This window comes from Hypomesus nipponensis, chromosome 1, assembly GCF_054491055.1.
Source record: "Hypomesus nipponensis isolate SF chromosome 1, ASM5449105v1, whole genome shotgun sequence".
NCBI classification, from domain to species: domain Eukaryota; kingdom Metazoa; phylum Chordata; class Actinopteri; order Osmeriformes; family Osmeridae; genus Hypomesus; species Hypomesus nipponensis.
In genome coordinates this window covers 15,003,986-15,276,859 of record NC_140361.1, presented here as the reverse complement: position 1 = coordinate 15,276,859, position 272,874 = coordinate 15,003,986, and the positions used below count along the sequence as shown (strand labels likewise).

The following is a 272,874-nucleotide window of genomic DNA, read 5'->3' as shown; positions in this document are numbered from 1 at the left end:
AGCACGGCTCCGCCCAAGTCTACTACTCCAGCAGGGGATGAGTCCAGCAGTGGTAGCCACCCGAAAGAAGCTCCTGAGAAGCAGGCAGAGGTTCAACTCGGAGTTTCAACCAAGAAGGCCAAGCATGGAGCTGAGAAAACCGCTCCCAAAGTAAGCTTCAAATCAGGAGGATCCAGGTGTTTGACAGTGGGTGGCGTTTGCTAGTTAGTTACAGAGGTTGATTTACTTTTATTCCCTATATTGTCATTGTATCATTACAATCGGTGTTAAACTTCAATTTTTTCCATCTTTTCTCCAAAGCCCTCAGCTCCACCCACCAAAAGGAAAAAACCTGCAGACAAACCATTGGACACACCAGCCAAGACCAAGAAGACGACACCTCAGGCCCAGATCCCTGCTCCTTCCTCCTCTCCTCCTCCTCCTCCAGCCAGTGATGACTCAGACAGCAGTCTGGACGTGGAGATGTGGAAGAAACGGATCCTTGAACTGTCAGGTACAGGGTTTGTGTGTACAGTTTGTGTATGATAAAGATCAAAGTGCCCTGAGTTGAGAGTCAATTGACATCCAAACAAATGAATACATAATGGGGTACTCCAGGGGCTTGAGATTTATAATAAGTATTTTTTTTAATCTCAAATCTGTCCCCCCTACCCTCACACTTTTTAATAAGAAAATTGTATTGAACAGCTGCGTCCTCGAGTCATTTATATAAGCTTTCTTACACACATTTGAAAACAAACCTATGGTGTACTCATTGAGAAGGTTAATTGGGGAGACTTTGGAAAGAGTTTGTCAATACAGTTTTAACTGGTGCTGATTTTGTTCACAGACACTGACCTCGCCAAGATGGACGCCATGAGTAGTCTGAACCCTCCACCTGCTCCCGTCAAAACCCCGAAGAAAGCAAGAGCACCAAGGAAACCCAGGACGGAAGCCACACAGAAGAAGGAGACCATTCCTAAAAAGGGCAAAGCTACACCTATTAAGAATGTAGAGGTTGAGGGGAATGTCAAAACCAAAAAGACCAGTAAAGTTAAGTCCGTACAGACAAATAAGGCCCCATCTGACAGCCCTGTGACTACAACTCCACCCGAAACACCCAGCAATAAGCCTGCAGAGTCCACCCTTGTACCCACCCCAAAACCTGATGCGGTCAAGAAAAGGAAAAGGAAAGCCAGTGAAGCTAAAGCAGATGAGAATCCTACAGAGCCCAAGAGGAAAAAGAAGAGACACAGAGAAGAAAACACGGAGAAGTTGGTTGAGGTGAGTGAAGAAACGGGGAAGAAAAAAGAGAAGATAAAAGATAAGGACAGAAAGAAGGAAACACAGAAAGGAAAACAAGCCCCAAACGTAAATGAGAAAATCAGTGAGCCTGAAGAACAGAAGGAACCAGAGAAAAAGAAAAAGGTGCCCAAGACAAAGAAAGAATCCATAAACAAAGTCATCGAGGACACCAAGAAGCCCAAAAAGGAAAAATCTGAAAAGACTACGACAGAAAACAACACGCATATAACTGAGGAGGAGGAGAAGAAGAAGAAGAAAAAGAAGAAAAAAGAGAAGACGAAGGAGAAGGATGGGCCTCAAGAGATTGAAGCTGACCAAGAATCCCTACCTCTGTCTACCCTTGTGACGCCTCCAACAGAGAAGAAGAAAAGTAAGTGTCTCCTCCTCTCATTCAATATGTTTTTATATGATTGTGTTTATTTTATGTGATGTTGTTCACTGTGTTTCAATAAGCAGGTGTTGCATTCCAAACTTAAACTCCGAAGCTTGCGCTGAACTCACTGATCACTTTACTGGGAACAGTGTGCCAGAAACACAGGATTGATGACATCTGTAGCATTGTTTAATTGCACTGCGTCCTCTTCTCATTTGGCTGCACTAAATGGTTATTTTGGTATTAATGTTTTCAGAGAAAAGCAAGGTGAACCTGCCAGAGATTCCAATGATATCTGTCAACCCGGGCCCAGACTCAGCCCCCGCAGAAAACCCTCCAGCGACAGCAGAGACCACACCCAAAAAAAAGGTGATGACATTATCATCGCCATCATTATCATTGCCATTAAAAAAACGTTAGTTCAACCACTTCTTTCCTTTTTCGGTGGTGTCTAGAAAAAGTGTATCTGTTTTGAAGAAAAAACATTTTTTGAATGTAGTTTTCCCTTCCTTTCAGAAAAGAAAATCATCCAAGAGCACATGAGGACGATGAAGAAAGAATATTTATGACAAATAGAAAGATACAAAGGGAACATGGTCCCGTTAGTTAGCTGGGCTGATGTAAAAAGTCTTCCTCACTGGTATACGGCACAGGTTTAAAAGTGATCAACTTTACTGTATTTTAAAGACATGTCTCTGGAAAAAAAATTACATTGAATACTGAAACTGTTCTATGAACATACTTTTACCAGTCCATTTTTTATTAGATTTTTTATAGTAGACTTGTATAGTCTTGAACGGTATTTCAGTGGAAGATTGTCGACAGTTTCATGTGCTGCTACAGACAGTTTTATATTTCTCATGTTAATCCTTTGTCAATGCTCTTATAATGGCATGAATGTGTGTGAAAATGATACAAAATGTAAAGAAAATGAAATGCAATTTATGAAGAGTGAAGACCCTCCAAACGTTATTGTAAGTGGTGGTTTGATGCATGAGATTCACAGATAGTTAGATGCTCACTTGAACTGGATTGTTCTATAGTGATCTACAATTCTTTGTATGAATGTATTGCATATCATATCTGCAATGAGCATAAGTAATTATCAATTTGTTTTTAACAAAATAATGGCAATCATTATGGATTTGTCCCCCCTTTTTATGTTTAAAAAAATAACTGATATGCATGGTATATATTTTTTTTTACAGAATTAAAAAGGCATTTGTACAAACTCGTATTTGAATGTTTGTGGTTGGTATTCTGAAGTTGTTTCTAAGACGTTTGTCTGACGACAGTTGGCGCTACAGACATATAGTCTCAACACAATTCCTTTGCCTTCCAGAGAAGAAGAGCATCATGTCAACAGCAGCAAGCATGCTAAATTCGGTTACTAGTTAGCAGTTTTTTCTCACTTTAAATAAATAACGTTTCCGACAGATAACAATGTGGAGGTTAAATACGGTGAGACACAAGGCGGGTCGCAGGGGCTGCAGCTTGGAAGAGTTGAAATTCAAGAGGCGAGATCATGAGAAAGGTGAGCTAACAAGCCAATAACTGGGCTCTCCATCGCCTTGGCGGTGATGGTGGTACGTAGACTAAAAGTTGAATATTGTAAGAACTGGTTGTAGCCTTTTAATTTTAATATGCATTGAGTGTACGGAAATTGACATATACACAGAACTTCGTAGCGAAGTTTGACTTAACTCGAGCCTATCGTAGTCCAGAAATCTAATTGACAAAGGTCAGTAGAGTTCGTTATTTACTGTGAACTTCAATCTGTCTGGAGAACTGCGACAGGCCCGGAAAGACAGACAGCTGGTCAGTAAGAGACTCCTGCTGAATGAAGATGATGAAGTGGACAGCGGCATGGACATACAGTCCAGTGATCAGGTGTGACCCTGGTTATCTTTCTTCACAGATGCTATTTATATAAGGAACATTATATGAATAGACAAATGGACAAATAACTCCAGTTTAAGTATGAATCAGTTGCTGATCTATGTACATCTATCAAAGGATACATTTTATTTCTGTGTGTCAGGTGGTGGAGTTGTTCCTGAAGGTTCTGAATGGTGGGGAGGAGAGAGGGGATCACCTAAGCGCTCTGAGGAAAGCCCTGCGGAATCCCTCGACGCACCTCCTCCTCATCAAGTATGACGGCTTTGTATTCTGAAAATGGCCGCCAGGTCTTGTCAGGATGTCTGCTGTGGATAACAATGTCCTCTCTGCCTGTGTGTGCGCCTTCAGGCAGGAGAACAGCATGCATGTGTTGGTGGGGCTCCTCAGTGGCTCCAACGCCCAGTGTCGTCTGGAGGCTGTGAGGTGTCTCCATGAGCTGTCCCACTCTCCCCACCCTAGTGTGGGACCTGCATGTCTGCCTGCTACACCTTACCTCCTCACCTACCTGTCTGGACAGAGCGCCAAGTTCACTGTAGGCGCCAAAATACACACGGCAAGTCATGTCAACAAGCAGTCGGATATGGTATTGATATTGATCTCACTCCTGTGTGTATGTCTCTGCGTGTGTTTGTGTGTTTGCTTGCACACCCCTCCACAGGAGCTTTGCCTGTACACTTTAGGTAACCTTTGTCCAGACAGTGACGCTATTGTAGAAAAGCTCCTAGCCCAAGGTCTCATCCCTGCACTGGCAAACTGTATCCAGGTAGGAACAATACATATACCTATGCATAACTTTTTGTTGTGTGCTGTTAATAGACTGCCACATTTCCTAATGGGGTGCTTGCTGTATGTTTATACGATGTGTACATTATGTGTGTGTGTCCAGATCCAGAGGTCCAGCCTAGCCGTGGTAGAAGCAGTGGGGTTTACGCTCTCACAACTCCTCCAAGCCAAACATGCTGCAGAGAAGATTTCCCCGTAAGTTGTGGACTATGTTAGCCTGGTCCTAACCAGACCCTCGTACATTTCATTTGTACAGAGGGTCTGGGACCGCTCCATTGACAAGCGTTAACTTCCTTGAAGGCGGGCACTCTGATGACGTTTAAAACTATTGGATCTGCCCAGAGACACTCTAATCTGCCATGACCAATCGCTAGCGTTCGCCTTCACCACTACTGTAACGGAGCTAGCTGCCGTAGCTGGAAAATCAAACTTTTCCTGAACCCCGTGGGGAGGAGGGCCACAACATCATGGCCACCAACAAAACTTAGCAAAGATTGTTCTTGCTCCGGCTTTTACTTTTGTATATTCGGCAGCGACTCCGCCGCCATTACTGAACTACAACTCAAAGTAGCGAACGACATCAATGTCATCGTTCTCAGGGCAGAGCCAGGGCAGAGCCAGGCTAGGACTATGTACCATACCATGAAACTCTCTAATATCTCTGATACCCTGAATTTATAGAAAGAATATCGTCTTTCTGTCTGGTTATCTTTCTGTCTGCTACTGTTGTCTCTGTCTTACTCTCTTTTCGTCCCTCCCCCTGACTTTCTGTCTCTCCATCTGTATCTCTCTATCTAGCTGTATATCTGTCTCTGTCTGTCTGTCCATACACTGGTCCATCTGTTCATACTGTAATTCCCATATGCAGGCTAGTCCTGGCCTCAGGGTTGGTTCCCCATCTCCTCTCTGTGCTGACTGTCGACCCCCAGTTCGGTCTGTCCCCTGCCATTGAGTGTGCCTGGTGCCTGCACTACCTCATTTGCAGGTGAGACCCTGTTGTTATTTGGGTTTCCAACTGTTTGGCTGAATTTTTCATAATTATGGCCACTATATATCTAAGCTATCTGTTGAGTTTAATATATTTCTTTGTGTGTCTATCTGCTCTGTTTTAAGTAATGTGGACAACGGTGCCCTGCTGGTTCAAGGGGCTCTGTCACAGTGCAGTGCCCTTCTGGTGACACTGGGGGGCGCAGTGGCTGAAGGAACTAAACAAGAGGGCATAGAGCTGGTAAAGGAAAATCTGGATCAAAACATTTAGTCTTTAACTCCACTACATATAATACAGACATTTTATCAAATGTTCTGTTTCTTCTCGTGTCACAGTTAATCTGGCCCTTGCTGCGCTGTGTGGGGAACCTGTTGTCCTCCAGACCAGTGAGGGAGCTGGAGCATCAGCTGGGAGATGCTCGTCTCCTGGCCACTCTGTGTACGTTTACTCTGGCCTTCCTGCAGACCCAGCCAGCCTTGGCCAGAGAGAGTACATGGGTCCTTAACAACATCACAGGTATGTTCACACTCTCACTGGGCTCTCAAGTCTCACGCATTTGCGGTGAGCATCACGCATTTCAACCATTTATCACGCAACACTTTGTATTTCTCACAATGAAAAGTAAGGGGTCATTTGTCCCGCTACATACAATTCATGAACGAGTCGCAGGCATACAGAATGACGTTTTCCGGTGAGTTGATGGCTGTCTCGAGTAATACAGAGTTAAATGCCACCTACCAGCCAGAAACATCACCAGCACACACACACACACACACCCCCGTCTCCTGGAATTTTGTACACAAACATTGATAGGTATGGTAATGTCGCACCAAACTCTTGATCAAACATGTCAGCCCTGATCGCTGCTCTCATGTAAACGAAAACCGGTTTTCTTTCTACCTTAGGGTGGTCATATGATTTTTTTTAACTCTTTCATTTTGTACATTGATAATCAGCACTGACATGTGAATGTATTGTTTTTTATAAAGATACACGTCTGTTCTGTCCTTCTCAAGTTCTGCTGCTGTGATTTTGTTCTTTTTCTCTCAGCTGACTCCAGTCGGTTCTGTTCAGCCCTGCTGTTTCTCAACCTGGTTCCTAGTCTCATTCAGATGTTGCCTTTCTCCCGAGGCATCAACACTATGGTCAGTCAGACCTGTAAAGACTGTCGAGGAGAAAGAGTTCAAATCCGATATACATTAAATCAATTTCATGGAGAAGCTTTTCTTCATTCAACTCTTCTTGTTGAGAGCAGGTGCTAAGGATTCTGGGTAATGTGGCCCATAAAGGAAGTGAGTACTGCATCCAGCTGGTCAAGTCAGGTCTGCTGCCAGCCCTCTGTGCCACACTCAAGATGGCCGACCAGGAAATGGTGACCCTCAGTCTAGAAGTTCTCCTCATGCTGCTAAGCAGCAGTCCACAGGTACAGCCAGTGACACACTCAAGGATAACAATATATAAATATGTATATCACACCACCAAGTTCTTAAACCACTAATAATGCTTTCCTGTCCAAATGTTTGTCCTTGTAGGTGGCAGCGGAGTTTGTGAAACAGAGTGGACAATCCTTGCTCGAGGCTATTCAGTACAACAGTGAAGGAGAGATGCGTCTGAGAGCGACATACCTCCTGGAGAACAACCTGACCCCCACTGACCCCTGAATCCCACCCTTACGAATACCTTGCATATACAATTCAGTCAAGCTCAGCAAGTACCTCAAATATACTGTTGATGATCAGTACAGAACATTCTTGCCAATTGCCATCAAGTACATATGTATGTTTAAAGTGTATTTTTATATGGTCCACCCTGTGGAATGTCTGTACAGTTATACAATAAAGTCAAATGGGTAGGGATTTATTCGTATGGCAGATTTGAATGTAATTAATGAATTTATATTGTTTGTCTTCTCATTGAAGCTCAATAACTGGTTGGTTGTCTGACTTAACAGACTCTTACACACTCCTAATTACTCACTATAAGTGTTGATAACTACAGAACTGTGAACTATTTTTGTATTTATAGTGTGCCAAGAATATGAAGTACTTTACCAAGTTCCTTTCCAATATTCAATCTTAGAAGTCAAACGAGCTGAGATAGCAGTTTCAGCTTGTGTATAGTGTACGTACCTGTGTGTTCCGTAGCATGCACCTGCAGGTACCTGATAGCATTGGGAGTGTCCACTTGACCTCGCACGCCTTACAGAAAGGCAGTAGACACAGTCCCATATAATACATGTACTGATGGGTGGCCAAAAAATGTATTTGCTCTGTGTTTTTAATGAGGATTTCAACTGCATTACACTAACTGATTTAACTGACATTTTCCATATCTTACAAGGCATTGCAAGACATTAGTTGTTTTCATGACATATGAGCCTTAAATTTCAACTTAGCCAAATCCTTTTATTACAAATGTTTCTCATTTATTCTGCGGGCTCTTTGCTGTACAATACAGGGTGGGGTGCTCGCACTAATTCACACAGAAACGCCCACAAACGCGCAAACTTGCAAGTTTGTATCAAAACGCCTCCTAGTGAATGTGGCTATTCCTCATGTGGAGCGGTAAAAAAACCAATGGTTTTTAATGTGTACCTGCTTTTCTGTCCTGCATTGGCTATAGACAAAATTCCCTGCATATCAACTGAAAACAAAGTGTTATTCACTTTAGCTAATCCGCTTGCCAAAGGCAACCACACCCAACACGATTAGTTAATTATGGGCTACTGTGTTGTCACTAAGTTAATACCCAAATTAAGTAAGCTTGACATTTATTTTTGGGAAAACTGGCCAACATAATCATTTGTTGGATAAGTAATTTTGTCGAATTGCCCATTGTCCTGCAAAATAAACAGCGTTCGTAGCTAGGAACCTGCTACTAACCCTGGAAGTTTTAAAATCGAGCGCAAGCCAAGCCAGGTCAATATGCTGTAAGGCTAAGAGTTTTAAGCCCGACCGCTGTTGTCAGTCAATGTAGCGGCAGTTTGCGTTCACAATACGAGAAGGAATATCACCTTTATTGCCCATACTAACATTTAAGAAGTAGAATGACGTCACAGCTTGAAAATATCTATTTGGATACAAAATAGCTTGCTAAATCAAGGTTAGACACAGTTGTTTAGGCTGCAACAACGGTTTGTCACCTGCCCTGAGGACAGCCTGACTGAGTAGTCCTTCGCTCCAGTGCTTTAGGCCTGAATGACAAGAATGAGTTCATGCTTGCTCCTCGTGTGAGACCATTTTAGAACCAGTTGCAACTCTAATCTAATATTTTTCATGTAGCCTACTATGTTTTGAACACAACGGTCGCATCTCTGGTCGCTTCCTGCCTCACTTGCCCATTCCAGAGTTCGAATTTAAGTCCACTGGCCTTAATTGCATCTTTCATAAACACCACTTTATAAAGCTAAGCCACCGACTAACAGTTTGGGCGGGTGCGGTATTTATACTGAAGAGAGGTTAAACCAATGAATGATACACACACACACAACTGTAAAAGTGGTCATTCATTTGATTAATTTTTCACAAAATGGCAAACGTAAACCCATACATTTTAAATGATTTACATTACATTATACATTCCAAGAGTTTCGAATTTGCTGGCTAGTCGCATCAATTATATTCAACATGAATACCTATGAATTTAGGGGCTTCCTCAAATGCTCGAAATGATACACGAAAGTGGCCAGTAATCAACTCCTCCCTGGCAGAGTTCTTCCAAAGGGCACAAACACAATAGCCTAAAAAGCTATTCCAAAGTTTTCAACCAACCTCAAATGGAACTGAGACATTTACCTCCAAATAATAATAATGTTTTTTTTGTTGTAAAGTTTTGCCTAAATGAAGACCAGGATTGACGAATTAAGCCATTTGTGAGTATTTAATCACAGATGTATAAATCAGAAAAGAGGTTTAGGTGTTTGGTTACTCTTTAATGATTAGCCTCATGTTCATACTCCCTCCCACCGAGTAATATTCTCTCTCCCTCCCTTCCTCTTTTTTCCAACCTTCTCTCTGTCATTTCCAGGTTGCCACTTGGTCACTGCAGTCGCTATGGTGAGTTCAGTGTTGGACACTTTCTATTATAAGTTTGCATGTTAATGATGGGCATGTAAAATAATACAACTGTACATAATTGCTGGTGGTATAGTAATATAGTACTTTGTAGGTAAATGTGCCTGCTAAATGCAGAGTTGCTTTCATTGATAGCCTACTTTGCCAAAAGTTGATAAAGATGCATGTTTACATTTAAAGCTGGGTAGATTAGTAAATATTACATGTGTAAAATGTTAGTGTGTAAAAAATGTCAGAGGTGGTCAAGTTTACTGACAAATAGATAAATGGCAGTGGAGTCTGTCAGAGAAAGTCAGTCGCAGATTGACAAGGCAGGTCAGGGGGGGCCTGAGAAATGAACAGAAATGTATGTCCAGAGAGTCGAGTTCACCTGGAGCTGTTTGTTAGGTTACGAGGTGTCACAGAGCGAATCCTCTTCAATTTCACTGTCGTAATAGGGACGTTAGCATTTGTGTGTTGTCAGTCCACGTTTGTGTCAGTGAGAGAGTGAGTTAGTGTTAAAAATAGCCTCACATCTGATTTACGAAGGTTATAGTGTAAGTAAATCTGAGAGAGTGTGTGCGAATGCGACAGAGAGCAGGAGGGGTAATAGCTTTTGCCAGTGTGTATTTATAACTCAACATTTCTTGGGAATCTACTGTAGATTGTTTTATTGTCTGGGCAGGTCTTTTTCAAGAAACGTCATAGTGGCATTGTAGCAAATATTGTGGTTTGGATCTCGAAGTCGAGGCTGTTTGAACTTTTCTTTTTACATGTCAAAACTTGAATAAGATCCAAATATTTGTTTGGATCTTTAAGGAATTTGTCCTTGCCCCGATAGTAGATGCTTGACCTCTGCTGTAGAAGGTCACAGGTTTGAGTCTCAAATGACTGTGACCCCCATTTAGTTGTTGGCTGACCTCCCAGGTGTAGGTTAGTTACAGTAGGACAGGAATGTCCACAGAAGTATATAAACACTTCTAGTGTTGGGCCAATAAAAAGGTGAGGCAAAGTGAGGGACACAGAGTGGAATAGGTATTGTATCCCATCACGTCATCAGCAGAAACGAAAACAGACTCATGTGTACACAAACACCCACCCACACACCTTTAGTTTGCTCCTAGTGAGTTATCTTCAAGCCAGCGTAGCTATTAAGTCAATAATTATCTAACCCAGATCTGAAGTTAATATGCATGATGACTTTATGTAAGTGGATCTACTAAAGTGCACTACTTTGGCGAAGCATTGACAGTAATAAGTTTAATACTCAAAGCCACGTATAGATCTGAATGTGCATGTTCATGTTGCGATACGTTGTAAATAATAATATATATGCCAGTGCCAGTCCTAGCACATTTGGCACCCTAGGCAAGGTTTACCTACACCTGACGTGCCACGGTTGGTGCCCTCTGCTGGTAGTGCATTTGAATCTCAAGGACAGCGGAAAGGTTAATTTAAATGGATGCACTTGGGAAATTGCCGCCCCCCTCTTCATGTCACCCTAGGCGGCTGCCTATGTCGCTTATAGGATGGACCGGCACTGTGTGTGGCCTGTGATGTCACACTGTATGTTCATTTGCAAAGGGCAAGCTCTGGTGAGCAGATGTTCCTGAGCATTCATGTTACAGCCACACTCAGCACCACAATAAGATATAGTTAGTTTAGTTATGTTCATTTATTTATTTATTTATGCTCCTTTTTGATGCCTAATGCTTATCCTCTCCACTGTATTATGGGGTCCTGCCCTCTCCCCATGCTGCTGCCTATTGCTAATCCACTCTGCAAACCCTCCCCTTCCCCTTCCCCTCTCTGTCCCCTCCAGCTCTCTCTCAGCTCTCTCCCCAGCAGCACGGTTCCCAGGCCCTGCCTCCCCTCTTCCCTCCAGGGTTGTGGGAGCACCAGAGGTCCTAGGGCAGCATGTTCCTCCAGCCCTGAGGGGGCACTGTTCCAAACTCTACAGAAGGCTCTGAAGGAGATTGACCTGCCCGGAACATTGGACCTGCCACAGGGTAAGGCCCCGTTCTGCAGAGTCAAGTGGAATAAAGTGTTACAACATTGTGACATTTTTGAGCAATAGATAGTCATGCTACATGAAGTGACAACACAAGTCAAGGGAGCACTATTCAGTCCAAATCAACTTTTGTGTTAACATAGAACATTGGTTTTAATACTCGTGCTGGTTGCATCACTGTTAAGGAAATATGAAAATCAAGCATTTCATCATATCATTAAGGAATACATTACTCAGTGGTAGAGCATTCATTCACCATTTGACTGCAGATCATCAGGTCCCAGGTTTGAATTCCAAATTCATATTCAAATGTTTTACCACACAACAATATAAAATTGTCTTAGATTAGGGGTTCACAAAAATTATAAAACATATACCCATGAAAGACTCACATGAAATTACATTTGAACCCCAATACCCCCCAAAACACATTACAATAACGATCATATGTATAATGAATGATTTTCTCCCCCCAGGTGTGAGTCATTCTGAGCTGTGTGTTTGTGTTCTGGGCTCCCCCCTCCCCTACCTGTCTCTGCTGCTGGAGGCTGGACAAAGAAGTCCAGGTAACAAACCCCCACCAACTTTACATACAGAAAACCTGATATGCGAAGGAGATCATTAGCAGTTAAAAACCACAACAGGTGCTCTTGTAGTGGGGGGAAAAACCGACCAAAATACGGACACGGACAATATGATGCATACATAACACAAACAGGAAGTTTCGCAAAGTTCTCTGTTCAAGAAGTTCTTTGGAAGTCCCTCTGGTTTTGTAAGCCTGTCATTGCCTGGTGCCTTCTACCTGTCAGTGAAACGTATATTTTCATCTTCGAATCAAAACCCCAACCCAAATTAGGCTGTGTGAAGTCTGTAATCAATAGTCGATTTAGTAGATCTGTGCTATCACTAACCTTAACACTGTGGAGGAAATTGGGATTTCCTGTGTACTTAAATTATTCACTAATCAATAGAACTTTGAGTAAAAAAAAACAGGTCATACTTTGTAGTCCTAGTGGCTGACAGGTGTTGAGTTTTGCTGCGTAACAGACAAGCACTTACTGCATGAGGAACCATCACTGCCAAGGGCAACCCCAGCACTATATCTGAAGTTGGCTCCACAACACCATCATCGACAAATCGTGTTTGATGGAAAGCTGTCACTGAATGTTGACATTTAAATGAGAATGTCCCTGACCTCCTCCTTTCTATTTATACATAAATATCCACTCTTTCACCCTCTTGTGTTATGACCAATAACAGTTGAAAACTTTTGAGTTCAGTAGTAGGTAGAACTCCCTCGCAATTAGTGTTTTCTCCTGAAATGTTTGTCCTCATATTTACTATATACGTGTGTACATCATATCTAGTAAGAACAGTGCAGTTTTTTTCCTCTCCTGCTAATTCAGTAAGTGGTGTTATTAAATGATTTGCTGGGGGGTAATACTATAGGATACCAGCGCTAGTATTAGAAGGAAACATTTGCTAATCATTTGGAGGCTACAGGGTTTTATTGGGTTGCTGTTTGGGTGCACTGTTTGTGATTTCTGTCAAGTCTTCTAACTTGGTAATGATGTTTGGGAGAGTCCTGATTTTAGCTTATCAGTGTGGGGGGGGAAATCAACTCTGACATCTTTATTTCTGCAAGATGTCAGAGTTGATTTATAGAAAAAATATGGTATCAAAACAAAAGCCTACCTTATGTTAAATAAATAAATAATGCAAATTAAAAACGACAATTTATGTTATAAGTCAAGGTTTGTGAAAGGTTTTTTCACATTTTTTAATGCCTTAACTGCTTCCACCCTCCACTCCCATTCTTTCAATATTATGATGAGTGACCTGAAGCCTATCCATGGACCCCCCTCCCTCCCTCTTCGCCCCCCCAGGAGACGCCCTGCTGTGTCTGTCTCCCTCCTGGCTCTCCCGTGCATCCTCCTCCCTCCTGGTCCACAAGGCGGTCACCTTTGACCTCGGGGGACGCACTTTCCTCTCTAACTTCAACCCTCCGCGCAAGGTCACATACTTCCTGTCATGTGACCCATGGGCGGAGGAGGATATGACCCGGGAGACGGACTGCCCGGCTGGAGGTTCCGGAACCCTGGGGAGGTGCTGGAGAGATGTCCTGGTTACCAGGGTTCTGCTGCAGAAGGCCAACATCATGTGTCCACCAACCCTGGCCCTCCTGATGCCCCCTGGGCAGATGGGCATAGAGGAGGGCAGAACGGGAAAGGTGGAGGTGGTACACCTGGAAATGGGAGTGGAAGAGGAAAAGGTGAACTCTGTCAGGAACAAGGTGGAGTCCTTCCTGGAGTCTGACGGTTTGATGCAGTCAGACAAGGTACGTATTGTGTGTCCAGCCTGTTTGGGCTTCGGCTTAAGTGTTATTGACCCATAGAGGACTTGTGTGCCTATATGGCGACAAACAAAATGTATATGGGAAATGTTCCACCATTTTCTCAAACCCACAACATCACACAAGACCGGGGGTACCTCAATCAGGCAGGCCAACATACAGCAGTTGTTTAGCGTGCTAACGCTTAACCATCTCATCCGACATGGTATTATCAAGGTGGTCCTCCGATGCAGCGGAGGCAGGTTTGCCTGTGATGCAGAGGGTTCGGCTGCACCCCCTGTCTTCCTGTCTAGGAGCTCCAGGGAGGAGGTACTGGCCCGTGTTGACCAGCTGCTGCCCCAGCTGCTCCCTGGAGAGGCTGTGCTGCTGGAGGCCTGCATCCCCCCTCTGAAGCCTGGGTTTCGAGTTGAGGGCCGCACCTGGGAGCAGTACACCGGTAAGGGCTTTAGCAAGGACGGGGGATGCGGTGGTTGTGGGGGGGGTTTGGGTGTCAAGCATGGTTATTTTCACCGTGCGAGTTCTAGAGCTCCAAAGCTCCATTTATATGGAGGGGGGGGGGGCTTTATGAATGAAGGGTGTTATGTCAGCTCCAAACCTAGTCTGAGTGGTCATGGTGAGGTTGTTGTTGTCTCTGTGTGTCAGACTGCAGTCCCCAGGTCCCTGACCTGGTCTTCAGACTGTGTGCCATCGTCACTCGCTCTCCTCAGGACGTACCTCTCCTCTACAAGGTGAGATAGAGGGAGAGGAGGAGGAGGAGGTCTAGCGGAAAGCAAAGAGTGAAGGGAGGTGGTGGGAGGAGTGACATGAGGAAGCAGGAGAGCAGGACAAAAGACCAAGGAGATCAGGACATCACGCCTGGAATAACGATGTGTCCCTGATGATCTCTCTCTCTCTCTCTCTCTCTCTCTCTCAGTTGGTGTGCAAAGTGGGTGCGTCCGATGCCCCACTTTCTCATGGTCACTCCCTGTCTCAGTCTCTGGAGACCACCCTTTTGGAGTTTGGTTTTACCGATCCCGCCCTGGCCGTTTCTCTCCGTCGCATAGCAACCGACAGCGCCTTGGCTTGCCTCCGAGTCGTTATGGAAACTGAATCGGGGATGTCCCAACAGTGTCGCGGTGGGACAGGGGCTCAGACCGACATGATAGGTAATGTGTTTTTGGTTGTTTTACTGTGTGCTGTTAGTGTATGCTGTTTTACATGCATACTGGTAACAATACTTTAAGACATGTTACATCTAAATATATAACTCACACCCTCTGACTCTTCGCAGTATCACATCCATCTCCGAGTTCAAATCTCAATCAAAAACGTATCTGTTTTCTCAATGTTGTCTGTCCTAATTGGTTATTATGCATTTCTCAGTGACTGTACTATCTGTGCTGTGTATGTTTCTGTTTCTTTGATTGCTCATTGCTTTTCACATTTTGTGTTTGTCCATGATTGTTTATGTGTCATTGTATTGCTATTGTAAAGCGTCCTTGAGCTCTGGAAAGGCGTTATATGATTTGAACATATTATTAATATTATTATGTAACGCTTGTTCCGCTTTACTGCTTATGAACAGCGCCCAAGTTTGTTTACTTACACTCTACTATGTAGACTACGCTAATAAACCCCAATATGAGCGTGTAAATAACGTGTACCAATGTACGAGGTCTAAAATAAGTGTAGAGTGCGTGACAGGCTACTTCCATTGAACATGCATATGAAAGAATGGTGCAAGCTCTACTCTAAATAGGAACATAGAAACAAGGATTAAATTGAAAAGGGTGACCCCTTTAATGATTTGGTGGGTCCTAAAACTATTACCCAAGGTAAATAGTTACAAGATGATTAAATATATTAATACGGTTCTAGTATCAAATACAAAAAGAACAATAACCATCCATAAGTGTTAGCAATAAAAACAGTAGGTTATCACATGAACATCTTTTACAAAGTAATAAACACAGTTAGGGACCCCCAATAAACACATCAAATACACAATACTAAAGCCGGTAATATTATTAATCAATAAATGTCCCTACTCGGTACCGAGTTCTAATAAAGGTCTCTGACGGTGCAGGCCTGATGTGGAGAGTCGGTGTAGCCCAAGCTGCTGTACGATAGCAGCTACTGCTACAGGCCCCAAAAGCGTGTACTCATCCACCCCGAAGGTTGTAATGGCACCCCGAAACAACAGCTCCGGGTGCGGCAAGAAAGTGGCACGAAACCACAACTCAGGGAACAAAGCTCTGCAAAAACTTCCTAGCCGGGCAGATTTAGCAGGCTAGCACACCAATGCAGCGCCGTCCTCTCAGGTGCTAGGGCACTCGGGTCCAGCGTTGTCCTCATGTGTAGGAAATCTTATGTTCTAGGCTAAACACACTTAACTCCGGCCACAGTCACGACTACAGCGGGACTATGGCTAGGCAGGAACACGGTACCCTCTGAACAGTTCTCGAATTTCATGGAGGTCTGTCCGTTAACCGATTTCCATACAGGCCGGAAAAAAACTTAGAAGCTAGGCTTAGCTAGCTTATACACTCGGCATAGAAGCTACTTTTAGCTATCTTATACTGATCCCCAAGTTGACTCACCACGAGAGCTAACCGTCCAGCTTCTCTCGTGAGCGGTCGCGTCCCAAGAGCCAGAAAAGAACAAAAAACATAACATATGGACAGTTCCAGTCAACCAGGGCGTAACTTCCGCCCTACCAAAAATCAACAGGAAACCAATTACAACAGTGCAATTTTGCTATTGCCCTTGATTGACACATTCATTGACCAAACCCAAAATACAATATTACTGGTAGTAGTAAATAATAGATGTTTTAGAATACACGATAAGGGCGCTAATACGGACTGTAAAAGCTGTAAGGAATGTGGATATGACTCACTAAAGGTGAACATATGTTTTACAGTAAATGTTAAGGGTTATTAATATTTGTGCACACATAAAATAACCCAGGGGGTTACATCCTCCCCCTTCTAAAAAGTCCTGATGACCTCATCGGACTAAATTTAAGTCTAAGAAAAGATTACATTTACCCATAACAGCTAAATGTTAGTGTTAGTCCCACCCATGTAGTCATATCTGTCCAAGCAACATGAGGCACGCTATGGCAACAGGCAGGTCAGTCTCTGCAGATGGTTAACCTCAAACCACGGTGGACCATCACAATTGGCTTGTCAGTGGAGTGCCCAAGCTTGACAGACGGGCTCTGCACTACTTTCAGACTGACTAGCAGAAGGGAGCTCACCCTCTTCCAGACCGGTGTCCACCACAGGGTCTTCAGGCAGTAGCAGCAAAACATCTGGGTCCCTTTCAAATTCTGAAGGACTGAGAGCACGTACTTGCTCTCAAGCTTGTGAAGGTAGGCTCGGGTCTTCACATTGAGGTGGCAGGTTTTGACCAAAATGATCTGCGAGAAGGTCAAGGGCCTGAGAGATGGACTCTCTTTGAGCAGCGGATAGATACCACACATCATCTTCCTCTCTGACATTTCTCCAGTTTCTTCTTCTGGGTCTGTTTCTTGACTATCTTGTTGATTTGTCTTCATCTTGTCTTGAGAAGACTTAGTTGGAAGTCTCTGAGGAGTCTCTTGCTTATCTGGACTTGCAGGGAACCGAACCAGATGACCTATGGGCAGAAGGCGGTCTTTGTGGAGAGTCTTGACAATGACACAACCCTTTTCAGGCTTTACTCTGTACACTGGCAGGTTGGACAGTTTTTTGACCACCACATAGGGACTTGACAACCCCGGCACACCTGTAGCTCTGATAAGGAGGCGGTCTCCTGGTTCCAGGGCTTGGTTTCTTACTCTTGTGTCGTAGTGTCTTCTGTTTCGTTGATGTACTGTGTCTGCAACCTCCTGTGCCAACTGGTAAGCTTGCTGCAACTCTGCTTTGAGATTGTCGACATACTGCACGTAAGTGTTGTCAAATTGACCGTCTGGAGATGTTCCGAAGCAGAGGTCAACGTGCAAACGAGCTTCACGGCCAAACATTAAGCGGTATGGTGAATAGCCGGTTGCATCGTTGCGCGTACAGTTGTAAGCGTGCACAAGCAGACTGATGTATTGACTCCACTTCTGCTTTTCAGAGGGGTTAAGCATTCCCAGCATAGACAAGAGTGTGCGGTTGAAACGCTCTGGCTGTGGGTCACCCTGGGGGTGATAGGGAGTCGTCCTTGATTTCTTTATGCCAAGCAAATACAGGAGTTCTTTGATTAGACGGCTTTCAAAATCACGCCCCTGATCAGAGTGAATTCTTGCTGGCAGGCACATTCAACAAGGACCTTGGATACAGTAGAGGCTCTTTGGTCTTTAGTTAAGCCTGTGCGTATCGGGTGAAATGGTCCGTGACCACAAGGACATTGGCCACACTTTTGGAGCCTGGCTCAATAGACAAAAAGTCTATACAGACTAAGTCGAGTGGGCCTGTACCTGTTATTTGGTTCAGCGGTGCTGCTCGGTGAGGCAGAGTCTTACGGGCAATACATCGGCCACAGTTCTTGATGTAGTCTGTGATGTCGGGGACCATCTTGGGCCAGCAGAACCGGTCCTTCAGGAGATCCACAGTGCGTTCGATCCCAATATGTCCAGACTCGTCATGCAAGGCTTGAAGTACTTGTGGCTTGAACTGGCTTGGGAGGACGAGTTGGAGAACTGTGTGGCCGCCAGGTCTGCTAATCCTTCGATGCAACACGCCATCTTTGATGAGGACCTTGATGCTTTCTCTTTGATGGAGCACCAGATCTGGGTGACTGTTAGTTTGCTAGGGCCAGGAACCAACTGTCACTGCTTTCTTGGCGATAGAGATCACAAGGTCGCGGTCTTGAGCTTTTCTGAGGTCACCTTTGCTAAGCCTTTCGAGAGGGGTCAGCTGCAGATGAGAGAAACAGGCAAAGACATCAGGAACTGCACTTGGAAAGGGCCCTAGTTGGTCAATGAGCCGACTGGAAGAATCGGAAGCCTGAGAGGCACAGACAGGATGGCATAGGGCTTTGACACCAGCGGTCGAGATGAGTCTTCATCCATCGTCATCCATGGCGTTTCTGGACAACCAGTCGGCATCCACGTTCTATATGCCTGGCTTGTACTGAATGTCGAAGTCATAGGTGGTGAGGGCTGCTAACCATCGGTGACCCGTAGCATTTCACTTAGCAGTGGTAAGTACATAAGTGAGGGGATTGTTGTCGGTCCTCACAATAAAGCGAGCCCCATAAAGGTAATCGTAAAACTTGTCGACGGCACCCCCTTCAAGGCCGGGAATTCTAGCTGGTGAACTGGGTAGTTCTTCTCGGGCTGGCTCAACTTACGACTGGCGAATGCAACAGGGCGCAGGCCATTAGAGTGTTCTTGGTTAAGGACTGCCCCTAGTCCATCCAGACTGGCGTCGACGTGGAGGACATAAGGCTTGGTGGTGTCAGCAAATGCCAGGACTGGCGCATGTGTGAGGCAATTAACTATTTTATTGAATGCCTCTGAGCACTCAAGGGTCCATTGTTCTCCAAACGGCACAGATGGACTAAAGTAGGTGGTTTCAGTATCTTTTGAAGCCTTTCTTTTCTTTTGAGTTGGTGTGTACCCCTTAGTCAGGTCTGTCAGAGAACGGGCAATGGCTGAGTAGTTGGCAATGAACTTCCTATAATAGCCACAGAAACCAAGGAAGAACTGGAGTGACTTAAGGTTGGAGGGAGCATTCCACTGAGCTACAGCCTTAATCTGTGGCAATACCTGCTGCTGAGACTATATGACCGACATACTTGACTTGAGGCTGGCAAAACTGACATTTATAAATAGAGAGTTTCAAACCTTGCTCTGCAAGACGGTCAAGGACTTTCATAAGGCGCTCTTCATGCTCTTCTAAAGTGCGGCCAAAGACAATGAGATTGTCCAGATAAACGAGACACTAAAGCAGGTTCATATCTCCCACAGCCTTCTCCATTAATCTCTGGATCTCTGGCAGGGGCTCCTGTGATGCCTTGGGGCATGCACTCGAACTGGTAGAACCCCAGAGGACAGATGAATGCCGTCTTCTCTTTATCTTCTTCTGCCATGGCAAGTTGGTAATAACCACTGCGAAGATCAAACACAGACAACCAGCGACTTCCTGTGAGACTGGTTAAAGCATCGTCGATTCTGGGGATCGTGTATTGGTCTGGTATGGTTCTGGTATTCAGGGTGCGATAGTCAATGCACATTCTTATCTTGCCGTTCTTCTTTCTCAACACGACGATTGGCTAAGCGTAGGGAGAGCGAGATTCTTTAATTATACCAGCGGCCAACAGTTCTTGCAGGTGTCGACGGACATCGTCTATCTCTGCTGGGGCCAGCCGTCTTACTCTCTCTCTATAGGGTCTTTCGTCTTTTAGTCTGATGCAATGCTCCGCCCCTTGTGCTAGCCCCACGTCCCACTCTGATAGTGAGAATACTTGTGGACGCTCTGCCAGTTTCTGCGACAGTCTTGTTTTCCAGTGTTCCAGAATAGGGGAATTACCAAAACTGAAAAGTGTTGGATCAAGTCTTGAACTTGGCACTTGACTTGGCTGAACTTGTGTGGCGATGTCTGCTTTGTGGACCTGAGCGAGAACCGTGCCTTTGGGAATCGACTTGGCCTTGACAGACTTATTTTTTTGTAACAATAAAAATCTGTTCTTGTCCATTTCGGAGGTGAGGAGAACAGAAAGGGGCATCAGGACTCCAGTAGGGAGTGCGCCGGTAGAAGGAGTCTCAATCATGAGGATGCTGTCTTCCAGTGGCTCTGAATTTGACATTTTACAGAGAGCTGAGAGTTCACCACCTGGCGGAATAGTCAGCGGACCAGGCCCTGCCCATCTCACTCGAGCCACAACGTCATTGTTGTTCAGCACTGACTTGGCGGGTGGACTAGACTGAATGAAAACATGCCTGGATTGGGATTTGTTATTCTTGGAGTGGCTTTTTGGCTGAGGCTTGTGATCAAAAGCCTGGGCATTTGTGCCAATAATGATGGGTAGCTGCTTTGGGCCATTAGGTTCTGGGCAGACAAGGGCCAAAACGGTCTTGGGCTCACTCTAGCTGTTATGGCCAAGGTCTCAGAGGTCGAGACTGGAGATATGGGTGCAACGGCAGGTGAGACAGATGCTTGGAGTACCACTCTTCAAATATGATGGAGACGGTAGAGCCACTGTCCATTAAATGGTGCTTAAGATTGTCTATTTCAGATGGCTTCATCTTTATGTCTGCAGCAGCCAGATGACGCACACTTGAACTTGTATGTTGTCTTGTAATTTTTTGATCGTCTTCAACACAGATCTCACTGAGCAGAGTCATGAACGAAGGGGGTTTGTTGAGTCTTTCTTTTAGGCGTAGCTGCAGTAACACGATCTCAGACTCCACTGCTCCTCTCAGCAACTGCTCAACACGTGCACGATCTCTCAGGAAATGGGAAAGGCCACCTTTTTGAACAGCTTTGGTGAGCACTTTCTCAAGCCTTCTCACAAAATCGGAGAGTCTTTCATTTGGCTTTTGCTGCATGGATCTGAACTTGAAGTAGAGATCTTCACCAGACTCGGAGGTGCCAAACACGTTTTCAATGGCAGCGAGGTAGTCTTGAGGGGTTGCTCCTGGATCATTGTAGCGTATAGCTTGGATAATCTCAAGTGCCTTTTAAACTTTCCACAATCCTCTTTTTCTTTTCCTTTGATGAGCAATCACACTCATCCAGCAATAATTGTGCCTGCTCCAGCCAGCTGTCAAGACTCTTTTCACTGGCAGGTGTAGGGTTAACTCCAGAGAAGACACGCAAGCGGCGAAAAGCGTTGCTTTCTTGAGGGTGCCTAGCTTTTTCCAACAGGTTTCCCACAACATGGATAATGGATGAAGTGTCGTCTGGTTTGACTTGTCTTTGTTGCCAAAGTAGCGGTTCAATGTCTGCCATTGTCTTCCCCTCACTCACTAGCAGTTGTAGTAGCTTGGTTGAAAACTCGTCAGATTTGGCTGCATTTTCCATTAGCAGAGTTAGCTCCCACAGTGCTCTGGCTCTGACCCATCCAAAAACTGACTGTTTCGAGTACTTCTTCAACATCAGCAAAACTTGTGTCACTTGGTACACCTCTCACGATAACTGCATGAGCTGGATTAACTTCAGTTTCACTGCACCAGGTTTGGAGTTCGGAGAGCGGGAGTGGACAGGTACAGTCAGCCATATTAGAAACTTGCACTTTTTCTTCGTTCTTTTGTATTATATATAGCACAGTCACTCAGTAGATCTCAGAAGTGCCTCCAATTTATGTAACGCTTGTTCCGCTTTCTGCTTAGGAACAGCCCCAATTTTGTTTACTTACACTCTACTACGTAGACTACGCTAATAAACCCCAGTATGAGCGTGTAAATAACGTGTACCAATGTACAAGGTCTAAAATAAGTGTAGAGTGCGTGACAGGCTACTTCCATTGAACATACATATGAAAGAATGGTGCAAGCTTTACTCTAAATAGGAACATAGAAACAAGGATTAAATTGAAAAGGATGACCTTTAATGATTTGGTGGGTCCTAAAACTATTACCCAAGGTAAATAGTTACAAGATGATTAAATATATTAATACAGTTCTCGTATCAAATACAAAAAGAACAATAACCATCCATAGGTGTTAGCAATAAAAACAGTAGGTTATCACATTAACATCTTTACAAAGTAATGAACACAGTTAGGGGCCCCCAATAAACAAACACATCAAATACACTCGGTACCAGTGCTGATAAAGGTATCTGACGGTGCAGGCCTGATGTGGAGAGTCGGTGTAGCCCAAGCTGCTGTATGATAGCGGCTACTGCTACACGACCCAAAAGCGTGTACTCACCCACCCCGAAGGTTGTAATGGCGCCCCGAAACAACAGCTCCGGATGCGGCAAGAAAGTGGCGCGAAACCACAACTCAGGGAACAAAGCTCTGCAAAAACTTCCTAGCCGGGCGTATTTAGCAGGCTAGCACACCACTCCAGCGCGGTCCTCTCAGGTGCTAGGGCACTTGGGTCCAGCGTTGTCCTCATATGTAGGAGATAGTTCAAGGCTAAACCAACTTAACTCCGGCCACAGTCACGACTACAGCGGGACCATGGCTAGGCAGGAACATGGTAACCCCTGAACAGTTCTCGAACTTCAGGTCAGTCCGTTAACCGATTTCCCTACAGGCCGGAAAAAAACTTAGAAGCTAGGCTTAGCTAGCTTATACACTCGGCATAGAAGCTACTTTTAGCTATCTTATACTGATCCCCAAGTTGACGCACCACGAGAGCTAACCGTCCATCTTCTCTCGTGAGCGGTCGCGTCCCAAGAGCCAGAAAAGAAAAAAAACTTCCGCCCTACCAAAAATCAAAAGGAAACCAATTACAACAGTGCAATTTTGCTATTGCCCTTGATTGACACATTGATTGACCAAACACAAAATACAATTTTACTGGTAGTAGTAAATAATAGAATAATTCTAAAACATCTATTATTTACTACTACCAGTAAAATTGTGTATTATTGTGTACGATAAGGGCGCTAATACGGATTGTAAAACCTGTAAGGAATGTGGATATGACTCACTAAAGGTGAACATATGTTTTACAGTAAATGTTAAGGGTTATTAATATTTGTGCACACATAAAATAACCCAGGGGGTTACAATTATAAGATATATTTATATATGCTACCTTTTCCTGTATGTGTCATTGGTACAGGAGTGGACATTCTATTCACCGTTAACGGCCCTTTCCTGAAGCCGGTGGTTCTGGGCCTCCACCCCACCCTCTGCCTCCAGTCCTCCTTCCCAGAGCTGGAGGGGTGCGGCAGAGGGATAGAGGGGTGCCAGGGCACCCTCCTCCTCACCCCCTTCACCCGCTCCCACGTGTACCTGATGCAGGGCAGGACAGTGCTGGTGGTGGGGGCCGGAGCCCACAGTAAGAAGTTCATCTGGGAGCAAGCCCAGCGCTACAAACTCAAGGTGATGGAGCTCTCCATTCAAAACCACTAAATGGGTGCACGGCCGAGAATTGCAAGTGCTGTTATGTGTACCAGACAAGCTTACTCATCCTCTCAGTAAAAATGATCAACTGAGCCGTGAGAAGTGATTTTAAAAGGTGATTTATGTCTAACTAACCCTCTCTCTCTTTCTCTCTTGATCTCTCTTAACCAATTAGATCCTGTTAGTTGACAACGACCCCACCCATTTTGCTTCCCAATTGGTTGATCACTTCCTTACCCTGCCGGACCTCCCAGACCATCGTCGGGACGACCAGAACTGCACCCGCATCTGTGATTGGCTGACGTCCTCTGGGCTGCACCCCGATGGTTGTGTGTGTTTCTGGGATGACTGCGTGGTCCTGACGGCGCTGGTCTGCGAAAGGCTCGGCCTCCGAGGCCCGACCCCCGACGCCGTCCGCATCGCCAAGGAGAAGAGCCTCACCCACCAGCACCTGATGGGTCTGGTCAAGTCCAAGGGGGTCCATCCAGCCCCAGATGAGCTGCTGTCTGGCCAAGCGGATGGTCTGGAGACAAGGGAGAGAGAGCGAGGACGCAGAGTGTTCCACGACATGGTCAACATGGAGGGGAACAGCATGAGAGCCATGGCCGACTTCGACAGAGGCGACCTCTTTCTGGACAAGCCCGACAACACTCACCCTCTCTTCTGCTCATCCCGCCCCCCCGCCGCCTCCACGCAGTCCCACTCCGTTTCTCTCGGTCAATCCCCTCTGCTTTTCTCTCCCTCCCCCAGCTCCTACGCCGTGCCCTGCGCTCACGTGGAAAGCATCTTGGATCTGGAGAAGGCCGCCCAGGGAGAGACCACCCGACCTGGGGAGGCCGATCCAGGACCGGGGGCGGTCAGGTTCCCCGCCGTGCTGAAGTTGGAGTACGGAGCCGGGGCGGTGGGCGTCAGGAAGGTAAACTCCCGGGCGGAGAGCCTGGCTCACTTTGAGCGCATTGCCGGGGACCTACGGGAGGAGACGGACTATCCCGGCATCGGGCTGGGCTGGGGCAACGCCATGACCCTGATGGAGTACGTGGGAGGCACGGAGCACGACGTGGACGTGCTCCTGTTCAACGGCTGCCTGGAGGGGGCCTTTGTGTCTGACAACGGCCCCACCCGGGCGCCCCTCTTCACGGAAACGGCCGCCCAGATGCCCTCGGGCCTGGCCCCGGACAAGTGCGCGCAGCTGATCCGCGCGGCGCACCACGCCTGCCTGGGCTGCGGCCTGCGCGACGGGGTCTACAACGTGGAGCTGAAGATGACGGAGCGCGGCCCGCGCCTCATTGAGATCAACGCCCGCATGGGAGGCTTCTACCTCCGCGACTGGATACGGCAGCTGTACGCCGTCGACATCCTCCTCGCCTCCTTTATGGTGGCCTGTGGCTTGCGCCCCCGGCTGCCCTCGGCCACGGGGCTCCCGGCGCGGGGCCACTACGCGGGGGTGATGTGCGTGGTGTCCCAGCACCTCCAGGCGCTGCGAGGCACGGCCAGCCCTGAGCGCCTGCGCCGGCTCCACCAGGAGGGGGCGCTGTGCCTCAACGAGTTTGCAGCCGAGGACGAGTTGATCTCTGGCGAGTACGAGGAGCCGTTCTGTAACGTCGGGGTAAGAGACGACCACAGTGCCGCCCACGCTCGCCAACGTCTGCTGGCCCTGTGCCAGGGACTGGGGCTCCACTGCCCCCCCCACTACGACCTGGCCTACTTCCTCTCCCAGTTCAACTAACGAGAGGGGCGAACAGAGGTGGAAGCCGTCGTAGCAAAAGGAAGTGTCACCCACAAGAAGCGTGACGATAAAGCTTTTTCAACGTTGAATCTTTGAAATCAGGGAGATTTGTGTTGTGGTTTTGTAATAGGTACAGTCCATTTTTTTAGACATTTGTCGTGATTGTTTTGTCTGATTAATGTAAATGGAATAATAGGGTTAAGGTTAGATTTGATTGTGGTGTGGGTGGGTTATGGGCTAGGAGTCTTGTGGCACCCAAGCAGATTAATATCTGGGCCCGGCAGAGATTTCTCACTGAAACTCAGGGACCATCATCACTGGAATGAAAATGATTTGTTCTGCAACTTTTAAATGATCATCAAAGATGAATTAATGGAAAGTGGTTCTGTCAGGACGATATTAAAAGTAGGTTGTTAAAAATTCTACGAGTGGTTAGGTGATTTATTGTGCTGAATATGTAGATCAGGTAGTGTAGAGGTATAAATCAAGCCGGAGAGTTTGTATCACAGTCGAAAGTTTGTTACCATCAGCATATGGCACATCACAGCTTGGCTGGGGTGGAGAGGTGCAGTGAGGAATTATCTTACACTTACAATATGTCAGAGGGCCATAAAAGTTACACTCTGGAAGAGAGGGCCGAAGATGATTTCAGAGGGGTTAAGGGTAGAGGGTGGAACAGGTGGATAAGGCTGTCCAGAAACATCAATATCCTGCCATTTTGGTCCTGTCTGTCAGGCGGATAGCAATGACAGTGGAAAGTTCATGCCTGAGTTAACTCCATTACAGCCCCCCACCTCCAACTCTATGATTTCACCATGTGAATGAACATCGTACTAGTGGTGCGTGTGTGTTTCTAGATGGAAAGGTACAGTGTAAGAGTGGACCTTATTCACATACCAGAGCCCAGTCTGACCCCGGAGTGAGATGTCATCTTGGGGCCAACATCTGAGATCTGGCATTTGGGGTCCGGTGTCAGGGTGTGGGAGAAGGAACTGGGTGAAACTGAGAGCCTGTTCCACATGGCCTTATCAACCCCAATGACCCCAAGTGTTGAGTAGGCAAAAACTGACAAGTGGGGTTGCAGGATTCAAATGATTTTCATTGTTTATTTGTGTATTTCAAAGTAACATTAGGATATGTGCACCCGGAGAGGAATGTATCGTCGAACTGTTGTATCAGCTTTGTACTAATGTTGCCATTTTCTGATGTTTTGTGTAGTTTGTCACTTATTTTTTGTTTAGTTAATCGCATTATACCTCTCACTGTGGGGTTTGTTGAATGTATATGTGACATCATAAAATAGGAATGTAATGTTTACATATAAACACCATTTGTTGTTTTACAACCACATGCATTTTGGCAGACACAGCAAGCCATAGTGAAAATTATGTCCACATACGTAGACCACACAAAGGAAATGTTTGTGATTTCCTTATTTCTTAAAACATAATTACTTCACAATTAACAACTTATTGAAATGATCCACACATTCAGTGCTACAATAAAGATTCAAGAGAAGCGATGTTTGAACCCTTTCTTGTCTGTTTGGTTGAGCTTGCAGCTGTCCCTCTGCCGCAATTGTCGTCCTTCTCTTTATCACACACAAACACATTCTTTCTTTCCCCTTTTTTCCTCTGAGAGGAGGCGGTGTTGTTAGCCCACACTGACGCATTCTCAGAAGTTTCCTCACTTCCTCCCAGTCAACATAAACCCGCCCACATTTCTTTGGGACCTCACAAATCTCAAATTGCACTCCAAAGGTCTTGCTCCCTCTCTAACATTTTTCCCCACCCCCTCCGAAATTCATCCCTTCCCCTTGGTTTCTGGAGCACATATTTTTCTCTGCAGAACTTTGGAAAAAGGGTGGGTTCGCCATTTGCTCTTAATTACTTTTCTCTACTGCTTTCCTAGCTAACATTTACTTGTTATGAACTAAGGCATCTCTGGTATTCTGGTACTTTTTGTTGCTTTCATAACAGTTAACTTATGTTTCCTGTTTTTGAATCTGCGACACTACTTCATGTAGAAAATATTATCTATTCAACATGGTATAACAAATCTGTAATCAATAAGGGTAGTAATTAACTGCTTAATAATGAGTCATAACATTATGATAATACAACAAACAATAATGCATAATTTTGTCTTATCAACAAGTGTCAGTTTAGATATGATCCTACCCTGGACTTCATAGCAGAAAAAAACTATTTTGCCTTTTTGTAGTGTTGTGTCTTACCATGGAGGTGACAGCAGCAGAGGCCACAGGAACACGGGGGAATGGAGAGGGGGCCACACAGGTCAACAAAACCGTGATGGGGAACAAGCCCCTCCATCGTTTCATCAGAGGAGAACCTAAATGTCTTGGGGTGAGAGGAAACAGCTATGTCACATGTGAATTATCTAATGCACAGGTGACATAATATCTATCTCCTATCTAATATCTTATCTAATGATAGAACTGGATTATTTGACTAGCATTTGCAATCGTAATGTAAGAAGAGGACAAGGGAGGGGGGGGGGGTTGGAAGGGACTAGCTTAATCTATTTTACAACAAGGCTTTATTTTGCTCTATTATGTTGTGTCCTTTTTTTTCCATTTCACTGACTTCAGATTGCAATCCTGATACTTGGCTGTGCAGAGCTGCAGATGGGTATTGGGCTGTTGAAGGCAGACAACTTTAACTCCAGCTCCACATACATCCCTTTCTGGGAGGGAGCCCTGGTAGAGTACACCAGGGACAGCACATGGAACAGTGATGGGCCAGTGTGGTGATGGTTTTGTAATCCAGATGAGGCTGTGTTTGTTGTCCAAACCTTTTTTTGAAAAGGTTTTGTAAGGGTGTAACAAAAAAGACAACACGAACCTCACGTTCATGTTAACGGTTAATAAGTCTAACTTGCTAGGGCTAAATTTATGAAAGCCAAACAAGATTTGTATTGTGGCTAGTTGTGCAAAGAGTCATGTGTTTTTCTACCAGTTCATCACGTGTGGAATCCTCTCCATCTACACTGAGATGCATCCCTCAAAGAAAACGGTAAGTTTACATGTAGTTATCTGGGCCAATCACCATTTTCATTAGTTTTAGTTTCACCACTCGTGCTAATAAGATGACCTTGAAGTTGCTTATTTTCAGTGGTCCCAATCTTCTTATCTCCGTTATTATTATCTTATCTTATTATCTTATCTCTTGCCGCATTACATCTCTCTTATCTCTGCAGGTGACGGTGTGTTTGGCCATGTATGTGGTCACCCTCATTGGTATACTGGTATCCGTATTCCAAAGAACCATCTACATGGCCTATACCAACTCATTTCTGCATCCTAGAGGACACAACACATGGCAGACATTCCAGGAGGTAAATTATATATCTTCAGGGCTGCCAACTTTTCAAAAACCTTGGAGTGCGATTTGGTGGGGCCAACCAAAATGTTGCTGCGTACAAAGCAACCCCCGTGTGTGTTTGCACATGTGTTTGTATGTTTGACAAGTTCCCTTCTACTGTCTGATCATCAGGCTCAAATTAAAGGTTTGGAGGCGATACTGCTCACGTGCTCGCTCTGTGTTTCTGGGCTTCTCATCTTTCTGTCCACTATAGCACGGTTCGCTTTGAAGTCCTCCAAGACCCAGGTACACTTTTGCCCGATCAATCGATAAAACGCACTAACATCGTATAAGTTCATCAAAACAAATGTTGTGTGTACATCATAATTCAATGGAATCATTTTTCCATTAATCATACATGTAGGCATTTCACATGTGATATTTCACATAAACCTTTTTATTTTTCATTTCCCTCTCTTCAGATGGTCCTCACCATGCCCATTCAGTCCTGAGTGGGAAAAAACCCTTTGAAGTATTTACTTAATACAATTCATGTACTACGTAATGGGATCACATTTGTTTCTCGCCTTGTCCTAAGTACATTTTGTGTGCATATTCTACCACCTAGTGGTAGAATCATTTGTAGCTTTGACTTGTTTTGTGTCTCCATTTCATTAGCCATGTGTAGGCTGAAGACCAAATTACACCAAGTGCTTTGTACACTTTTTCATGTATGCAGAAATTGTTGTGTATAATAAAGTATTATAAGTAGTGTACCTATTTAAGTACCCTTTTTAGACTCAATAAAACATGACTGAAAACATTTCAGAATATCCTAGAGTGTGTTAAGAAGACTTACTCATTATGTTTCAAATAAACACTGATCCACATGCAGATGTTGGACCTTTCCAACATTGTCTAGCTGTCCCCCCTCAGATATACATGAACTGTGGAGACTATGATGGCAACACTCCTCTTCACAAGGACTGTGAGAAAGGCAAGCTGGACATGCTGTCTAGAGGAGCCTCCACTCAGCTCAAGAACCGCTTCGGCTCCACTCTATACCTGGCCATCAAGAACAGGTGTGGTTGCTTGCTTAGAAACCAAGTTAACACAGCAGTCACCTTGAAATAGAAGCTTTTATGACATTTTAAAATCACAGATGCTACACAACCCTATCAATTTCTTGTAATAATGTAAATCCCTACATTTAAAGTTGCAAAGACGTTGAGGATTTTTTTTGGTGTCATTTATGGGGTGATTCAAACTTGTGACTATTAGACCCATGTTCTACTCTCTATACGCACTGTGACGATCGGTATCCTGCATATAAAAGGGAGCATGTAAGGATAGCCATGGAGATTATTAATGTAGTCATACTTCACCCTACATTCAACAGCCTCTTAATTCACCTCTCCAAAACGCATGATTTAATAGCATCTGACATGTTATATTATTTTAACCCAGTATTTAAATCCTCCTTCATGCAAGTATCTATACATACACTGCAGGCCTGGTAACTGTCAGCAATGAACCTGGACCTGTGTGACTAACAGCCAAAACGCCCTGCATGCTACCGTCGGGCTCAGGGACTCCAACATGGTGACCAGGCTGCTGGAACACAGGGTCAGCCCTCTGACCACCCACATTATTTACTCTCAGTCTTACCCTGGAAAGTGCAAGTAGTGAAATGCAGATCTCTATACCACACAATGTCCGGGTTTCCCAGATTTGTTAACACATTGTTAGCGTACATTCTAGAGCGTTCTTAGAATGCTCCTAAGAAGCTCTTAGCGTTAAGAGCTTCTTAACGAATCTGGGAAACCCGGCCAAAGTTTTTTACAAGAAATGTCAAGCCACAGGCTCAGACATCTGGGGTTGGACTGCAGTGGACGAGGCCAGGGAGAACAACGTCCATCTTGAAGCTATCCACCCTCGCTTCACCTAGCTACTCCCTGACACGCAGGCTTGATTGGTGCACCTGGCCAATAGAATGGCCGTCTGAGTCATCCACACAGTTGTCATCCAAAATAACATTTGCTTCTGAAATGTATACTTAAGTCCCTACTCCATATGGCAAGATTAGCATGCATGTTTCCTCTTAGCTTGTTTCCTCTTAGCTTTCCATAATGTTACCTGAATTGACTGGTACAACACTGGTTCATGCAGTTTACATTTTATTTTGCCACTCATTCCAACTGCAGGTCTGTGTGGGTCAACCTGCAGTAGAAAGACAACCGGACCTCGCCCTTACATTTTGGCTGTAATAGGACTGCTAATTGGCATCTTGAAGACTTCATTTCACATGTTTATAGTTTAGGATTTAGTAGACATAGCTGGCTGTGTAGAGTGACTGCATTGAGGCTTGGTCAGCTGTACCCGAAGCCTTGTATTCTCCCTTGGAGGCCAGGCTGTTATTCTGAAACAGAAAGGAGAACATCAATCCAGGTCTCACAATACAACAGCCCAGACATTAGTATTAGAAGTCTAACATTACACCTCGAATCTTTCCAGTAAATTCCAAATGCTTCATTTAGAAAATCCTGAATTACCTGCAATGCTAAAGAATACCCCAATATCTATCTGCCCTTTTCCTAGGAGGCCCATACCCAATGAAACGACACAAATGAGGCCTGATGCCGTTTTTGTATTGTAATCCCACCATAAAGATGGACACATTGGTCCTGTCTGGTTGTTCCCTTCACCACTCAGCCTTACCTTGGCCCTGGAGGTGAAGGCATCCTGGGCGGCCTTCTTGTTGGCGGCCTTGCCCTGCCAGGCGGCAAGGGCGGAAGCCTGGAGTGCACGGCCGTAGGAGAAGGTCAGCTTCCATGGCCGACCGAGGGGCGTCTGGTTCATGGCGTTGAGGTTCAGTGTGGCCTCCTCCTCGCTCTGGCCTCCTGACAGGAAACAGATGCCTGGGAGGAAGAAAGACAATTGACTTTTCTTGTCCTTTCAACCAACCATTCAGTTTGACTTTGTCCAGGGTGATGGGTTGAGTAATCGAATCAAAACAGAACCGAGTCTGTCGTCGGCATAGCACCAGTACGTCTAACAAACTTGAATAACACCACCACCATAGACTATTCCCCTTTGGACGGGTATCAATCAGGGACATTCCACCCTCTCACCGGGCACAGCGGCGGGAACAGTGCGCCTTAGAGCGGTCACTGTGGCCATGCCGACCTCCTGAGGGGTGTACTTCTTGGGACAGGCTTGTCCGGCAGCGACCATGTTGGGCTTCAGCAAGGTTCCCTCTAGGTAGACGTGATGGTCAGACAGAGCCTTGTACACGGCTGCCAGGACCTGGAGAAGAGAAAGGAAGTAAATTAAATGGTTAAAGTGAAAGCTACAAATTCGGTAACATCATTGCTTTTCGTCATCAGTTTTAAAAATTTGGGCAGAAATACTTTAGTACTCGTATCAGGTGACACCGCTCGAGGTTAACTTGACAGTAAGGGTTGCCAGGTTTGAGAAGAACTCACCTTCTCTGTGACATACTGGCAACGCTGCAGGTCGTGGTCGCCATCAGGCAGAATCTCTGGCTCCACAATGGGCACCAGGCCGTTCTGTATGCAACATGAACAGTTTTACTTGGTCACTATCAAATTAGCTGCTTACAGATAGATTACTTAACAAAAGGGTAGAAGAAGAGGAATGAGTTGGTAATCGTCTTTGGTAGAGGCCATGATAATACCTGTTGGCAGATGCTGGCGTATCTGGCGAGGACGTTGGCGTTCTCTGCAATAGCAAGGGCGGACGGGCATCCGTCTGAAATCTTCAGAACACTCCTCCACTTGGCAAAGTCGCAACCGTCTTTTTTGTACTGAGCACAGCGCTCCGAAAGACCGTCAAGGCCTGAGAGGAAGGGGGGGGGGGTCAACTTGTGGGTTGCCAATGCGCAATCATCTCATTGACAATACTTTTGACAAACGATTATTACTATACAGTTTATGTGTTTGTAGTTGCCAGGCATGAGCTTTGTGAAAGAATTTGAGGGCATATGCACAAATGTATGTATGTAATCTGTAAGCTATTTCGTTCATTGATAAAGGACTCGACAGCCAGTGACTAGTTTAAGTAAGGTTTGAGTTGCTAAAGGCTCTGAGATGTTTTACCCTGGAGGATGGGTAAAGCATCTTGTATTGTTTTAAGGTATTTATGACCTAGGGAAGATGTTGTAGATGGGGTCAATGAGGCAGCTGCTCTGACCTTTTGGCCAAGGAGATTGTGTCCTGTGTGTGTGTTTCATTTACTATCTCCTCATTTAGAGAGAGATGCAAACGAACTGTAGGACACTGGGCCTGGGGGTTATATTGTCTTAAACTGTCGCTGACTAGTGCTAGCCAATCACAGAGACCGCTACATTTGGTTGACCATAGAAGACCATTTGTTGTAAGTTTATATTAAGGCAGTGTATATGTGATGTTCTTCACCACTCTTCCGAACTGTAACTTATGTGTCCTTCGCTTCGACGGGTCACAGAGTATTCTGTTTTCTTAAGTTTTGTACAAACTAAATGAATTGTAGTGAAACCGCCTTCTTAACTATTCAAACGAGACGGTACCATCAGAATTTTCCACCACAGTTTCCAAACCCAAATGCTGTGAGGTGAAATTGTTTACCTTGTGTGGTTGTCTCCCCATCTGTACCATTGAGGGCAGCAGTGCCCTTGTCAACCTGGAAGGAGGGTAGAACAATAGGCTTTGAAGTTATAAATCCTTTCCATAGGTCAAGGTACAGTAGATAAGTCCTACAGTATACTCAGGTGCAGTGTACTGTGACCTTGTGTGCAGTTATATATCAACTAGGCAATTAATAGTTTAAATTAATAGGCAATGGAACTGTGCAGTATAAAGTAGACATACGCAGTTGATCCATTTGGGGTCTGAATTTTATGAACCACAGGTGATACACTATTGCAGCAAAGTAAATACAAGGCACTGCAATTCTGAGTAGAAACGCTGCCTAGAGCTTTGGCCTTTGAGAGAGGCCTCCCATTTCTAGTTACCTTGATGCCGACCACGATGCCCTTGTTCTTGATGACCTGGGGGAAAAGGACGCCGTCGTCAGACTTCTGGTACAGTGTCTCATGAAAGAAGATGACCCCGCCCACACAGTTAGAGATGGAGTCGTCAACGGTGAAGAGGAGGTTGCGGAAATAACGTCGGTTCTCCTCTGTGTTCTCCACGTTGATCTTCTGCAGGCGCTTAGCCATGGTGCCTTGCAAAGAAAATGTTGTTGGTCAAGTAATGCAACTAGCCCTCTGGACTCCACCGGCTATTTTAATGAATCCTTCACTCCCCTCCTCATCATCTGCCTTAACCAGCTCAACCTCCTCACCTGTGGATTCATCTGCGGCCAGGATGCCCTTTCCTGGAGCCACAATCCTCTGGGCGATGGTGGCAAGCTCCTTCTTTTGCTCCGGAGAGAGGGATGGGAACTGGTGAGTCATCCTGTTGAGAAAGAAAAACAGACGACTTAATTGTGAAAGTGAGACAGTGTGAAGAAATAAAACAGTTACTTAATGGTTGCACGTGCCCTGCTCCTCTGAAAATAAAAAAAGGGGACAACTGTGATATTCCGCACTCTCCACTTGGTCTCCTGCACACCAGCTCTGTAAATATTTGTTCTGTGAAGTTTGAACTTTAGTCCAGCGTTGGTAGGCTGTTCATGCCTTCTCTCCGTGGACAAACAAGTTCACAGTTCACGGGGAGTCAATAAACCTGGCCAAAATTTGAAGAAATGTGCTAGGTGAAGCGCAAATCGTACAAAAACTAAGAACAATCAGTATCAAGAGGTGTGCAGAACACGCTGACAAATGTAACAATATGAACACCTGTACACAGTGAATGCATACTGAACTGGTGCCCGTGCCATTCTATTGATTCAACCAAATACATTTTAGTTCACAAGTACACACTTTAGTTACATAATGGCAATACATTTGGTACATTTGTTTTTCAAAATTAAAACGATGCAGTTCTGCATACTATGAATCATTCAAACCCAACATCACTACAGCAATACATTCGCATTTCCTTCTCTATTTTGTTGTTGCAAACCATCCACCACATGGTAGACACGATCATACATACCACCCAAAAAACTAAGGTGAAGTTGAACAGCCATAAATAAACTTACTTGGATGTATGTCGACGTCAACACCAGGACAAGTTGATACCTTGCTAAATCAGGACTGATTGTGAAGACCGAAGTGTAGTTAGACTGGGTATTTATTGCAGAGCAGAAAACGAGTTTGACGAGGAAGGGGTGTGCGTGATGTGGCACGGGCGTGCATCCCCGCTGGAAAAGGTAATTGGTTGAGGCAGTCAGACGGGGGTGTGCTTGCGTATCAATGCTCCTTTATCGACTTTAAGGTCTTTCTAAGCACAAATGGATGACTTCAAGATAAAAAGGCATTGTATTATCTGAAAGTCTATTGTCTTAAAAACGCAGCACGCAACAAAAACACGATCACGTTTGCGCTTGATTACCATGAGTAGTGCATACTAAGCTTTGTGTTGTATTAGTAGGCCTACTTATTGATAAATTACATTAAGTATCACATTGAATCGTAGATTACAGGTTTACTTCTTGTCTTGCGGAATTTGAGCTCTTAGTATCAAGTCTCCTCCGTGTGTGTGTGTGTGTGTGTGTGTGTGTGTGTGTGTGTGTGTGTGCAGAACAGGCTATGTACAATGGAGAGTCATGTCAACTTACAGAATAACCTATATAATGAACATGTGAATATTGGATTTCCCAATATTACAGTCAATGATGTGCAATAAATAAGTAACCTACTGTAATATACATGTTAACTTTTTCTACTGCAAAGGTCAGAAGCTAAAAAAATGCTTCGCATATATAACAGGAAACAACTGTTTCATCTGCCAGGAGTCTCCTTCTCAGGCATCTGGGAACGAGTCTTTAAGTATTACTTCTCATTGTTCCAGCATAGGAATCAATCTAGTAGGTCTCTGTCGCTTATTCCTCATGTTTATGCACACAAATAGAGGGAGTCACATTATTTTTTTACAATTGTAACAATAAAAACAGCAAGTTCTATGTCTATCCAGCTTGTTCTGACTTCTACAGTATTTCCGACATATTGAATTGATTTTAATCTTTATGGAACATCTGAGAGGGTTGCATCAACTTAGAATCCTTATTTGAAGGACTTTAGGTGACAGGACCAGGTATGATGCAAGCACAGGTATGAGGCACTGACGAGATCCATTTCAAATCTTGCTTGCACAACATGGACCCTTGACCCTGTAGGCCTACTAATGGTCTCAACAACCGTCATAGGTTGGAGTCCAGCTCTGTTACATTGTTTCACAGTATGTTTCACAGTATGTGTTTCACAGTATGTATGTTTCACAGTATGTAAGTTTCACAGTATGTATGTTTCACAGTATGTTTCACAGGGTTTGGAGAAAGAGACAAGAGGAAGAAGGTAGCGCAGCCTGGAAAGGGGGATGGGGGGGGGTGTCTGGTGGCAGCGAACGTATGTATTAAGTGTAATTTCTTTTAATTTCATACTAACAGTCTAGAGTGCAGTGCAGACGGAGTCCAGAGGGATGCATCAGTTCAGGATTAGTATCAGAACTGTGTTAGAACATGTCTGTTTGATATGATATGCTACTTAGCACTGATCTAGTGTGTTGCTTGAAGGTACAATAGGTTAAAAGAAATCTGTCAAACTGAAAAGCTTTGTCCCTTATAAATACGGTTCGGTTCCAGAATTACTGGCACCCCTCTGCAAAGATGAGTAAAAAGTGTCATATTTTTGTAATTCAGCCTAATGTCACATTAGAATAAATGACAACAATCCAACCTTCAATTACAGTTTATTTTGAGAAAAATAAAGCTGACCTCAGCACGGTGTAAACATACCTCATCCCGTTTCCCGAAGTGGAATGGTGACACAAGGCTTATATGTCCCCAAATTCTGCTTCATGCAGGAGTTTCTGAAAGCCCATGAGGAACTTTATTCAGCATCTGGAATTCTGGCAAGAGGCTCATGTTACAGCTCATAAGGAACTGCTCATCCTCATGATTAGGCCTGTTTAAGGAACCAAGGATGTACTGTCGGTATTCAGATAACTGAATACCAACTGCTGCAGCAATGGAGACTGACTATGTTTGACATACAGTGTGTATAAACTTGTAATCAATTAACTGTAGTGAATATAGTGGTATAGTTATTATTTGTGGTTATGATTAAACTTACCGAAGGGTCAGGGTTGCTAATGGAGGGTTGAGGGTCCTTTATTTTCTCCTCTTCACTTTGGAGAGCTGCAAACCCCCACGCAGCTCTCTGATGAAGCATTGTCCATGTTTTATCACTAGCCTGAAAATAATTACTTACCGGTACTTCCTTCTTTTTGCTGGAACCGTTGGTTTGTTTACAATGACTAATTGTGGCTCTTTGTCCAGGAGTAATTGGGAAGATGGTCTGCTCCCGCCACAGGATGATATCCACATGATCACAGCCCCCACTGATGGGTCTAACCCACTTGGCCAGACCAAGCTACAAGGAGGTGGGGGAAGCTAGCCATGCATTGCATGTTTCATACAGCTTGTAGCCAACTCACTGTACTTACCAAGGTTACTGGGCCTTCTATTGTGCTCTAACCCTAAGATGAATGTCTTCTCAGGCAAGTGGTAAGTATGGGAATAGGCTTAGGTTTTCTGCCACAGTAGTAAAAAGTACTCCTAGAAAGTACTGTATGTTTCCCTCTTGTTCAAGTTCACGTTCAAGTTAGGTACACTGACAATTTGATTGTTTTGAACATAGTGTAATTTCTAATTATCTATGCGTTCCCAGCAGCAACTTTCCCCAATGTGTCTTCCATTGAGGTGAATTTGGACACTGACAACAACCCATCAGAAGCAGACAACTTATCAGACACTGGTCACTGGTGCATAGGTCAAACTGGTCTTGGTTGACTGGGCAGTTATTTCCTCCTCATCCTGTTCAATGGTCCACTTTTTTGTAGCCACAACGGCCAGTTATCTATCGGTGGAAGCCAACTATGTAGCCTTGCTTGAGACGTCACACCAAAAAAAGAGAAAACGTGTCAGAAATATTTATCTATCAAGCATTGCACAGTCAGTGGGTGAACAGCAATGGAGATATCCAAATCAACATAAGTTAACAACAGCCTAATGTTAGTCTATCGATTCCAAGTCACTCGTAGCCTAGGCTACTAACCTATAACTGTTTATAGCATGTAGCCTACCCAGGCAGTGCCTAGTTTAGCCTAGCATACCAGTGCCTACAAAATATTTATGATTGATTTAGAACATTTAGGCCAAGCTCTAATGTTTAAATAAAATATTATTTTATTGAAAGTGTCCCATTTTCATTGTTGTTATTTTAAAGGCAACTTTTATTAAATGAGCAATGTGACTAAATGAGATGCGAGATCTAGTTATGCTAACACGTGAAGTTAACAATGCTGTTTGTCCGTTGCATAGCAACAGCCACACGTACGGGACTATTTTCTCTCGGTTACTGAAAGGCCAACGTTTGTTGGCTGTAAGTATTTTGTGCTGAACGGCAGCTTACAATTTATTTACTATTCATAATGTCGCTCGTAACCGTATTATAAAAGGTACGAAAGGCTGCTTGTCGGGCCTAACAACACACTTGAACACGTACTTTATTGACGATAAAGTACTGCCTCGTACCGTATTGCTTAAGTGAATGTCTCTTTCTTGTGGACTTTATTGAATTTGCCATGTTTCATGAGGCACATGGCTAACCATGTGTCCTTATGACATCATAATTGATTCCATGACAACAGCATACCATTCTACGAAATTTTACATATATGCATTTTACAAGCTCACTGCAGATCATTGCTACATAACCTTTTGAAGGAGCCTACATTTCCAGTCAATTGTTTTATGAACTCTCAAGATAATTATTATTCAACGATAGCCTGCAAATCAATCCACTCTCCCACCTCGAAATGAGTGAGTATATTAATATAATTATTATTAACTGCTGTAGTATTTTTCAAATGCCTTCAAATATTATACAACATCATCACATGTCACCACCATCTGATTTACACTCTGCCATGTCACATTTAGTATTTATACATTATTAGTAAACACTAAGCACCATTTGTACACATCATATAATAAAAATGACTTGAGAACCACAAAAACATGATCACTTCACGATGAATGTCAAGTCTGTCACTGCCCTGTCACCACCATCAGACAAAAATATGAATTATTGTGTAGTTTAGGAGTCTGATAGTGTTGACACAAAGTGTCAAGATAAAAAAACATTAGAGAAAGGTTAGGAGGTTGTATTAAAGAGTAGCTAAGGAGCTTAGTAGATGTTAAATATATAGGCTACTAATTTGTCTGAGCAAAGGGTTTTATTTAAATAAATATTGCACCCTGTTGATTCACACTTCTAATGTTACTGGCACTGAACTAGTATATCCTATGGACGTGGATTGTAGGCTACCTATATGATTGTTTAATTTTTTACAATATTATGTAACCTGATGTGAATGTCACTTTCTTGTAGAATTTATTGAATTTGCCATGTTTCAAGAGGCACACGGTTAATGTCCTTATGACATCATAATTGATTCCATGACAACACCATTCTACAAAACTCTACATGTGTACACAATTTTACAAGGTCACTGCGGATCAATGCTACATTGCTTTAAAAACTATTATAGTCAAATGGTTAATGAACTCAATAGATTAGTAATTATATCACAATAACGTGCATATCAATGCACTCCCACCTTGACACATGAGTGAGTATGACGATATTAACAGCTGTAGTATTTTTCAAATGCCTTCGAGAATATTGCAGAACACAACACATTCAATTAAATGACTATAGCTACATGATGATGCATATAGTAACAACCTAGTTAAAGATAGTTAAGGTAGCTAGATATAAACTATACAATAATAAAGACAGAAAGAATAGATAGATGGATAGACAAAAATATTCATTATACATGAATGTGTGTGTGTGTACTCTCTAGGATCATTTGAGGAGAAGTACGTGGAACTGAGCTGTCTTGGCCAAGGTGGCTTCGGCTCAGTCTACGCAGGACTCCGTATAGATGACAATCTGCCTGTAAGAATGACACAACACACAAAATATACACACACTGAGCAGTATATTATTTTTATAAATCAACATATTGTATTTCCTCCCACCCATCTCTTTCGATAGGTGGCAGTCAAGCATGTTCCCATTGATAAGGTGATAAATACACCTGTGGTGAGTGGACCAATCCTCTTTTTACGTTTCATATATTCCATTTTAGATTCTCATTCTGAATTGCCTGTCATCCCAAACCACAGTCTTCCAACAAATAACATCCCTATTGCAGCATTAACTACCTGGTTGTTGTGTTCTCTGTGTTTAAGACCCTGCGTGGGAAGCTCCGCCAGCTCCCCCTGGAGGTGGTGCTCCTACTGATTGTAGGACAGGGAGGGGCAGACATGGCTGAGAAGGCCAGGGCTGAGGGGGTGAGGGGTGAGGCCAGGTTTGGAGACGGTCAGGCAGCAGTGGAGCTGCTGGACTGGTACGAGCTGGACCAAGAGCTCATTATAGTTCTGGAGAGGCCTGTACCTGCCGTGGAACTGTTTGACTATATCCAGGAGAGAGGAGGATATCTCCCCGAGGATCAGGCCAAGGTGAGTGTGTGCAGACAAGTTTGTCACAGCAAATCCACCTCCAAAGAGCTATTTGCGAAAGTCAACATTCATCACCATTTGCCCTCCCTCTCCCAACTGTCCTTCATCTTTCTCTCCGTCTCTTTCTCTTTCTGTAGATCATCCTGAGGCAGCTGGTTGAGGCCATGGTCAATTTTCACTCTTGGGGTGTCCTCCACCGTGATATTAAGCCAGAGAACCTTCTGGTGGAGACCGGTTCTGCAGTTCCACGGATTAGGGTTCTGGACTTTGGCTGTGGCTGCATTATTCAAGAAGCACCCTACACCGAGTTCCTTGGTACGTTCCCTACTCTTGTATTTTCTGTCCCCCCCCCAATCCATATTAAAGAGCAATATATCATCAAAGATTTACCATGATGACAAACACAAGGACTTGAGCGGAAATAAAGAATGGACTCAGTTGCAGTTGCACCCAACCACATGCGGACACACACTTCCATGTGTGGTATAACTAAGGTTGTTTTGTGTGTGTGTCAGGGACCAAAATGTACATCCCTCCCGAATGGTACCTCCATGGTTCCTACCAGGCAGTTCCATCCGCTGTCTGGCAGCTGGGGGTACTGTTATACAACGTGCTGTCTGGGATATTCCCCTTTCGCACACCCGACCAGGTCCTTTATTGTGATCCTATCCCTACCATGGATGGGTTTTCCAGCCGTAAGACACGCATCCACACGAAGACGAGAAAAATAAACATACACACTCACACAGATGTAATCACACAGAGGCAAACACATGCTTCCTGTCTATCTAACTGACCACAGTTTCCTCCACTTCTCTCATATTCTCTGCTATCTCTCTCTGTCTTTCTCCCTCCAGAATGCAAGAACCTGCTGAAATTGTGTTTGGCAAAGTGCCCCAAAGACCGGCCTACTCTAGAGGAAGTCCTTCTCCACCCGTGGCTGCATCCAGAGGAGGAGAGGAAAGCAGGGAGACAGAAAAAGAGAAAGGAAAGAAGAGATGCACAGAGCAGCAGAGGAAGGGAGAGAAAGAGGAAGAGAGTGCTGGAAGAGAGACAGGATTCGGGGGAGTCTTCGACGGCACTGTCCCTTGAGGATGCCTCATCTTCATCCTCCCTCTCCCTGTCCCAGGGCAACACGAAGAGGTGTAGGGTAGATACCAGGAGCCCTGAGGTGTCCCCTAAAAAGACCACTGCCACAACAATGTCCCCACATGGTACACATGGAAGAGGTAAGACACACAAGCACAGACAGTCACAGCCATGCACCAGTTTAAGTTCTCCTGGTCTTCTTTGCCCCTCGTGTTTTTTGTCTGTCTCCGTGGGTGTGTGTTCTGGTGTTGGTCTCTCTCTCCTGGCTCCCTGCACTCATGTGTCTCGTTCCAATCACCCTTTCTAGAGGTTGGTAAATAACTACTTTGGTTTTATAATCCTGTTTTGCTTTTCCCTGCTTTTGTGTCCATCCCCCACTCCTGACAGTGGGATGCGGCCATGACAAGGACCCAGAGGAGAAGCAGGGCTACATGGAAAGGGAGACAGAACTTGACAGGTCAGTGGTAAACCTCTTCAACTTTGAACCTCATCAATTGAGTTTTCAGATGAAGCATTGATTCTGAGAAAGGCCGTGAGTGAGTAATGTCGTTCTCCCCAGGGCCCGTGCTGTGTCCACCATCCCAGAAATTAGCAATACAGCACTGCTGCCCAGAGGCCTGCTGCCTGTGCTGCCCAGAGGCCCTATGTCTGTGCTGCCCAGAGGTCTGGTGCCCGTGCTGCCCAGCACCGAGCCCTCTGCTCCTCCTGAGCCCCCAGCAGAGTCCTGGTCGACTCCAGCACCCTCAGAGCTCCCTGCACATAAGAAGCCCGGCCTTGGTCACCACCACCGACCCCCTGAGCACCTCTGCACATCCAGACGGCCTCCAGGTCTGCCTCCAGAGCTGCCCCGGCTTTTCACCCTGCCTCCTGGCCGGCCTCCAGAACTGCCCTGGCCTTTGTCCCTGCCCCCCGGTCGTCCTCCCGACCTCCCCACTGTCCCTTTCTCCCCCCGTCGCCCTCCAGACCACCCACCCCCACCCCCCAAAAAAACACACACACATCTATTCCCCCCCCCCCCCCGACTACAATCAGGAGAGAGGAGGATATCTCCCTGAGGATCAGGTCAAGGTGAGTGCGTTTACAAGTTCATACTCACAAACCCGTCTCTGGAATAATCCTGTAGAAAACAGTTACAGATTACAGACCACAGACCCTGGATGCAGAAAAGCTGTTGGAACAGAAAAACGAAGGTTGGAACAAGGTGCTTATGGAGCCAGATGAACACCTGATTGGATGGGAACAGACGTGTGAATGATGTTGAACAGAATCTGACAAGTCCATGGAAAATGGACACCTGAATGATGCTAGTGGGGAGAAACAGAAGGGAAGACCAACACACAACTACATACATACATTACACACATATTCCTATGGTGTACGTAACACCAGGAGAGAGGAAGACATCTCCCAGAGGATCAAGCCGAAGATATCTCCCAGGGATTTCCAAGCCGTAAGACATGCATCCACACACAGGAAATTACATGCACACTCACCCAAGACACACATTGTCTTTATCTAGCTGACCACATCCCCTCCACTTCTCTCATATTCTCTGCTATCTGTCGTTCTCTCTTACCTATTCTCTCTTCAGAAGTTTTGAACCTACAGAAGGAGGCGGTTTGGCAAAGACCTGCCCACTCTGGAGGGAATTCTGCTCCACCCTTGGCTGCAGTGGTCCAGCCCCTGGCACACCATGGGTTGATGTGCATCTCATCCACTGCCTCACCACAGACCACCTGGGACAGAACATCTTTTTTTTCAAATGTCCCATGCATATTTACTACACACTAAATAAATAACGCATTATATGCTTAACTAGTCTGTTTATTTCTGGGAATTCAAATCTCCAAATACTGATTTCAAATGAAAGTGATCTTCTGTCCTTTTGAGCTCATACTAGAATCGTGCCCATGTCCGTGATGCAGACGGTGATTGAGATGGTTATAAGTTAATTCAATGACACACAGGCAGCCATTATTATCAAGTTATTGATACAGCGCTCGTCACGGCTCTCGCTACTGCAGTCTCAATCTGTGTTTGTCGTGTGTCTAACCTCTTCCATGTGTGAGAGGTTCTATAGTACATTTCCCTAGTTAAAAATAACTTCCTCCTTCATTGTTGCTCCCGATGGGCAGGCTAGCGCCTTGCATGGCAGCTGCACCACCGTTGGTGTATGAGTGTGAGCCTTCCTTCCTGACGCAGAATTTATGGGACATCTCGTGTCCATGCCTCCACACGATTACTGTGGTTAAAATAACACTGTCACTCACAAAGGAGTCTGAGTTACTTGTTTTCTGCTTGGCAGAGTCCTCTGGCTAATCCCACCTGAACCCCTGACGTGTACTCCAGTTTGCCCATCATCTGGTTGTGAAAACCGTTCAGAAAGTCCATCCATGTAGCATTGGGATCCAGGCACTTATAGTTATTCCATGACGGGTCAGGTGGATAAAACAGCCACTCCACATAGCTGAAAGCCCACAAAGTAATGTAAGTCCATTCTTCCACTACTGATAGGTGTTGTACACTGGAAACCGTACCTGAACGGGAGGGGCAGCAGATTGGAGAGTTGGTGTAGGCATTGAGGAAGGTTGCACCCAGCTCCCTCATGAAGTTTATGTATTGTAGCTGAACCACCCTATTCCCAGGGTCCACAGTCAGTCGGCTATACTTCGTATAAAATGGAAATTACGCTCCGAAGACGAAACTCCTTCTGTTTCATACCCTCAATTTAACCTGAAAGGGATAATTGCATGCAAAACTGGGTTTCCCTTTTCATAGTTGAATAACGACAGTTTGGTGGGTAAAATGGACATACAGAGAACCTCAAGTCCCATTGACACCTCTTTCCTAGGCAAATCTCCCAATTTGAAACTGCTGCTGTAAAACGGACGTTTCCAAAAAAACACAGAGTTGACGTCAACTCGGTGGCTCCACCTTATTTGGCTCTGATCTGTACCTTTGTCACGCCCCAAATTTTACATACAGCAAATTAATAACTTATGTTGCCTACAATGCTAAGAACAAACCTAATACAAAGTTATGCTTAGTCTTCCACACTGAATTGTGGGTATTACACTAGTATTACAGCTAACAGGTGCTGTTAGCCACGTTGTGTCTTTGCTCCGCAGCTTTGCTAGTTGTAAACCAACTCAGCGCGTAGGCCATCTACATATTCATGAGCATACAATAAAAGAGAGAAAACCTCTCATTTCATTCTGGGGCTATTTCACAAGGTTGCATTAGGGCGCATAGAACAGCACCCAGGCCATTTTCAGCCCAACCAATGTTACATACGCTATTCTGAGACCTTACGGAACAGTGTGAAATACCCTATAAAATCATTCGATGACCCCTTTAAGGTATTCTACATAAATAATGCAGTGAGGTAAATGTATCAAACTTTCCATTTTTCATTGATAAAGCAAATAAGTGTAGACCACTCACTGCTAGGCCTATGCTTAGTACATGTCATTGAAGCTCCATTCAACCACTGGCTCACCACAGCGTTGTGTACTCTCTCCTCTTCTTTATATTCCCTACACAAACAGTTGCCAGAGTAAGTGTGAGAATAGACACATCATAAAGTTTGCAGATGACACGGCCATAGTCATCTTGCTGAAGGGAGGGGATCTGGAACATGGGCTCGTTGTCAATGACTTTGTGTCATGGTGTAAGGAGTTTCACTTTGAACTGAATTTGTCGAAGACCAAGGATATGATTATTGACTTGAGGAGGTTGATGCCCATTCCCAGATTCCATTGAGGGGATTGAGATTGATTTGGTTGAGAATTATAAATATTTGGGTACTGTGTTTGATAACAGGCTATGCTTTCAAACCAACACAGATGCCATCTCTAAGAAGGTACAGCAATGTCTCTATTTCCTGAGAAAACCCTGGGCTACCCCAGGAGAAGAGCATGGCTGGGCAGGCAGTTCAGCACCACCAAGGTAACTTTCTCTCTCTCTCACACACACACACAGAGCCAACCATGCAACAACATGCAGCTGGGAACTGAAAAAGGAAAGGTTTCAGTCGCTTAACTGATTTAACAGTCATCAGGACGTTCTGGAGAAGCTTCGCCCCCTGCATCCATTCCCAAGGGTGATTCTGGAGTGGAGGAGGATCACCGATGCTATGACCAAGGTGGTGTTCCCTCTTCAGAGAGAGAGACAACACCACTCTCTGCTGGCCATGGACAGGATACACCCTGTGTCTCAGACACACCGCCACAGGTAGATGAACACACCCACGCAGATGTCAACATAACCCTACACAACAATAACCCAGTTACCCATCTAGCTGAGTTACGGTGCGTTCACACTGCAGCGACCCAAATCATTGCCATCGCTTACCTTCCCACAGTGCACCACCCTCTGGGGGGTGTCAGAAAGATTAATGCAGAGTTGTAGTTCTCTAAAGTCACTGTTGTAGTTTGTATAACATCATGGCAAAGTGTGCAGACTTGGATTTACGTACTTGCAATATCAATTGAAATACAACTTATAGCCTATACAAAAATGTTTAATAGACATACACGTTGACATGTGTAAAAACGTTATTCTCGCGTTTATCTCACACACTTCTGCCACAGGGTGCCACCACTCGAAATCCCCTGCCACCCTCTTGCCACAGTACTACTTCATACTTAAAGTACTGTACTAAAATCTAAGAGGATTTAGCAATGGATTGCACAATGTTAACAAAAGTAAAGACATAAATTAAGAGTGTTATATTTTTAGCACTGACTATTGTTGCTTCTTTCATTTTGAAACTTTATTTTTCATAGTCAAAAAAGTTAACCAACAGTTTCTTTACTGACAGCAAGCTAAGAATATCTTTAAATATTCAAGCTTGATAACCTGCAAATCCAATTTGCTTACAACAGTACGTGAATGTGACTATTTCATTTTAGTTGCACGTAGACTTCCTGAATGGGAATTGTAGTTCCTAGGCTGCAGCAATAGAGGTGTTGTCTACCAGTCTGCCTTGAGGCTGAAACATAAAACCAACAACTGATCAACAAGTAGCTTTGACACACAACATCAGCAGTGCTACCTTACTCCTACAAATCCTAATCATGATGCCATGTTTTAGTGGGTAAAAAACAAGCTTGCCCAAATTAAGGTTTTACAACAAAAACAAAAAAAGAGATTTGTACAGCAAAGTGTCTATGTAGTAGCTTGTGTGTGCCATAGGATAAAAGGGTTATCAAGCATCTCCAATCTGTTTCCAACAGTATTTTTCAGAAGTGGAAAAGTTCAGGTTTGGTAAGTAGAAGACACTTGTTTTCAATCACCTACATTTCCAAACGTACTTTATTGTTCAGGAGACGTGGGGACATGGGGATTCACACAGAGAGACCTGGATGTGGTTCAAATGAGCTAGTGGGAGGTTATTGGGATGGTAGCTGTGAACACATCTGAGAGGGGGGTCGTGCGTTGTGCACTGGTGGTGGTGGAACCTGTTGAACATTAGTTTAGAGCTGATTCTAGAGCACAGGCCTGGTTTATGATCAGTCACACTCTGGGGTCAGGGGGTTAGGGTTAGGGTCAATGCATAGATACTGAGTGTCCTGGATCAGAGGAAATGTGTCTCCTTTCCTGGTACCCCCCCCCCCCTCCTCTTTTCACTCCTTTACCTCACCCCCTTCTCCCTCTCTTCCCTGCTCTCCCTTCCTCTTGGTTGAGGGGCTGAGGAGAGAGTTTGGGTCACCTGCTTGAGTCCAGAGAACATGAAGGCGTCGCTGGGTTCCACGGTTATCTCCACGTCCTGCACCAGCCCCGTTCAGTTCTCAACGTGGTACCGCACTGGCAGGGACTCCTGCAAGCGGCCAAACGACGGCAGGTCTGGAACCACACACACACATATGCACGAGCACACACATGCACTCTTACCCCACAAATCCAAATTTCATCCTCTTATAACTTAGCTCACAGGTGAGGAGCGCATAACAGCAAACACACACTTCTTATGCGTTGGCTGCAGGGCAGCTGGGTGGAGGAGATGGAGAGCCTGGTTGGGACCAGGGCAGTGAGGCTTGGAGTGTGGACAGACAGGGACTAGGAGGAGACACAACTTGTCCTGTGGCCTGTGGGCTGTGGAATAAGACAGTGTTAAGCACTGCTTAGCACCAGCCAGGACATGTATCCCAGAACTCTGTCTCTACAAACACTGGTTCAGGGTAGTGAGGCCAGGGTTACAGCTGACTGATTCTGGGACCACACAACAGGCCCACCCCTTCTTGGTTCCATTCAACATCTCTCAACTGTTCCCTGGTGACTAGAAACGTTGTCAATAGGCCTTACACTATGTCCTGGCCCTACAGGACTTGTGTTTATATAATGAGGTAGTACATTAATTCCACTTTTCTTGTAGATACTGAGTGCACCCTGCCTTAAAATGGGTAAGTGGGTACTGTGTGCATGGTGAATAACGTTAGATGCACAGCATCAATAAGCATACGATGGCACAACATACGATGGCATTGCGACAGTTTGTTGTGACATGGTGGCATACAGTGCTTCAGTCCAGCTTACCCAGGTATTTGATGTGGATCCCTCTCGTAACACCTCCAGATGGTCCTCTTTCCCTTGAATCAACAGCGCATGTTCGTCTATCCAGCCCAGGAAAAATGTCTCTGACACCGCATCTGAGACCCGCTGGTTCCACAGGTGCTGCGTGTTCTCGGCTTTAAAATCAGCAAATGAGTGGGGGGCTATCTGCAGGAAAGACTCCATTCTCGACTATCCTATTTTCCCTCTCAAGTAGGGAACTTGGGAGTAATGAACTGTATCAAACATGGCAACACTCAGGCACACACAAATCCCCATGCATTCCATACATAGTTGACGGAAAGCTTGCAAGCTAGCCTTTTAGAAATCCTGTTAAATTTGCCTCAAAACGCCTTAACAGCATACCCAAAGTAAATTGAAAGCTGTTCTTGAACTATTTGGAGTACATGCATGTAAATGGTCCCTTTTGAAAGGTGACACGCTGAAGTTATTTCCCCTGTTGTCAGGACCCCTGTAAGTCCTACTGGTGTTGAGTAATAGAAGCTTGAACACAAGGAAATTGAAAGTTTCTATCTCCGCCGAGAGTTTGTTTTGAAAACAGAGGCCTGAAGAGGCCTAGAGCTGGTAGGTATTAGCTGAAAGACAGAATTGGACCACAACTTGAAGCCTTAACCAGTTCAAGTCAAACATAATACCACAATATATTCCTATTTGACACGTTTTTACACAGTTCATCCAGGTGTTTTCTAAAAGGTCAAATACTTAGGATAAAAAGGTATTATTTTTCATAATTGTTTTCTCTAATGAAAAGTAAAAACTTAACTATCCTCTATTATAGCTAAATCCCCCATTTAGTATTGCTGAAACACAATAACTGAAGCATGAACACATTGGAGTGCTCTCTGATTCAGAAGGACAAAGAACACTGCTTGTGTCATCCGTTTAGCACCTGGGACTTTTATTTTGAAGGCTCCACAGATACCTAGCATGTTGGGTATTAAGGCCGAATTATACTTCTCCGACTCCGTTACGCACAGTCGCACGCAGATTCGGACAGATTGGTTGAATTTATACTACTCCGACGGCTCTGTGTGCTGAAAGCAATTCACCGCTAGAGCAGTAGATGGCGCTGCACTGCGATGCCGAGGTCAACACCGGTAAACCGTTCTAGGCTAATCGGTTGGTAGCTCATCAAATCACCCAGGCAATGGTTTTTCGCTGTGGTAAGCAAGAGTTACTGTGTCTCTGGGGACACCTGTTCTTTTCGCCAGGCCCGGGGCCTCTTGGGCCCATGTTTTCCCCTATTGGCGTTAAACCTGTCACCTTGCGCCTTGAGAGCATAAGGTGTTCAATCTCTCAGTACCGGTTGGATGTCTCCAACAGGTACGGTCAGACTAAAGCTGATCCTCCCGTGGTCTCTGTGCCAGGAAGGCTGTTGTGGTGTTACTGCGCCACCTGCAGCCAGATGAAAGGTTCTGTGTCTGACCCATGTGACCACCTATCTGACCATCCTACATGGGCTTGTTGATGACATGGTCTGCAGTTGTGGTTGAGATGCTACCGTACAACTTGTGTGTACACGAGAATGCTTGCACATGGCGAGCTTGTTGTCTCAACTTGAGGCTTCCCACTTCTTAACTCAAGGGTATGGTGACTCACTCTAATAAGTCACTCAACACGCATATCATGGCATCTTCAACCATCATTTATCATAACCGTCTGGTCTTAATGATCACATTATAACATTGTAAACCACTGAAAGACTACAGCTCATTCAAAACTCTGCCGCTAGATTATTAACTAAAACTAAAAGGAGAGAACACATTAGTCCTGTCCCAGTTACACTGGCTCCCTGTTTACATTTACATTTATTCATTTAGCAGACGCTTTTATCCAAAGCGACTTCCAAGAGAGAGCTTTACGTTACCTTCAGAATTGACTTTAAGGTCCTGTAATAAATGTGGGATCTTTCTTGAAGCAGGAAATTACTGCTAGGTATGTCAGCCTGGAAGAACACAGGTTCGAGGGTTTTAACAATATAAAAGTCTTTATTAAGTCTGGACAATGGCTCTCTAAAATTCATAACCATGGGTGGAATACTCCAGGGCACCGAACAGGCTACACAGTCATTATGTAGTTCAGCTCTTCATTGACCACACTCCACCCTCCCCAACTCGGTGTAAGCACGGCACCCTCAAAGGCTACGTCACACGTGTAGGGGAGACCCAACTATAACCCACTTCTGACGGTGCACCTCCTCGCACCCTGTTCTCTCCCACCGCCAGGTGGGAGAGTTAAAATTGGACAGGACAACAGTCAATGATATGCTTGGCGAGACCCTCACCCTGGGTCTGAGCTTTGGACGTTGTCCACTTTCTGGGGAGAACGTTTGCTGGACGGCGCAGCCTAGCGTCCTGTGAAGACAAGAGTGTCATTCTCTAGAATATGATCAAGACTGAATGAAGTGGGTAAGGATGGGATAGTAGTTACCGGGCTGGATCTCGGGTGTGGTGGAAGAGTCCTTGAGGGTCACGACTGAGCAGAAGCACGAGCAGATCCCCCTGGCGTGCCTGAGAGAAGCAGATGGTGGGAGGGCAACAAAACGTGAGCATGCAGACAGGAGGAATAGAGTGTATATGCAGAAACAATAGCCTACCTGGGAAGAGGGAGGTGCAGTCTAATTCTCCCGTACTTCATTTGGCCTGATGTGGTATTCTTTTCCTGGATTTAAGTTCATTGTAAGTGCCTAATTCCATTTAGACATGAGTCAGTGAAGGTTGGAAGAAACTGTTCCTTGGGCGAGAGGCTCTTGTGCGGGTAAACCGAACAGTGTTTCCAAGGCAGGGTACCAGATGGTGATGAAGGAGGTGAGGATGCAATCAAATATGGTACCCATCATTGTCAGTACCCAATACTGCACCATCATTGTCTTTGACAGATCAACTTCTTCAGTTGACACAGGAAGTACATCCTGTTGTGCCTTCTTGGTGAGGGAGCTGATGTTACGTTTACATGTATTCATTTAGCAGGCGCTTTTATTCAAAGCGCCTTTCAGAGAGAGATTTACAAAAAGTGCTGGGAGACGGTAGCGCCCAGGAAATGGAAGGATTCCACAGGGTTGACTGGGAAGTCACAGGGTGAAGGGGCTGGGAGGGAGTGAACACTCCAACAACAATCATATGCCCTTCAGGGCCTACACAAAAAACTCATCAATGACACATTGCCATGCTTCAAAGCCGGCCAGATACTGGACATGCCGGGGATCGTGGGCCTGCAGGGGAGGCCCATCTTCTTCTTCCTCACCATCTTCCTCCAACTGGTCTTCTTGAGGACCCAAGGGTGTTGTAGCTCTTACAGCCATGTTGTGTCCTCTTGGCCACACGGTGAGCTTCATAGTATCTCTCATCAGCCTTGTTGTGGGAGCTGGCGACAGGAGTAAAAAGGTATGGCCTCAATGGATACCCACTGTCCCCGAGAAGCAGCCATCCATCCCTGGAAGCTTGTGCCTCCTGGCCAACAGAGGAGTTAGAAAAAACTAGAGTCGTGGCTGCTGCCAGGCCATCTTGCCACAAGATCTGTGATGAGCTCCTGATGGTCACAGACAACCTGGCAATTGATGGCAGCATAGCTTTTCCTGCAAAAGAAAACATGTCCCTGATTGGAAGGGGTGAGGATTGGAATGAGGGTGCCATCAATTACCACAATGACTTGGGGGATGTTATGTTTGACAACAACAAAAATCCAGCACCGCAGACTTGCCCCCTCTTGTTGTGGGGAATTGGATGTGGTGAAGTAATGCTGATGTGACAGCCGACACGGATCTCAATACTGAGGCCTTGGAGAGCCCATGTCCATTGCCAAGAACCTCCAAAAAACTGCCAGTGGCATAAAAACGTAGCGCTGCCAGAAGCTGGGTTGCAGGGGTGAGTGCATAGGACCTCCTTGTTGGCCTCAGCAAGTCTGTCTCGACCAGGTTCAGGAGCATCAGGATGTCAGTCCTCCTGAGCCGGTATTTATATAGAATGGCAAAATCCTCAAGGATGTCCAGTGGACTCATAGTCGTCCTCACAAAGGCATTGAGCCTTACCAGCCTACTTCTGGGCCGCTGTCGCTCTCTCTCTTTCTCGCTCTCAATCGTATTTTCTGCATGTTCCGCTTGAGAAGTAGGCTAAACCTCTCCTTTATATACTGTGAGAATGTAATCAGTGCTGCTGCTAGCCATTTTGGTGCCCTACGCTTAATTCCTTTATGATGCCCCCCCCCATAACCCCCACCACCACAGCTGCCCTGTCAATGCACCCACATTCTGTGTTTGATATGATGCAAGTTACGGAGTTCCCAACTTAATGCGAGCGAAAAATGTTGGCCTTTGAGTGCAAAATAGTTTTTTGAGCTTCATGTAAAGTAAACAGCCGTTTTCCAATTGGTATAACCTTGTCTAGTGAAGGTGATGTCTTTTTGTCTCTTAATTTTTCAGCCCCACCCTTACGTTTCTTAGCATGGTTTTCCAAATTATAGTTACATTTAAAACTGAAAGCATGCAGCCAACGAGCTCCACCTTTATTACCAGACATCCCAAGTCTCCCGGAAGGTCCGGGAGTCTCCCGCATTTCAATAGCTGCTCCCTGACGCCCGCAAATGCTATACAATCTCCCGGAAATTGGGGATTTTGAGTATTTTGAGCGAGCGAGTGACTGTGAAATGGTCATTTATGTTAGAGATAGGTGCATATCGCGCGTCATGTCAGCGTTTCGGGGGGGGGTGGGTGTACGTGCTGGTTGAGGGGGTACTTCTTGCGTCGGATTGCGTCCCGGAGGGGGGGAATTGTAAAGTCAAGCTAGCTGGCGTCAGTTACTTGTCAAATGCATAGATAATGTTTAACAGTAAAATGTCAATTTAGCTTGCACCTAACATATTAGTGTGCTAACATTAACGTCAGCTAGTTCAAGGTGTATGCATAGGTTAACCATTAAATTAGCAGCACATTTCCCGTATTTAACAATGATTCAACATGGACCAACCTGAAAGTGATGCACGGGCATCATCTCGCAGTTTCTTTCTTTTTTCTGCCCCTGACTTCTGTTGTCTTTTTAAGGCCATTTTCGAAAAGTTGACCTAACCTACTGTTAAAAGTTTGTCAGGCCACTGAGATAGGAAAGGGCACCTACGGCGAGCTTGGGAAGTTGAGTGTGTATTTGTTTTTTGTTTTTTTGGGGGGGGGCACCATCGTAAAGTTTTTTGAGCAATTAAATATATCTCTTGTTTTGCGATATACATGCCTAAAAGGTGCCTAATATTTATATAGGCCTACTGAAATAATATTGGCATTATAATTATAATAACTATGATGATTCTTCAGTTGGCAATTTTTGGGTGCCCCCTCGGTGCCCTACGCAGAGAATAGTGCGCGTTATGGGAGCGGCGGCACCAAATGTAATGAACGGGTCTGTATGTCAATTAAACTGATTAGAGTCATCTGATACTCATAATGAGTATAATTCATCAACCATTAATTAAAGTAGAGTTGATTATTCATGTTGGAAACAATGGTTCCATGTTGAAGACATGGGGTATTCAATACTTACGTGTTTGTCACATTGTCATTTGTGGCCAATGTGGGAATCATGATTTTGCAAACATGGTCTTGGAAAGCTGTTGGCCTATTATTGCAAGATTGTAGATATAGTCAACACTAGAAAATAAGACAGTAAATATGTTGGAGATTGAGATGCTTGTATTTGTACATTGTATTATTTAGGCTGCTTGCTGTATGGCATGTGTGATACAATTTATATGCATGGTTTTTTACCTTGTTGCTCAATCAAGTAGTAAATATAAGAATCTCATAGATTTGCCCATGGAAAGTGGAGTATCAAGAAGAGTTAAAAACCAAGGCACAAGATATCAGAGAAATATTTGTTTTATTTCTGAGTTTGTTCTCCCTGCTCCTGCTCCTCACTTGGATCTATAAGATTAAAAAAACAAAAGCATGTAACACTGAATATATGACAGACTACAATACACAATTTAGCTTTTACTTAATTAAAATGAACATTGTATGCTTAGGGTGTAAATTAACCTATACACTACCTTGTTGGTTGGACAGAAGAATCGGCAAAAAAAATGGAGGGCCTCTCAAATTTCATTTGCTCAAGCAGGAGCTTCTTTTCCTCCATTTGGAGGCGAGCCCTCTTGATTTCCAAGACTTCCTCCTGATAACGTGCATCCCTGGCCGCTGAGTCCTTAAGGGTTTGCTGAATTCCTTTCAGGATGTTGATCTTTTCTCTTTCGAGCTCCACCAGATCCTGGCTGCAGGCACAGGTGGTCTCGAACCTGGGTGCGTTTGACACCGCCGTCTGAAATACACCAGAGACCAGGGGAGACCAGGGGACCAGGGGAGACCGGACAATCAGGGCCATGTGCTCTTCCCTCTGAGGTGCTGGCTGTGGGCAAAACACCCCCACGGATATCCACCCCCCCAGTGATTCCGTCAGTGGAAGTGACACCCATGATTTGTATTGCCCTCTCCTCCTCAGGTGTTAGAGATGTGGCAGAGCTTGGGCCACCACCAGTTTGGCTCAGAGAAGCCCTCACTGCTGCTGCCTTTCTTTTTGAAAGACTGGAAAAGTCTTGCCATTTTTTCCTGATGTCAGTTCCCCCTCTCCTGACCCCACTGACTGCTGTACATTTTTGGGCAATTTCCTCCCACACCTTTGTTTTTTGTTTGTTGGTGTGGGCGCCTTTAAACCTAGAAAATTGAATTTCTTCGTTTTTTCAATTTCTTCCATAAGAATGGTCATTTTTTTCGGGCTTGAACCCAGCCTTCCTTTTCTTATCAGACCCCAAAAGTACTAAAATAAGTAGCCTATTTTAAATGTAAATGTGTGTTTTCTGTAGCGACAGAAAATATTATTTTGTGTGTGCCGTAATTCGTCAATTATTTTGGTTAACGTTTACATTTTAAAGTCTTAAAGTTGCGTCAGAAGAATCACATTTTAGTCCAATGGACAGCGTCTTGTTAAGTGCAATTTAAGAGACACGTAGGATGGTTCTCCTTATGCTGGTGCAGTAGGGGCTAAATCCCTTATAGTGTCATGGACGTCCATATAGTTTTTGCATGGACGGACGGCGATGGCTGCTTGATCTTTGCATGGACTGACGGACGGCGATGCTGTTCAGAGTGCCGTCCCTGATGAGCATGGATGGACGCCAATAGGGGGAACAAAAAGCATGGACAGCAATGCTATTCAGAGTGCCAAAATAATATATCCTGACAAGCCATGTTGATCAATTTGATCTATAAAGGCCAGCATGCAATCTCTGATACGACTAATGTCTTCATCTACCGAATATAGGTGTCCCTATCTGCCTTTGATCTTGTGCAACTGCGCTGGTGTGAAGATAACGACGCCCCTCTCGTTTGCATGTGAGATTGGAAATAAATACAGCACAGAAATAAATGTGGTGTGGAAATACATGTGGTGTGGAAATATGTGTGGAAATAAATGTGGTTTGTAAAAGTCTCAAAATAAATAAATGTGGCATTAGGAAATAAAAGTCCCATGAAATAAATAAATGTTGTCTTTACAAAAACATCATTTTGAAATAAATAAATGTACTTATTTATTGATGTCGGTAAATGGATTCAGCTATATAATTATATAATGCTATATTTATATATTTGTTGTAGTGGTGGGCATAGATTATTTATCTAGATTAATCTCACTGTAATCTTGGAATTAATCTGGATTAATCTAGATTAAAATGGCTCATTTGAATTCCGCCTAAGGCATTCAGAATGTGAGCTACCCAAATAATTACTAAAAGTAAGTCTTTGAGAACGGGTTTCTCAAGCCAGGTGGCGCATTAGACCCATGCGCGCAGATGGCATTGGGGACATGTCCCCCCCCAGATTCCTAGTGACCCCGATCCGTCCCCACCACTCTCCCTACATAAGGCCACAAGCATCAGTTAATAACTGCGCAGCTGATGTTAGCGATGTTAACAATGTATTAGCGTGTGTAACGTTGTTAGCGTGTATTACCAGGTAGAGGCACTAGTAAGGTTACTGATGGTGGTGCCCATATCATTTGCTGAGGCAGAGCGCAGTTTCAGTGTGTTACGCAGATTGAAAACATGGTTGCGATCAACCATGACATGGCTCAATGGCATTGCTGTGTGCCATATTCACCAAGACATAGCCTACTTGACAAACAAGATTTTGCCCAGCAATATCTTCGGGGGAATGAAAGGAGAGATGTTTTTTGGGATTTATTGAGTCTGCTTCTAGAGAGTACATTTGTTTTGCAGCAGAGGGAATTATTTTCTCTTTTTTTTATATAAATGTTGCTTATTTTGGGAAAAAGTTTACAATGAAAAGTCATACTTGCAGAGAGAATTGCGAATATTTAATTTAAAGTTTAAATTTAATTTTACATTTCATGGTATGTATGCTTTTCTTATTTTTATTAATGTAAATCTGTTTCAGTGTTTATACTTCCGTGTTCAAACACATTGTTATATTTGTAATCATTCTGCTGAGATCAGCAAATGAAAATAAAACATTTGCAGAGGGCATGAAGTTTTGGTGCATGATTGACATACTAATGTTAATTGTAGCTTCAGTATATATACATATTACACAAAATAACCAATTGAAATGGAATCATTTGCTGACAGCTTGGTCACCCCCAGTTCAAAAATTCCATATGCACCCCTGATTAGACCAGGGGCTCATCTCCTGTTTCCAAAGTGCATCACAAACTGCTTGAGAAAGCTGTCCTATTGGTGATGAAAACAAATGATGTTCAATAAGATGGACTTCAGATTAGTTACCTTGTCTGATAGAGCTGTGCTGAGGGGCTTGCCTCGGTTGCACTCAAACATAGTTCGACGACGACTGTTCCCCAGCGCTACATCAGTGCTTTGCCCGGCATCATCCGCGTTAGCTAAGGGATGCTTTGCTTTTAGGTGGTATTTGAGACTGGAAGAACTCTTGCAGTAAACTAATTGCGCATTGCACAAGGTGCAAACAACCTTAGTCTTGTCGAGGTTTCCATCGGGAAGTTTCTTAAAAATAAATTTTCCCTGAAGCAAACCCGGCGGCTTCATAGCTGCATTCATATTAGCACGTCACGTTTGATGTGGTAATTTCATACACAAGGCATATAATATAATACAGTACACACAGGTTCAAAGACTCGTTCTCGCCCCCTACAGTGCAATTCGGCTAGGTATACATCCGCGCTATAATATCAAGGTGCAAGTCATCATAGCTGAGGAATAACGTGATCCCGGTTCTTGGGACACCACCGGATATAAAATCAGGAAATGACGTACTCGAATGAAGACAGTTCGTGCAACATCGGCCCTTTATCAGGAAATGACGTCCCAAATGAAGAGAGTTCGTGTAACTTCGGCTCTTTAAATCGATTGTAAGAGCGTTTCCATGGCATTCAGAAATATACAACCGCGCAAATCGCAATTTAATTAGTTGTTTTAATTATAGCTTTGACAAAATATGCTTATTTTATTACTAGAATTTGGTCGTTTTTGAAATCAGAAGTTGTTTGCAAAGCAATTTGTTTTGAGAGTTATTAATTAATGACTGATAAGGCCGTCAGAGTAACGTTGTTAGTTAATGGGTTGATGCTATAGTTGTTAGTCATTTTTTTGCATTCAGTTAGCTACATGTAGGAACATCTATCTGTATTACATGCTTAGACATATCCAATGTTTATCAGTGTTTATTATGACCAGACCATCCTCAAATCTCAAAGCAGAACAGCTATTTATCAGCCTGCCTTTCAGGTCCACAACCCCTGGTACCCTGAGTGTGCTTCCAGCCTACCAGCCTTCTACCCCTACCTCCTACTCTGCATCCAGCACTGGTTCCAGCCTCCTACCACTAACCCCTGCTCAGGATCCAGTGCTGGTGCCAGCCTCCGAGCCCTATCTCCTGCTCTGCATCCAGTGTTGGTGCCAGCAGCCTCCTACCACTAACCCCTGCTCAGGATCCAGCGCTTTCCAATTATTTTGATGTTGTAACCGCTAACCACTCGCAAATGAATTACAGTTCATGATGTTTGTGTGATTGCATCATTTTGTAACAATTGCCTTTTTGTTAGCTCAAGAAAATAATGTCCAAAAACTCAGAAAGGCCAATACAGGACTATTGTCAGAAGAGCGGCAAAACTTAAAACCAGTTTGTGACGGTTGAAGCATTGAACGTCATCTATCACGTGGTTTCGTAATTTGATACAAGCTCCAAAACACTTTTTCGAAACTGTGCGTATTGGTTTTGCGACACAAGCATCGATGCGTCAGTGCCATACGTCCCATCCCTACTTATAATACTCTTATAATAGTTATCATGGCTTGACTCAGGAGGTTAGTTTTTTATGAATTTAGTATCTCTGTTAATCTATTATTTGTTTTATCTTTGACTCACTGTGTTGTTTTTCAGAATTATATAGAAATGTAGGTGGTCAGCTTCCCAAACAGCCCTGAAGAAGCCGTGGAGACCTTCACCAGCAGCTCTGCAGCAACAACATCTTAATAAGCATCATTTTTAACATTTATGGCAAATTATTTCATCAGAGATAGAATAAAAAATGCAACCATATGAGCCTAACCTTGATCCAACAACTTATTAGAATGATGAGATAATTACCCTACTTAACACATGTGTAACCTGACCAAACTATTCCTGATAGCCTAGTTGGGGTTCCAAATATTTTAGTTTTTTTAAAGATCTTTTTGAACTACATGCAAGACCACAATGACAAAACACATCAATACAACACAGGTATAAGCATTATACATTGCAATGGACTTTTTCCAGTCGAAATGAATAGACAGCACACTCCTCGCCTGGTATAACGTTTCATTACAGTAGCCTATACCACTATGACTATTCTGACAGGAGCAAAAGTTATTGTGAAAGAAGCCTAGCTGGTGAGTACTGTTGAAGTTCCGCGTCTCATGATTGTAACTTCTACAGTACAAACTGGTGAGGTGAGCAGAGCTCTTCTGAAGGGCGACTCCAATCATTCTTTCCCATGCTCCTCCTATATGTGACACATGGGAAATTGAAGATCTATGAACAGCTTTGGTCTTGAAGGTCTGTAACTGTGTGTATTCTGTATTTATCTTCAGCTCTTTGCAGGCTCCTATTAAATTAGTACATTTGATCTGAGTGGAACTTGATCTCCCTCCACTGGCTACCCATCAACGCCCGTATCAGATTCAAGACCCTGGTACTGACCTTCCGAGCAGTGAACGGGACTGCACCCATCTACATCAAGTCTCTCCTGCAACCTTACACCCCCACCCGTCACCTACGGTCTTCTTCAGACAACCGCCTGGTGGTCCCACCGCTCAAGACTGCCCGGTCCCAACACAAGCTCTTCTCCTGCCTGGCGCCCCAATGGTGGAACCAGCTCCCCACCTCCATCAGGGACACTGACTGTCTCCCCACCTTCAAGAAAAGGCTCAAGACGCACTTGTTCCGGGAGTACAACGGCACTTAAGAATGCTTGGCTGGACTTGTTAGTTTCCTCCAGGATCACTATGACTCTTATTGAGTGACTTGTTGCTATTGTAGGTTAGATATAACGAAGTTAAGTCCTGTACTTGCTGTGTAATATTTTACTGTTGATTGCTCTTTTACAGGTACAGTCCTGCACTTTTGTGGTTCATGTTGTTTTAATTTGTAACTTGTATAACTACATGCTCTTATGGGTCTTCCCTTTTGGCACTTGTTTAGCTTTTTCACAATGTATGCTTCATGTTTTGGCTGCTTGCAATGTTTGGGACTATCTCGTTGTTATGATCAGTGACCTATGCTCTTTTGTAAAGCTCTCTCTTGGAAGTCGCTTTGGATAAAAGCGTCTGCTAAATGAATAAATGTAAATGTAAATGTTTCACTGGTTCTCTGATGGATGTGAATCTTCTCAAAGCTTTCTTTAAACTACAAGTTGACATTGGTTCTATTATTTAAATATGCACAGCTCTAGTGCTCAAACATGCGAATAAGACGGCGCTGCCTCTGGTACGATGTGTGACACACTCGTGGATCTGTCTGGAAATCAACTGCTTACTTCACACCATCCACTGTCCAACAGACCGGATGGCACCCTCTGTGAAGTAGCAACCCTGGTGTGCCACTTCTACATGGTAATTGGAGGAACACCCCCTACAGGCGCTCCGCTGCACAGCATTTTTAAATATTTATACCATACTGCATAAAACTCATAAATGTTAACATCTGTAGGGACTAGGGTTATGAAATTGAACGATTGTGTTTAACTAACCCCAATTATTCACTGTACCAAGCCATGACTATATACCATAAAGGAACTCAAACTCCCAACCCCTAGTACCAACTGGGGACAAAACAGCACCACCTAGAATCCCACATTTTGGGCTAAAAGTCCATGTTCAGATGTCCATATTTCACATCAGGAACCAAGTAGAGCCTTCAGACTGGCATTGTGTTTCTCTCCTGATCAAGACCTTACCAATGTATTTGGTGTAGTCCTATGACAACATTTTAATTTTCACCCTGCTGGACTAGACCTTGTGTCGGGCATACATTTCAAAGAGACATGAAAAGGTAAAATGCATGATATTTGCTTTTGTGTACATAGTTGATAAATTCCTTATTGATATTTTTTTTACTTTTTATTGTTGTTAAGGATTTAACCTGGGACTAAATACAACTCTCTGCCTGGGAGTTTGTATTTAGACCAATATTGACACCTCTAGCACTCTAGAATCTACTGCTAGCACTGACACAGTAGTTAACCTTAGTCTGAGTCTAGCACAAGGTCCTATCATTGCTAACCCAAATAAGCTAATAACTGGCTCCTTAGCTACTGATAAGGCAAACGTTAAAAATGCAAACACAACACCACATATGGCCACTATCTTGATTGGAGATGCCATGACAGCACGTTAAACTGGCAAAGACATAAAATATTTGTCTGAGCAACACACGAGGAACTTTCGTCAGAGGTACAAACAATCCTCAACAATAAACCAAAAAACCCTAAGATTATCATCCACACTGGCTCGTTTGATATCCTACTCAAGAAAATTGGCACTGAGATACTTAAAAAACATTTCACCCAGCTACTGAACACACTCAACAGATATCCAGATGTATTCATCAGTGGACCAATTGCATGCTTTCACAGAGGAAAAGACGCCTTCAGTCGATTATCTTTCAACACATGGTTGGCATCTGTCTGTCTGGCACACAAACTGAGATTTATCGATCATTTCAATGTGTTCTGGAACTGTGCAGGGCTGCGTTTCCCGAAAGTGTCTTAAGCTTAATTTGATCGTAGAATCCATCGTAGGACGAATCTTAGTTTTACGGGCTGTTCCCAAAGATGTCGTAGCTAAAGTGTCTTCGTAACTGTTTAGAGCGCATAGATGACCCTACTCCTTACGAGCATATTTGGGAAACGCACGTAAGAAATATCGATGGTTTAGCTTTTTGCTCGATCGTTGCTACGATCCATCGTTATCGGGAAACGCAGCCCAGACCGTTTTCAAGCAGACGGACTCCACCCAAACCGTGGAGGATCTCGACTACTAACAGCAAACATCAGTCACGTGCTCCTGACCACAAATCAAGTTTCTCTCCCTATCCCTGTTGTGTCTAAGCTGACTGACGCATCCCAAACAACCTCCCATGGAACAGCCCATCAAACAGCCTCCTGCAAGGACATGGGCCCTGCACAGTGAATTCCCTTGTGATGGAACAGCTCAGTGACAAAGCCCTTCCCAAAGAAAAGCTACGCTAGGACAGACACCATGCTATTTTATCAGACATACCGGTCATCATCACAAACAGAAAATGGCACGGGAAAATGCATAGTTACAACCCTGAAACTAATGTTAGAAGTCACAGAACTATCCATATTCTTCCAACAGATTTATCAACCCCTGTTTTATCTGTTAATACCCCACAGATGAAACTGGCCCTTTTAAATGTTAGATCACTAAATAACAAAGCATTAGTTATTGATCTGGTCAAAGAAAACAACTTAGACTGCATCTGTCTAACAGAAACCTGGCTAAACAATGTCATGGCAACAGCCACTTTGATAGAAGCGTGTCCGCCCGATTTCAGCTTTCACCAAGTTTCTAGGAAATCAAAAAAAGGTGGAGGAGTCGCAGCTATTTGCTCCTCTGAAACCTCGTTCAAAATATGATGTGAATTCACCTAGCTCAAAAAACTGAGCTAGGTGAATTCACATAATATGAATATCTTGCTATAGAGCTCAAAACCAAATCAATACTTTTTGTTATTATATATCAGCCCCCCAAGCACACGCCAATATTCATACAAGAATTCTCTGAACTATTATCACTATGTGTCACTAGATATGACAAAGTAATTTTAAACGGAGACTTAAATATCCAGTAAGCACAGGAAGAACGAGTTTAAAGCCAAACTGCAGAAGGCAAAGGAGGAAGGGGAAAGGCTATTACAGCAATGGCAACAAGAAAAAGACAAACGGCTGGCTTTTAAGGAAGACATTAGGAAAAGAAAAGAAAACAAGCAAAAGAAAGACTTGGAGAGCAAAAAACCAAGGGAGGGAGAGGAGAAGAAAAGGTAAGAATACCAACAGAAAGAAGACGTGAGAAAGAAAGCTGATGAGGTGAGAAGGAAGAAGAAAGAGGAAGAAGACTTAAAGAAAACTTGTGAGGCTGAAAGACCGACGGAGGAGGAGAGAAAACTGACAGCACAGCAACAGAAAGAGAATACAATGGATGCCCTCAGGAAGAAAACTAAGGAAGAGGAGAAGACAGCAAACAGGGAAAGAAGAGAGGTAGAGGAAGCCTTAAAACGTCCAAACAAGGCTCAGCTCCTACGGTTACTGAAAAGGGAGCAAGCGAAACTCAACCTCATGATTGAGAAGAGAGGGTTGGTGGGAGTAGGGGGTGTGGAGAGCAGGACGGTCATGAAAAAAACAAATCCCCCTCGATGTACAATTTTCGATCAAGATCCAGAGCTACTGCGGAGCTCTGAGGAAGAAACAGATGGTGAATATGATAGACAAGGGGAGGAAGAACAAAGCCAAATAGAGATGGGAGGAAAAAAGATGGAGGAAAAACACAAAAGTGAAGAGGACAGCCGGTTGAAAGAAGACATAGTACAGCCACGAAAGCCAAAAGTAAACAAATTCAAGACTTTTTTTCAAAAGTTCATACCTGTATTTTAGCCCAATGGTGTTCTCAAAGAGTATTGTTGAACTGTCATGCCTGAACCTGTAATAATAAATAACTAACAAAGATGATAAGAGGGAAAACACGTGGAAGAGGACCAGCGGTTGAAAGAAGACGCAGTAAAGTAAAACATCTTCTGTATTCCTCTCTGAATGAGTCACTCAAGTCTATAACCAGGAGGATAGTGTGTTGTCCTGGAGGACACAGAGACACACTGTGCACTATCTCCTGTTTAACCAGCTCAGTAGTCCTCTCTACAGTGAGATTTCCCCCCATCCTGGAGTGTTGACCACAGTGACCTGTTCTCCCTGCTACTTCTCCCTGTCTCTTCACACACTGAGCAGCTGTCCTCAGGTCAAACTCATCTCTGCCCAGGATGGTGTTTCCTGATAAACTCTTCCCTGCATCTCTCTCCCCCCAACAGCACAATCACCAGCTCTGAGAGATGGAGGGAGTCACCTGTCAGAGAGGGAGAGAGAAAGGGAGGGAGGGAGGAAACGATAGATAAATGAGAGATGAAGTGAGATAGAGAAACAGGAAGTTGAGGGCAAAAGAGAGACTGCAGTTTATTTGTGAAGTTCCCAGTGATCTGAGTGTAAAGTTTGTGTTAAGTGAAACATCTATATGCTATTGTAATATTGTAAGTTGCACAAATGTTCTCTATTCATAAATGTGCTTCAATCTGCAATTTACAAAGTTTAAAAATATACAAACGAGAAACAGAGAGAAAAAGAGCAAGACAGTGAATTCACTGTTAAAGCAATATGTTTTTGAACTGCTACTTGACAGCATGCTGCTGCCCTGTATTCAGGTGCATCTTCATCTCCCAGGAATAAGAGACCAGCAGGCCGAGGTCGCTTTGCATAACAGTTCTTGGGACCAAGACATGACTCTTCCAAGGTTCATGCCACGTTCCTGGCCTTGTTCAATGTTTATGATGTTCTGCTGTTCAAAACTCCAATTACAAATTTACACCCTCTCCATCGTTGATGGTAAGTGTTTTTTGTCTTATACTCTGCATGATTCGCATTATGAATTTACAGGCTCTTCGTTGAGGGTAAGTGTGCATTGTTTGATTAACATGTTTCCATCAGAGGTTTTTGAACTAAATTATTTATTTAAGATCAAAGCTGTTTGATTGTTGCTGACAGATCCAATTGAGAAAAGTTCTTACATGCAAACAAAGCACACATGCAATTTGCCTCTGTCAGTCTGAAATAGAGCTTTTACATAGTGACTAATTTGGGTCTTGTCTTTCAGGATGCAACATACTACAAAAAATATGTTGTGTTTTGCATGAGCTACAATGTTAAATGTTGAGAATAACATTGTGTTTTCTGTAATAGGGAAGAGTAAACCAGCAGCCTCACCCTCCAGACCAGACCAGGGTGATGGACTTGCGTCTTCGTTGCCAGGTTAATATTTATGTCCACATGCACCTAACTAGATACAAGATTTAATCAAACTTAACTTACTTACCTCATTTAACTGTTAGCCTGTGTTTGAAAGTCATCACTCACTGCAGTCCCGGCAGGAGTCCCCCATAAATGGGAGTTTCAAAAACCTACTGCAGTCATCTTCACAATAAAGCATCTTTGGTGATACGTCAGGCGAGTAATTTGTCATACATATGAATAGTGTTTCTGCCTATGCAAATTAGGACATATTCAATAAGTGTGACGCTCATGTGCATGTTCAATCTAATTTCAAAAGAAACTTGTAATACAAAAAAAGTTACATTTTATGTATACTTTTACGATGTTAAGTTTTATTGTGGTAGGAGGAAAGGAAAAAATTATGCCTATTTGGGTGTATTTTGGGCATATTCGATTAGTGTATAGCTCATTTCCATATAAAAATTCATTTTCAAAGAGACCTGTAATACAAATGTTACTTTTCATGGTTAGTTTAATTGTGTAAAGTTTTATTTTGATAGGAGTAAAGGAAAAAAATGTCCCCATTGGGGTGTGATATTGCCTGGCCTTATTGGCACACATCTCGGATTGGTGAGAATTAAACATATTTCCACAACTAGGATTTCTTAGGACATTTAGTATGTTGTTCTGGACACCTCATAGAAATGATCTATGCTGATTTTTTTTTTTTTTTACAATTACTTCTATTTTGGCTCCAAAATGAGTTACTTTGCCTGGACTAGTAGCCTACACAGGCACAAACAAAAACCCGCAGAATTTCAAATACAATGCATTGGTCTGAGGCAAAATTTAAATAAACTTGTCAATCAATAACAATCAATAAATTTGTGTTTAAATGTTAATTGGTTGGCTATAATTTTTTAAATAAAAGCAATATAGTACGAAAGTGAGTGGGGTAGATAAGGGATATTCCCATGGGCAGGGGTGGACTTGGGGAAAAAAGTGGCCCGGGAGTTACTGTCAGACCGGCCGACTCTATACATGGCGCATGGGTATGGCCCACTCAGTACACGGCGCGTTGCCCATTCAATGCATCGCACGTATCGACCAATCAGTGGCCTACTTGGAAAAATACCCATACATTTAACATTATTTTGGATAATTACAAAGAAATTACATCATATATATCTTCTCTTACGTTGAACGTCGAAAGTTTGTAAGGACACATTTCAGAAGACACTTTTTCGAAAAATAGGCACCATGAGTATGAATACAGATCGCGAGGAGGAATATAAAACTCAGTCAACGACTTACCCGTTCTTGGAGCAAATAATGTGTTCAAGCTGTGTAAAATGGAAATCAGTTAGAGGTGCCGGCGATGTCAGCGGGAGGGCCGGTAAATCATGAAATTATGTCGGTATTTTGGACCATCCCAACCCCGTCGGCCCACCGGGGATTCCCCCGGTATCCCCGATGGCCAGTCCACCCCTGCCCACGGGTGGTGTTCGGCCGTAGCCACGAGGCCGGAGGCCCTCTTAATCGACCAACAAACAGCCTCTGTTGTCTGATGAATTGTACTAGTCAAAGGGGGAAACACTAATAATCTTTTTCACCACCTGAAAGCCATGCATGTGCGCGAATATGAACAATCTACCAGAATGCGTTTAACAAATCCAATGCCAGGTTGGTTAGAATCGTGAAATGTTTATTGTAGGCCAACAGAATAGAGTATTCAGCCATGTAATAATTGTTTATAGCTAACTCACAACAAATATTTAACAGTTTTCTTGCAATCCCATAACTGTTTAACGCTAAAGTCGCTCTTCTGTGGCAAAGCACTGCAAAAGTTGGAAAATTCTACTCATGTGACACACCGTAGTTACCCAATCCAAATCTGTCCGAGTGCGGTAGATTAGCCGCTGTGGTGCGGTTGCATTGTCATGACATTTTAAGGATAACTAATATGTTGTGATATATACCGCTACCATCAGTGCTTAGGAATTATACCGTCATAAACATTTTAGGCCATAACTCTACCGCCCAGCCCTATTGGGAGTCCAGTTGGGCCTTATATCCAGGGCAAATTGTCATACGCTTCCTTGTTAAAATTAAGACAATCAGAGTGGTGTAAATCAAATGTTGTATAAAGATCTTTATCTTCTCTGATTAATGTCTGAAAACACAATGGATGATGGACAGCCCTGTAGCCGGGAAGGGGTCACTATATGAAAACAGCACTCTTTTTTTCTGTCACTCTCTTTTCAGCTACCTCTCTCTCCAACTCCACATGTCTCTATGTGTGTGTGTGTGTTGAAGGCTTAGACACAAATGGTGTGTGTGTCCCAGGTCTCCCCAGGAGGGGTGGGGGGAGTGACACAGACAGGCCTGTCTAACTAGCAGTTTCTGACCTCCTGACCACCAAAATGATGGTCTGTTTGACCCTTCTCAGTATGCAAGGGAATCACACTCCCCCATGCTGAGAAAGCCTCAGCTGCCCAATAACTAAAGGGGGTTAGGGGTCAGGCCATCCCAGTGAGGGTCAGCAGTGGTAACCTCTAATGATCTACTCCAGACTGACCAGACCCCCCCCCCCCTCCCTTGCAACAACGGTTTGTCGCCTGACTGAGCTAGTAGTCCTTCACTCCAGTGCTGCAGGCCCGACTGACCAGAATGAGTTCCATGCTTGCATTTTTAGAACCAGTTACAACTGTAATCTAAGATGTTTTGAACTCAATGATTGCATCCCTGGTCGCTTCTTGCCTCACTTGCACATTCCACAGCACGTTAATTGCAATAAATCTCTAATAATTATACTTCATAAACACCACTTTTTAAAGCTAGGCCACCAAACACCTAACAGTTTGGGCGGTATTTATACTGAAGAGAGGTTAAACCAATGAATGTTACAGACAAAACTGTAAAAGTGACGGTCATTAATTTGATTAATTTTCTCACAAAATGGCAAACGTTAACCCCATACATTTGAAATGATATACATTATATTATACATTCCAAGAGTTTAGAATTTGCTGGCTACAATCAGAGATGAGCAAAAATACATCCAAATGTATTTTGATACAAAATATCCCTCAAATAAATGTATTAAAATAAACTACAAAATACTGGTGCCAGAAAATGTAAGACATTACATGTATTTTGCATTTAAAATATAGGAAATACTCTGGATTTTCAATTTTCTAACAATTTGGTGTAGCAGAGCATTCAGGTTTGGGCTATAATGTACACAAAGCTCTGGTGAACCCCACAAAAAGAAAGAACAGTCACAAAATGTCAGTGTAACTAAGCCAAGCTATTAAAAGACAACAACTTGATGTTACAAAATCAATACATATACATCATTTATGCATATATTTTTTTTATTAATGGGACTTAAAAGCCATAAACGTATAAACTTCGATATATTTATTCATTCAATATTGTCTCAAAATGATCTGATGTTCTTGCGTGGTTTTCAAAGCTTATATAAAATAGTTGTTGAAAATTGAAAATTCTCTCTCTGCCATAGGGTGTGTGTGTGTGTGTGTGTGTGTGTGTGTGTGTGTGTGTGTGTGTGTGTGTGTGTGTAATCCACACTACCTGCCCCTACACAGGGATGCTAACACAATAGCAGTGTTGCATAAGTCCTTGATAAAATCAACTACTGACGAGTCACACAGACTCTCCCTCACACACGCACACACACACACACACACACACTGAGGCATGAGAGGATGAGTAGGCACACACGCACACACTCACACACACACACACACTAAAGCATCAGAGGATGAGTAGACACTCACTCTCACACACTCACTCACACACACACACCTAAATGAATATAAGCTGAGCAGGGGAAACTGAAGCATCAGATCGTCCAACTTTCATTAGAAAAAATACACTTACAAACTTCAATACAAAAGTGAACAGGTAACTTGAGGGGGGCTGTGGTTCAGGGGGTAGAGAGGGTTGTCTGTTAATCGCAAGGTTGGCGGTTCGATCCCCGACTACGTCTGGGTCATGTTTCAAAGTATCCTTGAGCAAGACTCTGAACCCCAAGTTGCTCCCGATGGGCAGGCCAGCACCTTGCATGGCAGCTCGCTGCCGTCGGTATGTGTGAGTATGAATGGGTGAATGAGAGGCAAACATTGTAAATAAATGCAGTCCATGTAGCGTAACAAGTGAGTTGAGACCCAACCACTGAGTAGCCAGTTTAGTTGCCTTGAAGAATAACTAACTTTTCAATTATTTCTGGGGCTAACCGCCTCCTGTGTGGATGGAATATTATTCCTGCAAACGAGAACAGTCTCACAACCAGAGCTGAAGAGGGGAGGGTTGTGTTAAATCAAACAAAAAGGAGCTTGATAAGTGGGTACTGCTGAAGAGAAAGCAGGTATTTTCTGGTGTCCTCCAGAAAACGAAGGGTCTCTAACTCAGCTTTAATCTGAAGACTGAACTCGTGAACTGTTTTTTGATTCGACGAGAAAGTATTTTGAGTATTTTAAATACAAAATGACACCACTCTTAAGTATTTTTCTACAAATTACATTACGTTTTTTTATCGGCCCTATCAAATACAAATCTGTCCATCTCTGGCTGCATTAAATTAGATTTTACATGAATATGAATTTAGGGACTTCCTCAAATGCTCGAAATGATACACGAAAGTGGCAAGTTATCACAATCCCTCCCTGTCAGAGTTCTTCCAAAGGGCACAAACACAATAGCTTAAGAAGCTATTCCAAAGTTTTTAACCAACCACAAATGGAACTGAGACATTTACCACCAGTTATTTTTTGGTTGTAAAGATTTGCCTGAGTATTTCATCACAGATGTATAAATCAGAAAAGAGGTTTAGGTGTTTGGTTACTCTTTAATGAATAGCCTCATGTTCATATTTACTCCCTCCCACAAGTAATATTCTCTCTCTCTCCCTCCCTCTTTTTTCCAACCTTATCTCTGTCATTTCCAGGTTGCCACTTGGTCCCTGCAGTCACTATGGTGAGTTCAGCTTTCCATTATAAGTTTGCATGTTAATGATGAGCATGTAAAATAATACAACTGTACATAATTGCTGGTGGTAGATTAATATAGTACTTTGTAGGTCAATTTCCCTGCTAATAATAATGTGCGTTTATTTGAAAAAGGACAGTGTACATTGATAAACATGTAAAAATGTAAATGGACCGACCGTTTTTTGACAACATAGTCAAGGCGGCAGGGGTGTGTGGCTAAGGCGGCCGCCTGAACTGCAAAGTGCTGCAGGAAACATAAAAAGAAGTTACGGTGTGAATAATGCAGTGGCCTAATTATGGTTGCAGGTTTGGTTATTTTGTATCCATTTCTTAAGTTTGTTTTTGAACACTGAAATACTGGCGCACTTACATCAGTAGGGAGGGTATTCCAGAGGCGCGTACTGAGAAGACTGTCTGTCCAAACGTACTGCGTCTATACTGTATAACACAGTCTCCCCTGGTGACTGCACTTGTTGCCAAGCCATTGGCATCCTTCAGCTTTATAAACTCATTTAATGGTGGAGGTGCCAGCCCATGAAATATTTAAAAAATGAGACAGGCATCCAAAAACTGTAAGAAATGGACAAATTTGTATAAGTTATACTTTATTGTTATATGGCAGTGGTGAGAGCTGATAGGTTTCTGGTCTAGAGTTTTTAAGGTCTGCTTGTAGAGGGTCTCTATTGTTTTCAGAGTTGTTGTACTTGCTTGTGACCAGCTTGTGTAACAGTACAAGATGTGAGAAAAGATCATGGCTTGCATAAAAATTTGGCTGCCTCTGTAGTTTAGTACGGCCTTACATGTCTAAAATTAGCCAAGTTAAATTGAACAGTATTGGCCACCTTTTTGACATGTTTTTTAAATGTTCAATTTGGAATCTAAAATGATCCCCAGATATTTAAAATCAGATACAGCTGTGAGCTTTTGTCCTTCAATAAAGACATCAAGGGGCTGTGCATTTGATGATTTCTTGGAGAAGAACAAACATACTGTTTTATATGTGTTCAAGTGTAGGGATGACGTTTTTAGCCAGTCAGAGACATGGACCAATGCTGCAGTTAGTTTAGTGGCAGCCTGTTCTTTGGTTTTTGCATGTGTATAAAGAACAGTGTCATCTGCATACATTTTAACATTAATAGATGGACACACTGAAGGTACATAATTAATGTAAATGCTAAACAGGATCGGTCCCAATACTGATCCCTGGGGTACACCAATATTTTTACTAAGGTGGATTTTTACTATGGAGAAAGGCTACTTCCAAAGTGTACACTTTGAGTCCTATCAGCTCAATATGACTTCATCCATTTTGTGGCTTCTGCTGAGAAATAAAAATAAGATAATTTTGTGTAAAATAGTGTCAAAAGCCTTCTTAAGATCCAAGAAAACAGCACCAACTACTCCACCTCTATCCAATTTGGACATTTTCTAGGAAGTAGCAGTTAACTATCTCCGTAGAGTGATTAGCCCTCTGTGACATGCTTGCGTGTAAAAAGGGCTATACAAATACATTTGATTTGATTAGCGTGGAATCCAAACTGCATTGGGTGCAGAAGTTTAAGTGTGCTGTCAGCTGTTCTGCTACCCATTTTTCACACACCTTGGAAATCACTGATAGTGACTGGGCCTGTAGTTTGAGACAAATGCTTTATCACCAGACTTAAAAATATGCAGAGTTGCTTTCATTGATAGCCTACTTTGCCAAAAGTTGATAAAGATGCATTTTTAAATTTAAAGCTGGATAGATTAATATTAAATGTGTACAATTTTAATCTGTAAAAAAAAGTCAGAGGTGGTCAAGTTTACTGACAAATAGATAAATGGCAGTGGAGTCTGTCAGAGAAAGTCAGTCTCAGATTGACAAGGCAGGTCAGGGGGGGCCTGAGAAATGAACAGAAATGTATGTCCAGAGAGTCGAGTTCACCTGGAGCTGTTTGTTAGGTTATGAGGTGTCACAGAGCGAATCCTCTGCAATTTCACTGGGAAAAATTGCAGAGGGAAGTTACATTTATGTGTGCTCTCTGTCTGTTGCCACACACCTTTAGTTTGCTCCTAGTGAGTTATCTTTAAGCCAGCAGAGCTATTAAAGGAAGTCAATAATCTAACCCCAGATCAGAAGGTAATATGCATGATGACTTTATGTAAGTGGATCTACTAAGGTGCACTACTGTAACGTAGCATTGACAGTAGTATATGTTTGATCCTCAAAGCCACGTATAGATCTGATGTTCATGTTGCGATACGTTGTAAATAATAATGCGTGTGGCCAGTGCAGGTTCTAGCACATTTGGCGCCTTAAGCAAGGTTTACCTACACTTGACGTGCCACGGTTGGTGCCCTCTGCTGATAGTGCATTTGCATCTCAAGGACAGCGGGAAGGTTAATTTAAATGGATGCACTTGGGAAATTGCCACCCCCCTCTTCATGTCACCCTAGGCGGCTGCCTATGTCGCTTATAGGAAGGACCGGCACTGCATGTGGCCTTGTGTGATGTCACACTGTATGTTCATTTTCAAAGGGCAAGGTCTGGTAAGCAGATGTTCCTGAGCATTCATGTTACAGCCACACTCAGCACCACAATAAGATATTTATTTATAATGTTAAAAAATGTTTGCTCCTTTTTGATGCCTAATGCTTATCCTCTCCACTGTATTATGGGGTCCTGCCCTCTCCCCATGCTGCTGCCTATTGCTAATCCACTCTGCAAACCCTCCCCTTCCCCTTCCCCTTCCCCTCTCTGTCCCCTCCAGCTCTCTCTCAGCTCTCTCTCCAGCAGCACGGTTCCCAGGCCCTGCCTCCCCTCTTCCCTCCAGGGTTGTGGGAGCGCCAGAGGTCCTAGGGCAGCATGTTCCTCCAGCCCTGAGGGGGCACTGTTCCAAACTCTACAGAAGGCTCTGAAGGAAATTGACCTGCCCAGTACATTGGACCTGCCACAGGGTAAGGCCCCGTTCTGCAGAGTGAAGTGGAATAAAGTGTAACATAACCAGTGTTGGGGTAGTTACTCAAAAAAAGTAATTGATTACACATTACTTGTTACTTTTTTTAAAGTAATGCTTTACTTTACTAGATTACTCACTGCTGAAAGTAACTAGTTACACAACTAGTTACATTAATTTTGGATTACTCCGTAACATCACCTGAGATGCACTTGCCAGATAACAATATATGTAACATATATATGCCCAAATCAACTGAAATTCTTATTATAATGAGGACAGATCTCTCTTTTATGCTTTTTAATACCTCAAAGATGACAAAAAAGTGAACATCAACCTAAAAGTTGTCAAGCATAACAAGCTACAGTACTGGCAGTAAACAAAATGTCTCAAAATAGAATAATGCTTAAAACTTAAAATGGCAACATTTCCTCTACCATGTATGCTGCTACAAGCCTGTTTATCACTGCTTTGGTAACCTGCTGTTAAAAGTCAAGTCGTGGCTGCTTGGCTTGTGTTGGCAACAATGGCAAAGGCAACCTTTTATCGGCATCAGTGTCACTCAGGGTCCGAGGATCCTTTGCTACTAGTCTTGAGTTAGCATGTAGCATGTAGCAAGTTTGTGTTCCAGGCAGTGGAGAGGTGTTTTTGCTGTGGACACAATGTACATTGTACAGTTACGTTTTTGTCCTTCGCACAACTAATACGAAGTAATGTGCATACCTCCAGGTTTGAATTCCAAATTCATATTCAAATGTTTTACCACACAACAACATAAATTTGTCTTAGATTAGGGGTTCACAACATTCTAAAACATATACCCATGAAAGACTCACATGAAATGGCATTTGAACCCCAATTCCCCCCAAAACACATAACAATAACAATCATATGTATAATGAATGATTTTCTCCCCCCAGGTGTGAGTCATTCTGAGCTGTGTGTTTGTGTTCTGGGCTCCCCCCTCCCCTACCTGTCTCTGCTGCTGGAGGCTGGACAAAGAAGTCCAGGTAACAAACCCCCACCATCTTTACATACAGAAAACCTGATATGCGAAGGAGATCATTAGCAGTTAAAAACCACAACAGGTGCTCTTGTAGTGGGGGGAAAAAACGACCAAAATACGGACACGGACAATATGATGCACACATGACACAAACAGGAAGTTTCGCAAAGTTCTCAGTTCAAGAAGTTCTTTGGAAGTCCCTCTGGTTTTGTAAGCCTGTCATTGCCTGGTGCCTTCTACCTGTCAGTGAAACGTATATTTTCATTTTCGAATCAAAACCCCAACCCAAATTAGGCTGTGTGAAGTCTGTAATCAATAGTCGATTTAGTAGATCTGGGCTATCACTAACCTTAACACTGCAGAGGAAATTGGGATTTCCTGTGTACTGACATTATTCACTAATCTAAAGGACTTTCAACAACACCATCATCGTAAAGTAGAGAATCGTGTTTGATGGAAAGCTGATAGTCACTGAATGTTGACATTTAAATGAGAATGTCCCTGACCCCCTCCTTTCTATTTATACATAAATGTTTGCTCAGTAGTAGGTAGAACTCCCTCGCAATTAGTGTTTTCTCCTGAAATGTTTGTCCTCATATTTACTATATACGTGTGTACATCCCACATGTTTAAATATATTACTAGAGTACTAGTAAGTTCAGTAAGTGGTGTTATTAAATGATTAGCTGGGGGGTAATACTATAGGATACCAGTGCTAGATTTAGAAGGAAACATTTGCTAATCATTTGGAGGCTACAGGGTTTTATTGGGTTGCTGTTTGCACTGTTTGTGATTTCTGTCATGTCTTCTAACTTGGTAATGATGTTTGGGAGAGTCCTGATTTTAGCTGATCATTTTGTGTGTGGGGGGGTAATTTATTTCTGCAAGATATCAGAGTTGATTTATAGAAAAAAGATGGTATCGACAAAAGCCTACCTTATAGATTAATAAATAATGCAAATTAAAAACGACAATTTATGTCAATTTAAGTCAAGGTTTGTGAAAGGTTTTTTCACAGTTTTTAATGCCTTAACTGCTTCCACCCCCCACTCCCATTCTTTCAATATTATGATGAGTGACCTGAAGCCTATCCATGGACCCCCCTCCCTCCCTCTTCGCCCCCCCAGGAGACGCCCTGCTGTGTCTGTCTCCCTCCTGGCTCTCCCGTGCATCCTCCTCCCTCCTGGTCCACAAGGCGGTCACCTTTGACCTCGGGGGACGCACTTTCCTCTCTAACTTCAACCCTCCGCGCAAGGTCACATACTTCCTGTCATGTGACCCATGGGCGGAGGAGGATATGACCCGGGAGACGGACTGCCCGGCTGGAGGTTCCGGAACCCTGGGGAGGTGCTGGAGAGATGTCCTGGTTACCAGGGTTCTGCTGCAGAAGGCCAACATCATGTGTCCACCAACCCTGGCCCTCCTGATGCCCCCTGGGCAGATGGGCATAGAGGAGGGCAGAACGGGAAAGGTGGAGGTGGTACACCTGGAAATGGGAGTGGAAGAGGAAAAGGTGAACTCTGTCAGGAACAAGGTGGAGTCCTTCCTGGAGTCTGACGGTTTGATGCAGTCAGACAAGGTACGTATTGTGTGTCCAGCCTGTTTGGGCTTCGGCTTAAGTGTTATCGACCCATAGAGGACTGCCTATATAGCATCAGACAAAACTTATATGGGAAATGTTCGACCATTTTCTCAAACCCACAACATCACACAAGACCGGGGGTACCTCAATCAGGCAGGCCAACATACAGCAGTTGTTTAGCGTGCTAACGCTTAACCATCTCATCCGACATGGTATTATCAAGGTGGTCCTCCGATGCAGCGGAGGCAGGTTTGCCTGTGATGTAGAGGGTTCGGCTGCACCCCCTGTCTTCCTGTCTAGGAGCTCCAGGGAGGAGGTACTGGCCCGTGTTGACCAGCTGCTGCCCCAGCTGCTCCCTGGAGAGGCTGTGCTGCTGGAGGCCTGCATCCCCCCTCTGAAGCCTGGGTTTCGAGTTGAGGGCCGCACCTGGGAGCAGTACACCGGTAAGGGCTTTAGCAAGGACGGGGGATGCGGAGGTTGTGGGGGGGGTTGGGTGTCAAGCATGGTTATGTTCACCATGAGAGTTCTAGAGCTCCAAAGCTCCATTTATATGGAGGGGGGGGGGGGGCTTTATGAATGAAGGGTGTTATGTCAGCTCCAAACCTAGTCTGAGTGGTCATGGTGAGGTTGTTGTTGTCTCTGTGTGTCAGACTGCAGTCCCCAGGTCCCTGACCTGGTCTTCAGACTGTGTGCCATCGTCACTCGCTCTCCTCAGGACGTACCTCTCCTCTACAAGGTGAGATAGAGGGAGAGGAGGAGGTCTAGCGGAAAGCAAAGAGTGAATGGAGGTGTTGGGAGGAGTGACATGAGGAAGTAGGAGAGCAGGAAAAAAGACCAAGGAGATCAGGACATCACGCCTAAAATAACGATGTGTCCCTGATGATCTCTCTCTCTCTCTCTCAGTTGGTGTGCAAAGTGGGTGCGTCCGATGCCCCACTTTCTCATGGTCACTCCCTGTCTCAGTCTCTGGAGACTACCCTTTCGGATTTCGGTTTTACCGATCCCGCCCTGGCCGTTTCTCTTCGTCGCATAGCAACCGACAGCGCCTTGGCTTGCCTCCGAGTTGTGATGGAAACTGAATCGGGGATGTCCCAACAGTGTCGCGGTGGGACAGGGGCTCAGACCGACATGATAGGTAATGTGTTTTTGGTTGTTTTACTGTGTGCTGTTAGTGTATGCTGTTTTACATGCATACTGGTAACAATACTTTAAGACATGTTACATCTAAATTAGTGCTGTCAGTTTAACGCGTTATTAACGGCGTTAACGCAAACCCAAATTAACGGCGTCAATTATTTTATCGCGCGATTAACGCTCTTTTTGGCCTAGCAAACTTTGTAGTTTTTTTCACATGCTGTTGCAACAACTACCGACGTTAGAAAAACTACAACACCACACCCGATCTAGCTAGACCGGAAACAAAACAACAGGCACGCCAAACACTCGTTTGGCTTGCGAGTTGGCTAAAGAGTAGTAGCAGAGCCCGTTTACGGATATTAGACATTCTCTGGTAGTAGGCTAACGTTACGTTTTGAGTGGATGACGAGCGCGAGATGCCGAAATGGATGCCAATAAGATTCTGAATGGAAAGTTTGCTTTTAAAAAGTTGCCAAATGGTTCTATTGACAAGACCAGTGATCTGTGTGTTTTGTCGTTGTAAACTGAGCTATCATCGCAGCACGTCCAGTCTGAAATACCACTTAATGGCCAAGCACACAGCTGATGCGAATTCTCTGCCCCCTCGTCAAAGCCAGGCGATTGCAATGTTGTTTTCAATAAAAAAAAATATTTGCACAAAGCAATCCGAACCACTTTTCTATGTTGATAAGAGCATTAAAATTTGAAAAAAGATTGGGACAAAAAGAAATCAGGGACATTTAGAATAGATAAAAATGTGCGATTAATTGTGATTAATCGCGAGTTAACTATGACATTAATGCGATTAATCGCGATTAAATATTTTAATCGTTTGACAGCACTAATCTAAATATATAACTCACACCCTCTGACTCTTCGCAGTATCACATCCATCTCCGAGTTCAAATCTCAATCAAAAACGTATCTGTTTTCTCATTGCTTTTCACATTTTGTGTTTGTCCATGATTGTTTATGTGTCATTGTATTGGTGTTGTAAAGCGTCCTTGAGCTCTGGAAAGGCGTTATATAATTTAAACATTAATCATATTATTATAAGATATATTTATATATGCTACCTTTTCCTTTATGTGTCATTGGTACAGGAGTGGACATTCTATTCACCGTTAACGGCCTTTTCCTGAAGTCGGTGGTTCTGGGCCTCCACCCCACCCTCTGCCTCCAGTCCTCCTTCCCAGAGCTGGAGGGGTGCGGCAGAGGGACAGAGGGGTGCCAGGGCACCCTCCTCCTCACCCCTTTCACCCGCTCCCACGTGTACCTGATGCAGGGCAGGACAGTGCTGGTGGTGGGGGCCGGATTCCACAGTAAGAACTTCATCTGGGAGCAAGCCCAGCGCTACAAACTCAAGGTGATGGAGCTCTCCATTCAAGACCACTAAATGGGTGCACGGCCGAGAATAACAAGTGCTGTTATGTGTACCAGACAAGCTTACTCATCCTCTCAGTAAAAACGATCAACTGAGCCGTGAGAAGTGATTTTAAAAGGTGATTTATGTCTAACTAACCCTTTCTCTCTCTTAACCAATTAGATCCTGTTAGTTGACAACGACCCCATCCATTTTGCCTCCCAATTGGTTGATCACTTCCTTACCCTGCCGGATCTCCCAGACCATCGTCGGGACGACCAGAACTGCACCCGCATCTGTGATTGGCTGACGTCCTCTGGGCTGCACCCCGATGGTTGTGTGTGTTTCTGGGACGACTGCGTGGTCCTGACGGCGCTGGTCTGCGAAAGGCTCGGCCTCCGAGGCCCAACCCCCGAGGCCGTCCGCATCGCCAAGGAGAAAAGCCTCACCCACCAGCACCTGATGGGTCTGGTCAAGTCCAAGGGGGTCCATCCAGCCCCAGATGAGCTGCTGTCTGGCCAAGCGGATGGTCTGGAGACAAGGGAGAGAGAGCGAGGACACAGAGTGTTCCACGACATGGTCAACATGGAGGGGAACAGCATGAGAGCCATGGCCGACTTCGACAGAGGCGACCTCTTTCTGGACAAACCCGACAACACTCACCCTCTCTTCCACTCATCCCACCCCCCCACCGCCTCCACGCAGTCCCACTCCGTTTCTCTCGGTCAATCCCCTCTGCTTTTCTCTCCCTCCCCCAGCTCCTACGCCGTGCCCTGCGCTCACGTGGAAAGCGCCTTGGATCTGGAGAAGGCCGCCCAGGGAGGGACCACCCGACCTGGGGAGGCCGAGCCAGGACCGGGGGCGGTCAGGTTCCCCGCCGTGCTGAAGTTGGAGTACGGAGCCGGGGCAGTGGGCGTCAGGAAGGTAAACTCCCGGGCGGAGAGCCTGGCTCACTTTGAGCGCATCGCCGGGGACCTACGGGAGGAGACGGACTATCCCGGCATCGGGCTGGGCTGGGGCAACACCATGACCCTGATGGAGTACGTGGGAGGCACGGAGCACGACGTGGACGTGCTCCTGTTCAACGGCTGCCTGGAGGGGGCCTTCGTGTCCGACAACGGCCCCACCCGGGTGCCCCTCTTCACGGAAACGGCCGCCCAGATGCCCTCGGGCCTGGCCCCGGACAAGTGCGCGCAGCTGATCCGCGCGGCGCACCACGCCTGCCTGGGCTGCGGCCTGCGCGACGGGGTCTACAACGTGGAGCTGAAGATGACGGAGCGCGGCCCGCGCCTCATTGAGATCAACGCCCGCATGGGGGGCTTTTACCTCCGTGACTGGATACGGCAACTGTACGCCGTCGACATCCTCCTCGCCTCCTTCATGGTGGCCTGCGGCCTGCGCCCCCGGCTGCCCTCGGCCACGGGGCTCCCGGCACGGGGCCACTACGCGGGGGTTATGTGCGTGGTGTCCCAGCACCTCCAGGCGCTGCGAGGCACGGCCAGCCCTGAGCGCCTGCGCCGGCTCCACCAGGAAGGGGCGCTGTGCCTCAACGAGCTTGCTACCGAGGACGAGCTCATCTCCGGAGAGTACGAGGATCCGTTCTGTAACGTTGGGGTGAGAGACGACCACAGCGCCGCCAACGCTCGCCAACGTCTGCTGGCCCTGTGCCAGGGACTGGGGCTCCACTGCCCCCCCCACTACGACCTGGCCTACTTCTTCTCCCAGTTCAACTAACGAGAGGGGCGAACAGAGGTGGAAGCCGTGGTAGCAAAAGGAAGAATGTCACCTGCAAGAAGAGTGACGATAAAGCTTTTTAAACATTGAAACTTTGAAATCAAGGAGATTTGTGTTGTGGTTTTGTAATAGTGTGGTAGGCTAGAAAACCTGGTTAACACACACTTGACCTATATAGCATTTTAGGACACAAGACTAAGGAGGGTACAAAGGTGCCCCAATTTAACACCCACTTGAGAGAAACTAGCTGAGGCAACTGAACAGTCATCTGAGCGGGATGACTGTTCTCGCAGCCAATCTCAATAGAATGCAATTGATTAACTGGGTATTAGGGGGGGTAGCGGGCAATTTCCATGAATGTCATTCTGACATTCTGATACGAGGGAGAATGGAACATATTCAGAGATTACCACTAGGACCTTGAGCCGAGGCCCAGCCACAGACAGAACAAACAGAGCACGAAGAAGGTCAATGTATTGTCATAAACCAATGTATTGTCATAGACCAATCAAACTGTATAAATATGTACTGAATCCCATGTAGTGTTAGATCAGCCCTCGCCAGAGTGATTTCCGCATTCTTGCATGCAGAACCTGAACCGAGCTCTCCGAGCTATATTCTCAAAAGACGCAACCTGGGAAGCCTGAAACCGCCTTCCACAATAGGTACAGTCCATTTCTGTAGAGATTTGTCACAATTGTTTTCTTTGTTTAATGTAAATGGAATGTGAGGGCTATTTGATTGTGGCGAGGGCGGGGGGAAATTGGGGGCTAGGACTCTTGTGGCACCCAAGCAGATTCATATCTGGGCCCGGCAGAGATTTCTCACAGGAACTCAGGGACCATCATCACTGGAATGAAAACTGATTTGTTCTGCAACTTTTAAATGATCATCAAAGATAAATTAATGGGAATTGGTTCTGTCAGGACGATATTAAAAGTAGGTTGTTAAAAATTCTACAAGTGGTGAGGTGATTTATTGTGCTGAATATGTAGATCAGGTAGTGTAGAGGTATAAATCAAGCCAAAGTTAAATTAAACATACTAGGTCCTTGGGTTAATTTTTCTAAGTTTGGCAACAGCACAGGAGCTTCAACAGACTTTAATGCAAAGTGTTTTATTAGAATCCAAGAAAGCAGAGTGATTCCCCCCAAAATTTGAGTGTTCCAGCAGAACCAGACTGAATAAATCCTTTCCGAACACTCTCTTTTATATCAAAACCTTATCAGTTCTGTAAGTTTACTATTGGTACAATATTTGTTTTGTCACAATTCATTTTACATCCTATTAGTCTCTATCTCTGAGAGATTCAGATTGCAGGTGCACAGAGAATTAATCTATTTTTTGTAGACCTGCTCTGACCTTGACAGCCAGTCACACTGGGCTCCGGCCTCATTACTGCTGGGTTTTGTAGTTTTCTAATGATGGGAACTTGCTCAAATAGATTTATCTCACACCCACCCACAATCATCCAGATTAACACTTTGGGCTCAATTTTCCTTCTATATTTTAGGAGAAATACTGAACAGTCAACAGCTTTGCATCAGGCTTTTTCAGTAGTGCAACATATAAAGATATAACATTATAAAAGTATAAAAGAGATTAAAAGGCATTTTTCATCATATAATCTATACTCATTCTTCATCTTCATAATTACAACAGTGTGATATTATTCCACTTCAGTAGAAGGTTTGTTACCATAAGCACATGGCACAGCACAGCTTGGCTTGGAGAGGTGCAGTGAGGAATTATCTCACACTTCCGATATGTCAGAGGGCCATAAAAGTTGCACTCTGGAAGAGAGGACCGAAGATGATTTCAGATGGGTTAGGGGTAGAGGATGGAACATGTGGATAAGGCTGTCCAGAAACATTAATATCCTGCCATTTTGTTCCTGTCTGTCCTGTCCTGATAGCAATTACAGTGGAAAGTTCATGCCGGAGTTAACACCATTACAGCCCCCACCACTTCCAACTCCACCATTTGAAACAAAAGGGCTATGATTTCACCATGTGAATGAACATGGTACTAGTGGTGCGTGTAGCGTCCCCAAGCTTTTAAGGATGGTCACTCTCCAACTGATGCTTCATGCAAAGCTTTATTACGTTACTGCGTTCAACACCGTAAGAGCTCAAACAAACACATATATTCACATTACCATTTGCAATTTAGGTGCCGTTGCTAACAGTAGACAATTGGCTTACAATGTTTTACGAAATTAACAAACCTTGTTCTCCCATTTATTGGGGGCTGTAAAAATAAAGTGGCTGTTGGAGCCATTACACACCTTGTTTTGTTTTGGGTACACACCACGTTTGTGGTGCTGATTAATCTGTAGTTTTATGTTTGATCACTGGGTGGAACATTGCCTTTTGGAAGGTATATAAGTAATTAACAGCCAGGGATACACAGGTGTGTGGCTAGGGGAAATGCATACAGCTTTTCACCATGTCAGGTCTGTGTCAATTGATCCAATACAAAAGAAAATGAATGGAACAAAACCAAACCAGATCTAATGAAATGGACTGTATTACTGGTGCTGCCGTCAAGACAATAAATGGGTAAACAGCAGCATGCAGAGAAATTGTGGACATTGGTTTATTGGCACGCAGAACACGCGTCCAGGGCAAGTTCTCCCCTGGTCCCACCTCATTGGCCAAGTGTAGTGTAGAGTCGATAAAAGGCTCTACAGTGGCCTTTAATTTCTGTAATTCCATAATTCTCCTTTATGTATATATAACTTTACTTTTCCTTTGTCTTTCTTAAGTCAGGCACATCAGTCACTTCTTCACATGTAGAAAGTGCACGTTTACTTAGTGCTTCCGTTACCCATAAGCCTGTGACGTACATTTCAATATAAAAGGCTAAAGGAAGGCCACTAATAAAATACAGCAGTAAAAACAAAAAACAAATAAGTCACAATAAGAACTTGTCTTTAGGTCCTTTACACTCCCACCAAATCATTTATAATACAAAATAAGGTACAAATAAATGATTTATATACTATATTATGACCTTAATCACATCATAATATCAACATAAACTTTGTTAAAGCACCAAACTTTACTCAGATTCTAATATCAAAACCAATTTCTGAACAGGGCGTTCCAAAACTGACTGCTTACTGCAGCGCTCTCCCTTTTTGCCTAGTTTCTGATCACCAAGGCATATTTTTACTCTCCCGACCAAAGTATCATTATCAACTATGGTGTCACAAATTCTACCTAATCTCCACTCACTTCTAGGCAGCTCATTGTCTCTCATCATTACTATGTCACCAACTTTAACCTTTAGAGGAGTGAGTTCTAAATATTACCGACGCTGCCAGCAGAGGGAGTTATTTTTTCAAAACGAAAGCTAGCTAGCTTTAGTTAGCTTCCGTTACCTAGCAACCTAGCATAATACTCGTAGCCATGCTACTACCTGCTAGTGTTACTCGTTAGCCTCCTAATTGTAAATTTAGAAGCCATACTATAGCGTTTGTCATATAGTTTTTGTCTATCGGAAAATAGTCGGTTGGAATGTTCAGAATCACATGTGTGACGGTACTCTGTGGGGCCCGCTTTCGAACGATCACATATACATGACGCTACTAATTAACGGGTTAATGTTTCTTTTTGGTGTGAGCCAGCGCTGTCTGATGACAATATTGGCTAGATACTCTTTTCGCCAGCGACTCAAAAACTGCTCTGCCAAGTATTGTACATGGCGCCACCTTATCCTTGCATACATGTCCTCTTTTGTAAACTCGCCTGGTGGGGGTAAAGATCTGGTGGACTTCATAGTGAGCAGGTGATTGGGAGTAAGAGGCTCAAGACTATTTAGATTGTTCAGGTTGTCTACAGTGAGTGGGCGACTGTTCACAATTGCCATTGCTTCATAGAAAAAGGTTTGTAGAGAAGATTCATCTAACCTACCCGAGGAAAACAACAGTGTGGAGTTAAGAACACTTCTAAAAGTCCCTATTTGCCTCTCCCATACACCACCAACATGACTTGAGCGAGGTGCATTCATGACTAAGTCACACTGTATCTCAGCAAGAAAGGTAGCAAGTCTCTCTGTCAACCTCCTTGAGAGCTTCCCTAAGTTCATTTTTGGCTCCCACAAAGTTGCTTCCCTAATCAGATTTGATCTGACAAACTGCTCCACGCAGGGCAATAAAGCAGCGTAGACCATTTATGAAGCAATCTCTAGACATGTCGTCCAACATCTCAATATGGATTGCACAAGAGCAAAAACAGGTAAAAATAAGTCCATATCTTTTGAGTACCTTTCGTGCTTGCTTCGCAAAAAAGGAGCCAAAGCAATCCATTCCACAGTATGTGAATGGTGCAGTTTGTTCCACCCATTCTTGAGGAAGATTAGCCATTTTCTGTACTTCTGTAGGCCTCCGAAGCTTTCTACAGGTCACACATTGGTGTGTATGAGACGCTTCGGCTCGATTCATCCCAGGGAATAACCATGTGATCGTATCTCATTGATAGTGATACCTTTACCATGATGTTTTACTTCTTCATGGTAATGAGCAATTATCAGGTTGGTGATATTATGTTCTTTAGCAATTATTGCAGGGTGTTTAACTGAATCTGGAAGAGATGAGTTGCTAAGTCTTCCTCCCACCTTGAGCACACCATCTCTATCTAGGAATGCGTTGAGCTGATGCAGCCGATTACGTAGTGGTAGCTGACTGCCATTGCTTAGTATCTTCCACTCTCCTTTATACACCTGTTCCTGCAAGTCTTTAACTATCAGCAGCTCAGCATTTTTACGTTCTCATACAGTAGAGAGACCGTCTGTTTTGTCACCTTTGGTCCGTCAAAGAACACGTGCTACTGCTCGAATGGCCCGAGTCCAAGAGGAGAAAACAGACAGACGATCTGCAAGGCTAAGTTGTTCTTTGGTCATTGTGTTGAATGTCTGTACACTTTTAAACTTCTGGATCTCCTAAGGCAAGTTCCGGGACAGCATCTTCAGTAAGTAACAGTTCTTCTCTGAGGTATTTCCACCATTTCCAGCATTTAAGAGATCAGATTTCCACTGCTCCCACTGTGGTTGAAGTTCGATGGTCAAGGGTTCATCCCATCCTGTGCCATGCCTACACATCTCTTGTAGTATGCTTTTCCCTTTGAGCAGAAAGGGAGCTACAAAGCCTAAAGGATCGTACAAGGACATTGTACAGTTGACAGTATTCCACGCCGGGTTGCAGGTTGGTCCTTAAGGTTGATATCAAACTTAAAGCAGTCTGAAACAATGTGCCACCTAATTCCAAATACTCTTTCAGAAGACATGTCGTCAAACGCCAATGTCTGGGTCGTGTCAGATGCACGTTCAGATGGTGGGATGCTTTCTAGAACATCTTTATCATTGGATACGAACTTGTGCAGTCGAAGACCACCCATGGCACAAAGTTCTCGTGTTTCTTGTGCCAGTCGGATGGCACCCTCCTTGCTGTCGATGCTTGTGACTCCGTCAACATAAAAGTCTCTCATGATGAACTTTGATCCAAGAGGGTATAAGTCACTGTTTTCCTTGGCTAGATGTCTAAGTCCATAATTGGCACACCCGGGAGACGAGACAGCGCCGAACAGATGCTGGGCCTTTTTTTTTTATATCAGGGATGGATTCACAAGGTCGGAGAGCAGAAAAGGAGGCTATCGGATTGCAGAAAATCTCTGCCTCCATTAACATGAAGGTAGTGAAGTTCTTAAAGCTAGGGAACTCGTAGGTCTCGTTTAGGGTTTGAGTAACTTTTCGATTCCAGCTTGAGGCTAGCCAATCAGGTAGCTTTTTGACAAGCTTCTGGTTCTCCTCACAGTCATTGAGTATTTGGAGACTCTTAACATGTGGCATAGCATCTCGACAATTGTTCAGGAAATCTGAAAATTCTCTAAGTCCTTCAGCATCTCTGGGTTGGATCCTTGGCCAAATTGCTAGCTTCTCTCTACAGGCCCTCTGTATGGTAAATGGTTGTATCGATGGTTCAATTTGTTCCAAGCGTCTTTATAGGCTTCTTCATCATTTCTGAAGAGCCTTAGAATTTTCTCCTTCTGTCACACACTATATTCTACCTCCTTTACTGCCAATTCTACGGCTTCATCTACACGTTTGGCTATTATACATGAGGTTATGGAGGGATTACCGGAGTGAATGCTAGACCTTTGGCTCGTTTGTGAGGCAGTAGACCCATAAATGGAGCGTGCATGGTCACAATGAAGTAAGTCTCGTAGACAATGTTTTACATTTGTGGTAGTAGGCCTACTTGGCTCCATTTTTTACCTTACTATCAATAACACTGGCACATGTAATCATAAATAGCCCAATAATTCGGTACCATTAATCAATACCATAAATCAGTAATGTATCAACCAAACCGCTTATCATACAATTATTTAAAACTAAATATGGTAAAAGGACAAACATTAGCATGTAACTGCGTTTGCTTTAATTCCCTAACAGTTTGTATTAAGTTTAAGTTAGCCTATTCTTTACACATATCCACTGGTTAGCTTAATTAGCCTACAATTATCTGACCATCACATCGGATCCAAAGGAGTTCTGCCCGTATGATGCCAAAATCCTTGTTGAAGTCCTGCCCTGCGTCTATGAGACAGTGGGAATGTAGCCTTCTGATCTGAGACAAAGTCCGTAGTCACCGTCGCACCGCGGAGGACCTTTTGTTGATGGCACGTTGGCAAAGTGCAAAACACCGCCAGGATCGATGAGGGTCAAGCTCTTACGGTGCGTGTCCACTCGAGCGACGCAAATCGCTTGCCATCGCTCGCCTTCCCACAGTTCACCACGCTCGGGTGCGTTTCAAACAGATGAATATAGAATGTAGTTCTCTAAACACTGTTGTAGTTGTCATGTCCAAGTGTGCAGACTTGGGTTTAGGTACTTGCAACATCGATCAAAATACATCTTGTATACAAAATACAAAACTGTTAAATAGACATACACGTTGACATGTGTAAAAAACGTTTTACTATATTCCTCAGTCTCTACCAATCTGTCGATACGATGGTGAGTTCCAGCTGGGCTAGCTAGCTAGCTAGTTACTACAGAACGAAGTAACGTAATGTCACTAGACTGAGTTAGAAAGTACAAGCACCAACAACTTCTGCAACCTTGCGCCATGCATCGTTTTTTTTATTATTAACATCTCTGTACAAATACAGCTATGTATCGTACAGGACTGGGTAAGCAGCCACAAAAACGATTAGTTTCTCCTCCACATTGAAACCAATAAAGCTAGAAATGTTAACCATGGTTGCTATGTTACGAAAAACAAGAAAACACTACGATTGGCCATCGCTAGCGAAAATCGCTCTTCATTTGCATAAAGTTGAGAAAGTCTCAACTCTGTCGCGTCGCTACCCACAATGCACCACGCAAGCGATTCGCCTGGCTCCATAGAAAATGAATGGAAAACATGTTGTCGCTCGCATCGCGTTGCTGCAGTGGACAAGCACCGTTACGGTAGCGTCCCCAAACTTTAAAGGATGGTCACTCTCCAACTGATGCATCATGCAAAGATGTATTATGTTACTGCAATGCGTTCAACACCGTAAGAGCTGAAACAAACACATATATTCACATTACCATTTGCAATTTACAGGTGCCGTTGCTAACAGTAGACAATTGGCTAACAATGTTTTATGAAATTAACAAACCTTGTTCTCCCATTTACTTGGGAGCTGTAAAAAATAAAGTGGCCTTTAATTTCTGTAATTCCATAATTCTCCTTTATGTATTTATAACCTTTACTTTTCCTTTGTCTTTCTTAAGTCATTCAGATCAGTCTCTTCTTCACATGTAGAAAGTGTGCTTTTACTTAGTGCTTCCGTTACCCATAAGCCTGTGACGTACATTTCAAATTAAAAGGCTATAGGAAGGCCACTAATAAAATACAGCAGTAAAAACAAACAACAAATAAAAGTCACAATAAGAACTTGTCTTTAGGTCCTTTACAGTGCGTGTGTGTTTCTAGATGGAGAGGTACAGTGTAAGAGTGGACCTTATTCACATATTTCCAGTCTGACCCCAGAGTGAGGCATCTGGCATTTGGGGTCCGGTGTCAGGGTGTGGGAGAAGGAACTGGGTAAAACTGAGAGCCTGTTCCACATGGCCTTATCAACCCCAAAGACCCCAAGTGTTGAGCAGGCAAAAACTGACAAGTGGGGTTGCAGGATTCAAATGATTTTCATTGTTTATTTGTGTATTTCAAAGTAACATTAGGATATGTGCACCCGGAGAGGAATGTGTCGTTGAACTGTTTTATCAGCTTCATACTAATGTTGTCATGTTCTGATGTTTTGTGTAGTTTGTCACTTGGTTTTTTGTTTAGTTAATCGCATTCTACCATTCACTGTGGGGTTTGTTAAATGTATATGTGACATCATAAAATAGGAATGTAATGTTTACATATACATACCATGAATTGTTTTACAACCACATGCATTTTGGCAGACACAGCAAGCCATAGTACCAATTATGTCCATATACGTACACCACACAAAGGAAATAAGAATGATTGTCTTATTTCTTAAAACAAAATTACTTCACAATAAACAACTTATTAAAATGATCCGCACTTTCAGTGCTATCATAAAGATTCATGAGAAGCGATACAGTAATCCCTCGTTTATCGCGGGGGTTACGTTCCGAAAATGACCCGCGATAAGTGAAATCCGCGAAATAGAAAACTCTTTTTTTTTTTACAATTAGCAACTATTACATGTATACAAATACAGTGACTCACGTGTAGGCCGTTTCAATGCTCTTCACGTAACGAACGGAAGATTCATTGATTCCGTAATGGCGAGCAACGGCTGCATAACTTTTACCTTCCCTTAGCATGTCCAGAAGTTTAACTTTATCTGAGATAGGTAGCATCTTCCGCCGTTTGGGCCCATCCGCAGGTGCTTTTGTCGGTCCAGGCCGTTTCGTCGACATTATGGGTTTAGGAGATGTTCGAAATTACAAGATAATTTGGCCAACTTAATGTAAATTTGCCAAGCTGTTTTATGTACGTACACATAACTGCAGGAGACGACAAAATGATTGCACAATTCGTAGCATGTTTTGATACAAGAAGCGGGAGTGAGTTTTTAGCGAATCAGAATGCAGAGCACAATGCACCAAAAAAAAAAAAATGCATTATGAAAATCCGCGAAATAGCTAATCCGCGATAAGTGAACCGCGAAGTGGCGAGGGATCACTGTATTTGAATCCTTTCTTGTCTGTTTTGTTGAGCTTGCAGCTGTTCCTCTTCCCCGATTTGAGTCCTTTTCTTCATCACACACAAATTCATACTTTCTTTCCCCTCTTTTCCTCTGGGAGGAGGCGGTGTTGTTAGCCCACACCAGACCCCCACCCTTCGGCTTGAGGCAACGGCCCCGGTGGATGTACGTGGTATTGCATTTCCGATTTTCTACCCAACTCGTCCAGTCGTTTTAATTCTATTAACTCCAGTCAACATTTCGAAAACTATCTCCCCCAATTATTTTAGCTCAATTCTCTAACCTGGCTCATACTTCAAGCTTTTTCATAGAATAATTTTTCTACAAAAAGTTTGAAACCAATCCAAAATGGGTAAACTAGCACCCCATTTACTTGCTTTCAAGAGAAGTTTTTTTTTTTTTTACTTTCAAAAACAAATCGTTACACAAGGCACAGATACAGTACGTAAAAGGGGTGGAATGGCACATGTATTCGTACCAAATCGTACGGTACAGTCTCAGTTTGTGAAATTACAGAGAATACACAGTATAAAAATAAATAAAACTCACGTGCAAATTAATTAATGTAATACGGAACTACTGTAAGATACTCGTGTTCTTTAGGGACAATCTATAGCCCCGCCTTAGCTCTGAAACTGATTGTCGCCGCCACTTGTGTAGCCTACAGGGTTGCCACTCTTCTGTAATGATACATTTCAAGCACTTTTCAAGCACTTTTCAAAGATAAATTATTTCGAAATTAAGGGTTAATAATTCACATAGATGTTCACATTTACCAGTCTAACCCATTATCGTCACAGAGGCGGCGGCACGGTTTTTGTGATGGAGGGGCGAGATTTTTTTGCTCCGCAAAAAAAATAATTCTAGACCCTCTGAAACGCTAGTTCCTGCATTTTAGGGGCCAGAATTTCATTATACACTTAGCTACTTTTCTCTTACGTATCTGGAGAAGGGTGTGTGATTGTCGCAAAAATAAACTGACCTATGCATGTGACACTGAGGACAGCAAGTTCTTTAACAATTATCTTGTTTTCATTTTCAGATTTGACTTGTAAAATCATGGTATGGGCTACAGTTCGATGGACACAATTTTTTTGCGTTGCGTTTGTTTACAGTTTCATCATTCATAATTCGGTTCTGCTCGTTTTTGATTTGTTATGTTTACCGTTGTGCCGATAACAAAGCCTTCTACTAACATGTTCCTGTTCTTTAATGTTTCAAACACATTTGACCAGATCAGGGGTGTCAAACTGGGCGTCCAGCTCGGCGGCCCGTCGGATGTCTTCGCAAAGTTTGAAAATGAAAGAAATACATACATTTCGTTTCTATGAAAGTAACTGCTATTCAGAATCCAAATGTCTATTAAGAATATGGAGGTTTATGAGTACAAACGTTTTGTAATTGTTTTAATCGATCCAGTAATTGCTTCAAAAACAGCGTAAATGCGATGTCTGCTCCGGAGGCAGAAGCGCGCATTGCCACAGGCACCAGTGCGACACGTTTGACGTCAAACGCGTCACAAAGCAAGGGAATAAGCAGAGGAGAGCCCGGGCAGATAAACAGTGGGCTGATGTCTGAGTTTTTGGTCTTTATGTTTGAATTTTTTACTTTTCCCGAGAGTTTCCGAGGGGCTCTGACGGACGCCGACAGATTCAAGTTCCATATTTGGTGCGTTGCCTATCACATGACTCCTCCGCACATCGGGAAGGTCCCGAGGAATTCACAACACGGAAGTGAACAAGGACACGCCGTTTTCCGCGGCAGTGCCGCACGCCGTGAATTTCTCTCGACATTTGCGGTGGATTTTATTCCCCCCAACATATTTTTCGGAGGGGCGACCGCCCCCCCCCCTGCCCCCCCTGTGTTGCCGCCACTGCGTCATATACAAAGACTTGAATGGTTTACCTTAATTAGATGGCAGTTGCACCACCCAAGTAAGTAAAGGAAAACCTTTTATTCGATCAGGATGAAACCTTGCCAGATTGATATAGACCCAAACAGGGCTGGAGTGGGGCCACTTTTCTCAGCCCGGGAGTTTCAGGCCCAAGACTGGCCCACTTTTTAGTATACCAAAGAGGGCCAGCTGCAGCTTGCTTTGACTGTGGGGGTGCAGTGAACTTTTCTGGGGGGTATCATGATTACCAAAAGGGATCGTATTTTTTATATGAATACATTTTTTTAGACGGCTTAACGTTCCGAGTGTTAATTAGGCACGGAGCCAGACGTTGTAAACATTTGGGGCGTAGCCCATTCGGGGCTTAGCCCTAGGACGTATGCAGTGTTTCCCACACATAGACTAGTTTGTGGCGGTGCGCCACAGAATCAACACAGGCCGCCACATATTGCGTTTCGCATATTATTATTTTTTAACGCTATTTAAAACACGCAGCGTATTCGTTCAGCTGCATTTCCTTTCCCTGCTCTCCCTCCGTCTCTCTGTCACTCAGGCGTCTCTCACATACACAGAGTCATAACGTCAGCACATGTTAGCAACGATATCAGCGAGCCTTCAGCATTAGTAACGTAGCTAAAAGTCTAGGAAAGTTTAGGTTATTTTTCGCTAGGCACCTACGAACATGTCTTAATCGGCTAGACAAGTGGGTTCCCCTTCGTTCTTTTGGTGAGCAGTCTCACAGGCCATACTTACCCGTCGTCATGGAGCCGATCAGCTAAATAGTTATTTACTAGCACTAGCGTTGCTAAAATGAATGTTACTGATCAGTTGCATGGTTGGCAGACATCCTTCGATTGCTATCACATACTTAACTACACTGGTGGCAATGGGCTTTGTTGACAGGTTAAATATTTCGAAAGAATAGAGACATGAGTTGACCAGTTTATTTAGCATTAAATTCTACCTCAGACTAGTGATGGGAAGTTCGGATCATTTTACTGATTCGGTTCTTTGAATCTCGTTCAGTAAAATGAGTAACATTTTAAAATGAGTTCAGTAACATTTCAACGGGGAGGGGACTTTATTTACAACGGGGACTTTATTTTCACATAAAGTGGAAATAACAAAACCAGTCAGTATGATGACTTGAGCAAATATCATTCACTTCTTACTAAAACAGCGGCCACGCGAAAGGGAATGAGGAAACAGTTTCCTCTACTAAAAAAATACAATGCGGGTCACGTGAAAAAATTCTCCAAAGACTCTTATAAAGACCGAGTTGGGAAATGAATGAATCGTTCGTTTCCTCTAGCTACCAGTACAGAGCCTATGCAGGTCACGTGAAAAATGATCCAAAGACTCGTCCCCGAAGACCGAGTCGGGAAATTAATGAATCATTTCTGTTTACTTCGACGAGCCTATGCAACAGTCCCACTGCGCGGCCACGAAAAAAAGGAACGAATCAGTCTTTGAGAGGACTTCGAATCGTTCACGAACGACATCACTACCTAAGACCTAGCCTGGCTTCCAGACCAACTTAGCCCCGCCCACAACAAAAATTTGGTCGGGAAGTTGGGTCTGGAGGGGCTCGTATTGGCGACAAACTATATAAAACCAGGAGCTGGGCGGACCAATGAAATTGCCAGGGCGGGCTTTATACGATGATGGAAAGATGGTCAACAGTAAAGTAATCAACAACGTCACAAAAGAGCGCTTGGGTTGAATCCTTTTTCAACAAACAACATTACATTGCTATGATTGGTTGTAGGTCTATCCAATTGAGCGAAGAGGCATTTGTTTTACGAGTTCGGTTGAAACATGCCCCATAGTCACAGCCCAGCGGAGAGTTATCAGACTCATATTCTGACTAGAATTATGAGTATGACAACGTCAGGCTACCTCAGACCAATGCATTCTATTTGATATTCTGCGGGTTTTCGTCTGAATTCTGCACTGGCAAATTACGTTTGGGCCTGGTGATTTCCCAGATTGCTAACTAAGCAATCTGGGAAAGTTAATCACATATTCACAAACAACTTACCATTAATGATGTGGACGGCACCGGTGGACCTGTACCTTGGAGTGCTGCCCCCACTCCTGCCAAAACTGCACGTTCGATATCCCCTAACTGGGAAGAACTTGCCATCTTTGAGTCCTTTCACCCACGTTGCACCCACTGATCCAGGTATGGGCTGTGTCCACCGCTCTTGCCAGGAGCTGAGCTATTGGCTCGTTTCTAAATATTTAGCTAAATATTTAACATTTAGATTTAACATTTAGATTTAACAATTCTTTAAAATATAATTTTATTATTTTGCATACTGCTCTGAATAAGTTATGACATGTATTTAGATGAATTTCCCTCTAAATGTTTAAAAAAGTGACAGTTGAAAATGGTGCTGCATTTATTTGTGCTAAATGTGCGAAAAATGAGCAGGGTTAACGGACTGCAACCTTTTACAAACGGCGCCCATACTGGGAGACTTGGGATGTCTAAATATGACTCGTATCACCAGTCCTGTTGTAACCGAATGCCGATGGAATTTAGTATCTCTTACAATGTACTAAAAATTAAACATATTGTTTGTTCAACATGCAAATCATCAGAGGGCGCTTATCACTGCCTGAAAACTTGCATCGTGCAAGCTTACGTAGAAGCTGAGTGGGTAACGGTGCAACAGAGAAATATTTTGTTGTCTTGGCCGGAGAAGATAATTTCATTCGATTTGGATGTGATTCTTATAATTAATTAATATTCATTTTTCAACCCAGCACGTTAGCATGAGCGAAGTAGGGCTAGGCCAACTTACGTTTTTCAGGTGGTAGGAAGGCTACATCATATTCAACGTCGAACTATGAAAAATAAACCGTTGTTGGCAGAGTTTGTATTTAACGTTTTTCGAGTCACCCGGTATACATGTACTTTAATGAAATGCTGCCATACCACAGATTTCTTTGCCATTTTGACTAATAACACCGACAAAGTAGGCTATGGCGGAGTTTGTAGTTCTGCAGCCAATTGTGCTCGTGCCGTGTGCAAAATACCAAACCAAAACAAACCGCAGATAAACGAAAGGGAAAACAGTAACATTTTTTCTTTTAAATTATATATGTTAAGAGTTGCTTTATTTGTCTTGAATAATATAATCTACAATTTCTGTAGAACATTTAGTTAATTCAGCAATGATGACACAAGCGGGAATCAGATCTCACACTGCCATACGGCTGCTCGACTAAAAAAATCTTAGTCGACCAAGAGCATATCGACCAGAAAATCGACTAGTCTTCTGAGTGGGGGGACAGCCCTATTGGGAATAGGGTGGTTCAGCTACCATACATACACTTGATTAGAGAGCTGGGTGCTACCTTCCTCAATGCCTACACCAACTCTCCAATCTGCTGCCCCTCCCGTTCAGGTACGGTTTCCAGTGTACAACACCTGAAGAATGGACTTACATGACTTTGAGGGCTTTCAGCTATGTGAAGTGGCTGATTTGTCCCGGTCATGGAATAACTATAAGTGCCTGGATCCCAATGCTACATGGATGGACGTTCTGTGGCAGAACGGTTTTCACACCCAGATGATGGGCAAACTGGAGTACACGTCAGGGGTTCAGGTGGGATTAGCCAGAGGACTCTGCCAAGCAGAAAACAAGTAACTCAGACTCCTTTGTGAGTGACAGTGTTATTTTAACCACAGTAATCGTGTGGAGGCATGGACACGAGATGTCCCATAAATTCTGCGTCAGGAAGGAAGGCTCACACTCATACACCAACGGTGGTGCAGCTGCCATGCAAGGCGCTAGCCTGCCCATCGGGAGCAACAATGAAGGAGGAAGTTCTTTTTAACTAGGGAAATGTACTATAGAACCTCTCACACATGGAAGAGGTTAGACACACGACAAACACAGATTGAGACTGCAGTAGCGAGAGCCGTGACGAGCGCTGTATCAATAACTTGATAATAATGGCTGCCTGTGTGTCATTGAATTAACTTATAACCATCTCAATCACCGTCTGCATCACGGACATGGGCACTATTCTAGTATGAGCTCAAAAGGAAAGAAGATCACTCTCATTTGAAATCAGTATTTGGAGATTTGAATTCCCAGAAATAAACGGACTAGTTAAGCATATAATGCGTTATTTATTTAGTGTGTAGTAAATATGCTTGGGACATTTGAAAAAAAAAAGATGTTCTGTCCCAGGTGGTCTGTGGTGAGGCAGTGGATGAGATGCACATCAACCCATGGTGTGCCAGGGGCTGGACCACTGCAGCCAAGGGTGGAGCAGAATTCCCTCCAGAGTGGGCAGGTCTTTGCCAAACCGCCTCCTTCTGTAGGTTCAAAACTTCTGAAGAGAGAATAGGAAAGAGAGAACGACAGATAGCAGAGAATATGAGAGAAGTGGAGGGGATGTGGTCAGCTAGATAAAGACAATGTGTGTCTTGGGTGAGTGTGCATGTAATTTCCTGCGTGTGGATGCTTGTCTTACGGCTTGTTTCTCCCCACTAGCATCATTCATTCAGGTGTCCATTTTCCATGGACTTGTCAGCTTCTGTTCAACATCGTTCACACATCTGTTCCCATCCAATCAGGTGTTCATCTGCCTCCATAAGAACCTTGTTCCAACCTTCCTTTGACAGCTTTTCTGCATCCAGGGTCTGTGGTCTGTAATCTCTAACTGTTTTCTACAGGATTATTCCAGAGACGGATTTGTGAGTATGAACTTGTAAACAAACTCACCTTGACCTGATCCTCAGGGAGATATCCTCCTCTCTCCTGATTGTAGTCGGGGGGGGGGGGAATAGATGTGTGTGTGTTTTTTTGGGGGGGGTGGGGGTGGGGGGTCTGGAGGGCGACGGGGGGTGAAAGGGACAGTGGGGAGGTCGGGAGGCCGGCCGGGGGGCAGGGACGAAGGCCAGGGCAGTTCTGGAGGCCGGCCAGGAGGCAGGGTGAAAAGCCGGGGTAGCTCTGGAGGCAGACCTGGAGGCCGTCTGGATGTGCAGAGGTGCTCAGGGGGTCGGTGGTGGTGACCAAGGCCGGGCTTTTTATGTGCAGGGAGCTCTGGGGGTGCTGGAGTCGACCAGGACTCTGCTGGGGGCTCAGGAGGAGCAGAGGGCTCGGTGCTGGGCAGCACAGGCACCAGACCTCTGGGCAGCACAGACATAGGGCCTCTGGGCAGCACAGGCAGCAGGCCTCTGGGCAGCAGTGCTGTATTGCTAATTTCTGGGATGGGGGACACAGCACGGGCCCTGGGGAGAACGACATTACTCACTCACGGCCTTTCTCAGAATCAATGCTTCATCTGAAAACTCAATTGATGAGGTTCAAAGTTGAAGAGGTTTACCACTGACCTGTCAAGTTCTGTCTCCCTTTCCATGTAGCCCTGCTTCTCCTCTGGGTCCTTGTCATGGCCGCATCCCACTGTCAGTAGTGGGGGATGGACACAAAAGCAGGGAAAAGCAAAACAGGATTATAAAACCAAAGTAGTTATTTACCAACCTCTAGAAAGTGTGATTGGAACGAGACACATGAGTGCAGGGAGCCAGGAGAGAGAGACCAAGACCAGAACACACACCCACGGAGACAGACAGAAAACACGAGGGGCAAAGAAGACCAGGAGAACTTAAACTGGTGCATGGCTGTGACTGTCTGTGCTTGTGTGTCTTACCTCTTCCACGTGTACCATTTGGGGACATTGTTGTGGCAGTGGTCTTTTTAGGGGACACCTCAGGGCTCCTGGTATCTACCCTACACCTCTTCGTGTTGCCCTGGGACAGGGAGAGGGAGGATGAAGATGAGGCGTCCTCAAGGGACAGTGCCGTCGAAGACTCCCCCGAATCCTGTCTCTCTTCCAGCACTCTCTTCCTCTTTCTCTCCCCTCCTCTGCTGCTCTGTGCATCTCTTCTTTCCTTTCTCTTTTTCTGTCTCCCTGCTTTCCTCTCCTCCTCTGGATGCAGCCACGGGTGGAGAAGGACTTCCTCTAGAGTAGGCCGGTCTTTGGGGCACTTTGCCAAACACAATTTCAGCAGGTTCTTGCATTCTGGAGAGAGAAAGACAGAGAGAGATAGCAGAGGAAATGAGAGAAGTGGAGGAAACTGTGGTCAGTTAGATAGACAGGAAGCATGTGTTTGCCTCTGTGTGATTGCCTCTGTGTGAGTGTGTATGTTTATTTTTCTCGTCTTCGTGTGGATGCGTGTCTTACGGCTGGAAAACCCATCCATGGTAGGGATAGGATCACAATAAAGGACCTGGTCGGGTGTGCGAAAGGGGAATATCCCAGACAGCACGTTGTATAACAGTACCCCCAGCTGCCAGACAGCGGATGGAACTGCCTGGTAGGAACCATGGAGGTACCATTCGGGAGGGATGTACATTTTGGTCCCTGACACACACACAAAACAACCTTAGTTATACCACACATGGAAGTGTGTGTCCGCATGTGGTTGGGTGCAACTGCAACTGAGTCCATTCTTTATTTCCGCTCAAGTCCTTGTGTTTGTCATCATGGTAAATCTTGATGATATATTGCTCTTTAATATGGATTGGGGGGGGGGACAGAAAATACAAGAGTAGGGAACGTACCAAGGAACTCGGTGTAGGGTGCTTCTTGAATAATGCAGCCACAGCCAAAGTCCAGAACCCTAATCCGTGGAACTGCAGAACCGGTCTCCACCAGAAGGTTCTCTGGCTTAATATCACGGTGGAGGACACCCCAAGAGTGAAAATTGACCATGGCCTCAACCAGCTGCCTCAGAATGATCTACAGAAAGAGAAAGAGACAGAGAGAAAGATGAAGGACAGTTGGGAGAGGGAGGGCAAATGGTGATGAATGTTGACTTTCACAAATAGCTCTTTGGAGGTGGATTTGCTGTGACAAACTTGTCTGCACACACTCACCTTGGCCTGATCCTCGGGGAGATATCCTCCTCTCTCCTGGATATAGTCAAACAGTTCCACGGCAGGTACAGGCCTCTCCAGAACTATAATGAGCTCTTGGTCCAGCTCGTACCAGTCCAGCAGCTCCACTGCAGCCTGACCGTCTCCAAACCTGGCCTCACCCCTCACCCCCTCAGCCCTGGCCTTCTCAGCCATGTCTGCCCCACCCTGTCCTACAATCAGTAGGAGCACCACCTCCAGGGGGAGCTGGCGGAGCTTCCCACGCAGGGTCTTAAACACAGAGAACACAACAACCAGGTAGTTAATGCTGCAATAGGGATGTTATTTGTTGGAAGACTGTGGTTTGGGATGACAGACAATTCAGAATGAGAATCTAAAATGGAATATATGAAAGTAAAAAGAGGATTGGTCCACTCACCACAGGTGTATTTATCACCTTATCAATGGGAACATGCTTGACTGCCACCTATCGAAAGAGATGGGTGGGAGGAAATACAATATGTTGATTTATAAAAATAATATACTGCTCTGTGTGTGTATATTTTGTGTGTTGTGTCATTCTTACAGGCAGATTGTCATCTATACGGAGTCCTGCGTAGACTGAGCCAAAGCCACCTTGGCCAAGACAGCTCAGTTCCACGTACTTCTCCTCAAATGATCCTAGAGAGTACACACACACACATTCATGTATAATGAATATTTTTGTCTATCCATCTATCTATTCTTTCTGTCTTTATTATTGTATAGTTTATATCTAGCTACCTTAACTATCTTTAACTAGGTTGTTACTATATGCATCATTATGTAGCTATAGTCATTTAATTGAATGTGTTGTGTTCTGCAATATTCTCTAAGGCATTTGAAAAATACTACAGCTGGTAATATCGTCATACTCACTCATGTGTCAAGGTGGGAGTGCATTGATATGCACGTTATTGTGATATAATTACTATCTATTGAGTTCATTAACCATTTGACTATAATAGTTTTTAAAGCAATGTAGCATTGATCCGCAGTGACCTTGTAAAATTGTGTACACATGTAGAGTTTTGTAGAATGGTATGCTGTTGTCATGGAATCAATTATGATGTCATAAGGACATAGGATTAACCTGTGCCTCTTGAAACATGGCAAATTCAATAAATTCCACAAGAAAGTGACATACACATCAGGTTAGATAATATTGTAAAAAATAAAACAATCATATAGGGAGCCTACAATCCATGTCCATAGGATATACTAGTTTAGTGCCAGTGACATTAGAAGTGGGAATCAACAGGGTGCAATTTTTATTTAAATAAAACCCTTTGCTCAGACAAATTAGTAGCCTATGTATTTAACATCTACTAAGCTCCTTAGCTACTCTTTGATACAACCTCCCAAACTTTCTCTTTTTATCAAAATGTTTTTTACCTTGACACTTTGTGTCAACACTATCAGACACCTAAACCAGACAATAATTCATATTTTAGTCTGATGGTGGTGACGGGGCAGTGACAGACTTGACATTCATCGTGAAGTGATCATGTTTTTGTGGTTCTCAAGTCATTTTTATTATATGATGTGTACAAATGGTGCTTAGTGTTTACTAATAATGTATAAATACTAAATGTGACATGGCAGAGTGTAAATCAGATGGTGGTGACATGTGATGATATTGTACAATATTTTAAAATACTACAGCAGTTAATAATAATTATATTAATATACTCACTCATTTCGAGGTGGGAGAGTGGATTGATTTGCAGGCTATCGTTGAATAATAATTATCTCGTGAGTTCATAAAACAATTGACTGGAAATGTTGGCTCCTTCAAAAGGTTATGTAGCAATGATCTGCAGTGAGCTTGTAAAATGCATATATGTAAAATTTCGTAGAATGGTATGCTGTTGTCATGGAATCAATTATGATGTCATAAGGACACAGGATTAGCCATGTGCCTCATGAAACATGGCAAATTCAATAAAGTCCACAAGAAAGAGACATTCACGAAGGTACGAGGCAGTACTTTATCGTCAATAAAGTACGTGTTTAAGTGTGTTGTTAGGCCCGACAAGCAGCCTCTCGTACCTTTTATAATACGGTTACGAGCGACATTATGAATAGTAAATAAATTGCAAGCTGCCTTTCAGCACAAAATACTTATAGCCAACAAACGTTGGCATTTCAGTAGCCGAGAGAAAAAAGTAACGTACTTGTGGCTGTTGCTATGCAACGGACAAACAGCATTGTGAACTTGACGTTTGTTAGCATAACTAGATCTCGCATCTCATTTATTCACATTGCTCATTTTATAAAAGTTGCCTTTAAAATAACAACAATGAAAATGGGACACTTTCAATAAAATAATATTTTATTTAAACATTAGAGCTAGGCCTAAACATTCTAAATCAATCATAAATGTTTCGTAGGCACTGGGTTTATGCTATAACCTAAACTAGGCACTGGGTAGCCTACATGCTATAAAGTATAGCGAAAAATAGCCTAAACTTTCCTAGACTTTTAGCTGCGGTACTAATGCTGAGGGCTCTCTGATCGCTGTCTTACTAGAACGTGTATTTAGTCATTTATTTAGCAGACGCTTATCCAGAGCGTATCCATGAGTTGTAGCTAAGGTGTGACTGACAACTCGCGCTCCATCAACGTCCGTGTTTTGTTGTAGCCTATATATGTAAGGGACCAGGACCGGCGTTGCTGCTACTGTATCCCTGCCTGTGTTTGCTCAACTAGCCTATCGTGTCGTGGTGTAGGAGGACTGATCGACAAGCGCATCATACATTTAGCTAAGACTTGCATGTACAGTTAGTCTTGAGCCCTGCTTCTGCATTTTTATTTTGCTTTTACCCCCATTGTACCGAACTCGTACCGAACCGTGATGTCTGAACCGCGGTACGAACCGAACCGTGACTCAACCGTTCCACCCTAGTACGTAAACATAAATGCATAAAAAAACAAAAAAACATAATATACAAACAATAAAACATTTCACCAATGCTAACTTCTCTCAGGGGTCCAGTCAAGTTTCAAATCTGACATGTGTTTGTGTAGATGTAGGGCATTTGTAGATTTAAGAAACTTCAGCGAATCTAAATAAAGTGACACCTCATTTAAAAATCTTTTAAACATGGGAGGGGCTTTCAACCATTTGTGCATGAGATATTTGGCCTGTATTATTAAATTATAATATATAATATATTTCTATTATAATAGAAATTCACAATTTTTGTCCTCCATGATTAACCCGAATCTGACATAACTGTAATTTAGTGGTGGCATAATTATTATCTAATATCCAATTTTGAAAATCCCTCCAGAATAAGGCAGATCTATTACAGGAAAAGAATAAATGTTCAGTAGTTTCTATCTCTATCTTGCAGAAATTACATTCATTTGAGCCTACCTTAAATCTAAGGCATAGAAATTCATTAGAGGGATAAATGTCATTGGTTATCAAATCAAATGTATTTGTATAGCCCTTTTTACATGCAAGCATGTCACAGAGGGCTTCACATACGCCCATAGAACTGCCCCTCAACCAACCTAAACCCTCAAGGAAGACAAGGAAAAACTCCCAGAAAACTCCCAACGGGAGAAAAAATGGAAGAAACCTTGGGAGGAGCAATTCAGAGAGGGATCCCTTCCTCCAGAGACGGTTGGTAAGAGAGAGGAGCAGAACACAAGCTAAACATAGTCATACAATGTCAATGGGTTTTGAAACACCAAAATCCATTGTTCGGCTTTATAGACGGTGGATGGGACCTGGAAACTCGCTGATGGCCGTCATGGAGAATGGTTTCCGGTTGACGACCTGGTCCAGCGTTGGTAGACTGACGACCAGGCAGGTCCTGACAGCTCAGACCCCCCACACCACAAGGGATGTGTGGTGGGGACAGAGAGAAATGCAGGGATTAGAGAATGCCAGGAGCAGCTAACAGTTACAGTCGTAATAGAATGAGATCCCCACCGGTCAAGTGTGAACTAGTGCAGCAATTTAACAAAGCTAAGAGGGTATTTGATGCAGCCCCACACACCAAGACAGCGACAGCCCCCCTTGGTTGGAACATGAAATCTGTTCCGGGGGAAACAACTCTAAAATAGGTTATATTTATACAAATAAGGATGAAAACAACCAGTCCCCCGTTGTCTCCAACTAGTAAACTATAACAATAACAATATACAGCAACGAAACTATTACAGTAACAATATACAATAACAGGTTTACTTTATTTGTAACATCTAAATGGACAGTGTGAACATAAGCTAAAATTCAAATTTAAAAGTTACATGTGATACACACATAGGCAAACGCACACCCCAGGTTTACTTAGAAAGTACACACATACTTACCTTTAACAATCATAGAATTGACTAAACAAGAACGTTTTTAATCTAGTTTTAAATGTCAAAACAGTATCAGCCTCCCTAATTGAGACAGGTAATTTGCTCTATATGAGAACGTCCTACCTCCAGCAGTTTTTTTCTTAATTTTGGGTATTACCAGATAGCCGGCATCTTGAGATCTTAGAGTCCTTGCGGGGCAATAGGGTGCAAGGAGACCGGAAAGGTACTTGGTGCCAATCCATGTAGAGATTTGTAAGTTAGTAGTAAAACTTTGAAATCAGCTCTGGCTTGGATAGGGAGCCTGTGTAAAGAGATAAGAGTAGAGGTTATATGATCAAACTTTCTTGTTTTTGTCAATAGTCTAGCAGCAGCATTTTGTACCCGCTGTAAATTTTTCAAGTAGGTAATTGGGAGGCCAGAGAACAACACATTGCAGTAGTCCAATCGGGACGTAACAAAAGAATGTATTAGTTTTTCAGCATCATCCTTTGAGAGGAATTTTCGTATTTTGGCAATATTACGTAGATGGAAAAATGCAGTTCTGGTGATTTGTTTAATGTGGTACTCAAACGAAAGGTCTGGGTCCAATGTGACTCCTAAATTTTTTACCAACTGGCTTTGAGATACTTTGACGCCAAAAATTTGAACCTCGGTTTTATCCGAATTAAGAAGAAGGAAATTTGCTGTCATCCAAGTTCTCAACCCGGAAACACATTTTTCCATAGCATGTGGGAATTCTCCAGGCTTTATGGACATGTATAGCTGAGTATCATCTGCATAACAGTGAAAATGTACCCCAGAGCTTCTAATTATGTTTCCTAAAGGCAACATATAGAGTGAAAATAACAGAGGGGCCTAGAACTGAACCCTGTGGTACTCTGTATTTTACAGTAGTGCTCCTGGATGAGCAACCATCATAGTGGACATATTGTGATCTATCAGATAGATAAGATCTAAACCACTGAAGTACCAGAGATCCCAACATAGTTCTCCATACGCTCCAGGAGAATCTCATGATCCACAATGTCAAATGCTGCACTTAGGTCTAGAAGAACCAGAACAGAGATAGCGCCCGCGTCAGAGGCTAATAATAGATCATTGACTACCTTAGCTAATGCAGTTTCAGTGCTGTGATGAAGACGAAATCCAGACTGGAGAGGTTCATAAAGCTGATTTGAGGAGAGGTGCTCAGTGAGCTGTTGGGCCACAGCTTTTTCAAAAAAAATTTAGAGAAATGGCAAATTTGAAATTGGCCTGTAGTTGCTAAGACAACCTGGATCCAGGTTTTTTTTTTTAAGAAGGGGCTTAATAATAGCTTGTTTGAAATCGTCAGGGACTTGTCCAGTTACAATAGATTCATTAATAATACTAAGCATGGGTGGTCCAATAATAGGGAGAAGTTCCCTACAAAGTTTGGCAGGGAGGGGATCAAGAAGGCAGCTGATGGGTTTCGAGGAATCTACCTGCTCGATGAACGCTTCCCTAGAAATTGGGTTAAAGTGGGTAAGAGCCTCAACATGCAGCATGCTGGGTATAGAGTCAAATTCAGTGTTGATGGCCACTCCTCCAGGACTAGTCTGTAGTTTGTCCCTTATTGCATAGATTTTTTGGACAAAGAAATCTAAGAAATCATTGGGAGAGAGATCTGAACTAACACAGAGTGTACTTTTCTGAGTGTGTTTTGCAACAGTATCAAATAGGAACTGTGTTGTGTTTGTTCTTACTATTCAATTTAGAGAAATATTCTGATCTGGACCTTAAAGTGTACTTCTTTTGTCTTAGGGGATATAGGGAAAAGTAGACATTTACGCCTGATTCTTTTCTTCTCACTGCTAGTGTGATCTTTTAACATATATCTTCTTTTTAAAGATAAGGGAAAACATTCTACAGTAAGAGAGGATCTTATGAATTGGTTGTTGCATTTCCTGTCCAAAAAAGAACACCCCTCAATTCTCAGCAAATTAAATCTAGGTACTAGCTCTGAATATGTTAAGGACCCCCTGATAATACAAATAAGAGTTGGTGGGGTTGCCTTAATCACTGTATAATATTCTCTATCAGTACACAGTACATTATATTTAAGTTTAAACTCATTATAATCTAACATGTTACCATAAGCATCCATAATATGTTGAACAGACCATATCCCTTGTTCCTTCCATTCTTTGACATAAAATGATTTCTTTTTAATTAGTACACACCTGTTATTCCAAATTGGTGTGTTATGAGAAGAGAAGTTATGCTTGTAGATTAGTTTCCAATAACGGAGGACTTGTTGGTGAAAATCTGACAACTTGACTGGCAGTTTAGGGATATCAAAGTCACATTTGAGCAAAAATTCTAAACCTCCGAAATCCATAAAGATTTTTGAAGGTAGTTTGAACCAGACACACTCATTGATTTACAAAGCTCAACCATTTCAGTTTTAATGTGGCATTCATTGGGTCAAAGTCAATGACATTCAGTCCCCCCTCTTCCACCAATTTAATAATATCATTCTTTCTAATGTAATGATGTTTATTCTTCCAAATAAAATCTAAAATAATTTGGTTCATTGTTTTGACCATTTTATCTGGGACGGCCAAAGAGTACGCTGGATAAATGAGTCTTAAAAGGCCTTCCATCTTAGATAATAGTATCCTACGAATTAGTGTTAATTTTGGCAGCTATTTTTGATTTAGTCTCAGTCTTTAGACGAAAATGCATATTAGTTTCAGTCACATTTAATCATTTTAATCCTTCTTAGTTTTAGTCTTGTTTTCGTCAACGAAAACTCAGAACATTTTAGTCTAGTTTTAGTCGACGAAAAATAATTACATTTTAGTCTAGTTTTTGTCTAGTTTTAGTCACATTTAATAGCCGTATTAAACTCCTTTTCTTCCCTTCTCAGTAGGGATGTGCATCTCCATCACTGAGGATGATGCAATACATATCGCACTGCCAACGATCCGATACGTTAAAGATACATAAAAGCAACTACTAATGCGATACGATTCACCCCTATTGTGATACTGTGCGATTCGACACGATGCGATTCAATGAGATGCGATGCAAAAGAATATGATGCTATGCAATTTAATATGGTACATAATGACGTATTTCTTTGTCAGACAGAGAATCATCAATTAACTAAACAAGTGAAGGTTTTACTTCACATATTAAACAAAGTCTCTGACAAAAGATAAAATAACATCAGGCCTGGACCTTGCCTTAAACCAGTCCTTCTTTCCTGATGTGTTCTCTGAATTTAAGGGTAAACTATTACTGGCAGTCACCAGCTGCTTTAAACACTGTCATTTAACACCACACACTAAATTGAAATAATGTCCTACTTTAGGTTCTTCTCAATGACTCAGCTATCTCTCGTCTTACTTTGTCGTACACAACGGGGATTTGTAGTAGCCTATATCCGTGGTCTGTACTCATCTAATGGAAATCTAAATCTCTACAGCTAAACAGAATAAGTTGGGAAAGTATTCTTCCTTGAATAAGAACCCATTTTCACATTCCATGTCAAATTAAACGATGTACTAGTACAACTAGATTATGGCCTGCGCTTTCAATGTTCAAGTTCAAGTATTTTATTGTCATGTACACAAACTATGCACCGAAATTCTTAAGACACGAAAACGCAAGCACCTGGCATAACATAACATATAAGTACACAGAACATAATTTACATCAATGCTAAGCTTAAAGCGAGTTAAAAACTGTCATCCACTTTCCAGAATCTTTTACCTTAGGCTACTTCCTTATAGAGTTTTCAACTTTCAACGTTAACTTTCAACTTGATTTATCTTTCAAAAGGAAATAAGTGTGCCGCAGGGGTTTTGAACTCTGTCTCTCAGTGTAGCCAAAGCCGCTATGCCCAGACAATGTGCCCAGACAATGTGCCCAACTAGCTCCTACATTGTAGGTTAGTAGTTGTTGGTTGCAGTCTTTACAATGTTCCCAGTCATGGTCTTACTGGTGTTTTTATAGCTTATTGATCAATTATTGTAAGACAATACAATAGCCTAATCTATTTATCCTAGTGCGTGTAATTAATAATAATACACAAGCCTACAGTTGAAGATCATGTCATCTGTTAATGTCCTCAGTTGCCTACATACAAAAAGGAGCATGTTGTGAGGTCGACTTTAAAATATATACATTTTGTCCATCAGTTCTCTTCGCAATAGCCTAGTTAGTTATTAGATTCAACATTTTGACTGTAAGATTTTTAACTTTAACTTTCCAAGTGCTTGTGAAACACGTTACAAATAGCCATCAAGGATTGGATACAAATTAATACATGCTACACATACAAGTTCCCGAACCCTATCCACAATCAGCTAGTGGTATTCTGCAGTACGCTATTCCCACCAGGGTGTGGCGCACTATCAAATAGCGAGTGGTCAGAGTTTCATTGTTGACAGCACTACTTCCGCCCCAGGAAGATACTGAAAAAGCCGCAGCATCAACATCTACAGATAGACTCAGTTCATAAAACATTTTAATCAAATTGGTAAGAGCATGTAAAGAAAATGTATTCAATATCGTGAAACTACATTTCAAATGAGTAGATTAGAGGGTCCCCGATCAAGTTATATTTCTAGCAGAGCTCTTTGACCACCCGTTGAATATTTGAATTGACTAGCTTGCTGGCTAAAAGTAGCTACTGAGCGCTAGCTGCCGGGTAGCAACCTGGCTAACCAGCTTACTACATAGATAGCTATTTTAATACTTTATTTTGAATAATTTAATGATAATGCTTCGGTGTAGTGTCACGCACAGCTTTCTAAACTATTTAGGCTAGACTGCTACTTTCTTCAGAGTGGAAGCCTTGCTGCTGAGTCGTTTTTCTCGATAAATGTCTATCTCCGTTTCAGCTCACTGAGGATGTCGGGACTGAAGCGTCCGTCTGAACCCAGCGGCGGGCCTTCATCGTTGGGCGCACCACCCGAGAAACGAAGGGACCGGGAAGGTGGAGAAGATGTGGTTCAGGGTGTCAGTGCCACTGCGGGGGGGAGTACCGCAGTAGAGACCGTCATCAAGCTGGGAGGGGTGTCCAACTTGGTGAGGATGACACCCATAGAATTGATGATTGTTCCAGTGTTTTTGTTTCCTGAGCTTCACAAAATCTTAACACGACATGACTTTTTTTTTGTTAACAGGAGGAGCAGGATGTTAAAGCTCTCCAGGCTAAGAACAGGAAGCTGGGAGAATCCCTCGATCAAAGACAGGTATGGACCATAGTCACTCACACAGACAAACACGCTCAAACCTAACCCCACTCACTCACATTTTGGCATTGACATCCAATGCATAACAACCTGTCATTTCCTTTGTGACCAATGCTGGGTAGGTAATAGAGGATGAGCTGAGAGAGAGAATCGAGAGGCTGGAGACTCGTCAAGCCACGGATGATGCCAGCCTACTCATCCTCAACAGATACTGGAATCAGGTTAACTATTGCCAACAGGGATTTACATTTATACTAGATTTAGTCCCCAAACGTGTAATAACATTGTCCGTCGCGTTTCGAACGCTCTCTGTGTGGCTCTTTCAGTTTGATGACAATGTCAGGCTGATTGCCAGGCAGTACGACCAATCAGGAAGCGAGCCGATGGAAACGCCAACCGGGGAGGGGCGGAGCCTGAAGCCTGATACCCCTGAACCGGATGGAGACTCAAACCAGGAGAGGACCAAAGATAGAGGTTTGGAAAGAGATGAATGGGGGTGGGGGGGGGGGGGGGTTTGATTATGGGAGCTTACAATCTTGGAAATGAATGTATTGAAGCATGTATGTTAGAGGGGGGGAGTGATAGGCGTTTTTGTTTTGGAGTTCAGTTTGCATAAAGATGAAGATCATGCTCTTACACTGAAGTGTATCCAAATGGAGTGCAGCACGTTAATGAAGACCCCACAGTAGCTTACTGACCTGAATGAAGACCCCACAGTAGCTTACTGTCCCTGTCCCTCCAGGCCCCTGCGGCGAGGTGGCTACCTCCTTCCTGGCCACGCTGGCCAGCAGCAGCAGCGAGGAGATGGAGGCGGAGCTGAAAGAGAGGGTGGAGTCCAGTCAGAAGCAGGCCAATCGTGTGGTGGAGATCTACGACTGCCTGCAGAGCACCGTGGAGCAGCTGCAGAGGGAGACGGACTCTGGCGCTGGTGAGATGTCGGGGAGACGGGGAGGAAACGGTCGAACGGGGTTCTGAGACAGGCCGCTAGCTTTTTTTCCGCCCGATTTGTTTTTCGCTGAGTCGTCTCATCGTCTTTGTACTGGTGTCTCTATAGAGGGGTCTGTCTGGCAAGTCGCTGCCCAGCTCAACACCCTGCTGTCCAATGAGAACGAGCGGCTGCGTCAGCTGATCGGGGACCTCGAGCAGAGGCACAGTCACATGACCAGTGAGGTGAGTGTGATGTCAGGATACTTGCGCGATCGGGGGGTTGGCAGACTGTCCTAGGTGTTTCCTCTGGTTCACTCTTTTTGCTCTCCCTGACGATCCTCCATCTCTCGCTCCCTGTGCTCTCTCCCTCCCTCTCTAATCTCCCTCTCCCTTCCTCTCCTGTCTCCCTTCCTATCCTTTCTCTTCCTCTCCTGTCTCCATCCCTCCCCTCTCTCACGGTCCCTATTTCTTCCACCCTCTCTTCTCTCTCTCTCCCTCCCTCTTCTTTCTCCCTCCCTCTCCTCTCCCTCTCCTCCCTCCCCCTTCTTCTTCCTCTCCTCACCCTCTCCCTCTTCTCCCTCCCCTCTCGTCACCCTCTTCTCCCTCTCCTCGCCCTCAGTCCCGGCCCCTTGGTCGTGCGGTGGCCAAGGCGGACACGCGCATCAGTGAGCTGCAGGCTCTGATAGAGGAGCTGCAGTGGGACATGGAGAAGATCAGGCGGCGAGAAAACCGCCTCAACACGCACCTGGGAGAGATACTGGAGAGGGTGAGCATATGTTTGTGTGTGTCGCGTGTACATGATGGGTTTGTGTGTGCGTGCGTGTGTGTGCGACCGCCTCTGTAGCATCCTGGTCTTTGCAATGGTGTGTCTCTGTCTGCTGTGTGTCCCAGGTCAACAGTAAAGGCTACAAGGTGTGTGGGGAGGCCAGTAGTGTGTGTGGAACCATCACCATCAACAAGAGAAAGGTATGGAAAGAATAATACATCACGGTGTTCAGTCTGGGACTGAAACTTTCCCGTAAAGTTTCAGTCCCCCCCCCCCCCCCCACCCCCCCCCAAAAAAAACGACCCTCTCCAAATCTCCATCTCCCTCTTCCCCTCTTAACTCCCCTCAACATATCTTTCCCATTCCTCCTCTCTCTCCTTTCGTCTGGGTCAGTTTGAAGACATGAACAGTGAGTTGGAGGAGAACCGGGAGCTGGCGGAGAACCGTCTGAGTGAGCTACAGAGACTGCAGCAGGACCTGCAGAATGTCAACCAGGAGAACAACAACATGAAGGTGTGTGTGTGTCAGATACTGAAATTCTGTGTGTGTGTGTGTGGAGAGAGACAGTCACCTGGGCTATGTTCATGGATATAGTCAATAATATGACTGAATATTCTTAGAGCTCTTAAGACACATCTCAAAGAAAGTTCCGGAACAGGGTCTCAGTGAGCTTCCTTTAGAGCCTCCATAGAGAGCGTCTTCTGTAATATGTGGCTCTCATGAGGCCTCTGTATCTCTGCCTCAGCCCTGCCCCAGGATGACCCTGGTGCCAGGCTGGTACTCAGTCAGCTATAGTGAATTGGAGGTAAATAGACAGAGATACATAGACTGTTGCTGTCGGTTGGACCTTTCTGCCCTGTGCGTTCTGCGCCTCATGTCTCCGTTTTCTGCGTCTCTCCTTTTCCGTCCTCCTTCTCTTCCGGGATCTCTCGCGGTCTTCTCTCTCCGCCCTCGCCGCCTGTCTGCCTCACCTCTGTCTTCTCGTCGCGTCCCGTTTCCCTCCGTCCACTGACTTCTGTTTTTTCTCCCCGTCTCCCTCTTTCTCGACTCTTGCCCTCTCTCCCTCTCTCCTTTCCCTCGCTCCATCTCTCCTTTCCCTCGCTCCATCTCCCTGCTCTCTGCCTCCCTCTCACCCATCCCCCTCTCCACCTCCCTCCTCCTTATCTCTCTCCATCTCGCTACTCTTTCTGTTTCTCCCCACTCTCCATCTCTCTCTATCCATCTCTCTCCATCTCCCTACTCTCCATCTCTCTCTATCCATCTCTCTCCATCTCCCTACTCTCTCTCCCTCCCTCCCTCCTCCAGCTGGAGCTGCTGAGTCGTGCTGAGGGGGTGGTGAGGGACAGCTCCGAGTACCGCTGTCTCCAGTCCCAGTTCTCCGTCCTCTACAACGAGTCCCTGGTCCTGAAGGGCCAGCTGGATGAGACCCGCACCCGCCTCAACACCACCAGGACCGCACGCCTGCGCCAGCTGGAGCACATGGAGGTGTGTGTGTGTGTCGGTGCGTGCGTGTGTGTGTGTGTGTGCACGTGCGTGTAGCTGCTTGTGTACGAAACCAACCAAGGTCCTCGTCTTCAAGGAATTTGTTGCATTTGTTCTGTACGTGTGTGTGTGTGTGTGTGTGTTCATGCAGGTGTGTGTGTGTGTGTGTGTCTGAGAGAGTGGGTAAATGTGCTGTCCCTGCTTTTGAGTGTCTTTCTTGCCTGTGTGTGTGTGTTTGAGGGTTTGACCTTTCTGCTTGTGTGAGGCTGTGTCTTCCCTTCTCCTATGTGTAACCCCTCCCCTCCTCTCCGGTCCAGAATGACGAGGTGTCTCTCCAGAGGAAGGTCCGCACCGAGGTGTTCCAGCTGGAGGACACCTTGGCCCAGGTCCGGAAGGAGTACGAGATGCTGAGGATTGAGTTTGAGCAGACCCTGGCAGCCAACGAGCAAGCCGGTAAACAGCGCAGTCTCGCACTGCTCCACTCACACGCAGGTCAATGCAAGGGGCTCGCCTAGGCTCTGGAAGCAGAGGCGTGTCTTTTTTGTTGTTTGTTTTTTTGTTATTGTGATCTGACCTTGATGCAAATTTGACTGGCGTTGCGGGATGTGATGTTTGACTGATGTCTGACTCATTTCTTTCTGTCCCATGTCCACCCCTCTCCGTCTGTCGTGTTTTCTTCTCCCCCCCCTCACTTCTCCCTCCCTCCCTCCTTCCCCTCCCTCCCTCCCTCTCTTCGCTCTCTCGTCCTCTCTTCTCCTTCCCTCCCTCTCTCACCCCCTCTCTTCTCCCCCCTGTCTCCTTCCCCTCCCTCCCTCCCTCTCTTCGCTCTCTCGTCCTCTTCTCCTTCCCTCTCTTCTCCCTCCCGTCCTCTCTCAGGTCCCATCAACAGAGAGATGCGTCACCTGATCAGCACCCTGCAGACCCACAACCAGCAGATGAAGGGGGAGGTGGTCAAATTCAAGCTGAGACTACGAGAGGCCCAGGCCGACCTCAGCCAGGTATCAAATCAAATTTGTATAGCCCTTTTTACACGCAAGCATGTCACAGAGGGCTTCACATACGCCCATAGAACTGCCCCGCAACCAACCTAAACCCTCAAGGAAGACAAGGAAAAACTCCCAGAAAAACTCCCAACGGGAGAAAAAATGGAAGAAACCTTGGGAGGAGCAATTCAGAGAGGGATCCCCTCCTCCAGAGACGGTTGGCAAGAGAGAGGAGCAGAACACAAGCTAAACATAGTCATACAGTGTCAATGGGTTTTGAAACACCAAAAATCCATTGTTCGGCTTTATAGACGTTGGATGGGACCTGGAAACTCGCTGTTGGCCGTCATGGAGGCTGGTTTCCGGTTGACGACCTGGTCCAGCGTTGGTAGACCGACGACCAGGCAGGTCCTGACAGCTCAGACCCCCCACACCACAAGGGATGTGTGGGGGGGACAGAGAGGAGAACAGGGATTAGAGAATGCCAGGAGCAGCTAACAGTTTCAGTCGTAATAGAATGAGATCCCCACCGGTCAAGTGTGGACTAGTGCAGCAATTTAACAAAGCTAAGAGGGTATGTGATGCAGCCCCACACACCAAGACAGCGACAGCCCCCCTTGGTTGGAACATGAAATCTGTTCCAGGGGAAACAACTCTAAAATAGGTTATATTTATACGAATAAGGATGAAAACAACCAGCCCCCCGTTGTCTCCAACTAGTAAACTATAACAATTAAAATATACAGCAACGGAACTATTTCAGTAACAATATACAATAACCGGTTTACTTTATTTGTAACATTTAAATGGGCAGTGTGAACATAAGCTAAAATTACAATTTAAAAGTTACATGTGATACACACATAGGCAAACGCACACCCCAGGTTTACTTAGAAAGTACACACATACTTACCTTTAACAATCATAGAATTGACTAAACAAGAACGTTTTTAATCTAGTTTTAAATGTCGAAACAGTATCAGCCTCCCTAATTGAGACAGGTAATTTGTTCCAGAGAAGAGGTGCTCTATATGAGAACGCCCTACCTCCAGCAGTTTTTTTCTTAATTTTGGGTATTACCAGATAGCCGGCATCTTGAGATCTTAGAGTCCTTGCGGGGCAATAGGGTGCAAGGAGACCGGAGAGGTACAGTGGTGCCAATCCATGTAGAGATTTGTAAGTTAGTAGTAAAACTTTGAAATCAGCTCTGGCTTGGATAGGGAGCCAGTGTAAAGAGATAAGAGTAGATGTTATATGATCAAACTTTCTTGTTTTTGTCAATAGTCTAGCAGCAGCATTTTGTACCCGCTGTAAATTTTTCAAGTAGGTAATTGGGAGGCCAGAGAACAACACATTGCAGTAGTCCAATCGGGACGTAACAAAAGCATGTATTAGTTTTTCAGCATCATCCTTTGAGAGGAATTTTCGTATTTTGGCAATATTACGTAGATGGAAAAATGCAGTTCTGGTGATTTGTTTAATATGGTACTCAAACGAAAGGTCTGGGTCCAATGTGACTCCTAAATTTTTTACCAACTGGCTTTGAGATACTTTGACACCATCTAAGTTTAAGGTCAGATTGGATACATTATTTCTGTATTTTTTAGGGCCGAAAATTTGAACCTCGGTTTTATCCGAATTAAGAAGAAGGAAATTTGCTGTCATCCAAGTTCTCAACCCGGAAACACATTTTTCCATAGCATGTGGAAATTCTCCAGGCTTTATGGACATGTATAGCTGAGTATCATCTGCATAACAGTGAGAATTTACCCCAGAGCTTCTAATTATGTTTCCTAAAGGCAACATATAGAGTGAAAATAACAGAGGGCCTAGAACTGAACCCTGTGGTACTCCGTATTTTACAGTAGTGCTCCTGGATGAGCAACCATCATAGTGGACATATTGTGATCTATCAGATAGATACAATCTAAACCACTGAAGTGAAGTACCAGAGATCCCAACATAGTTCTCCATACGCTCCAGGAGAATCTCATGATCCACAGTGTCAAATGCTGCACTAAGGTCTAGAAGAACCAGAACAGAGATAGAGCCCGCGTCAGAGGCTAATAATAGATCATTGACTACCTTAGCTAATGCAGTTTCAGTGCTGTGGTGAAGACGAAATCCAGACTGGAGAGGTTCATAAAGCTGATTTGAGGAGAGGTGCTCAGTTAGCTGTTGTGCCACAGCTTTTTCTAAAATTTTGGAGAGAAATGGCAAATTTGAAATTGGCCTATAGTTGCTAATACAACCTGGATCCAGGTTTGGTTTTTTAAGAAGGGGCTTAATAATAGCTTGTTTGAAATTGTCAGGGATTTGTCCAGTTACAATAGATTCATTAATAATACTAAGCATGGAAGGTCCAATAATAGGGAGAAGTTCCCTACAAAGTTTGGCAGGGAGGGGATCAAGAAGGCAGCTGATGGGTTTCGAGGAATCTACCAGCTCGATGAACGCTTCCATAGAAATAGGGTTAAAGTGGGTAAGAGCCTCAACATGCAGCATGCTGGGTATAGAGTCAAATTCTGTGTTGATGGCCACTCCTCCAGGCCTAGTCTGTAGTTTGTCCCTTATTGCATAGATTTTTTGGTCAAAGAAATCTAAGAAATCATTGGGAGAGAGATCTGAACTAACGCAGAGTGTACTTTTCTGAGTGTGTTTTGCAACAGTATCAAATAGGAACTTTGTGTTGTGTTTGTTCTTACTAATCAATTTCGAGAAATATTCTGATCTGGACCTGATGAGGACTTGCTTGTACTCAATTTGGCTGTCCTTCCAGGCCAGGCGGAAAACCTCCAATTTAGTGGTACGCCACTTATGCTCTAATTTTCGAGTGGACCTCTTGAGAGTGCGGCTTTCCTCTGAATACCATGGAGCCATTTTCTTGTCTTTTCTTTTCCTTGGTTTGAGTGGGGCAACAGAATCTAGGGATAACTGAAGAACCAAATTCAGATCCCTTGTTTTAGCATTTAATGATTTATTTGGGACGTCCAGTGCTTCTAGTGCAGCAGGTAGAATATTAGCCAGTTCCATAGCTGTGTTTGGGGTTATGCAGCGGCTAGTAGAAATATTCTGGGTGCCTCCAAGGCTCTGGCAGAGCTCCATTTTAAAGGTAACCAGGCAGTGGTCTGATAATATAGGATTGTGGGGGTGGACAATGATGTCACTAATCTTGATTCCCCGTGTGAGAACTAAATCCAATGTATGCGAGTGAAGATGGGTAGGTTTAGAAACCACCTGAGTGAGACCTGTGGAATCCAATAGAGCAGTAAAGGCCTTACTTAGAGGATCTTTTGGGTCATCCACATGGATGTTAAAATCACCCATAATTAAGACATTATCAGTATATGTCACAAGATCAGCACTAAAATCTGCAAATTCCTCTAGGAAGAGGGAATACGGGCCGGGGGGCCGGTATAGAGTAACTAAACTAAATGAGGGAGGGGGGGCAATAGTAGAAGAATTAGTCCTTTTTAGAGTAGTTGGTGGTTTCATGCAAATTATCTCAAATGATTTAAAGGTATTTACGGATTTTAGGCTAAGGTTGAAGCTAGCTTTATATATCATAGCAACACCGCCACCTTTCTTTGAGACACGAGGGATGTGCGAGTACGCAAAATCCGGAGGCGATGCTTCATTCAGGGAGGAATATTCATCAGAGTTTAACCAGGTTTCAGTGAGTCCAATCAGGTCCAGGTTGCATTCAGACATCAGATCATTAATCAAAACTGCCTTTGGGGATAGAGATCTGATGTTTAGGAGCCCAACATTCCAGTATGGGTTTTTGGCAGCTTTAGACGTAGGTAATCCTTCTGAAAAGGTGGCACTGCTATCAGAGAACTTAGTAGGAAGAGCAACGGGGGAGCAAGGCTGAATACATATCAAATTGGTATAATTCCTAATAATTGAGGGCCGGAATTTGGAAAAATGGCGGGGGACAGACACCGTCTCAATGGGAGAAACAACATCAGCATCCACGCTGGCTACACTACAAGCTGAGCTATCGGGCCCCCAACAGCTCACAACATGCCTATCAACATATCTATCAGACTCTCTAAGAGACTGTGGCCCGGCTTGTTCTAGTGAGTGTCAGGCCTGCTCTAAAATAGCTTCAATATTCCTAGACAAAAGAAAAGCACCTCTCCAGCTAGGATGGAGCCCGTCACTTTTCAACAAGCCAGGTTTGGCCCAGAAACGAGACCAATTATCTACAAATCCTAAACCCTGTTCTGAGCAAAAGCGAGCCAACCAGCGGTTGAGAGAGACAAGCCTGCTGTAGATCTCGTCAGTCCCCCTAACAGGTAGTGGGCCAGAGACTATTACTCGATGCCGACTCATCTTTTGAGCAAGGTCACATGCCCGAGCTATATTAACCTTCGTGACCTCTGACTGCCTCAGCCTTACATCATTGGTGCCGACATGAATGACAATATTCTCATACCTATCATCAGTGCGTGCGCCATGTGCCTTAGCTTGGGCCTTTGCCTTAGCCCTAGTGCTAGCCAGCACCCTAAGATTAGCTTCTATGTCGGTAGCTCTGGCCCCCGGTACACAGTAAACTGTCGCTGGTTGCTCTAATCTAATGTTACGAGTGATGGAGTCACCGATCACTAACGTCTGAGGAGTCCCACTCCCACCATGCTGCAAAGGTGAAACCGGTGGGGCTAAACTTGAGTTCTCCCTCACGCTAGGACTCCCTGTCTGTGATGTTGCGCCAGTCGCATCTAAAGTTACTAGCATACGTTCTTCCTCAAGCGACTGAACGCGACTCTCTAACAGAGTCAACTTATCGAACAAAATGGCACATGTAGGACAAAGTGAGTGGTCGTGAGACATTATAGTTAACTTACGTGAATAGTTTATGCCAACCAAGATAATCCGTCAAGAGCATTGAGTTGGTTAGTTCAACGGGAACAGTAGCGTCGAGCTCCAAGGAAGAAAGCCGCGCCGAGTAAACCTATAACTAGACAGTAGATGTATGGATTAAATCGGTAAAGACAAAATAAATGAATAAACGAATTAATATATAATATATAGCGGTTAACAAGAAAAAGTTTGGGAAAAGTTTGGAGCAGCTCAGGTGCAGCGCGGTATGTCGTCAGGAATTAGATTCTTAGATCTTCAGAGCTCCCTCTCTGGCACTGCTCTCCTCCTGTTACTGTTGTAACAAGGTATCCCAGCATCCCCCCTATACCATCACATACCACCATATACACTACCACATAATCACACACGCCTGTCAAACAGTGTTAGTGTTGTTCGATTTTCTGAAGTCAGGCCATGGTGCGATGTCGTAGCCCAAGCCTCACCCAATCCCTCTCCTAGGCTCGCGCTTCGAAGGGCAGCGCCGTGCTCCAATCCCAGTCGAGCACGGAGCTGGACGTGAAGGAGGAGACCACCTCCCCTCTGCTGGTGACCGCCGCCGGTGATGTCACAGTGAAGGCGGAGTCTGATAATGGATCGGCCACTCCCACCAGCACAGGTAGGATCCTATATTCCACCTTCGGACCAAAGTCGGTGAGCTCTTATTGTGCAGTAGGCTTTCTCACAGGTTTTTGGTTCTAGATCCTTAGATTTGTATTGGGTTTTCCTGACTGATTCTGACCCTGTTGCGGACGTTCTGACCTTCTCTGCTTCTCTCGTCTTCTCTGCAGGAGCCTCTGTGAAGACCGAGCCGGGCGCGGAGGCAGACGGAGTGAAGGAAGAGGAGAACGAGAAAGTCAAGAAGGAGGAGAAGGAGAAGGAGCGAGAGAGGGAGAAGGAAAGGCCGCTGCGCGGAGGAGGCGGCGCCGCCAAGGAGGAGAAGGAGAAGGCCGGGAGTAGCAACCAATCGGAGGAGTTGGCCGGCGAACGGCCGCCTGTGATTGGAGGACCAAAGAGGAAGGAGGTGGAGCAGCTGAAGATTGTCAGGACGGAGCTTAAGTAGGTGGTGATGAGGATGAAGGTGATGGTGTTTGTGAGGATGATGATGATGATGATGATGAAGTTGAAGGCGATGATGGTGGTGGTGCTGATGAAGGCTGCGCTGTGCTGTGTGTGTAGGAAGGCCCAGGAGTCCCAGAGAGAGATGAAGCTGCTGCTGGACATGTACCGCTCGGCGCCTAAAGAACAGAGGGACAAGGTGCAGCTCATGGCTGCAGAGAAGAAGGCCAAATCAGAGGTGCACACCAACACACGCTCACACGCAGGATTTGTTATCAGGGTACGTTGGCAGAGTTGACTGAACGGGCGTGCGTGCGTCTGTCTGTGTGTGTGTCCAGGCGGAGGAGCTGAAGCAGCGACTGAGGGACCTGGAGGAGAGGGAGAGGAGGGAGGGGAAGAAGATGGCTGACGAGGAGGCCCTGAGGAAGATCCGCTCTGTAGAGGAGCAGATAGACATCCTCAACAAGAAGCTCTCCCTGGCTAAGCAGGTGAGAGTGTGTGTGTGTGTGTACATCCTTTTTGTGGATGCTTATACTTTCCATACTTTACTTTAGGAGGTTATTTAACATTAATATGAGTTCCCCGAGCCTGCCTTTGCTCCCCCAGTGGCTAGAAATGTAAATGGGTGTAAAGCAAGCCCTGGGTATTCTTCTCCGCCTTTGAGAAAATGAAAGCTCAAATGCTTGGTTTGAAATTCTCCTTCTTGTGACGTCACAAGGAGGAAGGTTACCTCCCCTCTCTCTGCTTTGCCCGCCCAGATAATCTGGCCTGCCTATGAGAATCTGAGCTATGACTGTGCAAGTGTTTTTATCCTCAAGATATCATGGCTTGCAAACAAACGAAGCATTTCATCTGCTCAGTTTGGATGTACAAAGGAAAACAAAAGTATTTTTACAGTGAGGATTTTTTTTCTCTCGAAAGCCAACACTACCTCCCAAAGTTGTGTATGTCTGCGCCTAACATTTCAGCCACAACTGTTTCCTCAACTTGAGCCAATACAAAGCTGCCCTTGCTGAAATAAAATTCTGGATCAGTATTAACTCTCCTTGGTCCAGCTACAAACCTCGGACAAGTTAACTAACGCTATATCATTTAGTTGCTTTACTGTATATGGTTACCGAGTTTGCTACCCTTAGAATGTGGCTGTAACATTACCTCTGCAGCTAACAGCTCAGTTACTGTCGCTAATGTAAAGGTAGGTAGCATCAAGTGTGTGTGTGAATTCAAACGCTGTAACGCGAGTGTTGCACACTTCTTTCTTATTTGGATAACCGTTCTGCTGTTGTTATGGCGCGCGATATCCACCTTTGTCATTGAAATGACTACAAGTGTGCACCTCTGCAAACCAGGGTGATCAGATGAGAATTGGGAACATTCGAGGCATCTTACAGCAACGGGGCTATGAGCCATTGTGATACTTCCATTGTAAACATTAGCACATGGTGCCGTCTGTCCTCATTAGCATTTAAAGCCACAGACTCTGAAACAGCGCGTCTTGAGGAAAGCTCATTGTGGGACTACTTGTAGTGGCTGTAATTATACACCATGACTGAATTTCGGGAAAGAGACTTCAGATAGAGTATTAGGGGACCACTAAGGCCTATATAAAAGCATCCAAAAACACCACCACACACACACCCTCACACCCCTCCTTACTCCCCCATGCCAGTTTACCACTGCTGTCCTTAGCTCTAACTCTGTGCATGTATGTGTGTGTGTGTGTGTGTGTATGTGTGTGTGTGTGTGTGTGTGTGTACACGTGTGTTTGTGTGTGTGTGGTGCACATGTACATGTGTGTGTGTGTGTATGCACATGTATGTGTGTGTGTGTGTGTGTGTGTGTGTGTGTGTGCACATGTATGTGTATGTATGTGTGTGTGTGTGTGCGCACGGCCAGGAGGAGGACGCACTGCTGAGCGAGATGGACGTGACGGGCCAGGCCTTCGAGGACATGCAGGAGCAGAACATCCGCCTGATGCAGCAGCTGCGGGAGAAGGACGACGCCAACTTCAAGCTGATGAGCGAGAGGATCAAGTCCAACCAGATCCACAAGCTGCTCAAGGAGGAGAAGGAGGAGCTGGCCGACCAGCTGCTCACCCTCAAGACCCAGGTGGGAGAGGAGGGGAGGGGAGGGGAGGGGAGGGGAGGGGAGGGGAGGGGAGGGGAGGGGAGGGGAGGGGAGGGGAGGGGAGGGGAGGGGAGGTAGAGGTAGAGGGAGAGGGAGAGGGAGAGGGAGAGGGAGAGGGAGAGGAGAGGGAGAAGAAGGGAGGAGAGGTAGAGGGGGGGGAGAGGTAGAGGGGGGAGGGAGAGGTGGACAAGGGGGGGAGAGGAGAGGTGGAGGAGAGGTAGAGGAAGAGAAGAGAGGTAGAGGGGGGGGGAAGGGAGAGGTGGACAGGGGGGGGGGAGGTAGAGGAAGAGAGGAGAGGTAGAGGGGGGGGGAGGTGGACAGGGGGGGAGAGAGAGAGAGGGAGGGACGAGAGGTAGGGAGAGTAAGGGTGAGAGAGAGAGAGAGAGCGAGAGAGCGAGAAAGAGTCGTCTAAGTTGTCTCACGGCACCTGACCTTTGGCACCTCTCTCTCTTCATCCCCACGTTTCACCCTCTCGCTCTCCCATCTTTGATCTCACCCCCACTTCCACTTCTCTCTCATCCTCGATGCATCATCTAATCATCTCTCTCCCTCTCCACCCCTCTCCCAGGTGGACGCCCAGCTGCAGGTGGTGAAGAAGCTAGAGGAGAAGGAGCGCCTCCTGCAGGGCACCATCGGCACGGCGGAGAGGGAGCTGGCTCTGAGGACCCAGGCCCTGGACATGAACAAACGCAAGGTAGCACTCCCACACACACACAGCCAATCAAGGAGGAAACCTTCTCCCACGGCGCTGAGTGCACCTGTCTGACCACGTCTCTCTCCTCTCTCCCGCGTGGCTGAGCGGTGAGGGAGTCGGGCTGGTAATCTGAACGTCGTCAGTTCGACTCCCGGCCATGCGACGTTGTGTCCTTGGGCCAGGAATGTCCCTGTACTTACTGTAAGTCGATAAATGTCTGCTAAATGACTACATGTAAATGTAAATGTGTGCCCCTCCAGGCCCAGGACTCCCTGCTACTGTCGGAGGAGGGCCGCGCCCAGCTGGAGCAGGTGCAGCAGAGACTCAGCACCGTCAGGGAGGAGGTGATTGAGAACAGCATCTCCAGGGAGAAGGAGTCCTTCAACTCCCGCCGCGCGCAGGTGCCACAGCCGCCACACACACACACACACACACACGTGAATACAGACGTTTGCTGTAAGTGTGCCGTGTTCTGGAATTTTGGTGCATCCCCAGTACTACTGTCGCGGTGTGTGTGTTTCAGGAGGACATCTCGAAGCTGAGGAGGAAGATCGAGAAGGCCAAGAAACCGGCCGAGAACGTCCGCAACGGAGACGAGATCCTGAACGAGGAGATCAACGAGTACAAGGTGCGTGTGAACAACGTGTGTGTGTGTGTGTGTGTGTTTGTGTTCCCGCGTGTGTGTAAGTCCATACATGTAAACTCTCGATATCAGGGAAATTGCATCGGCATCACTTGCTTCATTATCCATTTCCTAACGTTTGCATTCTTCCACGCTCACACGCCCTCACACACACATACACACACCCCCCCCTCTGTGCACCAGGCTCGTCTGACCTGCCCGTGTTGCAACTCGCGGGTGAAGGACGCCGTCCTGACCAAGTGCTTCCACGTCTTCTGCTTCGAGTGCGTCAAGACGCGCTACGACACCCGGCAGAGGAAGTGCCCCAAGTGCAACGCGGCCTTCGGCGCCAACGACTTCCACCGCATCTACATAGGATAGTGTGTGGCGGGGGGAGGACTGGGGGGGGGGGAGGGGGGCGGCGGAGATCTGTAGTGTCCAGAAGCTTCTCTCTCCATCCAATCTCTTTGCCCCACCCCCAACCCCACCCGCACCCTGTGACGGACACAACCCTGACGTCTCGACGGAGAGATCGCGAGGTGAAGATGGTGAATGATCACGAGCTGGTGGTCCACTCTGTTGCCTGAGTGGAATTAAAGAGAGACTGAAGACTGTGGTAGCTGATCCCTAACTGGGCTCCTTGATACATGTCTCTGAGCCGGTCATCCCCTGGCCCTGTCCACAGCCTGGAGGACTGGACACAGACTTGGAGCCTTTTCACAGTTGACCGAGTATTTCCACCCGGGACCGCTAGTTCGGTGTCTGCTGTTTTGGGAGTAAGTCAAGGGGCATGAAGCTACCTATCAGCGCCCTGCGCTCCTTCCCTCCAACCAGAAGGAATTTACCTGTGACACAAATATACGGACTGTTTTTTTATGGGCTGAATTAAGCTCCTCTTTTTTTGCCTCCCTCTCCCCCCCCCCCCGTGCTCCTTCTGCTCCTGGGCTGGGTTAGAGACACCTTACGCCCATTAGATAGATGTCGGGGAGAGACACGTACATGGAGAACGAAATCAGTAGCGAGTTCTGATCATGCTCTGTCTGTGACCTGTGTGTCTGTGGTGGTGATGATGATGAAGATGATGATGATGATGAACAATATATCCAATTGTTGTTCACTTGTTGTTTTTTTGTTTTTTGTATTATTAAATGCCGCCTCATCAGGCCATAATGTGCTGTGCTATGGATACCTGCAACTGATGCTGTGTGAACGCTGCTCTGCAAGTCATTAAACTGCCAACAAAGTTACATAATGACTCTTCTAGATTTTATTGAAACATTTTTGAGAATTGTGGGTGGTGTGTTCACAAACTGGTGTTGTTACTGTATTACAATGCATATTGTAGCGGGGTAGATGGGATCATGCTGGTGGGAATTTGAGGTCAATGTCTGAAACATAGGGTATGCTAGTCTAGGGCAGCCCAGACTACATTCTTTATGACCCAGATGACCCTGAAATGAATAAACCACAAGTCCCAGAAGGCAAATCTCTTAATGCTTCATGCATACCACCCTCCATGCCCACCCCTTCTACAACCACCCTAAAAACCGGATCACAGACCTGTTTGCCTTCAAGAGGAGAAGTGCAGGAACGCTTGGGGGGAAGGAGTGCCACACTAAGTCGCGGGTGAAAAAAAAAGGTTTTGCTAGATCAGCCGTCGTCGCGTCGCGCTTGATGCAAACTAGGTTGGACAAAGGACTATAAAAACTGAACTAAAATTGTATCGCTAAACGAGTAGACCCAAGCACACTTGGTCAGCAACCCTACGTCATCGCGGACTCCTTTTACGCACATTACAACAACAAAAACTACGGTGATACTTTGCATTGTCGCGAGTGGGTTGTTATCTGGCTGGCTGGAATTTTGAAAGACGAGGAAAGATATTTTACGCGACTAGTTCTATTTTTAGTCAGTTTACTACCAAATATAGTCAGGGTTAGGATTCTAACGTCCTTGTCGCGCGCTGGATTGATTTTTGCCACCTTGCCAAAGTTTATGCTGAGTTGATATTGAATGATTAGGCTGAATGATTGAATACCCAACTAGTCGACACTCAATGCTGATATATTAAAAGGGGAAGGTTTCATTTCCCATTGTCATAGACGCTTTGCCGAGATTTTGCTAGTGTAAATCGCTTGCTTTGTCAACAGAAGCCATTATTATTTCATTTAATGATTTAATGCATTATTGTATGTGTAAGTGCATTAACGTCGTCTAGACATAGATCTGTGGGGGTGGTAGCCAAATTTTTTTGTTACATTGTACGACTAAAATCGTCCTATCTTTTTTTAACCATGGTTTTTAACGCGAATCGTTGCAACCGTGCGGCGTACTCCTTTATAAATGTTTATGTATCTACGCTGGTTTTGGTGCTCGGTTTGTCTCAGCGATGTTATGGGCAGGATCAGCCGCCTTCGTCAGTAGGTCTTCGAGATATGATCTCTGGAACTTGCGATGAGGTTCACCGATACATGGAATCCGTTGTTGGAACTACTGTGATTAAGTCAACTGTAGAGGTAAAATACCTGCATTAGAAGCATGATTCATTTCCAAATATTGCTACCATTTTCATTTCTTTTTACATAATCTAACTAATGGTCTTCAACCAGGAATATTTTATATGGGTAAAGTTTTTCTCCCAAATAATTTTTCAATTGAATAATCAACTAAACTTCACCCCTGTAGCCTTTCCCAATTTTTCCTTTTCAAATACTAATTCCCTACCTCCTCTCTTATCCCGACCCTCTTCCAATCTCACCCCCTCTTCTCCTGCCCGCTACTCGATAATCTCTTCCCTGACCCCCCCCCCCCCCCCCTCCTACTTTGCCCTAATTTCTTGTCTGCTTATATTCCTGCATCTCCGCCCCTACCACACTACTCTACGGCTCCCTATCCTCAGAGTGCGGTGTTGTATCTAGAGTCAGTGGTTGGTCAGGAGAACGTCTATACGATGGTCATGGTAAGAAAAACACACCCGAGGTTCCAGAATCTAACCAAAACTCTGGCATGGGTTTCAAACAAAGCTCTTTACTGCTTTGTTTGTCCTGTACATGTCACTGTACTCGGTGTGATAGTGTGCTTAACAAGATGACATCATGTAATAAAGTAACCATGAGGTTACAGATGAGAATTTGTGAATCTGAAGCCACAAGCTCAGTTGATACATTGTGTTGGAACTCTGGGTCATTTTATAGATACTATATATGTGAGCCCTTTGCACACCTGCCAACAAGGACTGACAGTTGTCAATGCCCCACTTGCTCTGGACACAGTATGCACTATGTGTGTGTGGTAGCAACAGGTGCAGGACACTTATGCCCTACTAGCTGTCCATATCCTTGACCTCAGCTAAGCAGCATGGGGTTGTGCCAGGATATGAGGTTTAGAGGGGCTTCTCCAGAGATAGAGAAGTGTGTGTGTGTGTGTGTGTGTGTGGGGGGGGGGGGGTCCAGCTGTCACACTATTCTGTAACGTAAAAACGAACATTACGCATAGATGCGTGCGAGTGTTTCGGCACCAACAGTCCTTGCCTTGTGTTCAGAGGGACCATGCGCATTCCAAGTATCATAAGACAACAGTGAGCGCAACAGGCCTCTGATACTTCATTTTTGATACAGTGGTTTTGCTGAAGCAGCAGATTTGATGATACGGCAAGATTAAGGACTAAAGCAATCAGTGCATAAGATAAGCTCAAATCCATAGTCACTTGATCAAATGTGAGGGACATGACTGAATTATTGACTCAGTGTCGACACCAGGCATATATAGGGGGACCCAGTTTTGGAGACTAATAGGCGGCTTAGCTTGTGGCTGCAGCTGCTCTCATTCTAATTCAATGGTATCGCTTGACAGTGGTAGCATCTTGCCGCAGAATAGACGCTCGATTTACTCTCCATGGAGTCAGTCGCCAGCCTGGGAAACTTGGTAGGCCAGCTTCCTGTTGCGAGTGTGGAGGGAGAATCTGGGCACCCACTATGTCTGAAATAATGGTCTTGATAGGCGAGAGACTGAATGCTGCTTCTTATCAATGCACAAATATGAAAGTGTCGAAACTGGGATTTTCATAATCACCTCTCGCTCTTTCTCTCTGTCTCTCTCCCTGTGTCTACCTCTCTCGCTCGCTCTGTCAGTTTGTAGACATGCTGATACGGTTCTTGGCTGAGGGTGCTGCCAGTGGCCTGAACGTCATTGCTGTTTACGTGACAGAGATCCTCAGGGTTACGGGAATTGATGGTGGGTAAAAAGACATAACTGTGTATGTGTGTATGATTTTATGTGCATCCATAACCTCATCCTCCACTGTTGGCATAATGTTCTTCACTGTAGACTTGAATAGCTGTTGTACCCCTCCTCCTCCTCACTCACACATACTTTTTGCTGAGTCACTGCTCCTGTGTGCTTTCAAATTCCACCTTTGGGGGGAGGCCCAGACAGTGTGAGATGTGCTGCTGCTCTCTCCCTGGGAGGGGGGTACATTAGTGGTTCTCTCCCAAGGGAGTCTTGGCTAAAAATCCTTGTGGAACATCTCAGTTCACTAAAGCTGGTGGAGAATCACAAATGTCTCACGACATAAAGAAGACGATTATCTTTTGTAATCCATTCTAACATCTCTCTCTCTCTCTCTCTCTCTCTCTCTCTCTCTCTCTCTCTCTCTCTCTCTCTCTCTCTCTCTCTCTCTCTCTCTCTCTCTCTCTCTCTCTCTCTCTCTCTCTCTCTCTCTCTCTCTCTCTCTCTCTCTCTCTCTCTCTCTCTCTCTCTCTCTCTCTCTCTCTCTCTCTCTCTCTCTCTCTCTCTCTCTCTCTCTCCACCGCTAGTCAACCTGCCAGTCCCTCCGTTCACCCCAGAGGGCGTGGCCTCTGTGGCACAGTGGGGGCTTCTGGCTCTGATTGGCTACTGGGTGCTGTCCGTGGTGCTGCGTGTGTTGGTGGGTGTGGTCAGGCGGGTGTTCTGGCTGCTGAAGACTGTGGCGGCGCTGTGGGTGTTTGGGCTCATCGTGAGCGACGGGAGCGCAGGGCCAGACGTCACAGCGGTCCGACTCACAGGCCTGGTCCTGGGATACACCCTGCTGGGTCTGGCCGGCTCGGAGAAGGCAGTGACGGTGGAGGATCGTCTCAGCAGCCTAGAGGGCCGGCTGAACACCGTGGAGAAGAGGGAAGAATGATGGGGGAGGTGGTTCGGAGTGGTCAGATGGACAAGCTTGGAGAGGTGGTGGTGGTTGGCGTGGCAGCATTGTTGATGGTCTCTTTCTGATGTCTATTTCTTATGCAAATTAAAGGAACCTCTGGGATTTTTTTTCTATTGAATTTCTTTTATTTTTTTTACCATTTGTATTAGGCCTACTCCTGTAGATGATTATAAACTCTGTTTGTAACAATAGAATAATCCTTTGAAAAAAAGATTCCATGGTCAGAATCTAGGTCAGAAAAGTTTTACACTTCCAGAAAGCACCTTATGTAGTGGAAAAAAAGGGTTACTCTTACACCATAAAACAATTGTTTATGACGCACAACATGGATATAGTTAGAAGAACCACAGTAATACTGTATTCATAGTCAAATACACGCATTAGAGTAACCATCATTTGCCAATTCGACAACTCTGTTGAATGCTTATGTAGCCAGTACATTTGCGTAAAGGTTGAGAAAGGAGCAGAGGAGGATGATGAAAACAACGATTCTATTTCATCTACTTTCATGTGTCAACTTACATACTATTCAATAAGGAGTTAGGAATACACATTTGTTCAAACACAACTAGACCAGCCATTCCAACCAATTCCACTTTGCGTCCCACTTGCTTAGCTCAGATACTTTAGTGGCCCCTCAACACATCCGATCACTTAATTTGCGCTTATCACATGTTTAATAACTCCAAGGGCGACAGTTCGGTTTCACAGCAAAATGTATTTGAGAGACCAAAGAAGGCACCACAGTAAGCACACATTGTAAAGAAAGGTAACCTGCATAACTACAACCATTCCCATAGTTCCTTATACTGTAAGATAACGAAGATATATTGCAATGTGTTGTTTGTGTTAAAATAAGCCAATTGTTCTACTTAAATTTTATGTATCTGTAAATGCATAGTGTGTACTAATATTGATAAAAAGTAGCAAATAGTACGACGATAAGTGATTGTTACATACAGCACTTGCATGGTGTGTGTTTGGCTTTATTTTTAAAAGCACACATTGACTGAGGTACTGAAAGTAGAACACACATTTCAGGATCCATTACACACATCAACATAACCCCCCCCCCCCCCAAATAATAATTCATCCCACCAATCTCTTTCTCTATCTCCCACCTCTACCTCATATATATGTTTTAAGAACATGTATATAAACAACCAGGAACATGTGATGGGCACACAAGAAATAGAGGAATTTTGCAAGTATCTCAATGAGTGCCTTGCGACCTTCCTTCCTCTTATGGAGTGTTCTGAGAGGATAGTCACACGTGGCCTAAACAACCCTGTGCAGACGCACATGAAGAACCTTGAAGATCTTCTGGAGCTGATGTCCACATCCCGAATCAATAGGCCCATGCAACGAGGTAAGTACATTTTCAGCAACATGGAAAGCAGGAAAGAATTGCTCAGTTTGAGTTTAGTGGGAGTCTTCACACCCACTGTGGGTGTTCCTGCCCAGGCCAAAGGAATGAGCACACTCTGTCTCTGTCAGGCGGACAAGCCCCAAAGATGGAGGACAAGCCTGAGGAGAGCAGAACCTCCATCCCGAGGAAGGAGAAGAACAGGGAGACAAAGAGCTCCTGCTCCTCTTCCCCAGCTTTCAAATGCTCTGGACGAGGAACTCAGAACAGTGCAGGGGGTGAGAATTATACAACACGAGCAACAATCTGTTTAGTTGCTTTTAGCACCTTTAAACAGTAGATCAAACCAGGAGTCACACCTGTCTCTGATTCCAGAAGGATCTTAAAGTCCATGTCAACCTGCCCTCATTGATCTCAGGCTTCACCATTGAGTTGGGAGATGCCCCTTCAGCCATGGTAAAGTTTCAGTCAACATTCGACTATCATTCATTCAAGCGTATTCATGTTTTAAGCTACAAAAAGAACACCCCACATGGTTTTCTGTCGGTTCACACCTCTGTCGGTTTGCCTTTCCTAAGATGGGCTGAAAGCGGCCCGCTTGTAAACCTCGGTCAACCTGTCTTGACCACGTGTTCACTGCAGTGAATGTCCACGATTGATAAACATCGAGAGCTTTGCAATACATTTGTATTTGTTCATCTTTACATTGGTGCATCCATCTTCAACATTAATCTTCAACAACATTATCAGCATAGACCACTCACTACACACCCAATGAACATAAGATGTATCTAGCTATGTTATAAATGATTTGACTATATGATCACTCATTTAGACCCATGCACATTCTGCTACATGCTGACAGCAGCACACAGGGCATGCATGGTGTCCTCAGTCACCTTCATTAATCCTTCAAAACAGACCTCTTCATACCAAGAAGGCTCACAAACCTTTGACACAATTATCAGTGTTGCAACACAGGGGCCAATTTGGCCGGCTGGAAATCATATCCCATGATGCAGCAGCCTGAGCCAAGATTGATGGGTCATCTGGATCTTCCCACACATGTTCATACACTGACCTTCTAGTTATCTTTCTGATAAAATTCACACACAGGTACCAGCACAGGTAAACATAAATCTCTCATCTTACTTTTTAGTTGGCCAGAAACATAAAAATACTTGAATAAATCCCTATTTTGACTGACTGGTTACAGAACTTGCCCCTGTAAAATGGATGGCGAAAGGCCAAGGAATCCAACGCCAGGACAAGCTGGTGGTTTTTTGGCTTGACGAGACTTAGGTTTTAGGGAGGAACAGTGGCTGGGGAGGGATCAAGAGGAGAACCATATCACCAGTAAACTCTTGTGATTAGAGGGTTTAGTATCACAAGAAAAATCTGAATCTGAATCATTATGGGCTTTATTCACCATTTAAGTTCACACAAACAAGGACTTTTCATGCATACGATATACATATACAAATCTTAAATATAATTGTATAAAAAAGTTGTTGTAATCAGAGTGTTTGGTATCACTAGTAGACTGTTGTAATCAGAGGGTTTGGTATCTCGAATTTAATGCCACCTATAAGCCAATCAGAAACACCAGCACTTTTGATCAAAACCTGTACGCCAATATTAAACAAAAAAATGCTCCTAATCCTCAACGACCAAATAGGAAACAGGCAAAAAAGAGATAGCTAATAACTTGAATTTACTGTAATCTGAGGCTGATCACGAACAGCCTACATTCAGAAATGTAAGCGAACAGCCTTCATTCAAAAATGTAAGCAAACATGAACTAGTGTGGATGCCAGGGATAGAGTTGAACAAAAATACTGTACATTTTATGACCAGAGGTTGCACTATTTAATTGCACTTAACGACCGTAACAGATTACAATTATTATGAGACAATACATATTTGACATCATGAGAGTACTGATCAAGCACAATATATTTTCAACATTTTCTTTCTTTTTTTTTACTGAAAGACAAGTGATTAGGTATTAGCGCTTAGGTTTCTTGTTTTGCTGAGTTCGACAGAGAAGTTAAGTGTGGACAACATCTTTATAGTAATATATTAAGATCAAAAACAACATACACAAAGTTAGAATAATTTCAATATGGGACATTGAGTTGTCCAATAGTATATGAGGTCAGAAAGGCATGGCAAGACAACCAGGACAGGCAGCACCAGGGCTATAAGGCAAGCAGTTAGATAAAGATATATATGCAGTTAGGTTCACAGAAGTGACTGCTAACTGGTGGTGGATAGTCATAGTTCAAAATATTGGATAATCCACCCGGGCAAAAATTATAGATTAAAAAAGGCACAAATTCTCAGAGAATAAATATATAAAAGTGGAAAATATAAATGTATACAAACTGGAGATGGTGATTTGGCTTGCACACATCCTAAACTCAACAAAGTAGACCTGTAGAATCCTTAAAAAGGTGCAAAAATATGCTTAAACAATAAATTAATGATAAAATAATTTACACTTATCCATAGAATTCGGCTACATAACTGACGTGACCAGACAAGAAAATAAATAAATGTGGTAGGGTCCCAACAAATACAGTGTTTTTTATTTTACCGGAAGTTCAGTTTGTCAGAGTTGTAGACATCTGCAGAGGAGGAAGGGTCTGAACTGGGAAAGAGGTCGGTGTGGTGGTTTAGTCTCTGAGGAAGCTTGAACTGAGTCTCAGAATCCAAAGAGAGGAAGTTGAAACCCAGAGAGAACGAAGGAGGATCCAGTCCTGTGGAGGTGGACACCTGAACGGAGAAAGATAAGAGAGGGAACATGAAACAAGGGGTCAAACTGTGTGAATGGCTTGCATAACACACACATACGAGTGCATGGGGTGACTTTAGATACCTGAGTGTGGGGGTCATCCTTAAGGGTCGTCGTGTCATTGGACTGGTTTTGCCACGTGCCAAAGAGAGAGCAGAGAGAGGAAAACATCCATCAGGTTTAGGTAAATAAACAAACATGAATGTTCGTGGAGTGAATAAGGCTCAATGTGCAGAAGGGAAAAGGATATTATCAGTGACCACCTACCGATGGATTGGGGGGAGGAGGAGTGGGCTGGTAGGGATACGTTGGGCCGGAGGGTGCTGCGGGGGATACTGTGACGACCGGTTCACTAGCATAACTCTGAAAATATGGGGGGCTGGGGTAACTTGGGCCTGAGGGTTGACTGGTCATGTGACAGGTTTCCTGTGAAATGTACGCCAACACGAACAGGAGAGAAAAGCAGCATGTTTAGCAAACTAGCTAAGGAACCAAATGACTGGTGCTTTGCCTTCTTCCCTCACCACCTCCCTCATTGTCTACAACACTTAACTTACGTCTTGGTTGACCACGACCTGCCCCGACCCTGAAGCAGAAGCATTTCGTTTGGAGGCGTTCCTCTTACAGCAGCACTTCCTCACACAACAACAGATACCCACCAGGATAACGACTGAAACTCCCACAGAAATGTAAGTCTCGACAGAAATAAGAGCTGAAAGACAGGGAAATAAAGAATCACTTAGTGTTCAATATTGTATCTTAAAATATCAAAACATCCCTCCGTCAGAATGACCTAATCCCAAAAACATGGTTTTGTGTGTGGATGTAAAAGACAGGACAAAAACGGCTGGTATCTTTTACACACAGATTAATCTGTATTGCCACTTACGTTTTACCTTCAGCCAAACTACTAAAGCCAAGTTGTTGTCCTGGTCTCTGAGCTCAAACTTGCCAGAATCCTGGTTCTCTAAATCAGCAATTTTAAAAGCAAAATATGATCTTCGACCCAGTATCTGAACCTTGTCATTGATGGGTTTGCCATACATCTCTATTCCATTTTTTATCAAAAGTATGGCCTTTGTTTCCCCTTCCGGAAAAAAGTTGAGGTTGCACTCATTAGAGTCCAGGGCAAAATGGATGATTAAATCATCCTCTGTGTCCACAGTGTGCCACTCAACATGTTCTGAGAGAAAAGAGAAACATGAGAAAATGTTGAGTAAGAGACGATAGGATAAGAAAAACAACACACGGTATACCGAATGATGACCAACATTTACCAGACAGTAACAGTGCATTCGGTCACACGTGTTTTAGGAAGTGAGAGCAATAGGGCAACGCCTACAATCTGAGACCCTCACCTTTCACTTCCAGCTTTGTCCTGGACAGAATTCGGCCATCGCTGTTTCTGAAGGTATAGTGGCCTTGATGCTTTTGGGTGACAAACTTTACCAACCACGCGTAGCCTATCATCACCCCCATGCCCTCTATGCGAACCTGGGTGTTTGTTTGATTCCAGAGTACCATTTGCTCAGAGGAAGAGTCTAAAGGCAGGAAGTCTAAGGTAGAAGCTTGATTGACAACAGTCTGCAAGAACCTAGAACCGTAAGTCAATTCTACTTTGGAAGAACAATCTGAAAAACAGAGGAAGCAATAAGGGTGAATGCGAGACTTTTTAAAAACATCCAAATTATTAATGAAGACATTAACAGCAACTGACAACAGAAGATGTGGTCATAATGTTGGGAAAAACCTAATTGGCTTCCCATGAACAAAACAGCTGAAGTTTCAATGTGCCTGTATTAAATGCAGGTCCTCTCACCAGTAACTTCCAGTCTGAGGAGATCAAATGTAATGCCATCGTCATACATAACAGAGAAAATCCCATTGTCCTCTTCTGTTACATCTGGTATTCTCAAGGTCGAGACAGTGACTTTGTAACGTGGGTCTTTTAGCTAATGGGAATAATTACAATTATTTAAAATTTTGCATTGACAGTACATCTCTATTCAATGTCCCATAAGCATGACAACAATATGGAAAATATAGGGAAATACATGGAATCATAATGTTGGTTTTTCAGTAAACAGGTAATCTTGCTTGCACCAGACTTTGCTAAATGAGATAGAGATCACTAGCTTATGGAACTGGTTGTTTTCTCAGACAAAATGATTGTCTTTCCATTGTTTCCTACCAGAGAAAGCCTGAGAGGACAAATAATCAGTTCCATTGAAATAGCTTCTAGGTAAGCCATGGATCTGCAGTGAGTAATGTAAGATCACTGTTCATAAGTCATGCAAGTCACTAACTGAGATTTTCACAGGAAAAGGTTAAGGCACAAATGTTTTGCTGTCTCCAGACACAACCAGGTCAGGCCTTCACACAGTCTGCCATCAACAAATTAATCCAACACTGCTCACCTCCAATTTGTCTAACACCAGTGTCTTGGGCGATCCCTGAGGGTATGATGGCTTGAAGAACAGCTTGGTAATTGTGAAATAGGATTCGAATATTGATGGAATAACATATTCCGTGCCATGACAGACGCGGGCAGTCTCCAAGTAAGCACCTGACATAGATAATAAATTGTAATGCAAAAGGGGCTCAATAATGTAATTTCTTGTAGAAAAATTCCAATATGGGGATCTGACAATCACTGTAGCGTCAGTTTAGTATCTAACTGTCATACTCACCAGCACTGCAAAATGAGACACTAAGCAGAAAGCATACCCAGACAAACATGATTCGAAACAATTCCATTAGCAAATAACAAGACTAGTCTGGACGATATTTATCCAACTCATGCCAAACTAGGTTAGCTGCTTCTCATCCATTAGAGATGCTCTGGATTGCGTTTGGAGATGGATCGTAGCAACGAACATGCAAAAAACGAAACCTTCGATATTTCTTACGTGCGTTTCCCAAACATGCTCATAAGGAGTAAGCTAATCTATGCGCTTTATAGAGTTACGAATTTTCAAGAGACACTTTAACTACGATGTCTTTGGGAACGGCCCGTAAAACTAAGATTCGTCCTACGATGGAATCTACGATCAATTAAGGCTTACGACGCTTTCGGGAAACGCAGCCCAGGCTAACACCAGCCTGTAGACATTATTAGACATTTTCAGCTAACACACTTAAGTCAGTCAGCGCCATTTTCAGATTTCAAAATAAAGGTTGAACTCATAGAGTTAGGTTGAACTTCATCACCATGTCTCTCAATAGGATGTGACCCCTCTTTCAAACATGTTTTAATACCCCCAACATAAATGTTGTCACCATGACCTATGCTGAAATTAGTTGTTACCTATTAATATTAGTGGAAATTCTTCCAAAATTGGAACTAATAGACACGGAAAATATGTCGTGTATGATATGTAGGACATCCAGACAAATCCTAAGAGAAGTTCACTGCATGTTCTCTTCTGTGAGGTCAGAAGAATGTATTATTACACTGTGCAATACTGCCCTCTTCAGGTGAGTTCTCTACATGCTGCCTATGTGAATTACCATCCATTGAGCACCCCGGGTTGGTGCATGTTTGTACTTACCACTTTATGGTGCCTGGTGCAGTAGTCTATGTGCAGGTCCTGGTGTTTTCTGATGGCAGTCTCTAAAGCCTTCTTCAGGTCCAACGCCTGTCTTAACAACTGATCCTGACCCCCTGCTCTGGTAAACACCTGGACACAAACACACAGGTATGCATTCACACACAAAGTAATGAATGGTCTTTATGCTGCAATATGGTATTCCATGGGTTCAGTTTTGGAGTTCCACCTGGACACACACACAAACCCCTCACCTGGACCCAGGCCTTGACAGCAGGCAGGTGTTTGGAGCTAATTAGCTTATGGAGATCCTTAACTGTGGTTACCACAGCCTCATTCTCTTCCGTCTCTTTCAGACGCAAATCTGAAATTAGGTGGGTAACGGTGAGTGTGTGGCCTTGTGTGTGTGTGTGTACAGTATGTGTGTGTGTGTTCACCTGTGGAGAGGTTGAGGTCGAGACTGTATTTGTGAGAGATGAGGCCTGTGTTCCGTATGAGGGCGTCTTCATCCAGAACCTCTTCCATTTCACTCTCTTCGTCGCTAGACTCCTTCTCATCTCTCTCTTCGTGCAGGTCTTTGCTGCAGCAAGGCTGTTCATCACGGTCTATGGAGGACATTTCTGTCCCATCATGCGTCACCTGGACCGAAAACCTTTTCTCATTGGTTGATTCTGTCATCTCATTTGCTGGCTTTGAGGACTCTGAGCTCTGATTGGTTGATACTGGTGTTTCAGAGGCTGGTTCTGTGTTTGGATTGACTGGTGCCTCCCAAACTGAGAGGTCAAACTCAGAGGGCAGCAGCAGCTTCATACAGGTGTCCATCTCAGTCAGACACTCTTGTATCTCCTCACAGGTCATTTGGCACAGCCAGGAATTGAACTGGTGACCTTCAGATTACTAGCCCGTTTCCCTAACCGCTCAACCACCTGACTCCCCAGACGGTTTGACTGTGTTGGTGGAGTGGGGGTCAAGACCCAAACGCAGGAGATGTAGCCTGTCATAGCATGTCAAACAAGGGTTTATTTTTAAGCAAAAGCACACCTAAATTTAATTGCAGCACCCATAAAAATAATAAAAAATTACAAAAATTGAATTATGAATTATTATAATCTTAATTACGGCGAATCTTCAAGAATCAGAATCAGAAAGGGATTTATTCGCCATGAAAGTTTGCACAGACAAGGAATTTGCTTTGGCAGGAAGGTGCATACAGTAAACATATAGGAATCTCAAATTTAAATATGTGGTCTAACTATACTAAGGATACAAACGAGCAATACAATGGAATACAATTAAACTAAAATATACAATAAAATATAAGTAGCCATAAAATAAAATATAAGTTGCCAATTTACAATATAAACTACAATATAAAATACAAATATTACAGGAATTGAATGTAGTGCAAAATGTAAATAGTTTTAAGACATTAAGTCATTAAAGTCAGTGTGAGCTCTTGGCCTTGTTGAGGAGGCCAACAGCGGAAGGGAAGAAACTGTTTGTGTGGCGTGAGGTTTTGGTCCTGATGGACCGCAGCCTTCTGCCGGAGGGGAGTGACTGAAACGGAGTGTCCAGGGTGGGAAGAGTCCGCCACAATCTTCTTCGCTCGTCTCAGGGTCCTCGAGGTGTGCAGGTCTTCGAGGGAAGGCAGATTGCAGCCAATCACCTTTTCAGCAGTGCGGATGATACGCTGCAGCCTGCTCTTGTCCTTGGCAGTGGCAGCAGCGTACCAGGTGGTGATGGAGGAGGTGAGGATGGACTCAATGATGGCTGTGTAGAAGTGCACCATCATTGTCTTTGGCAGGTTGAATTTCTTCAGCTGCCGCAGGAAGTACATCCTCTGTTGTGCTTTCCTGGTGAGGGAGCTAATGTTCAGTTCCCACTTGAGGTCCTGGGAGAGGATAGTGCCCAGAAAGCGGAAGGACTCCACAGTGTTGACTGGAGAGTCACACAGGGTGATGGGGGTGAGTGGGGCTGTGTTCTTCCTGAAGTCCACAACCATCTCCACTGTCTTGAGAGCATTGAGCTCTAGGTTGTTCTGGCTACACCAGGTCACCAGGTTGTCTGCTTCCCACCTATAGTCAGACTCGTCTCCACCAGGGATGAGCCCAATGAGGGTGGTGTCGTCCGCAAACTTCAGGAGTTTGACGGACGGATGACTGGAGGTGCAGCTGTTGGTGTACAGGGAGAAAAGCAGAGGAGAAAGGACGCAGCCCTGGGGAGATCCAGTGCTGATGGACTGGGAATCAGAGACTTGTGTTCCCAGCTTAACGCACTGCTTCCTGTCAGACAGGAAGTCTGTGATCCACCTACAGGTGGAATCAGGCACGTTCAGCTGGGAGAGCTTGTCCTGAAGCAGAGCGGGGATGATGGTATTAAAGGCAGAGCTGAAGTCCACAAACAGGATCCTGGCGTAGGATGCTGGGGAGTCAAGGTGCTGTAGGGTGAAGTGGAGGGCCATATTAACTGCATTGTCCACAGACCTGTTGGCTCTGTAGGCAAACTGCAGGGGGTCCAGTAGAGGGTCTGTGATGGATTTAAGGTGTGCCAGCACCAAGTGCTCAAAAGACTTAATTACCACAGAGGTCAGTGCGACGGGTCTGTAGTCATTATGTCCAATGACTACAGGCAATGACTTCAATTGCTTCAATTAGTGTCAAATCTTGAGGTTAAGTATTTAGGAATTGCAATATCGAAAAACCTTATCAGAAGGGACGTCAATATATCAAACCGCATAACAGATGTGAAAAAATCCCGTAGTCGGTGGCTAACCAGGGACATTACAAATTTTGGTAGGGTTATTTTATCTAAAAGTGAAGGTATTTCATAATTAATTTGTCACTCCCTGTTTGGTAACTCAGTTATTTTCCAGTTTTTATGGAGGAATAAAACCCGCTAGTATATTAAAAGTTCACAGCTTGTAAAAGAGTATGGTAATGGTGTTGCTAAAGCCCTTTTTTTGAATCACTAGTCGGTACTTTTAAGATAAACTGGTTAAAATCCAGTTTGCTTCAGTTAGATTCCATGTGGTTCCATATTCCAAGGTCTTTGTTCAACCATCTTGGAGGTCTAGATCTTCTTTTAAATGCATTTGAGATAAACAAACTCCCCATCAAGCTATCAAATTTTTATAAACAGGCTCTCCAATTTTGGAAAAAGATTTTTACATATAATTCTTCTCCTCATGGCTAAACATGTGGAACAATAGGTCACAATTAATAGAAAATCAGTATTCGAGTACAAATGGTTTGAGAAAGTTATTGTGTTTGTCACTGATTTATTATATAGGTATGGTAACTTATGTGTTATTCAGACTTACTTAACCCTTGTGCTGCCTTCGGGTCACATGACCAAAAGGTTCATAACGAACCATCGTTGTGTTTACCCAATACAAAAGCAAATAAAAATAATTGTATTTTAACCGTCACAATGTGGGGGGTCTGAGACAGCCCAACGGTTAAAAGAAAATGCTTCACTTTGTTTTTGTATGCGGTAAAGTTGTCGCAAACGATGGTGGGTCACAATGACTGATGGGTCAGAATGACCCGAGGGGAACACAAGGGTTAAAAAATGTGCTTTAAATTCCTGTCATCGAAGGTTGATCCCTATATCATTGATTCAGCTAATGAGAGGAACCTTGATGTACACAAATGTTAAGGCTGTATTACCAAAACATGTTATTGACTCAATTCAATTTGATTGACAATCAACTCGCAGTGCACAATGTGTCGAGCATGTACCACTGAATTGTGTTGATTTTACACAGATTACTACATTACATTACTACTATTGATTGTTGTGACTTGTATGAAAGGAAATGTAATAATACGTTTATTTGTACTGTTTTGAGATCTAGTGTTTCATGACTACTACAGAGGTGTACATGCCCAAGTCCCAGAGTCTATAACCTTATCTACTGTGGAAAAAGCATTTTCAAAATGTATCAGGTGGCCGGTTTTCTCAAGGTTAAGGAAACACATTTTTAAGTATTTCATAAGATTTATCCTACAGCTATGTTTCTGAACATTTAAATTTAAAATGTTTTTAAAGATCTACGATATTCCAACCTTGGATACTTTTCAAATTATTTTTTTAATGGAAAACGTACATAGTTCTGTATCTAATAAATATTATTAGGCTTTTGGGTAAATACCATATCCATAGTAGTCAATGGAGAAACAGTAAGCGCACCATTACAGTACTTGGTTTTTAAAGGATTTCAAATAGTTTTATTTGTCCCTGAAAAATGTTTATTCTAGCAGGATTGCTAGACAAGTAGCAGCCTTTAAACATTTTTATTATTTTGAATAGTGATACTTTACTAGGATTTCGATGTCTTTGTATGCAAAACTTTGTATGCCTATTTTTAATTTATTTCCTTTTATTTACCTCTAGTAGACACTTTGTTATTTACTACTACTTCACTCATCCTCTACGACAAGTTGTATGTTTGTTTTTAGCACAATAGTAGTTTCCAATTGTTTCCATACAAATGAACGGTGGGGGGCAGGGTCCAAGGACCAAAATCATCTCAGCTGATAGGCTAGCAAACCGTGCGCTTGCTTAAGTTGAACCCTTATATTACAGACTCTATGGTTGGAGTGAGTTTGTGAGTCAGTCAGTCAGTCAGTCAGTCAGTCAGCCTGCTGCTAAGCTCGTGATTGGACAGTGTAGTTAGCTAGTGTCCTCTCTAGTAAGAAATCATTATTGATATTATGTGAACAACTTTTCTAAACAATACATTACAATGGAAAAAATAAAATGAGATCTAAAATAAAATATTTATAACCGTGTTGTGATCAGAGGGATTGGTAATAGTATTTTGAGCCCTTGCACTGAATCATTTACCATGTGACATCAAGTAAGTCTGTGAAGGTTCGGGGTTTAGGGTTAAGGGATTGGGCCTAAAGTTGGGAATCACTGAACTAGACCATTCCTGAGAAATGTTTAACATCAAGTTAAACATGTCTCAAGTGCCACCTATCAGCCAGAAACACCAGCACAAACTTGAGGTCCCTGAAGGCCTGTATTAAACAAAAAATGCTCCTAATCCTCACTGATTTACAAACGACCAAGTAGGAAACAGACAAGAAAAAAGGGACAGCTAAAAACTTGAATTTACTATAATCTGATGCTAATCTCAGCGCTCGAACACAAACAGCCTACATTCAGAAATGTAAGCGAACGTGAACTAGTGTGGATACTAGGGAAGACCAAATACTGTAGAAGTAGCACTATTTAATCGCACTTAACAACGGTAACAGACAAAACCTATGAGACAATATATTTGATATCAGTAGGCTACTTTCATAATCATGCACTATATTGTTTCAACTTTTTTTTACTAAATTACAACAGTGATAGGTATTAGCGCTTAGTTTTCTGAGGTAGACAGAGAAGCTAATCCTCTTTATAATAATATATTGAAGTCAAAAACAACACACAAAGTTAGAATAGTTTCTATATGGGACACTGAGTTGTCCAATAGTATATGAGGTCAGAAAGGCCTGGAAAGACAACCAGGACCGGCAGCACCAGGGTTATAAGGCAAGCAGGTAGATATTCCCAAACCTGTACTGGTGAAGGGATGTTCAGTACACAGGGCATCACAGGCAGTGCAGTTAGGTTCACGGAAGTGACTGCTAACTGGTGTGAATAGTCACAGTACAAAATATTGGATAATCCACCCAAGCACAAAAAATAGATCAAAAAGCACAAATTCTCAGAGAATAAAAATATAAAAGTGGAAAATATAAATGCATCAAAATTGGAGATGGTGATTTGGCTTGCACTTATCCTCAACTCAACAAAGTAGAATCCTTGAAGGTGCCCACCTATGCTTAAACAATAAATAAATGATAAAATAATGAATACTTATCCATAGAATTAGGCCACATAACAGACGTGTGACCAGACAAGAAAATAACTAAATGAGGTAGGGTCCCACAAAATCCAGTATTTTATTTTACCGGAAGTTCAGTTTGTCAGAGTTGTAGACATCTGCAGAGGAGGAAGGGTCTGAACTGGGAAAGAGGTCAGTGTGGTGGTTTAGTCTCTGAGGAAGCTTGAACTGAGTCTCAGAATCCAAAGAGAGGAAGTTGAAACCCAGAGAGAACGAAGGAGGATCCAGTCCTGTGGAGGTGGACACCTGAACGGAGAAAGATAAGAGAGGGAACATGAAACAAGGGGTCAAACTGTGTGAATGGCTTGCATAACACACACATACGAGTGCATGGGGTGACTTTAGATACCTGAGTGTGGGGGTCATCCTTAAGGGTCGTTGCGTCATTGGACTGGTTTTGCCACGTGCCAAAGAGAGAGCAGAGAGAGGAAAACATCCATCAGGTTTGGGTAAATAAACAAACATGAATGTTCGTGGAGTGAATAAGGCTCAATGTGCAGAAGGGAAAAGGATATTATCAGTGACCACCTACCGATGGATTGGGGGGAGGAGGAGTGGGCTGGTAGGGATACGTTGGGCCGGAGGGTGCTGCGGGGGATACTGTGACGACCGGTTCACTAGCATAACTCTGAAAATATGGGGGGCTGGGGTAACTTGGGCCTGAGGGTTGACTGGTCATGTGACAGGTTTCCTGTAAAATGTACACCAAAAAACCAACATGTTAAGCAAACTAGCTAAGGAACCAAATGACTGGTGCTTTGCCTTCTTCCCTCACCACCTCCCTCATTGTCTACAACACTTAACTTACGTCTTGGTGGACCACGACCTGCCCCGACCCTGAAGCAGAGGCGTTTCGTTTGGAGGCGTTCCTCTTACAGCAGCACTTCCTCACACAACAACAGATACCCACCAGGATAACGACTGAAACTCCCACAGAAATGTAAGTCTCCACAGAAATAAGAGCTGAAAGACAGGGAAATAAAGAATCACTTAGTGTTCAATATTGTATCTTAAAATATCAAAACATCCCTCCGTCAGAATGACCTAATCCCAAAAACATGGTTTTGTGTGTGGATGTAAAAAACAGGACAAAAACGTCTGGTATCTTTTACACACAGATTAATCTGTTTTGCCACTTACGTTTTACCTTCAGCCAAACTACTAAAGCCAAGTTGTTGTCCTGGTCTCTGAGCTCAAACTTGCCAGAATCCTGGTTCTCTAAATGTAACATTTGGAAACGAAAACCTCTGTCCCACTTCTCAAGCCTATTTCGGGTGGGATCGTCATACATCTCTCTTCCATTTCTAATCAGAAGTGTGGCCTCTGGGTCCCCTTCCTGAAAATAGTTGAGGTTGAACTGGGTGGAGTCCAGGAAGATATAGATGTTGAGTGTCTCACCACGTTCCAGAATGTACCGCTCAACCTGTTCTGAGAGAAAAGAGAAACATGAGAAAATGTTGAGTAAGAGACGATAGGATAAGAAAAACAACACACGGTATACCGAATGATGACCAACATTTACCAGACGGTAACAGTGCATGCGGTCACATACGTTTTAGGAAGTGAGAGCAATGGGGCAAAGCCTACAATCTGAGACCCTCACCTTTCACTTCCAGCTTTCTTCTGGACAGAAACCGCCCGTCGCTCTTTCTGAAGGTATAGAGGCCCTGATGCTTTTGGGTCACACGCGATACCACCCAGGAACGGCTTCCCATCCTCCCCATGCCCTCCATGCCAGCCTGGGTGTCTGTTTGATTCCAGAGTACCACTGGCTCAGAGGAAGATTTTAAGGTAGGAAGGAAGTCTAAGGTAGCTGGATTGTCAACTGTGTCAAATTGCCAGGAAGTTCTGTAACCGACTTCATCTTTGGAAAAACAAGCTGAAAAACAGAGGACGCTATAAGTGTTGGGATAGAACCTCAACATAATGTTGTGAAGAACCTCAATGGCTTCCCATGAACAAACAGCTGAAGTTTCAATGTGCCTGTATTAAATGCAGGTCCTCTCACCAGTAACTTCCAGTCTGAGGAGATCAAATGTAACGCCATCGTCATACATAACAGAGAAAATCCCATTGTCCTTTTCTGTTACATCTGGTATTCTCAAGGTCGAGAAGGTAGATTTGTAACGTGGGTCTTTTAGCTAGTGGGAAAAATTACAATGATTTAAAATTTTGCATTGAGAGCACATCTTCATACAATGTCCCAGAAGCATAACAACAATATGAAAAATATAGGGAAATAAATTGAATCATAATGTTGGTTGCTTTTCCAGTTAACAGGTAGTTTTGCTTACACCAGACTTAGAGATCAGTAAGTAAGTAAGACTTTATTTATATAACACATTTCATACAAGAACTGCAGCTCAAGGTGGCTCATAGAACTGGTTGCTATCTCAGATTAAATGTTAGTCAGAAGAGATGTCAAGGACAGCAGCACAATAAAAAAGAGTTGACTTTGTTTATTAGTCGAGCTGCTCACATCACCTCACCACGCCAGGCAGAGTGGTTGGCATGAGTGAAAAACATGTCTCTCAGATGGCCATTATATACATGAGCTGGACAGTACAGATATATTAACCACCAAAACATGCCCTTAAACAGTAAACATTCTCTGACTTAATGTCCAGGGGAAACGGCACCCTGATAATTCGATTAGTTTGGAGACCATCAGATGCTTCGCCTCTCCTCCAAGGGCTGCACACAGCACATTCCTAAATCTATATGAGCACTTCTAGGGGCCCAAAGATTGACCTCTTGACCTCATCAAATCAAATGTATTTGTATAGCCCTTTTTACACGCAAGCATGTCACAGAGGGCTTCACATACGCCCATAGAACTGCCCCTCAACCAACCTAAACCCTCAAGGAAGACATGGAAAAACTCCCAGAAAAACTCCCAATGGGAGAAAAATGGAAGAAACCTTGGGAGGAGCAATTCAGAGAGGGATCCCCTCCTCCAGAGACGGTTGGTAAGAGAGGAGCAGAACACAAGCTAAACATAGTCATACAATGTCAATGGGTTTTGAAACACCAAAATACATTGTTCGGCTTTATAGATGTTGGATGGGACCGGAAAACTCGCTCATAACTCGCCTCATAAGTCATGCAAGTCACTTACTGAGAACTGGGATTTTCACAAGAAAAGGTTGTGAAAACAATGGTTGTGCCCCGGACCAGGCTGGTTTAGAAGCATATTACCGTAATAACTGAGTTTGAACTACGTTGCTGGCTTTATGGAACTGAATGAACTTCAAATGAGTCCAACTAACTGACATAAATCTGGTTTATTTGGTTAAGTCGCTATATGGAACAGGCCTCAGGTCAGGCCTTCACACAGTTTGCCATAATAAGTTAATTTCAAACACTGCTCACCTCCAATTTGTCTAACACCAGTATCTTGGGTGATCCCTCGGGGTATGTTGGCTTGAAGAACAGCTTGGAAACTACTAAATGGTATTCGTAATCTGATGGGATAACATATTCTGCGCCATAACAGACAGTCTCCAAGACAGCCTCCAAAACAGCACCTGATATAGATAAAAAATTGTAATGCAAGAGGGGCTCAATAATTTCGTTTCCTGTAGACAGATTCCAATATGGGTATAGCTAGAGTAAGCGGCCCCATTGTCGACTATTAAAACTCACCAACGTTCCAGACCCCAATATAGTCCACAACCGTTTCTTCCGTTAATTTCTTAAAGAAGAATAATTACAAGCAGCTTCTTACTTTGAGATTTTAGTATGTAAATACGCTCTCAAACCGTAAGCTACGTGTAGCAGCTGCCTCCCGCAGCGTCAAACTTGACATTTCTCCATAAAGTGGTTGGGTGGACGATACTGTGGGGCCCCCCTGGCTCCGGTAACTGCTCAAATCAGGAAAATTAGCTCTACATTTGTAGGCAAAATCCTTATTGGATTTTTAAAACGGAATTTATAATATAGGTGTGTATTTATATATTAAAGTGCAATGCTGTGACTGACATCACGTTTTTGAATTTGTATTATATCGACATTTTGGTAAAATTTTGACGAGCGTCGAGAGCTAGGTGGACGATAATGGGACCCATTACGCTTCTAACGCTACTAGTAGTGCTAACTTTCATACTCACCAGCACAGCAACATGAGACACTAAGTAGAAAGCATACCGAGACAAACATGATCTGCAAGGCTAGAAACAATTACATTAGCAAACAACAAGACGACTCTGGGACGATATTTATCCAACGTGGGGTCGAACTCTGGTAGCTGAGGCTGAACTAAGTTAGCTGCTTTTCTTAGACCATACACCGAGTTTCTCAGGCTGGTACAGTGAAGTCAGCGCCATTTCAGATTTCAAAATAAAGGTCGAATTACATCAACATGACCTTGTATTTTTCAAACATGTTTTACTGGAATTGGTTATGTTTTTAATATAAGTGTAATTTCTTCCAAAATGGGAACTTATAGACAAGGAAAATATGTCGTGCGTGATGATCTGGTCGCATTATTTGTTCAATTGTTAGTTTGTTCTGTGGACGGCAGAAAAAAAACACTTTTGTTTTAAAAGTTTACAATGCTGTTGACGCTGTTTTCGCTGGCTTCAGTGTAGCCAACTGTCTGGAATGGGGCGTGCCTCTTCGTTTTCAGGTTCTGTGGGTTGGTGGCCATGGGCAGTGCCTGCGCAGAGAAATACATCACATCTTGCACGCCCATGCGCACTGTTGGCCACTGGCTGGGATTACACTATACCCAAAGATAATTTGATGACAAATGTCCAATAAACAGTATCGACCGATGGTATTGGATAATGTCCCACTAATAGATATTTTTTTGCAGTCACGCGCTGGTAAGTATGCTATCTTATAACAATTATGTTTGACGAATTGTCAAGTACCGTTTTGGTGATATTCGATGAATTTAGTCTTCGATTGTGTTAGCTTCGGTACAGTATATTTGACTATTTGGATTAGGTACTTTGACATACCATTGCAATTATGGTAATGCAGAGAAATAGCCTAGCAGCACCCCCTTGTGTAGTTGATTAATTGACCATGTGCCGTGTTTGCTGGCTTGGTGGTAGTGGAGACTGGGGATGCATAATAATAATACATGGAATACTGTTAGTGTCCTTACAGAATGCATAGGCCTACTACCTTAGTTTTTGTGGAATAAGTCATATATATGATATTACAACTATCTCCGTTGTTGACATTGCTCCTACAGAACATGCTGCTGTTTATCCTGTTGAGTACTCTCTTCAATATTCCTCTTTCCAAGAGTGAGTTCCACTTTTGCTACAACGCTTTTGCAACGTTTTTTACCATACCACCAAGTTCCGTCCACATCATTTCATAAGAATGCTCTCTTTTTTTATTGGCCCTTAAAGAGTGACTTCAATGTGTTCTTCTTCTACTATAAAGCTTTTTTTAAATCCCAATTATGTCTTCATCGCTCCTACTTTTCCCCAGCTGAGAATGAAGACTTCCAGAGAGTGTGTGCTGGCCGGGATTTCCGTTTGCCTGTTTACTCTGCTTCAAGAATAGTGACTTTTACTCCCAATTACCCCCCAGGACCAAGAAGGGTGCTACTGGATAAAAACGATGTGAGTATAATATACGTGTGATGTCTGTGTGTGTGTGGTGGTGACAAGTCTGCAGTCCGCATCTCTGCTACACTTTTTTAGGTGAAGGACCCACGTTTCGAATGGACCAGAGACCGGACGTTACTACTGAAAGAAGTCACACACAGTGACCAGGGGCTCTACTCGATCAAACTTCCCTCTGGGTTCACTTATGAGACTGTACGTCTCACTGTCTCAGGTATAACCTTTTACATCTGTGTACATTGCCTCTTTTAGGGGATGAAAGTGGAATTTGATATAATGTATTGTGGAGCATGTGTAACTGTGAAACCTGTGCATGTGTAATCCGTGAAACTCACTCCTCAAGTGTATAACATAACACCTGCGTCAACGAAGAGCTAGGTTTTTGTTGGCGTAGCTGGTAGTGGTCGCGCTTGGCAAGTCAGAGGTGGCGTGTTCAAGCCCAAGGAGGTCGTAGACCTTGTGACGGAGCGTGGCCACGTCTTTTACACATGCTTAGATCATCTATCCTTCTTCAAAGCTATTCGGTTTCACACACTCTCTCCACTTCTCTATCTCTGTCTCGTGTGCTCAACTACTCCTCTCCCTCCCTTCATCCACCTTTCTTAGACTGTATAAAAAGCGTCAGACGGGGATATGGTGAGACCTTCCAGTCCAGCATTCCAAAAGAGGGCTCCCTCCTGGAGTTCGTACCTCGCGGCTCCCCTCCAGAGACCCCGCCGGTGGTCCTGTGGAACCAGTCAGACCCTGAGAGCGCTGTGGGAAGCCGGGGTCGAGTCCAGCAGGATGGGAGCGTCTGGGTGGCGGACATGGTAACACAGGCTGACCAGGGAAACTACACCGTCCGCGACAACAACGGGAAGGTCCTCTCTCGGAGCACACTCGCCGTCCATGGTGAGCACCGGAATGGAGGGATGAGAAAGAGATGGAGGGCCATGGAAGATGCCGAATGGGCCAGTAAAAATGCCAAACTGAAGCTCTTTGTCCTATTTGTAACACGTGTGCCTATCTATTCTTTTCCTTTCATCCTGAACCTCCCCTCCTGGCCTTGTTCTCCCTATTTCTTTCTTCTTCATTTCCACCTCCATTCCATCTTTTCATTTTCCCTCACCCCTCAACACCTCCTCTCGGTTGGGTTGCAGGACATACCTTTAATGTTACCCACTTCCCCAAGGAGTCTCTAAACATCCCCCTCTTTCTGCCCCTCCCCCATGCCCACCTCATTTTCACCCCCACCCCGCACCATGGCGATTCTCCCGTCTCCACCTTTGACCTTTACCCTCCCCGCGGCCCCATGCAGCTGATCCGTGACGGGCAGATAGTGGAGCAAGACGCACGCTACCGGAGCCTGATCTCTGTCAGCAGGAACGGGGGGGTCGACGAGGTGGTCATCTCCAGGCTGAGTTCAAGGCACGATGGGTTGTATGAGATCCGAGATAGGGAGGGGAATCTGGTTTCTTCTACCGCCCTCCATGTGATTGGTGAGTGTCGGGGAGTGTGTATCTCTGGTTCTAAATCTAAGACCGACTTTTGACTTTTCTTTCTCATAAGACTTGGAAAAAGCCAAACCTCTTCAGGGGTCTCAACTATTGCTCTTGTGTTCAACTGTCTCCAGAGAAGATGGCCAGGTGGAGAGCGGTCCTGAAGTCCATAACGGTACCTTCCGGACTGTTTGTGACCCTGGCTGGTTTCATCCTTTTCATGAAACGTTTTCCAAGCTGTGGCGTTGCCCAGATCCTTAACGGTCTGAGGGCTCACCACCCCCAGGCTACCAACCCACCACGTATCAACGTGCAGGTGAGCAGAGGAGGCTTGCAGTGTTGCACTAAAGAGTATGGATGAGGGCATTCCTCTCTCATCCACCTCCGACCCTTCTGAACAGTGGAGGGGAGGTCTTTTGGAGTTTACGTTTTGAAGTGTTTATGATAAGAGATGAGAGGTTTTTCTTGTTTTGTCTTCAGAACTGCCGCCCCCCCAGTCCCCAGCACTCTGGCGTAAATAACCAACCTGAACTTCCCATGACCCCTACAAAATGGAGCTCCAGTCCTGTTCGTTCGGTAGGATCACTGTTGTTAATGCAGTCGGCCTTGTACTCATCTTTGTTTTTACAGTGGATGTATCTGTTTGTGTAGGGCTACACCTCAGTTTTAGACAGAGAGCCCAGGCTGTCCCCAGGGCTTCTTAGAACGGGAGGCCAGGTCGCAGACCGACAGAAAGATGAGACCTCTACCAACAACATGCTGAGTGCTGAGGTACTGCGAGCATGTGTGCGTGTGCCTGGGTCTGTTTGCCCGCAAATTGATTCCCCTAATGTTATCACACCAAGAGAATCCTCGGTGTGCCTTCCATCCCGTCAATCCCACCTTCTTCTCCCCTCAGGACCCAGACAGCAGGCAGAGGCGGACCTCCATCTGTGTCCCGGGGGCGTCCGACTGCCTCCGCCCGTCCGGAGACTGCGCTCAGTTCCACATCAGGAAGGAGGGGGATAAGGAGAGATGGAGCAAAGCCACAGACTTCTTTTCCACTCTTCCGCTGGACACCGATACTTCAGGAAGCTGCAGTGTTTACACCTCAGACAAGCTCAACTTCTCCTAGACACAGGAGTGGAGCAGGAAGAGTGGCGAGGAGGAGTCATAAGGACAAATGTACAGAGACGCAGGATCTCTATCATACACGGTGAATAAAAATGATAGTAATATGCTTTCCTCACAACAGTGCCTTCGGCTTCAGGACCTTCCCAGGGCTGGGCTGGTTTTAGAGTTGCACAAGGTGATGCAGCGCCGGGACTTTTAACATTGTTTTTCCCCCTTATTCTTTCACTGACAAGATTTGCTGGTTTCTTTTGTGTTTTTACATATTTGTATAACGACTCATTCACATGCAGACCTAGGTTGATTATGATGCTTCTCAGCCCAGGCCCAGCTGCCTCCTACCTCAAGACCCTCAGGAACAACCTTACATGTACGCTAGCTGTACATTTGCCGTCGATGTGCGTCATATTGTAGATTAGGGCCTGCTGTAATCTAGCGTCTTCGAGTTGTAACACTGATCCAGGACCAGTTGTGCCTTTTGATTGAGATCATGTGGACAGGCTGGATCCTGACCCTGGATCAGCACTATGCTATATATGGGTCCAGGGCTGCCCAATCCTGTTCCTGGAGAACAGCATCTCTCCAACACAAGTAGTAACTGCTCCTGATTTGATTTGGTATATTTAGAGTTTAGTGTGCTAGTAAAGGGTTGGAGAGAATCTTCTGGATAGTAGGTGTCCAAGAACAGGACTGGGCAACATTGCTGTAGATTTTTAAGAATTACAGTTATTTAGTATGTAAAACATAGGTGCATGGTAAGGAACTTAAAGTTTCTTTAACATAAGTTATTAAACATTGCTAAGAAAACAGTGATAAAATATTTACATACATATACTTAGTATACTGCCACCTGCATGCATTTGCGACTTCTGATCAAGAAGTGAATTAGTTGATAATAAAATAACACAATCAGAAATATTTTTTGGGTAAACATTTTCGGAAACATTAATGCCCGTTTTTGCGCATTAACACTTAACATCAACACAACTGGCAGATTAAGAAGAGCAAATATACACATAGAGTATATATACAGATAAATATCAAATAGTTTGAAAATAACTTGATGGTTTACTGTTGTCTAATCTTAAGTGTCCCTGTTTACTGTGTTAAACTGAGTTTAGAAAATATTTTCTGACTGTTTATGTTTTGTGACATAGCATTAATGTGACTGAATAATAATACGAGATTATAACAAGAAAACAACTGAATTTACAGTGCCTGTGTGCTGTGCTTCCTTGATATGCAGTAGTCCCTGCATTATGAGGCCTTCCTGACACCGCAACCTGACCTCACAGTCAGTACTTTTCAAGTCATGCAATCAGACTACCATTTATTAAACAGTAGGGGGCAGTATCGTGTTTGGGTCTGTTGAACACTGGAGGACCGATAGTATCCCAAAATGCATTGGTGTTTGTAGCGGCAATGTAAGGACAGCGTGCTACTTGTAACTCGAACAAAAACATAAATAAAGTACTTCTAACACCATTATAGGCTGGAAAGCTAAATATTCCGAGAGTTCTCTGCTGCGAAGGACAGACGTGTACTTTAGAGATGTCTTTGGTTTGTGCAAGTAAGTTCAAATTGATTTCGGCTATTTCTGCTCGGCTACAAAGCTAGTTTCCATTCCTAGCCGTACCTTCATTTCAATAACGCTACTTTGGCTAGCTAAATTGAACTCTACTTTTGATGTCGAGGGCAGTTCGATGTAGTTTACGTTTGCTGGATATCGCGATGATTCACTTTTGATTAATATATTCCTAAACGTAGTTTATCTTATTTTAGCTGCATGTTGGCTAACTAACAAAGCTAACCGTTTGCTGGATTGTAACGCTGTCTTTCCCTCAGTTTCCAATGAGGTCCCGGAACATCCTTGTGTGTCCCCGGTCTCGAACCAAGTTTTCGAGCGCCGACTCATCGAGAAATACATAGTGGAGAATGGAACGGATCCTATGAACGGCCAACCCCTGTCAGAGGAGCAACTTATAGATATTAAAGGTAAACAGACGGCACAAGATGAATATCCACATCACGGCGTACACTAGATGTGTACATTCAAGTAAATGGAGGATCGTCTGTTCTGGGAAAGTGTGGTTGCAATGGAGGGTTAAAAATGTTTGGGCACACTTTTGATCAGTATTGTGTGTTATTTAGTGTCCCACCCAATCCGACCAAAGGCTCCGTCCGCCACCAGCATACCTGCCATCCTTAAGTCCCTGCAAGACGAGTGGGTGAGTTCCTAATTCAGGTCATCGGAGACCATCTCAGTTCCCACAACAAGCCCTGCACAAAAGCAACACATCCATCCCTACGACCCCCCCGCCCGGTCTCCTATCGCCATTCGAGTCGATCATTCTATCTCTATTTCTGCCCCCCCCCCCCCGCCTCCTTGCCGATCTCATATCCTCCGATCATTCCCGTCTTCCACGCGGGCCTCATTCCCTCCCCCTGTCCCCTCGCCGCAGGACGCAGTGATGCTCCACAGCTTCACCCTGCGGCAGCAGCTGCAGACCACGCGGCAGGAGCTCAGCCACGCCCTGTACCAGCACGACGCCGCCTGCAGGGTCATCGCCCGCCTCACCAAGGAGGTCACCGCCGCCAGGGAGGGTAAGCCAGACCGTCACCTCGGTGGACTTCACGAGCCGTTTGCTTTTTGTCGATTGACAGCGAGACACATGACCAATTGGGGGGGCTGGGGGTCGTGGGTCAGGGAGAGTGTTTTTAACGTTTCGTCCTGTTCCGTACGCAGCCCTCGCCACGCTGAAGCCCCAGGCTGGGTTGATCACCCCCCAGGCTCTCCCTGCCTCGCAGCCGTCTGTGGTGAGTGACGCACACTCGGGCCGCAGTTGGACGCTGGTTGGACGCTGGTTGGATTCTGTCCATCTCTCGTGTTCTCGTTCTTACCGTCTCCCGTCTTCGTTCTCAGGGAGCCGGTGGAGAGCCCATGGAGACTAATGAACTGGTTGGAATGACCCCGGAGATCATCCAGAAGGTAAGACTCTATTCCTGCTTCTCTCTCTGGTGTGACACATCCGCGACCGTCTTCAGTTGAAAGTGGACTCCGCACTGATGTTCACGCGTGTCCTCATTTCCTGTCTTTGTTTTCGTATCTTCTCAGCTCCAAGACAAGGCCACCGTCCTGACCACGGAGAGAAAGAAGGTAGCGTCATCCTATAAGGACGCAGACACACGGAAGACCCTATTCATGCAGGCACACCCTTAACCTTTCGGCCTCCTCACCTTTTGTCCCTCCCCTTTTTCTTCTTCCAGAGAGGAAAGACAGTGCCCGAGGAGCTGGTTAGGGCTGAGGACCTGAGCAAATATCGCCAGGTGGCTTCCCATGCTGTAAGTATCCGGCCACTTGGAACTTGTTTGGCGCTAAAAAGGCTTTCTGCTCATTTGACCTACCTTGGTTTTGATGAGACGGCATTGTCTTGACTTGTACTAACATGGTCTAACCTAGATTTTGTGTAGCTGGCCAATGTAATGCCTGGCTATGTAATGCCCTACCTGTGCTGAGGTGTGTGTGTTTGTTTTAATCTCCCAGGGTCTTCACAGTGCCAGTGTCCCTGGGATCCTGTCTCTCGACCTCTGTCCCTCAAACACCAACAAAGTCCTCACCGGTACGCCTCTCTCCCTTTCCCTCTTCACCTCTGCTGTTTTCCAATGACTCTCCTTTGTGACTGGCCCATCCGCTAATATTAAAGACTAGTTGTTGTTGTCACATGCTCTTTCCTCCACCTGCGTGCCGCCAGGCGGGGCTGACAAGAACGTGGTGGTGTTTGATAAGACCGAGGAGCAGATCGTGGCCACCCTCAAGGGTCACACCAAGAAGGTCACCTCTGTCATCTACCATCCCTCCCAGGTAGGAAGTGGTCATCAGCCCAGCCTCGCACATCTCGCCGAGTAGCGTCGTTGGAGCATTTCTCCGATCATCTCGCCATGCATGGGGTTATGCCTTTAACACATTTCTCTCTCTCTCCCCCCCCCCCCCCCTCGGCAGTCTGTGGTGTTCTCTGCCTCTCCCGACAGCACCATCCGGGTGTGGTCTGTCGCCGGGGGCAACTGCGTCCAGGTGGTGCGAGCTCACGACGCGGCCGTGACCGGTCTGTCTCTCCACGCCACCGGAGACTACCTGCTCAGCTCCTCCGAGGATCAGGTACGCCTGCCACGCTCTTTCAGACGACCCAAAACCCTGTGGCCACCCCATTCAACGTATACATTTCATGTATATTTTGTATTGATTGTTGATGATTGTTTTGTTTTAATGTGTTTCAGTACTGGGCTTTCTCTGATATCCAAACTGGGAGGGTGCTCACTAAAGTGACTGATGAGAGCGCTGGCTGTGGTGAGTTTGTGTACTTGTCTTGCCCCCCCCCCCCCCCCACAACAACAAACAAAACACCATAACATTTTATTTTGTGTTGTTTAATGGCCTCACCCCTATATACCCGTGTCACATCTATTCACGTCCCCAGCTCTGACATGCGCTCAGTTCCACCCTGACGGCCTGATCTTCGGGACGGGCACGGCCGACTCCCAGATCAAGATCTGGGACCTGAAGGAGCGCACCAACGTGGCCAACTTCCCCGGCCACTCCGGCCCCGTCACCTCCATCGCCTTCTCCGAGAACGGCTACTACCTGGCCACCGGTGGGTCCCCCGAGTCAGACGTTCTGCCGTTTGTGTCATGCCCTGTCGTTACGCGTTTGGCAATGTGACCAACATTAAGAGTTTGGCCCCCCTGATCTCTGACCTTGTGTCTGCAGGTGCCCAGGACAGCTCGGTGAAGCTGTGGGATCTGAGGAAACTGAAGAACTTCAAAACCCTCGCTCTTGACAACAACTACGAGGTTCGATTCAGTACACCTCCTGGTAGCTTCCTGGGCTGAGTCTCTTCACTGCCAAGCATAGAATATACTCTTCATATTAGAAATATGCGAAAGGGATTGCTTTGAAGGAGAAAGTATATATTTGTTGTCTTCAGGGGGAAATGATGAAGGCTAATACTTTTTGTTGTGCCTCATTCTCTGTGTTTTGCGTTTTTAGGTGAAGTCGCTGGTCTTTGACCAGAGCGGGACCTACCTTGCTGTGGGTGGATCCGACATCAGGATCTATATCTGCAAACAGTGGTCTGAGGTCCTCAACTTCTCTGGTAAGCAAGATACACATTCAGCCTTTGTCACATACCTTGTAGTTATTGTTAACCAGTCATGATTAAAAAAAGTCACAAATTATTACCAAAAAAACTAATGATCATCTATGTTTGTCAACTAATATAAATTCCTAATGTTATACCTAATGTAATTATTTTTCTCTTTTCTAGACCATTCTGGACTGGTAACTGGGGTGGCGTTTGGGGACAACGCTCAGTTCCTAACCTCTGCTGGAATGGACAGAAGTCTAAAGTTCTATAGTCTGTAGACAGAGAAGGGGAAGAAGAGAGGGGGTAGGAGGGGAAGGGAGGGGAAGTTGAGAGAGAGGGAGGTAGTGAATACTTTGGTTTGCATTTTCAGAAGACAAGTGGGGGGAAGACTTTTGAAAATAATCTTATGGTCTCACAAGCTGTCACTGTGTAAGACCAAATACACTCTTTTGAACCCCTCTGTGTTTAGGTAAAAGACAAGGTGACGGGATATGGATTTGAGTCCTAAAGTTGTTTTTCTGTATTATAAAAAAAAACCAAGATGCCGATATTTCAACCAATAATCTGTGAACTAAGCATTTGCCGACTGTCTGTTTACGTGCTCCAATTTTCCTGTATTGTGAAATTCCTGACTGTAATGCCCATGAATTAAATAGGACATATGAAATACACATACCTGGAGCGTCTGCGGGGTTAGATGTTTAGCTCGATAAATGTGTGCCGCTGGAGGTCGAATGATTAATGGTGCAGGTCAACAACTGAAGACTTGTGTGGTTAGTTGTGAGTGTAATTGGAGGAAAGATAATGTGGTCCTATGACCTGATGCTATTTCCCTTGTTTTAGATTTCGGCCTGTAGCCTTTAATCACATTTTTATATTTCCCCCATTGCAGCAGTGTCTTCATACCCATTTACGTTTTGAACCCACCCAATAAATAATCTTTTCGTAGGAACATTTGTGGTTTGCTTCATCATTGGTATGTTGTGTATGGCTCTTTTTCCCAGCAGATACCAGAACGACTAGGTTGAAACACAAGCTGATAAAACTAAAACTAGAATGCAGCAACATCGACATTTTAGCATTTGCAGTGCATCTCCGGACAACGTTTAGAACTTCAAAGTTGACACAGCCAAATGACTCAGTATCACGTGAGAGGCTGAAGTAACGTGACTTCTCAAATGAACAGACTGTGAATGCAGTACTAGTCCCAGATCGGTTCCTTCCCTCGGTTAAAACAGTATTTTTCGTCGTTCCAAGTAAACGACTCGAATTGCAACTGATCGGTGTGGTCGACTACAACCGAGGAGCTAAGTTAACAGAAACCAGGTAAACTTTAAAATGCTTTGTCATAGCCTAGCTTGTAGCGCCACTTTTCAAAACAAGTGACATTGCTGTACAGTTTTGTAGTCTTTGTGGTTGTTGCAAATTGTTGGGGGGGGGGTTCTGTTTGTAATTCTTAGTGGGCTACACTTAGCCTACGTCTTATTACTTATCTGTAAATACTTTCTCGGCTATGATACATCATTTGTACTGTGGCAAACATACTTGGCTAAATACTGTACTTTTCTGTTATTTATGATGAAGCAAAACTGAAACCTTTTGTCGCTCAAACTGTTGGTCGCTGGCAGATTTAGTTCAATGTCTTTTGAAATACTGTATTATGGTACTTCTCGGCAGTTCAGGCACATTTTGAGACTCAAAGTATCCAAAGTTTTCAGTAACTTCAGGCAGATTGTTTTGCAATAATGGAAATTCCACTTGTTGCCTAGAGTATGTTATCTTTATCAGAGGGAGAATAGAGAACCTTCACTTCCCTTTTTCCCAACTGTCATTAATCACCCGTCTTTCTATCCTAGTTGTAGTCAGCTAACATTTTTAGTTTTAGTCCTTAATGCACTTTAAATCTATTTCAAATAGCCTATCTATGTCTACATCTGACTTTTCTGCATGTATCAGCCTGTCTCCACCTCTCAATTGTTTTCTTCCCAGCGCTTCTCCCCAAGTTCTCTGTCACTTTTTTCCCCTCAATTGCCAGACTGAGTAGAACCCCACCAGTGTTCCGCAATTGGAGATGGGTTCCATGTTCCGCAGTGAGGAGGTCTGCCTGGTGCAGCTCTTTCTCCAGTCCGGTTCTGCCTACAACTGCGTCAGCGAGCTGGGAGAACTGGGCCTGGTGGAGTTCAGAGACGTGAGTTAGTTACTACTGTCTCCTATCCCCATCAATGCTAAACCAATCACTTTGATCTAGCCTACTACAAGCACAAAGGGAGTAATGCTGTATAATACAATCAGCAAACTAATCTTTGGAACAGATGATTTAATTACATAGTTTAAATAGAAATTGTTTGCATTGTAAACATAAAGTGTTTGCATTGCGATTTCCATTATGGATTTCTTCTTGTTCAAATTAGTATGTGACTTAAATCAATTGTAAATGGAATCCAATAATTTAACTCCTGTGTTTAAATTCTCCTTCTGGCTCTCTGGACATCAGTTGAATCCCAACGTGAACTCCTTTCAGAGGAAGTTTGTGGGGGAGGTGCGACGATGTGAGGAACTGGAGAAAACGTTCAGTGAGTATATATGTATTTATTTAACCTTATTTATATTTAAGCATACACACACAGTAGAAACCCAACATTTGTTATTTTGACCTTATGAACTGAGACATGAAACAAAATAACACAATTTGAGGTTGTTTTATGCTGAATCAATCAAATCTATCTTTCATATTCCTCTCTGTGTCCTACGTCCCTTTTATCGGCAGATGTTCTGGAGCAGGAGATCCAGCGGTCCGCTCGGCTGAAGGGCCCCCTCTCCGCCCCCGTCCCAACCCCCCCCGCCCCCCAGCCCAGAGAGCTGATCACCATCGAGGAGGAGAGCGAGAGGCTGGCCAAGGAGATGAAAGAGGTCAGCTGCCTTTTTTCAACGTGGTTAGGGTCAATCCTCCTTCACGTTACAGCTGTTTGTAACCCACAGCTCCCTCATAACTGATAACCTGGTATCCCTCATAACCAACCTGATATATCCTGGACGATAGCTGTGCGTGTGTGTGAGTGTTGCTCTCTCATTCTCTCGTAGGTGTCCAGAAACAGAGCCAGTCTGAAGACCCAGCAGACCCAGCTTAGCCAGTACAGAGGAGTTCTAACCCAGACCCATTCCCTTACTGGCTCACAGGTGAGAACTACGACTCCCATTACTCTCCAGCTCTAACCCAATATCCAACCCCTGCCCACCCCTTCCCATCCCCCCACCCCCTTCCCTAATAGTCATACAAGTTTCCACCTGAAGGGTTTTATTCCCAGACTGACTTCCCACTTCTCCATTGCCACAAACAGGAAGTACACATTAAGAACTACAAATGATTCCTTTGTTCCTCATTTCAGGGCCCACCTCCCACTACGGAAACTCCAGGCCTGTTTGACAACCGTCAAGATGTTCATCTCAGGTAGGTCTGATAAACCAGAAACCTTCCCTTCAATCTGTGTCAACAGTTAAGCTCAGCCTGACTCCCCCTTCTCCTCTCCTGCTCCACCAGTTTTGTATCAGGAGTGGTCCACCCATGGAAGGTCCCTGCGTTTGAGCGGTTGTTATGGCGAGCATGCCGTGGTTACATCATCGTGGATTTCCGAGAGATGGAGGAACGACTGGAGCATCCTGACACAGTGAGGAGAGACATCTGGGCTGGATGGAGTGATCACTGAAGTCATGGAAGCGCTCAACTGATCAACTAAAAGCTTGTTTGTTTGTCTATTACAGGGGGAATTGGTGCAGTGGACGGTGTTCCTCATCTCCTATTGGGGAGATCAGATTGGACAGAAAGTCAAGAAGATTTGTGATTGGTCAGTAAACCTGTTGACGTTGTTTTTTTTTCTCCTGCAGATAAATTGCATGGAACAGCCGATGTTTGTCCTGTGCGCACACTCTCCGTCTAATGTCTCTCTCTATCTCTCTTCCAATGCCCTCGCACACCTCAGCTTCCACACCCAAACCTTTGCGTACCCTAGCAGTGTCACAGAACGAGAGGAGATTCTCCAAGGACTGGATGGAAGAATTCAAGACATCAACTCTGTGAGTCTAACTAACTGTTAAACTAATGCAAAAAAATAAATAAATGAGTGGTGGGCATAGATTAATTTTTAAAATCTAGATTAATCTCACTGTAATCTTGGCTTTAATCTAGATTAATCTAGATTAATCTAGATTAAAATGGCTCATTTGATCTCCGCCGAAGGCATTCAGAATATGTGTGCTACCCAAATAATGACTAAAAGTAAGTCTTTGAGAACGGGTTTCTCAAGCCAGGTGGCACATTAGACCAGGGGCTCATCTCCTGTTTCCAAAATGCATCACAAACTGCTTGAGAAAGCTGTTATACTATGATAATTGGTGATTAAAATAAATTATGTTCAATAAGATGTACTTGTGTTTATTAACTGTTTATTAGATTAGTTAGCTTGGCTGATAGAGCTGTGCTGACGGGCTTGCCTCAGTTGCATTCAAACATAATAGTTTGACAATGACTCTTCCCCTGCGCTACATCAGCGCTTGGCCCGGAATCTTCCGCATTAGCTAAGGGATGCTTTGCGTTTAGGTGGTATTTGAGACTGGATGAACTCCTACAGTTAACTAATTCCGCATAGCACAAGGTGCAAACAACCTTAGTCTTGTCAAGGTTTCCATTGGGAAGCTTCTTAAAAATACATTTTCCCTGAAGCAAACCAGACGGCTTCATAGCTGCATCCATGTTAGCACGTCACGTTTGATGTGGTAATTTCATACACAAGGCATACACACAGGTTCGAAGTCTCGTTCTCGCCCCCTACAGTGCAATTCGGCTAGGTATACATCCGCGCTAAAATATCAAGGTGAAAGACAAGTCATCCTACCTTGCGTAGTATAGACCCAGCTCCCAACCCAATTTTGAGATTAGATTAACGGCAATATTTTTTTTATCGCCCGATAAAAGTCTCACGTTAAGGCAGCACGTTAACGCCGACAACGTTCCACCACTCAAATAAATAAACTCAAAAATGCAACAAATAACCTTGTGGTCTTATAACAAACGACATAAACCGCACCTATAGTTTACAATAAAAATTCAAATAATGTCCTGTCCACCATAGCAGGGATCCACAATGCGACAAAACTCCAAAGTCCATCCCTGCTCTCCCTCTGTTCCCCGGCAGGTCCTGGAGCAGACGGAGAACTACCTCCAGCAGCTGCTGATGCGGGCGGTGGCCGTCCTCCCCCAGTGGAAGGTCCGGGTCCAGAAGTGCAAGGCGGTGCAGGCCGTGCTGAACCTCTGCAGCCCCTCCGTCACCGACAAGTGCCTCATCGCCGAAGCCTGGTGTCCTGTCAGCAAGCTGCCCCAACTGCAGGCCGCCCTCAGGGAGGGAGGGGTGAGGACAGGGGGGGGGGGGGGGGGGACATGGAGGGGTGAGGACAGGGGGGGGGGGGGGGAGGACATGGAGGGGTGAAGACAGGATGCCTTGAGGGAGGGGGGGGCAGAGGGATGAAGGAATAGAGAAGGAGGGGTTGAAGGAGGGAGGAATAGAAGGAGGGATGGAAGGGGGAGGAAGAAGAGGACTGGGCGGTTGAAAGAAGGGAGGAACAGAGGATGGAAGCAAGGGAGGGAGGGACGAAGACGACAGGGCGGAAGGAGAAGAGGAGGGAGGGAAAACCAGTGAATGGAATGAAAAGTATGATTGACGTATCGAGGTGTGTTCATCTAACCACCCCCCTCCATCCTGTTTCGTTTTCCAGAGGAAGAGTGGGAGCGGAGTGGACTCGTTCTACAACCGTCTGCCCACCACCACCCCTCCGCCCACCCTGTTTCCCATCAACTCGTTCACCGCGGGCTTCCAGAACATCGTAGACGCGTATGGCGTGGCGAGCTATGGCGAGGTCAACCCAGGTACCCTTCACTACGTCAAAAAGTCAATCAAGTAACAACGCCTAAATCAATCCCCATGGCTCAAGTTCCTAACACTGTAGGGAGGAAGACAAGGAACTCCTTTGGGTGACTGGAGTTCTAGAAGATGAACTTACTGTCTCTGTCCTCTTTTTCGGTCACTGCCATCTTTCTCCTGGGCCTCCGTCCCCTCGCTGTCGTCGTCTGGCTGCAGCGTTGTACACCGTCATCACCTTCCCCTTCCTGTTTGCCGTCATGTTCGGGGACGTGGGCCATGGCCTGCTGATGACCATGGCAGCTCTGTGGATGGTCCTGGAGGAGAAGGACCCCAAGCTCCGAAACAACAGGAACGAGGTGAGCACGGACACACGCGCCACTACCGGCTGTTTCCACGGTGATCCTCTGTTTCTGTCTCAAATTCCCTCCACGAAACCACCACCGCCACTACCTCACACATGCTTCGTCTCCTTCCCTCCTTCTCTCTCTCCCTCCCTGCGGTCCAGATCTGGCAGATGATGTTCGGAGGGCGCTACCTCATCCTGCTCATGGGTCTGTTCTCCATCTACACGGGGGCCATCTACAACGAGTGCTTCAGCCGTGGCCTCAGCCCCTTCAACTCGGCATGGCACATCCAGCCCATGTTTGAGAACGGAGTCTGGACGTAAGGACACACACTCACAAACACACACACAGAGAGCTTTACTTCAGGTGACCCTGTGACATGGTCTGACGAGTGTCTTTTTTCATCTTAAAAACAAACAAATCTTTCAGTTCTAGGGACATCAGTGACAACCCGTTCCTAAGTCTGGACCCAAACACAACTGGAGTCTTTACCGGCCCCTATCCCTTTGGCATTGATCCGGTAGGGCACCGCACTTTCTTACATCCTCATCCACCCATCCATCCATTCATCCATTCATCTATTCATCCATCTATCACTGCAATCTTTCGTATTCTCCCACCGTTGGTCGTGCGACTTTCTCATTCATTGACCTTGATATCTCTTTTCTCTCTCCCTCACACCTCGATGTCCTCATGACCTCACGTTGCTGGCACGCTAACCACCTCCTCGCAAACCGGATCAGATCTGGGGCCTGTCCACCAACCACCTGACCTTCCTCAACTCCTACAAGATGAAGATGTCCGTCATCATCGGCGTCATTCACATGACCTTCGGCGTGTGCCTCTCTCTTTTCAACTACGTGTGAGTCGTCTCAACGCGTCGGGGACTGCCGGTTCGGTTCGTGGGGCTGTTGTGTGCAAGTGCCGTGTTGACGAGGTGGGTCTCCTCTCCTTCCTCCAGACACTTTGGCAAGCTGAGCAGCGTCTTCCTGGTGTTGCTCCCCGAGCTGTTCTTCATGCTCTGCCTGTTTGGCTACCTGGTCTTCATGGTGGTCTACAAGTGGTTGGCCTTCGGGACGGATCAGTCCAACACCGCCCCCAGCATCCTCATCCACTTCATAGACATGTTCCTCTTCACGGAGAACAAGGACAACCCTCCGCTCTACGAAGGGCAGGTGGGCGGGTCTGCGCGCGTGTTTGTGTTTGCGCGTGTCTGTGCGTGTGGTGTACATCTACAGGGTATAAACTCCCTCTCTGTCTCCCTCTCTCTCTGACTTTCTCTGACTCACTCTCTGTATCTCTCTCTCTGTTTCTCTCTCGCTGTCTCACTCTCTCTGTCTCTGACTCTCTCTCTGTCTCTCTCTGACTCTCTCTCTGAACGTCTCTGACCCCCCCTCTCTCCCCCTCCCTGTAGACGACAGTGCAGACGATCCTGGTGGTGTTGGCTCTGTGTTCCGTCCCGGTCCTCCTGCTGGGGAAGCCCGTCTGCCAGTACCTCACACACCGCAGGAGACGGCGCGTCACGCTCAGGGTCAGACTCGCTCCGTCTCCCAGCCCTCGCTCGGCTCCTCTGGAGGCAGTGTCGGCTCAGCGCTTCCCACATGCTAGCTCTGTCCGCGTGGCGGTGCTGATGGGAGTCTGTGTTTTCTGGGTAGGAAGGAGACAGGCGCCCCCTACTGGCGGAGAACGGATCCATCAACAACGCTCAACAGGAACCGAGGGATGTGGAAGGGGGGCCTCACGATGAGGAAAAGGTAAGGGGGTGGGAGGGAGGGAAAGGGGCAGAGAGAGAGAAAGAAAGGGACCCTTAACTTCACATTCCTTTACAGTCGAATTTGAGGCCTTGTTTTCGGTTGTTGTTGTAATGTTTCTTCGCTCCTCTTTGCTCAATTCTCTGGTCTTTTCTCATATTCTCTCCCTTTCTCTCCCCCCCCCCACCCCCACCCTGTAGGAGTTTGATGCTGCCGATGTATTCATGCACCAGGCCATCCACACTATAGAATACTGTCTAGGCTGCATCTCCAACACAGCCTCCTATCTACGCTTGTGGGCCCTCAGTCTGGCACACGCGCGTGAGTCACACACACACACACGCTCGATCCTACATTTTTATTAAATGTGCGCACACGATCACACTCATCACTGAATGTCTGTCCTTGGCGGTGCAGAGCTGTCGGAGGTGCTGTGGGTGATGGTGATGCGTCTCGCGCTCCGCTGGGAGGGCTACTTGGGCTCCGTGGTGCTCGTCGTCATCTTCTTCTTCTTCGCCGTGCTGTCGGTGTCCATCCTGCTGGTCATGGAGGGCCTGTCGGCCTTCCTGCACGCCCTGCGCCTGCACTGGTGAGGGAGCAGGGGAAGGAGGAAGCGTGGTGGGGGTGGGGAGAGGTAGAGAGGAGGGAGGGAGGGAGGGAGGGAGGGAGGGAGGGAGGGAGGGAGGGAGGGAGGGAGGGAGGGAGGGAGGGAGGGAGGGAGGGAGGGAGGGAGGGAGGGAGGGAGGGAGGGAGGGAGGGAGGGAGGGAGGGAGGGGTGTTTATGTTTTGGCCACTCACCTAAAACGTTGAGTTAAGGATGGAGGAAAAGAGAATGTGGAGGTTTGGTGAAGGAGAGATTGCAGACTGGCGGAAGAAAATGAAGTGACGTGAAATAGACTCATTAGTGATGAATTGTTGGATAGAAGACAGACTGACTGGAATATTGTGTTTTGGTTGGTCATCCCTCTCTTCCTCCAGGGTGGAGTTCCAGAACAAGTTCTACAGTGGAACAGGCTACAAGCTCAACCCCTTCTCCTTCTCCTCTCTGATCAACGCCCAAGCTCCAGTATGATCGCTCTCATAGCCAGCCAAAAACAGTTGCCAAATTGTTGTTAAATCATCGTGATTTGTCCATCTCTTACTGTATTTTAACCCCCACCCTCCCCACCCCCACCCCCCAAAATGCACACACACACACGTCAGTGATCATTTAAAAAAGTTTTAAAAAGTTTTTTCTATCGTGCACCGTGGTAAAGAATGCATGAATGCACTAGCCCTTAAACTATGGCATTGAGTGTTGGTTACGAACCCGCACAAACTACGATCAAATTAAGAATTTCTCTTCTCTCACTTGTTGAGCGAAACAAATTCCAAAATACACTTTTTTAGTACACACTATATGACCATTTTCGTTTTACCATCATTGTGACTGTCGTAGGAAGAAGACTTCCTACTGTTTTTAACTCAGTAAACTGTTATTACTATTTTTGTTTACTCTTACTGTCCATTTTTCAAATCTGGTTGCAGATGGCAGTTATGTAAAGGGAACTACATGTGTTGTCTGGGTAACTATTCAACCTAGAAGGGAACTCGTGACAGGGACAGTCATCTTGATGAATGCAATTTCCAAAGTTGATTGTAGGTGTCCTTCATGGACTTGGTAGACTGACATGTTAAGCTTGGTGCCTTTATCCAATGTCAAGTCACATGGACAGATGGGACACTAAAGCATTATGGGACAGAATGGTTGTAAGCCTGGTTACCGTTTTCTCTGTTTGCACTATCACTGTGGCTTTGTACCAAATCAAATTAAAATGAATCTCCTGCTTCATACGATTTGAGTGTTTTTCATGGTGGGACCACTAGCAGATCCAAGTGGTGGTAGGCAGCTGTCACCCCAGCAAAATGCCTTGCTACCGAAAGCTCCCTATGCAAAAATCTGTAATTTTTTACATTATAGTACATTTAATTCAATTATAATAATATTATTACTGGCATTAGTTTATCTTCTATCTTATAAAAATGTACCTTACAACTACCTCCTGCAGACATCCCAACCTGAAGAGACTCGTTTCAGGGAAGTCCCCGCCCACAAAAAAAAATTTGTGGGCGGGGAGAAGTTGGGCTGGCAGCCAGGCTAGGTTGAAACACGCTCCGTACTCAAAGCCCAATGGAGAGTTTTCAGACTCATATTCTGACTAGAATTATGAGTATGACAACGTCAGGCTAACCAGACCCTCGTACATGAAGCAAAATCCAAATTGAGCGGAAGTACGTAGGAGGGCAGAGCCAGGCTTACCTAATTCAGCCTGAGCTACCAGAGTTCGACCCCACCAGAGAATGTCTAATATAGAAAGGGGAGGCAAAAAAATACACACTGCTGGTTGTTTGATTGTTTCAAAGTCGCCTTTCTGTTTTTAAAAGCTTTTGAAAATGTAATTGACATCATACACATCGTACGACCAGAGCTACTGCTTTACAGCAAGCTCTGGTCACTTACTTTTTTCTCTCAGGGCATCGACAACACAGCTGACGGGTTAGGCTCTTCCTGTCAATACACATGCTAGAAAGAGTTTTGGCTTGCTAATGTTGTTGCTAATGTTGCGAATGCTCTGACATTCTCATGATTCCGCTTCGGATGCCATCAAGCAAGAGCTCTGGTCGTATCAGTCCTTCACTAACCAATCAGCATTCATTAGCAGAATGCTACCGTGTTATAGGCAACAACGACTCACCCTGTAAGAAATCAAAAGGACATAAGTACTCGTTCATTCAACTTTCGACCTATAATCCATGTTGAACATGCAAAAACTACAATCAAATCGGAGATATCTCAACGACAATCAGGCAAAAGAGACAAATTTAGCCGTTTAGCTCCATAAACTCCCATTCAACATGCACTCGCTTGCGATCACTCCCAGTGGAACTCAAGTGGAACTGCAACCAAATTCGGTACAATGGGGCTTAATACGGAGTGGCAAGGCTCTCCTTAAACAGGCTCTGACCCGACGTTGGATACATATCGTACACGTCCCAGAGTAGTTTTGTTGTTGTTTTCTAATTGTTTCTAGCCTTGCAGATCATGTTTGTCTGGGTATGCATTCTGCTTAGTTTATCATGTTGCTGTCCTGCTGGTGAGTATGACCGTTAGCTAAGTGCTACTGTAAGAGGTAACTGAGTTCCTACAGTAGCACTTAGCTGACAATGCTAGTGATTGTCAGATAGTACTACTATCTATTACTACTACTATTAGTAGGGACGACAAACCCGTTTGAGCGTTTTTCCTGAAATACGTTTTAATAGTTATTGCTGGGGAAATTATAGAATTAAATTACTTATTAACTATACTGAAATACGTGTGCACAATAATATCAACAATATTTGCTCAATTTAGACGTTTTTAAAGGTTTTAAATTTTACCTCGAAGCTACTTCCGTTAATCAGCTGTTTGTGAAAAAGTGGCTAGTTTTACGACAGTGACTTTGAATGTAGCCTACTTTAACATGTTAGCTGATTAGCCGTTACAAGGAAAATATGTATACAGTTACATTAACAAACCTCTTGTTTGTAAAATATGTAGTCTTAAATACGATGGGAACACATCACATAAACAATCCTAAAACGTCCGACACGCCAAATGTTGTCATTTTTTGTCATGCGTCCCTGAAGCTCAAATTCCGAGTCGGAGTTCTATTAAGCTTTTCATTGCAGTGAATGGGTGCGGGCACTCATCGGGCATGAACTCAAATATCTCAGAAGTGCTAACTGGGAAATCTTAGCAGTTTTACAGTCCTGTAGAGGACATTTTCCTGAACAGATTGACATCAAGTTAAGGATGTGGCATTGAAGTTCAGGTTAGTAGCCAAGGGTGTAAAGACCACTTGGCTAATTACAGACGTCTTGGAATTCTACGTTTGAGTTTTTTGGTGGATTTTCTTAAATAGTGACACAGTACATCTGTGTATTAGTTTGCTTAGGAAACGACTCTCATTTACACTTTAAATCACACACTAGACAGACACCAGTGTAACTGCAGTGTAACCCTACAGATAGGCTAGCTCTACCCATATTGTTTTGTGTTTTTACAGGAAATACAATTGTCGAGCGCCTTTTGCATTACAGTACAATTGCTTATCTATATCAGGTGCTGACTTGGAGACTGTCCACGTCTGTTATGGCTCGGACTATGTTATTCCACCAAATTACGAATCTTATTTCCTAATTACCAAGTTGTTCTTCAAGCCATCACGCCCTCAGGGATCACCCAAGACACTGGTGTTTGACAAATTGGAGGTGAGCAGTGTTGGATTAATTTCTTGATGGCAAACTGTATGAAGACCTGACTTGGTTGTGTCTGGAGACAGCCTTAACCGTTTCCTGTGAAAATCCAAGTTAGTGACTTGCATGACTTATGAACAGTGATCTTACAGTATTCACTGCAGATCCATGGCTTAACTAGAAGCTATTTCAATGGAATTTATTAATTGTCCTCTCAGGCTTTCTCTGGTAAGAATTTCCTACTAGGAAACAATGGAAATACAATTCTTTAGTCTGACAAAACACCAGTTTTATAAGCCATTGATCTCTATCTCATTTTGCAAGCAAGACTACCTGTTTACTGAAAAACAACATTATGATTCCATTTATTCCCTATATTTTCCATATTGTTGTCATGCTCCTGGGACATTGTATGAAGATGTGCTCTCAATGCAAACATTTAAATCATTGTAATTATTCCCATCAGCTAAAAGACCCACGTTACAAATCCAGCTTCTGGACCTTGAGAATACCAGATGTAACAGAAGAGGATGATGGGATTTTCTCTGTTATGTATGATGATGGCGTTACATTTGATATCCTCAGACTGGAAGTTACTGGTGAGGGGACTTACATTTATTACATCTACATTGAAACTTCAGCTGTTTCATTAATGGGAAGCCAATGAGGTTTTTCCCAACATTATGACCACATTTGCTGTCAGTTGCTGTAAATGTCTTAATTAATATTTTGGATGTTTTTAAGAAGTCTCGCATTCACCCTTATTGTTTCCTCTGTTTTTCAGATTGTTCTTCCAAAGTAGAATTGACTTACGGTTCTAGGTTCTTGCAGACTGTTGTCAATCAAGCTTCAACCTTAGACTTCCTGCCTTTAGACTCTTCCTCTGAGCAAATGGTACTCTGGAATCAAACAGACACCCAGGCTGGCATGGAGGGCATGGGGAGGATGGGAAGCCGTTCATGGGTGGTATCGCGTGTCACCCAAAAGCATCAGGGCCTCTATACCTTCAGAAAGAGCGATGGGCGGTTTCTGTCCAGAACAAAGCTGGAAGTGAAAGGTGAGGGTCTCAGATTGTAAGCTTTGCCCTATTGCTCTCACTTCCTAAAACGTATGTGACCGCATGCACTGTTACTGCCTGGTAAATGTTGGTCATCATTCGGTATACCGTGTGTTGTTTTTCTTATCCTATCGTCTCTTACTCAACATTTTCTCATGTTTCTCTTTTCTCTCAGAACAGGTTGAGCGGTACATTCTGGAACGTGGTGAAACACTCAACATCAATTTCTTCCTGGACTCCACCCAGTTCAACCTCAACTATTTTCAGGAAGGGGACCCAGAGGCCTTACTTCTGATTAGAAATGGAGAAGAAATGTATGATCCCACCCGAAATAGGCTTGAGATGTTGGAGAGAGGTTTTCGTTTCCAAATGTTACATTTAGAGAACCAGGATTCTGGCAAGTTTGAGCTCAGAGACCAGGACAACAACTTGGCTTTAGTAGTTTGGCTGAAGGTAAAACGTAAGTGGCAAAACAGATTAATATGTGTGTAAAAGATACCATCAGGTTTTGTCCTGTCATTTACATCCATACACAAAATCATGTTTTGGGGGATTAGGTCATTCTGACGTTGGGATGTTTTGATATTTTAAGCTATAATACTGAACACAGTGATTTTTTCATTCCCTGTCTTTCAGTTCTTACTTCTGTGGAGACTAACATTTCTGTGGGAGTTTCAGTCGTTATCCTGGTGGGTATCTGTTGTTGTGTGAGGAAGTGCTGCTGTAAGAGGAACGCCTCCAAACGAAACGCCTCTGCTTCAGGGTCGGGGCAGGTCGTGGTCCACCAAGACGTAAGTTAAGTGTTGTAGACAATGAGGGAGGTGGTGAGGGAAGAAGGCAAAGCACCAGTCATTTGGTTCCTTAGCTAGTTTGCTAAACATGTTGGTTTTGTCTCCTGTTCTTGTTGGTGTACATTTTACAGGAAACCTGTCACATGACCAGTCAACCCTCAGGCCCAAGTTACCCCAGCCCCCCATATTTTCAGAGTTATGCTAGTGAACCAGTCGTCACAGTATCCCCCGCAGCACCCTCCGGCCCAACGTATCCCTACCAGCCCACTCCTCCTCCCCCCAATCCATCGGTAGGTGGTCACTGATAATATCCTTTTCCCTTCTGCACATTGAGCCTTATTCACTCCACGAACATTCATGTTTGTTTATTTACCCAAACCTGATGGATGTTTTTCCTCTCTCTTCTGTCTTTGGCACGTGTCAAAACCAATGCAATGACGCAACGACCCTTAAGGATGACCCCCACACTCAGGTATCTAAAGTCACCCCATGCACTCGTATGTGTGTGTTATGCAAGCCATTCACACAGTTTGACCCCTTGTTTCATGTTCCCTCTCTTATCTTTCTCCGTTCAGGTGTCCACCTCCACAGGACTGGATCCTCCTTCGTTCTCTCTGGGTTTCAACTTCCTCTCTTCGGATTCTGAGACTCAGTTCAAGCTTCCTCAGAGACTAAACCACCACACTGACCTCTTTCCCAGTTCAGACCCTTCCTCCTCTGCAGATGTCTACACCTCTGACAAACTGAACTTCCTGTAGAAAATACTGGATTTTGTGGGACCTTGGTCTGGTCACGCGTCTTATGTGGCCGAATTCTATGGATAAGTATGAATTATTTTATCATTCATTTATTGTGGGCATATGTGGGCACCTTCTAAGGATTCTTCAGGTCTACTTTGTTGAGTTGAGGATGAGTGCAAGCCAAATCACCATCTCCAGTTTTTATACATTAATATTTTTATTCTTTGAGAATTTGTGCCTTAAAAAAAAAAAAAATGTTCTCTGATGGGTTATCCAATATTTTGTACTATGACTATCCACCACCAGTTAGCAGTCACTTCTGTGAATCTTACTGCACTGCCCTTGATGCCCGTGATGCCTTGTGTACTAAACCTCTCTTCACCAGTAAAGGTTTGGGAATATTTACCTTCTTGCATTATCCACATGTTTCTCCAGCAACCAATGGGTACTGAACTACTTCTGCTTTCCGGTTTTGCGTTTGCTGTTCAGCGTCTAACCTCTACTAGCGTGCCATGATATCGACAGAGAAGGCAACATTACATTGATTAGAATAAATTGTGTTTAATTAAATGTTGTTAACATGGGTTCAGGTTACACTTGTGCCCTTGTTGGTTGCCATAACAATTCAAGAAAATTGAAGATTTTCGTCGGAAACGTCTTGCTTCGAACATCAACAACTTTTAAGAAATTGTCAGTGTCCATTGCCCGCTTGCACTCCATGCCAGGGAATAAGGAACGCAAAACAGCGTGGCTTGCAGCTTTGAAACTAAAACACCCTCCAAAGAAAGTATGTTTGCTCTTTCCATTTCTTTAAAAAAAAGCCAACCGAACTGTATCCTGATCCGGAGCTTCATCTGGGCTACGCAATAATGGCATCACTATCAATATTGTAGGTGGATGAATAAATACAATAAGCATGAACATATTAAATTACAAGTGTAAAAACATTTTGTCAAGTGCTGTGCATATGTAGTATATTTTTACCTTCCACTGAATAGCTGTTGCATGGCTACATGACTTCCCTAACCCGGCTGCCGACTGTCTCAATGTATTGTAGCTAATGTATTGTTACTTGCTTAACTACATGCTCTTATGGTTCTTCCCTTTGGCACTTATTGTGGTTGTTCACAATATGTGCTTCATGTTTTGGCTACCCGCAATGTTGTTGGGGCTATCTGTTATTATTAGTGACCAATGCACTTTTCTTTTTTTTCATTTTAATAAAGATGTCGTCCGCAATAAGCTTCCCTGTCTACCTCAACAAAAGAGAAAAGATCATTGTGATGCAGAACTTGATGCAGTAATTAGTCCCCTCTCTCTCTCAATAAAGCCCCCCGGCTCAGCCGGTCTCACTGGAGACCTTTATAGACTCTTCTGGGAAGATATAAGAGAATTACTACTGCAGGCTTTTTTTTTTTTTTTTTTTTCTTAAGGACATATATTCTCCCACCCACAATGAGACACAATGACATGCAAAGATTTGATAAAAGTGCAATAAATAAACTGAGAACTATGTATCTAAAACTACCTATACCACCTAAAATGAAAGTAACACATTTCAAAATTATGAACAACATATATCCCTCCAAAGAATTACTTAGGCTTTGTTTTAATATTAATGATAACGTGCTCATTCTGTAAATTTGACGTGGAAACCACATACCATATATTTTTTCTCATGCAGGGTAGTACAAACATTTCGGCTCAACATCCACAAATGGATAAAACAAAATGTCTTAATATTCCCAGCTTCTATCTCAAGAGATGATGTTACATTTGGGATGATACTGCAAAACAAAAATTATGATTTATGTTGCAATGTTATACTATGTTTTGCACAGTTTTTTATGCAGAATCTTGAAATCATCGCCCAAATGTCCTTTTTTCTTAAATTAATTTAAACTATACCGTAACTCCTTAAAATTGGAAACAGAAGAAAAGAACAAAAATTGTATGATATGCTAAAGCACTTTCCCACAATGTCAACGAACCATAATTGAACTGAACTTCCCTTTTTATGTCATATTATTTAATTGATTTAATATATATGTATATTCAATTTATCTTTGTTCTTGTTTTGTCTGTTTCCTTTTCTCTTCACTTGTAATTCATTCTGTATTATAAAATGTGTATTTTTGATTACGATGTTATTATGCAATTTGGCAAATGTTCTGTACATTCATGTTCAAAAAGAGTATTGATGTGACAATGTATGGTTTGTAAAGAATAATAAATAAATAAAATAGAAAATGCGAGAGACTCCCAGAACTTCCGTGAGACTTGGGATGTCTGCTCCTGCCACCCAGGTGAAAATAGGTGCGTTCGACTTCATGCAGCGCCGGGTCGCCTGCATCCCGGCTGCAGGGCCGGCCCAAGGCATAAGCGAATGAAGCGGCTGCTTGGGGCCCCCATGACCACCAAGGGGGCCCCCAAGAGCACTTTAAGTTACAGCTTAATTTTAAAATGATATTATGTTAATGGTAATTATACAAATTTGCACTCAACTCAATATTATGTTAACCGGCTGGCAAGGAAGATAATAGCCTACTACTACTGTTTTAATAAATTATCTTGGGGGCCTGCCTTTGTCAGCACTCATACAGCAACAACGTTGTCGATTGTTCAAGAACAGAAAAGATTGTGTCTTGCAATCTGACACGGCAAAAAGCAATGTCACAAAAAAAGACATTCTTCTGGTGCAGAGAAAAGAAAACAGAGGAAGAGAAAAAACAGCAAGATCAAGGTATGTTTGCATGATTAATTCGTTTTTAACCATAAACATTTACTGTCTAGAGATACATGCGTCAAACAAGCCTTCAACGTTAGCTAGAGCTAGCTACTGTACTATCATTTTAGTGTAACACTTAGACTAGCTAGCTAACAAAATATAACAATAGCTAGATCCCCCCGTTAAAATTGGCATTTCTTTTGCTTGTATGCATTCACCTAGGCGGATTTACCTAGGCGAATGCATACTAGCTAAAAACCATTTCAAAATAAATTCCGATTGCCATTGAACTTTGCAGGTTTGCTAACTAGGCTACGTTGTGAGCTAACGTAAACTGGCTAGTTGACAGTTAAGCTCGCTAACAAAGCTAGCCTAGAGTAGCTTGCATAGATCCTACGCTTTGGTGTCATTGGTATAATATTTCAATATCATTATGCCTCAGTTAGCTAGTTAAAGATTAAACGTTGTGCTCAGATGGCTTGCTGCTGTGTAAAATCATTTATGTTGTTAAATGAATATTCTGATCCGTCTACATATGAATCTTCCCTAGAAGCAGCTGTTGAAACATTTTGGAGCCTGGCCAGTGGCCACAACCAACGCCTCCTGCCCATAAGTGCCAGTGCTAATTGATGATACAGCAGGTCCGTTTTCAACAATCCCAGATCAGTTTAATTGTTATATCAGTTTTGTAAGAAATAAGAAAATACTGTATTTTTTAGTTATTTGGAGTTGAATGTTTTGCACTTTTGCACATTGCTGGTTTAAACCATAAGCTAATAAAGTGGCTAACTGTGTAGGCATAGATGCATTGTCTGGTTTATTTAGCTAATTTTCAGTACACCACATTAGGTACACCACTTAGTACTGTAAGACTTTGAATACTTCAAATCATCACATGACCAATCTGGGTTTGCTTCTGTTAAAATTAAAAACTGTATAAGGGCGAAATAAATCAATGTTATCATGTAAGCAACACAACTAATAACATTGCTATTTAGTGCATTAGATTAATAGTGTGCGAATAATCAAACATTAAAAATAATCAATAAAATTTGCGTGACAGGGGAAGTCTACCATAGGAAGTCTACCATAATAAGTCACTATATTTATAGTGAGTTATAATGAAGAACATGGGATTTATAATATCGGTTAGGTCTGGTCGTTGTGAGCATGGGTGTAAGAATAATTCAATAGGAATCTTTGGTTCAGCCATTCGGTGCATCCGTCAGTGCACTTTTAGTCGGTGGACTTAAAGGAACATGTTATTCCGGTTGACAACGGAAGTGGACCGAAAGTCAAACATGTCGCTAACCTTACACATGCTAACGTGAACATCCTGTGGAACACATTTTGTTATTTATTATAATCCTCGAGGGTTGATAATCAACGGAGAATATTGTTTGTCACTCGAGAGGCAATGGCTGTTTTGGGTGAAATATGTCGACATTTCCGGACAGTGTTAGGTCAAATACAACGATACGGGCTTCGAGGGACAACAACCAGCCAAAGTGTTAAATCAGGTACTAAACGTTACGTTTTCTGAAAAACAACATGATTAGGCTACAGGTGATGACTGTTTGAAAAATAAATTATTATTAATTTATAAAGTCAGTGTAGGTGTGTGTATTGTTGGAGCTAGCTAAAGTAAAGCAAAAGCCTATCTTGCTCTGCCTCATAACAACCCAGCTTGCATTGCTGCCCCCCCACCTCAGCCCGTTGTTTCAGCCAGCTGGCCCCACAGCCAGCGGAGCCTCTAGCCGACAACAATGAAGCGGTAAACCCGACATTCGTTAACAGAAACCCGCGGAATCTGGAGCTGATGGCTTTCGGGGTCAAAGACAGAGGATGGAAAACGATTTGGCCCCATCGAGAGTTTTACCACAGGTTTGTGTTTGTACGCGTGAGAAATGTGGACATGGTTATTACAAGGCCAACTTTCGCAATGTAAAATCAGTGTGTGTGCGCAATGTACCCTTGGTAAGTGCTGCCAGTGTAAGTCCAATTCGCATTTAATATCCCCTCTCATTTCACTTCACCCTCTTCATCCTTCTCACTTACCTCTCCGCAGGTTGGTGTTCTCTCGCAGCCAGCACCATGTGACAGCCGAGGTGTTCTCTTACAACTCTCAAGTTCCTATTCTAACGTGTTCCACCCAGGAGTGGGCCTTGAAGCGGGAGCTCGGTTCCACCCGCTGTGTGGCAGCGTGTCAGGCCGTAGGCGAGGTTATGGCCCAGAGATGCCAAAAGGCTGGCATCACCAGGATGGTCTACAGAGCCATTCCCTGGCAGTACCGCTCCAATGCTGTGAGTACAGGAAGGAGAATAGATCCCGAGTGACAATGGTTATCCACTCTGGGTCTGTTCTGTGTGTTACACTCGAAGATATAGTCTAAACCATCCCAACCTCATGAGCTCACACAACCACACCAGTTGGCGTAATGGTCTGCCTTACCAGGCTAGTAGTTGGCCGACTTGGACTGCTATCATTAATATACACGTCGTATGTAACGTCTGAAGGTATTGACAAAGTTATTTCTGGTTGAAGTCATGTTAAGCCAGGGACAGTGAGTGTGCTATGTGTAAATCTGTCTCTCTGCTCCAGGTTCAGTCATTCCGGACAGCCATGAAAGAGGGAGGAATCACACTTAGCGAACCACGGAGGAAGTACATCGGCATATAAAATCGACGAACCTCAGGAGCGGCTGTGCTTTGTGCTTGTATCTGTGAAGACAGACATATTTCGAAGTAGTCTGTACATGGCTTCACACTTCAATGTCAGAACGTCAAAGACACTCAGCGCTGCTTGGCGACACTCGAAAGACGCATCTCAAGAGCAGCGCGGGGCTGAGGTCTGCATTCAACAGGATTACGGTTTGTGAGCAGTGGTTTCCAACTTGGCTGGTCGACGTAAAAATGCAACCCCCTCCTCATGAAGTGTACAAATATTGTATATGTATGTTGATATGAAACGCCAATAAAGAAGCGGACAGACAAACATGGCCGTGTCGTTTCGACGTCATCCTTTATTGATCGATCTTTCACACACTGAACCACGCAGCTTCGGAAAACAAAGGAGTGTGTGACAAGCTTGCTCCCCAGAGCTTCACAGGTGACACGTAGACGAGCGTAGACCTTGGTGATACAGCAGGTGATTTGGCTCAGGCGGTGGGGTGGATGTGGTGGGTCGTCGTCTTTGTGTCTATCAAGGCCACCCAGTTTCAGATCCGTCCAGAGATTCGAAGCTTGGCTCAAACATCGAGACGTCCGTTGAATTTGAGTGGGCTGCCAACACATCTTTCGATTGAGTTCTGATAGATGCAGACAAGTGCTATATTTCATATTAGTGAATGTACGAGTATTTTCCATTAAGAGAAGTTCAAAACCATAAAGTACAAATATATGGATCAATGAGGATGCCAGCATAAAGAACCAAAACCAAAATATTTGCCAAGAGTTACTATGAACTACTTGATCAACAGGTCCCTCCCCCCATTCCCTAAACCCAGTCCACATTGTATGCAAACAAACATACACATTTTGAAAGTTTGCACATTAACCCCTGAACTAATATACAAGCATATATGCAGCACATCCCAAACAGGCCTAAAGGCCATGCACTCCAGCCATCAATAGCAAGGACCTCCAACATGCACACGTCCATGCATTCAGGAAAACTATCATCGTACTGCTTTAAACCCCAGCCACGCCCTGAGCACGCCTAGATATGAACAGCACTCAGCACATACAGTAATACACCCGTGATACAGAAAGCCACCACCTCATAGAGAAACAGCCAAAGGAATACTATAAATAGAATACAATAATTAGGGTTTAGGGTGTTCCTGGGAACCGTGGTCCCACATTGAAGGCACTCGAAAAAGCAAGGTTGACCAAAATGACATGAAATCAGTGATAAAAAAAACAAAACAACAACATCATGTTTAAGAGAGCGAACAGGATCTTACCCAAATATACTAATAATATTTGTCTATATATAATCAAAAAGGTTAATTGGCACAGAAAAGATACATTGGCGTACCCTTTGGTCTTGTGCCATTTAACAGGTCCAAACTTGGTCCACAAAGCGCAGCTTTTAAAGTCACTTGGTATTTTCGGTTTCTCACTCATTTCAGCACTTATTTTAATAAGGCTTTAACTTATGATGTAATGATTCAAGATTTGATCATAAAGCAAGACACAAAATGAGGTGAACGAACAGAACAAATAACGACCCGGGTTCTCAGAATGATATAGGAAGATAAAATACATATAGCCCGTGTCATGTGCTTTTAAGAAGAAAATACAAGAAAATGGGAAATTAAAATGTGTAAAGTGACCACTCCATCTGGCAGCTTATAGCTTCATATTCACAGAGTAAAATAGACACTGAAATATAACAATTGCATAGTTGTCAATAAACCATTTGAGAAGCAGTGAAGAGAGAGAGGAACAACTATGTGGTGGGATGCTGTTATACAAAGCCTACAATAGCACAGACACAAACCCACTTGTCTGGCTTCTATGGACACTATAACAAAGTGTACACTAGGTTTTGGTTGTACATTTTCTCGAGTCATAATACTGTAGAAACATGTTAGGTTGACATCACAACCAAAACGATCTGAAGGAACGTAATGTGCAAAAAGATGTGAAAAAGGCATGAAGCTTAAATATTACTATAGCTAAGATGTACTATGAAGTTAAAGTAGTTGACCATAAAGTCGAAATATCTTTGGGTGATTTCGCACAAGGGCAGAATACATTAGACGCACAAACTCTTAGTGTCTCTCCTCCGCTTTTAATTCCAACAATCTACCCTTCCCTCTGTCTCCCTGCTCCTCTCTTTACTGCTCCTCCTTCTCCTCCTCTTCTCCACCCGGCCCAGGTTTTCTAAGCCCCACCTCCTCGGATTTCCCGGAGCCTGATTGGCTGCGCGGCTCAGGTGAAACGTCTACGCACGCCCTCTGGTGGATTAGACCCCTTCTCCCCTGGCTCCGCCTCCGTTGCCCCGGCGACCTCCGATGACAGGCAGTCAACTAAAACAATAGAAGGTGAATTGGAGAATAATCGGTGACAGGTCCTCTACAATTCAGGTGTGAAAGGTAGGCTATCAACCATCCCCTGTCAGTTTGGCTCTCGTACCAGCTCATTCCCCCGCTCCTCTTCATCCCATTCGCTGATGGACTGCATGAGAGAGAAGAGGTTCATCCGGCCACTTCGGGACAACTGGAGCGAGGGAGAAAGGGAGAGGTGGGAAAACGTTTACAACAATGAAGTACACAATGTAATGGCTACTGGTCTTTTCAGCAGGTTCGTGTGAAGCGAAGCTGCCCATTGGCTACCTTGTCGCCGTCCTGAATAGTGATGGTGGGATTGGCTGGGGACGATTCAGGAAGCGGAGCGTTCTCGCTTGGCTCGGACTGCGGAGCGGAATCTCTGACGAACACCTGGGCGAGACGAGGGAACAAGGCGTGTGAGAGACCTCAATCCTATCAAATGAAATATCCTCACGCCGCAAGATCTTTTCATTTCCTGTTACCTCCTCCCGGTGCTCTTCATCATCGTCATCATCATCGGCTTCATCTGAACTCTCCAACTCTCCTCCTTCTCCCTCCAGATCCTCCTCCCCCTCCCCCTCCTCCTCCTCGCTCTCGCTCTCCCCCTCCCCCTGTTCGTTCTTGTGCAGCGACATCCTCCTCTGGTCTCGGGACTTCCTCCTCCAGAGGAGGCTGTGGCGCTGCTGGCTGCAGGAAGGGGGAGCAAAGAACACACACCATCAGGTCTTGGAAGACACACACACACAAAAACGGGTACGCACATACCTCATCCACACACCCATCCACCCCCCCCCCCCACCCCCCAAACACACACACACCTCCGGCCCACCCCCACCCCAGTCCCGACCTGGCTTTGAGGATGCCGTCGTAGGTGTGGAGCTGCTTGGTGAAGCCGTCGTTGGGGTGCACGATGGGCCGGCGGTCTCGCACGTACGCCAGCGCCACGTCCAGGGGCCACTGGTGCAGCTTCATGGCGTAGGCGATCACCGTGGACGCCGAGCGAGACACGCCCATCTTGCAGTGGACCAGCACGGCCTGGCCACTCTGCCTGCGGGGGGGGGGGGGGGGGGGGGGGGGGGGAAACGTCATGACAACGAGAGGGCTGTAGCAGCGAGAGCGAAGCCCAGCAGTCAAAATCACGATTATACATGGGGGGGGGGGGGGGGTCCCTCATTGGGCCCTTTACGATGCAAGTCAGAGGGGAGGAGGAAGGGGAGGTGACCTGGCGGTGTTGATGAAGGTGTTGGTGTCCTTCCAGTGGGACAGCAGGTCTGTGGCCTCCACGTCGTACACGCGGATGTTCATGTAGGTGAAGGCCTCGGGGTAGAAGTTGTCGATCTCCCGTGTCACGTTGAGGATGTAGCCCACGCTGCAGCGACAGAGGGGTTAGCGGCTGGCCACACGGACAAACCGTCAGCTCACGCACACACTTGCGCGCGCACACGCCAAGCGCGTGTTCGAAAAACGCCGAAACAAACGACACTCACTTGTTCTTCTGCAACTCCTCAAAGTTAGCAGCGTTCCATTCGGAGCCCTGAAAGCAGAAAGAGCCTTGAAACAGGATTCTGAAGGAGGCGGTGCCATCTGTCAATAAACTGCCAACAAAGAGCTCTGGCAAAGAGGAAGTAACAGTCTCATGACCTTGTCTTGGCCCACTGCACACTTCCTGTCTACTCCCCTGGCTGTCAGTGAAATATATTTTGAGACTGGTTTAAAATTAGACTGTTTAGAAACTGAGACTTGGGTTGTGAAGGATAAAGCAAGACATCCAATGTTCCTTGTCAACTATTCGGTCAAATTGTCTTTATTTAGCTGTAGCCCTTATACTTAATTTAATGGCGTAAATATTGTAATGTTATGTTTTTATATAAATAACAGAATGGCATGACCAGAAGGCCTCTCTCCCTCTATCTTAATATTATCAGAGTGAAGGCTTCACTCACCAGGTAGAGATAGTCAAAGATCTTGGAGGGTTTGTCCATCTGCGCCATGGTAACCATCATCTCGTTGTCGATGTACTCCTTGTAGTTCTTCATGTCGAGGCCGAGTCGAGTCTCCAGGGAGCTGCGCACCTGCGCGCGCGCACACACACACACACACACACACACAACCTGACGCTTTTATCCAAAGCGACTTCCAAGTGAGAGCTTTACAAAAAGTGCAAAGGTCAATGATCATAAACAACGCCCCAAAACATTGCGGGCGGCCAAAACATGAAGCATACATTGTGAAAAGCAAATAAATGCCAATGGATATAACCAGAGGAGCATGTAGTTAAACAAATTACAATTCAACAACATAATCCTCAAAAATGTGAGAGTTTACCTGGCGGAAAGCAAGTACCAATAATATAATTCACAGCGAGTACAAGTAGTTAAATCAATTACAACTAACCAACAAGTGCAACAAGTCCCTCAATAAGTGTCATTGTGTTCCTGGAGGAAATAAACAAACATCTGATCCAACAAATCTTCCTTAAGTACCGTTGTACACCCGGAACAAGTGCGTCTTTAGCCTTTTCTTGAAGGTGGAGAGACAGTGTCTCTGATGGAGGTGGGGAAGTGATTCCACCATTCCACCATTGGGGGGCCAGACAAGAGAAGAGCTTGGGTTGGGAGCGCACGCTCTTGAGAGGTGGGACCACCAGACGGTTGTCAGAAGAAGTTCGAAGGTGGCGGGTGGGGGTGTAAGGCTGGACGACAGACTGGATGTAGGCAGGTGCAGTCCTGTTTACCACTCGGAAGGTCAGTACCATAGCCTGGCTGCCAGCCCAACTTCTCCCCGCCCACAAAAAAAATTGGTCGGGAAGTTGGGTCTGGAGGGTCTCGTATTGGGAACAACGACATAAAACCAGGATCAGGGCGGACCAATTAAATTGCCAGGGCGGGCTTTATACGATGATGAAAAGATGATCAACAGTAACGTAATCAACAACGTCACAAAAGAGCCCTTGGGTTGAATTTGTTTTCAACAAACAACATATTACGTTGCTCTGATTGGTTGTAGGTCTATCCAATTGAGCGTAGCGGCATTTGATTTACGAGTTCGGTTGAAACACGCCCCATAGTCACAGCCCAACGGATGATTTTCAGACTCATATTCTGACTAGAATTATGAGTACGACAACTTCAGGCTATCAGTACCATGGTCTTGAATCTGATGCGGGCCGCGATGGGTAGCCAGTGGAGTTCGTGACTGATCACTGTTTCTCTCTCTGTCATACCTCTCTCTGATTTCTCACCAGAATCTCTTTCTCTCCATCCGTCTGCCATCCCTCTCCCCACTAATCCCTTTCCTCATCTCTTTCACACTGGCTCCGTTTACCATCTCTCTCTCTCTGCCATCCCCCTCTCCACTCGTCCCTCTCCTCATCCCTTTCACAGGGGCTCTCTGTGTCCGTTCCCTCCTCCAGTCTCTGAGGGACGCGTTGACGTGTTTACCTGTTTGGAGGTGATGCTCTCCAGGTCCTCTGTCCTCATGATGGCTCTCAGCTCATCCTTGATCTGCCTCTCCACCGACACTCGGTCTGACGAGCTGCACACACACACACACAGGTGGGTGTGTGTGTGTGTGTGTGTGGTGGGAGGAGACACACGGAGAGAAACGAGCCGAGGCAGAGAGACGGGGGTGAGGGTGTGGGGAGGAGAGAAAGGAAGGGGGTAAGAGAGGGGGTTCAAACTGGGACAAAGCTGGCTGGGCGAATGACCTTTCATGACCTCAAATACCGACGACCCTTCGTGCCCCCCCCCCCCTAACCCTAACCCCCCCCCCCCCACCATCCCCCCCCGGCGCCCCCCTCACCTGGGCCCGGCGCTGTCCCTCCGGACGGACTCCAGGTCGGTCATGGCCCCCCACTCGTTGAGGCAGAGGCGGTCTGACTCCACGTGCAGCTGGTAGTGTTTGGCCCAGTCCAGCCCACAGCCGGGGATCACCGCCCCCTTCACGGCCCGCTCGCAGCAGCCATGCAGCGCCTGCAGCACCGACCTGCCCCCCACACACACGCACACGCGCCCTGATAAACACACCACTCGTGTTCAACTGAGCCGGGTCGGGTGCCCCCGCCTGCCACCCCCGGGTCAGCCATAGGAGACCCCTGTAGAGACTGCCGAGCTGACGGAGCCCAATGGACGCCAACGGGGTCGCCTGATTGGTGGGGCTCGTCCTGTAGGGGGGCGGGCCTGGAGGAGGGGAGCTGTGTGTGTCTGCCGGGTCCCAACTCACCACATGGTCTGTATGGACACGGGCTTGAAGATCTTGGTGTGTTCTGCTGACGTCACACTGAACCCTCTGGAGGGAAGGGGGGGGGGAAGAGAGAGAGAGAGAGAGAGAGAGAGGCACACACAGTGAGACTTTTGACTTTAAATATATCTTTATTGGGCAATTCAAACTGCCAGCTAGCCACCAGTTACACCACAGAGAGAGGAAGATAGAGCAAAATAGAGAGTGACAGAGAGAAGGGAAGAAAATAGGTATAATAGGCAGAAGAAAAAAAAGGGACAGAAACACAAACTAACGCGAGGAGGAAGGCAAGGGAGAGGGAGGAGAGAGTGTGAGAAAGAGAGCGAGCGCGACAGAGAACGAAGAGACGTGCTTCGTGCAATTGGGAGGCGTGAGCCGGCTTTGCCGACAGATTCTGGCGGCCACACACCAACCCCGTTTGTGGCAGCACGAGCGGGTGCTGGCGTGGGAGGTTGATGGTGTGTGTGTGCGTGGGTGTGAGGGTGTGCCACCTGGCTGCAGATCAAAGGGCTTGTGTATCAAACAGGGGCAGCATGTGAGCCCCATGACCTCCACACGTTAGCTGGGTCTCACCGGGATGCCACCACAGGGAACACAACATCATTAGAGCTAACGCAGTTAGCCCTCACCTCAATCCCTGGGGAACACAATGTCCTCCTCAGCCTCACTCGCAGCATCAAAAGCTCCCACGAGAGCCCTTCAAAACAAACGACCCCGAGCCCAACTCGAACCCTCCAAAACAAACGAACCCGAGCCCAACTCTCGCCCGCCGAAACAAACCTCCCCCGCTAACGTTTCTGAAAGTTCAGAGTCTCTCGATCTGCTTTCCTTGACGGAAAAAAACCAAGGCCCAACCTGGTTCAAGGATCTTTCTGACCCTTCCAGTCTGCCCATGACTCAAGTATGTCTCCCCAGTCGCCCTTTTGTACCGAGTCTTTACAGTAGACTACTAGTCAACACCAGAGCCCTGGTGACAGCCCTGCCCTGCCAAATGCCCTCCCATAAAATCTCAAGTCTCTGGCTTGATTATGTTGTTAGGTTGGTCATTGGGTAAATGAATAGCAAATTCAGATGCTGTTTGATGTTTATCCAAGGAGGTGACGTACAGTAGGCTCCAAAACAGACAGAACTCAATGGAATGACTTGATTAGATAAACAGCGAGATGATGAGTATCTTGTGTATATTGTCTATGGCTAGACTCCAGGACACAAACATGACAGAGAACAGGCTTGGCTACTTCCTCCTTCTTGTGTATCTTTCGTTTGACCTCTCCATCTTTCTAGACCACTACTTACCCATCGCCGTCCAGGTATACTTGTGTGTCGCTCCATACTGGTAGGACGAGGCCTATGGTGCACTGGTCGCTAAGAGGGAGGGAGACACGAGAGAAAAAAACCACACAAACATTTTGATATGGACGTGTAGTTCCCTATTTTACCTCATCTCCCTGCTCCTTTCCCTTCCATCTCCTCCCCTTCTTCCCTCCTTTTCTGCTCCTCCTCTCCCTGCTCCTCCTCTCCTTGCTCCTCCTCTCCCTGTTCCTTCTCTCTGCATCCTCCTCTCCCTGTTCCTTCTCTCCTTGCTCCACCTCACCCTGCTTCTCCTCACCCTGCTCCTCCTCTCCCTGCTCCTCCTCTCCACATCCTCCTCACCTGTCACTGTTGGGGAAGTCCATTCCCAGCAGAACACTCTCCTGCTTGTTCCCCAGGGTGGAGACCACAATCAGGTACCTCACCCTGACCGGACTCACCGACTCCAGCCTCACCGCCTGGGAGGCATGGCGACAAGGAGCCAGAGAGAGAAGGGAGAGAGAGAGAAGAATGGGTGAGGTAGTGGCAGTGGTTTAGAGAATGGAAAGAGAGAGAGGGAGAGGGTGAGAGAGAGGGGAGAGAAAGGGAGGGAGAGGGTGACAGAGAGAGGAGGGGAGAAGGAATAAGGTCATAGTGACAGAGATTCAAGATGAAGGAAGTGGAAGGAGTGATAAGTTTGGAGGAAGATATATGGAGGACAAAAACTAATCAGGGGAGAGAGCCGAAACGCAGAGTAGAGGGATTACTTCAGTCTAAAAAGGCACTTTTATCAACACATTGCCGACCACTCTATCAACACTGCAGAGGTGCAACATTTTACATTTACATTACATTTAGTCATTTAGCAGATGCCCTTATCCAGAGCGACTTACAGTAAGTACAGGGACATTCCCCCGAGGCAAGTAGGGTGAAGTGCCTTGCCCAATGACACAACATAATTTGGCGCAGCCGGGAATCGAACTGGCGACCATCAGATTACTAGCCCGATTCCCTAACCGCTCAGCCACCTGACTCCCATCAGCTACATGAAGATGACGAGGAAGCCTCACCAGTTTGATGCTATCCTCTGGTCTCAGCAGGGACACCATGGCATGGAGGTGGCAATGCTGCCGGTCTGAAGCACTGGCTCCCACCTTGGGGGGTTCCGCCTGATTGGGTGAGGTCTCGTCATTAGGCCCCTCCCTGTCTCCTTCTTCCAATAGGAGGACAGCACCCTTAACCAGAAGGAAGCTCTCTCTATTTTTGGAATGAGGAAGACAGAAGTTAGAACGATCTAATATTATAGAATGATGTTTCAACTTAACATATTATTCTGACAAACAGTATATTATATATATATATTCTGGTTAATTGTCCATGTAGACAAGACATGGACATGTTTATCACAGCTAGACTTCTGCGAGAAGTCTACCTTTTTTGAAGTCTTCCTCTTCTTGGAATGCTTTCATCCTTCAAGACAATACATAAATATATTTTAACGATTCATACTAGTCAACACTCTCATCCATCTGCTACAGCAACATACAACACAAAGATACAGCCACCTGGTGAAGCTATTGGACCAACCTCGTCTTTTCTAGACAGCAGAACTGATATCTGCAGAACTCAAATACAGTACATTCCACGAGCATTGAATGCAAGCTGGGGATGCGTGTGTTTGTGGTTGTGTGTGGGGCGGTTCACGTGTGATTGTGGTTGTGTGTGGGGCGGTTCACGTGTGTTTGTGGTTGTGTGTGGGGCGGTTCATGTGTGTTTGTGGTTGTGTGTGGGGCGGTTCACGTGTGTTTGTGGTTGTGTGTGGGGCGGTTCATGTGTGTTTGTGGTTGTGTGTGGGGCGGTTCACGTGTGTTTGTGTATTATGAAGTTATTGAGAAATGTGCAGCAACAGAGATAAGAGCCAGAGGAAACTACTAAGGAAAGTAATGAGCGATGACAAAGAGGAAAAGAGAGAGGGAGAGGACAGAGAGAGAATGACAGAGAGAGGGAGAGACAGCGAGAGAGAGAGAGTGAGAGAAGAGAGATCAACCGAGAGCCAAAAATACTTCTAGAATAGACAATAGAATGAGCGAGAGAGGTAGGAATGGACAAACAGAGAGAAAATGACAGAGAGAGGGAGAGAGAGAATGACAGGAGGGACAGAGGGAGGGAGAAAGAAAGAGCGAGGGAAAAGAAAGAGAGAGATACAGAATGAATGTGTGAGGTAGTGGTGGTGGTGGTTTAGTAGAGGGAATTTGAGACAGTAACATTACCTGTTATGCAACTGACATGTCCAGACAGAGACAAGAGATATACAGGAGGAGAGGGGTGGGAAGAGGACAAGCGAGGCAGAGCAATGAAGGGTTGAAGAAGGAGAGAGGGAGAAACATGAGTTAACAGAGTAGCTGGCCAAGTAAATAGTAGAGGAGAGGAGACAGACATCAAGCTACTTCTTTTGGCTGAGTTGGGAACTGAAAGAGGGAAAAATGTTGCCTGATGTGTTGATCTTATTAAATACCTTTTAGAGAACTCGGACATAAACAGTTTTAAATGAGCCTAAATTTGTTTGCTCAAAATGTTTTTTAGTAAAGTAAAAGAGAGTGGATGAGAGGAAAGAACAGATAAAGATACGGGGAGAGGTAGATATATATATATATACATTCATAAATACATACGTGTGAGTGTGTGTTATATACACACAAAAAATACACAATGTTATTAACTGAAACACAGCCAGTGTAGGGCCAGTGAGGGATAGGGGTTGAGGAGGTAGAATGGTTTCTGTTGTACAATTCATCACAGTACAAATATTCACAAGCCTACAGTGTTCTAGACACACACAACAAACACACAGACACACACACACGGTGGGGATATCTATTGCAAGTTCGCCTTGGGGCTGTCACATCACTGTCAATCCATGTAATCACCACCTCAGTAGCCAAAGACAAACACAGAACGCAGGGTAAAATCCGAGAGGTGTAAAGAACACGGGAGTCGTGCTGCTGATGACGTCAACAACAGAATCCCCATACCCATGGACACCCTGGGGCTTAGGATGTTCTCTCATCATCACAGCTCAAAGCCTCCCGAATGAATGGGTCGGCTACAACAGCCGTATTCACTGTATCAAATCTCTTTCTCCCTTTTAGTGCATGCGCTGCAGGCTGCGTCATTTGTTCGTGAACACACTAGCACTGGACCTGTATTGAAAGTGTTTGAGGTTTTTGTGTTGTGGTGAAAAAGGGCGGAACGAGACCCACCGGCGTGGTAATGATGGACGGTGACCGATGCAGTGTCAACAGAGCCATGGCACGGGACCCCTGCCCGGGCTGCTGCCTCGCGGGTTCTGTGTACGAACTCTTAGATCAGAAGGGCCGCGTGAAAGCCGTAGGGTTCCCTCTCCAGTGTGGACGCGTGGGCGTGGTAGGTAGCTAAAAATATAAGAATAAATTATTAGCTAGCGTTACCTCACTCCACTGCCAAAGTCAGCCCTTCAACTGAGCGCCCGTTGTAACTCGTTAAAACCAAAGCCATCGAAACGGGGATCAGTTCATAAACCGCTGTTTCAAACCATGCAACATTCCAGCCATGCCATCACACTCAACACGTTAACACAACACACAGTCCGCATAAAGGAGGGCGCCGTATCGGCGTTTCAAACTCCCAAAAGAGTCATGAAACCCAGTTACAGTAAACTGAACTGACATAGTCGTGTTGTTTCGTTTGTAAGTCATTGACAATAGCCTACTACAGCTAGTTACACAGTGCCACTACTAGCAAGTTACGCTGGCTAGCAATTAGCCACTCAGCTGAATTGCCAAATGTTTAATAATGTCTAGAGCCCATGAATCAATTCAATGTAAAGAAAACGGTGTGAACATTTTGTTTAGATGGCAATTGCTTGTTTCCTTGCCACGTACCTGTCTCTTCGTCCCCCTTTTCTTTTTTTGATGATTTCCTCGCAAGCAGTTCTGCAAGACATGCGACACTCCGACTAAGCTATACACGGTGGACAGCGCTAGTAACGTTAGCTAGGCTACACCGGGTCCGATATCAAATTAAAGGAGAGTTTGCAAGTGTATTTCATGGAACCAGGAAGGGAAAAGATCGGCCGAAGAATGTAAACATGCCCTTACAAGGAACGGGAGGTTTTCTTAAAGGGGAAATAGCTAATAAGCGTTTTACTGATTTTCAGTGGATCCTTTTAATGTGTCTTATATTACAATCTTGGACAGTTCTCTCTGAAATTCCACTTACTGTCATACTGTAATTTTGTTTCCATGTTAATTCTGAAACTAGCATACAAGTAGTAAGAAATGATCTCATCATAATTGACTAATGTATTAATGAAAAAAGTATACAGCTGAATGAAAGCAGACATTCTCTGATGAAGGTGAAAACATTGCCAGCTGTAAACTCACTATTTCACGAAATACAACTCCACGCATGCGCGGTGTTCTACATTCAAGTGCGCATACTTCCTTTTTCTCACAGAGAAAGTGTGGGAAATGTAGTCCTCCAGCGAGTTTGTAGAAATGTCATTGTGAACACGGTGCAAACTTCTATCAAGCCGACTCAAGGGGACTGAGGCTGTTTTCAGCAGCCTGCACGAATTTCTACCGCAGCCATAGGATGCACACAGCTCAGCAACTGATGAAGGTTTTCGTAACAAGACGCATCCCGCAAGAGGGGATGAAGATACTGTCGCAGGCTGGAATGTAAGCGGGATCACCTCCCAAATTGAATTTACAATGCCGCTAACTAGCTAGCATGCTAACATACTTCCTTGGTTGATATATTTTATGTATTCAATGAATAGGCTACTGAATAGACATATCGGCTACTGCTTCCAATGATCCATAATTCGGAGGACCTTAACTGTCTTATTTGCCTTGCAACATTGAAAATGGTCTTTTTCACACACACACACGCACACACACACACACACACACACACGCACACACACACGCACACAGTGAGTTGGGGGTAAAGTTACAGTGTGATTTAATCACAAGCTTTAAAAGTGAAAGTTCACTGTAGCTGCTCGTGACCTTTCTCCAGGTCACAGTCTTAAAGCAGCTATAAAAAGCATACTGGGCTACTTTGTTGGGGGATGTTGTAAGATGTTGGTAAAAAGTTGAGAAGGTGAAACATTTATATAAATAGTACAGAACATGTACCACACCGCATGCACCACAGAAATATAGATACAAGATACTTTGCTGTATCTTGGATGTGAACAACTAAAGGCACACCTGACTCTCCGTTTTCCTTGGCAAAAGATGTAAGGTGTCACTGTGGGACTCTGATGAGCCAGTTCCGAGGGAAGAACTTCTCAAGGGTGTTGCCGGGGCTCATGGACTCCTGTGTCTCCTGTCAGACCGCATCGACGCCGAGGTTCTGAACGCGGCAGGTAAGGAAACCAGCACCGAGGGTCAACCAGTACATCTCCAAGTCATCAAGTTATCTAACTGGAGTCGTGTTCGGGTTCTTTTTAAGGGATTTAAAAGTCATGCAACCACAGCAATGTGGTTAAGCTTTTTCTCTGGCTGTTGCCTTTTTAAGGCCAGTAAAAAAAACTCAAACTAATCTTAAAATCTAGGTCAGGAACATGAAAATAGAGTGTCTTTCTGTACATGACAGGACCCAATCTGAAGGTAATCAGCACCATGTCTGTGGGATTTGACCACCTGTCCCTCGACGAAGTAAAAAAACGGTAAGAGACCTGTAATGGCAATTTTTGACATAGTTACAATATCTATGTTTCTTTAAGCGGTAAAAAGTAAGTTCCTTTGTTATAGACAGAAACTGAGGTTCTGTGATGTGGTTTACTCTGTAGAAGGGACACTCAGATTGTCTTAAGGAATTTATGGTGTTGTTTTAAGATGCCTAACTAAGATCCAGAGGGTCTTAGTTAGGTTTGGGGGTTGGGCAGAGCTGACCTGACCTGATCTTTTGGCCAAGTCAGATATCCTGTTTGTAGAAACTAGAAACAGCGTCAACATGGGACACTGGCCTGGGGGTTTTTATTATCCTAAACTGTCACTGACCAGTGTTGACCAATCATGGTGACCGCTGTATTGATTGATTATTAACCTCTGGTATCTGTTCATATAAGGGAACCTTTCCTTATTGTCCGGTATCACTCTTACGAACGATCTGTGTGGATGGCACCTCCTTCGTTAATGACTGATCAACAAAGCTTTGTTTAATCATATGAAATTGTATAATCGAAATAAAGTGTATTAAAACCATATCCCTTGACTATTCAAATCTACACAGTGCCACTCGAATTCTTCCATAGCAGTCCCCTGCTAATAACGACAGCTCTCCTTATCACACGGATGACTTAAAGTCAGTACTGATGTCTGAGATGTCGGATGATATCTCGTAGGACAACCTGTGTGCCTCTGTCTGTAACCTCTGTAACCTATTGCCCTCCTCCTGTCCTGCCCTCTCTGGTTCCTTCCAGTGGTGTGCGTGTTGGCTACACCCCTGATGTGCTGACGGATGCTACCGCTGAGCTGACGGTGGCGTTACTGCTGGCCACTGCCAGACGCCTGCCCGAGGGGGTGGAGGAAGTCAAAAAGTCAGTCTGTCAGTTTTTCACACACGTTTTGGTCTAAATCTCCCCTTTCACACTGCCCTTTTACTGAGCTGGTGTACCCAAAAGCAAAGTAGACACTTCCTATAACTGTTAATTGATATATATATATATATATATATATCGATATCGATATAGATAGATAGATAGATATAGATATGCTCTTTATTCTACCCTTAGGGGAAATTGCAAGATGGAAAGTGTGGTCACTTCTTATCTAGTTCTGTTGCTCGTTAAGAGGAACAATGCAAATGAAATCTCATTCCTTCCCTCTCGTCTCTCCTTCTCTGGTTTCCTCTCTCCTTCCTACTCTCTACCCTGCCTTCCTCTCTAATTGTCCCTCTGTCTTAGTGGGGGCTGGAGCACGTGGAAACCCCTGTGGCTGTGCGGTTATGGTCTATCCGGCAGCACAGTTGGAGTCATTGGACTGGGACGCATAGGTATTGAGAAGTCTGACTGACAGGGTCTGACTTGAGTCATAGTGTATGATCCACTAAAGATGTTTAGACTAAAGATTTTGTGGCTGTATCACTAAGACATTTTGTGGCTGCATCACTAAGACATTTTGTGGCTGTATCACTAAGACATTTTGTGGCCGCATCACTAAGACATTTTGTGGCCGCATCACTAAGACATTTTGTGGCCGCATCACTAAGACATTTTGTGGCCGCATCACTAAGACATTTTGTGGCTGCATTACTAAGACATTTTGTGGCTGCATCACTAAGACATTTTGTGGCCGCATCACTAAGACATTTTGTGGCCGCATCACTAAGACATTTTGTGGCTGCATCACTAAGACATTTTGTGGCCGCATCACTAAGACATTTTGTGGCTGCATCACTGGCCCCTTCATCGGGGAGGCTTCTCACTTACTCCACTGTGCGCCCTCAGGCATGGCTATCGCCACACGGCTCAAGCCGTTTGGAGTGAAGAGGCTGCTGTACTCTGGGCGGGCGGCCAAACCACAGGCCTCGGAGGTGGACGGGGAATATGGTGAGGAGAGGGGGTTGTGGGGGGAGGAGGGGAGGGGCGGGTAGTCTGGACGGGGGCAAGGAGCCTCGAGACAAAAGGAGTTGTGGAACCAGCCGGGAGAGCGGTTAGAAGGAGGAATATGGAAAGAGGAGGGAGCCTGACTTTTTAATGTTTGATTGTCTTCCTCTCCCTCCCTGCTTTCACCTCATGGTGACCAGTGCCCCTGGACACGCTGCTGGCGGAGAGTGATTTTGTGGTGGTGTCCTGTGCCCTCACGCCTCAGACACAGGGCCTGTGTGACAAGGCCTTCTTTACCAAGATGAAGAACACCGGAGTCTTCGTCAACACTAGCAGGTAGCCCCATTACACACACACACACACACAATAATGCCCCAGTAGCTCACCGAATAAGTATGCTTACCATGTAGGCTGAAGCCTTATTGTAGCGGTCTGGGTGTAGATCCGGTCTTGGGCCTTTGCTGCATCTCTCTCTCTCTCTCTCTCTCTCTCTCTCTCTCTCTCTCTCTCTCCTCCCCCCCTGCCTTTCCTGTCACACTTCACTTAAAAATGGACTATCCAGTAAAGCATATATAAAATATATTTAACTAAAAAATATAAAAAGAATGCCATTAAGTGGATACAGTAATGTTCTCAGTCATTTCATTGAAGACGTCATACTGTATGTTTCGATCTATGTGCACTGTTAAACTATAGCTGTGTGTGTGTGTTGTAGAGGTGCAGTGGTGAACCAGGAGGATCTGTACCAGGCTCTGTCCGGCGGTCAGATAGCGGCAGCAGGACTGGACGTCACCACGCCAGAGCCCCTGCCCACCGACCACCCCCTCCTCACCCTGAAAAACTGCGGTGGGTATGGAGGAATGCCAAAAGGAGGACTATTTCTACTTTTTCACGAACCCCCACGAGAGCCTCTGAGTTATTCTGTGCACATTTCTGTGCTTGCTATTCTACTGTACGGATAAACGACAAGTTCGTCCTTCGTTAAAATAACCAACGAGGCGACTGATGTCAGGCTCATTTAAACCTCTGTTAATCCATGCCTTTCCTTCTGCCCCTCCGACCTGCAGTGGTTTTACCCCACATTGGCAGTGCCACCTACTCCACCCGAGGCGTCATGGCCGAGCTGTCTGCCCACAACCTGCTAGGAGGCCTGCAGGGTTCGGACATGCCCAGCGAGCTCACCCTCTAGGGGCCCACGTTCCCCCTCCTGCACCAGCCGAACCACAAGCACACGGTGCCTTAACGTTTCCTGTGTGGCCACTGCGGTCACCTTAGTCATTAACGGCTGCTGTTTGGCTGAGGTAACACCTACCCACGAATCAGCTGTCAGAATAGGTGTCGTGAGTGACCCATGTGACCGGATGAATCAGTCTTTTAAGATCTTAGTGTAATTACTGTAATGTACCTGACATGTGGTAGGCAATGTTAAGTGTTTTACAAATTCTAATGCAGTTACAGACCCCTAAACACCAATAAGTTACACACCATGTAACATAATACAGTCCTACAAGGGTCTGGTCCTAAATCACTAAGTGCAACTCAATGTGTATGTACTTTAACAAAACACGTGAAATACGTTTTCTTTTGTAATGTTCGCATTCCAATTTCATGTTTATTAATTTTTAAACGCTAATCTGTAATGTTGTCATTTGGTGTCAATACTAGATCCTTCTAGATACTAGGTGTTTTGAGACAAGCTGATCACTCCAAAATTGTCTGATTGTCATAAACGTGATGGTTCACAAAGACCACTTCACTTACTTACTCTCTCCTGGGTGTCCTTGGATTGGAAATTATGAAATGATGTTTTATTACAGTCAGCAGACATTCACTGTGTTTTACCTTAGTTTGTCCTATGAACGGTGATGCTATTGAGTAAGCATGTTCAAAAGTAGGCTGGCAATTTCACTCAAATTGTTGAAAGTGAGATTTGAACATGGAGACCATAAAGTTCTCAGTATCGGTGAATGGAATATCTTGTGCAACCCATGTAACAGACACAGACTGCAAGTATGGACGAATGTCCAAACAGGCTACATTCCTTTCAGGTTTCACTTCAAAGCTTTATGACAATAGACACGTATAGTCATTCCTTCTTTACATCTACATTAAACATTGTGCTAAATTCAATGTCAAAACCTACAAAAAAGTGTCTTCACTTTTACAACACATAGCTTGACTTTATTGGTTTTATAAACAGTCTCCTCATGGGGGGGACGGGGGGGGACGGACATTACAAAACAAAATGCTTCATGACAGACACCCAAAAGACCACTGTAGACTATTGAGATATCACACTGGGTAGCAATTTCATAACACAAACCCACCGTACCCTAGGCAACTGCTCTTTGAATTCACGCTTCTCCATCGGACGAGTCAGCGTGACAGGCGTTTTGGCTTCCTGGGAGGGGGAATCCTTTGCGTCGCAGCGAATCAGGACATCTGTTTCGAGGGAGGCGTCAGAGCAGATGAGCCCCCTGCCAACGTAGACAGGTGGTCTTGGAGTGCTTGTAGAGGTGGGACGACTGGCTGAATCGCTTGCCGCACTTGAGGCACGCGTAGGGCTTCTCCCCCGTGTGGACGCGGATGTGCTTCCTGCAGTCGGTCAGGTTCAGGAAGGTCTTGGAGCAGATGCGGCACGCGTACTTCCGGGCTCCCTCGACGACCAGGACGTTGTGTTCCGTGAGAGCCTTCTTACACTTGGAGAGGACCTCCTCCGAGGCCATGGGGAGGGCGATGGGAGCCGGAGGAGCGCTCCCTGGTGGGGGATCGGTCTGGTCCGCTTGGACCTCGGCGTGTGGGTCCACTTTGGGGAGGATGCGACGCAGAGATGGCCTCGCCAAACCGCCTCCTTGTCCTTGTCTGGAGGTCTTGTCCCTGGACGAGTGGGGGAGGGCAGGCTGCACGCTGAGGCTACCCAGGGAAGAGGGTCCCATTTCGGGCCTGAGGCCATTCAGGAACCCCCCCGGGGAGCTCTTACTGGGCTGGAGGAAGAAGGATTCAGTGAAACTGTGTGGCTGGCCCGAGAGAAGCTGCTGCATGGGAACAGAGGCCACTGGGAACCCAAGAGAGGACGAGGCTTTGGGTGCGTCTGGGTCTTGAGACGACCCGTCGGCCTCCCCACATCCAGACTGAGCTCCTCTCACGCTGGTATGAGGGATCCTGTCACCCTCAACTGCCCCACTGCTCCTCTCACTGCTGGGATTGAGCATGCAGGAAAGGCCCAGGTCTTGAAGGCTGTCTAGGCCATCGGTGTCAGTTAAACTGTCCCCTTCGTCTGTGTTTTGTGCAGGGGGATCAGGAGGGGTTTCCTCTCTGGTTGGTTCTTCATCTAGATGATCGCTGTTGTCCTCCAGTGGGGATGGAGGGTTGCTCGAGATGCCAAGTGGGTCTGAATAAGCCGTGCTGAGGTGTTCACTCTTCACCTCAACAACCTCCATCTTCTCCTCCTCCTCCTCCTCCCCTTCCTCTCCCACCTTCACTTTCACCATTATCCCTTCATTCACATCTGTGTGACCTTCTCCCTCGACCCCCTGTGCCCCTCCCACGCCACAATCCGATTGGGTGGGCAGCTGCACCTCCTCTTGTTCTATTCCTCTCCCCGGTGCCTCATATTTCTCCTCCACTTCCTCCTCCTCGGCACCTCCTCTCTCCAAGTAGAGGCCCTCGTCTGTCTTTAGTGAGTCCAGAGACCCTGCCCTGCAGCCCCCCTCAGACATCCAGCAGGGTCTCTGTCTGCTAGCGGGTCTCTCTTCCTGAAGCGCCTGGGGCGAAGCAGACTTCCGTTTGTGAACACGTCTGGTGGGTAAGCCTGTCTTCTGCTCCACTCCGTCACTCGCTTCTGCCCTCCCGTCCCTACCTTCCTCCAGGACCGCCTCTACCCCGGCCTCCCCGAGGTCCAGGCTTCCCTCCAAGGCAGAGGTGACCAGGGTGAGCCCTAGCTCCTGGAGCAAGGCAGACCTCTGCTGTTTGGAATTGGCCACAGTTCCCGACGGCGATTCAGACCCCTTCATGTTGTGCTGCTCACCTGTATGGCTGAACCGCTGCTGCGTAGTTAACCTCCAGCCACTAGGGGGCGATGTGGGGAAGTTGTGCGAGGAAAGGTGTTGCTTGCAGGCCTTGACTACAGAGTTGAGGTGCAGATGGGAAGCAGCCAACAAGACATCCATCACATTGGAGGAGCCGAGAGTTAGGGTGGAGGTGTAGATCATATCCAACAGGGAGGCGAACGCCTCTGGAGTCACTACCCCCAGGTCCAGCCCCACCACTGCCACCCCAACTCCATCCATGACTTTCCCTCCCCCTCCTACACCCTGGTCCCCCTCCACAGTGCCGAGAAGGGCCCGGAAGTGAGTACTGCAGGCAGCCAGGACGGAGCGATGTGCCTGGAAGCGTTGGCTGCCTACCACAATCACACAATCGCAGAGCTGACCGTGGATACGCTGATGGTTCAGTTGCTTGAAGATGTGCTCAAAGTGGCCAGGGAAGTCCATTTTACCTTGAGAACGAGGACAGAAATGGTCAAAGTGGTTAAACTTTGTGGCGAGATGTCAGAACGTAGAACTAAACCCAGGATGTGACTATTATTGCATAAAAATGCCAAGGTATTCAAATGCTAAAATATAATACACACACTTACATGCTACTCAGAAAAATTATACTGACCCATAAAAAATACCGGTATTTACCGTCCATCTCTTTTTTGGGAATTTGCTAGCAGATCATGGTAGTAGCATAACCTAGCCTAACGAACTGTAGGCCTACTCTTGCCAGAATCAACAATCACTATACCTGTACACGTGTAAATTGTTCAGGGTAACCGATGGAACAAGGAGGTTGCTAAATCCCACCACCTGCTATCTGGAGAGATCTGGACAAATGCATTGTACATGGATGTACATTTGCTAGCCAAAGACCGGCCGCGAAATAACTATTGCGATTCCAACATTGTCTTAATAATAAATCTTAATAAATTAAGATCTCGTGGATTCGTTTATCGAATGCCTTTTTCATACACTAAAAGTATCGACTCATACATAGCTTAGCAACAAATGCAAATTCCGTATTCACAATAGTTTATTTGTGCAGGCGAGACACCCCTTCCCATTTTCTTAAAAAAGACAACAGCGCCCCCTAAAGTCAAACCAGCGTTAAAACCACGAAGTCATGGGACACTGAATAAATAAAAGCAAGTATTTTATTAGCTACTGGATAAGAAATAGAATATTGATATTCATTAAGTACTCTGAGCGGTGGTTTCTATTCCAGGACGTGTTTTCTTATGAACAGAAAAAAGCTTATAACCACATTGCCAACTCTTCCATTTATTTAAAGACGTGAGATGCAATATGTCAACAGCGACAACGTGAACATGACACAACAGAAACGGTCGGAAGAAACATTGTAAATCAAAATTAAGAACACGCTATATTCTGCAAATCTCCATAAATAAAAAGTCAACCACAAAAAAGACATGGCAACATGTTCTTTAGTGCCCAGGCTCTGTGATGGACACAGGTTATGTCCGAGGGGTCCATATTAATGATGCCGTCTGGTCCTCAGGTCCCTCTCACGGTGGTAACCATGTCCAGAATTCCTCCTCATCAGTGAACAGCGTGATGTTGGGATGGGAGAGGTGAAGAGGTGACTCGTTGGTCCATTCATATGCTGTCAAGTTTCTTCAGAACATATGGTGCTGATGGAACACGAACAAGATTATATTACCTTGTCATGTAAGGACAAAATACTACATGCTATTAGGAACAATACAACAGCCATTTCATGAACTTTCTTTAAATTCATGTTTCTATGACAAGACTGTACTTCATGTTCTTACTACCAGGTTAATAGTCCACTAGCTACAACCCCCAAATATGATGTTTATAGTCCACTCTACAATAGCAAGCACAATGTGGGACTACTACTACACGGTTTTTTCTATTGATTTCTGTCTGCTGTGTCCACCTTGATAGGTACTAGCTCTCCTAGTTACATGACAATATAATTGACCTCGTTACTTACTGACTCGAAGAAGGGCAATATAGATGAGAAAGTTGCGCACAGACGACACGACGTCCTCGCGCATTTTCCTCTTCATCTCCTCTGGGTCCATTTTGGGCCCTAACCCTTCTAATTTTAACATTGCTGTTTATGGAGATGTGAAGTTTTATCCGCAAAATCAATGTTGCTTAGCAGATGAGAGCCGATCGGAAGCATGTGATAATTCAACCCGGAAGTTACGTTGGATGCTGTAACTAAGGCAGCTCTTTAGGGACAAACACTACAAAGGGAGTAAGGCAAAGCACACGCACAAAGATCGTGTTTTGGGGGGTAACATTTATTATTTTAGAAGGAGCATAATGAAATAAACTATGTATATTTTGTACCATATATTATACTTTTTATATTAAAATTTGTAAAATTATCTTGATTCAGTTTATTTATGCGCTTTCACATTTGTTTTACAATAGGCTACAAAGTGATATAGTCGATAGTCATTATGACGTTCATAGAAAAACATATATTATTGTGTTCATTCATATTATCCTCCACATACCGTGATTATATTTGTCATTATCGTCATCATTGACATGGTCTATATCATAATTAGTATTCACATATTGTATCATTATCTGTGCAATTATTGACAACTGGGATCTAAACTTACAAGTCTTAACTTGTATGATTCTGATAACGACATCTTGATGACATTTTTCTCTCTTGCCCTAAATCAAACTGACCTTGTGTGGGGGTCCTCGGGGCAGACTGAGAGGGAGCGCTCAGTGAAGGAGAGAGAGGGGGAGAGGGAGAAAAAGAGAGAGACAGCAGAAGGAGACGAATGGAGGGAGGGGGTGGGTTATTTCTGAGCTCACGGCCGGGGATTAAGCGGTCGAGAGCTATCCCAATACGATGACAGCATCCAACGTAAACCCTAAACCCCACGCACCATTCTGTCCAGGACGAAGATTCGCTTGTCTTAGACTAACCTATTTTGTGCATTGTTATTGTAGTTTACACTAAAGGATCCAACCGGTCCACACCGCTGTTCGTCTCTCTATAACACGAGGTGAGTTGGGTTACGCGATTTATTCGCCTTTTTATTGTCTAGTTGTACGTAGAATGATGGTGATGAAGCTCCGGCGATACGACCTGCACCTTGCTTTGATTCGCTGAATGTGAGGCGATATTTTTTCACTCTGAAAATACATTGATTCCATCGGAATGGTGAATTTGGACTGAGGGGTGCGTGTACGCCCCTACCCCCTATTGGGAGAGTAAAGGAGAGAGATTTAAATCGGATTAAGATTATCAAGGAGAACAACAAAAGAAAAGACTGACCGTTTTTCCTTTGTTTACTGTGTAATCTGGCACGACCGCTTCCACCGATTAAAAACCTTTGGACGTCAGGGGTCCCAGACGAAAAATGTGATAGGCTAGATAGAAACTCAGATAGCGTATATCTGCGCATGGTAATGTAACGTGTTATTTGACACATTAAAATGATAAAACTAGCCGTGGCTATATAATCGATAAATTGATCAAATGCATTCTCCGGCTTTTACTTGGAAATTTTGCATGCTATTGTGATATATCCTTGAGAAGCACACTGCTACTCTTCACATAGTATTTTGTAGGCTCGACAGTGTTTTGCCATTCATCCATTTATTCTCATCTCATTTCCAGACACATGGCACGATGAAATTCTGAATGGCAATGCAATCTGGGTCAATGAATGCAAAAAGACAGTAAATGCATCAAATGGCCCAAAAAGGAAATGACAGTTGTCCTCGTCGTTCGTGACGCTATACTAAGACACAACATTGTTGTCAATTTTAATGGGCGTCGGCGAGGTCCTGGAGTAAGTGACCAGAGTGCGTGCCTCACAATATGGAATAGAAAATGCGGCGTACATTTACTGGGCTTTTCCATGCAGTGTGTCGAGACTCGCGCGCAACACAACTAGACCGGAACAATGCGTTTTGTCGTTCCGGGCCTTTTATTTAATGCATGACACAATTTTCTATGACCACTGATTTCAGTATTTTACTGACACGTGTGCTGTAACCGTCTCAGAAGTATTTTACTTGACAAGACCTATAGGCCTACGACAAAGAGCAGTTTAGTTGAAAATTACTAGTAATTGTCACTCTCTTGCTCTCTCACAGACACACAATATCACACACACATTTGTCCAAGATTGGCATTTCAGTGATCATGTGTTGCCCTGCTCCCAGTGCATTGAGTTGATCTGTAGTGCGTGCACACCCTCTCACGCACTTGTTGTGTGTGCACGTTTGGTGTGTGCCTCTGTTCTGCCAGAGCTGCAGGCGCAGCACAATGACTCAGGGATGTACAGCAAAACATGTGATGGAGCTGTTGCTCTGAGGTCACTCAGCCAAAAGAAAAATACGACTTGCAGGACTTGCACATCAGGAAAGACTTGCTGCCTGCCTGCCTCGCTGCTTGCCTACTAATCTGCCTCTCAGACTGCTTCTCTCACTCTCTTTCTCTCTCTCACTCTCTCTCTCTCTCTCTCTCTCTCTCTCTCTCTCTCTCTCTCTCTCTCTCTCTCTCTCTCTCTCCCTCCACCCCTCTCTCTCCCTCTCTCTCTGCCCTAGTGACTGCTCTGTTGCCCTACTTATCTGCCACTCTCTCTCTCCCCTACACACACACACACACACACAGGACCCCCCCCCCCCCCCCTTTGTCTCCAGGGCAAAATAACCCGCTGATGCTGGTGTCTGCTTCAACTGATTGCCCGGCCAATGAATCATTACATCGATCATCAATGGACGTCGTTAAGTGATTAGACTCAGAGCACCACACCCCAGACAAGCGACTGTTGACTGGTCGATGACTTTTCATCTGAATAGCAGCGGTCTATTTAGTGACTGTCTAAGGGGTCGGTCTGTATCAGGTCAGAGGGGAGGGGGATGGTGAGGAGTGGGGGGAACGGATGGATTGCCTAAAGGACACACCAGGCCCACTAAAGGGCATGCCCCAATGTGGCACGACATCTACATCATCTCCTGGTGGAGGAAAAGGAAGGCATCATGTATCTGGCAGGCAGTGCCCAGTGGTGACAGGACACAGGAGACCCCAGTGAGAGAAGCTTCTACAGCCAACAGCTGACGGACTCTTACAAATGGAATTCAAGTTGTTGCCTTGACACAGATATGTTACTAAATCGATAGGCTTTATTCTGTGTCTTCCGCAGGTGTTCCTTTACTGTTGTTATTTGACAGTAAAAATATGACCCTTCAGTTGGGTTCCCTTTCCCTAACAAGTGTGAAAGCTGAAGCAGAAAGTGCAAGCGACATGGCGGAGGTGAGCTTGTTGGAGTGACTATCTTTAATGGTTTTGGTTTGCATCCCCCTCACCGTTTACAGAGCAGTGGAGGATTGCGATAGGTGAGGGTGGACAACGAGAGAGGAACAGTAAGTGGAGAGATCGCCTATGCCGCAGACTGGTCTATACCTCCGCTTCCGAACATCCCTTAATCACATCATCCTGTTGCCCTCGGTATCAAGGGAGTCCTCCAACAACACAAGACCACAGCCACAGATAAGAAAACCAGAAACTCGACGGCAAACGATTCATCTTCAAGCGACGCCTGAGTACTTAGTAGTGTGTCAGGGGATGAGGGAGGGAGAGAGGGGGGGGGGGGGGGGCGGTCCTTGTGGAAAGCAACTGAAATGACATACAGGACTGTTCTGCTTTCTTACGTCTCCCTGACCCTAATGGAATGAGCTGACAGCCTGGATCACCGTGCAGCTGATTTGATTAAAGTCGGGCTGGACACGGCGAACGTGGCCGCGTGCCAACTGGACACACAATCGAGCACACAAACGGATAAATACACAATAACAACAACAGTCCCAATCAGCCGGAGAGCACCCAAGGGATGAGAGTGGGAGGAGGCGGTTCCGCGTAAGGTTTCACATTCATCCGTCCTCGGATTCCAACTCGATTTGATTTATTTGTTTGTTGACGGAGTCGCCCTTTTAATAGACTCTCGGTTGTTGTAATGTGGCAGTTGGACATTCCAGGTTCTACTCAGCTCTCCACCCTCGCGCTGGTTTGTGGTGGCCTGTGCTGTCAGTCTCGTCTTGACGTTGTGTAGATCCCTCTGTTGTGTGTGTGTGCTTGTGTGCGTGTGTGTGCCTCACGTGTTGCTGCAGCTGCATCCTGTGTGTCAGACGGTCTCCGGGGAGGGTGTGTGTCACTCCGTGGTCCTGCTTGGGCCTCAGACATCAACAGCCGCCAACTGGTTGGCCCCAGAAAAGAGCTGTGGTGTTTGTCATGGTGCAAGTACATCTGCTTTGACTCAACACACACAGAGCCGCACACATAGACATGCACACAAGCACACACACACGTCGCACGCCCACTCAAAGACTCACACGCACACACCGGGGGTGATCAGATTAACCATGAGTTAATCAAGGTTTTTAAGTATGGGATGATCCGCATTCAAAGTGCTTCTTATGTGTGCCCGTGTGGGATGCGTGCGTGTGTGTGTGTCTGTAGTTGGATGGGCCAGTTCAGAGACCTCTGCCGTTCTCTCCGGACCCGGACTCTTCCACTCCTGTTTCATGATATCCTCCAGCGAGGAGGCTAAACGGATTGCTCTGCTGCTGGAGTTTGTCCGTGCCCCTTCTGCTAAATGAATACCACGGCTAAATTAAAACTCTGTGTGTGTAAAAAGTTCCCTCAGACTGCTGCGGCCAGCCTGCGAGGTATAGCGACACGACTCCCTCTCGTGTTATTGCTGTTATTGTGTCTGTTATTGTGCCTCAACTCATGCATCCCAGACCTGTCTAACTTGGCCCGGACCGGACTGGCTCCTCTTAGCGTGGCTAATTGGACTGCTAGATACAGTATTTCCGGTCCAGCTGGCAGGGCTGTGACAAAAGCCAGGGCCTCGAATTCAGTAGCAGCCCTCACCTCTTCAGAGAGAGGGAGGGGAGGAGAAAGAGAGAGAGAAAGAGACAAATAGCAGTGGGAGTCTGTGTGAAAGAGAAAGAGAGGAAGGATGGTTGAGGAAAAGATGAGCGTTGATTAGGACAGTGGTGCGTGTGTGCATTTGGAGACAGAGAGGGAGTGCACGTTTCAGTAAATCTGATTGTGTCGAAAGAAAGCCTTAGTGTGTTAGAGAATGATAGACTAAGACTGAGTGGGGGGGGGGGGGGGAGGAGGAGGAGGATGTGTGCTTTAGCATGAGATGTCATGATGAGAGCGTGAGAGGGTGTGTGTGGGGCAGAAACAAGCCTCTATCTATTCACAATCAGCAGTTAAAGACTTCCGTCAAACAGTCAGATTACCGTGTCGGGGAGAGGGCGATGGAGGAAGGGAGAGAGTGTTGAAGAGGAAGAGAGAGCTCAGATAGGCTACAGTACCTGACCGATGTGTTTAGGGAGCTGCTTGGTAGGAGACTTGAGGCTGTGACAGTTGTTCATAAACATGACAGTCAAAATTCCAATTGACTCTGGCTGGATTAGAAACTCACTCACAAAACAGACAGGCAAACAGACACACACACAAACAAACACCACACACACACACACACACACACACACACACTGGTAAAGTGGAACACAGACAACCGGTAGGACAGACTGGAACAGTCAAATATACTGGAACAGTACACTGACTCCCTGAAAATCTGAAACACACTGGAACAGTAGAACATGCTGGAACAGTAGAACAGGCTGGAACAGTAGAACAGGCTGGAACAGTAGAACATGCTGGAACAGTAGAATAGGCTGGAACAGTAGAATAGGCTGGAACAGTAGAACATGCTGGAACAGTAGAATAGGCTGGAACAGTAGAATAGGCTGGAACAGTAGAACATGCTGGAACAGTAGAATAGGCTGGAACAGTAGAACATGCTGGAACAGTAGAATAGGCTGGAACAGTTGAACACACTGGAACAGTGGAACATGCTGGAACACTAAAAACGCTAGAGCACTACAACACAATTGAACAGTAGATCATGATGGTATAATCATAATAGTCCTTTTTGTAAAGGTGCTTGGCAATGAAGTGTTATTCACTGAGATGTGTAGTTAGCACATAGTTAGGTTTTGATTCCAACACACTGCAGAGAATGAGACAGAGTTACAAAATAGTGGAGGGATTATAATGCTGACACAGGTCTGAGTTTAAGGGGAGCCGAGTACACAATATAACTTCTTTCACAAAGCAACTGGCCTCTTAATTTATTTATTTTTCTCATAGATGACCATTCATCAACGTCAGTTGCAAAGCTGTGTTTGTTCTGTAAAGGGCTGAGATACTGCATTGATCAGCTACCCCCCCCCCCCCCCCCCCGAATTGCCAAACACACACTCACATCTCTAAGTTTCTCAACAACTCTCTCTCCCTTCCTCGTCACTCCGCCCATTTTCTTTCTTTGACTTCAGTCACTCATCCCCCCTTCCTGCTGCCCTCTTCACCCTCTTTAACATTCTCACCGAGGCTGCTCCCTCTCCAATATCCTGTCCTTCTCTCCCTCTCTCTCTGTCTCTCTCTGTCTGTCTCTCTCTCTCTGTCTCTCTCTCTATGTCTCCCTCTCTCTCCCCCTGGCATTGCACATTTTCTTTTACTTGCTCTACCCCTTTCCCTTTTCTTGGCCTCCAGCCCCCATTCTCTCCTCCCTTCCCCTCCCCTTCAACTCTACACCCCCTCCTTTCTCCTCTTGTTCCTTCATCCCTCTCTCATGGTGCATGTGGTGGAGGAAGGAACTGCTTGGGTTGGAGGCCTAGCGAGCTAGCTGCATTAGCCGCATTAATTATTCATGTGGCCTGCAGTCTGTGTAGTAGGTCTGCGTCCTCAGCTGCCTGCACGCCGGGGCCGCGACAGTGGGCCTGGCGAGCGAGCTCCGCGTCGAGAACACAGGGCCCCTTGAGTGAGCTGCACCGAGGGGACCATAAGGGAAGAGGATAAGTTCATAGCATGTGAAAATTCCCAGGACGTGACGACCCTCAAACGCGTCCTTCACGTCACGTTCGATGCAACAGTAAACATGAGATTTTTCTCCTTGTCTTTGTCGTTTCTCTTTTCTGGAACCTTCCGTTCACACCGGGCACAACCATAGCATGCGTTTCACCACACGCAAACCGAAGTGGCTTCCCTTTTTTGAAGTCCTCTATGGTTTGCTAAATCTCCTCTGATGTGTACATGAAAGAGTTGTCTTTCATGATTTGCCCAGATAGCGTTGGGCTGGCACGGTTTCTCTTGGGTCGCTCTGGGATTCCCAGTCCGTGCTCTCGCCTTTCACAGGGAGATATGAAAATGTAATGCCGACAACCAGAGGCTTCAGACTTTGTCTCCTTCTGCTACATGTTCTCACCATGTCCTCCACAGGCAACCCACATGGGCTGTCGTAGGGGTAGGGGACACGGCTTGGGGATGGGGGGGAGGGAGGGTGCCCGTTTTTAGAAGATTGCAGAGACTGGTTCAGTTTGTCTGTTACATCTGCACAACAAGTTCTCTGTGCCAGGAACATCAACAATGGATTAGGACAGGTTTTTTTCCCCTCTTTTTTTTTTTTCTTTGTGTTTCTTCTTCGAGAGAACTGTAAGAATGAGGAAAAGAAAATTATCTTCACAAAAAGTTCCTCTAAAACATGGCCATACGGCCTCTGGTTCTACCCAGATGCTGTAGTATTCTCATGTTCCTGTGTCTGTGTTAACGTCAGTCTTCACCTATTGATCAGTCTGGCACACTTCCCTGATGGTCGTCATGGTTGTGCGCTCTCCTTTTGCCTCAACTAACAGATTGAAACAGAAACGCTAACAATTGATCTGTTCTGCCCTGCGCAGGTGGCTGGAACTCATTCTGATTGGTCCTGATGAACGCAAGGACCGCCATCCACCTATTTTCGGTCAATCCTGGTGGGGCAGGGGAGCTGATGTCACAGAAGGCACGAGGGTTTTCCTGTTCTGGAGTCCAGAAGAGACACACCATCCCACGGTGAGTGACAGACACAACCTCCAATCACATGCTGAGGCAGAGGAATGTTGAGTGAATTATCCTTTTAACGCAGGGCCTTCACAATACACATGATTCCTACACTAGTTTGTGTCAGTGTAGATACAGCAGTAACATGACCCTTTACCAGAACCATCTGATTTCCTGGATAAAGCACATGACAGTCAAGGACGGAACATTTGGGTGGAACAAAGGGAGTGGTTGTGAAAACAAAGAGACAAAGAGCTACAGTCGTTTTTCACATCCTCACCAGGTACTGTCATGTTTTATTAACCGTTCGGACAGGGGAGGAAAAACAGTCCCATAGCTGGAAGCTGTGGAGGTGCTCATGCATTTATGGATGGAGGTGCAGCTACACTGAAGAGCCTGTCACCCAATCTGACATCCTGACTCTGCAAGGGCAAAGGGAGCATGGTGTGTGTCGTCTGTGGTTGTGTCTGCATGTGTGTGTGTGTGTGTGTGTGTGTGTGACGATGTTATGTGAGCTGGTGTGTGGGACCAAGAGAAGGTGAGGCTTCACCTGACTCAGCACTCACTGCAGCACTGATATCCATACATTACAGAACAGCTGGGCTCACACACACACACACACACACACACACACACACACACACACACACACACACACACACACACTCACACACGTACACACTCACATCTCTCTCTCACACACATGCCAACAGACAGACGTGCCGCCAAACTACTGACCCTGACTCGATCCGAACCTGATCAAGTTCCCAGTGTCCATCTCCGACATTGATTGATACAGTGGTCGTCAATATCCCATCTGGCCGGTCAGTCACAGCTGTCAATCCAGACCGACGCTCATCCACATCAATCTGGCTCAGTGAGGATCAGCAGGGTGCCAAAGTAACACCCCTCCCTGAGAGAGGCCCCGTAATCCTCTTACTGGACAGGCCCAGAGCTCTGGCTACACTCATGGTGCCCCCCGAAGCCTTAGCTTTAGCGCTTGACGAGCATTCATTTCAGTGGGGATGGAGTTAGCACCTTAGCCTAGCATTAGCCGCAACAAGAGCGTTGGCTTTTTAATCAGGAGGGTTTTTAGCATGCTAGCTTGCTTTATGGGTGGTTGCTGCTTTCTCTGTGGATGATGGTGGGGGAATCTGTTGTTTGCTGAAAGAGCTGTGAAGGAAGAGGAACATCTGTCCATTTGCTGTGATGACTGTGTTGATACGGCTGTCAACCTCCGTCTTTCTAAACGGCTGCTGTCTTGTTTACATGTGCATGTTTTGAACCAGGTTCTGGCATTGGTAAATACGTTGCTTTGATTTATGAGAACAGCATTTCTGTTGTCATGCTGAATCAGACAGTAAAACAGCTAACTGTGTGTTCTCTCAGACGTTGCTCTTGTTTCTCCCTCGCCTTCTGGAACTTTCTTGTTTTTGGGGGAAAACTGATCAAGCTAAGCTGCAGGCTGCAGGAGAGACTGTATTGATCACCTTATTTCAGGAGGAGATTCATCATGGTTAACCATATCGATCAGACTCTACTGTTTATGTTAACATCTCTCACCTCTCTCTCTCCCCTCCCCCACTCTCTCCCCTGCCTCTCTCTCTCTGTCGCTCTCATCCTTCTCTCTCTCTCTCCCTCTCCCCTCTTTGCCTCTTTCTCTGTCCTCCTTCCCCTTCTCTCTCCCTTCCCTCTCTCTCCCGTCCCTTTCTCTCTCCTCTGGGCCTCCCTGCCCCCCCCCCCCCCACACACACACACACTCCCTCCCTCGTTCTCTCTCTCCCTACTGTGCCAGTCTGAATGGTCTATAAACCAGTGGAAGTTTATCTACAGCAGTGCGAACAGTCAACTAAATAGAAGCCGCATTTAAACCCACTTTAATACAAATGCAACTTCCATCTCCCAGTGAGAGAATCCATTAAAATATAGGAAACGTAAAGTGCTAACCCTCTCAGTGTTATGTAGCCTGAAAGTGACCCCATATGCACCTTGTATGTGCTAACAGAGGATAAAGCTTGTCAACGAATTACCAGAGGATAAATATGGCAGAGGCAACGCTGGCTATTGATTGGTTCCTGGGGAGGAATCAGTATCGAGGAGGGCTGATGTGGTTGGCCTTGAGTTGTGATCGGAGTGCTGACCACACTTCTCAGGGATTTGATTAAAATGTAACAACCCCCCCCCCATGCCTTGTTACCCCCCCCCCCACCCCTCCACCCCCCGTGTTTCTACATAAAGGCCAAGCGGAGCAAAAAGTGCATTGCTGCAGTGCTGTCGGTAATGATAAACACTGAAACGCGAAGCTTGTGTGTATTGGTGTGTGTGTGTGTGTTTGGAACAGTAAAAGAGAGAGAGATCATTCATGTTTGTGTAAAACTGTTAATGTGTCAGACCGAAAGGGGTGTGTGTTCCTCCCAGCACATCTAAGTGCGTATTTAAATAATTTGGGGAGCATTTATGATCTTGTTTACATGTTATTTATACGCTACATATATACGTGTTCATATATTACATAGTGCATTGTACTGTACAGTATGTCCTCGCTACTCTGTGGCAAGCCTCTTTCTGCTTCTAACTGTCTAATTCATCAAGTTTTATTTCTCATCATCAGTCTTTCTCTTTCCCTTCCTCTCTCTGTCTCTCTCTCTCTGTCTCTCTTTCTCTCTCTCTCTCTCTCTCTCTCTCTCTCTCTCTCTCTCTCTCTCTCTCTCTCTCTCTCTCTCTCTCTCTCTCTCTCTTTCTCTCTGCAGTTAAATGGAGGAGAAGGAAAGGAGTAGGAGCAGGTCTCCGCATCGCCACGGCAGCCGGGTGCAGCAGGTTGTGGGCACCATCCTCCGACGCACCCGCGAGTCTCTCAGCAGGTAGGCACACAGACACACCTGTCGGTCTCTCAGCAGGTAGGAACACAGAGAAGGAGTTACCGGGGAGCGTTTAGGAAGTATTTCAGAGGCTGTCTAGTAGAGCCGTTTACCGGGAGCCAAGAGTTGCTTGTTAGTCAAGTTGCGTTGACATTGTGTCGCGTTTGAGCCAGCTGATGTAGAGAGGCAGGGCTTCAACTCATCGGATATGGAAGCCAACGAGGCGGGGGCATGCATACACACCCTCACACACACAAACACACATTCACAGACACACACACTCACACACCAGTTTCTTTCTCAGACTCCTCAACCTATTGACACCCCCCCCCCCCCCCCCTCGACGCATGTGTGTCCCCTCCCTCAGAGAGCGTATCCTTGGCGATGGCAAGTCAGAGCGATCGGGCAGTGTGTCCAGTCAGAACTTTCCGGTGAGGCTGACAGTCCAGATCACCCGAGACCCAGTTCTGGACCTGGGAGGCCATGGCTTCACTCTCACCCCCTACCTGCCCCTGCTGGTCAGGGACGTGGCTACAGGTACTGTGTGTGTGTGAGTGTATGTGTTTGTGTGTGTGTGTGTGTTTGTGTGTGTGTTTGTCAGGAAGAGGTACAGCATTCCATGTTCAACCGAAATGGCCACCTACTTCATGCAACAGTGGACTTGCCTATAGCGAGATAGACACACACGCACGCACACACGCACGCACACTGCAGGAATTTTCCCTACTGGCATTTTAGTCTGCTGGGCAGTGTGCCAGAAGAGCCACCTGCTCATCCTTTTTAGATTCCATTACTTTTAATTTAGAGAGAGAGACATAGAGAGAGACAAAGGGAGAGACAGAGAGAGAGAGACAGACAGACAGAGAGAGACAAAGGGAGAGACAGAGAGAGAGAGAGACAAAGGGAGAGACAAAGAGAGAGAGAGTCCTTCCTCTGTCTCTCTCCGAAAGCAAATGAGAGCGTCTCAGAGGAGCCCCCCTGCTGCCTGAGAATCAGACAGTAAGAGAGAGAGAGAGAGACAGAGAGACATAAAGACAGAACAGACAGAGAGAGAGAGACAGAGAGACAGAGAGAGAGAGAGAGAGAGAGAGAGAGAGAGAGAGAGAGAGAGAGAGAGAGAGAGAGAGAGAGAGAGAGACAGTGAGAGAGAGAGGAGGGATGGCTGCGGAAGGAGAAGGGACAGAGTGAAAGGAAGACGAACACATCACCTTAGGGAACAGAGGAAATCAGTGAGGCCCTGACAGGGCAAAGGGGGGAGAGGAACGAAGGGAGTGGAAGAAAGAGAGAGAGAGAATGTGAGAGAGGAACGCTGCAGGGATCAGAGCTTTGGCAGCACCGGAAAGATAGCTCGGCAGGGGGTTGGCTGGCCCGGTGATGGGAAAGAGTGAATATGTGTGTGTGTTTGCCCATGTGTGTGTGTTTGCCCATGTGTGTGTGTTTGCCTGTGTGTGCGTGTGTCTGCGTGTGTGTTTGACAGTGCCATATGTTGTCGGTAGTTAGGAGAGAGGGACCAGGGATTTGCTGGGCAGAAGGTGTGTGTATGTGTGTGTGTGTCCGTGTGTGTCTGTGTGTGTCTGTGTGAGCGTGTGTGAGGGTGGGGAGAAACTGCTGTGCCTCAGTCATGCTCTCTGGCCTGAAGACAAATCAGTATAAATAACTAGGCAGAGTACAGAGGCTGGAGAGGACCCAGAATAACCTTAACCCCTTCAGCACATCCTCAGAGCTGCTGGTGCACTCTCTGTGTGTGTTTGTGTTCCCAGAGCAGTAACTGTGAGCACATTGTGCCGCAGAGGAATCAGAAATGTCTGAAACATTGTGTACGTAAAAAAATCTTTCTTGGTGTGTGTGTGTGTGTGTGTGTAGGGGGCCCGGCAGACGGGATGCTGTTCCCAGGAGATCAGGTGCTGCAGATTAATGACACGGTGGTGGAGGAGCTGGGATCAGAGCAGGTGGAAGACATCATGAGGTGAGCAGGCTGTGGGAGCATCATCCGTCTCTCTCTCTCTCTCTCTCTCTCTCTCTCTCTCTCTCTCTCTCTCTCTGTCTCTCTCTCTCTCTCTCTCTCTGTCTCTCTCTGTCTCTCTGTCTCTGTCTCTGTCTCTGTCTCTGTCTCTGTCTCTGTCTCTGTCTCTGTCTCTGTCTCTGTCTCTCTCTCTCTCTGTCTCTCTGTCTCTCTGTCTCTCTCCCTTCCCCTCTCTCTCTCTCTCTCTCTCTTTCTCTCTCTCTCTTCTGCTCTCTATCTGGCCCTCTCTGCCCATCCCTCTCTTTCTTTCCTTCTTTCTTTCTTTCTTTCTTTCTTTCTTTCTTTCCTTCTCTGATCCTGCTGAGTGAACAGAATCCACCAGTTCCTCTCCCAGTCTGCCGGGCCAGTTCCTCTCCCAGTCTCCTGGGCCAGTTCCTCTCCCAGTCTCCCAGACTGGTGACTCTATGGATCCAGTGTGGCAGCATGCACATAGACAGAAACACGCCTGGCTAGTGTGTTTATGTGGGGGGAGAGAAGGGCGGGGGTGGGGGGTTCCCTGTGGATGAGTGCATGTGTGACCTTGCTGAGTTGGGTCAAGGGTCCGTGGTGGTCAACATGACAGATGGAGTGAAGCATTGATCTTTGTCTTTCATCTCAGGGACTTGGAGGATTCTGTCACCATGACGATCCTAAGGCACTTGACAGTGAGTACAAGAAAGGGCCTCTAACTCTAAATAAGACATTGATGTCATACATTGTGTGTGTGTGTGTGTGCGCAGAATGTACTTTGTGTGAATAAATCAAATATATGTGGGTGTGTTTGTTTCTGTGTCATTTTGGGGGTGAGTGAAGTCATGGCCTAGCTTCTGTAACAGTGCAAGCGTGTGTGTGTGTGTGTCCCAGAATCCCAAATCGTCCATCATGTCGGCAGAAAAGAGAGCTCGTCTGAAGAGTAACCCGGTCAAAGTGCGCTTTGCAGAGGAAGTGGTTGTCAATGGTCACACTCAGGTTAGGACTGCTACCCATCATGCAATGTTTCTACCTGTTTTCTGTTCTGTCCTTCTCTCCATTCACCCTTTAGATCCCTCTCTCCCTCTTCAGTCTCTTATTGGGTCATCCGTCTGCATGTTACATACGACATCTAGTGTGCTGGGTAGGGTGCTGTTTGCAGTAGAACAATTTGACCAAAAGTTGACTTTTTAAGGTCAAAAGGAACCGTTCACATTTCTAAAAAGCACCTTTACGGAGCTCGAAAGAGTTCTGTGTGAAACCTCAGGGTTCTTTGCCGAACATGTTCTTCTGAGCGTTCTAAGGTTCTGTCCTTGTTCTCCTGTGTTGTTGTTGTTCTCCAGGGAAACTCTCTTTTGTTCCTGCCCAACGTTCTGAAGGTGTACCTGGAGAACGGCCAGACCAAGGCCTTCAAGTTCGACCACACCACCACCATCAAGGTAGCCACGCTGAGCTCCCTGAAACGTGATCACAGACTGTCCATCAATCCAAACATGGCACACTCTTCATCGGTGCTGCCCATTAGTGTTCCCATCACTTCAGATGCATTCTGGGAACTCATGTCTTGTGGGAATAGTTCAGAACAGCCGCTTCCTGGAGGCTGACTTCACAGTAGTGGGGCACGTGACGAGGTGGACGGGTGCTTGTGAGAGGAGGTATCGGATAGAGAGGGGTTTGCGTAGCGAGGGTTTGTGTGCGCGTGCGTGTGGTGTGTGTGTGTGCGTGTGTTGACGGAGGCGTTGCTGTCGTTCCAGGACATCATGATGACTCTGAAGGACAAGCTGTCCATACACGCCATCGAATACTTCTCTCTGGCGCTGGAGCAGCAGTACAGCATCAACAAGCTGCTGCTACTGCACGAGGACGAGCTCATCCAGAAGGTGGGGGGACGTCCCCCCCTCCCCCCCCCCCCCACACACACACAACACATACTCCCTCCCACGTCTCTCCTTTCTTTCTTCCTTTCTTTCTTTCTTTTTCTTTCACCCCCCCACCCTGTCTCCTTCACGCACTCACGCACACTGGCGTCTTCGCCCTTTCCCCACCACCACCCCCCCCCCACACGCTGTGCGCTCTAATTAGATCCGCAGTATTGATCCTCACACAAGCCCGTGTGTGTGTGTGTGTCGGCGCTCAGGTGGTGCAGAAGAAGGACTCCCATGACTACAGGTGTCTGTTCAGGGTGTGCTTCATGCCCAAGGACCCTGTGGTCCTGCTGCAGGATGACCCCGCTGCCTTTGAGTACCTCTTCCTACAGGTAAGACCCCACCCCTGCATGCTCCTCTGGGCCGACTGCAGAGGAAGTGGTCCAAACAGGTTGACAGTACAGTGAAGAGGAAGCGGTGTATTTGCATCATTCGTCTGCCGAATGCAATACCCGGGGTGCGGTCGTCCGTGTCGCGTGTATAATGTGTGTGTGCTCGTGTGTGTTTTCCTGCGTGCGCGCGTCCTCCTGTATGGATTCGGGCGTGCGCTTTCTCGTCGATGTGTTTTCATGTGTGTGTGTGTGTGTTTGTGCAGAGTGTGGGTGACGTTCTCCAGGAGCGCTTTGCCGTGGAGATGAAGTGCAACACAGCTCTGCGTCTGGCCGCGCTGCACATGCACGAGAGACTGGACAGCTGCGGGCAGACCCGGGCCTCCATTAAGGGCATCAAGTGAGTCACACACACCCCCTGCTGCTCTCCGAGGCTCGACTTCCTGCCCCTCTCCTTCTTCCTTGTCTCCATCCCCGCTCGCTGCCTTTCCCCCTTCCTGTCACTCGCCCCCTCACTCCTTCACACACTCGTCAATGTCAATCGATGTGCCGTTGTCTTCCTGCAGTGGACAGGAAGGAGTTTGGTCTGGACAGCTTCATCTCGCCCACGCTGCTCAGCAACATGAGAGAGAAGGACCTGACCAAGGCCATCAGCTACCACCTCAAGAAGATCCAGTCTCTGATGGAGCCAGGCCAGAAGGTAGGCCCAGAGGGGAAGAGAGAGACGGGAGGAGGGAGGAGGTTCGAAGGTGTGGGTGTGAACAGATGGTTAATGGATGAGTTCTTGCGCAGGTTCCCGACTTTCTAGGTCATCTCCTCTCTTGCGCACGTCCCTCTTTGACTCCATTTACTTCCCTGTTTCTCCTCCATTACCCTACCTCTCTCCCCTACTCCACCCCCTCTCTACCTCCCCCCCTCTCTATCTCGCAACCCCCCTCCCTCTCTCTCTCTCTCTCTCTCTCTCTCTCTCTCTCTCTCTCTCTCTCTCTCTCTCTCTCTCTCTCCCCCCCCCCCCTCTCTCTCTCTCTCCCCCCCCTCTCTCTCTCCCCCCTCTCTCTCTCTCCCCCCCCCCTCTCTCTCTCTCTCTCTCCCCCCCTCTCTCTCTCCCCCCCTCTCTCTCTCTCTCCCCCCCCCTCTCTCTCTCTCTCCCCCCCCCTCTCTCTCTCTCCCCCCTCTCTCTCTCCCCCCCTCTCTCTCCCCCCCCCCCCCTCTCTCTCTCTCCCCCCCTCTCTCTCTCTCTCCCCCCTCTCTCTCTCCCCCCCCCCTCTCTCTCTCTCTCCCCCCCCTCTCTCTCTCTCCCCCCCTCTCTCTCTCTCTCTCTCTCCCCCCCCTCTCTCTCTCTCTCTTTCCCCCCCCCCTCTCTCTCTCCCCCCCCCCTCTCTCTCTCTCTCCCCCCCCCTCTCTCTCTCTCTCTCCCCCCCTCTCTCTCTCTCTCTTTCCCCCCCCCTCTCTCTCTCTCCCCCCCCCCCCTCTCTCTCTCTCTCTCCCCCCTCAGGTGATCTCTGCCACCCAGGCTCGTCTGGCCTACCTCATCCAGCTAGGAGAGCTCATCTCCTACGGGGGGCGCTCCTACAACGCCACCCTGATGGTAAGGTTGGCCGCCGTTGCTGTCTGTCTGACTACGCTTTTGAAGATCCTTCACAGAGATGTGTCTCTGTAGAAAAGAAAGGGTTAGACTCTGACAGAGTCAGAGAGAGAGAGAGGGAGACGAGGAGAGAGATAGAGGTTTTGTTCTGCGGGTTCAATATCTCACACTTTTGTTTTGATTTCTCTCTCTCTCTCTCTCTCTCTCCCTTTCTCTCTCTGTATCTCTCTCTCTCTCTCGCCCTCACCCACCCTCTGGCCTCCCTCTCCCTCCCCAGCTGCAGGACAGGGAGGCCGTGGTCAGTCTGCTGGTGGGGGCTCGCTACGGCCTGAGCCAGGTGGTGAACCACAAGCTGAACATGGTGTCCACCCTGGTGGACTTCAACAGCATCAGCAGGGTGGAGCTGCTCTCCGAGTCGGACAGAGTCAGCCTGCTGAGGATCTCACTGCACGACATGAAGGTAGGCGCGCGCACACGCACACACACGCACCCTCACACACATGCATACACGCACACCCACGCTCACACACACGCATACACACACTCACACACACCTCTGTCTCTTTACACCTCTCGTCTCCTCTCCCCTGTTCCTGTATTTTCCTTCCTCCTATTCCCTCCACTTCTCCATCCAGCCATTTGCCTTACTCATGGACTCACTGGCAGCCAAAGACCTGGCCTGTCTGCTGGGGGGCTACTGCAAGCTCCTGGTGGACCCCAATGTCAACATCTTACGTCTGGGGCGCCCCAAAGTGCGGGTGCACCGGGTACCGGCAGAAGAAGGTGTGTGTGGGAAGTTCGCCGTTATAGAGGGAGTGTGCTATGAGTCGCTGACAAGTGAGCAAAAAAAAGTTTAACTACGCTACCCATTTATTTTTTGGCTTGATATTGATATTATTTATTTGATTGCGCTTGATACGTGGATATCAGCAAGTAGGGGTACAGCTCAAAGTCACTCATATCATCTTTTTTGAGCACATCGTTCACAAACCAATGCAAGTTCACTGACAAAATAGTGTTTCTTTTTTTTCTTCTTCTTTTTGTCTTCTTCTGTTTGTGTTGCTAGGTTACGTGTCCCGGTGCTGTAGCGACTCTGATGACACGTCAGACGAGGACTACCCAGTGGAGCAGCCGGCCAGCCGCAGGCGGTCAGCAGCAGGCGGTAAGGAGCGAGACCGGGAGGCCTGGAGGAGAGAGGGGGAGCACGCCCGGGCAGAGAGCAGAGGGAGGGAGAGAGAGCGGGAGAAAGAAGGCCAACAGGAAGTGAAGATCATCGTGACGGCGGACGTCGGCAACGAGGGAGGCGACGAGGAGGAGGAGGACGAGGAGAAGGGGGCGACAGGAAGTCGGGCCAATCCAGACCCGGAAGGGAAGCTGGAGACCAACTGGTACCACACGGACCCGCGGGTCAACAGCAGCTTCTCCAGTCTGTCCAGCGGATCCCTGAGTGCCGCCCTGGAGGAGAGCAGCGGTACGGCCAGAGGAGACCCTGCCGCGGCCCTCTCCCGCCTGGATGCCATCCGCGAGGGGGGCTCTGCCCCGTGGCCCCCTCACCCTGCCGAGGGGCCCTCCAGCCTGGACGTCCACCACCCGTTCCTCCTGGAAGTCCCTCCCTCTCCACAGCGCCAGAGAGAAAACTCGTCCGACCCGGGCAGCCAGGCGGCCGGCAACAGTACAGCCCCCGCCCGGCCCACCAACCTGAGTTACCGGGGCAACGACAGCTCGTGCCTGTGCTTCGCGGAGCTCTCGCAGGCGGAATTCCTCCCGAGCCCCCCCGAGGCCACCAGCGATGAGGAGGAGGAGGACGAGGAGGAGGAGGAGAGGGAGGCGGAGCTGAGACGCATCACCAAGATCCCCAGTCACAGAGACCTGAGGCTGGTGGACAGCATGCCTTTCCACAGCGCTCTCAGCAGCGGCAACGCCCAGAGACTCCTACCCAGAATCCCTCAGCACCACGCCTCCTGCGACGACCAGGGGCCAGCGTCTCGACAGCGCAACTCCAAGGACGAGGATGGACTGTTCCTGACGCCCTCCCCGAACCCCAGACCGCCCCACAGAGAAAGCTGGTCCGAGTCTGAGGATGAGTTCTTCGACGCGCAGGAGCGCTTCACCCCTCCGGTCCCGGAGCACCTCACAGGTTGGCTGACTCCACATCTTCTGTGATCGATTTATTCCTTAAAGGGACGGTTCTATCTCACTCACAATGTCGTCCTCCATCTTTCCGTCTTCCCCCTCACTCCCCCTCTCTCTCCTCTTCTCTCCATCTCGAAATCTCGCAGAGAGCTGCTTGGACGGCGCAGACCGGAAGCACGCCACTCGTCACAGCGTCGCGGGGAACGGGCTGCCCTCCGTCCCAGAGAGCGAGCCTTCGTCGCCCCTTTCCAAGAAGCCTCCTCCACCCCCCCCTCCTCCGAAGCAGGCGAGCCCGCTGACCCCCGGCCCCCCGAGCCTGTCCTCCCGGAGGGTCGAAGCAAAAGCCAAACCCCCACCGCTGCCCCCCAAGCCCCCCCTGGCCCCCAAGCCTCAGATGGTGCCGCCCCCCTCCCCCCAGCTCCGCGGGGCCCCGTACGCCCACTGTAACGGCGACGCGGCGGGGCACCTCTCCAGGGAGCTCCCGGAGATGGAGCCGGACACCATGGAGTTCAAATCGGTCACCTCCGGGGCGGGGGGGATGCCCATATCCTCCCCGCTCATCACAGCCGTACGGAGCAGCCTGCAGGCTTACCCTGCACACCCCCCAGCGCGACACCCCACCCCTCTGGAGAACGGGGCCAGGAAGGAGAATGAGCCCGGCAAGCAGGAGGAAAGGCCAAGCAAGCAAGAGAACGGGCCTATCCCTGCAAATGGACCTAAGCCTGAGAATGGACCGAAACCTGAGAATGGACCTCATCACAAGCTTCTAAGAGACTCTGCTCGGATAACTGGTGACAAACAAACACCCCAGGCTGAGACGAAAACGAACGGGGTTCCCCCGCCCAAGGTGGAGGGGCAAGAGGGCATAAATGGGGGTGACCGGGTGGCTTCGACTCCGAAAAAACGGAACCTTTCTCCATTCCCACGTTCGGCTTCTGGAGATGACCTTAAGTTATGTCTCACCGTCCCCCCATCCCACTCGCCTAAAACCTCTCCCTCGTCGCTCCACCCCTTATCCCTCCCTGCCACCTCGCCCGTCTCGCCCCAGGAACCCCTGGGCTCCGCGAAGGGGGTGCCCAAGGAGGGCGTCAGCCCCCCGAACGGCCTCCACCCCTGGGGCGGCCGCAACGGCAGCGTCCCATCCGGCAGGCGGGTCTCCCTCAGCCATGAGAGCCTCTCCCCCAAGAGCACAGAACCCCCCGTCTGCATGACCACCTCACTCACCTCCTCCTCCAAGTCAGGGGTGGGGGAGCCGGGGCGCTCCGGCTCCGGGTCCGACCTGAGGGTCAGCTCCTCCAGTCTGGGGGGCCGGCTGCCGGCGTCGGCCCTCCGCGGGAGGATCCAGGCGCTGCCCTGGTACATGACCCGCTCCCAGGAGATCCTGGGAACCCTGGACTACCCCTCCTCCGGCTCCCTGAACGGAGGAGACACCTCCGGGTTCGGCTCGGGCCTGTCCGTCCTGTCGGTCAGCGTGGTGTCGGACTCGGGTAAGAACGCCACGGCGGCGGCCAAGGAGACGGAGACGGGGACCAGGAGGGAGAAAGGGAAGGCATTGGAGGACGGCGCCGAGGTTGTCATAGCGACCATCAAAGAAGCTAAGGAGGTGACCCCGCGCGGGAAAGAGGCCCAGGGGACGGACGGCTCGCATCCCGGCCAGGGTGCGACGGAGAACGGGGCCCCTGGGGAGGGGAAGGACTCGGGGCCTTACGGGTTCCTGGGCTCCTGTAAGTCCGAGCAGCCCCAGTCGCGACCCCACTCTGAGGTGGGTCAGGGCGGGGTCTCCGGAGGGGGTTTCCCCCTGGGGGGCGACTCCCCGTGCTCGTCCCTGGGAGAGGACACTCCTCCCCCCCCGCCGCACCACGAGGCCTGCGGCTGCCGCACCGTGTACGCCAACTGCTTCACCGGCGCCGGCGAGGACGGCTGCGGCTTCGACGAGGAGCTCACCATCTACGAGTTCTCCCGCCGCACGCGGCCCGCCGCCAAGCCCGCCCGGCCCACCCCGGTTCCCTCCCCCACCGCCCCGTCCCCCAACATCCTGTCCCTACTCCGGGACACGCCGCGGCCCCTGTCCACCCTCTCCACCGCCTCCTCGGAGCTCAGCCCCATGCTCTCCCGCCCCGTCTCCCCCACGCCCCCCGCCGCCGGCGCCCTGCTCTCCCTCTCCAACAAGCGCTACGGAGGGCTGAAGGGGGGCTTCGCCTCGCTGCGGCAGGACATCGACCAGCTGATGCTGGTGCTGGAGAGGGGCACGGCCAACCCTCCACCCCCGCCATCATCATCGGAGCCGGCCGAGACCGACGCGCGCCACGAGGAGGGGACAGACAACGGACTCGCCGTCCCCGATTCGTCCAATCACCTCCAGGTACCGGAGGGAGGCGGAGACGTCCCCGGTTGCGGAGGGGCCAGCCCCGTGCCCTTGTCGGAGGCCGAGCGGAGTCTGCTGCAGGCGGAGGCGCGGCGGCTGGCGTCGGGGTGCCAGCGGGCCACGCGGGTGGGCTGGGCGCCGGACGAGGCCCTCCGCTCCCTGTCCAACAGCTTCGGCGCTCTGGTGCAGCTCTCCGCCGCCTGCCTGAGGACGCAGCCCTGCCCTGGGTGTGGCGTCTGCCTCCGCGGGGCGCCTCCTCGCCCCCCGGGGGACGGCGGCGAGGGACAGTCCTGTCAGGACGAGGAGGCTCTGGAGAAGCTGAAGGAGATCGTCGGGCTGTACCGGGAGTTTGTCGGCGTGGTGGAGACGGCTGGGGCCGGGGTTGGGGCGGCTGGGGGCGGCGGAGGAGGGGCCGGGCCGGGGCAGGGGGAGGGCGAAGGGGTGAGGATGCTGGCTAAACGCTGCACGGTGCTGATCTCGTCGGTGTTCACTCTCACGCAGCTGTTCCGCATGCGCTCGCCGGACGCAGGGGACCCGGCGGGTCACGTACCTCTTCACTTCTGACCTCTGACCTCTGAAAGCCCCTCTTTCCGTGCCGGGGCCATGGCGACATGCCGAGGGGAGGACCTTAGAAAGGAGGAGGAGGAGGAAAGGGCTGTGGATGTGTTGGTTCCTTAGCACAGAGGGATTTGGTGTGTGTCCCTAAATAGAACACATGCTTGTACTGTTAGTGCCATGCACACCACTACAGACCACACACACACACACACACACACACCAAAACATATCCCTAAAAGGAAGAAAGGAACTCCTTCCACTTGAATTGACTGCCATTGCTAGGCCTCCTGATGGACTTATCAGGACTATGCATTTGTAATTAGGAATTTTATAACTATCTTACAACTCTTATTTTATGATACATGTATGTATGAATTATACATGTCTGTATTTATGTATTTATTTTTACAATGTTTGCACACCCTGGTCTGTGGAGGTCTCTGCTCAAAGGCCACAAGGATGTCACTGGATGTTTCCGTCAGTTTCTTGGTATGTCATGCGATTTGTCTACCTCCCCCCTTATTGGCTGGTCTTGGCTGAGGAAATGAACCTGTATTATTGACATATTTTGCAGCTTTTTATCAAAAGTGCAGTTTGTAACTGTACTGCGTATTTTCCACAGCAACAACTAGAAGTTTACGTCAAATAAATTGGGATCAATAAGAAAAAAATATATATATATTTTGAAAGACACATGATACAAGAGCAGCAGGTTTCAAACTGTACTTTTAACAGAGAGTAAAAACTTTCATTTACAAACGGTACAATTCTGTTCAGTTTATAGCTAATGACTAACTACTTGTGTGTGAATGCTTGTATTGAAACCCCCTCACTAACCTCTTATATGTTTATGCAGTAATATATAGAAAATCAACTCCAAGTCCAAATGAGGCATCCATTGTTTTTAGAATGGGCCGTGAAAAAGGCGGGAAGTGACTCCATTTGGTATTTAATAACACATCGTTTAAAAAGTCCTGGACGATTAATGCACAAGGTTGACTGTTACGTTTAACTTGGGCTTGAAGCAACTACCCAAAGTCGTGTAACACAGAAACACAATTTGAATTCTATACCTCTCTGCCATGTTCCTGAACACAGACAAATTGACTTCCTGACTAACGACGTAAGTTTTAATCAGAACTGTAGATCTACATTTATATCTATTTGTCTGTGTCCAGTTCTGTATCTTGGTTATTTATGGCTATGCAAACTTAAAGTAATCACCTCTCTTTCCCACATACCGTAGCCACTAGACTATCATTAATTTCTTATTATGTTGTATTAACATAAAACATCTGAAAATCAGAAACCTGACACAGAGAGCTTCCCAAGGAAATGAAAGACTATTAGAGAGTTAGTTACATTTCTTACTTGGAACTGTGTCCTGCATGATGTGTAAGTGTTTCATAGCAATGAGGCGACATAGGTCAACATCAGGTGTTCTTCCGACATTCAGTTTACTGTAGAAAGGTTCCTTTTACGACTGAATACTGTTCTGCCTTTGATATTTTGATATTACAGTTTTTTTCATGTTACTCGTCAAGCTGAACCAAGGCAAATCATGTAGCATCAGACCCTTAACGCACCCCTCTTTCCACTGAACCTCTTCAGCCATAAGCGGGGGGAGACTTTTCATCCTCTGACACAAACAGTAGGATGATGCTGTCACATCCCTTTTAGCTATGAACGAACCGCCAACAAAAGTAAACACATTGGTTAAGTAGGGATTTGATCCCAGCCAAGTCAACACGTTTGTGTTGAGCCAAGCTCGTAAACAAATGCCTGATTTCACAATGTTAGAAATAATATTTGAACGAGTGACTTTGCGACGGATGCTGTACAGGAAGACATGTCATGTCTTGTCATCGATGGCCTTAGTAACCATGAAGAGGAAACCAGAGTTACTGTTTTAGATCTTCCATTTCCCACTGATGAGTCCTACAAGTTGTCCTGTATTTATACCCACTGTAACATTGTGGTGTAAAGCGTTTAGCCGTTTTATATCAACGGAGCTGCAGTTGACGGTTCCTTCCTGTGTAGCACTATCTATTCATGGGTTGTAGACTTGAATTCACAGACCACTGGAGTGTTGACGTCTCTGTCTCTCGTAGCAAGTGTTTCAATAGCAAGAAACCTCCCTGAATCCATGTTTATTTTTCAACTTGTACATTAATGGACAGACTTGGAATCACTTCCCACCTTGAATTAATTCATATTAATTAAAGTATTGTTTGGAATTAAATACAATGCATAGTTCTCATATTTTGACGTGCTTTGTGCTCAAGGTTAACTTATCTTTTTTGGGGTGAGAGAAGGAATGACCAAACTTAGTACTGCATAAAATGCAAGCACATTTCATTTTCAGTAAAAAATGTATGAATAGAACCGGCACCCTTCATTTGACCATAAGTTGAACCTTGAGGTAAATATTTGAAGAGCAAGCAGCAGAGCCGAGTTGAACTGGTTCCAAAACTGGATGTCCTTCCAACCTCCAAATCAGGTAGGCCGACGTGTGAGATACCACAGAAGACATGGTACCACGGAATTCTGCAGAATTACCTTTCGATGACAATTCTTTTTTTTGTTTTGTTGCAAAGAGAAAGAATTAAAGTAATAAAAACAAATTCAGGAGGTTTCCACAGTCAAAATTCTCAAATAGGTCACACAGCTGCTCAGTGGAAGCATTAAACCTTCCTCAGAAAAGTACTCCGAAATAAAATGCCTGATTCAACTGAGCCGCCAGACGACTTTCTGTTCAGTAGAACTCATTCCTCTCCAGTCCCAAGTCCCTCTGACGGATTGCCCTTAATCTGATAGGTCTTCCCTGTCTGACTTGTCAGCCGTGACCCTGAGGTTTCAGACCCCTGGCTGTACCAGGACCTCGGCCAGACGAACAGCCTTCGTACAAATCTTCCCAAGATTAATCCTGCGCCAGTTGTCAAATGGGCACTGGGCTAACTGCCAAACTAGACTGCAGCTGAAATCCCCATATTCCCCAATGCGTGTACATGCGTACATTTTCTAGACACACAGATTTTGTTTTCAGGAAGATATAATCTGTAAACAGGCTTTCATCACTTGCTGACTGAAATGATTTCCACTTGGGAAGAATCGGCAGCCGAAGAAGAATTTACTTAAATGATTGATTACTGACGTTTATAACTAAAGGGACCGGATCATTGGTCCATCACAACTTAGTGCTTGGCAGTCAAATGAATAATATATAAAGTGCAGAGTGACTTTCATGCAATGGAGTAAACAAGTTCAAATATAGTTTCCAGAGATGTCCTTCCCTCTCGGGCACGGTAAGAGGTATGCTCCAGCTTTCATATCCTAGCCGTATAACCAGATATGAAGAAAATATCTCACTCATCCAGTTCAAGTAACCTCACAGCCTGGAGCTGGAGGCTCCTCATGCAACATATGGAAACTGAGTGACGTCCGCGAGACGACCTATGGCCTAGGTACAACAGGTGCCAGGCCAACAACCAATCCCATGACCTAGGTGTTGTGACTGTTCAGGGCAGAATGCTGAAGGTTTGGTTCAGCTGTAAGACATGACTCAGTAGAGAGAGGTGTGGTGTTTACTGTCATGACTATGTTGGCTGAGATGAAATAATGACACCCACACACTTTCAGAAGCGATTCACTTTTATAAAACATTCTAATTTCTTACAAAAATATACATTTTCCCCAAATCATTGATAGCCATTGGAGGTATTAAATGTCTAACATTTATAATTAACCATTTAGATATAGAATTTTCTACAAATAAGCCTGTAATAGCTGTTTAGTCACTATTTGATTCCTTAATTTCGAAGTTTCTCACCTGTGGTGAGACCTGTGTACCTGTGGTACAAATCTTTCAAAAACTGCAATAATAGTTACATACAATCCACGTAATTTCATGAAGAGTCCCGCTTCACAGGAACGAATGATCAAAGTCATTCTTGTGTAATCAAATATACAAACCCTAGAGAATGTGGACAGGTCTTTAGTGACAGATAGGAACAGGACGGCCCGCCAATAATCAACGCCAGCTCTGGGCTTCTCCCTCTACTCTTTCATCAACATTTTATATCCCTCACTCATTTTCCTACTCACAACTGAAGTGCCATCCCCCCATCTTCTATCTCTCTCTGTCTCTCTCTTGCCCTCTCTGTCTCTCTCCCCTCTTTCCTTGGCCTGATCTCATCGCCCTAGAAGCATGCCTCTCCAATCTGGCCTGTCACATCCAGGGCAGGGTGCAGCATGGAGACTGCCTCTACTCAAGCTTGAAATCTGAGCCCATTATGTCAACAGGGGTTACGGGCAGAGGGGAGAATGAGCGTACAGCAGTGCGAGAGAGAGAGACAGAAAAAGGGACAAAGAGAGAGAGCGAGCAGGCAGGAAACTGGAGAGAGGGGCAAAGGCAGAGATACATATTAACATGCCTGTAGATGGACGTTAGATAAACGTTTGGTAGGCAAGGCTTAATGAACTGTCTCCCATACAGTAGAGGCACACAATAAATATGATGTGGGTATTGCATGACTGTGACCATTGACTTGTTTTTAATTCATCTTACAAAGAAGAAACAAGGTGCGGGTGTTACACTCATTTTACTGACACTTTTAACCAATGGGCACTTTAGAAACTCACTACAGACAAACACACACACTACAAATAGCACTTCAGAACTCACAAGCAACGACAATTTGATTTGATTTCCCTCGTCCCATCCCAATTCATTTATATTTGCATTGATTACATTGACATGGTTTGGACTAACTGGCTTGGACTAAAATATACCTTTCCTCAGGTCTTCGTGTGTCTCTGATTATACTGATATTCATTTCAAGTTAGTATTCAAGTAATACTTACAGGGTGCTCACTTACTTAACAGTTACACTGCAGAAACAATAAGTACACAGTCTAAAATGACTGATTGGTAGAATCAGTTGGCAAACCATCAGTATCCCTGAGTGCACATGAGGACCAAAGTTAAGGATCTATTGGTTGGACAGATGAATAATCACATCCAATAAATAAAGGCTGATTTGTTGAGCAACAATATAAACTATTCTTGAAGACTTGCTCTTGGTCATTTTTATAAATGGGTTTTATCAAACCAATGAAAAATGCCTCGGGTCAAACGACATCAACAAAGGTGCTTACAAAACAATTAGCCAATCTCAATTAGGCTCGTCAATCATGTTCAATCACATGTGAATGCAGCTTTATTAAGTTCATCAATTGAATTGTTTCTGTTTTCGATACCCCAACGACAATGTATGACTTGAATTACTGTGTGACAACATGGGCATTTCATTTGGACCCTGGCACAGGTTGTATCTAGGCTGATGTGTGCGTACCATTTCAGTCATGTGACCTTGACGTCACCTTGACGGCGGCAGCTGGTTCACAGGTGACTGACAGCTGGCCCCCATAATAAGTGCAAGTCAACCTCTTCGACGCCTCCTCCCTCCTCCTCCACCGGTCTATACAGAGCTGCATGGCAGGACCGGTGTGCTAAAGGTGCCTCCGAGCCTGACGGAGTCTCTCGCGAAGACAAGAGCACCTCTTCAGTGTCAATAGCACCCCCCCCCCCCCCCCCCCCCCAAAAAAAATCTCCACTTCTTCTCTTCACCACCCGCCCTCCCCCCCCCCCCCCCCCAAAAAAATCTCCACTTCTTCTCTTCACCACCCGCCCTTTCCCCTCCCCCTGGCACGACCCCCAAGCAGCACATCAAAGCAGCTTCAGCAGCAGCTCGTAGGTGGCGTTGATGATGCCCCAGGAGATGAGCGAGCGGTGGTAGTTGAGGTGCGCGCCGCGGAACAGCTCCGTCACGCTGCCCCCCCGCTCCCGCCACACGGTCAGCAGCACCTCCTGGCACGGCCGGAAGGCCCCGCCCACCTGCGACTGCGCCCGCGACTTCACCACGTTCAGCGGGTAGAACATGATCCCCAGCGCCGCGCCCAGCACCCCGCCGCACACAAAGTCGTTGACCAGGTGGCCCGTCCGGCTGCTGGCCACCGGGAGCTGCTCCTTGATGGGCCCGCGCAGCCCAAAGAACAGGATGTTGCTGGGGCCGTTGCGCAGCAGCACGGGCACCAGGCCCCGGTAGCACTCCCTCACGCCGTGCTCGCTCAGAAGCGTCCGGAAGGTGTGCGCCGTGTTCTGGAAGCGCCCGTGGTGCCGGTGGTCCTGCAGGAGGGTCTGCACGCGCTCGAACGGCGTGAGCGCCGCCTCGGCCGTGCCGGCCAGCGCGGCGGCAAAGCTGCGCGTGGCCAGCTCCGGCGCGCCGCTGCCGCCGGCGCGGTCCAGCAACACCCGGGAGAAGTCCTCGTACAGGCCGAACATGATGGCGACCGTGGTGGTCTTCTGGAGGAGGGGCGGCAGCAGGCCGCGGTACAGGTTCTTCAGGCCGTCTCTCTGCAGCTGGCGCAGGGCCTCGCCCACCCGCACGCCGTGGAGCTGCTGGCGGAACAGGACCTTCTGCATGGGGAAGGTCACCACGATGTTGGTGAACGCCGCCACGGAGCCGCAGGCGTAGTGCTTGCCGTGAGGGCCGAGCCACTCCCCCACGCGCCCGCGGGGCAGCAGCGAGGACGGCCCCGGGACTTTACCCAGGGTGCTTTGGGGCTGTGGAGACTCGGGGTCCATGGTGGTGACAGCCATGGGAGGCTAGATGCAGCCGGCACGACGACACTCTGGCACCATTACAACCACGAACGCTCGGCGGGGCCACACCCTGAAGGATCGGGGGAAAGTCATCAGACCTCATTGAAAAGACAGACCTTCATTGAAAGGGTTTCTTGCTGTTGATTTGTCACTCGACACCCTGTGGCGTGGACATTCTGCTTGAGACAGCTGTCCATATCCACCTGGAGAAAAAGCGCTTCAGAAATAAACGACTTCTCAACGCATAAAATGGCATCATAAACTATGACTATGCAGCAAAACTATCCTTTTGTTGAACTTGGACATGAAATTAGGACTGTTTCAGAGTGCAAAGACAACACAGTAACTTGAGAGGAATTTGAAAGGGCCACAAGATTGTGCAAGCACTGCGGGTTAGGCAATGCAGTTTCCCCTGGATGTGTTAACACAAGTTAGGGTCCCATGCTCAGTCAAAGAAAGTCAAGTTCCCTCATGGTCACTTTGGATAAAAGCATATGTTAAGTGAATACATGTGCATGTCATGATATGTAGTTATCCATTCCATTTGGTATTAATTTGCGCTCTGAACAAGAAGTTGGGATGGGCATTATTACAGGCTATTAGAAAATGTTCTCGGCAGAACCACACAAGTTAAATATAAGCCGACTGCCTGCTAGCCTGCGACCTAGCCTCCTCTGACACGGCTATCAACCTGCTGACGAGGCAGATTACATAAAGGTTAGGGTCTACTGTACAAGGGTTCAGGTGTAGACAATGATAAGAACTGTAATAAAAAGGTATGGTTAACAAAGACTGTTAGACATGTTAACATTTAAGCAGTTTGGAACCGTTTTCTAAATATAGATGGAACAGTATGAGGCAGTAGACTCCTTTACTAGAGGGTCAGCAGAGGTCATAGTCCTCCACAACAGATGTCCCCCACAAATGGAACAGACCCTTTTGAGTTTGATTTCATCCGTTGCCATTTGGGTTTGGTTGCACACTTGTCTTTGTTTCCCAATTTACTATCAAACTGTAGACTCGGGAAAAAACTGTCGGTAATTTGGACTTGAATAAGAAGCTTGCCAACATGGAACTAAACATGCACTCAGCAATGTGACCGTTTGTCTTTTGGCAGCGGCACTTAAAAAGGAACCCCCCAGTTTAGCTAGAAAGCTAGCATGCTAACATCAGTGTCATGACATGAGAAGTGCAGCTGGTTGGGTAGCTAACTGCAGAGACTTGTAGCTCTAGTACTTTGGGCAAATGGAAATATGTCACGACAAACGTTCGTCTAGCTGTCTGGACGCTTAGGGAGTAACAACTTAGACTGCAGTCTCATGAGCCATGTGTTTTACTCAGATAACGATAGCCAGCTAGGCCAGGCCTCGTCTGTAAAACAACTTGCAAACCTTCCTTGACAATCTTTACAACACACTGCTTCTAGTCACTCGCAATCAGGCCAGCTAACTAGCAATCGAAATTGTTGTTTTTCGTTAATCTCACAGAAAATTATTGTATACTTCATCCTAGCTAGGAGAAGCTAAGCTAACTTTTGAAGTGTCAAAGCGGACACCTCACTTCTTCAAGTCTGCTAACGCGGCAGGTCGCTAACTATCTAGCTGGTAGCATTAGTGCTTCTGCTAATGACAGCTAGCGAGGCATAAATCCGGTCTATTTGTCAACAAATTGTCCTTGATCTACTTGCCAAGTCTTCGAAATATAGTGTAGTTTCTTACGAATTGCCGTAATTTCAGTACAGTACAAGCAGGAAGGCGTCTGTGTAGGTCGTCCCTTCTGTCGTTTGACGCTGGCTCGCAGGTGACAGCAGGCAGCCAATACAGACGCGTCCTTCGGCCTTGCCTTCCTCGCCTCACTGATCTCCATAACATAGGACCGATTCAATGCAAATCATTGGCCATCAAATGTACTTGTGCATTCATCAACATGTCCGTCCTCCTTACCTTTCCTCTCAAATCGAATCTCAGTATATGGGATCGTTGGAAATCTGAGATTGAATGATGATACATTGAATCATGCAACAATTAGTTAAGTGTTCATATATTTTGCTAACCGATGGGTGGCAGCAGTACATCGCATGGACAATTTTGAAGAATCCTGGATGTGACGTCAGAGACATGCGACTACTCTACGATGTCATCAAAAGATTCCAGTTGTTGTTTCGGGGTGCGATAAACAGCGGTGCGATAAACGATAGCACAGTTTCCACATTAATCTACTAAATGTTTTGGATCCATTCTGACTTATCCCTATAGCAGAGACAAACAGCCGTGATTTCGGTGTAAATTACGTTACGTAAATCAGAGCTGTTGGCGGTAGTCTATCAGAAGAATCAACCTATCAAGCCTCAAATCACATAAGACATGGCTCACTAAACCAAGTATAAAGCATTATGATGATTCTGTTATCATGAATATTCCTAGCAACTCCAAGCAAATATTGCAGTTTGACAGTTATCTCTAATTGCATCTCCGATCTGTTCGACATAACTAAGCTATCGGTATAATGTCTGCCCAGAAAGATTGTGAGTTTCTTGTGAAAAGGGCTAGAGAACTTGTCTCCGATGACCCATGTGCAGCCAAGGCTTGGCTCATAACGGCAAGAACACTTTACCCCACTGACTTCAAAATACAGGTAACTACAACCAAGTACCACACGTGGCTAACGCTAACTGACAGATTTTCTGGTATTGTTAAACATTTGAACTGACTACAAATTGAGTGTGCGGGGAGCGTTTTGACGGCTGTTTGAGCTTTGACGCTGTTTTGTTTTTCAGTATGAAATGTACACTATCGAGCGGAATGCGGAGAAGACTGCTTCAGCAGGCAGACTGCTATATGACATGTTAGTGAAAGCTGGCTATAACCCAGTCTCCTATGAGCCCCATTTCTATACCTTTATATGTTTATACATATTTCAAAAACAAGTCTGTCTCACCATCCATCTTCTCAAATGTCTCAGGTTTATCAACTTTCCTGACCAGTCCATTGTCTGGCGTGAGATTGGTGTCATCACTGCCGCTTTAAGGAGCGATTGTCAGGACAAACATGCACAGTTCCTACGAGGTGAACACTGTAACCTTGTGTTGTGCGAGAGTGTTTCCGACCTGACGCACCTACACCCCTAGTGCGTTAGCAATCAAACGGGGACCTTCGAAGTCCTTGTTTAATGGCGTGCGTGTTTGTGTGCGTCTTGTAGGTCTGTTTGAAACCCTCCCGGGCCACGTGCAGTGTGACATGCTCCTGAAGGCCACAGAGCAGTGTTTAAACACCCTGGAAAAGGCAGAGATGTTGCTGCTCCTGCTGAAGCGCTTTCCAGACTCCGTGGTCCAGCACGGGGTACACAACCACGTCCCGCCCATTTAAACACAGGGCCACCATCCGTTTGTATACTGTCTTTCCCCCTTCATTTGCCCTTTGACCTCTACATCCAAACACATAACTCAAAGGTGGACTGTAAACATTCTGATCCGTACCCAGGTCAATCTGGGAGAGTCCTTACTGGAGGCGGAGACCTCGGAGAACCTGGAGACACCGGTCAACTGCTTCCGGAAGCTGTTTGGTCAGTACAGTCCGCGAAATGCAACCGACGCCCCAATCATATGATCGGGCCCGCCCTCCTGTAGCTCAGTGCAAATCAGACGTAAGCGGATCTGTGTCCTGACTGTGGGCCTCCCCCTTCTGTCCCCCAGTGTGTGACGTCCTCCCTTTGATCCTGAACAACGTGGACATGCGCCTGCCGGCCAGCCTGCTGCACAAGTACATGCTGAAGGCGTCCGAGTTCTACATCAGCTACGTCACCAGAGGGCCTGCAGCTGAGGGGTCGACTCAGGGTAAAACCCTACCAGGTAGCAGATCAGACAGCCGCTGATACTGACCAGAGATGGGAAGATTTTCTTAGAGTCACAGTTGGTAAAAGAAAATACGTTTGACAGAGACGTGTAGGGCCTTACCTGGGGATTTCTCGTGGAAGAAATGAGTGTTTTGGTTTGTTTCGAAAACGTGGGATCTGTCGTTCCGCCTCGTGAAACACGGGGGGTCGACATCGTCACGCGGTCATATCTCGGTTAGGTGTTACGTCCGCTCCTTGAGGTGGATCTTCCATCTGGACCATGTCTCTCCGGGATGTGATGTGTCACATTTGCGACCCCCGTCTCAAACTTCCCTTCGTGTTCGTGTTTCGAGCCACGTCATGTGCTAACGTCGCACCATTTGCCATGACAACAAGAACCGTCCTAAAGACAAAACGAGTCTTTATCCTCCATTCACTGATTTCTTGTTTCTCCCCATCAACATACCCATTCTACTGTGAATACAATAACTCTTTCCCTCCTCCGCCCCGCCCCCCCCCCCCCCCCCCCCCCAGGTTCCCAAGAGGGCGGGGTTCTGAAGTCCCCCGGGATGTCTCGCGGCCCCCAGCGCTGCGTGATCGAGGGCCTGTCGGAGAAGTCGTCCATGGTGTCTGAGCCCTGGGAGAGGCTGCTGGACATCCTGTCCGTGGTGGGGGCGCGCTGCGACTGGCAGGGGGACAAGCCGGGCCAGAGGTGAGCCCCCTCCGCCGGGCCTCCTCCCGCGTGTCCGTGCGGAGACCGTCTGCGCGCGGGTGAATAGGGAGCTAGCCGTACGCGAGGACCGACGGAGCGACGCACGATGATGGAAGTGGCAGCGATTGAAAGACTGTGTTTGTTTGTGTGTGTGTGTGTGTGTTCAGGGGCTACGTGGAGCTGCTGCAGCGCGTCAAGGAGCTGTGTCGCTACCTGTCCAGTCTGGAGGGGGAGACCAGGGCCCGCTGCTGCAGCCAGGCGGTCGTCTGCGCTGCCCTGGTCCTCTTCCGCAGCGCATACCTCTACGTCTCGGCAGTGCAGCCCGCTCTCTTCCCAGGTCCGCGCGCGTGTGTGTGTGTGTGTGTGTGCGCGTTCAGATGTTACTGTGCGTGGACACAATGCTGGGAAATCCCATGATTCATTAGGGCCCAAACATTTCCATATATGACTGCTTCTTTTGGTGGTGCACCGTAATGTCTTTCTCTGGAGAAACGGGTCAATTAAAACAATTCACGTGTGAATGAAAGTCTTCTTCGTTGGTGTCTTGCAGGTGTGAATGCGCTGAGCTCTGGTCCCTGGATTCTCCTGGAGGACCTGAGTTGTGTGTACAGCGACGTGGTGGAGTCGGAGAAAGGGGCCAACAAGCACAGCCACAAGAAACGCAAGCTGGCTGACGGCCGTGAGAAGACCATGGTGAGGGGGGGGGGGGGGGGGGGGGGGCTGAGAGAGTAAGAAGGGGTAGATTAGTGTTCGTAGGAACCTCTTTGTTGGGAAGAGTACGTCCCCCATCAGACAGGGCGAGGTTTGCAGAGCGCTGTTGCGAAACGCGAGGCTCATCGGCACTGACACAGAAAGAAAAAAAAGACGAAAGCTTGTGTTTGTTGTTGTTGTTGTTGGGCAACAACCTCGTCACTTGTTCTGAGCCTAACCTTTACACTCCATCGTAAGCTACAAGCCTCACCACGTGAATAAACGTCTGCCCGTAAAAAATGACTGGCTCTTAGAGCGTGAGAGGCTGTCAGAGGTGTTCTACTTGAGGCTCTCACGGCGCTGCTGCTATGACATCGAGCGCCCAGCGACGCAAAAGCAGCCAGCAAAAAGCGTCAAGCTTCTCATTGAAAACGATGACTGAAAAGCCTCCGCTACTAAGCGCCCTCGTCTGAGTGGGGAGAGAGAGAAATGTGGTGCGCGTGTCTTTAAACGTGCGTGCGTGTTGCCACAGAGCTCCGACGACGAGGAAGGCTTGGGAAAGGGGCGGGGCCGCCACGTGGTGGTCAACAAGACGGAGATGCCGGGGTGGGCGGAGACCTTGGAGAGCTTCCGCATGGCGAGGGAGAGCTGGGACCTCGTCCACTCCAACGACAGTTTGGAGACAGGTACTCCTCCCCCCCACCCCACCTCACCTGCTCACAGTGTTCTATAAATACCCCCCCCCCCCCATGAGGAGACAGGAAATGGTCCTATAACTGCTTTGATGTCACTATGATAACCTTTTCCTCCTCATGTTATGTGCTCTCTTGGTGAAACTCTCCTACCCAGAATTCAACAAGATCTGTTCTTCCTGGAAGACGGACAGCTGGCTGTGGTTCCGGATCTTCCTCACAGATATGATCATGTACCAGGTCAGCTCCATAACACGAGGAGCTGGGGGTCTGAAACCCACCACATCGACACTGGAAATGCCTCTTATTGTATTTTGATGCGTGCGTGTGTGAGTTTGCTCGTGTGTTTATATCACGATGTGTGTGTGCATCCTGATCCGTGTACAGCAGGTATGTGTGTGTGTGTGTATCCTGATCCGTGTACAGCAGGTATGTGTGTGTGTGTGTGTCCTGATGTGGGTTGTGGTGTGACCTCCAGGGCCAGTACCGTAAGGCCCTATCCAGCCTGCAGCAGATGTCCGTGTTCCAGCCTCCTCAGGCTGGCCAGAGCCCCTCAGCCCAGGGAAGTCTGGAGCAGCACAGAGCCCTCATCCAACAGGCCTCCTGCCACTACGCACTGGGAGAGCACAGGGTGGGCGCACACACACACACCTAGACACACACACACACACACTCTCTTTCTCTTACATTTACTCACACACACAGAAATACACACACACACACAGACAGACAGACATAGACACACACACAGACACCCCACACACACACAAACAGACAGACATACCTAGCACTCCAGTGGAAACAGACAGACACTAACTCCGAGTCGTGTCTCTGGTTTTGAATGTGTTTGTTTGTTAGTTGGCTTGTGAGAAGCTGCTTGATGTCATCAATGGGCTAGTTCCCCAGAACCAGGATCCAGCCAAGAGCCCTGAAGACCCGGGCAAGGCCAAGAGCAAGCCCAGGAAAGGTGAGCTCTCTGGGCACAGCTGGCTCAGGATCGCGGGCCAACTCGGCGATGGGACTCGGTTCTTGTAACCCGCTTGACATATTTACATGAATACAAATGTTAATTGTGCACTCTTCACACATGAGATCATGATTAAAGTAAACAATGGTTTCTATGTTTCTATTCGGTGTGGTTTGTGTTGCCAGGCAACGACCTGAGGTTGCTGCCCTGTACAAGCAAAGCCATCTTGCCCTTCTGTCTGCAACTGATGCTGGCCTGTTTCAAGGTGAGGTGCTTAAATTCAGTTTCAAGTCATTAAAGTGAAATTTAAATTGTTATTACATCTTGTGAACTAATTTCCGATCCTGCCCTGTTGTCTGGTTTTGTCCAATCAGCTCCGTGCCTTCACCGACAACCGAGATGACCTGGCCCTGGGTCATGTGGTGGTGCTGCTGCAACATGATTGGCCGCAGGGCGAGGCCCTCTTCCTGAAGGCAGTGGAGAAGATCTGCCAGCAAGGTGGCCTGCAGTATGAGAACTTCTTCAACTACGTCACCAGTATCCTTGCTGATATGACTCGCCCATCTTGTCTGTTCCCTCTCGCACTTTCTCTCCCTCCCTCTTATCTCACTGTTGCTCTCCCACGATTCTGATCTCCCTCCTCTCCCTTCCTAGTCAGTTTCCTTTAACCCCTTCCTCCCCACAGACATCGACATGCTGGAGGAGTTTGCCTACCTGCGCACTCCAGAAGGGGGGAGGATCCAGCTCGAGCTCTTGCCCAATCAGGGAATGCTCATCAAGTAAGCCCCTCCCCCTCGATCTACGTTTAGCGTTTTTCTAACTTGGGCGTCATCTTTATTGAACCATGTTCTAAGCCGACATGGTACGTGCTATTGGGGGAGACAGGGGTTGTTCTTCCCGTGTTTGTGAAATGTGTTGGAAAAACGGGTGGAATTGAGCTCGAGGCCGCAGAATTGCCATCTGACCCAAAGCAACACACATTGACATTACATTTAGTCATTTAGCAGACGCTGTTATCCAGAGCGACTTACAGTAAGTACAGGGACATTCCCCCCGTGCCTTGCCCAAGGACACAGTCATTTGGCACGGCGGGGAATCGATCCGGCAACCGTCTGATTACTAGCCCGACGACCTCACCGCTCAGCCATCTGACTCCCGGTGTGTAAGTTCACGCTCGGTTAAGGACCCTTTTCAAACGATTGGACGCAGTTTGGCCGCATGGACGCCGCCCTCCCCCGCTCTCACTGTCTCTCTCTCGGAGGGTTGTTGAACGCTGCTTGTTGGTTTGCTGTTCCCAGGAACCCCAGTCCCGCCCTGGGGGTGGACTTAAACACCCTGCTGCTACCTGGGGTGCAGGCCGTTGACAGGTACCCCCAGTCCCCCCGTCCCCCCCCTCCCCAACTGCCTCTCCCCCCTTTTCACACCCATCACCCCTCGGCATCCCCCCCATCCCCGGGCTCGTCCCCCTCACCCCACCGCCGTTTTGATTTTGGCCCGTTGTTTTTCTTTCCCCATCGAGTCAGCGGTTCTTTAGGTTTCTCCGAGATGTTTCTTTTGAACCATCGCATCCGTTTCTGTGGTTTTTGTGGTGCATTTTCGTTGACAGTCCGTTCATGCCGTCCGTTTGGTTCCGTTGTCATTCCATCCGTGTGGCGCCTCCATTTTTCCGTTGTTTTGGATTTGGATGTCGCTCCCTCTGCCGTGTACAGAGGTGGTCTCACAGACTTCTCATCCCATCTCCAAACTGGCACAAGTGTGAATGTCAAACATTTGATGTTTTTCGTCGCAGCTCTATTCCTGTGCCTCCAGATAGTCATGACCAATCTTTTGAATGAGCTACGCCATTATTTGCGTTGTTTTACTTGACCTCGCTTTAGCAATGGACTTTGCCCCAGGCGAGCCCCAGGGTTGGGTCCTGCTTCATGTGTGTCTCTCTCGGTCCGGCCCTCAGGCACCACACGGTGACCCGGGGCATCACCAAGGGCGTGAAGGAGGACTTCCGTCTGGCCATGGAGAGGCAGGTGTCGCGCTGCGGCGAGAACCTCTACACCGTGCTCCACCGCTTCTGCATCAACGAGAAGATCATCATCATCCAGTCCCTGCCCTGAACCCTGCCCCCCTCCCTCTGACCCCTGAACATCCCAGGTTGACCTTTTGGACCGTTGGTATTTGACAATGCAGCCGGTGGATGTTGTGTCTACAGAGGTTACCCCCCCCCCCCCCCCCCCGACATGTTTGGACGATGTCTTCTACCACGGAGCTGTCCTTGCTTGGCATCAGACGACACCGCTGAAACCCAGTGGCTTCTGGGACTGTGACCAAACACACATACACACGACGATGGCAATAGGATGGAGTCATTTCTATCTTTATCTTCTATGCCTTAAGATTTGACATGTGCTCGAGGGGATTACAGGATTAAACAGGGTTTTGGTAGCTCACATCCATGTTGTCTATTGGTGGCATTGTACTGTGCTTGTCTAAGGATGTCCTGTTTCTGATAACCTCTGAGTTCTGTATTCTAATATCTGGTACGTATGAATGTTGAGGTAAAAAAAGAGAAGAAGAAACACTGTATTCATGTGATTGTTAAATGTTTTTATTGTTTTCTTTTGCACCAAACAAGTTTGTTTTGTTACAGTATGATTGTTTTCATTAAAGCTCTTGCTGACTGGTTTGGATCACAGTTATCTGCCGATTATAATAGCATTTTATTAGCCATATAGGGATGTAGGATTTTATCTTTATTGTTGATAATGTTGACTTATTTTGGTAGAATTACATTTAAACTGTTTAGTTACACACACAGCCCCACAGCCTGTTTCTGTTCTTAGGTAGCCCCTCCCTCCCTCCCTCCCTCCCTCCCTCCCTCCCTCCCTCCCTCCCTCCCTCCCTCCCTCCCTCCCTCCCTCCCTCCCTCCCTCCCTCCCTCCCTCCCTCCCTCCCTCCCTCCCTCCCTCCCTCCCTCCCTCCCTCCCTCCCTCCCTCCCTCCCTCCCTCCCTCCCTCCCCTCAAAGATGAGATGTGCCATGGTCTGATTGTTGTTCTTAAAGTAGTGTAACAATTCCTTTCTTAAACTCAATGTATCAAAGACAAAATAAATGGCTATTGGCTTTCAAAGATGGGCTTCGGTCCCCCCCATCACTTCTCCTAATACATGGTGAACAGGATGAGGCGGTTATCCAGTACAAATACATTAAGGACAAACTGACAAACTAAGCTGAACCTAATGTGAAAGCAACCCTGAGCCAGGCCTTTCACCGTTTCGTGCGTTCTGCCATCGTAGCTAGCAACAAAATGATAAATGAAGCGAAGTAGCGCGTGAGGCAATTAAATTCTTCTTTGTTTCGTTTAAAGGCGGTTGGCAGGCATTTCAATTGAATTAGTCATTTTATTAGTCAAACGTTGTATGTTTGTGCACCAGTGATTTGATTTAAATAACATTACTTGTTTCTCGCGACATAAATCAACGTTACATTATATTACTTGGTCTCGATAGCGGTATCGATAAGCTTGGACCTTATTGATATTCGGGTTTTGAGAAATTTGGAACCGGGTCCTTACAGAACCGGTTCTCGATACCCGTCCTTACCCACTAGTCCATGTCCCTGACTGGTGCATTGGGCAGGTCTGCCTGCAGGGCAGCCCTCAGGTTGGCCCAGAACAGCCTGTGCTTGGCCCTGTCCTGGGGCCACTCCAGGAAGGTGTGCTTGGCCATCATGGCCTTCAGCTGGTGGTACTTGGAGGGGATCATGTACTGAGGCAGGGGCTGCAGCAGCACCAGGATCACACTGTGGGACTCGCACGTCAGGCCCTGGTGGCCGGCAAAGTACAACTCGTAGTGGCACCACTCGCTGCGCACAAAGTGGGGCGACAGGACGAACACGCAGCGCCTGCTCCGCTCGATGCAGCGGAGGATGTTCTCCACGATCGTCTTCCCCGGGACAAAGTCCCTCTCGTGGTGGCAGATGTGAAGGGCGCTGCCCGAGCCCTCCAGGTTGGGCAGGAGTTGACCCTTGACCCATTCGGCATCGTGCTGACTGTAGGACACGAAGGCGTGGAAATGCACCCCTTCCAGGTCCTCGGGTCGGATCTGCTCGGTCCGAGCACGATGCTTGGCCCGGCTCCACTGCCAGATCATGCCTAGGTACCACGGGACGTCAAAGCGGCGGCACAGTGTCAACACGACAACGATCAGAGCCACAGCCGGACACAAGATGGCCGCCGCCAAGAGACCGACGCTACAGGAGATGTCGGGGAGCCAGAACTCCTCCAGGGTCTTGTTCTTTAAAGTTTGGGGGTAGCTGCAGTAGTAGCCCCAAGGCCAGTGGAGAAGCTTGAACGCTTGATCTTCACCTGCTACCTGTTTAGCACCCAGCTGCTTAAAACGCCTCACGGCACAGGTGCAGATGAAAGGGTTTCTGCTGACGTCTAGTGTCTCCAGCCAAGGGCATTCCTTTAGCAGTCTCACCGTTGGTGCGTGAATAAAGTTTGTCCTCAGAAGTAGTACCTTTAAGTTTGGAAATCCACCACACACCGGAAGGTCCCGCAAGAGGTTGGCACTCAGGTCCAGGGTTGATAGGGACTTGAGTTTCAACATGGCACTTGGGATTGTGGATATTTGATTATTTTGGAGGTCCAGTGTAACGATATCTTTGGGCAAGCAGCCAAACACGTCTTGACTCAGCCTGTTGGAGGATAGGTCCAGTTTGATGATATTCTGGGGCCATAAACACTCTTTCTTCTCTTCCCGACTGGTATAACGCAACGAGTTAAGACTCAGGTCCAGATGACGCAGGGAACTCATGTACTGCAAACGTTTGCTTAGAACCTGCAGGCTCTTGAGGTTGTTTCCACTCATAACCAAGGTGGCCACTCGGTCAAGATTTCGACACTCCACCGTCTCCTCACTGACCACACTCGAGAAGACAGTGTCTGACAGGGCACAATTTGAGAAGTCCAGCCGGTGGATTCCACTGGGTTTCTTTGGGCAGGTCATGTGAATGAAGGATGACTCCCCAATGGCCAGGTTTTCCACTGGCATGTTAATGAAAAAGTTATAGAGGGCCTCCTGGGAAAATAGAAAGCTGCCGACCTCTGCTCGCGATAGGCTAAACGATTGGGTGTTGGATGTGCGGCTCACCAGAGTTTCATTCTTGGGCGGAAGTTTGATCATGATATCCGTGACGGTCAAGTGGGCAATTGTAGAATGGAACACAGCGTTGATGGTGTCTGTCACCTGCCCCCAGCTGGTCTCGACGTGGGTCAAGTAAAGATGGGTGGTGGTCACCGCACCTCGTTCTTTGAGAATTTCTGGCAGATACATATTTCCCTTCAAACTTGTCAGCTCCACCTCTGTGAACATCAGTAGAGCATCCATTAACAACACGGTGTCAGTGTTGGTTGTCACGCCAATTTGAATTTTCCGCAGCTGGACATTCTTCAGGCTCCCTTCTTCGTAAGTTGTCTGTCCGTTCAGTTGAAGGGTCAGACATTCCAGTGTCAAATTGGCTATGTTAGCAAAGTCCCCCACCCTGATTTCATCTGCTCCAAGACTGAGGTCCGTCAGGTTCTTCAGGGAACTAAACTCCTTCCCCAGAGCCATGGTGACAAACTTGTTGAAGGCCAGGTCCAGGTTCTGGAGGTTTGGGCTAAGCAGCAGGTATGTCTGATCCGACAGGTTCTGCAGCCTGTTATGTGAGAGATCCAAACCTTCTAGCAGTGGGGTCCGATGAAACGTCTCAGGATGGATCACATCCAGGACATTCCAGGATAGGTTGAGGAAGGTCAGAAGACTTGTGTTGTGGAAGTCCTCGCGGTGGAGAGTGTGTATGTGGTTGCAGGAGAGGTCCAGGACTTTTGTGGAGGGAGGGAGGCCTGGGGGCACTGAGGAGAGGTTCTTGGAGGATAGGTCTATGATGATGGAGGAGCAGGGTGGAACTCCAACAATCATAGCCACTGTCCAGAGGGTGGCAGTCACAGCTCTCATGTCTGAAGAGGAGAAAGGCGGCGTAGATACAAATATGAAACTTTGTTGTACATGTACACTCACTTAATATACTGAACATATATTTAAATAGGAAAGATGGTAATGTTGACATAAAAAAGGCGAATGTACACTGTATGGTCTGTAGAGTAAATACAACTAGTTTTCTAGGTCTGTCCTTGGACCCCTCCTCTTCTCCCTGTACACCACCTCGCTTGAACCAATCATCACTTCCCATGGCTTCTCCTGCCACTGCTACGCTGATGACACGCAACTGTACCTGTCGTTCCCCCCGACCGATCCGGGGATCTCAGCTAGGATTGAGGCCTGCCTCACAAACATTTCCGCTTGGATGACCAAGCATCACCTCCAGCTGAACCTCGCCAAAACAGAACTCCTCATCATCCCGGCCAAACCCTCTATCTCCCACGATCTCACAATCACCCTGGGATCTGCGACAGAGACCCCTTCATCCTCTGCCAGGAACCTCGGGGTGACCATGGATGACAAACTCTCCCTCACAGCCCACATTGTTGCGGTGTCCTGGTCATGTAGATTCACCTTCTATAACATCCGGAAGATCAGGAGATACTTGTCTGAGCACTCCACCCAGCTGCTAGTCCAAGCACTTGTCCTCTCAAAGTTGGACTACTGCAACTCGCTGCTCGCTGGTCTCCCAGCATGCTCAACCCACCCTCTCTAGAGGATTCAGAATACGGCAGCCTGTCTGGTCTTCAATCTACCCAGACGCTCCCATGTTACCCCGCTCCTCATCTCCTTCCACTGGCTTCCCATCATGGCCCGTATCAGATTCAAGACCCTGGTACCGACCTTCCGAGCGGTAAATGGGACTGCACCCGACTACATCAAGTCTATGCTCCAGCCTTACACCCCCACCCGCCACCTACAGTCTTCTTCTGACAACCACCTGGTGGTCCCACCGCTCAAGAGCGCCCAGTCCCAACACAAGTTATTCTCCTGTCTGGCCCCCCAATGGTGAAATCAACTCCCCACCTCCATCAGAGACACTGACTGTCTCCCCACCTTCAAGAAAAGGCTCACAACGCACTTGTTCTTGGGAGTACAACGGCACTTAAGAATGTTTGTCTGGACCTGATGTTTCCTTCAGGATCACAATGACTCTTATTGAGAGACTTGTTGCTCTTGTTGGTTAGTTGTAACTGACTTGAAACTATTGTACTTGCTGTGGAATATATTTTTGTTGCTTGCTTTTTTTCCGCAGGTACACCCTAGCACTTTTTCTAGGTTCACGTTGTTTAATTGTATCTTGTTTAACTACATACTCTTATGGTTCTTCCCTTTGGGACTTATTTAGTTTTCACAATATATGCTTCATATTTGCTTACCCGCAATGTTTGGGGATATCTCGTTGTTATGATCAGTGACCTGTGCACTTTTGTAAAGCTCTCTTTTGGATGTCGCTTTGGATAAAAGTGTCTTCTAAATGCGTAAATGTAGTTTCAGGGTGGAGAGAATATGCATAACGTAAAATAGCAGCAGATAGCCCATCTCATCTTTTCAACACAATACAACTTGTATTGGAAGACATCTATACTTTCATTCTGCGTTATAAACCATGTCAAGTCATCATGTACTGAAAATGGATTCGATAATAGATGCACAATCTTTGTAAAATACTCGTATCTTACCTGTCTTTCACTAATGCGGGCTCGTGAAGCAAGGGAGATTATCAGTTATAGCTTAGTGTGAGACCTATGTCTCATTACCAGTGATGAGAAATCTTATCAAAAGGGAAACAGAATAATGAACTGAAACCAGGCCAAACAAATTTATCTACTGCTTCTGCTTTTTCCTGACACACAACACCCCATTTTTCAATTTCCTCTCGTAGACGGACAATATTTCTTCATTCTATACATATAACATATCTAGGGTTATGTTAGATATCCATAATATGTCATTGTTGATGTCTGAGGATGGAAATCACTGGGTAGAGCTATCAACATCTCGATCATTAGAATCTGTGTTCATGTTAATGAGGATGATGAGGAGTAGGAGAAAGAGGAAGAGGAAGAGCGATGTTTGACGTGTGGGTTATGCCATTAACCGATGCCCTACTTTCAATGAACACATTTGGATTTTTCTTCATGTAGACAGTCACTAACATCAAGTATTGTTACCATGAACCCTTTGTTGGCTTTCCACATGATAAGCGTTGTTAGCTTTCCTTCTCAAACACCCTGAGCATCTTGATGAGTCCCTGTTGTGTGGTGCCATGGAAACAGGATGAGGTGATATGATGTTGTATCACAGTATATCGGTCAGACCCAGGAAGGAAATGGATGACTGTGTCTGGGATAATTGGATTTAATCTAAGAACATTCTGGGGCACACCTGATTTCACCCGAGACAACAAGGTTGTTTACTTAAAATGGCATGACCGAGTATAAAAAGCACCAATGAAAAAAATAGAGAATTAGAACATTGATATGTATTCATTTCCCAAATTGATTCATATGCTGAAGGACAAGTCCCCTTGGTCAAATATGATTCATCATCCTCCTCACCAACACTGGCTTACCTCGATCTGTGGCTGTTTCTTGGTGTGACTTACAGCAAAACAGATCGAATAAACCGCAGTGTCTGTTCTGTCACTTGTCGTCTATGATCAAATCTACCACAACGGTCGATTTGGCTGCAGCCAAAGACCAGGCTTTAGACCGTTTTGTAATGACATCATAGAAAGTGACCCCATTTCTCCTTGTTGTATTGTTGTCTCCATGGCAGTCATGTGATCCTTTTGATCACATTTAAGAGATTGGATTGACCTTGATTGATATTTGCTGTGTTCTCTTGAATGTACCTCATATGCGATGGCCTGATATCTTTTTTTCTATTTCATGGGCAACTCTACAAATCCAACATTCATCATAGTAATTCAACAGAACATTAGGGAAGGGACATTTCCAAAAATATTTAAATGAAAATATTTGGAGGAAATGTAACGAAGGGAGCGGGGGTGGGGGGGTGGGCACTTGAACGGCTAAAGGCAGGGAGAAAAAGAGAAAGTGTGCCACATCCACATCTCAGCTGTTTAAGTGCAGATCAGAGTTCGAGCTAATTATTGACAAAGACTCTTCTTCTCACCAATCAAGAGTCCTCTTAGAGGTGTTGGTGCGTGGTGCGTGACGGAGAGTGTGAGTCAGTGTGTGTGTGTGTGTGTAAACATGTGTGTGTCAGAGGACGAGAGGTGGGGCGAGGGAGCCGAGGAGAGATAGGGACTCCAACTGAGTTAGCCAGTCACATTGATCCTGCAGCTTTTCTCGGTGAGCCTCCTCTGTCCTCCTCTCATTTGTATCAATCCCCAAACCTAGTTGCGTTTCTGTCATGGGTCTCTTCTTCACGCCATACCCCACCCCTCATCCCCTCCAAGGCACTGATCAGCCCTCTTCTTCCTCTGGATGTCTTAGACCTGTAGAGGTGGAATAGTCTTTCCATCCGGCAGCAACATGAGGATTTGTCCTTCTTTCCACCCCTCCTTCCCCAGTCTCGGCCTCCTGCTGACGGCGTGTGTGTGGGTTGGGGTCGCTGGTCTCCCGGGGGAGGGCCGGAGACAGTGGCTGCATGCCCCCAGCCGGGACATCACTAACCAGAGCCAAGTGTTCCTCCACGGAACCTTCCCTCCAGGCTTCCTCTGGGGCACCGGCACCTCCGCTCACCAGACGGAGGGGGCCTGGGACCGGGACGGGAAAGGAGCCTCCGTCTGGGACCACTTCACCCATTCCGGAACCTTCCGGGACGGCCGAGGCGGCGCTGACGCTGCCGTTGGGGCCACGGCCGACGTGTCCAGCGACGGCTACGTTCGCTGGCAGGAGGACGTGCAGGCGCTCTCGTACCTGGGCGTGCGCTCCTACTCCTTCTCCCTGTCCTGGCCCAGGCTCTTCCCTGACGGAGACGCCTCGGCTCGGCCTCGTTCAGGCGCGGTGAGGCACTACAGCAGGCTCATCGACCAGCTGCGGGAGAGGGGAGTGGAGCCGGTGGTGACCCTCCACCACTGGGACTTGCCCCAGGCCCTGCAGGAGCGCTACGGAGGCTGGAGGAACCACTCCCTGGTGGGGCTGTTTGACAGCTACGCCGCCTTCTGCTTCCGGACGTACGGAGGCCGAGTCAGATACTGGATCACCATGCACAACCCCTACCTGGTGGCAGTCCAGGGGTATGGGACAGGGGAGCAGGCTCCTGGGGAGAAGGGGGACCCCTCCACACCCTTCGTGGTGGCTCACAACCTCATCAGGGTGAGTCTTGCAGTGTCAGAAAGTCAGCGTGGTTCGGTTTTCGTGGGGTGCAGGGTTGGCCAAAAGTCATCTAACTTAAGCAATAATAGTACTGTTTTATTAAAATAACAATGTAAAGTGATTTGTTGTCGTACGTTAGTTTCAAAACAGATGCATTGTTTTGTACGGGTATAAAAGTACTGAACCTGTATGGGCGGTCTGCCTGACATTGAACTTCGGACGTCAGCTGACGTTAGTCAATGAGTCTTTGTGTCTCTCAAGACACACTCGAAAATATGCTGATATATTGCATGTAATTGGCTTTAAATGTTGACATGAATTGCTCTGAAAAAGATTCGATTATTTCAAATGATTTATTTATTCGTCGCACACATCCACCTGCAAGATTTTCTAATGATGTCCAGTTAGACGTCACTGACCTTTGTGTAAAAGACATCTGTTAAAAGCTTCGGGTCAAAGCTCTGGTACAATAAGAGATTTACTGCTACCCTTTCTATCATCAGTAAACACGACACTCGAGGAGCGTACGTGAGGGGGTTCAAAGTCCGTGGCATCAGCACTTTTGAAATAGTGGGGCCACAGTTGACAGGATGTAGATTACAGATAGCCGGATGTGGAGATAATAGGTGTGATGTAAAAACAGTCTCCACCTACAGTACAGAACGTGATGTATGCATTCCGGTCCAATGTGTGCACTAGGACTAGGTGTGTCTGTGTTGTGACCAAATTCACAACACAGACAGTTCATAGAGGATGATCTTATATTGATGTCGTGGGCCATGTGAATGATTATAAATCCAAGGCATCACTTAACCTTAAGGGTACATTTACTACCTGGTATCGACATAACAATACTTACTGAAGAAACATTGTGGGTACATGGGAAATGATGCGCAATGCAATGTTACTAAGTGTAATTGGTGGACACTAGGTTATATCAAAAGAATAAGAAGGCATTGTATTGTGAAGAGGCGCAAGTAAATGTTTTAAAGGGGCCAAAACAAGATCAATGTTAAACACCCACGTACCCCTGGAAAGCCCAACCTCCTCCATAACAAGTTTCGCCTAAATTGTAAACTAGAAAAAATAAAAAAGTGTAACTTCATAGCAGTTTCTATGTAACCACGGTGTTGTTACCAAAGGTATTACGTTGTAGTTACATGGTAGTTATTGTAACCTTAATATAAATCTTTAATGTCTTGAACCACATAAAGATGTAATTAAGTCGTTCTTTATTTTCCAGGCTCATGCCAAAGCATGGCACACCTACAACACCCACTTCCGCCCAACTCAGCAAGGTCAGGTGTCCATTGTCTTGGGCTCCCATTGGATAGTTCCCCGTCAAGACCCATCCAGGTCAGCCAACGTCGATCTTTGTCAGCAATCCATGGAAGCGGTACTGGGCTGGTTCGCCAGTCCCATCTTTGGGGATGGCGACTACCCGACAACCTTAAGAACCAGGCAGCGGGGCCTCCTGCCAGAGTTCACCCCAGAGGAGAGGCTCTGGGTGCGCGGAACAGCTGACTTCTTTGCCTTGTCGTTCGGCCCTAACAACCTCCGACTGGACCGAAGCCTGGGCCAGTACAGGCAGACAGTGTCCCTGGACTTGAGAGGCTTGCTGGGCTGGATAAAGAGGGAGTACGGGGGGCAGCTGAAGGTTCTGCTGGCCGAGGTGGGCTGGTTCTCCGAGGGGTCTGCAGGGAGGGAGGACACGGAAGCCATCTATGTGATGAAGAACTTCATCAACAAAGTTCTGAAAGGTGAGGAGGGGTCTCGTTTGCGAAGGAGGGGGTGAGAATGATGCGTGCTTGGATGTGAGCGGATCTGTCTGTGTGTTGTTGGGAGTCAGATGGCTGAGCGGTTAGGGCATCAGGCTAGTAATCTGAAGGTTGCCAGTTCAATTCCCAGCCACATGATGTTGTGTCCTTGGGCAAGGCACTTCACCCTACTTGCCTCGGGGAGAATGTCCCTGTAAGAGTGACTGCTAAATGACTAAACGTAAAATGTGTTTGAATAGCACAGTGTGTTGGAAATAGGTTTTAGTTTGCCGGTTTGTTCTCACGCTCGTCATTTCTGTCCTTCCAGCCATCGTGTTGGATGGTGTCCAGGTGTTTGGCTTCACGGCCTGGTCTCTGCTCGACGGTTTTGAGTGGACCTCTGGGTACAGCATTAGGCGGGGCCTGTTCCACGTAGACTTCAGCCATCCCAACAGAACCAGACTCCCCAAGACCACCGCCCAGTTCTACAAGCAAGTCATCCGTGACAATGGTTTCCCCGGTGATGAGACCACCCAGGAGGTCAACGGTCGTTTTCCTTGCGACTTCCACTGGGGTGTGGCCGACTCCACCTTGCAGGTGAGGGGAACAAGATTGAAGGGGAGAGGAGAGGAGGAGAGAGGAGGACAGAAGGAGATGAAAGGAGAGTGAGAGAGGAGGCTGGTAGAGATACGATATATAGAGAGCTTTTTCAAAATCCATTATTTTTTCTACAACTATTAAAAAATCGAAAACAAATGCAAATATACTCGATCTTTCGAAAAGGAATCGAATAAATACATCATTTTTCTTCCAGGTCCATTTACATCCCATCTCCCCTCAGTTCACCGACCCTCACCTGTACAGCTGGAACCTGACCGGTGACGGCTCCCTGCGTCCGGTGAGAGGGGTCAGGCTCCGCACCCGGGAGCCCCAGTGCTCTGACTACTTGGCCATCCGGGACCACCTCCGCCTGTTCGAGAGCACCGCCGCCTCTCACTACCACTTTGCCCTCAACTGGTCCCTGATCCTGCCCCGGGGAGACCTGGCCAGCCTGGACCCACAGGCCCTCAGGTGGACACTCGCGAACGTTCGTGGGAGGAGCGTGGGGGATTATGTGACAAACAGACAAGCGCGTCCTTGCTCAATTTGGAATGTTTTGATATGTATTTCAGGTACTACCGGTGTGTCCTCACTGAGCTCCATAAACGAGGCCGGGAGGCCATGATCACCCTCTACTACCCCACTCAGAGAGACCCTAATCTGGGCTTGCCCGGGAAGCTGCATGCCTCAGGGGGCTGGCTGAACCAGAGCACCGTAGAGGCCTTCCAGGAGTATGCCGCCCTCTGCTACCGGGAGCTGGGGCCTTGGGTCCACTATTGGATCACCATCAACGAACCAAACCGACTGGTGGATGTTTACCTCAGTGGAGAGGAGCAACATCTGGCTGCCCACAACCTCCTCCTGGCTCATGCTAAGGCCTGGAGGCTGTATGAGAAGGAGCACTCCAGCCAGCAGGGGGCACTGGTATCCTTGGCTCTTCACGCGGACTGGGCCGAGCCCGCCAACCCCTTCCTGGACTCCCACATTACTTCCACCCAGCGCTTCCTGTTGTTTGAGCTCGGCCGCTTCTTAGACCCGCTGCTGGGGGGAGCGAGAGAGGGGGCGAGGAGAGGGGAGGGGGGAGAAGGCGCCTACCCCGAGGAGATGCGGGCGTACCTGGCGGAGAGGGCTCGGCTGCTGGGGGTCCCGGGTTCCCCGCTGCCTCGCTTCACCCCGCAGGAGAGGGAGGAGCTGCGGGGCGCCATGGGCTTCATCGCCCTGAACCATTTCACCACGCGCCTCATCTCTCCGCGCCCCTTCCTCGCTCCCCAGAGTTCCAGCCCGCAGTACCACCTGGGCCCAAACCATGACTGCCTGCTCCAGACCGACCCCACCTGGCCCTCCTCCAGGCCTGGTTCCCTGGGCCAGGCCCTGGTCCCCTGGGGCCTGAGGAGGGTGCTGGGCTGGGTGAGTCAGAGGTATGGAAGGGCCCTGCCTGTCATCATCACTGCCTTTGGGATCGATGACCAGGCGCCAGTTAATGACATCATCAGGCAACACTACTGCAAGAGGTACCTACAGGAAGCCCTCAAAGGTGAGGCTTGCTGGAACTCTTTCCTCCCTATCAAACCACTATCAACCACTTCCCTTTCAGCTGCTCTGCACTTGACCACAGTCAACCACACTCGACCGCAGTAATGACCCAATCAAGCTTCTGTGCAAAGCTTCCTTTTTCGTTTATGTGCTTATAACAACCTTAATCAGTCTGTCTTAGTTTCAGTGTGTGTGCGTGTGTGTTTGAGTGTGTGTGTGTGTCTGGGAAGTCAAAGCAGGCTGCTTAGGTGATTTCCCAACTCGGTCTTATCTCTGTCCTGACTGATGTTCTTGTTCTTTATGAGGAACCTTTGAGATCATGATAGACTGTTCAAGACGTGTAAAAACATTTTAAGCCTTCATGCATACTAGGGGGTAAAGAGCTTTTAGCTCTCTGGCTGTTTTCATCTGAACCAATGTTCAAACATGCACCAAATGATATAGTGTTGTCAAGAAGATTGAAACTTTCCCAACATGTTGTGGAAGATTGAAAGATTTGGGGATGTGAAGCGTAGCAAACAGCACGGTATTCCAGAACAACACACTCTAGAACAGATGCATGTAAACAATAAGAAACCCACTGCAGCCTACGCAAGCCTGTGCACGAATCCGCGCCTCCCTGCGTCTCTGTTCATGGCTTGACTTCCTCTTCCCTCCAGCTCGTCAGCTGGACGGCGTCAACCTCGGCGGTTTCTACACGTGGAAGCTGCAGGAACGCCACGGCGACAAGTTCGGCCTCTTCTCCTCCCTCCAGCACCAGTCCAGGCCCAAGGGCTCCGTCGCCGTCTACCGCCAGGTCATCGCCAACGCCACGGCGGCCTGCCCCGTTGGCGAAGCGCGGGCGACCTGCGACGTCTGCGCCCGGCTCTCGGAGAACAAGCCGCTGCTCTTCCTTGGGACCTGCCTGCTGCTCTCCGCTGCCATGCTAGCGGCGGTGGCGGCGGTTGCCGTCAGGAGGAGGAGGAGGGCGAGGGCGGGAGGTGGGCGGGTCGGGGGGAGGAGGGCAGGGGCGCCCGTGTGCGCCGCGCCCCGCCGGATGACGTGTCAGCCATGGGAGAAGAGGGGGTTGCAGCGCGTGGCAGACGGGATCCGAGTGGTCCGATACTAGGTGTGGCGGTGGCACCTTTAAGATTTGGTGGGGGGGGGGGATGTGAAGCGTAGCAAACAGCGTGGTATTCCAGAGCAACAGACTCGAGAACAGATACATGTAAACGATGAGAAACCCACTGCAGCCTACGCAAGGTGAAGGTGTCGGACCTTGGGCCACAACAGTAAAACAGGCCAGGGTCAAAGGTTACCTGACCTCGTTTTACCCCATTAGCACTGGGACACAGCAGATAACGTGACCCTTCATGATTCACATTTGACATTTAGTCGTTTAGCAGACGCTCTTATCCAGAGCGACTCGCCCAATTCCCTAACCACTCAACCACCCGACTTCCATGACAGAGCTGAATGTATGCAGATTAGTGGGTGGAGGCAGTGACGGACTGGCGAGTGGTAGGCCTACTTTGAATCTCCTCTTTTTGAACACCGCAATCTAAGACTACTGTATGGACCTTGAAAAAGAGACCGCCAGGTAGAATCCTCCTATTTCAGCTTCGGCAGTGAGATGACCTCTGAATGAGATGCAGTTTGCCCATGACTATTATGACTTGAGTAAGGACGAGAGCTATGGTCTGCTTGTCAACATCCACGATGGCTGCTTTTGTAATATACTGTAATATGATGATCGTGTAGCGCAACTGTATTGTAAAATGTGAAACAAAATACGTTAGTAAGGGTAGAAACTGCATATATGCTTCTGGAACAGTACATTTAATGGCTAAATATGGTGGTGTCTGATTGTGTTATGTTGTTTGAGATGTGTTATTGAAAAAATTAAATCAACTACAAAAGACTATGACAGCCGCTAGTGTGATTGTGGTGCTATAGCACTGGTCCAGGCACTGGGGCCTTGGGATTCATTAGAATGAGTTGCACCGTGGACGATTATGCAACCAAGCCAATACATCCATGGTCAAGCTTTTCAGATAGTCTTCTTACCAGCACTATAAGCTATCGCCTTCTAGTGGTGGAACCAGATACGGAGGACGACTGCTCTGAAATCGAATGAAGTCTGTTTTAACATTCAAATCTTGGTTCTACTTCATTTCCTGAATGTCTAAATAGTGTAAATAAACAGATCACTGAAGCTTGAACATTTAACACTCATAATATAAACGTGTTTATTTATGCTTTTAGTATTGCATTCAAAGTGAATCAGAGTTACTGACTAAAAAAGTGCATTTTCGTTGCTGAACATTTACTGTGACCAACGCATATCAACACAAAGACTTACACCCAAGTTTCAGCCTCAGCTTCTAATGTTTTAAACCACTCTGGGCCAAAACACAACCAAGAAGTACAAAATATTTCCTTTGCAAAGAATAGTCTAAATATAGAACAGGATAGACATGTTCAGCCTTGCTTGAGTATTAATCATTTGATTTTTTTACTTTAAAAATATGTTTTGGGTGTTTATTTACTCTTTAAGCACGCCTCTTCATGGTCTTACTGTCACTTTCCTTAAAGGTCAGAAGACAGTTAAGGACAAAGTTTGACGAATAAGAATAATAATAAGAGAACACACACATACACACACTTTTATATTTACTGGCCAGTTTCTCCACTCCCCTCTGGCTGGCTCTTGTCTCTGCTCTTTTCCCGGGGCATGCGGCCCATGTTGTAGAACTCTGAGTTGGGCCTCATGTCCGTCAGGTGGGCCAGGCGGTTAGACATGGCGAAGAAGGCGGCAATGGCAGCAATGTCCCAGGCATCCTCGCGATCGAAGCCCACTTCCTCAAGAGACAGGAAGTGCTGGTCGGTGATGGTGTCGCTGCGACACACAGCCATGGCAAAGTCCAACATGGCGCGGTCCCTAGGGGACAGATCTGCGTTCTCATAGTTCACTATCACCTGTGTGTGTGTGTGTGTGTGTGTGTGTGTGAGAAAGTGAGAGTAAGTGAGTGAGTGAGAAAGAAAATGACACAAAAAGAAAGACATGACACGTTAAGTATCTAGAGATACCAATCTGACCAATCTAGAGAAAGACAAAAGAGACGACTCACCTGGTCTGATAGTGTGGGTTTCTTGGAGTATATGCGGTGCAATGCACTGTGGGATATGACGCAGTAGAGACACTGGTTGTGGATGCTGGTGGCGACCACAATAAGCTCCCTGTCTGCCTTTGTCAGATGTCCTGAAAAAAAGACAGTCATCAACAGGACACACACACACCCACACCCACACACAGTGTGTTGTGTTCCCTACCTGTCTCCTTGTTCATCAGCTCATTGTAGTAAGTGAAGAATGCCCTGAATTCTGCTGGTCGGTGTGCCAGGACTTTAAAAACATTGGGCAAAAATCCCCCCTTTCAAGAAGTACAACAACAAACACGTTAACATATTCACTACTAACTTCATAAACTTTTAGTTGGCCCGGAGGTGAAGCACGTATACTGCGCAGGTGCTTCCCACCTTGGTCTCCACTTCCTCCATCAGCTCCACGATGTCAAAAGGCAGGTCCTTCTTGTATGGCACCGGGTATCTGCTGATGTGCTCGGGAGGAGGTGCATCACTGGAGAACGGTCTTTGGGTCGCACTAACAGCGGCCACGGCCGCTCTCTTCCGAAAGAGGCCGAGAGATGTCTGCCAAGAACGAAAGTTAAACAGGTACATGCGTAAACACAAGAACATAGAAAGCTTACCTCGTGCAAGGAGGTCCAGTGACACGAAAGGATTGTAGCACCTGCTAATCTAGTTAGTTCCATCCCTTCAACCAAAGTCAGTTGTCTGAGTACTCACATGTACCGACAGGTTAGTTATAGGCCTGCTAAATAGTCGTAGAACTCTGCCACTAGCCATGACTTGATCTGTGTGTGGACTGTCAAGACTCGCGTTGTTGATTCCAGATTCTGGCTCTGAGGAGGAGCTAGTGGCCTCAACCGCCCAACCGTATTCTGGAACGGGAGTCACTCCTACCACTTGAACCTCCTCCTTCAAGCACCCTCCCTCCTGGCCAATGGAGGGCGCTCTCATTGCCTGTAACGCGGAAATTACGTCATCGTTCTGTTTACACTTTTCTGTGTCGCAGACGCACAACGAAGCGAGCTGGTATTAGACACATTTCTGGCACTTTGAAAAGGTTTTTAGCAATAGACCTAGTTCACATTTAGTTGAATTGCAATGGGTGGCCATGGGGTTATGGCGAACGAGGAGTCTCTGGATTACTCTGTGCACGAAGCTTGGAATGAGGCCACCAATGTCTACCTGCTTGTAATTCTGGTTAGCTTCGGGTTGCTAATGTATGCAAGAAAGTAAGTAAGACACTGTTTCTCCGAATAGATACCCAGCTCTTAACATAACTAGCTAACAGCATGACAGGATGGCCAATTGTAGGAATGTTTTGAATGACGTTTTGGCTGCTTCACTTGAATTGATAGCTCTACTAACATGCTAACATGCTGTATTTAATGGAACTGTCTAATTAAAAGTCACATTCAAATATGGTATATGCTATGGACATGAAAATGCCATTCATACCATGCTTTTGAGATACCGTGTGATTCAGGTAGCTTCAGGAACTCCATTATGCATCACGTGTTCCATGAGTGTCTGTAGTTTGAACCTTCTGAGTCCGACTTCAGAAAACATCTCTATCGTTGCCCTTCTAGGAACAAGAGGAAGATAATGCGGATCTTCGCACTGCCGCCCACCGCGGGGACAACGACAGAGCCAAACTTCTACGACAACCTGAAGAAAGTTAGACTACGACAGCAGCTGGAAATGTACTCTCTCTGTGTGTACGAGTACTTTTCGTGTGTTCCAAGTTGTATTGCAAAGGTTGAAAGCCCAACACTGTACCGCTTTTCATCGTATCCTAAATGTATTTGATCTCTTCTGTTTTTGTTTTCCAGCCCGTAAGTTTGACCAACACCAGCAAAGCCAGAGTGACAGTGTTCAGCTCTCCATGGAATGACGCAGCAGGAAGACACATTCTGCATGACAGCACCGTATTTTCCACGCTCTCTCCCTGTTCCCCAATCCAAAGTGAGGCAACTGCATCTTATCCTCCCCACAGATTTATACGGTGGGTCGATCTAAGCAGTCGGCAGGATGGAGTTTCTGCCCTTTTTTTGTAGATGGACATTTTTTGGAAGAAAACACTATGTTGTCTTATTTTTTTGTCAATCATAGGCACACTCATCGTGGAGCCATGGATGTGTGGCCTATTGAGGGGAAGGGAAAGGGACAGTGTATGGCCTTTGGTAGCAATACTTTGAGTTGGTTGTATTAATTCAAAGTCTGCAGTGTATCTGTGAATGAAGAATTAAACATGTTGATGTTGTGTATATATTGTTACACATTACTCTTTTTAAAATTCAAAATGTACTGCTAGATGTGGTCATTCATAGTACTTAAATACCGGTACTTATTTGTTTTTGAAATAGATATTTGTTGCCACCTAGTGGATTTTAGGATGAAATGTTTTTTTGGAGGACTGTAGAATAACCAATAGTAGTTTCAAATCTGAGAATAAAATCTGTAGTTAAATCTTTTTTTCTGTAGCATTTATGTCTAGTTGCAACCCTTCTCCAACCCTTGCTAACCAAACTTTGAATGTTCATAAGTAATTGTAATGTTATGTGTCAGCCCAAGAGAGACAGGTGCAATATACAACCAGACAACAAAAGGCCCCTCTGGTCTGCTTCATCTAAATGTGTCTCTTCATGGACGTTGTGCAAGGAGAACAAATCAAACAAATCGTCTTGTGTCCAGCATTTTCAATCCTCATCTGGTGCGTCAAGTCCTCAGACTGCTCGTTGGGTCAGTGATTGGACGATCTTGATGGAGATATTGTTGCTAGGGGTTCTCCCTGTGGAGCTGTCCATACCAGGTGCTGATGCACCGAGGCCTTTGTTGCCCCCAGAGCTGTCCATGGTTCTGATATGCCCTTAGTCGTTCACTGCTAGCCTCAGGGGCTGTCACAGTTAAGAACTCTAAATGTTATCTTCCTCACGAGAACAAGTGAACGGGTGGAAAGTGCTTTGCTTGATTTTACCCTCTGACACCCTATCCCCTTCTCCTTACCTTGGAGGATTTAGCAATTATTCATTTCCCGCCATCTTATTTTACAGTTCTCAGAGCAGAAACCTTGATACTCCTGTGTGTGGGTGTGCGTTTCTGGATTTTTGTGGGACAGGGTAGGGGGGGGTTGGGAGCAGTGATCGAGGAAGGTGACATTTTACATCAGGGGCCTAGCAGAAAACGTCAGCCTCTAATCCATCAAATAAATAAATAAAACATGAGTCAACGGAAAGCCGTGGCCCAGAAACACAACAAAAAAGAGGCCAAACAAATGCGAGTGGACGTCCTTCGGAGGTAGCGTAATGGAAAAATGATTACTCCTCGCGGGCGAAGGAACAGCATGCTGATTAAACACATCAATACATCAGCGACCCCAGCGCACAGCCGCTATTCGTACCTCTTCCGATGTGTGCGTGCGTGCGTGTTCGTTTTGAATTGTGCCGGCCTACAGTTCTCGGTGAAGTCGAGCACTGCTCTGCCGAGCTTACCCTGAGCTCTGTGGTGTATTGTCCTGATAATTGATAGTCACACTGGAGTGTAAACTACCAGCACTGATAAGGCCAGTGTTGGGAGACGCCCCCCAACTTCTTTCACGCTCTCCAACAGGTTATATTCTGGCCTTTAATTGGTTCTAACCAAATCACAGACTAATTTACATCAATATCAGGCTTTGATAAAAAAAATAATTAAAAAAATCAGAGTGAAGTTGAACTGACAAGTCATTGCCTGGGTAAACAGGCCCATGTATACTCCACAGTTATTAAGTTCATGTCTGCCGTCTGTACTCTGTGGGGATTAGCAGTGAATCATTGACTGCCTTTGGGTGAAGCTGTGCTATGTAGATGAAGAGGAGTAGCCAGCTCTAAAGGCTCCGATTGTTCAGTTCTACAAAATTCTAGGAGTTTGGAACCGCCAAATCAAAAAAAGCGTTTCAGGAGGTAAAGGCAGGCAAAGCTGCAACATTTGCCAATAAGAATCAGCCATTATATTATGAGAACAATTTTTTCTCATTTGATTGGTTGCATGTTCAAAGTCTGAAAACTGTGGTCTGGTGAGTGAGAATTGAAAGTAAGACTTTATTTATATAAGATAAAGAGAAAGAGGTGGTTAGCATTTAGTTAGCAAAGAAATAGAGTTGCAAATCATTGTTCTTATATGAAACATATACATCAGATGTGGAATCACAGCAAATATGAAAAACTCAGACTCTTTTTTTGAGAATTTGGACGTTACCATGAATGTGTTTTAAACCTGATTTCAATCCACCTATCTGGTCTACTCATGTCCCATCAACAAGGAATTCCATCTAAGTGCAAACAAAATCCTGACACAAACGAAAAACATAATTGAATAACTTCCCATGATTAAATCAGGCCATTAAGTAAGGTTATGAAAACAACGTGTTAAATGTCATGGATACGATCTGACCAATTGTGATCCAGCTAATTCATGTCCTGATTCTTACACTGTTATCAGTGCCCCCTAGAAAGACATGTCATGTGGATCACCACTTAATTAGAAAATGAGCCTAGTACATGAGCTTTTACAATTACTCTTGTTATCTAATTACCCAGTTACTCATTACGAGTGGTTTCATGTTTAACCAGTACTATCCCATTGAGAAACATTTTTCAGCACTAACATTAATCAATAGCCAATCTGAAGTTAATTGCTTGATTAGCAACGGACTAATGAGGCTGTAGGCAGACCAAAATGAGTCACCTGCGGTCTTTTTATGGGAATAGGAGCATGGAGAGACAGAGAGAGAGAAAGAGAGAGTGAGAGAGAGAGAGTGTGAGAGAGAGAGAGTGAGAGAGAGAGTGAGTGTGAGAGAGAGAGAAGGGTGGGGCATGCGTGAAATGTGTCATTTTGGTTTCATACTTAAAACGGTTCCATCTCCAAACACACACAGCTCATTGAGTTTACCACATGTTTCTCCAGAGGAGAGACTTGGTGAGAGAGCACGCTGGGTATTCAGGAACACCCACAAAATGATAAATATAGATGTGGCTGGCATGCTGGCACCTTTTTTGAAAAACATTTACCAGCTAATCAATAGTCTGTGTGTACGCATGTGTGTTTGTGAGTGTGTGCGCGCCTGCATGCCTATGTAGGGTTTTTTGTCTGAGGCTAGCTGGGGGTGGTGGAAAAATTAGGCACACCTCAATAGTTTTTAATATAGTTTCATAAGGCGTAATTAAAAAGAGTTTATCACTGGGTTTGGGATAACAGCAGCTCATCTCATACTGTAATGAAGCACTTGCATCCATGCAGAAAGCCATTAATAAACACCAGTCTGAAGGGGAGGAAGAGAGGGAGAGAGAAAAAGAGGGAGAGAGAGAGAAAGAAAAAGGAAGTGCGAGGGAGAGATATAGGGGTGGAGGAAGAAAGGGGTGGAGAGAGTGAGGGAGAGAGAAAGAGAGAAGGAAAGTGTGTGAGAGAGAGAGGTTGGGGAAGTGAGAGCTGGAAAGAGAGAGAGAGAGAGAGAGAGAGAGAGAGAGAGGAAAAGAGAGGAAAATACCCAACAGCAATCTCACGCAGAGAGAGTACGAAGACTCGACGATGGTAAACATCTCCTGCAGCGCTTAATGACATTTCTGTCTGTTTCTGATAGCAGGAGCCTTTATATATCATATGGATGAATGGAACCCTCTCTGTTTTTCTTCTGTTCTTGCCCTGCTACTGCAAGCTGTGAGGAAACCCTGAGAAGGAACACATATCTCTCATCTCTCTGCCACAAACCGCTACCAGTTCTATTTGAAAGCATATCATAAGAATAAATGAAGAATCATAGTGCTATCCCGTGTCATTCACTTAAGTGTAGTCTATGCTATACATTTCTACATTTTCTTTGAAGCACATAGTGTTCCTCTGATCTAATATACTAGCCCTCATTCAGAAATGTCAACATACCCTGAATGAAGATCCGTACCAGTGGAAATCACCTTCCAAGACTCATCTTTTTGGACTCTTCCTTTGGTTGGTGCACACAAGGTCTGAGTCTCCCAATGAGCCGCAGTGTTACAGAGCCATACCCTCAGGTCCCAGACACCAGGGGCCAGTGGTGAACATGGCTGCCTCTGAAAAGACGAACTGATGAAGAAAACATTTCTGGTTGTTGTTGTGTTGTGCCTTTGGGCTCGTAGCTGTTCCGTGTGATGTTACCACGGGGGGACATTGGTTGGATGTTCAATAATCAGTCTGCCTGAAAATATCACAGTGGGTTTCAAAAAGTAAATTAACAGGAAGAAAAACAAGTGAACCAGTCTGCTGTGGCTAACAATGTCCCAGAGTCCGACATTGGCGAGGATTCAAAGCCTTCAGCTAACTCTACTTTTGAGAAGTTGGGCATTTTTACAAATAAACTCAAATGACCTCAATGGTTGAGAACAGACCGAACGATTCGAGGCTGACGTGGACAACAGCACTGGAGAGTCAGACATGCTTATGAATCGTCAACTCCTGAATGGTCAACTCATGGATTGTCATTGTGTATTTGACAACTACACCTGCGGAAAAGGGGAGGTTAATGGCAAAATTATGCCTCTACTTGTCTGAAACTCCCAGCAGCTCTGGCTAGTGTGTTGAAAAGAGGCTGACATTGCTGTAAATAGTGTCTGAATGCAGTGCAAATTTTGTATTTTGTCAAAAGTTTTGAGTGTTTGATTATAACCCAACCCAGGTGCATTTCCTTGGGGTTGTGAGGCACACACAACTGCATCTTCAAATGATCCATCAACTTGACTGCTCAGTGCTGTGCTAAGATAGAGTCAATTTGAATGTGGCGGTGAACGTTGTGTTGGGTAGCATTTAATGTTTCTCTGTTAGCAGCACTGTGTAGCTGTGGAAGCATGTGTGTCTAGACATCAATGTCATTTTTCTGGCCATTCCAGTGTTTTGATTGAGAGCTATCTTGGCACCACAACGAGGAACATGTATGTTGGCATCGCGTGCTGCCATGAAGGTTGTGCTTGAGGGGACCTTGGAAGCCTTGGTCCAGCCTTGGGTATACAGGGTTAAATGATGTGACTGTAGCCAGCACCTCTTTTCCGTACGGGCATTGAGGAAGTCAATGACAGAAAATACAAGGCTTTGTGACTCGGATTTGAGTTTTGAAGTGGGAAATGAATGCGGTTGGGTGGACTGGGGTGAATTAGCATGCAAGGTTGTTTCTCTGGAACAAGAGTTTTAGCTTTGTTAGGAAGGTGTAGGTTAGGCAGTGCCTAAGGCAACCATTTTGCCCATACCGTCCAGAAACAAGTTCTGAGAAAACTGTTTCCTTCATTTCTTCAATTTCACACTAAGGGAGACTTTCAAGTTCCTTACCACAGGGAAATTAATACCTTGTTTCCTGTCTTCAATAACTGTATAGAAATACGTTTTTCCTTGTTTAGTTTGGCACGAGTAAAGATGAGTTGCATGCATGCAACACACACACACACATACGCACACACGTGTACTCACATTCACACACTGTGCTCTACATGAATGCAATGACAAAGTGCCTTCACTTTTTAGTTCCTTTAGAGGGGGCTCCTGCTCCTCTTCGTCAAAGAAACTGCTCTCTCTCTCTCTCTCTCTCTCTCTCTCTCTCTCTCTCTCTCTCTCTCTCTCTCTCTCTCTCCCTCTCTCTCTCCCTCTCTCTCTGTCTCTCTCTCTCTCTCTCGCTTGTTTTATTCAGGTGATTTATAATGTAATGGACAAAGCCTTGACTTGAGCTCTTTAAAACGTCTCCTAGATTAACTGGACATTGTTCGTCTCCTCACATTGCCTATTCATTAAGGAGATAAAAGCAAGCCAAGTATCTTCTCCATCACCCCTTCCCCGGTTGTGTGTGCGTGTGCACGCGTCCGTGTTTGTGCGTGGGACCTCAGAGACTGATGGACGGAGTGTTCCGGCGTGAGATCACTCTCTGTCACACCGAGCTGAGTCATGCAGCGTGTGAAGGTTGAGCTGCATTCATACGAGCACTCTGACAACCTACTTAGTGGCAGTGGTTTCGTACATTGCCAGAGGAAAAACGCCACAATCCAGAAGCACAACATTATGGCTCGCCGACGAGTAAACCGTGAAGACCTCGTTAGCATGAAGACGCAATGTATTTATTTCGCAAACACTTCCAAAGAGAAGTAACAAGGGGGGACAGAACGGGCTAATCCTGAGCTATGGTCAAATGCTCCACTACTGATCTCTGCCTGTGCCCAAAGGTACCAAGTAGCTTCAAGTGTAAAGCGTGACTGGAACAGACCAGATCAATCCACCCAGAGCGGGTGATTGTGGCGTTGCAGTGACCCGCTGAGCCTGTTTCCTTGTGACCTTTTCAGCCGAGATGACATGATATACCTGCTCGCCATCGTCACGGTAACAAGTCCCTTTGGTGAAATTGTAATCCCCTCACGTTCCTTTTCATCTCAGAAAGGTAGAGAGGGAGTGAGAGAGTTCATAAAAGAGAAAAGAGAGAGAGAGAGACGAGTGGAGGAGGATGTCATGTGTCTTCTCAGAATCATTAAGGATGAGATCCGTCTCCGAGTCGATGCTAAAGCCTACATGATTGGGATGGTGTAATTTAGTGAGCCCAAACTCCAAATGTGCATTGCTGTTTCTGCCTGAAAGATTAAAACAATCCTTTGTGTTCTATTTGACTAATGGGTGTATATATATATAGACAGTGTCCTCATCCTCCCTTCCCGCTTCTCTTCTCTCTCTCTCTCTCTCTCTCTCTCTCTCTCTCTCTCTCTCTCTCTCTCTCTCTCTCTCTCTATCTCTCTCTGTCTCTCTCTCTCTCTCTCTCTCTCTCTGTCTCTCTCTCTGTCTGTCTCTCTCTTTCTGTCTCTCTCTCTCTGTCTCTCTCTGTCTCTCTCTCTCCCCTCTCTCCACCCCCCCCCCCCTCTCTCTCTCTCTCTCTCTCTCTCTCTCTCTCTCTCTCCCCCTCTCTCCCCTCCCCCCCCCCCTCTCTCTCTCTCTCTCTCTCTCCCTCTCCCTCCCGCCCCTGTGTCGGGAGAGCTCTTTGGCTCACTTGTGATTTGATTACGTCTGATAAAGGGAGAGAATGCCCAGAGTAGAGGAGGTAATTTGAGACAAAGGGGGACCATCATGACACACTAACAACCTCTCCCCAAGGGTGCTTTATTGCTACTTCAGGGAGAAAGAGCACGACCCTGCTTTTAAGCTGTGTTGAGCCAAAATGGAGCCTCTCCACCCAGACTCACCCTGTTATTAGAGACAAAATGGATTCCGGCTTCACCCCGGCGCCTCATAGTGTGGCGTCGGAGCCGAACATATCGCAGGCCTAATTGTGTGAAAGTGAGAGTCCATCACGCCAGATTAGACAGAGCGACGATGACAATAAGCAGCGGCGCTGGCGTCCGAGGCTCGCATCGACGCCTGGCCTGGCTCTTGGAGGCTGCTGTCGTTCCGGAGAGAGCTCACTCTCCGCCATTTCGAAAGTGGACCCACTGGCCTCCGCGTTCCCCAGCTTCAGCAGTCAGGTTGGAGCATCTCAGTCGAACAGAGTGACTGAAAATCACAACGTTTCCTCAGGGTTGAACTCATGCGAGGATGGGGAAAGGCTGAGTGTGGGGCCGGGGTTATCCATGGTGTCCGCCTTCCACACACTGCCAGATTAAGCATCAAGCTAACACCTGAGCACACGTGTATCTTCTTCCAACTAACCCTGTTCGGATTATTCATTCAGCTACATCTGACTGAGGCCCGGATTAGACGAGGAGACACATTGTTTACAGGCCGTGACTCATGGGGAACCAAAGCCATGTATAGGTGCTTGTTTATGTCGCTGTGGTTCACCCAGGACGACAGCGCAGGAGCTGTCGTCCCTGCACTGTCGTAGGGAGCCTCCAGGGGGCACTGTGACCTCTCCGACCAGCGTTCCGGCAGCACAATCCACTCACGGCTCAGTTGAAAGCATTACAACGCAGCAGCAGCTCAGAAGAAGAGCAGCAGGCCTTAGACAAACACTAATCAAGTCAGTCTCTCTGATTCAACACACATTGTGGAGCCTGACAGACACATACTAGCAGTGAGCCCAGGGATGGACCTGTGTGTGTGTGTGTGTACAGGTGTGTGCATGTGCATGCTTCTAAGAACCATGTGTTTTCCATGGTGCAAATAGAAGGTGTGTCTGTTTGACAGACAGGTAAAGTGAGACTTGGTGATGTGTGTTTGCTGTTGGGTGTTTTATGTTCTTAGCACAACCTTGTTTGCACACATGGACCTATTGAGGGCAGATATTTAATTTGTTATCTTCACAGGTGTATTATGTGGGCAGAAGCAGGTTTTAGGTGGAACATGTAAATATGATAGTGTTGTTAGAAAGAGTCAGTGATGGAGAACTAATGTACAGGTGGTTTAGGGAGCACCAGTGTGCCTCAGTAGAACCTTGTGTAACTTTTCTGATCACAATTAGTTTCTTCCCTTCGTTGAGGCAGTAGCCTGTACAATATATCCTCTTCCTCGCTGACATCGAGTGTGTGCGAGTGTGTGTGTTTGTGTGAGGGGGGAGGGTTCTGTATGTATAGGTGAGTGTATGTGGAAGGTTCTGTATGTGTGTTGGTTTGCTCATTTCACAGAAGGGCAGGAATGATTAAGGTTTCAGGTCGTCATGCCAACCAGGGGTCAAGGGTTGCTGGCGCGCTGAGAGCAGCAGACTCCAGGAGTTCAGGGGGTGGACAGAGATGTCACCAAATTCAATTTGCATGTCACCCAAAGCCTGCAGCAATTAACTCGCAGCGCACACACTCTCTGTCCCCCTCTTTCTCTCCTCCTCTCCCTCTCCCTCCCCCCCCTCTCTCTCTCTCTCTCTCTCTCTCTCTTTCTCTCTCTCTCACTCTCGCTTTCTCTCTCGCTTTCTCTCTCTCGCTCTCTCTCTCTAGCTCTCTCTCGCTCTCTCTCTCTCTCTCTCTCTAGCTCTCTCTCTCTCTAGCTCTCTCTCGCTCTCTCTCTCTACACTAAACAGTTCCTCAGAAGCTGGAGCTTGAGGACTGGAGCAATTACCAATCATTGCAAAATGACAGAAAATAAGTGAAACAGTGACAGGCAGGGAGGCAGTCCAGGGAGACAGTATACAGACAGGGGGGCCAGGGATATTGTAGAAAGACAGGGAGACAGAGAGACTGTGGATAGACGGGGGGGGGGGGGGGCAGGGAGACAGTATATAGACAGGGAGACAGTAGATAGACAGAGACAGTGAAACAGTAGATAGACAGAGAGGCAGTAGATAGACGGGGAGACAGGAGACAGTAGATAGACAGGGAGACAGTAGATAGACAGGGAGACAGGGAGACAGTAGATAGACAGGGAGACAGGGAGACAGTAGATAGACAGTGAGACAGGGAGACAGTAGATAGACAGTGAGACAGGGAGACAGTAGATAGACAGGGAGAGAGTAGATTGACAGGGAGACAGGAGACAGTAGATAGACATGGAGACAGTAGATAGACAGGGAGACAGGGAGACAGTAGATAGACAGGGAGACAGGGAGACAGTAGATAGACAGTGAGACAGGGAGACAGTAGATAGACAGTGAGACAGTGAGACAGTAGATAGACAGGGAGACAGTAGATTGACAGGGAGACAGGGAGACGGTAGATAGACAGGAAGACAGTAGATAGACAGTGAGACAGGGAGACAGTAGATAGACAGTGAGACAGTGAGACAGTAGATAGACAGGGAGACAGTAGATAGACAGTGAGACAGTGAGACAGTAGATAGACAGGGAGACATTAGATTGACAGGGAGACAAGGAGACGGTAGATAGACAGGGAGACAGTAGATTGACAGGGAGACAGGAGACAGTAGATAGACAGGGAGACAGTAGATAGACAGGGAGACAGGGAGACAGTAGATAGACAGGGAGACAGGGAGACAGTAGATAGACAGTGAGACAGGGAGACAGTAGATAGACAGTGAGACAGTGAGACAGTAGATAGACAGGGAGACAGTAGATTGACAGGGAGACAGGGAGACGGTAGATAGACAGGAAGACAGTAGATAGACAGTGAGACAGTGAGACAGTAGATAGACAGGGAGACAGGGAGACGGTAGATAGACAGGGAGACTGAGAGGAAGAAGGGAGGTACACCAGAACCACTTGTACCAGCTCTGAGCCAGAAGCATGTCGCCCCTGTCTTCTATGACCCACCTGGTGTCTGGGTGACCTGTATGACACACTGCCAGACAGCAGAGACAGGCCTGGGTGACCTCTATGACACACTGCCAGACAGCGGACAGGCACCAGTGGGAGATGCACACACATCTGGGAGTGTGTGAAGGGGTTTCAGGTTTGGACGCTTCTGGTCTCTGTGTGCGACTGTATGTGAATGTGTGTGTTTATGTGTGTGTGTGTGTACAGGATGTGTTTGTATGTGTGTGTATGTGTGTGTGTTCGTGAAAGTATGGGAATGTGTGCGTTTGTCTATGGGTGTATGGACAGCATGCGTGCGTGTATGTGTATGTGTGTATGTGTGTGTGTGCATATGTGCATATGAAAGTGTGTGTGTGTGTGCGTGGTGGGTGTAGTGAGCTCTGTTGGGTCAGTGGGGCTCGCTGCCTCACGGTGGTACGCGGATAGGAGAGGTGGCGTGGTCGATCTTCGAGCTCTGCTGCACACTGGAACATTCTGGAAGCGTGACCCGTGAAGGGGTGATACGCCGTGCTACACCATCGCTGCCGGCTGTGTGTGCGTGTGTGTGAGAGGGGGAGAGTTATCTTACTGAAGCAAAGCTCGGCAGTCTGTTCAATATGCTCGGGTCATGGCGAAGGCATATGGGTGCACAGTGAACGCACACTTGTGTGCTCGCGACCCAAAACACATCGATTCCAGAAGTCTCCGCTGTGCATCAGATGCTTGAAGGCACACTGATGACAGTCGGCTGAAGAGCTTCAGACCAGAAACCTCACACCCTGCTGGAGAGACCTCACGACTCTCTACTCAGCCCCCCCCCACCCCCCTTCTGTCTCTGCTTAGCTCTGAGTGTCAGGGAGAATGATGGACACCTCCCCACTCTCTCCCGCTGTCTTAGCATATAAGCTAATGTGTTTAGCTTCAGAGCAGAGAGCTTTCTGAAGCAGAACCGTGCCGCCGACAGTGAACGCTGGCATGTGTTCGGGAAATACTTGCAGGAAACGGTTAAACCAGTAATGCATGCCGACTGAACCAGATCTCGAGCTCTTTCTGTGTTCATGTCAGCTCAAGTCAAATCAAGCCTAGTTAGTGTGCTCAGTTTGATATTTGATGTGCGTTTTCCAGAGAAGAAAAAACACCAGTCAATCTCAATCATCGAGTTGTTGTTCTCATGTTAGTTTACAATGCACATCTTGAGTTAAGTATCTATAGACATTTAGGTCTCAATATTGTTTGTGTGACTGACAGGGTGGAAGTATGGTGTGTGTATGTGTGTGTATGTGTGTGTGTGTGTGTGTGGATGGGGGAGGGAGTCTAACAGGGGGCTGTCTATGTCAGAACATTGCTTTGAGCAGAAAACAGAGTGTAGCCTGTCTAACAGGCAAGCCTCTTCTCTGTGTAACGCTCTGCAGGGGGCCTAGCCAGGACAATACAGAGGAAATGAGAAGCATATGGTGCTGTGTTTAGACCATGTCTCTCCCAGCCACACTAATGGCTCGCTCACTCAAACACACACGCGCTTGCACACACACACACACACACACACACACACACGCACGCACGCACACGCACACACGCACACACACACACACATTGTATCTCCAACTCAATTAGGATACTGTCTGAATAGACTGAATAGTGTATGGATCCACTTTGCAGGAGTGTTATTGTTTGTGTGTGGGTTGCCAGGCTTTGGATGCTGAAGTGACCTGGAGGTAGAGCAAACCATGGAAGCAGGAACTTCAAAGCAGGAGCTCCCCCTCCCTCCTCCTCCACTTTCTCTCTCTCTCTCTCTCTCTCTCTCTCTCTCTCTCTCTCTCTCTCTCTTTCATTCTCTGTTCCCCCCACCCCTTTCATTCTCCCACTCGGTCTCTCTCTCTATCCACCCATTCCTTTAACTCTCTCTCTCCTCCCACCCCCTTTTTCTCTCTCTCTACAGCACCCCCACCCCCCCACCCCGCGGCACAGCTGTCAGCAAAAATCTAGGGCAATATAGACGAAGGGACTCTTCCTTCTCTAGTTTCAGAGCAATTTCCCGTTGCCAAGGTCACCTGTGCCAAATGGAGCCATGAAGGAAGGGAAGAAAGAGAGGGAGGGAGAAGAAGGGGGCAGACGGAGAGAGAGAGGGGGGGATGATGTGAAAGACAACTGTGAGAGTGACAGAGCCAAAGGGAACGAGAGAGAGGGATGATGAGAGGGGTAAATAGAGAGAGAGAAGGGAAAGAGAGAGAGAGAGGAGCATAGGGCGAGAGAGAGAGAGAGAGAGAGAGAGAGAGAGAGAGAGAGAGAGAGAGAGAGAGAGAGAGGGAGAGGGAGAGGGAGAGAGAGAGAGAGAGAGAGAGAAGGAGAACAAAAAAGGACAAGGAGTTGATGCTTAACAAGCTGTTAATATCATCCCAGTCACAAGCACAGCAACCTCAGGGGAGGACAGCTACAGCCGTCGCCTAGCACTGTCTGGGGAAAGAAGGCGCATGTAAACGGGCAGTAGCCTGTACGCTGTGGTTACATTCCCTGCCTCAGTCTGAGCTGGGGAAGAGCCCAGGTCTCCCATCTTTGGACGAGTGACAGACACACACAGATCTCATACACACTCAGGCAGGCTGACACACACACACACACACACACACATACACGGACCAGAGGATGGGTAAACAAACAAGTGCAGTTCTCTTGCTGACCAAAAGGGGGCAGTGGAGGTGTTTGCCGGTGTGTGTCCATCAAGAGAGTTGTCTCTGGTGCTGGTGATGAAATCGAATGATAACCCAAAAAAGAAAAGGCCTCATTTGAGGAGAAAAAGAGATTAGAGGAGTCGGGAAAAAAAAATCGATATATTTTAAAGGACTAGAGTACGAGGATGAGAGGGAATTAGAGATGAATGATTCAGGGGGCCTCGGTTGCTGTGTCTGTGTGTGTGTGTGTGTTGAACCATAGAGTACGGATGGCTTCACATCACATCTCTTTCCAGCACTCAGTCGATTCAATCACAGGTTTCGACGGCTGCCTCGTCCGACCGCGCCGTCGGCCGCACCGGATGAACGGACGACACGACGCGCCGAAAGGAGCGACGGAGCGTCGAGGAAGGAGCGCGTCTGTGCGCGAGGCCGCACGCGCGTCACGACGTGCGTTCAGTTCGAGGAGAGGGGAACGCTGGCGGACGGCTGGATGAATGGAGGCGAGGGAAGGGCCGAGAGCCAGTCGGGGGTTAGGAGGAGAGGGGACGGGATGGCTTGCTGGATTGCTGGCTTCCTTCACGCTTGGTCCCAGGGGTGGTGTTCACAGAGTTGGCAGGGGGGATGGAAAATGAACTCCACGACAGCGAGCGCTTGGTCAGCGTGTTCCCACAATCCCACGGTGGGGACGGTCTTGTCCGCGGTCATGCTTCAGAGGGACCTGGCAAACGGGTCGGCGATTCTATCACTCGGTCCACTACTGGGACACCGTAGGACTGTCTCCAGACTTGAAACAAGTGGCCAGCAGATCACACCTCCAAGGGTTTCAGGCTCCATACTTTATGGATGGGTCCCCTCGCTCCCCAGGAATGTGGAGTCTTTGATGTGAATCGGATTGGGTCCAGAAAAGAGTTCCATCTCCAGGCCCACACCCGTGAGACCAGAACACATGATCTGCTGACAAATGCTGGGAAGAGACCGGCAAATACAGGAAACCTCCGTCCTTATCAGGTGTTTGGGGTTTCCGTGTGTCGTGTGTATGTGTCTGTGTGGGCATGTGTATGTGTGAGTGAATGTGTAACTGAACAGGGCTCCTTGATTATTCCGAGCTCTTGAACCCTCTGTGAAGAAATATTACCGCTGACGTTCAGTGGGATGTATTGCCATGTATACTTGTTTACGGGTGTCCCAGGGCGTGTATGTGAGGGAAGGAGGATGACGGTTCATATCTGTAAATGTGTGCCCTCTAATAGTACTGATTTGGCTTGCTACTTTCTGTAGGAGGAAGCTTAATTGGCCCTTGCTATCTAAGTGTCAACTCTCTGGAGCTTAGAGTGAAGGATGATCCTGACGGTAATAAAAATATGACGAGAGAAAGGAAAGATGAGGGAGGGAGAGAAAGGGCATGGGAGGAAAGGAGGGAAAGAGAGAGTGCGTGTGGCAGAGGGAGAGAAAGATGTATATCGTAACGTGCAAAAGGCTGGTTGAGAAAATAACAGCTGTAGAGCAAGAATGGTCTCAAAACTGCAAATGTTAATAGATTATTTTGATCGATGAACAAAATGCAAAGTGAGTGACTAAATCAAATCAATATTTCACACCCTTGGCCTTCAAAACAGCATCAATTATTTTAGGTACTCTTAGTCAGGTGTATGAATCCAAAATGATCCCAAACAGGAGCAAATCATCGTCAACTTAGAATGGAAGTTGAAAACAGCAGGATTGAAACTGGGTGAGGAACAGCCAAACCCTGTTAACCAAGCTGTGGCTGCTGAAGACAGTGTCATGTCTAAAATCAAACACCATTGCGAGATGGAGCCCTGCCACAAGGCAGTTACGTAAACCGCACCAACACGGTCTCCCCCAGGCACAAATGTCAAGGCAGACATGGGTTTCCAAACTCTTTTGAAGAAGCACAAAGAAACAGGCAGCATCAAGGACCGTTGACACCGTGGTTGGCCAAGGAGCCTTGAAGCAGCTGATGAAAGGTCACCCTCACTTCCCTTTCGCAATCGGACAGTGTCCAGCAGTGTCATCAGCTCAGAACTGGCAGAAACCAGTGGGACCCTGGTCGACCTGTCGAACTGTCTGGAAAGGTCTGGCCGGGAGAGGTCTGAAAGTGCCGGAAGCAGCGGAAAATGCCATACCTCTGCCGCGGAAACGAGGCCAAGCGACTCGTCGATGCACGTAAACACAGGGGCTGGGGGCTGCAGGTGCTCTGGACTGATGAGCCCCTCGCTCAGCGTTTTGTGTGATGAAAAATGAACATTTCCACTTTGGAAAGCGTTCGTACTTTGCAGCAATTTTTCTCACGCTCGCCTAAAACTTTTGGACAGTACTGTTAATGCATGCGATTGTGTGCTGAGGGAGGGAGAGAGGGATAGAGGGAGAGAAAGAGAGAGAGAGAGAAAGAGAGAAAGAGAGAGGGAGAGAGGGAGAGGCGGAGGGAGAGAGAGAAGGAGGGAGAGAGGGAGAGAGGGGACAGGGAGAGAAAGAGACAAGGAGAGAGAGAGTGAGAGAAAGTGAGAAAGTGAGAAAGAGAGAGGGAGAGAGGGGAGAGAGGGGAGAGAGTGAGAGTTATAGAGAGAGAGAGAGAGAGAGAGAGAGATAGAGAGAGATAGAGAGAGATAGAGAGAGAAAGGGAGAGAGAGCGAGAGAGTGAAACAGATCTCTGAAATGTGTTTATAAGCTGGGGAGCAGTCTGAGACCCTTTCCTGTTTCAAAATTCAAAAATAAAACCCTCCAGTCAGCCAGCCAGCCAGCCAGCCACCCAGCCAGCCAGTCAGTCAGGCTCCTGATGATGATGTCAGCACAGAACAGTCCCCCACTCACCCTCTTCTGCAGAGTCTCTCTCAGGAAGAAACGAGGGACGGGCGCTATCACATTCGGGCTGGGATAATGGGATCCACTGTAATTGAATGTGTTTCATGTTGTCCTACTGTCCCCTCACCCGTCATCCACAAACACACACACACATTTCCACCACTTTATTTTTGTGCCTGTGTGTGTTTGTGTGTGTGTGTGTGTTTAGAGGAAGGGCGGGGATAGCCGAGCAAAAAGAGAACATTAAATTGCTGTCTGTGTATTTATATGGGCATACCTGTGTGTGTGTGTGTGTTTGAAAAAGAGAATGTTGGCCGGGAACACAGCCCTGAGGTCAAGACTGTAGTGTGGTGTGTGTGCGGGGGGGAGGGGAGGTCACTTTTAAGTCGGAGAAAGAGAAAGAATGAATTTCCTTCTTCTCGCATTAGAGAAGGCTTCGGCACAGAAGCTTCAAACAAGCACAGCTTCATACGTACAGTACATACACACGCTAACAGCTGTTTCAAAGATGCACATATTCCATTACTGACAAGGGCGAGTCTTCAAACACTCCGGAAACATCTCTTTCAGCACTTTGAACACACAGCGAGAGGCGAACAAGCATTGCACATGATATTAAGAGATGCAAAGTGGGAGAGAATAGAGAGATGAAGATGTGTATATAGAGAAAAAAAAGTAAAGTGAGGGAGGGAGGGAGAGAAAGATGAGAGAAAGAAAGCGAGAGAAAGGTAGAGAGAGAAAGAGAGAGAGATAAGACTCCAGTGGATTGGTAGATTCATGGGATTGCCAGATTAAAGGTTGTGAGACTGTAAAACTCGTCTACAGTCTTTCTCGTACAGTCTCTCTCCCGAAGCATTTCTTTGTTCTTGGACTCATCCAGCCCTCCATTCACACCATTTCCTCTCCACTGCCCCCATATCCTTCCAGTCCTCTTTTTAGAAATGGGACCGTTTTTAAAGGTACAATGGAGTATGACACTGAACTCTATTTCTTAACAGACTCCATGAAAAACAAGAAAAAAGTTTTGGTCCCCCCCACACACACACACACCTTCACTCCCAACAGTGGGTGATGAGGAGATCCTGTATTTGTATCTACCCCCCCAAAGAAATGTCATGTTTGAAGAATCTTTGAAAAAATCTGTAGTCCACGCGCAGTGATTGTCTCAGTGTCTCAGTCCACATACAGCTGCAGTAGTTAAACCACAATTTTCTTATCCTCTCCACCGTGCTCTCGTTCCTGGCTGAGGAATATGTCAAGGTGCAAGTGCAAGAAACACACTCACTGATGTACTTAGTAGCATCCTTCAGATCGCTGCTGTCAGATTGTTCTTTCATTTTCTCTGACGAGCGGAGCCACACTCAGCGACGACCGATATCAACTAACCGGGAGCTACGAGGTTTTAATAGTGTCTGTCTGTGTGTGTGTGTGTGTCTGTCTGCGTGTGTCTATGTGTGTGGTTCGTGTAGCGTGCCTCTGTCTTGACGCCTCCACTTCAGTACAGGTGGCCTGAGTTGTGGTGGTTGGACAGTACCACCCCCCCCCCCCCCCCACACACACACACACACACACACTAGCATACACACGGCACAGACACACAAACACACCCGCTCCCATTAACAGTAACTTGAGCTGTAGGCATGGTTGATACATTTTTCTCCAGCATCCTCCTCAACACTCCCACCCTCAGGGCTTGGAGATGCAGGAAGGAGAACATTTTAGCATCTGTTTACAGCAACATCCTCCACTCCTCTAACACTCCCCAAAATGCTTTTCTTCCATTACAATATCGAAAACACTGTAGCATGTTCGGATTCATCGTGTATCATATTGTCTTGCAGCGCTGAAATGACACCAAGTCTTTTGGTTTTCAGAGAGTACATTCCCTGGCATGATGATGAAATGGTGACAAAGGAACGTTTGAATGACAAGACCCAGCCGTCTCACATACACTTGAATCGGAGAAACAAATATGTGCAACACCGCACCAAGAGAGAGCAATCCATTTGACAACCTGAGATCAAAATAACAACACGCTTTCATTTTACTTTGCATTCTACTTGACTGTCGTGAGTCAAATCCCCAGGGGTGCGGATACCCCCTTCCCACTGAAAGCACGATGGAGGGAAGCAGGGAATGCACTGGGAAGGCTCTTAAAAAGAAGTGGGGGAGAGAAGGAGGGGGTGTTAGTGGTGGTGGAGGGGGCCATGTACAGCATCTCGTCTCAACGGGTCTCGCTATTTTTGTCAGACACCATTCAAAGCAATCACGAGGCCGCGTTAGCAAGTAATAGCAATCACCGTAACAGGTCTACTGCTTGACTGGCAGTCCTTGCAGCGGAAGAAATCTGTGACGAGAGGTGTGGATGGAGGAGTTCTTTTCATTAAGTGTAGATTCGGTCTCCCCAGATGGGGCCGTGGGTTTGTATGTGTGCGTACTGTGAGGCCCACAGTCGTGTGTGTGCCACAGACAGGGTCTTCATGGTGCTCAGATACTAAATGTCTTGCCAACAACGAAAGAAGTCGAGTGATTTACTTGACTACTTTACATTACTGCAGGGGCGGACTGGCCATCGGGGATACCGCGGGAATCCCCGGTGGGCCGACGGGGTTGGGATGGTCCGAAATACCGGCCCACTGCCGCCACTTACCGGCCCTCCCTCTGACATCACCAGCAGCTCCAACTATTTTCCATTTTACACAGCTTGAACACAAATCATTTGCTCTAAGACCGTCTAAAATCACTGACTGAGTTTTATGCTCCTCCTCGCGATCTGTACTCACACTCATGGTGAATTCTGAAGTCTCTTCTGAAATGTGTTCTTACCGACTTTGGACGTTCAACGTAAGAAATTATATATATGGTGTAATTTCTTTGTAATCATCCAAAATAATGTTAAGTGTATGGGTAATTTTCCAATTAGGCCACTGATTGGTCGATACGTGCCCTGCATTCAGTGGGCCATGCGCGCCGTGTACTGAGTGGGCCGGTCTGACAGTAACTCCCGGGCCACTTTTTTTCCCCCAGTCTGCCCCTGCATTATATTTTCAGCCAGAGAGCAGTTAGTTTCTGTAATGTATATCGCCTTGAGTCTAGGGAGAAAGATATCCTCCGTGTAGATAATCAACAGAACAACTCTTTAGCTCCAGATGCAAATAACTGCATTTTGTCTGACTCTCTTCTGACAGGAGACCGATATTGAGCAGGCCATCACAACAAGAAACAAGGCACACAAACAGACAAATGGGCTCGTTTGACTAGCCAGTCAGCTAATCAGTCACACATGCCATCGCTACAGCACGTGGGGGTGCCATTGGCATCACACTGGGACCCACAGGAAGTAAACAGAGGCATGCCAACAGGGGGTGCTGTGCAAGACGGAGGGACAGGCGGGTTGGGGGGGAGGGCTTGTTCAGCCTCTCGCGATGTGAAGAAAGTATGTGCCTCTGTGTGTGAGTCTGTTTTTTCTGTGCGTGTGTATCTGGGAGTGACAATGACGTATCGTCCTGCTGGGCCGGGGTGTGTGTCCCGAACGCAACTTGGATCGTATTTCCAGAAATGGATGCATGGATGTGAGGAAGGGGCCCAAAATTGAAAATTGCTTTTCACGACTTAAAAGAATAAAACATTTCCTGTGTCTCACAGGGAAGCATCAGAGTGGGAGAGGACTAACATCCTTGTTATTGCCCATAGGCAAGAGTCCTCTCATGGCTCTCTGCCAAACCCATCCAGAGCCTGATGCAGAACACCCAGGCCCACACACATTCGCTCACGCTCGCCGAAACTACTGCGAGCTAATGTTCAGTGTGCAGATGAAACAGACCACATCAACGGTTAGATTCGACGTATGTTTAATTGGTCACCCCCCTAGCCAATCAGGTGGAATTGATTGAGGGATTCGACTGAGGTAAAATGCTTGGTTGAGTTCAGATGGGTTCAGTTTCACAGAACTCTACCTTACTGATTATCTCCATAATGCCTTACTTGTTAGCCCAGCCCATTAGTAAACAGACACACACACACACACGCACACACACTTTTTAACCTAATGGTGGTGTCTGGGGTGTAGGCTAGTGCTGATATGATTTCCTCAAATCAAGCTAACATTGAAATGTAATGAGGACATCATTGGGGGCGGGGTAAACAAACCCATACAGTCTTGAGCGTTAGTGTGTGCGTGCGTCAGTGTGTGCGTGCGTACTTCCTAAAGGAACTATCAATTCAATAGCTACTAACAGCAGCATAAACATCAATTGCTACAAAGTGATGAAAAGAAAATAGATTTTCTGTTGAGATAGCCAGGAAGACTGCACTTGCCTTCCGGAAACAAAACAAGCCAACCTGTTTTTTAGACCACCAAATATCCAAACTGTAATTTAAGTCTCTCACTACAAAGCACCTTCCCATTAATATATAGTTTTTGTGGCATTTGCGCAATTCAGCTGAAAGCAGCACCTCACATGCCTTTGCAAAGCAGTCAATGCAGAAAGGAATAATTAGATATTAGTTTAATTACTGTCTTCTTCAGATGGGTTAGCATTAGATTACTTCTTACTTAGACACAATACAAAAGGATGCCAGGTATATTTAACCCGTCGAACGCCATCCAGATCAAATTGTTTCTTCGACATTTCTAAGTTAGTCGTTTTTTCTGCTAATGCACATAATGTGTGTCCGCGACGACGAACCACTACTGACGAGTCATTTAGAAGCAGGATGTTAATTTATCTTCCTGTCACGTCGCCTTGACCTGCGACCCCTGGCATAGTCTGTCCTTTTGTTCCTGTAGAAAATTAAGAGGGGGGAAATATGCATACGGGCGTCGCGCTGTCAGCCGGGCTCGGCGGGGAAAATGATTACATTTAAACTTTAAACTGTGAGCTCCGCCAAAGCTCACGCACGGATAGCAATTAATGACACTATCTGATCTCATGCATGAAATCGCTGATAGAACAACGAAGGAGAGATTGAGAGAGTGAAAACGAGAGAAAGAGAAGTACAGCGGGGGTGTAAGTACGAAAGGAAATGAGGTGAAAGGAGAGCGAGAGACGGAGTGAGAGAGGGGAAAAAAGAGGGACGTGAAAAGAGAGAACGCTGAAAGAAAAGCATGAAAGTGACAAAACTGAGATGGTAGGAAGGGGGGCAATAGATTACAAGAATGGGATAAGAGAGAGATAGGGAGGGAGAGAGATGCCCCTGTAATCAGGTTCTTCCCTTATCTCTGCTGAAGAACAAGGGACCTTATTTGAATGAGGTCTGACAGATACCATACATCTGTGTGTGTAACCTTGGAGCTATAGATTCTGTTACTGTGGGGATGTGAGCGGCTTGTCAAATAGGTGACCCTGTGTGTTTCTGTGTGTTTTCTGGGAGAATGTCCACGTGTATTTGCCTTGTACTTTGTTGTGTTTGTACCGCATGTGTGGAAAAGGTGGTATGGCCATTGGTGTTTTTTTGTACCTATACGTCGGTGTTTTCCGTGGTTGAGTCTGTAGGCCGATGTGCGTCTGTGTGTGTGCTGCGATGTAACGACTCCAATTTGCAAACTTCTGAGTAGTGCAGAGCTGGACAGTGGAAGTTTGTCGTCTTTTAAAGGTTATTCGATGTTTTGATGCAAATAAGTTGGCCATTTTCTCATCCGTGGTGGGGGGAAATGAGCTTGAAGTCAGACTGTGTTTTTGTACAGGGTCATTTTAGGATGCCCTTGTCAAATGTGTTCTCCGAACGTGCGCCACATGCCCTCGTTTGAATATCGTTTTATTCCATTCTTCTCCTCCTGTGTTCAGTCCGGTTGTGTCTCTCCCAGATGAAAGCGCTAACTCCTTTAATGTTCATGATCTCTTTTCTGTCACACACGGAGGCACACGCATGCACAACCCCCCCCCCCACACACCTGGTCTCGATCAACCCATCTTTCTCTTTATTTCCCTTTTTCTTCCTTTTTTTTCTCTTCTCTTTCTTTGTCGCTCTCTCTGATCTCTCTTTCCCTCCCTTTCTCTCTCTCTCTCTCTCTCTCTCTCTCTGTCTCTCTCTCTCTCTCTCTCTCTCTCTCTCTCTCTCTGAATGTAAAACAGCGTGTGACACGCGGAAGCTTTGGTTCTCCGTAAAGAATGTGCCACAGTCCTTCTTTGAACGCGACAGCCAAGTGAGTGCGCGACTGCACCCAAAGACGTGTGTGTTTGTGTGTGTGTGCAAGTGTGTCCCTTCCCGAGTATGTGTGTGTGTGGATTTGGGGGTCGTCTCTTAATTGGGATCCTTGAGAGGGATGTGACTCGTTTCCTCTCAGCCTAGTGAGTGTTTGAGTCCCAGAGCTTAATGAAGCCAGCGTAAGGAATAGTGTGTGTGCGTGTGCGTGTGTGATCTCATTAGCGCTTCTACCACATCTCCCACCTGCGCGCTATGCTTTTGAATGTACATGTGTGTGCGTGTGTGTGTGCGAGAGAGTGTGTACGTGTCTTTGAACGCTATGTTTGTGTAATGCAGGTCTGTGTCATGTCTGTTGTGTTTTCAGGAAAATCTAAAACAGAACTGTTACTGATGATGGGAAATAATTGAAAAACCCTGACATGTGTTTACAAATAATAAGTGCACAAGGTAACCGGGCTGTACTGTATACAGTAACATACTTAGCATAGTGTACACACACAGAGACGAGACTATGGCAAGCGTGTGACAAAAAACTGTGACAGAATAAAGTTGATTAAAAAATAGTAGTTCCACCTTGGTGTCATCCATAATTCATATGTATCTAATTACTGTTGGACTTTAAGAGGAGAAATGACTTAATTCTGCCTTTGGGTGTCAGGCTAACGATTACATTTGAGTAAATTAAGATGATCTGATTACAGTGACCTTATTGACCCCCTCTGTCAGCTGACAGAAATGAAGAGTAAGGGGGGGGGAGAGACTGGCTGTAATCAATCCAGGAGAGTAATTTAAACCCGTAGCTGGGATTGACACCAGTAGATATTGAGTTAGTCCTGTTGGCTCTGTCTGTGAGACAGAGGGCCAACACACACACACTGCACACAAAGACATCCTGTCCACATCCTCCTGTCTTTCTCTTACTCTCTTTATCTTTCCCTTACACTCTCTCTCTCTCTCTCTCTCTCTCTCCCTCTCTCTCTCTCCCCGTCTCCTCATCTCTCTCTCTCTGCTTTACCCCGCCCCCCTCTTCCTTCTCTTTCTTCTTCTCCCTCTCCATGCCTAGATAGTCACCTAATTATTCCCTTCATGCAGGTAATTAGTTCCATCTGAATCTGGGTGGAGCGAGTCACAGAGAGAAGAGAGTCAGAGAGAGAGGGAGAGAGAGTCAGAGCTCGCAGACCAACATGGGCGGCACTGTAGCAAGCCATCCTCGCCCCGGAAAAACTCACTGACACCCTCTCTGGCAGTTTAATATATGGTAATATAAAAGACATTTATCTGCATATTTTTACATAAGAAAGTAGCCATCTGTCTAGGGTTTTTAATAATCTTCCCTTAAAACTACGGCGGAAAGTCATAACTTACCTGTTACGCGGAATAACATTTGCACTCTTATCTCCGGCACCCCGCAATCTATTTAAAAAGTGATTAATTTGAGGATGGGCAGAGAGGAGGAGAGAGGGGGAGGAGAGAGGGGAAGGAGAGAGGGAGGGAGTGGAGGATAACTTGCCATTGAGCCCTAAATAGATCCGCTTTGCAGCTGGGAGGTCTGGCCACGCTACGTGTTTAAGTGATCCACCTCCTTTCTCGCTTTGGCGCGAGAGTCACGAGAAGCCTATTAGAATAGATCCGTCAAGAAGTTCACCGAGCACAACAGACAGGGCACTGTGAAACAGTACTCCAACTCGACCAGAAGGATTTTACCGAAATCACTGGCCAACAAACGAAGGTCCACTTCACATCAACAAAGAGGCAGCTTTGAAGAGGGGAAAAAAAGAAAGCAGAGAAAAAAAGGCTAGTCTAAAATCAGGTACCCCGCCAACCAGGTTGGAGGTATTCTGGCTTTAGAATAGGAAATTCAAATGTGAAAAGAACACTTGACTTTGTCGAATCACCTCTTTCTTTTGTTATTCACAGAGAGAGAGAGAGAGAGAGAGAGAGATAGAAAAAGAGAGAAAGAGAAAGAGAGAGAGAGAGAGAGAGAGAGAGAGAAAAAGAGAGAAAGAAAGAGAAATAAAGAAAGAAAGAAAGAGAGTGAGCAATTGTAGGTTAGAAAGCATTATTCAAATTTAGGATCTTGAACTCAGCTACTT

At 46.2% G+C, this 272,874-nt stretch overlaps 29 protein-coding genes, 4 long non-coding RNA genes and 1 pseudogene across 65 annotated transcripts in view; 20 read left to right on the top strand and 14 right to left on the bottom strand.

Moving 5' to 3' along the window:
• The window catches only part of LOC146302761 (uncharacterized), a 6,669-nt gene extending 3,783 nt beyond the window's left edge, over nt 1-2,886 (top strand). Inside the window, exons 7-11 of the mRNA XM_084697150.1 lie at nt 1-150; nt 301-493; nt 830-1,654; nt 1,914-2,026; nt 2,174-2,886. The exon at nt 1-150 is cut by the window's left edge and continues 81 nt beyond it. Of these exons, the coding sequence (XP_084553276.1) occupies nt 1-150; nt 301-493; nt 830-1,654; nt 1,914-2,026; nt 2,174-2,200 (1,308 nt within the window). The 3' untranslated portion in view covers nt 2,201-2,886. The remainder of the gene's footprint in view (nt 151-300; nt 494-829; nt 1,655-1,913; nt 2,027-2,173) is intronic.
• A 92-nt stretch (nt 2,887-2,978) lies between these two features.
• On the top strand, nt 2,979-7,183 carry tmco6 (transmembrane and coiled-coil domains 6). Of its 2 annotated transcripts, none has more exons than XM_084699168.1 (12): nt 2,979-3,191; nt 3,444-3,547; nt 3,699-3,808; nt 3,905-4,088; nt 4,215-4,319; nt 4,443-4,534; nt 5,208-5,324; nt 5,453-5,567; nt 5,663-5,843; nt 6,378-6,472; nt 6,583-6,699; nt 6,860-7,183. In XM_084699168.1, the coding sequence occupies exons 1-12, from the start codon at nt 3,101-3,103 to the stop codon at nt 6,986-6,988; spliced, it is 1,440 nt and encodes a 479-aa protein (XP_084555294.1). In that variant the 5' UTR covers nt 2,979-3,100; the 3' UTR covers nt 6,989-7,183. The 2 variants fall into 2 exon arrangements, with proteins under 2 accessions (XP_084555294.1, XP_084555293.1); XM_084699167.1 differs by having other exon boundaries at nt 6,583-6,750.
• Nucleotides 7,184-9,363: 2,180 nt separating this feature from the next.
• Nucleotides 9,364-26,966, top strand: LOC146302759 (carnosine synthase 1-like). Its single transcript, XM_084697138.1, has 9 exons — nt 9,364-9,382; nt 11,202-11,388; nt 11,867-11,956; nt 13,277-13,728; nt 13,960-14,179; nt 14,386-14,471; nt 14,657-14,888; nt 23,435-23,697; nt 23,894-26,966. Exons 1-9 carry the CDS (start codon nt 9,380-9,382, stop codon nt 25,442-25,444), a joined length of 3,084 nt encoding a protein of 1,027 aa, XP_084553264.1. The 5' UTR covers nt 9,364-9,379; the 3' UTR covers nt 25,445-26,966.
• Nucleotides 26,967-27,168: 202 nt separating this feature from the next.
• On the top strand, nt 27,169-29,590 carry LOC146302758 (membrane-spanning 4-domains subfamily A member 4A). Of its 3 annotated transcripts, none has more exons than XM_084699165.1 (7): nt 27,169-27,307; nt 27,668-27,810; nt 28,056-28,166; nt 28,423-28,479; nt 28,664-28,801; nt 29,042-29,073; nt 29,250-29,590. In XM_084699165.1, exons 2-6 carry the CDS (start codon nt 27,682-27,684, stop codon nt 29,054-29,056), a joined length of 450 nt encoding a protein of 149 aa, XP_084555291.1. In that variant the 5' UTR covers nt 27,169-27,307; nt 27,668-27,681; the 3' UTR covers nt 29,057-29,073; nt 29,250-29,590. The 3 variants fall into 3 exon arrangements, with proteins under 3 accessions (XP_084555291.1, XP_084555290.1, XP_084555292.1); XM_084699164.1 differs by having other exon boundaries at nt 28,960-29,073; XM_084699166.1 differs by lacking the exon at nt 27,169-27,307 and adding an exon at nt 27,416-27,492 and having other exon boundaries at nt 27,639-27,810; nt 28,960-29,073.
• Nucleotides 29,591-30,931: 1,341 nt separating this feature from the next.
• aldob (aldolase b, fructose-bisphosphate) lies at nt 30,932-35,047 on the bottom strand. Its single transcript, XM_084697126.1, has 9 exons — nt 34,912-35,047; nt 34,111-34,223; nt 33,779-33,990; nt 33,393-33,447; nt 32,465-32,625; nt 32,253-32,336; nt 31,899-32,073; nt 31,486-31,685; nt 30,932-31,186 (listed from the first exon to the last, which is right to left on the bottom strand). Exons 2-9 carry the CDS (start codon nt 34,220-34,222, stop codon nt 31,091-31,093), a joined length of 1,095 nt encoding a protein of 364 aa, XP_084553252.1. The 5' UTR covers nt 34,223; nt 34,912-35,047; the 3' UTR covers nt 30,932-31,090.
• Nucleotides 35,048-36,701: 1,654 nt separating this feature from the next.
• LOC146302756 (uncharacterized) lies at nt 36,702-42,563 on the top strand (the record flags this gene model as incomplete). The annotated part of the gene is made up of 9 exons (XM_084698389.1): nt 36,702-38,754; nt 39,804-39,898; nt 39,998-40,045; nt 40,195-40,464; nt 40,602-40,779; nt 40,980-41,159; nt 41,322-41,693; nt 41,941-42,010; nt 42,113-42,563. Coding segments are annotated over exons 1-9 (1,668 nt in total), but the record flags the coding sequence as incomplete, so codon positions are not given.
• Nucleotides 42,564-42,566: 3 nt separating this feature from the next.
• On the top strand, nt 42,567-43,368 carry LOC146302755 (uncharacterized). Its single transcript, XR_014753354.1, has 2 exons — nt 42,567-43,003; nt 43,145-43,368. It is a non-coding gene; the product is annotated as an uncharacterized LOC146302755 (long non-coding RNA).
• Nucleotides 43,369-50,094: 6,726 nt separating this feature from the next.
• Nucleotides 50,095-57,403, bottom strand: LOC146302754 (uncharacterized). Of its 3 annotated transcripts, none has more exons than XR_014753353.1 (5): nt 56,902-57,403; nt 54,157-54,422; nt 50,723-54,031; nt 50,557-50,636; nt 50,095-50,480 (listed from the first exon to the last, which is right to left on the bottom strand). XR_014753353.1 is itself a non-coding variant. In XM_084697102.1 (3 exons), the coding sequence occupies exons 1-3, from the start codon at nt 57,187-57,189 to the stop codon at nt 54,022-54,024; spliced, it is 564 nt and encodes a 187-aa protein (XP_084553228.1). In that variant the 5' UTR covers nt 57,190-57,377; the 3' UTR covers nt 53,971-54,021. The 3 variants fall into 3 exon arrangements, 1 of the variants encoding a protein (XP_084553228.1); XR_014753346.1 differs by having other exon boundaries at nt 50,557-53,758; nt 53,876-54,031; XM_084697102.1 differs by lacking the exons at nt 50,095-50,480; nt 50,557-50,636 and having other exon boundaries at nt 53,971-54,031; nt 56,902-57,377.
• Nucleotides 57,404-60,092: 2,689 nt separating this feature from the next.
• On the top strand, nt 60,093-63,305 carry LOC146302753 (uncharacterized; annotated as a pseudogene).
• A 5,400-nt stretch (nt 63,306-68,705) lies between these two features.
• LOC146302752 (carnosine synthase 1-like) lies at nt 68,706-80,185 on the top strand. Its single transcript, XM_084698366.1, has 9 exons — nt 68,706-68,795; nt 72,451-72,637; nt 73,557-73,646; nt 74,770-75,221; nt 75,448-75,667; nt 75,875-75,960; nt 76,128-76,359; nt 77,465-77,727; nt 77,908-80,185. Exons 1-9 carry the CDS (start codon nt 68,706-68,708, stop codon nt 79,456-79,458), a joined length of 3,171 nt encoding a protein of 1,056 aa, XP_084554492.1. The 3' UTR covers nt 79,459-80,185.
• A 14,532-nt stretch (nt 80,186-94,717) lies between these two features.
• LOC146302751 (uncharacterized) lies at nt 94,718-95,411 on the bottom strand. The gene is made up of 2 exons (XR_014758082.1): nt 95,085-95,411; nt 94,718-94,943 (listed from the first exon to the last, which is right to left on the bottom strand). It is a non-coding gene; the product is annotated as an uncharacterized LOC146302751 (long non-coding RNA).
• A 24-nt stretch (nt 95,412-95,435) lies between these two features.
• Nucleotides 95,436-98,508, bottom strand: LOC146302750 (uncharacterized; the record flags this gene model as incomplete). The annotated part of the gene is made up of 9 exons (XM_084698353.1): nt 98,390-98,508; nt 98,058-98,152; nt 97,911-97,958; nt 97,493-97,762; nt 97,178-97,355; nt 96,798-96,977; nt 96,264-96,635; nt 95,947-96,016; nt 95,436-95,844 (listed from the first exon to the last, which is right to left on the bottom strand). Coding segments are annotated over exons 1-9 (1,626 nt in total), but the record flags the coding sequence as incomplete, so codon positions are not given.
• A 7,721-nt stretch (nt 98,509-106,229) lies between these two features.
• Nucleotides 106,230-121,833, top strand: rnf20 (ring finger protein 20, E3 ubiquitin protein ligase). 5 transcript variants are annotated; one of them, XM_084697051.1, is made up of 23 exons: nt 106,230-106,340; nt 106,705-106,891; nt 106,990-107,058; nt 107,181-107,279; nt 107,385-107,532; nt 107,801-107,986; nt 108,113-108,228; nt 108,605-108,751; nt 108,877-108,951; nt 109,145-109,264; nt 109,497-109,556; nt 110,057-110,236; nt 110,551-110,686; nt 111,110-111,231; nt 116,542-116,698; nt 116,871-117,138; nt 117,259-117,376; nt 117,477-117,626; nt 119,035-119,247; nt 119,834-119,959; nt 120,220-120,360; nt 120,483-120,587; nt 120,786-121,833. In XM_084697051.1, exons 2-23 carry the CDS (start codon nt 106,715-106,717, stop codon nt 120,960-120,962), a joined length of 3,090 nt encoding a protein of 1,029 aa, XP_084553177.1. In that variant the 5' UTR covers nt 106,230-106,340; nt 106,705-106,714; the 3' UTR covers nt 120,963-121,833. The 5 variants fall into 5 exon arrangements, with proteins under 5 accessions (XP_084553177.1, XP_084553167.1, XP_084553159.1 ...); XM_084697041.1 differs by having other exon boundaries at nt 110,551-110,725; nt 119,038-119,247; XM_084697033.1 differs by having other exon boundaries at nt 110,551-110,725.
• Nucleotides 121,834-122,123: 290 nt separating this feature from the next.
• Nucleotides 122,124-125,879, top strand: LOC146302748 (uncharacterized). 2 transcript variants are annotated; one of them, XM_084697081.1, is made up of 4 exons: nt 122,124-123,097; nt 123,481-123,540; nt 124,712-124,814; nt 125,396-125,879. In XM_084697081.1, exons 1-4 carry the CDS (start codon nt 122,876-122,878, stop codon nt 125,740-125,742), a joined length of 732 nt encoding a protein of 243 aa, XP_084553207.1. In that variant the 5' UTR covers nt 122,124-122,875; the 3' UTR covers nt 125,743-125,879. The 2 variants fall into 2 exon arrangements, with proteins under 2 accessions (XP_084553207.1, XP_084553215.1); XM_084697089.1 differs by lacking the exon at nt 123,481-123,540 and having other exon boundaries at nt 122,125-123,097.
• A 2,745-nt stretch (nt 125,880-128,624) lies between these two features.
• On the bottom strand, nt 128,625-133,099 carry LOC146302747 (uncharacterized). 2 transcript variants are annotated; one of them, XM_084697021.1, is made up of 9 exons: nt 132,620-133,099; nt 132,347-132,495; nt 131,749-131,881; nt 131,288-131,560; nt 130,819-131,112; nt 130,487-130,641; nt 130,197-130,355; nt 130,014-130,031; nt 128,625-129,910 (listed from the first exon to the last, which is right to left on the bottom strand). In XM_084697021.1, exons 1-9 carry the CDS (start codon nt 132,684-132,686, stop codon nt 129,728-129,730), a joined length of 1,431 nt encoding a protein of 476 aa, XP_084553147.1. In that variant the 5' UTR covers nt 132,687-133,099; the 3' UTR covers nt 128,625-129,727. The 2 variants fall into 2 exon arrangements, with proteins under 2 accessions (XP_084553147.1, XP_084553138.1); XM_084697012.1 differs by having other exon boundaries at nt 128,626-129,910; nt 130,014-130,055.
• A 412-nt stretch (nt 133,100-133,511) lies between these two features.
• On the bottom strand, nt 133,512-134,040 carry LOC146302746 (uncharacterized). Its single transcript, XR_014731817.1, has 3 exons — nt 133,915-134,040; nt 133,732-133,841; nt 133,512-133,609 (listed from the first exon to the last, which is right to left on the bottom strand). It is a non-coding gene; the product is annotated as an uncharacterized LOC146302746 (long non-coding RNA).
• Nucleotides 134,041-138,700: 4,660 nt separating this feature from the next.
• Nucleotides 138,701-143,914, bottom strand: LOC146302745 (uncharacterized). 8 transcript variants are annotated; one of them, XM_084696990.1, is made up of 11 exons: nt 143,489-143,804; nt 143,025-143,073; nt 142,752-142,906; nt 141,388-141,520; nt 140,983-141,258; nt 140,520-140,807; nt 140,188-140,342; nt 139,912-140,070; nt 139,729-139,770; nt 139,447-139,625; nt 138,701-139,311 (listed from the first exon to the last, which is right to left on the bottom strand). In XM_084696990.1, exons 4-11 carry the CDS (start codon nt 141,434-141,436, stop codon nt 139,281-139,283), a joined length of 1,179 nt encoding a protein of 392 aa, XP_084553116.1. In that variant the 5' UTR covers nt 141,437-141,520; nt 142,752-142,906; nt 143,025-143,073; nt 143,489-143,804; the 3' UTR covers nt 138,701-139,280. The 8 variants fall into 8 exon arrangements, with proteins under 8 accessions (XP_084553116.1, XP_084553075.1, XP_084553090.1 ...); XM_084696949.1 differs by lacking the exon at nt 143,025-143,073 and having other exon boundaries at nt 139,729-139,746; nt 143,489-143,914; XM_084696964.1 differs by having other exon boundaries at nt 143,025-143,804.
• A 136-nt stretch (nt 143,915-144,050) lies between these two features.
• Nucleotides 144,051-148,773, top strand: LOC146302744 (uncharacterized). The gene is made up of 10 exons (XM_084696913.1): nt 144,051-144,205; nt 144,583-144,637; nt 144,828-144,961; nt 145,043-145,178; nt 145,571-145,855; nt 146,104-146,442; nt 146,577-146,758; nt 146,923-147,018; nt 147,094-147,213; nt 147,341-148,773. The coding sequence occupies exons 2-10, from the start codon at nt 144,586-144,588 to the stop codon at nt 147,554-147,556; spliced, it is 1,560 nt and encodes a 519-aa protein (XP_084553039.1). The 5' UTR covers nt 144,051-144,205; nt 144,583-144,585; the 3' UTR covers nt 147,557-148,773.
• A 179-nt stretch (nt 148,774-148,952) lies between these two features.
• LOC146302743 (pre-mRNA-processing factor 19) lies at nt 148,953-153,645 on the top strand. Its single transcript, XM_084696928.1, has 16 exons — nt 148,953-149,122; nt 149,398-149,547; nt 149,704-149,780; nt 150,015-150,156; nt 150,299-150,369; nt 150,476-150,541; nt 150,668-150,709; nt 150,820-150,894; nt 151,097-151,172; nt 151,305-151,414; nt 151,553-151,708; nt 151,828-151,897; nt 152,028-152,201; nt 152,318-152,400; nt 152,597-152,702; nt 152,874-153,645. The coding sequence occupies exons 1-16, from the start codon at nt 149,104-149,106 to the stop codon at nt 152,969-152,971; spliced, it is 1,515 nt and encodes a 504-aa protein (XP_084553054.1). The 5' UTR covers nt 148,953-149,103; the 3' UTR covers nt 152,972-153,645.
• Nucleotides 153,646-153,866: 221 nt separating this feature from the next.
• On the top strand, nt 153,867-162,529 carry LOC146302742 (V-type proton ATPase 116 kDa subunit a 3-like). The gene is made up of 21 exons (XM_084696790.1): nt 153,867-154,019; nt 154,729-154,881; nt 155,188-155,266; nt 155,461-155,603; nt 155,775-155,870; nt 156,080-156,141; nt 156,232-156,358; nt 156,453-156,535; nt 156,671-156,764; nt 157,883-158,095; nt 158,460-158,610; nt 158,822-158,961; nt 159,111-159,268; nt 159,379-159,469; nt 159,693-159,811; nt 159,911-160,124; nt 160,364-160,480; nt 160,605-160,703; nt 160,901-161,021; nt 161,118-161,289; nt 161,679-162,529. The coding sequence occupies exons 2-21, from the start codon at nt 154,765-154,767 to the stop codon at nt 161,770-161,772; spliced, it is 2,490 nt and encodes an 829-aa protein (XP_084552916.1). The 5' UTR covers nt 153,867-154,019; nt 154,729-154,764; the 3' UTR covers nt 161,773-162,529.
• On the bottom strand, nt 161,051-163,483 carry LOC146302741 (uncharacterized). The gene is made up of 3 exons (XR_014753331.1): nt 163,201-163,483; nt 163,000-163,044; nt 161,051-161,286 (listed from the first exon to the last, which is right to left on the bottom strand). It is a non-coding gene; the product is annotated as an uncharacterized LOC146302741 (long non-coding RNA).
• Nucleotides 163,484-163,637: 154 nt separating this feature from the next.
• LOC146302740 (uncharacterized) lies at nt 163,638-168,808 on the top strand. Of its 2 annotated transcripts, XR_014753325.1 has the most exons (10): nt 163,638-163,834; nt 164,845-164,993; nt 165,445-165,577; nt 165,763-166,035; nt 166,211-166,495; nt 166,672-166,826; nt 166,958-167,116; nt 167,281-167,298; nt 167,402-167,650; nt 168,002-168,808. XR_014753325.1 is itself a non-coding variant. In XM_084696855.1 (9 exons), exons 1-9 carry the CDS (start codon nt 163,783-163,785, stop codon nt 167,582-167,584), a joined length of 1,407 nt encoding a protein of 468 aa, XP_084552981.1. In that variant the 5' UTR covers nt 163,638-163,782; the 3' UTR covers nt 167,585-168,808. The 2 variants fall into 2 exon arrangements, 1 of the variants encoding a protein (XP_084552981.1); XM_084696855.1 differs by having other exon boundaries at nt 167,402-168,808.
• A 2,750-nt stretch (nt 168,809-171,558) lies between these two features.
• Nucleotides 171,559-173,292, top strand: mrpl18 (mitochondrial ribosomal protein L18). The gene is made up of 4 exons (XM_084696884.1): nt 171,559-171,814; nt 172,007-172,178; nt 172,363-172,597; nt 172,896-173,292. The coding sequence occupies exons 1-4, from the start codon at nt 171,712-171,714 to the stop codon at nt 172,971-172,973; spliced, it is 588 nt and encodes a 195-aa protein (XP_084553010.1). The 5' UTR covers nt 171,559-171,711; the 3' UTR covers nt 172,974-173,292.
• A 4-nt stretch (nt 173,293-173,296) lies between these two features.
• LOC146302738 (protein phosphatase Slingshot homolog 3) lies at nt 173,297-185,286 on the bottom strand. 3 transcript variants are annotated; one of them, XM_084696843.1, is made up of 18 exons: nt 185,137-185,286; nt 184,800-184,850; nt 184,140-184,310; nt 182,312-182,349; nt 181,950-182,136; nt 181,243-181,358; nt 180,886-180,954; nt 179,572-179,637; nt 179,152-179,334; nt 178,791-178,884; nt 177,294-177,422; nt 176,838-176,884; nt 176,573-176,719; nt 176,198-176,398; nt 175,833-176,037; nt 175,636-175,740; nt 175,436-175,519; nt 173,297-175,329 (listed from the first exon to the last, which is right to left on the bottom strand). In XM_084696843.1, exons 3-18 carry the CDS (start codon nt 184,185-184,187, stop codon nt 175,138-175,140), a joined length of 1,911 nt encoding a protein of 636 aa, XP_084552969.1. In that variant the 5' UTR covers nt 184,188-184,310; nt 184,800-184,850; nt 185,137-185,286; the 3' UTR covers nt 173,297-175,137. The 3 variants fall into 3 exon arrangements, with proteins under 3 accessions (XP_084552969.1, XP_084552951.1, XP_084552960.1); XM_084696825.1 differs by lacking the exon at nt 184,140-184,310 and having other exon boundaries at nt 185,137-185,157; XM_084696834.1 differs by lacking the exon at nt 185,137-185,286 and having other exon boundaries at nt 184,800-185,040.
• Nucleotides 184,284-190,224, top strand: grhpra (glyoxylate reductase/hydroxypyruvate reductase a). The gene is made up of 10 exons (XM_084696873.1): nt 184,284-184,302; nt 185,374-185,597; nt 186,162-186,292; nt 186,523-186,595; nt 187,352-187,468; nt 187,835-187,923; nt 188,378-188,479; nt 188,677-188,812; nt 189,192-189,322; nt 189,544-190,224. The coding sequence occupies exons 2-10, from the start codon at nt 185,512-185,514 to the stop codon at nt 189,663-189,665; spliced, it is 987 nt and encodes a 328-aa protein (XP_084552999.1). The 5' UTR covers nt 184,284-184,302; nt 185,374-185,511; the 3' UTR covers nt 189,666-190,224.
• A 322-nt stretch (nt 190,225-190,546) lies between these two features.
• Nucleotides 190,547-193,642, bottom strand: LOC146302736 (zinc finger and BTB domain-containing protein 5-like). Of its 2 annotated transcripts, none has more exons than XM_084696811.1 (2): nt 193,142-193,642; nt 190,547-192,974 (listed from the first exon to the last, which is right to left on the bottom strand). In XM_084696811.1, the coding sequence occupies exons 1-2, from the start codon at nt 193,143-193,145 to the stop codon at nt 190,936-190,938; spliced, it is 2,043 nt and encodes a 680-aa protein (XP_084552937.1). In that variant the 5' UTR covers nt 193,146-193,642; the 3' UTR covers nt 190,547-190,935. The 2 variants fall into 2 exon arrangements, with proteins under 2 accessions (XP_084552937.1, XP_084552929.1); XM_084696803.1 differs by having other exon boundaries at nt 193,165-193,642.
• Nucleotides 193,643-193,780: 138 nt separating this feature from the next.
• tomm5 (translocase of outer mitochondrial membrane 5 homolog (yeast)) lies at nt 193,781-194,787 on the bottom strand. Its single transcript, XM_084696896.1, has 2 exons — nt 194,498-194,787; nt 193,781-194,171 (listed from the first exon to the last, which is right to left on the bottom strand). Exons 1-2 carry the CDS (start codon nt 194,616-194,618, stop codon nt 194,137-194,139), a joined length of 156 nt encoding a protein of 51 aa, XP_084553022.1. The 5' UTR covers nt 194,619-194,787; the 3' UTR covers nt 193,781-194,136.
• Nucleotides 194,788-195,304: 517 nt separating this feature from the next.
• frmpd1b (FERM and PDZ domain containing 1b) lies at nt 195,305-218,422 on the top strand. 5 transcript variants are annotated; one of them, XM_084696755.1, is made up of 18 exons: nt 195,305-195,400; nt 195,487-195,542; nt 202,303-202,453; nt 205,192-205,302; nt 205,667-205,836; nt 207,163-207,265; nt 207,921-207,966; nt 208,166-208,270; nt 208,615-208,710; nt 209,026-209,151; nt 209,409-209,528; nt 209,792-209,925; nt 210,099-210,225; nt 211,021-211,113; nt 211,388-211,570; nt 211,746-211,947; nt 212,177-213,247; nt 213,390-218,422. In XM_084696755.1, the coding sequence occupies exons 4-18, from the start codon at nt 205,196-205,198 to the stop codon at nt 216,170-216,172; spliced, it is 5,466 nt and encodes a 1,821-aa protein (XP_084552881.1). In that variant the 5' UTR covers nt 195,305-195,400; nt 195,487-195,542; nt 202,303-202,453; nt 205,192-205,195; the 3' UTR covers nt 216,173-218,422. The 5 variants fall into 5 exon arrangements, with proteins under 5 accessions (XP_084552881.1, XP_084552889.1, XP_084552905.1 ...); XM_084696763.1 differs by adding an exon at nt 202,757-202,885 and having other exon boundaries at nt 195,305-195,542; XM_084696779.1 differs by having other exon boundaries at nt 195,306-195,542; nt 211,746-211,893.
• A 3,418-nt stretch (nt 218,423-221,840) lies between these two features.
• Nucleotides 221,841-224,910, bottom strand: slc25a51b (solute carrier family 25 member 51b). 5 transcript variants are annotated; one of them, XM_084696725.1, is made up of 3 exons: nt 224,774-224,910; nt 224,518-224,690; nt 221,841-222,900 (listed from the first exon to the last, which is right to left on the bottom strand). In XM_084696725.1, the coding sequence occupies exon 3, from the start codon at nt 222,825-222,827 to the stop codon at nt 221,895-221,897; it is 933 nt and encodes a 310-aa protein (XP_084552851.1). In that variant the 5' UTR covers nt 222,828-222,900; nt 224,518-224,690; nt 224,774-224,910; the 3' UTR covers nt 221,841-221,894. The 5 variants fall into 5 exon arrangements, with proteins under 5 accessions (XP_084552851.1, XP_084552841.1, XP_084552833.1 ...); XM_084696715.1 differs by having other exon boundaries at nt 221,841-223,033; nt 224,549-224,690; XM_084696707.1 differs by having other exon boundaries at nt 224,549-224,690.
• A 61-nt stretch (nt 224,911-224,971) lies between these two features.
• ints10 (integrator complex subunit 10) lies at nt 224,972-232,396 on the top strand. Of its 3 annotated transcripts, XM_084696685.1 has the most exons (18): nt 224,972-225,210; nt 225,348-225,464; nt 225,607-225,674; nt 225,792-225,895; nt 226,029-226,168; nt 226,310-226,391; nt 226,522-226,677; nt 227,196-227,373; nt 227,541-227,710; nt 227,924-228,066; nt 228,596-228,749; nt 228,913-228,995; nt 229,234-229,386; nt 229,614-229,722; nt 229,908-229,987; nt 230,097-230,259; nt 230,408-230,501; nt 231,674-232,396. In XM_084696685.1, the coding sequence occupies exons 3-18, from the start codon at nt 225,613-225,615 to the stop codon at nt 231,828-231,830; spliced, it is 2,028 nt and encodes a 675-aa protein (XP_084552811.1). In that variant the 5' UTR covers nt 224,972-225,210; nt 225,348-225,464; nt 225,607-225,612; the 3' UTR covers nt 231,831-232,396. The 3 variants fall into 3 exon arrangements, with proteins under 3 accessions (XP_084552811.1, XP_084552801.1, XP_084552792.1); XM_084696675.1 differs by having other exon boundaries at nt 224,972-225,464; nt 226,522-226,662; XM_084696666.1 differs by having other exon boundaries at nt 224,972-225,464.
• Nucleotides 232,397-232,755: 359 nt separating this feature from the next.
• Nucleotides 232,756-235,711, bottom strand: tlr1 (toll-like receptor 1). Its single transcript, XM_084699163.1, has one exon. The coding sequence runs from the start codon at nt 235,709-235,711 to the stop codon at nt 233,318-233,320; it is 2,394 nt and encodes a 797-aa protein (XP_084555289.1). The 3' UTR covers nt 232,756-233,317.
• Nucleotides 235,712-239,199: 3,488 nt separating this feature from the next.
• klb (klotho beta) lies at nt 239,200-244,983 on the top strand. Its single transcript, XM_084699162.1, has 6 exons — nt 239,200-239,985; nt 241,229-241,745; nt 242,071-242,339; nt 242,557-242,813; nt 242,915-243,876; nt 244,535-244,983. Exons 1-6 carry the CDS (start codon nt 239,200-239,202, stop codon nt 244,981-244,983), a joined length of 3,240 nt encoding a protein of 1,079 aa, XP_084555288.1.
• A 1,095-nt stretch (nt 244,984-246,078) lies between these two features.
• LOC146302729 (uncharacterized) lies at nt 246,079-247,903 on the bottom strand. Its single transcript, XM_084696637.1, has 5 exons — nt 247,721-247,903; nt 247,394-247,564; nt 247,188-247,287; nt 246,986-247,116; nt 246,079-246,833 (listed from the first exon to the last, which is right to left on the bottom strand). The coding sequence occupies exons 1-5, from the start codon at nt 247,778-247,780 to the stop codon at nt 246,528-246,530; spliced, it is 768 nt and encodes a 255-aa protein (XP_084552763.1). The 5' UTR covers nt 247,781-247,903; the 3' UTR covers nt 246,079-246,527.
• Nucleotides 247,904-247,980: 77 nt separating this feature from the next.
• On the top strand, nt 247,981-249,473 carry smim19 (small integral membrane protein 19). The gene is made up of 3 exons (XM_084696651.1): nt 247,981-248,232; nt 248,590-248,714; nt 248,833-249,473. The coding sequence occupies exons 1-3, from the start codon at nt 248,102-248,104 to the stop codon at nt 248,892-248,894; spliced, it is 318 nt and encodes a 105-aa protein (XP_084552777.1). The 5' UTR covers nt 247,981-248,101; the 3' UTR covers nt 248,895-249,473.
• Nucleotides 249,474-272,874: the final 23,401 nt, after the last annotated feature.

Coding starts and splice junctions, on each gene's coding strand:
- tmco6 (XM_084699167.1), top strand. CDS start 3,101: ATGTGGAGGTTAAATACGGTGAGACACAAGGCGGGTCGCAGGGGCTGC. Junction 3,809..3,904: donor ACGCACCTCCTCCTCATCAA/GTATGACGGCTT, acceptor GTGCGCCTTCAG/GCAGGAGAACAGCATGCATG. Junction 5,844..6,377: donor GGTCCTTAACAACATCACAG/GTATGTTCACAC, acceptor TTTTTCTCTCAG/CTGACTCCAGTCGGTTCTGT.
- LOC146302759 (XM_084697138.1), top strand. Junction 11,957..13,276: donor GGCTGGACAAAGAAGTCCAG/GTAACAAACCCC, acceptor TCGCCCCCCCAG/GAGACGCCCTGCTGTGTCTG. Junction 14,472..14,656: donor ACGTACCTCTCCTCTACAAG/GTGAGATAGAGG, acceptor TCTCTCTCTCAG/TTGGTGTGCAAAGTGGGTGC.
- LOC146302758 (XM_084699166.1), top strand. CDS start 27,431: ATGTTTCCTGTTTTTGAATCTGCGACACTACTTCATGTAGAAAATATT. Junction 28,167..28,422: donor CTTTCTGGGAGGGAGCCCTG/GTAGAGTACACC, acceptor TTTTTCTACCAG/TTCATCACGTGTGGAATCCT. Junction 28,802..28,959: donor CATGGCAGACATTCCAGGAG/GTAAATTATATA, acceptor TCTGATCATCAG/GCTCAAATTAAAGGTTTGGA.
- aldob (XM_084697126.1), bottom strand. CDS start 34,222: ATGACTCACCAGTTCCCATCCCTCTCTCCGGAGCAAAAGAAGGAGCTT. Junction 33,991..34,110: donor GGCCGCAGATGAATCCACAG/GTGAGGAGGTTG, acceptor TTTCTTTGCAAG/GCACCATGGCTAAGCGCCTG. Junction 31,187..31,485: donor CCTTCACCTCCAGGGCCAAG/GTAAGGCTGAGT, acceptor TTTCTGTTTCAG/AATAACAGCCTGGCCTCCAA.
- LOC146302754 (XM_084697102.1), bottom strand. CDS start 57,189: ATGAATGCAGCTATGAAGCCGCCGGGTTTGCTTCAGGGAAAATTTATT. Junction 54,423..56,901: donor GCACAGCTCTATCAGACAAG/GTAACTAATCTG, acceptor GGTGTATTTCAG/ACGGCGGTGTCAAACGCACC.
- LOC146302752 (XM_084698366.1), top strand. CDS start 68,706: ATGTTTCAAAGTATCCTTGAGCAAGACTCTGAACCCCAAGTTGCTCCC. Junction 75,668..75,874: donor CACCTGGGAGCAGTACACCG/GTAAGGGCTTTA, acceptor TCTGTGTGTCAG/ACTGCAGTCCCCAGGTCCCT. Junction 76,360..77,464: donor GGCTCAGACCGACATGATAG/GTAATGTGTTTT, acceptor TCATTGGTACAG/GAGTGGACATTCTATTCACC.
- rnf20 (XM_084697033.1), top strand. CDS start 106,715: ATGTCGGGACTGAAGCGTCCGTCTGAACCCAGCGGCGGGCCTTCATCG. Junction 107,280..107,384: donor TCAACAGATACTGGAATCAG/GTTAACTATTGC, acceptor TGGCTCTTTCAG/TTTGATGACAATGTCAGGCT. Junction 107,987..108,112: donor GGAGACGGACTCTGGCGCTG/GTGAGATGTCGG, acceptor GTGTCTCTATAG/AGGGGTCTGTCTGGCAAGTC.
- LOC146302748 (XM_084697081.1), top strand. CDS start 122,876: ATGGTTTTTAACGCGAATCGTTGCAACCGTGCGGCGTACTCCTTTATA. Junction 123,098..123,480: donor TGATTAAGTCAACTGTAGAG/GTAAAATACCTG, acceptor CCCTATCCTCAG/AGTGCGGTGTTGTATCTAGA. Junction 124,815..125,395: donor CAGGGTTACGGGAATTGATG/GTGGGTAAAAAG, acceptor CTCCACCGCTAG/TCAACCTGCCAGTCCCTCCG.
- LOC146302747 (XM_084697012.1), bottom strand. CDS start 132,686: ATGGAATTGTTTCGAATCATGTTTGTCTGGGTATGCTTTCTGCTTAGT. Junction 131,561..131,748: donor CCTCAGACTGGAAGTTACTG/GTGAGAGGACCT, acceptor TCTGTTTTTCAG/ATTGTTCTTCCAAAGTAGAA. Junction 130,056..130,196: donor CTCCTCCCCCCAATCCATCG/GTAGGTGGTCAC, acceptor TGGCAAAACCAG/TCCAATGACACGACGACCCT.
- LOC146302745 (XM_084696940.1), bottom strand. CDS start 143,537: ATGTTTGTCTCGGTATGCTTTCTACTTAGTGTCTCATGTTGCTGTGCT. Junction 142,907..143,488: donor TGTCTCATGTTGCTGTGCTG/GTGAGTATGAAA, acceptor TATCTATATCAG/GTGCTGTTTTGGAGGCTGTC. Junction 141,259..141,387: donor CCTCAGACTGGAAGTTACTG/GTGAGAGGACCT, acceptor TCTGTTTTTCAG/CTTGTTTTTCCAAAGATGAA.
- LOC146302744 (XM_084696913.1), top strand. CDS start 144,586: ATGCTGCTGTTTATCCTGTTGAGTACTCTCTTCAATATTCCTCTTTCC. Junction 145,179..145,570: donor TGTACGTCTCACTGTCTCAG/GTATAACCTTTT, acceptor CACCTTTCTTAG/ACTGTATAAAAAGCGTCAGA. Junction 147,019..147,093: donor GCTCCAGTCCTGTTCGTTCG/GTAGGATCACTG, acceptor CTGTTTGTGTAG/GGCTACACCTCAGTTTTAGA.
- LOC146302743 (XM_084696928.1), top strand. Junction 152,202..152,317: donor CGGCTACTACCTGGCCACCG/GTGGGTCCCCCG, acceptor TTGTGTCTGCAG/GTGCCCAGGACAGCTCGGTG. Junction 152,703..152,873: donor TGAGGTCCTCAACTTCTCTG/GTAAGCAAGATA, acceptor TCTCTTTTCTAG/ACCATTCTGGACTGGTAACT.
- LOC146302742 (XM_084696790.1), top strand. CDS start 154,765: ATGGGTTCCATGTTCCGCAGTGAGGAGGTCTGCCTGGTGCAGCTCTTT. Junction 158,096..158,459: donor CCGCCCTCAGGGAGGGAGGG/GTGAGGACAGGG, acceptor TTCGTTTTCCAG/AGGAAGAGTGGGAGCGGAGT. Junction 160,481..160,604: donor GACGGCGCGTCACGCTCAGG/GTCAGACTCGCT, acceptor TTTTCTGGGTAG/GAAGGAGACAGGCGCCCCCT.
- LOC146302740 (XM_084696855.1), top strand. CDS start 163,783: ATGTTTGTCTGGGTATGCATTCTGCTTAGTTTATCATGTTGCTGTCCT. Junction 163,835..164,844: donor ATCATGTTGCTGTCCTGCTG/GTGAGTATGACC, acceptor TATCTATATCAG/GTGCTGACTTGGAGACTGTC. Junction 166,827..166,957: donor AGGTCGTGGTCCACCAAGAC/GTAAGTTAAGTG, acceptor TACATTTTACAG/GAAACCTGTCACATGACCAG.
- mrpl18 (XM_084696884.1), top strand. CDS start 171,712: ATGGCTGTTTTGGGTGAAATATGTCGACATTTCCGGACAGTGTTAGGT. Junction 171,815..172,006: donor CAGCCAAAGTGTTAAATCAG/GTACTAAACGTT, acceptor CCCCCACCTCAG/CCCGTTGTTTCAGCCAGCTG. Junction 172,179..172,362: donor CATCGAGAGTTTTACCACAG/GTTTGTGTTTGT, acceptor ACCTCTCCGCAG/GTTGGTGTTCTCTCGCAGCC.
- LOC146302738 (XM_084696825.1), bottom strand. Junction 182,350..184,799: donor AAAGGGGGACGAAGAGACAG/GTACGTGGCAAG, acceptor ATTGTCTTGAAG/GATGAAAGCATTCCAAGAAG. Junction 178,885..179,151: donor AGGGACAGCGCCGGGCCCAG/GTGAGGGGGGCG, acceptor GTGTGTGTGCAG/CTCGTCAGACCGAGTGTCGG.
- grhpra (XM_084696873.1), top strand. CDS start 185,512: ATGCACACAGCTCAGCAACTGATGAAGGTTTTCGTAACAAGACGCATC. Junction 187,924..188,377: donor CATTGGACTGGGACGCATAG/GTATTGAGAAGT, acceptor GTGCGCCCTCAG/GCATGGCTATCGCCACACGG. Junction 188,480..188,676: donor GGAGGTGGACGGGGAATATG/GTGAGGAGAGGG, acceptor CATGGTGACCAG/TGCCCCTGGACACGCTGCTG.
- tomm5 (XM_084696896.1), bottom strand. CDS start 194,618: ATGTTAAAATTAGAAGGGTTAGGGCCCAAAATGGACCCAGAGGAGATG. Junction 194,172..194,497: donor TATTGCCCTTCTTCGAGTCA/GTAAGTAACGAG, acceptor GTGTTCCATCAG/CACCATATGTTCTGAAGAAA.
- frmpd1b (XM_084696755.1), top strand. CDS start 205,196: ATGGAGGAGAAGGAAAGGAGTAGGAGCAGGTCTCCGCATCGCCACGGC. Junction 211,114..211,387: donor CCTACAACGCCACCCTGATG/GTAAGGTTGGCC, acceptor CTCCCTCCCCAG/CTGCAGGACAGGGAGGCCGT. Junction 211,948..212,176: donor GTGCTATGAGTCGCTGACAA/GTGAGCAAAAAA, acceptor TTGTGTTGCTAG/GTTACGTGTCCCGGTGCTGT.
- slc25a51b (XM_084696725.1), bottom strand. CDS start 222,827: ATGGCTGTCACCACCATGGACCCCGAGTCTCCACAGCCCCAAAGCACC.
- ints10 (XM_084696666.1), top strand. CDS start 225,336: ATGTCTGCCCAGAAAGATTGTGAGTTTCTTGTGAAAAGGGCTAGAGAA. Junction 225,465..225,606: donor CCACTGACTTCAAAATACAG/GTAACTACAACC, acceptor TTTGTTTTTCAG/TATGAAATGTACACTATCGA. Junction 229,723..229,907: donor CAAGAGCAAGCCCAGGAAAG/GTGAGCTCTCTG, acceptor TTGTGTTGCCAG/GCAACGACCTGAGGTTGCTG.
- tlr1 (XM_084699163.1), bottom strand. CDS start 235,711: ATGAGAGCTGTGACTGCCACCCTCTGGACAGTGGCTATGATTGTTGGA.
- klb (XM_084699162.1), top strand. CDS start 239,200: ATGAGGATTTGTCCTTCTTTCCACCCCTCCTTCCCCAGTCTCGGCCTC. Junction 242,340..242,556: donor TGGCCGACTCCACCTTGCAG/GTGAGGGGAACA, acceptor TTTTTCTTCCAG/GTCCATTTACATCCCATCTC. Junction 242,814..242,914: donor CTGGACCCACAGGCCCTCAG/GTGGACACTCGC, acceptor TATGTATTTCAG/GTACTACCGGTGTGTCCTCA.
- LOC146302729 (XM_084696637.1), bottom strand. CDS start 247,780: ATGGCTAGTGGCAGAGTTCTACGACTATTTAGCAGGCCTATAACTAAC. Junction 247,288..247,393: donor TGGAGGAAGTGGAGACCAAG/GTGGGAAGCACC, acceptor ACTTCTTGAAAG/GGGGGATTTTTGCCCAATGT. Junction 247,117..247,187: donor GCTGATGAACAAGGAGACAG/GTAGGGAACACA, acceptor TCTTTTTTTCAG/GACATCTGACAAAGGCAGAC.
- smim19 (XM_084696651.1), top strand. CDS start 248,102: ATGGGTGGCCATGGGGTTATGGCGAACGAGGAGTCTCTGGATTACTCT. Junction 248,233..248,589: donor TTGCTAATGTATGCAAGAAA/GTAAGTAAGACA, acceptor TTGCCCTTCTAG/GAACAAGAGGAAGATAATGC. Junction 248,715..248,832: donor GCTGGAAATGTACTCTCTCT/GTGTGTACGAGT, acceptor TTTGTTTTCCAG/CCCGTAAGTTTGACCAACAC.